Genomic DNA, 208,750 nt, shown 5'->3' on the forward strand with positions numbered 1-208,750 from the left:
GGGAAAAAAAAATCACCCCTAAAGTCCTGATTTTTTGTTTTTTCCACTTGAAAAATCATGAGATGGTCCCTAAGGAAGTGCGCCTTAAATTTAAGTGCACTCAATCCCTAGAGATCTTGTTAAAATTCAGATTCTGATTCAATCCGTCTAAGGTGGACCTGAGAGTCTGCATTTCTACCCAACACCCCTCGCCCCCCCCACCGCCCACCACCCATTATGATCGTGCTGCTGTTTGCAGGACCACACTATGCAGCCTTCCTATTTTGTGGGCAGCTAGTAACTAACACCCGCAAGATATGCCCCAACGCTAAGAAACGAGCAAACGGTATATCTGCAACAGTGCTCGGCAGGTTGAGATATTCACCGATCGCTGTCTGTTTGAAGGGAACTCTGCTGCTTGGTATTGATCTACATTTTATGTGTCTAGATTAGTTAGAGCCTATCAGCTCCTATTGGGGAATGAAACTTTATTCCAATTATCAGCCACCAACAGGTCCTTATCATTTGCTTCTTAGATTAATTGTTTTTTATTGCTGATTGATAGCACACCTGGCATCTAAGATCGAATCACCCCAGATTTCCTACGTGACATCGGATATGAAGCTGATGTTCTATGTCGTTCAATGGAAAACTATAATCTTTACCTAATTACATGCTGAAAAACAGGTAAGGCATCCTGTTTCCCAAATAAATAACCCATAGCATTTGTACCCTCTCTATACTGGAACACACTTTTATTTCCTTGCAGTTTCCTCATGATAGGAAGTTATTCAACTATACCGTATGCTTGAGACCCATTTATCTGAGAGATTTTGCATTTACTCTACACAGTGCTTTATAATTTACAAAAGTATTTTCACCTATGTTGACTCATTTGATTCTACAAAAAAGTGGTGAATTAGACAGGGAAGATAACATTTCCCCCATTGCAGAGGAGGAGACGACATCTCCAAAAATGTTGTGACAGGCAAGAACACAGCCAGGGTCTCCTGACTAAACTGCAGGCGCCTTCACTGCACTGCACGGCTCTCCTACTCTACCTCGGGTTCAACGTGCATTTGAGTCTGTGAGCAAGGAGGGTATGGATGCTGTAGCTAAAGGAAGAAGAAAGCAGGCGGCAGGGGAAGCTTGGCATCACTGTATTAGGAGAAACAAGGAAATAAGAGTAGAACATTGAAGCAGGTTGATGACTAGGAAAAATCTTAAGTTTCTGGTGACATATTTCAAAATTCCAGGTTTGGATTCTACAGGCCTGTAGCTTAAGAGGTGATTGACTCACTTCTTGGATGAATATCTTCAATTGCGCCCTAGTTTTAGGATCAGCAAAAATGCACTCAAGCCTAGTTCATTCATCCTATTCCATTTTCTACTGAATGCTGACGGTGTGTGAGGAAATCGTGCGGAGGCAAAGATGAAGACACATTCTTGAACCATAAAAAGCTTCTTATTTAGTAGAGAGGGATAATTGTTTCAATTACTCATGTACTGATTCATTTCAAATATGATGTGGCACTGTGCTACGTGCCAAACACTGTCCCAGGTGGAGAACAACGTCCGTGAAATGAGACAAAACCTCTGATGTTTTGTTATTCCACGTGAAAAATGATGGGGTGGCTCCTAAGGCAATGCGCCTTAAACTTAAATGCACTCAGTCCCTGGAGCGCTTGTTAAAAATGCAGTTTCTGATTCAATCAGTCTGGGTTGGGCCTGAGAGTCTGCATGTCTCACTAGCTCCCCCCATGATGATCACACTGCTGATGGGAGGACCACGCCATGAAGCCTTCCCCGACCTCAAAGACTTTACCTGGCCAGTATAGGATACAGAAAAAATTAGTACGATACATGCCACAGTGTGTGGGGGCGGGGGGGGGAGGTGATGCCCAAGTTTCCATAGAATCGTAGAGAAGGGTATTGATCCCAATGGTTTCTTTTGTTTTGTTTTGTTTTATTTGGCTGCACCGTGTCTTAGTTGCGGCATGCGAGATCTTCAGTTGACACATGCAGGATCTAGTTCCCTGACCAGGAACGGAACCCAGGCCCCCCGGAGCCTTAACCACTGGACCACCAGGGAAGTCCCTCTATCCCAATCTTGAAGAGTCAGGAGAAGTTTCCAAAAGGAAGGGGCATTTAAGCTGAGCCAAGCTGGAGTGTAGGGGAGAACATATGTGCACAGGCCTAGAAGCAATGGTGTATGGTAGATGTTTAACAATCATCTCTCTAGGGGTAGGCAACAAAACCCTAGTTTGTGGAATTTTCCAATTTCCTTGATATAAATACTCCCACCATAGCTGATTTTAGGCTACCAACAGGACATCACCGAACACATAATTGGGAAAAGATGTACACCAAACTCTCACAAGTGGGTACAAACTACTTCAGAGCATCATGACCAGAGGTGGAATTATGGTGCTTCTGGGGAACTCCAAGCTCCGGGAGTTCCCCAGAAGCAGAAGCATCCTATAGGGTAGAGCTGATCTGGGAGGGGAAGGGGGAGCAGACAGGGGAGAGGAATGCAGGCAGAGAAGAGAGTGATGGAAGGGAAGGCTGGAAATGGCCACGTGCCATTTTAAAGTCTGGACTTCATCCCGAGGTAAATATGGAGTCATCAAATGGTTTTGTTTTGTTTTTTTTTGTTTTTTTTGTGTTTTTTTTTTTTTATTATTTTTTGGGGGGTACACCCATCAAATGGTTTTAAGAAGGAAGTGACCTTGGTGAGAGTATCTGTAGAGTGATGGAGACAGAAGCCTGACCACAGTGCTCTGGAGTGTGAATGAGAAGAAATGAAGCTGACCTGGAGAGCAGAGACAGTGAGTACAAACAGTATCTACACTTACCTGCCAAGCAAAAAATGCAAGGACAAAAGTAGAAATTATTGGGTAACTTGAAGCCCCAAATCCCTGATTCAGGGATTTTTTTTTTTAATATGAAAAAAAATGATTACGTTTAAGTGAATAAGACAAAGAGGCAGTAGAGAGAAGCAGGGACCGCTGATAGAGGAAGGTCTCTGAGAGCAGGTAAGGATGGAAGCCCAAGTTCAGATGACCCAATACAGGGTAGAGTACTATAAGGACCATAAGATTAAGCACATTTTATTAATGCTAAAAAAAAAATCCAAAGTATTGCTTGGAGGGCAAGGCCCTTGTCTGTTCTGCTCAATGCTGCCTCCCCAGCACCTGGAAGAGAACCTGGAACATGGTGGGTGCTCGGCAAGTATTTGAGTGAATTAATGCGTGAACAGATAAGAGGAACCACCGATTAGGCACACACTTTGTGCCAGGGATGTGAAAAAAGTGGTCGTGTATATGCGCTCGCGTGCTCTCTCTCTTCTTTTCTTTCCTTCCTTCCTTTCTTCCTTCCTTTCTTTCTTTCTTTCTTTCTTTCTTTCTTTCTCTCTCTCTCTCTCTCTTTCTTTCTTCTTTTTCTTTTTCTTTCTTTCTCTTTCTTTCTTTCTTTCTTTCCTTCTTTCTTTCTTTTTCTCTTTCTTTTCTTTTTTGCTGCACGGTGCTGGCTTACAAGGATCTTAGTTCCCCCACCAGTGGGTAGAACAGGTGTCCTCAGCAGTGAAAGCACTGAGTCGTAACAACTGGACTACCAGGGAATTCCCACATATGCTCTTTAATTCTTACAACTGTTCCAAGAGGTGAATGATTGCTTCCACTTTACAGATGAGGAAAGAGACGTGTAGAGAGATTTAGAAATGAAGGAGTCCCGGAAATGCCACCCCAAAATATATTGCTTTGGTATGTTAATCATTTTGAGCTGAAGGCATTTGAGAAATAGCAGATGCAGGAAGGGCTCTCTGATCTACTCTTTTCTACCTAAAAACAGGACACAAAATTTACCAGGAGGTAGGTGCCCTCACTGTACCAGGAAGGGGACATCCTTGTCCCCAGAGAAGGGAATAGAAATTGAAAAGTGCAGTTGGTCCGCACAAACAAGCTTACAGAGATAACGTTATCTTCCACCATTTCTCCTCATGTAGTCACTTCCCCATGACTTACTGCCCCAACCCAAACCCCTTTGTCTGGTCCTTTCTTCAAAAGATATCATTTCTTTGTCTAAAATGTATGGAAACTTCCTGCTCTGCTCGTGTCTTCCGGTTGTCATTCTCTTGTGAACATACATGTAAAATTTGAATAAAATGTGTACACTTTTTTTCCCTGTTACTGTCTTATGTCAGTTTAATTCTCAGGCCCAGCTGGAGCCCCTAGGAGCATGGAGGGGAATTTTTTCCTCCCCTCCGCACACTTGCCCATAATCACACAACTCATGAGTGGCGGGCGTGGGATGTAATCCAAGCCAGTCTGATTCAAAGGCGTGCTTTGAATACTGAGGATGATTTTAAATGTCTGTCTTTTCAACATTCTATCACTTTGCCGCTTCACCCTGTTAGCAGAGTACTGACGCCTGAACTCACTCTAGATCAATTGAACCAGAATCGCTGGAGGTGGGACCCAGGCATCCATATAGTTTAAAATTTTTTTCAGGTGATTCTACTGTGCAGAGAAGGCTGGAACCTACTTCATTAGCTCATTTCCTAATTTGAGGTTATAGATATTATCTCCCTGCCATTTAATTTTGAAGGAAAATTTTTTCAAGTAAATCAAACTAAACATTTTATCTTATTTTCCTCAGGTAAGTAACATACCAGGCACACAGTAAGCATCCTGTAATTGGAAAGTGTTGGCTATAGTACTAACCCAGTACCTGTACAGAGAAATATTAAATATTTGAGATAAAAATTGAAAATATTTGAAAAAGGAAAAGGAAAATGTGTGATACGTTGCATCAATAGAAGAAGTGTATATAAGCTAATCACAGAAAGACAGGAGAACATAGCAGTTGGGCATGCAGCGTGTGGCCACAAATCCCAGCTCAAATGTTCACTAACTGTGTGATCTTCAGCAGGTTACTTAACCTCTCTGTGCACTAGTTTCTTCTCCTATAAAATGGAATTAATGAAATGAGGTAATATGTGTAAAGCACATGGAGTACAGAAGCATTCTGTGCTGGCCAGAGTTGTAATTGCCTATCTTTCCCTCCTTGAGTAAGAAAAGTTTGTTTTCTTCCCAGCTATATCTCCTATCCTTAGAACAGAACCTGCCACAATGTGGCCTTCCATAAATGCCTATTATGGTTATTTTAAAAATAAGATAATTATGTAAAATAAATGTCAAGAATGTGTGTTTATGCCACTCAAATTTATTCCTTGAGTCTAAAGCTAAAAATATAAAATTTACTCATAAATCATGTTGACATCATACTTTTAGAGGAACTTGGTAAGCCACTCTGAAATAAAGAAACTGGGGTCCAGGCAGTCCAGGACTCTGTGTTTCCACTGCAGGGGGCACGGGTTCCATCCCCGGTCCAGGAACTAAGATCCTGCATGCCGCTCAGAGAGGCCTAAGATAAAATAAAACAAAATAAAATAAAATAAGATAAAATAAAGAAACTGATAGCACCATTTTAAAAGTATGATTAGACAGTCAAATGTTAAATTTTACATACGTTATCATCCAAATAATATTGATCTTAGGTTAGAATAAAAATATGCAAAAATGAAAATAGCTTAATTTTAAGATTGTAGAACCGCAGTGATTTTATCCTTTTTCTCAGTTTTCTTTGTTATTATATCATCACTTTATACACTGTTTCTCCCTACTATTATTAAACAGACAGCAGCTTCACCTGCTCTTGAGAAGGAGAAAGAAAAGACAGGAAATATTCCAACAGTTGAACTGCACTGAATTAGCTTAATGGGGCCCTTTTAATGGCTGGAAATTTTTCATGGAAGGGCTCCAGCCACTCCACGACTTGTGAAAAAATCATTTAGGAAGCTTCTGCCTTATGAGTGATTCATAACCCTTAGGGAAGTTGGAGCAAAGAAATGTCCAATGTGCCTATGAATCACCCTTCAGATACTGGTATTCTCTTCAATAAGCCACTGTAAGAGGAAAAAATCATCATGCCACACAAGCTTCTGAGACCTGTTATCACTTTGTAGATTGAGTAACCCTTGGAGACAAGGCAATCTCCTGGCTAGACAGCCTGGAAACAGCTTCCAGACCAATCAGCTCCCTGGAAACAGTTTTTGGACCAATCAACCACCTGGAAACAGTGCCTGGACCAATCGCTGTTTTCTAAGAACTGTTTCTCCTAAAATCTGCCATTGCTGCCTTGCAAACCAAAACCAGAGAAATAAAACATACCTGAATTATTTCTATGCTGACCTCACATGTCCCAGTCCATCTGATGGCCTATTTGAGAAGTACCTGGAACTCTGTGCCCCTCAGTGGAATGCATTCTGTACTGAACAATTTTTTTAGCCACGTCAAATCCTTTGTGGAATGAGGTAAGGAATAAATACATTTCAGAATATATCGTTTTGTGCATTGTAATGGTTTTGATCTTATTTTATGAGTGGTTTTCAAATTCAGACTAGGTGGTTGTCAACCTTGGTTACACCCTAGAATCACCTGAGGAGTTTTAAAAATTCTGATGCCCAGGCCTCCCTCTAGACCAATTAAATCAGACTTCCTGCTGTCTGTGTTTGTTAAAGTTCCACAGATGATTCTAGTGTGCATCTTAAGTTGAAAACAACTGCGTAACTGTATCTTAACTAGATTAAAAGCTCACCAAAGGCAAGGCCGCTTCTTGTATTTTGCTTTATCTCACCCCATGCAGCCTAGTACAGTTTTTCTGCCTAAACTAGGCAACTGGTTGATAGTAAGAGCAGGGAGTTACAGACAGATCCCTGGGATTTGGGGTAAGATCAGAATTATGTCATCCTCTGCGTTCAGGAGGGGAATACGGAGCAGTTTGTAAGCGTTTGTTCTTCTGGACTCAGATCTGTGTTTGAGGTCCTGCTCTGTCACCACCCAGCTCTCTGTCCTAAATTAAATTCATTGTAAAATGAAGAAATAAAAGTATCTATTTGGAAGGGTGTCATAGGATTATACCAGATAATGTAAGGAAAGCACTCAGCTTGACCCTTGGTACATGCTCCACAAAGAGCAAACTAAGAATAAACGCAAAATAATTGAGATGACCCACTTGCAAAAGTAATCCTTCCTAAGAGATGATTTGTACCATTGGTGGGGGCGCTTAGAAAGTAACCAAAGTAACAGTGTTCAAAATGTACCCTCAGGCCTGTTATTTGACTAAACAGAAATGTAATGTGATCAACCCTCCTGTAATTTGAACATTTCAATTGACATTATAGTAATGGAAGTGTCATTGCCTGCACAGACCATAAAAAAAGAAAACACTAGAGAGAGAGAAAAAAAGAAAAGAAAAAAAGAGGTAGAGAGAGTTTGTTGCAATGCAAATAGAAGTGATTGTTCGTTTTCCTCTTGAGAGCAAGGAAAACAAGAAACATTGAGCAGCCTAGAGGAGAAAGATAACCTGGCCTGAAAGAGTTAAACAATCTTGGTTATTCTTTAGCTGTTACTGCTAACAAACACTTGTAGCTAGACTTGTCCTTCACAAAGCTGATTACTCTCTGACTCCATACACCTGGCATTTCGTCCCTCACCACACCCCCTTATAGCACTCTTCATTTCAGAAAGAAGGTCATGAGCTGATAACTTCAGGGACACCAGACCCAGTTGCTGCGCTGCCTGATGCCAGCTTTGGCCATGAATTTGCAGAAGAAAACAATGCAAGATCCTCACCACTTGGACTCATCATTTACCTGGGCTTCGAGCCCCACGTATAAAATCTTCCCCAGCTCCCAAGGAGGGGGGCCACAGTTCTTGAGGCGCTAGCCTGCTGTGTCTTCCCTTCTGCCTGGCAGAAAAATAAAGCCATCTCTTCTTCCAAAATCTCTCTGTCTCCGTTTTCTATTCAGCCTCGGTGCACAGAGTAGCTGTTATTACGGTGACAAGTTTATGGTGCATCTCTAGCACCTTATGGGAGAAAGAACCTATCTTCCACGGTGGGAGCATTTTTGACCCAATTTTGGGAGACTTTCCTGGATTATTGGAAGAAGAAATTGTGCAGCTACTGCAGCTGCAACTAGATTCACTAATATCGATAGGCCCTTCTGGAAGCAGGAACTCCCTGGAGAATATCCAGCCTTATCTAATTACAGAACTTCCTCTATCTGCAAGTTAGAACCATAAATCCCTCTCAAAACTCAAAGTAGAGAAGGAAAAAGTTTTCAAAACTTAATCACATTTGCATTTCAAGTTCTTAGGGCAGGAACTTCTCCTTTTGATTAATCTCCGTTAGCCATAATAATGCCAGCTCCCATGTACGTGAAGGATTTGATTCCTCCAGCATCTAAAAGAAGCCTTCCGCTATTGGCTTATGAGATTTCATTTTTGCAAGCATGTAGTACCTGCCCCTCCACCCAGCTAGGAGTTTCACCAATATGAATCACTGGTCATGAGTGAAATTGGAAATTTCTCCTATCATGAATATACAGGGAGGGACTAAACTCATTGTAAAAACAGAAGGCCATTTTTATTATATCATCCAGGAAGTAAAGCATTATTTAATGAATTCAAACTATTTTCTAGACGATGCCCTTGTGTCCTCAATGTTATTGCAGTTCCTTAAGTTTTTCTTAGTAAATAATACTCCTGTGGCTTGAGAGAGCTAGTATAGCAGTACAGATGCATAATTTATTTCCCAGGACACGGATAACATAGGGTCAAAATTGTAATTTGTCACACATATATGCTACAAATGTGATTATACAATGACAGTTTTTTCACACATTGTCTAGTCGTTCCAGTCACATTCGTTGACACGAATGTCATTTTTCCCGTTGGAGTCCCCTGACACCTTTGTTGAAAACAAATTAACTATATAAGTGTGAGCCTACTTCTGGATTTTGTTCTGTTCCATTGATCTATTTACACCAATATACTCTGTCTTGATGACTGTAGTTTTTTAGTAATTCTTGACATCTCAAACTTTGTCCTTTTTCAAGCTCATCTTAGCTATTCTCTGTCTTTTACAATTTCACATAACCTTTACAATCAGCTTGTGAATTTCTTTTTAAATAATCCTGCCGTGATTCTGATTGGGAGGGCTCTGACTGTGTAGATCAATTTATGGGGGGTTGATATCATAGTAAGATGAAGATTTCTCATCATGAGCAATTTCCACTGTTTACTTGGATTTTTAATTTCCCAGCATAATATTTTATATTTTTCAGTATAGATGTTTTGCACATTTTTTGTTAAATTCGTTCATTCCTAAGTATTTTGTTTTGATGTTTTCATAAATGGTATTTTTTTTTTAATTTCATATATGGCCCAGTAGCATAAACTATATCTTGGTGAATGTCTGAGGTGCACTTGTAAAGAATGTATGTATGCTCTGCAATTGTTGTGTCATCTAAATATGTCAATTAGGTCAAGCTGGTAAGAATGTTATTCAAATCTCCTATATCTTTATTGATATTTTTGTCTATTTATTCTATCACATACTGAAGGACAAGTATTCAAATCTCCAAGTATAACTGCAGATCTATTCCTCTCTTGTCAATTTTTGCTTTCGAATACGTTAATGCTCTGTTACTAGGTGATCACACACTTGGAATTATTATGTTTTCTGATTGATTGACCTTTCATTGTTACAATACCATTCTTTATTCCTGGAAATACTCTTTGTCTTTAAATTTACTTCACCTGATATGTAGAAATACTAGCTTTCTGATGCTTAGTGTTTGCATGGTATAAAGAAATAGTTTAAAATTTAAGGAGGATAAAATATATCTATCTATGTCTGTATATTTAAATGCATCTCTTGTAAACAGCATGTAGTTGGGTCTTGCTTTTTATCCAGGCTGACAATCTCTGGCTTTTAATTGGAGAGTTCAGTTCTCTTATATTTGGTGTGTTTATGTTATAGGTAGATTTAAGTTTACCATCTTGCTATTTGTTTTTTATTTGGTTTTCCTTTGGGTTGAGGTTTTTTGGGTTTTGGGTTTGGGTTTTTTCTTTCTTTTTTTATACTCTAGCTTATCTCCTCTTTTGGCTTTTTGGCTAATATTTTTAAAGTGATTACTAGAGATTTCAATATACATCCTTAATTCCTCACAATCTACATTGAATTGATATTGTGTTACTTCATGTATAAAGACCTTATAACAGTATATGATAATAATTTTTAGTAAAAGTTGTATCTTTTTTGAAACTTCAAATTTTTGTGTACATATTTAGCAAAACCCATCAAATGGAATACTTAAGTTGTTTGCATATCACTGTATATGACTTTTACCACACACACAAAAGGAACCATGAACAAATATTAAACTTTATGTTATGGTATGCATACTGACGTGTCCAGGGATGAAGTTGACTGATGTCTCCAACTGCTTTAATATGCAGCAAAAATAAGATGGATTGATGGATGGTGAGGGGAATGGCTAGATGGATAGAAATGCAACAAAGACAGAAAAAAATTACTGGTAGAATATAGGTGATTCTTTCCATTTTACTCTTTGAAAATTTTTATAACAAATGCTGGATACAAAAGCCAATCTTTTAATTTGGCATAAAAATTAAATTTTAATCTATTTTGTAATGTCAATTAATTACATGATGAAACCTTAAGGGCAGAAATAATTATGCACATAAACTGTTCTGGTGATGTCCTTCCATTCTAGCCCAGTGAATCCTTGACCTTGGTTTTTGTTTTATTTTTCTTAATTTTTAAATATTTATTTATTTATTTATTTATTTACCATTGAGCCTGGTCCCACGGCAGTGAAAGCACCAAGTCCTAAACCCTGGACTGCCAGGGAAGTTCCTCCTTAATCTTGTTAATTCCAGATCTGGCCTGAATCCTAAATTCAAGGCTGCACAAGATCTCACTCTTGCTTACCCTTCCAATCTCACCTAGCACCCCTCTTCTCACTCTACACACCAAGCACATGAAACTTTCAGTTCCCTGAATGCCCCAGGATTGATCTCACCTGAGGCCTCAAAGCCTCCACTTAAACTGTTTCCTTGATTGGAATGCTGTCCTCCCCAACCCTCCTGTTCTTTAGGAAAAATCACGCTCACCATTTACGTTTCAACAGAAACATCATTTCCCCAGTAAAACACTCCCTCCTCTCCCAAAGTAGGTCAGGTTCCTGTCCTGGAGGAACTATGGGAAGCACCTCCCAGGGCCTGAGCTGCTCTGAAGCCAGCACAGCACCGTGGAGTTTCCTGCTCAAAGCAAACCTTTGTAAGCTGTCCTTAAGCAAGGCATTCCCCTTTTCAGAATGAAGGAGGAGTGTGTGAAGCACCTAAAAATCCCCAATTAAAAACCTGTTTTGGTTTAGAAGTCATGCTTGCTTGCTTCTCATGTTATATCATCAGGAAGAAATATGCCCCCTCAGTCCCCCAAATAAGGGAAGAAAGTTGTGATTGGATGTTACCCTGGACCCACAACTTCTACCCTCAGGAAGCAATGAAATGGGTCAGAACACCAGCAACCACACACACACACAAGCGCACACACACACACATACACAGAGAAGCAGTCAGGGAGTGTGTGCAGTAGCTCATCAGCAATCTATGAGCTAAATCCCCTTGCTGCCCGCCCTCCCCAACTCCCCACCCTCCCCAGCTCCCCACCCTCCCCAACCCCTCCACCCCCATCCCTCCAGCATGCCCAGTTGCCAGCTCTCCCCTGCAAAGCCATCTGGGCATATGCAAAGCTCCACCTTTAGTCAGAGGTCTAGAAGCAGTGCCTTTATAACAATAGTGATTAACTGGAGTCACAGGAAACAGAGAGTCAGTGAAAACCTTGGCTTAGTTGCTGCTTTTTGGTGCCCTGAGTTGTCTGTCTCGTTAAAAGAAAAGACGTAGAACCAGACCTGATTCTGAAAAGAGAAGGGAAGCAGCTCCAAATCTGACAAAGCCCAGAACAGCCTTCAACTCCACGACTCCCATCCCCCTCTGCTCTTCTCTTTGTAAAACAGACTCCATCCTTTCTTCAGTGATCCTCTTCCCATCGTGAGCTAAGTTCCATGAAGGCAGAAACATGTCTGTCCTGCTCCCTGTGGTATTTCAGCAGCTAGTGCAGAATAAGACCACAATAGGAATTCCCTGGCGGTCCAGTGGTTAGGAATCCACGCTTTCACTGCTAAGGGCACGAGAATCCCTGGTTGGGGAACTAAGATCCCGTAAGCCGTGTGGCGTGATCAAAAAAAGAAAGAAAGAAAAGAAAAAAAAAGACCTCAATAAATACTAGTTGAAGAAAGGGAAAAAAAGAAAGAAAGAAAGGAATCTCTGTCTCTTCTTCATTGTAACACCTTTCTGTATCTTAATCCTAAATGCCCATTTATTGCCTGCATTCTTCACTGCACTCGTTCATTTATTCTTTCATATAGTCATTTATTTAACTGACATTTATACAACACCTGCTAAGCATGGAGGAAGCAAGTATTAGAGATTACAGATTCCCTGCCCTTGAGAAACCCATAATCCAGAAGAAACCCACAAACCAGCAAAGAAAACACCACCACCCAAGGTGGAAGTGCTACAATAGGGCAGGAAGGGGGCGACAGACATGAGAAGTAAAACAGCAATGAGGAACTCTCTCTCCTATCAAATTAGCAAACACAGGGAATTCCCTGGCCGTCTAGTGGTTAGGACAATGCACTCTCACTGCCGAGGACCCGGGTTTGATCCCCGGTCAGGGAACTAAGATCCCACATGCTGTGCGGCGTGGCCAAAAAACCCCCCAAAATTAGCAAAAATAAAAATAAAAGAGTAATAAGTCAATCCCTCCTTGTTCCTTTCTAACAGAATCCCAGTCTTTCTTTGGGTGTTCATGCCTCATCCATGCAGTCAGGTGACTCAAGAGAAGCTGACTTCATCCGGGGATCCAAAGGCCAATTCCAAGTAAACCAAAGATCATAATCCCATTCAGTGGGGGGCCGGTGATTGGTTCAAAACCCAAGCTTAAGGTCAGGTTCCCCCAGGAACTATTCTATGTCCAAGAAAAAGCACATGACCTAAACATGGCCGAGTCAGACTGAAAAGTGGCACTTTATTCCATCATTAGGGTAGCGTTTCTCCCCCTCACAAGCAAGGAAGCAGGCTGCCCCAGCCTGTGACGTGAGGCGGCCCTGAGGACAGGGTCCACCCGTGGGGGGAATGGGGAGCGACTACAGATATAACTGCAAAAAATAGGGTAGAAATTCAAATTAGAGCATGCCTGGAGCCTGCCCTACTTCTGCGGTTCCCGTTATAGCCATGATTATCATACATTCTCTATTGTTTAAGACAATCTGTGTTGGTTGTTAACTTGGATCCAAAAGTATCCTAACTGAAAAAGCAAAGGTATTGTGAAGCTGTGTAATAATATAGGGAAATGTTTATGCTAATACTACTGGCCCCCCAAAAGTAGACTACCAAAGAATACACACATAGTCAGTACAGCAATACTTTAAAACCTATGAGAATAGTTATAAAAATACTAACAGTGCTTGTATTTGGATAGATGTACTACTGAGGAATAATTTTTAGATCTCACAGTTTTCTATAATACGTATATGTTACTGATATTGTGAAAAAATGTTTAAAGATTTGGTGGAAACATAGAGGAATGAATGCCTACCTCTATCTAGGGAAGTCGGAGCAGGCTTTATGAGGAAGTGATGTGACCTTGATGCTATCAGGAATGTCATTCACCAGAGGAAAAAGAGAGGCAATTCTAGGTCATACTCGCTTCCTTTGTTAGATTTGGGCTAATAAATGAACTCCTGCCAGCCTCAGGGTCCTCCTTTTAAACTGGGGATAGTATGACATACCTCTCAGAGTTCTGGTTGGAGATGATGATGATGGGATGATGATTGATGTTATGTCAGAGGCAGAGTCATGAAAGTGCATGGCTGGTTCAGGGAGATTAGAATATCTCAGTATGTTTGGAGCATAGGACACACAGTAGAAATGGACCAGCAACCAGATCGTGAAGGGCCTTGGACGCCCTATGGGAGATAGAGCTTCCAATAAGCTTGACGTCTTATCCCGTTTGGGACAGTGAGACTCAGATGTCATTGGAGATTGTTCTTGGATTCTGACTGGGCCACTGTGGTTGCTTAGAAATGTACTAAGCCTGCTTCACACCATCCCTAATACCAACCCGAGAAAAGGCAGAGGTAAATATCCCCAGAGCAGGGTGCTACCCTGAGAAAGTTTGCTACCTGAGAAAGTTAACTCATAGTTCACACCAACAAGCTGTCAGGAACACAGAAGAGCCATTGGCCTCTGAGAACAACTGGCCATTCTGAGAATGACTGAGATGGTCCCTTCTCGAAGGACATTGGTCCAGTGGTAGCATCAGCATAGGTGCCTTTATGGAAACTTGAGGAAAAGGAAAGCTTGGCTTTCCCTTAGGGGGGATGCTGCCAAGTCTTGTTTTGTTTTTGTTTCATTTTGTTTTTTGTATTTTTAATTTTTTTTAATTGAAGTATAGTTAATTTACAATGTCATGTTAGTTTCAGGTTACAGCACAGTAATTCAATTTTATATATATATAAAATACCGATATATATATTTTTATATTCAATTATATATTTTTATATATATTCTTTCTCATATTTTTTCTTTATGGGTTATTACAAAATATTGAGCATAGTTCCTTATGCTGTACAGTAGGTCTTTGTTGGTTATCTATTTTATATATGGTAGTGTATATATTTGAATCCCAAATTCCTACTTAACTCTTCCCCCACCCAAGTCTTGTTTTGTTAAGCACATTTACCAGATTGGAAATTACACATTTTGGCCTGCGGTGTTTAGAGCATCTTTTCACCATCTCCATCATGCTTTCGACAATCACATTACTTGCCAAGGAGTTTGCTTTTCTCCTGTAAGCTACTGGTTCTTCCCTCCTGTGGAGCCACAGAACTTTTTGAGAATGTAATGAAGGCTACACACCCTTTCCCAGGAAATGGATATATTCAGGTCATTGGTCTGCACGTCTTCAAAGTGTTCCTGGCCCCTTGTCCATATATCTGCCTAATGTCTGTGGACCATGGGTTAAGGACCTCTGCTGCAGAGGATGGCGAGTCTTGGAAGGGTTTTTTAAGAAAGAGAGCAGCCAATCACTCCAGTAGTGCTGCGGAAATGGATTCGGAGGTAGATGGAGTGAAGATGAGACTGAAGGCGGGAACACCACTTGTGAGGCCACCACAAAACTCCACAGGCCTGGATTTTCCTGATGGTACAGTGGTTAAGACTCCGAGCTTCCAATGCAGGGGGTGCAAGTTCGATCCCTAGCTGGGGAAGTTCTGCATGCTGTGCAGCATGGCCAAAAGTCCACAGTCCTGAACTAGAGAGGTGTCAAAAGCAAAAGAGAGAAAGTGGCAGCTTGGAGAGAAAGCCTGTATGGTCTTTGTCACGCTTGAACGAGAGGATGGGTTTGGAGAACCCTCATTTACCTTCGGTCACCAAGGTTGAAGCTTTGAGACGCCAGTAGAGTCAGTTCTAAGCTGCCTAACATTTAGGTCTCCACATGCCCTCTCCCCTCAAATACAGAAACCAAAATTTCCAATTGGGCAGATGTTTATGATCTATAATATTTTTTTAAAAATGAAAGTAACAGGGCTTCCATGGTGGTTCAGTGGTTAAGAATCCGCCTACCAATGCAAGGGACACGGGTTCGATCCCTGGGCCAGGAGGATCCCACCTGCCGCGCAGCAACTAAGCCTGTGTGCCACAACTACTGAGCCTGTGCTCTAGAGCCCATGAGCCACAGCTATTGAGCCCGTGTGCCACAACTACTGAAGCCTGCACACCTAGAGCCTGTGCTCTGCAAGAAGAGAAGCTGCCTCAATGAGAAGCCCGTGCACCAAAATGGAGTAGGCCCCACTCACTGCAACTACAGAAAGTTCGCGCACAGCAACGAAGACCCAATGCAGCCAATAAACAAAATAAAATTTAAAAAAATGAAAGTAACACAGAATAAATTTACTGAAAGTTCTGGTCCTCTGGAAGTACCCTCCATAATAAATCTTCTATATCAACTTTAAAAAATAAAAATAGGAACAATTTCTCAGAAAGCATCATTTTATATTCCAACAGAAATCTATTTTTTTGATAATGTTCGTTGAAGGAGCCACCTAGAAACAATCAATTTTCAAAAGAACATAGAGTACTTCTACAAAGATATGGATTTCCTTTTCTAACTTAATGACTCACCAGCAAAATCCTTTAGAATTGGAAGGCTCTGTACTTGGTGAGAGTGCAAACGTTAGTCACTGACTTATTCCCCTGAGTATCATTTGGAAGAAACTTCTGTGTAAATCTGAATACTGTAAACCTGTAAATCATGAATCTTTTCGAATCTAGTTTCTCTGTTAATGGTGTCTAATGCTTGAGAGCAGAATCACGAATGGGGTGGGGGCGGGGAATCTGAGATCTGTACTGGGCTAAACTCTGCAAAAACTTCCACTGAACCTACACTCAGAGGGCCAGCTGCATATTCAGCACAAATGAAAACAGAGAACCAGGCCTTTGGGCGAGCAGACCTAACTTTTTAACCACAGTTACAAGAACTGATGCCTTTAGGTGGGGTAAATATTCCCAGAGTTCCTGAATTTATCACAGGAAAGGGACACTAAAAAGGAAAGTCATTCATGAGTTAAGTGCATCGTTACAGAACATGCTGTGTCATGAAGGCCATGTGCATGGCGCCGAAATAATGTCTAATGGGGGAATGACTTGATCTAGGAATACTGGAGGGATTCTTTTTTTAATTAATTTATTTATTTTATTGGCTGTGTTGGGACTTTTTTTGCTGTGTGCGGGCTTTCTTTTTTAGTTGCGGTGAGTGGGGGCTACTCTTTGTTGTGGTGCACGGGCTCCTCATTGCCGTGGCTTCTCTTGTTGCAGAGCACAGGCTCTAGGCGCTTGGGCTTCAGTAGTTGCAGCACATGGGCTCACTAGTTGTGACTCACGGGCTTAGTTGGTCCGCGGCACGTGGGATCTTCCTGGAGCAGGGATCGAACCTGTGTCCCCTGCATTGGCAGGCAGATTCTTAACCACTGCGCCACCTAGGAAGCACCATGGAAGAATTTTCTTTCTCTTTTTTCTTTCTTCTTTTTTCCTGGAGGAATTTTCTCAAGATGACTCAGTTATCCACTGGTGCATAACAAACTACTCCAAAATGAAATGACTAAAAACAACAATCTTGAAGAAGAGAAGGCTTTTATGTGCTCACGATTTTTTAATTTGGGCTCAGCTGGTCCATTCCTCTGCAGGTCTTGACAGGGGTCACTCACGCAGCTGCCTGCAGCTGGCACGTAAGCTGGGACACAGCTAGGATTCTCTCGTGTGGTCTCTCCATTGGGTCTCTCCAGCAGGGGAATCAGACCTTTGATATGTTGGCCCAAGTCTTCCAAGAGCACAAAAGCGCAAGCTGCTTTTCCTAATGGTTAGTCTTGGGACTGGCACAGCCCCATTAGGTGCTGAATTCTACTGGTTACAGCAGTCACGGCGCCAATCCAGAGTCTAGGCGAAGGGACTACACAAGGGCATGAATACTGGAAGGTATAATTTATTAGAGGCCACATTGTAACAAACTACCAGAGTGACACTAGTCAGAGATCTGGAAGATGAGTAGGAGATAACTGGGCAAAGAGGGAGGAAGATTGTTCCAGGCAGGGGCAATGGTACCTGCAAAGCAATTATGGCAGAGGGCCACAAGAGCTTCTAAGTGACTGAAGGAAACCAGTGTAGGGACTTCCCTGGTGACGCAGTGGTTAAGAATCCGCCCACCAGTGCAGCGGACACGGGTTTGATCCCTGGGCCAGGAAGATCCCACATGCCTCGGAGCAACTAAGCCTGAGCGTCACAACTACTGAGCCTGTGCTCTAGAGCCCACAAGCCACAACTACGGAGCCGTTGAGCTGCAACTACTGAAGCTTGTGTGCCTAGAGCCCGTGCTCCCCCACAAGAGAAGCCACCGCACCTTGCACTGCAAGGAAGAGTAGCTCCCGCTTGCCACAACTAGAGAAAGCCTGCACACGGCAACAACAACCCAATGCAGCCAAAAATAAATAAATAGATAAATATTTTTAAAAAACAGAAAAAAGAAAACAAACAAACAAACAAAAAAAACAGTGTAGCTGGAGTGCAGAAATCAGGGGAGAGTGCTTACAGGCAGGAAAGGGCCAGACCACACCACGTCATTATACCCCTTAGCTATCTTCTATGCGCAAGTGGTAAAATCCCAAAGGAAACTGGTTTAAGCAAAAATATAGACAAAAACAAAGAAATCAACAAAACAAAAAGAGAAAGAGAAGGAGAGAATTTATTTGTTCATTTCCCTGAAAAGCCCAGGGCACATTTCACTTCAAGTATGGCTGTATCCAGGGCTCAGATGATGCCGCCAGGATTTGTCTACCTCTGTCCCTTAGCTCTGCCTTCCTCTTGGTTGCCTTTGCGCTCAGACAACTTCTGATGCTCCAGGCTTACACACTTCCGGATTTAAGTCCTATAGATAGCCAGTGGGAAGTTGTTGTATAACAAAGGGAGTTCAACTCGAGGATGGAAGATGCCTTAGAGGACTGGGTTGGGGAGGGTGGGGGGGACTCGAGGGAGGGTGGGGGCGGAGTCGAGGGAGGGAGGGAATATGGGGATATGTGTATAAAAACAGATGATTGAACTTGGTGTACCCCCCAAAAAATAATAAATAAATAAAATTAATAAAAAAAAAAAAAAAGAGAGAGCTCCTTTCTTCTCTGACTGAACCGTCAGCCAATGTTCCGGGATATCAGAATCGGTCTGGGACCCAGCAGGAATCAGATGCCACACTCCAGGTAGGATAATTTAAAAAGAACTCATGTACAAGAGGACTAACTCAGTGCTGTGCTGGAGCTGGCCCATAACATCTCACAAATGCCAACTCAGCATCTCCTCCCAACTCTGTGCAGTGACTTCACGCTGGTAGCTTGAAGCAGGCCAGGATGAGAATATTTACACTACAGCAGCTGGCAGGTGCTAGAAATTAAGGCTCTCCCCCGCCCCCGCCCCCATTCCACCCTCCCCCCCCCTCCCCCCCCCCCCCCCCCCGCCCCACACACACACTGCAGCTATTTACCAGGGAATCACTAGATAATTTACAAAGCTGTGGGAGAGGTGTAGCAATCCCGCAAGGACCCAGGACTAACAGCAGTAAAGGTGCAAAGGAACAGGGGGAGAGAGAGGTTACCAGAATCCAGGAGAAAGGAGTAGTGACACCAACAGTCTGAGGGAAAAGGAGCTGGAGGATAAACATCCCGACCCGATTTTCTGCACCAAAGAGGGTAACATTGTTTTATAGGTCCTGGAAAGAAAAAGCTAAAATGACATCATCAGTTGTTAACTCATATTATTAGAATGTAGAGTGTTTAACTGCCAATTTATTTGCCTAACGCCAAAAAGTACAGTGCTAGCTTTAGGAAGTCCCCTTCCTTTCCTTGCTGGAAACTCCCATGGCCTGACAGCTCAGGAACCAGTCCCGTTCTTGTCATGGACTTCCTCCTTCTATTCGTTTCAGATTCACTTCTATATATAAGCTTAAGAATTGCCGTTGATACAGGAATTTGGTATATGACAATATGGTGTTTAAAAATGTTAGAGAGGGACTTTCCTGGTGGTGCAGTGGTTCGGACTCTGGGTTCCCAATGCAGGGAGCCTGGGTTTCAGTCCCTGGTCGAGGAGCTAGATCCCACATGCATGCCACAACTGGTAGTTCGCATGCCGCAACTAAGGAACCTGCCTGACGCAGCTGACACCTGCCGCAGCCAAATAAATACTAAAATAAAAATAAAAAAGTAAAACAGATAAAGTATCTAATAAATAGCATTGGGACAATTGTCTAGTCACTTGGAAAATAAAATAAATAAAATAAAATAAAATCAGATCTCTACCTCATACCAAGATCTTACGTTAAATGTCCTGAAAACAGTCTGTACAATAAGGACCACTTTTCTGTGGTCCTTATTCTCTCTATAGTTCGCTTTTGTGATATTTTTTTTGGACAGGATAACTTTATGTAAGGCATATTAATAAGATTAAAATATACATAAGAAAATAAATCATTCCTTTATAGTAAAGAGTGTTGAGGCCATCCATTGTATTCAACCCAAAAGTTTAGTTGATGGGTCCTCTTATACATGTAATTCAAAAGCATTCCAAAGGAGATGAATCCAGATGGTGAGATTTTTCTTTTTCTTCTCTTCAAATTCCACTCAAGCGCACTGTTTATTTTAACAGGAACAGGCAAATTTTACAGATGTAGAATTGTAAGAAGCTGTATTTGGAAAACCTGAGTTAATAAACGCCACATTCTAATGTATTCAGCAATGATTTGTGCCTCTTACAGGTACTTCAGGCCACAGCTGGCTGGCTTGACCCCCCTAATCCAGCTCTAACTGCAGTATTTACATTTGTGGTAGGCACAGCCTCTTGGAGGAATGAATTCTATATTTCAATGCATGCTATATAAAGAGGTATTTCCTTTTATTTTTATTGGAAGGACGGGCAGGCTTCAAGGAATGTTACCTATTTTTATTTTTTCAGAGTTGAGAAAATAATCCATGATTATTCTTCATGAATTTAAGACTAACTTTTTTTGCAAACTGAATGTTTTTTATTGTTACCACCATACCTAATTCTTTCTGCCCTCGATCATTCTTAATGTCCTCCTCTGGGTCTTTTCTAGCTCTATTGTATCTTTGAGAGACCAGAACCCTATGAAATATTCACCATATAAAGTATTCCAGAGCCAGGTGCTCTTCAATTTCAGTCACCTCTCTTCTTCTACAACCATCCCCAGACCTGTTTTCAATCATTTCCCCTGACACAGCTCCCAGACCTGTGCTTGCCAGAGACAGAACCTTATTTGAGAGTCCAAATGGTCCCTCCATTTTGACAAGAACTGAATCCAACCAAAACAAAAATCACACTTGAGACCATAATCTTTCCTTCATCAAATATTTATAGAAGTTTAAGAATGTGCCAAGCGTGGTGCTAGGTGTGTAGTCGTGGGGATAGGCAGTGTTTTAAAATATTACTAAGAAGCAGCAGACCCCTTGACCACTTTTCCTTGGCAGAGAGGGCCTTATTGAACTGGATTTTCACTCCGTCTACACACTGAAGAGTTTGGTACCCAAGCCTTGGCCCTCCTGAGATAAATACAATTTGAAGTAAGGATTTGTTCACTCATCACCAAAAAAAAAAAAAAAAGCATCAGACCCTAAGAAACACACACTCTAATGGGGAAGACATATGAATTAAAAACGATATGTAGGGAATTTCCTGGTAGTGCAGTGGTTAAGAATCCATGTGCCAACGCAGAGGACGCAGGTTCAATCCCTGGTCCAGGAAGATCCCACGTGTTGCAGAGCAACTAAGCCCATGTGCCACAACTACTGAGCCTGTGCTCTAGAGCCCAAGAGCCACAACTATTGAGCCCATGTGCCACAACTACTGAAGTCCAAGTGCCTAGAGCCTGTGCTCCACAAGAGAAGCCACCACAATGAGAAGCCTGAGCACCACAACGAAGAGTAGCCCCTGCTCACCACAACTAGAGAAAGCCTGCACACAGCAATGAAGACCCAACACACCCAAAATAAATTAATAAAAATAAATTAATTTTAAAAAATGATATGTAAATACTATGGGATTCACCCCATCTCCAAGAAGTTGTGTTTGTTTCCTATTAATGCTGTAGCAAATAACACACACTTATGGCTTAATTCAACACAAATGTATTCTCTTACAGCTCTGGAGGTCAGAGGTCATAAATGAGTCTTAAGGGTTAAAATGAATGTATTTGACAGGACTGTTTGCTTCTGGAGGCTCCAGAGGAGAATCTGTTCCTCATCCCTTCCAGCTTATTGAGGCTGCCAGCAATCTTTGGCTCACGGCTGCATCACTCCAATCTCTGCTTCCACCATCACACTATCTTCTCCTCCTCTCTCTAACCATCCTGTCTTCCTCTTATAAGGCCCCCTGTGATTACTTCAGACCCACCTGGATAATCCAGGATACTCTCCCAGCTCAAGATTCTTAACTTAATCACATCTGCAAAGTCCCTTTACTATGTAAAATAATACCTAGTACCTCTCTCCTGGTGGTCCTATTGCAATTCAGCATCTCTTCTCTTTTCCCTCTGCTTCAAGATCCGTGGAGGCCTATTTTAAAATTTTCTGGCATTTTCATCCATATTTTAATTGGCAAAGTATTGAATTAATTTTATCTTATATCCTGAAACACACCTCTATACCTTTATCTTAAGCAACTTGCCCGGGGCTTCCTAGGTGGCGCAGTGGTTAAGAATCCGCCTGCCAATGCAGAGATCACGGGTTCGATCCCAGCTCCAGGAAGATCCCACATGCCGCGGAGCAACTAAGCCCATGTGCCAATAAAGCAACTTGCCCAACATCCCAGCTGGCAAGCAGAAGAGTCAGTGTTCAAATGGTGGTGTCTGCCCAGAGCCTTTGCTCCAAAGTACTGTGCTATAAAAGAAATGAAGGAGAAGGGCATTCCAGGACAAGAAAACAGATATTAAAAGCCCCAGAGGCCCGAAAGAGCACAAAGCCTGCAAGTTATACCTGGGATGAGAATGTGAAGGGGAGAATGATGGAAAATAAAGATGGGAAGGGAGACAGGATTCGAGGTGATGGACTCCATGGGGAGCGGGAAGGGTGGAATATTTTTTCTGCCAATAACAGTGAATCATTAAAAGATTTTACAAAGGAGGATAACCTGATTTGATGGTTGTTTGAGAAAGATAACTGGTGGTAGCATTTTGGAAGAAAATTACAGAGGTGTGAATTTAGCAACAAGGTTTTTATGAAGATCCAGATAAGAGCTGATGAGAGCCTGCACGGAAGCCTGTGTGGAGAGGAAGGCTGGTCTGAAGAGTCAAAAAGAGGCAGAATCAACTGGGTTTTGCTGACAATATCCATATGGGTGTGAGGGAGGTAAAGAGGGCAGAGTTAAGCATGTCTCAAGTTTCTGGCGTGGTAACTGGGTGTCAGTAAATTGAGATGAGTAGTAGAAGTTTCACATATTAGATGGCATGAAAAGCCCTATGTTTTGATTGATAAAGTAATTGAGGGCTTTCCACCCTCTGAGAAACTGAACTCTTATGATGCCAGGAGACAAGCCTATACAACGGTCAGCCAGTGACTTGGGTCCAACAGCCCAATTACAGGGTCCCTACATCCTAGCCACCTGGTCTGATCCTGTTACCACAACCTAATAGAGCTGAAAACGGTGGTGTGGACGAACCAACCTGCCCACCAACCACAACATAGTCCAAACCTGCGTGATCTTGCTCTGTGACTACGTAGGTATCCTAAGACGACTTCGGGAAAGCGTAAAGCCTTTTCTCTCTCCCCAGGGAGGGTTGAGGCTCACTGAGGGTATGACACATGCTCCATGAAAGAGTGAGCCGAAGTACAAGCGAGCTTGTGATAAAGCGCTGACTTACGAAGTACATTCCATTCAGAGGAAAGTGAGGTAGTTTTTCCTTTCCTGGAACAGCCAGGAAAGATATTAATTTTTGTTGAGCCTCTAGTGCCAAACCGCCACCTTAAGAAGTATTGTCCCATTTTCCAGAGAAGGTAGAAGAACATCCCTGAATCACACAGATGCTTAAGGGGCAAAGTCAGGCGGGCCCATGGGAGAGATGGTCTCAGAGCGGGCGCTCGGGGAAAGCTTGTTGGGGGGGTAGGGGGTGCCTAGGGTGAACAGGCCAAGAGGGCAGCAGAGCCGGGAGAATCACTTGAGGGAAAGCAAGGAGGCTGGACTTGGACCAAGTTGTTCATTATTCCAGAAAGGAGCCCCTCTGACTGGAGATGTTCAGTTCGCCTACCACTGCTGGGTGTTGCGAGCACTTCACGTTGGCAGTAAACATCAACGTTGTGGAGTAACACAGGCATAAGCCTGGAACATTCAGTGACTGCTCACTGCCATGAATAATTATTACAAAACAACAGCTGTGAAGAGATCATGAGGCAGCCGCCCCTCCTCTGTACACTTGGGTCCGAACTACCAACCACAGGCGTTCCAAAGTCCATGGGAACCAGGCCAGCCACTCAACATTCCAGATAGGGAGTTTCACTGGTCACCCTCCAGATATGCCGTTTTGTTGGTGAGAGCGATGAAAAACCAGCAGGCTGATTTACATGCAAATTCCTACTTGGTTTTTCCTGTCAGCAGAATCTACTAGTGTCTTCTAGCTATCTTGCTACTTCAGTATAAAAAAATCATTACCTTCCTGGCAGCAAAGCACATCCAGCCAAGTGGCAAGCAAAGAAAGGTGACGGAAAAGTACAGAGGCAAGGTGGGCTGGACTTTACCAGGAAGAGCAAAGGCACCTACAGCCAAGAAGTGTTGCAAGGAAGGAATTTTCTAGAGCCTTACACCAACTCCAGTTATTATCCTTCTGATTTATATTAACCAGTACTAGAAACACATAATGAGTGGCCTAATTCTTTTCCAGTGGATTTTCGTTTTTGTTTTTGTTTTGTTTTTTCTGGCCACGAGGCATGTGGGATCTTAGTTCCCTGACCAAGGATTGAACCTGTGTCCCCTGCAGTGGAAGCACAGAGTCTTAATCCTTGGACTGCCAGGGAAGTTCCTGGATTTTCCTTTTATTAGAGCTATACTCTGGGAGGCTGCTTAATTTAATAATTTAATAAATCAACACTCAGTACAACTTTGAGCTCAACCGTGAATTAAATTTTCAAATATGTCATTACAATATTTAATAAAGATGAATTCGGGTTTTTTTTTTTAAGTTTTTTGAGATACAGTTTTACATTCCATGAAATTCACCCATTTTAAGTGTACAATTCAATAACTTTTAGTATATTTACAGAGTTGTGCAACCATCACCACAAGAAGAATTCTTTTTTTTTTTTTTGGCTGCACTGCAAGGTTTACAGGTAAGATCCCCAAACAGGGATTGAACCCAGGGCCGTAGCAGTAGAAGCACCAAGTTGTAACCACTGGACCGCTAGCGAAATCCAAGAATTCATTTTTGAGCTTATTTTTTATTTGCATTTTTCAATAGGTGACAATTTTCAAGAATAAATGACAAGCCACAGAAAGCTGTGTCATCTAAGCTATGAACTAAACTTTTATTGAGTTTTCCTTGAGTGGCCAGAGGTCTCCCTCACTGCCCTTTTGGACACCTATGCTTGGAGACCCAGTGTGTCCAGATAATGTGGTTCATTGTTCCAACTCATCCTCTGGTTTGACTCTTACTTGATGCCCCCTGAAGTGACTGACCACTGAGTAGGGAGGGGACTGTGCCCTTGCCTTCCACTGGGCCTTGCCATCACACACGGCAAAACAAGTGATGTCACCAATAAGTGCTCACCAATAAGAACCATAAAATTGGGCATTTTAATGACTCTTGACAGCACCTGTGGGACGTCCCCTCATGTCAGGTATTTCTATTTTTGCTTTAACACTGATTCCAATTCGCTTCACCCACCTACCTCAATCACTATGACCTTGGAGTGTGGGACAAATCTCTTTCCACTTTCTCCCTTTCCAAACATGGGTCTCTGTGACCTTGATTTTGGCTTTCTTTATTTCCTTCTCACTTGAAATGCTTATTCATCCAATTCCTTCTATCAAAGGCATCTTCATCACTTTCTCCTTTTCCCCTCTCTTCACAAACAATTCCTACAGCACATATCAAAAGTTTTACTTATGAACACCTCATACTCTAAAGTTGGAAACTTGGTCTGTGGAGCTTCTGAACTCTAAGGTTCTATAGTCAGCTCTTCCAGGAGTTCCAAATCTCAGTCTTAAGCATCCCACTCTGATCACTGCCTCCTGTCTTTGCAGCTCTGACTTCAATAATTCTTCCTTTGTCTGGGATCTATAATCTATTAATCCTCCAATCATTTCACTGTCCATAACATCATCATGTCTATCCTGAATCAGTTTCCACCCATGATTTATTACTCCCTACACCTCTCCCTTCATCAAACTTGCCTGGAAAAACTACCCATGGCAAAACCAATTGTCCATCAGCTCCACCTTTGCATCATTGCGGTTGAACGTGGCTGGAGGAAAATAACCAATTGTGTGGAATGGCTCACATCAAATTATGACCACTAACCTCAGGTGTTCCCTTAATGCTGGCTGGCAATTCTGTTACACCTCCCTACATCGTTCACTCTTCCGCTCTCCAAGACCACTGTTTCACACCTTCTCTTCTCTCCTCAAACCTCACATGGATGACCTTACTTCCCATTTCCCTAAGAAATAGAAGCAACCAGAAAAAGCCTTCTACGTGCTCCCATTACCACATCTACCATATCCTCTGCTTTATCACATGTTGTCATAGATAAACAATCCAAGCTCCCTGTTCGAGGTCATTGTCTCCACTTGGGTACTAGACCCAATATTCTCTCACCTACTCAAAGACATTGTTTCAGAAATCATTCCTCTCTCACATGCATAGTAAAAGTTTCCTCTCTACTAGATCATTCCCACTGGCCTATCAATATGTTCTAAAATATCCTTGTCTTAGCACATGACAACATTTACCTTTCAATTTCACACCGATCTCCCTTCCGGCTACTGCCCTGTCTCTCTGCTTCCCTTTAAACAAAACTTGGAAATGTACATTGTCAATACATGCTGTCTACAATTCATCTCTTTGGAATCTCCTCCAAACATCTTTCCACTGCTTTTGTCATATCACCCATGAGGTCCATGTTGTTAAACCCAGCAGTCAAACTTGAGTCCATGTCTAACCTGGCCTCTTCACAGCATTTGCACAGCTGATCTTTCTCTGCTCCCCAAAACACTTCCTTCCCTTGGCTTCCAAGATAATACTCCCTTTTGTTTCTGCTCTGTCTCACTGGCTGCTCTTTCTGTTTCCTCTGCTGATTCCTCCTCATCTCCCTGACTTCTATGGATGCTGGACCTCAGAGCTGAGTTCTTGGAACATTTTCTCTTCTCTAGATATAACCTTCTCCCCAACCCCCACTGCAGTGACCTTAGGCAGCCTGTAGCTTTAAATACTATCAATAAGCTGGTGATTCCTAAATGTATATCTCCAGCCAGATTTCTCCCTTGAGCTCCAGATTCAAATATTCAGCTGCCTGCTTGATATCACCAATGTACGTTTCTCAGGCATATTAAATGTGCATATCCAAAAGAGAATACCCAATTCCCCATGTGCTAAATCTGCACCTCCTGCAGTTTCCTCCATCTCAGGGAATGGCATATCAGTTGCTCAGCCAAAACCTTTGATTTCACCTTGATTCCTCTCTTCCTCTCATGCTGAAACTGCACACCTCAGACTCAAACCCACAATCTCTGACTTAGGAGAGGACTCAAACCCACAGTCTCCCAGCTGAAATCACACACTTGGTCTCAGGACTTAATGAAGCTCAGGTTCTTTATGTCTCAGCACAGAAGGAATTCAGCAGGAAGCAAAGTGATAGGCAAGAAGTAGATTTACTGAGAGAGATACACCCTCCGTAGACAGAGCGTGGGCCACCTCGGAAGGCGAGAGGACCCAAAATATGGGGTAGTTAGTTTTTATGGGCTGGATAATTTCATAGACTAAGAAGTGGGAGGAATATTCCAACTATTTGGGGGAAGAGGCGGGGATTTCTAGGAATTGGGCCACCGCCCACTTTTTGGCCTTTTATGGTTGGTCTCAGAACTGTCATGGCGCCTGTGAGTGTCTGATTTAGCTAATGTATCACAGTGAGCATATAATGAAGCCCAAGGTCCACTTGGCAAATCTTCCATCATCTTGAGCCTAATCAGTTCTAACCAGTTTATGTCACAGCCTCATCAGCTCTGTCATTCTTTTGAAGGTTGTACCCTGCATCCTTCCCTCCTGTCTCAATACTGTCTTGTCAATCTATTGACAAATTCTGCTAGCTCTGCCCTCAAAGTACATGCAGCATTCCACCGCTTCGCACCACTGCTGTCATCACCACTGTGGCCTGGAATTCCATCCCCTCTTGCCTGCACTATGGCAGCAGCTTCCTAACTGATCTTGCTTCTGTGCTTGACTCTCTAAAACTCTCATCTTAACACAGCAATCAGAGTGATCCTTTTTAAAACCTAAGTCATATCATGCCCCTCCTCTGATTAAAATACTCCAGCACGGCAATGGTTTCGTATCTCAGAGGAACATTTCTCACTGGTCTTCACATGCATTATAGGCCCTGCACAGTCTTGCCCCCCCTTGTCTCTCTGACCTCATCTTCTGCAATTCTTCACCTTATTCACTCTGTTCCAGCCACTCTGGCTTCCTTGCTGCTCCTCAAAGAAACCATACTCAGTCTTGCCTCAGGGCCTTCGTACTTGCTGTTTGTATCGCTTGGACCATTCTTCCCCCCATATCCTCATGACATGCTCCCACATGCCTACATGCCACAACAACTGAGCCCATGTCCTGCAACAACCGAACCCTGGGCGCCTAGAGCCTGTGCTCTGCAACAAAAGAAGCTCTCCCTTGCCGCAACTAAAGAAAGCCCATGAACAATGAAGACCCAACACAGCCAAAAATATATATTAATTAATTAATTAATTAATTAAGGGAAGCCATTGGAGGGTTTTGAGCAGAGCAGTAATAGGAACTGATTCACATTTTAAAGGATCACTCTGGTGCTATGTGGAGGATAGACTGTAGAGCGGTGAGACAGGGCAAAGGGGGACCAGTTAGGAGGCTACTGAAGTATTAGGTGGGAGTTGAGCTTGGGTGGTAGCAAAAAAGGTGGGGGAAATGGCCTGATAGGATTCACTGATGCATTCAGTGTGAAATGCGAGATAAAAAGATTAAAAAGATAACTCCAAGGTTCAGGCCTGAGCCACTGGAAGGGTGTCATTTACTGAAATGTGGAGTTTTCAGGGAGGAACAGGTTTGGGGATGATGGTATTTAAATCAAGATCACCTAAGGAGTGACATAAAGAGAAATGCAAGGCCTGAACCCTGGGATGCTAGGGAAAATGAGGAGGGGTAGGTAAATAGACTAAGAGAAATGCAAGAGAGGTGGGACAGGGCGGGGCACTGGAAACCAAGGAGGGGTGGGTTTCAAGAAAGAGGAAGTGATCCCTTGTGTCAAATAGTGATAAGGACTGAAAATTGATCATTGGGTTGGGCAAAGGGGAAGCCATTGAAAGTGTAGTTTCAGAAGAGTGGTAGGTGAGCAGAAAGTCTGATTTTTGGGGGTTGAAATGAATGTGACAGACTCAGAATCTACTGGTACTAATTACAAGAATTGGGCAAATAGTTCAAGCTCTCTGCCTGTCAGTTTTCACATCTGCCAGTTTATCTCTCTCATAAAATGTGGTACTGTAGTCTCCCCTCATTCGTGCTTTCGTTTTCTGTGGTTTTGGTCACCCGCGGTCAACCACAGTCCAAAAATATTAAATGGAAAATTCCAGAAGTAAACTATTAGTTTCAAAATTGCACACCATTGTAAGTAGTGTTATGAAATCTCAATCCATCCTGCCCGGGACATGAATCATCCCTTTGTCCACTGTATCCTGCCCATTAGTCACTTAGTATCTGTCTGGATTATAGGATTGCGTGTCACAGTATTGCAGTGCTTGTGCTCATGTGACCATTATTTTATTTAATAATGGCCCTAAAGCCCTAGAGCAGTGGCGCTGGCCATTCCAATATGCCAAAGAGAAGCCACAAGGTGCTTCCTTTAAGTGAAAAGTTGCAAGTTCTCAACTTACTACAGAAAGAAAACAAAGTTTGCTTAAGTTGCTAAGATCTGCAATGGGAACAAATCTTTTATGTACGAAATTGTGAAAGAGAAAGAAAGTTGTGGTAGTTTTACAGTCATACCTCAAACTACAGAAGTTATGACCACAGTGCATAAGTACTTAGCTAAGATGGACAAGGTATTAAGTTTGTGGGTTGGAGACATAAACAGAAAACGTGTTCTGATTGGTAGCAACTATTGTGCCAGAAAGCAACGAGCCTATAGGAAGACTTGAGTGAGGAACCCCCTGAAATGAGTGACAGCAGCTACTTCCTGTAAGTCAGGCATGGTTACACACTCGGGAACAGGTTGGAACTGGGGGAGAGGGAGCTATAAACTACTGGGTGTAAGATAGGCTCCAAGAATGTATCGTATGGCATGGGAAATATAGCCAATATTTTGTAATAACTGTAAATAGAATGTAACCTTTAAAAATTGTATAAAAAAATTAAACTGCAAAAAAAAAAAAAAACCCACAGACGAACAAACAAAACAAAGGGAATAATAAAATAAAATTACTGGAGAAACCGAGTCTGCTGATGAAGAAGCCACTGCCGTATTTCCTGCAGAGTTGAAGAAGTTGATTAAGGAGAGAGATCACATTCACATGACTCTTATCACACAGTCAACTCTCAAACAACATGGGTTTGAAATGCACTTATATGTGGATTTCTTTTTTCAATAAATACATACTACAGTACAGAGTCCACAGATGTGGACACAAGGGACACCATAGGCCCACGGTAAAGTTACAGTGGACTTTGCACTGTACAGGGGTCAGTGCTCCTAACCCCTGAGTTGTTCTAGCTGTATGTATATTGTTATAACTGTTTTGGTTTATCATTAGTTGTCGTTAACCTCTTACTATGCCTAATTCATAAATTAACATTATCATAGGTGTGAATATATAAGAAAATATATAGTATATGTTGGTATGCATAGGGTTGGATTCCATCCACGGTTTCAGGCATCCACTGGGGGTCTTGGAATGACCCAAGGATAAGGAGGGAATCGATTAAATAAGAATTCAGAAATTCCTCAACTATACACAAAATCCACCCTAATATTTTAGTGTTATCATGTTTAATGATATACGTTTTTAAAAATGGAAAAAAAAAAAAAGGGCTTCCTAGGTGGTGCAGTTGTTAAGAATCCGCCTGACAATGCAGAGGTCACGGGTTCGATCCCAGCTCCAGGAAGATCCCACATGCCACGGAGCAACTAAGCCCGTGTGCCAAAAAAAAAAAATAAAAAATAAAAAATAAAAAAATAAAAATAAAAATAAAAATGGAAAAAAAACAAATATACGTTGAAGGCTTACCATGTGACAAGCACTTTGCGTGGTTGATCTTAGTTAATTTTAACTAGTCCAAATATAAACACACTACAGTGTTGTGCCTTTTCCTTAAAAAGACCAAATAGAAGTCACAGAGGAAACGTCTCATTTAATTTCCTGTATGCGGTCCTGAACATTTCACTCTCATTATTATTGAAATAATCAGTGCTGAAAATCTTTCTAAAAGGGTTTATATCTGACCGAAATCTAGACCTTTGATATTCATTTTAGAGAAGGAAAACACCCACTTAATAACATTTACAAACAAGACGGCTTTGTGGGGTTCTTTTCCTCAAAATAAACAAACACCAGAGTTTCTTTCAAAGATATATCACCCAATCTAGCTATGTACCCCCACCACTCAGTATCAATTTGTACATTTGTTTCTGTGGTTCTGTGGGTTTTGCCTTGTTACTTGATAACACTGTGTTTTCTAGTAAAAGTCCTTCCTTAGCCTCAGGACCTCTTCCCTGCCTTTTCTGAGAGGGACGGCCCACCTGGCCCTAGCAGATCTACTTTCCCAAACCACCCTCTTCAGGGTTCAGAGGCTATGCCTTATTTTTTTAAAACAGCCTCTCCCACACAGACCTGGTGGTTTCAGAGGTGGAAAATGGTCCACGCCTGGGCAGACTTTCTGAGGCCAGCCTTGCACAGCTGCACAGTGTGGCAGGAAGGGCACCAGCCTGGACACCAGGTGATCCAGCTTCTAATCCCACCCCACAGGGGACCTCCAGCCCGTCACATGTGCATCCAGGGCGTTAGGGTCCCCGAGGGGAACACATGGGCCAGGAGCCCTGTCAAGTTCTCACTCTTCCTGTTCCTCAGACAAAGACACGAACGCATGGAGACGAGAAAAGTGTGACGATGGATTCGTCTGCGGCTGTCAGAAAAGAACAGAGTGGATACTGAGGATAATTCATCGATTTCTTTTGGCAAAGCAAATTGTACATGGTGAATAAAATCCATCTACTCATGTACGGATTCATACTAGGCAGTCTAGGGAAGAGAAATAGCACCTTGGTACAAATGAGATTTTTCTTTCCATAAAACCAAACAATGGAAATTTCAGGCCTTTCTCAGAAATGCTAACAACTAGATTTCTTGAGGGTCATTTTCAAAGCAGTTTTATCTCTTGGGCCTGCAATTAGTGAGTAATTTCTATTTCCTCTTTTATCTTTTCATGTAATCTCTGAATCTTTTACTAATATGTATTGATTATGTAATCAGAATAGGTTTTTTTTTTAAAGAAAGAAGTAAATGGCTTTAACTGTGCAAATGGATGAGAGAAGAAGGACAGAAACTGAAAATCTAACAATGATGAAACTGACATTTACTGAGTGTCATTTATTATCTACTGGGTAGTAACTGGCTCATTTACTTCCTCTCAACTCTGAATAAGCTATTATTATCCCCATTTTACATACAAAAAAAACAAAGCAGAGAGGGGTCTAATAACTCTTCTAAAGTCACAGAGCTGATAAATGCAGTCACGGGGACTTACTTCACCTGGATGGTTGAACATCAGGGCCTCTGCTATTTTCTCATTGTGCTCTACTACCCCCTAAATGTTCTAAAAATTAGACATAACATTGTTTAACTTTAGAGGATGGATTTTTCATACAACCTGCATTTTATTTAGGTTAATATTTCCTGAACTCACATGAACAGAAATTAAGTGGTTTGAAATGCTAGTAGGTCTGTGATTTAAAGTTTGCCATGGATGGGGGAGGGAGAGTTTGGGGTTAGCAGATGCAAACTATTATATAGAGAATGGATAACAACAGGGTCTTACTGTAGAGCACAGGGAACTATATTCAATATCCTGTGATACACCATACTGGAAAAGAATATGAAAAAATGTATATGTATGGATAACTGAATCACTTTGCTGTACAGCAGAAATTTATGCAACATTTTAAATCAACTATACTTCAATAAAATAAACTTAAAATAAGTAAATGAATAAATTTTGCCATGGGGACTTCCCTGGTGGCGCAGTGGTTAAGAAGCCGTCTGCCAATGTAGGGGACACGGGTTGGGGCCCTGGTCTGGGAAGATCTCACATGCCGCGGAGCAACTAAGCCCAAGTGCCACAACTACTGAGCCTGTGCTCTAGAGCCCTCGAGCCACAGCTACTGAGCCCGCGTGCCTAGAGCCTGTGCTCCACAACAAGAGAAGCCACCACAATGAGAGGTCCACACACCACAACGAAAAGTAGCCCCTGCTCCCCACAACTAGAGAAAACCCATGCACAGCAATAAAGACCCAACGCAGCCCAAAATAAATACATACACACATACATACATAAAAAAAACATTTGCCATGGATAAACCAGAGTGGATAAACAGCTCTGTGTTAGGGTTAGTTGTATAGACAAACACCAGTCTATGTGGAGTTCAATTGAACAAGGAGGCCATTAGACTAAGGGGGTCCTAATGCCTTAGAGACTTAAGGAAACCCAAACTGGAGCCTATAAATACCTCAAGGTTAAGAACGCGGAACCTCAGGACTACAATACCAATCACAAACAGCCAAGCAGGCTTTGCCATATAAGGCAAGCCCTTCCCATATAGCCAATCAAATACTCTCCTTGCTTTGCATCCTCCTTTTCTCTCTCTCTCCCCCAGCTCCTGTTGGTGGAGCGCTCCTAACTGCTTCCAGTTTGGTACTGCCTGATTCCAAACGATTTCTGCTCAAACAAACTTTTAAAGTGTTTAATATGCCTCCGTTTGTCTTTTGACAGCTGACATCCAGGTCATTTTGTGTAGGCACCTCAAAGAGATTTGAAAGAAGGTGATTCAAATGGTTTGGGGGAATGTCTGAGAACATTAGGAGCTGTCAATCAGTTTGTTGGGGTCTTTTTTCTTAGAGTATTGGAGTTTTTTTTCTTTTCATTTATTTATTTATTTATTTATTGGCCGCGTTGGGTCTTCATTACTGCACACGGGCTTTCTCTAGTTGCGGCGAGCGGGGGGCTACTCTTCATTGTAGTTAGTGTGCGGCCTCCTCACTGCAGTGGCTTCTCTTGTTGCGGAGCACAGGCTCTAGGCATGCGGCTTCAGCAGTTGCAGCACATGGGCTCAATAGTCATGGCTCATGGGCTCTAGAGCACAGACTCAGTAGCTGTGGTGCATGGGCTTAGTTGCTCGGAGGCATGTAGGATCTTCCTGGACCAGAGATCAAACCCGTGTTCCCTGCATTGGCAGACAGATTCTTATCCACTGAGCCACCTAGGAAGTCCCAAGAATATTGTTTTTTTATTTTATTTATTTACTTATTGGCTGTGTTGGGTCTTCGTTGCTGCATGCAAACTTTATTTGCGGAGAGCAGGAAGTATTCTTTGCTGAGGTGCACAGGATTTTCATTGCAGTGGCTTCTCTTGTTGTGGAGCACAGGCTCTAGGCACGTGGGCTTCAGTAGTTGTGGCACATAGGCTTAATAGTTGTGGCTTTGGGGCTGTAGAGCGTAGGCTCAATAGCTGTGGCACACAGGCTTATTTGCTCTGAGGCATGTGGGATCTTCCCAGACCAGGGCTCGAACCCATGTCCCCTGCATCAGCAGGTGGATTCTTAACCACTGTGCCACCAGGGAAGTCCCTGTCAATCAGCTTTTAAAAATAATTTTTTTTTTGGGGGCCATGTCAGGAGGAGTTCCCGGACCAGGGATTGAACTCAGGCATCAGCAGTGAAAGCCCAGAATCCTAACCACTAGGCCACCAGGGAACTCCAAAAAAATAAATTTTTTAAAAAGGTCAATTCTATCCATGGGACAAGATTCCATCAGCACAGCACAGCAAACAGTCAAAGAGAAACAGTCAGCACAGCAATCAAAGAGAAACCACACAGCAAAGGGAGGCCTCATCACCACAATCTTATTTCCTGTAAACAACGGGGTCTCTGTTCTGCTCACCACTAGGAATGGCAGCTCCTTCAGGGCTGTTGAATGTTGGTCTTCTTTCTCCTCTCATCCTCCAGCTCCTGCTCTCCTCCTGTGGCTGGATCTACCCCACTGCAATATCACATTTCAGGAAACTGGAGCACAGAAGTGATTTCAGAACTGAGGAAAGGCCTCAAGCTTAGTAAACATTAGCTGGATGAATGGGTGATGACCATAGGTGTGGTTCTTCTGAATGAGTAATTTCACCTAATATCCCAGGGCGGGGAAGGACACAGGACTGCAAGATACAAGAAATTACCCACACTAACCAATCAGGTTCTGATTGCGGAGGGTTGCGGGGGCTGACGGGGGCAGCGGTATGGTTCACTGGAAACTGCAAACAGACAAACCTGGATTCAAACCCTGACTCTGCGCCTTCCTTCGCATAGGACTTCAATTTCTTCTCTTGAGTCTCCGTGAATAGGCCTATTTAAAATGCCTAACTTTCAGGGATGCTGTAGTTTGGGCATGAGAAGGGAGTGTGCACAGCCTCTTCCTTGCTCCTTTCTTTCACTCCCTCCCCAAAGTGGAGATCCTAATCTGGGTTAGGGATTGGGTCACAAGAGAGAGGGGCTCTCTCCCTTTCTTCTTTATCTTGTCTGAAGGCCAGCATGGAAGGATACCTACCCCCCAACCCCACCCCCCACAAACACACGTTGTTTTCCTCTTAGCCCTCTCTGCTCTTTCTTGTGTGCATGCTGTAGGTGGTAAGTGGCCAGCTCTCTCTCTGCTTTTTCCTTCCAGGTGGCCTAAGTGGCAGAGAAGACGGGAACCATTTCCTTCTGGAGAGAAGACCTGTCCATCCTGTTCTCTTTTCCTTCTGGCGTCTCTTTGCTTCAGCCTCCTGTCTCCCATGTGACCAACTGGTCATTTAGGCTTAAGGAGAAGGAAGGGTCTAGTGGAGTCATTATTGCTGGAGTTCTCTGCCCCAGGGTTTCACATGTAAGCCCAGCAACAAGAAAAGGTGAACGCAACCAGATTGAAATTTGATCACACGTAACTCAGATGTGCAAAGAAAATGTTGGAGATGGAGCTTAAAATCACCAATGAAACGATCTCACTCTTCTAATTTAAGACTGTATTATCCCAGGTAATAACTCTCTATCAGAGCTGTTTCTCTCTCTTTTTTCTGTTCCTCTAGAGGGTGGTGCTTCAGTGACCTCATGGTGGCTCTTCTCCTCTGCATTGTCACCAACCTGTGTGGCAAGGATGCTAGTTTGGACTTGTCCTTGAGCTGCCAGTCCTAAGGTCTGCTCTCCTCCTCCCCCACTCCCATGGCTGCAGGAACTTTTCTTGCATCACGTCTGCCTCCTCATCAAGGTGAAATCCGTAAACACCTACTTCCCAGAGCTGTCCTAGCAGAATACTGGACAAACATAATTGATAGCACAGAAGAAAACTCACACCTACACCCGCCACACACAATCTCTGCCACATTGTTTTCCTCTGTCACTGTCTGTTGTCTGAAAATCACCTTTGGGAATCTTGTAGGGAAAGAAATCTGGAATTGAGGATTATTCACCAAACTTCATAAAGTCATGCTCTTACAAATAATTTCTAGTATTGTTTCTACATATGGCTTGATTTCCCATTATACTCTTCTATGTTCTCCCTATATACCCCAGTAGAACATTCAGGCATTTTCTGGTTTGCTTACTACTATAACCGCAGCATCTAAAATAGTATATGGCCCAGAGTAGGTGCTCAATAAATATTTGCTGAATGACTGAATGGTCGATCACATCTTCTGTAGATGGATTTATTCAGTTCAATTCTCAGGGCGATCTTATTTCCCTTCTCTCCAGGTCTTTGCAGAGCGGCACACAGGAACTCACCAGCTGCCTGCTGCAGTCACCAGCTTGCAGGTAGTAATTGAAGCAGTGGGTCTTGTTGAGGTTCCTTGGGAAGAGCAAGAAAGAGCACACATGGGGGCCAAGAGTGGCCCTAGAGCAGCAGTTCTCAAACTTTTAAATCTCAGAACCCTTTTACACTTTTAAAAATTGTTGAGGACTCCAAGGAGTTCTCTTTACATGGGTTATGTCAATATTTCTTGTATTAAAATTAAAACAAAAACTTTAAAATATTTATTAATTTATTTAAAATGAACAAAAATATTCCACGTTAGTATAAATAATATTTTTATTTAAAACAGCTATCTTTAACATAGGGAGATAAACTCGATGATGGGTGATGCCTTAGAGGGCCAGGACAGGGAGGGTGGGAGGCAGTCGCGGGAGGGAGGGGATATGAGGGTATATGTACAAATACAGCTGATTCACTTTGGGGTACCTCAAAAACTGGCACGACAGTGTAAAGCAATTATATTCCAATAAACCACTTTAAAAAAAAAGTTATCTTTTCTTTTTTTCCTCTTTTTGTTGAAGTATAGTTAATTTACAATATTGTGTTACTTTCAGGTGTACGGCACAGCGACTCATTTGTATATATGTGATATATGTGTGTATATATATAAATATATACACACATTTATACATAAATAATATATAATATATAATAGAGTTCCCTGTGCTATACAGTAGGTCCTTGTTGATTATTTTATATACAACAGTGTGTATAAAGCATAGCTATATTTTCCAAAACAAAAGTTACTGAGAAGAGTGGCATTTACTTTTTTTTGTAAGTCTCTTGTGTCTGGCTTAATAGAAGGCAGCTGGATTCTCATATCTGCTTCTCTGTTCAATCTGTTGTGATATGTTTTGGTTGAAATCTGGCCTCACACAGACATGTAGTTGGAAAAGGGAGGATCTTGGGGACCTCATTCAGAAAACTGCCTCCCTAAAGGAACAGTTGCTGTAGCAATAATGACCCTCTCTGTCACAGAGCCCAGCCCTCCAGAAACTCCAGATCCTGCTGTAAGAACAGAACACCATTTCTCACCTTCCCTGCCTCCCATTTCTTGGCTTAGGATTGCACAATTCTTCAATAATGCATAAGGCAGCTGGCAGCCTGGAGCAGGAAAGTTAGATAAGATGTAACTCCTGAGGGAGGGTGCTGATCTTGGAAAAAGGGAGTGGACTAGACCTCCTAGAAAGCGGGGGAGGGAAAGAATCACTCCCTCCATCTTCAGCGAGAAGGTTAGGAAGTTCAGGCACATTTATGAAGGAAGATGACTCAGTGCCTGGGCTGAAAGAAGGAAACAAGCAATGAAGCCCAGCCTGCTGGGCGGGTGCATGTGGAAGGAGCTGGTTCTCAGAGGGGGAGGAGCAGGTGCTGTAATATAATTATAACATAATTGTCTTTCTACCTCTCTAGAATCTTCTTGGGTCTGGCCGGCAGGGCCACAACCTGATTCGCATTTGTTGAGAGAACTAATGGAAAGAAAACTGACTCCCAAGTGGAGCTCTGAGGCCAGTGAATTCTTAGCACATTTCAGTGGCCTTGCTACCACGGGTGGGAAGGCTTCAGGCCACACCTGTTTATAAACGCTTACCCATGGGTTGGCACCACCACCAACACCTTCACTGTGTATCTTGCTTATCTGCTTTATGGAGAGGCACAGGCAGCAGCTGTCAATGGTCCTAACCAGGCCCCAGGTACCACCCGTCACAAGTGGTCCAGCTCTACTCAGAAGGGGGTGTGTGTGTGTGTGTGTGTGTGTGTGTGTGTGTCCGCGCCCGAGTGCATGTGAGTGGCTGTGTGCTGCTGCAACTAGAGGCAAGAGCCACACCCTGGAATATTCTAACCAACAGATAACAAGCCCAAACTTTGTACCTGGAAATAAAGTCACCATCTCTACTACACTTAGTCCTATACTGACTTGCGACATCTTTTTCCTTATTGCCCTGCGTTGCATCCAGGTGGCCTGGGACCATGACTATCCTGTTGAGCACAGTAATGCCTAAGTCTCATTTTTTTTAAATTTTTATTTTATTTTATTTATTAGCTGTGTTGGGTCTTCGTAGCTGCACACAGGCTTTCTCTAGTTGCGTGAGTGGGGGCTACTCTTTGTTGTGGTGTGCGGGCTTCTCATTGCAATGTCTTGTTGTGGAGCACAGGCTCTAGGCTTCAGTAGTTGTGGCACATGGGCTTAATAGTTGTGGCTCGAGGGCTCCAGAGCGCAGGCTCCGTAGTTGTGGCGCACAGGCTTGGTTGCTCTGCGGCATGTGGGATCCCGGGGCAGGGCTCGAACCCGTGTCCCCTGGATTGGCAGGAAGATTCCTAACCACTGCGCCACCAGGGAAGTCCCCCAAGTCTCATTTTGTGTTTGGTACCTAGAAAGCACTCAAAATGTTTTTAGTGAAAATTAAGTGAATGAATGCTGGTGGTCTTATTTAATGTGTACCAAAAGTGTGTGCTTTTCAGATATTATATCATTTAATTAAATTGTTCATGTAAACCTTACCTTCCCAAAAAAGGTATAAGATCTTTGAAGGTAGGAAATATCTATTTGTGGGGTTTGTAGACATTCTACACAGCACCCTATATCCATCTATCTTATGGGAGTGCTCCAGGAATCCTTCTAAAAGACACGTTGACTTTTGTGGTGTTAAAAGCTGTGTTAATTTACCATTTTGCTACAGGGCAGGACCCACCCACTTATTGTTTTAAGTCCCACTAATGGTTTTAGGTGGAGACGATTATTAGTGTATAGTCTAATGATATTCCCTATTATTCACAAGAAGTCCTAGCTAAAAGATTTGTCTTACTATCTATTATGTAACAAAATCAGACTACATATGAAAGCACATATTTAACATACCAGGTCCCCCACATCGTTTCCAACCAGAGAAGCTCTTACTTTTACCTATTTAAAAATGGAAAGGATTAAACAGATTTTAACCTAAATCAGGACAGCAGTGCCTTGGAAGGAAGATGTGTTATTCTGATGAAAAACTTGACAGACGTTAAAATAACACAATGAACAAATTTTTTTTAACTAGAAATAATTTAAGTTGAAGTATAGTTGATTTACAATATTATATTAGTTTCAGATGTAAAACACGGTGATTCAAAATTTCTAAAGATGGATACATTAAGAGAGGCCAGAGAGCAGAATTTCCCACATGAAAACAGAAAGTTTCTATCTCTCTCCAAGAACTCCTTAACCTGTTAGCTCAATGAATAAGTATAAACTAGGGTTGGGTTGTTTGTTTTTTAACATAACAGCTTTATTGAGATAGATTTGCACTTCATAAAATTCACACTTCTAAAGTTTACAATTCAATGAGTTTTAGTATATTTACAGAATTATGCAACTATCAACACCATCTAATTTTAAAACATTTTGATCAAATTAAAACCTTGGCTTCCGCCCCGCCCCCCAAAAGCCCCATAGTTATTAGCAGTGCCTCCCCATTCCCTCATCTCCCAGCCCTGGTCAGCTAATAACCAACTTCCATTTCCATAGATTTGTCTTTTCTGGACATTTCTTATCAATGGAATCGAATCATACATTATGTGGCCTTTTGTGTCTGGTTTCCTTTACTGAGCGTGTCTTCAAGGTTCATCCATGTCGTAACATGTACCAGTATTTCTTTCCTTTTTATGGCCAAATACTATTCCATTGTGTGAATATACCACATCTTAGTGGTCCATTTATTAATTGACAGATAGCCATTAATTGGCAAACATTTGGGTTGTTTCCACTTTGTGGCTATTGTGAATAATGCTGCTATGCATATTTAGGTACAGGTTTTGTATATATATGTTTTTATATATATGTGTATATATATATTTTTTTCAATTCTCTTGGGTATATATTAATACTTGAGTGGAATTGCTGGGTCATAAATAACTGTGTCGAACATTTTGAGAAATTGACAAACTGTTTTCCAATGCAGCTGCACCATTTTACAATCCCACCAGCAATGTGTGAGAGCTCTAGTTTCTCCACATCCTGACCATCATCCTTCATTCTCTTTCATTCTAGCGAGCCCGGTGGATGTGAAGTGGTATCTCATTGTGGCTATTTCTTTCCATTTCACTAATAATTAATGATGTTGAGCATCTTCTCACATGCTTATTGCCCATTGGTATATCTTCTTTAGAGAAATGCCCATTCAAATCCTTTGCCCATCTTAAAATTGGACTTTTTGTCTTTTTATTATTGAGTTGTAAGTGTTCTTCATATATTTCGGATTCAAGTCCCTTTTCAGATATATGATTAGCAAATAATTTATTCCATTCTGTGCACTGGGGTCTATCCTTAACTCTAAACTTTGGGCAAATTATTTCACTTTTCTCAAATGGAAATTAAGTGGATTCAAAAGACTTCAGGATTTACAAGTGAGGGTGCATATACACCAGATGCCAGTGACCAGGGAGTGTAAGATACCAAGGGATACATGTGGTTCATCTTCTAAAATGCCAATATTATCCAAAGATTTAGGATAAGCAGAATCTTGCTTTTCCAAGTATAAAAATCTGGAGAGGAGGAAAACTGTATGTGCTGAGTTAATGGGAATTTTGACACTTTTGAGAACCTGGTGGCAGTGGTGTTGCAGTTGTGTCAAAGTAATCAGGGAGAGCAGCCTTGGGAGAGATCAATTATGCCTGAGCACCCGAACCTGGGCACTGAGCATGTGAATTCTCAGCAAGCCTTCAAAAGCGTTTTTTGAAAAACAAGTTTATTTTATGACTTTTAACTTTTTTTTTTTTTTTTTTTCTCTTTTATGACTTTTAACTTTTGATCACTTAAAAATCATTAGCTCACACAAATCAGGTCATCTTCCTGTTGTCATTGTTTCATTTTTTTAAATTTACTTTTACTTACCTTTATTTTATTTTATTTTATTTTATTTTATTTTATTTTATTTTATTTACTACATTGTATTTAGTTCCACTTGTCACTGTGGACAGTTCCCTGAAAACACAAAAATGTCAAAGATCCTGGTTTTCTTGATTGCTGGTGTCATTTTTTGACTTACCTTTTTATAGTGTAATAATTCTGAAAAACTAAATTTTCTAAACTAAAACATGGATAGGTGGTTAAAAACAGAACGTTTGAAGTATAATCTCAAAACAGTTAAAAGAAGAAAAGGCAAAAAAAAGGGGGAGGAGGGATCAGAATAACTTGAAATCACGAAGGGTTGAAATAGACATGTCATTGCCTGTCCCTGGGGCACCCCGAGATAAATTTGATAGGAGAGAAGATGACGAAGAGCGCTCGTACAGCTGTAAATACTGAATCATTAGGAAGGAACATAGGGTATTCTTAGTTGCTTATTTAAATATGGGTTTTAACCTGCAATGAGTTTGCACAAACCAAGACCTTGTTTTGTTTCTGTTTAGGGATATCCTGACCAAAAAATGGCAAGAGATTTTGCATTTGCAGTCATATTTAAAAACCAATAATGTATATCTGATAAGAGCCTGGTATCTGAATATATAAGAACAGTTTCAACTCAACAACAAAAAAACAGTCTTATTTTAAAATGGGCAAAGGAGTTAAATAGACATTTATCCAAAGAAGACATACAAACAGCTACTAAGCACACGAAAAGATGCTCAACACCCTCAGTCATTAGGAAATGCAAATCAAAACCACTTCAAGCCCATTAGGATGGATACAGTCACAAAAATAAACAAATAAACAAACAAAAAATCCAGAAAACAACACGTGTTGGTGAAAACGGAAATTAGGAAATGGAAAACAGAAATCGGAAGACTCCGTTGCGGATGGAAATGTAAAATGGTGCCTCCACTGTGGCACACAGTTTGGTTCCAATAAATGTGTGATTACCATATAACTCAGCAAACTCACTCCTGGGTGTATACGCAAAAGAACTGAAAACAGGTGCTCAAACAAAAACTTGCGCACAAATGTTCATAGCAGCACTATTCACAATAGCCAAAAATGGACACAACCCAAATGTCCAACAATTAATGGTTGAATAAACAAGATAATGGAATAGTATTTGGCCATAAAAAGGGATAAAATACTTATATATGCCACAACATGGATGAACCTTGAAAATGCTACGTTCCGTGAAAAAAGCTAGACATAAAAGGCTGCATTTATATGATTGCTTTTATATGAAATGTTCAGAAAAGGCAAGTCTATAGAAGCAGAAAGCAGATCAGTGATTACCAGGGGCTATGGGAGGGGGAAGTGAAGAGTGGCTGCTCAATGGGTACGGAGTTTTCCTTCAGGGTGATAAAAGTGTCCTAGGTAGTGGTGATGGTTGTACAACATTGTGAATGTACGAAGTGTCACTGAATTGTACACCTTAAAATGGTCAAGGTGGTAAATTTTATGTTAGGTATATTTTACAACAATTTAAAAAATAATGCAAACTTTCAAGGAAAAGCATATTAGTTTTTTTAATAAATTTATTTATTTATTTATTGGCTGCGTTGGGTCTTTGTTGCTGCACATGGGCTTTCTCTAGTTGCAGTGAGTGGGGGCTACTCTTCGTTGTGGTGCAAGGGATGCTCATTGCGGTGGCTTCTTTTGCTGCAGAGCACAGGCTCTAGGCGTGCAGGCTTCAGTAGTTGTGGCATGTGGGCTCAATAGTTGTGGCTCGCAGACTCTAGAGCACAGGCTCAGTAGTTGTGGCGCATGGGCTTAGTTTGCTCTGCAGTATGTGGGATCTTCCCGGCCCAGGGATCAAACCCGCGTCCCCTGCGTTGGCAGGCAGATTCTTAACCACTGTGCCACCATGGAAGCCCAAAAGCATATTAATTTTTTGAAACTTAAAAGCCATAGCAGAAAGCTATTTAGTAGAAAGGACAAACAAACAAATTACAAATTGCTTGAAGCCCCACAAAAAATTGATTGGGCCAAGAGTGGATATCAAATACAGGCTGGGTTACTCAGAGCCCTTTCTAGGGAATTTGGAACAGGAACTCACATGGATGACTTGGCCATGGGACAAGAAAGCAGCAGCACTCTGAGAGTTAGTAGGTTGTGTCGATGCTCGGTTAGTTTCCCATGGATTCCTTGAGCTTGGCATTCTTACAAGAATCCTATTTTGCTTGAGTTAGCTTGTATGGTTTCTTTTCCTTGAAACCAAACCTCTAATCCCATATCTAAGACATTTAGGTTATTAGATATTTTAGGACATTTAGGTAATGTAATACAGTCAATCATATTAGATTCCTAATTCTGCCCTAAAAAATTACCACAAGTTTAGATGTTTACATTAACATAAATTTATTCTTTCCCAGTTCTGGAGGCCAGAAGTCTGAAAGACAGGGTCATGCTCCCTTTGGAAGCTCTTATAAGGACATTTATCATTGGATTTAGGACCCACCCAGATAAGCCAGGATGATGTCCACATCTCTAAATCTGCAACTTAGTAACATCTATAAAGACCCTTATAAAGTTTACAGGTTCTAGGGAATAGGATACGGACATATCTTGAGGAGGTGGGGCATCATTCAACCCACTACATCCGTCTACAATGTAATATATGATAAAATAATGTCGGGACTTCCCTGGCGGCACAGTGGTTAAGAATTCGCCTGCCAATGCAGGGGACACAGGTTTGATTCCTGGTCTGGGAAGATCCCATATGCCACAGAGCAGCTAAGCCCATGTGCCACAACTACTGAGCCTGAGCTTTAGAGCTGCAAGCCACAACTACTGAAGCCTGCGCACCTAGAGCCAGTGCTCCACAACAAGGGAAGCCATCATAATGAGAAGCTCACTCACCGCAACAAAGAGTAGCCCCTGCTTGCCACAACTAGAGAAAGCCCCCACGCAGCAACGAAAACCCAAAGCAGTCAATAAGTAAAATAAATGTATAAACTATAAAATAAATAAATAAATAAGTAAATAAATAAATAAATAAAATACACAGTGAAAGATATGCCCATTTTGAAGCCTGCTGGTACATATTAGCAATATGTATCAGTGTTTAATATTCCTGACATTACTCAAAATGTTTTTTGCAACTTTTCATTTGGCATTGCCCTTAGCTATTGAGTCACATTCTTTAGAAAATAATAATGGCCGTGATAGAATCACCAATATTTGTATAGTATAACAAACACTCACATTCTTGGGACCTCATGGAGACCCTGAAATAATGTAGGTAGATCCAACCAGGGGAAGCATTTTGTTTTCTTCCGGCCAAACTCAGTGCCTTATTTTCTTAAAGACCAAATATCCTTTGGGGCAAACAGAATGAGGAGGACCATTAAAACTGGACAAACTAAATTTTGGCATCAGAATCCCCCTGGGTGGTTGGAAAAACCCAAGTCATTCTAAACTTCCTTTTCTCCCTGCTCCATAGTGAAACAGGAGGGAAGGGGGCTGGGCACAGCCTTTGAAAGAATGACGTAGCCCGAGGACAGGACACAAACTGACTAGAACCAAGTAGGTCCAAGATGGCGGACAAGTCAATTCCCAGGCTCCATGACAGTTCCACGGCTGACTGTAAAGATCAAAAATGGGGAGTGTGAAGGGGAAACTGAGACAAAGCGAGAGAGTAGCACAGACATATATATACTACCAACTGTAAAATAGTCAGTGGGAAGTTGTTGTATAACAAAGGGAGTCCAACTCGAGGATGGAAGATGCCTTAGAGGACTGGGGCGGGGAGGGTGGGGGGGACTCGATGGGGGGGGAGTCAAGGAAGGGAGGGAATACGGGGATATGTGTATAAAAACAGATGATTGACCCTGGTGTACCCCCAAAAAATAAAAAATAAAAAAAAGAAATGCAAAAAAAAAAAAAAAAAAGGGCAGTGGCCCAATTTCTGGAAATCCCCGTCCTTTCCTGAAATAGCTGGAATACTCCACCCACTCATTAGCCTATGAAATTACCCATCCTTACAAAAACTGACAACCCCCATACCCTGGTGCCTTTCTCACCTCCTGAGATGGCCCCAATTTTGTCTGCGGAGTGTGTTTCTCTCTAAATAAATCTCTAAATAAACTTCTTATTTATCATTTTGTCTCTCACTGAATTCTTTCTGTGATGAGACATCAAGAACTTGAGCTTCATTAAGTCCTAAAACCAGGTATGTGATCTCAGTTGGAAGATCTCGGGTTTTGGCCAGGTTCAAGTCCCAAACTGAGGTGCATGGTTTTAATATCATATCAGTAATGCAAGTCCTGTCAACTCCACCTGGAGTATTTCTCATATATCTAACCCCTTCTACTCCCACACAAGGTGCCTTAGTTCCCTCAGACTAAGGGAAATATTTTTTTAAAGATGTATTATTTTATTTATTTATGTATTTTTGGCTGTGTTGGGTCTTCATTGCTGCAGGGGGGCTTTCTCTAGTTGCGGTGAATGGGGGCCACTCTTTGTTGCGGTGCTTGGGCTTCTCATTGTGGTGGCTTCTCTTGTGGAGCACGGGCTCTAGGTGCATCGGCTTCAGTAGTTGTGGCATGAGGGCTTCAGTAGTTGTGGTGCATGGGCTTAGTTGCTCCGAGCCATGTAGGATCTTCCCGGACCAGGGCTCGAACCCGTGTCCCCTGCATTGGCAGGCAGGTTTTTAACCACTGTGCCACCAGGGAAGTCCCTAAGGGAAATATTTTAATTGGTATTTCAATTGCCAGTTGAGATGCTGCCCACTCATGAGTCATTTAGTAAAGCCAATTAGACCTTCAAATTTATTCAGTTGATTTTTGTTTTTTTAGCACACCAAATATCAATAGAAACCAATTAAAATATTTATCAATTAAAATATTTTCTAAGTGGTCTCCTTGCCTTTCAGTTTGGGGTGTCTTGGCCCTCTCTCTTTTTTAGCCCTCTCTAATCCCTCCAAAATCTACTCCCCTACACGTGGCATCTCCACTCCCCCACCTTCTGGGGGTACCCACAGCACAGACAATGAATTTAAAGTCCCTCAGCAGAGCCCTGAGCGCCCCTCTCAGTATGACCTCCATGTAAATCTCTAATTCTCTGGATTCTTTTGTTTCCTACCCGTGCTTGCCCTGCATACTCATGCCTCTGTGCCTTTGTCTTCATACCGAAATCCTGTAGGTCTACTTAAAAAAAAAATGCTATTTCTTTAAAAAGTAAAATAAATATAATGCCTAAAATGAGATCAGCCTCACTCCACCCACCCTTGTTTCCTGTCCACAGCTCCTCCCCCCAGGCAACCTTCTAACTTTCTTAGAGGTTCTTTTGGTATTAACCTTCAAATTTGAAAGTAAAATGCTAATAATGATATATTTACTTTTTGGCTGGATATAAACTGGTGACTTTCTACTACAAAGATGAGATTTTTCACCATGTTACCACCCACATCCCATCTATACACATATACTTACACATACACATATATACATATATTCTCCTTCCCCATCCTATTAATATAATATTAACAGTTATATCTTAAGTTTGGATTCTACTGATATTTGGTGTGTTAAAAAACAAAAGTCAACTGAATAAATCTGAAGGTCTAATTGGCTTTATTAAATGACTCATGAGTGGGCAGCAGAGAGGTGCTCCAGAGGAGTTGTGCAAAATGGAAGGTTTCTGTCTCAGAAAGAGGGTGGGACAAGGAAATTACAAGAGTGGATTATTTCAGGGAAAGTCACCTTCCCTGAGGGGAAGGCAGGGGGTCTTAGGCAGATTATCTCACCAGTGCCAACTAGGAAATTTCAGACTTACTGGTTTTAAAACCTTCCAGGAGAGGCTAAAACTGCAATTATTGAATAGATTAGGTATGAAGTCTTGGTGTGACTTAGCACACTGACTCCTGTTTGGGGCCTGTTGTTTCAACAGGTGTTGACATGTAACCAGTTTTACTATAAATATATTTTCTTTCTTGGGTGTTTTCCTCTTCTTTGGAATCAGTAATTGTCTTGTTCTTTCCTTGATTTTAATTTCCTTGCTTTTTTTCCATTTACCCATCACTGACTCATCCCCAAGCTCTCTTCTCAATTTCTTCAAACATATTGAGGATTCTATCAACTTCACCTTTTTCTTGGAAATTCTCCCCTCCCCCCAGAGTCATCCATCTTCCCGGTGCAGGCTGAGCTGGTTGCCCTCGAGGCCACAGTACAGCTATTAACCTGAGCTCACCTCCTACCCTTATCCTGAAAATCCTTCTACTCCTCTCCTGTGTGGGCTCTCATGTTTCCTAGTTCCCATGTCTTCCTCTTTCTCTGTTTACTCTGTCTAATGAAGTGCCTCTTCTAGTAGCTTCCTGAGGAAAAAAAAATGCATGAAAGAAATTTCATGAGTGGTTCTGTATTTGAAAGATGTTTATTGTGCCCTTAGGCTTGATTGATAGTTCGAGAGGTATCTTAGTTCAGGTTGCTATAACCAACTACCATAGACTGGGTGGCTTATAAATAACAGAAGTTTATTTCTAGCAGTTCTGGAGGCTGGCAGTCCAGTATCAGGGGGCAAGCCTGGTTGGGTTCTAGGAAAGCCCTCTTTTGAGTTACAGACTGCAGACTTTTCATGTGTCCTCACCTGGGAGAGAGCAGAGAGAAGGAAGCAAGCTGTCTCAGAACTATTACAAAGGCACTAATCTCATGCATGAGGGCTCCACAGTCTGACCAAACCACCCCCTCAAAGGCCCCACCTCTTAATATCATCAGGGAGGTAGGGTGTTAACATATGGATTTTGTTTTTTGGTTTTTTGTTTGTTTGTTTAGTTTTTGATGCACCGCAGCTTGTGGGATTTTAGTTCCCTGACCAGGGATCAAACCCAGGCCCTCGGCCATTGAGAGCACGGAGTCCTTACCACGGGACCGCCAGGGAAGTCCCAACATATGGAACATTCAGTCCATAACAGGAAGAAACAGACATCTGAGTTGGAATTCATTTACCCTTGGAATTGAAGTCATTGTTCCATTGTCTTCTAGCTTCAAGCTATCTCAGATACTATTCTGATCTCATGCTTTGTATGTGAACTGTTTTTCCCTTAGGAAGAATTTAATAATCATGCGTTTGAAAAAAATAACTATCTTTCTTGCTGTAGGCCTATTTTCATCCATTATGCTGAGTAACCTGCGGACTCATGTTCTTCAGTTCTCGGAAATTTGAGTGATTTATTAATTTCCTTCTCTCCACTTGTCTTGTTTTATCTTTCTGAAATTCTTATTCAGAATATTGGGCCACCAGGATAGATCCTCTAGCTCTCTTTTATTTTCTATTTTTCAGACTCTTCAAATTTAGATTTTACTTCCTGGGAGATTGCCTTAAATTTACCTTTTTTTTTTCAACTGCAATTTTTATTTTTGCCATGATATTTTAAGTTTTCAATAGCTCTTTTTAAATTCTGTTTCCTTTTCATAGCATCTTGGTTTTGTTTCATAGATATACTATACTCCTAAAACTCTGAGGCTATTAATTAGAGGGGCTTTTTAAAACTTTCTTCTACTCTCTGTCTCTGTGTCCTGCAAGTTCCTTTTATTCTTATTTATTTGTCTGGTGATCTTTGCCTGACTACTTACGCTTTAGGGTACAGAAGCACAAAGCTGACGGTAAACTCTGTGTGGTTGGCATGTATTATTGGCTAGTGGGCATCACTGTGGGATGATCTGACTAGGCTATATCTTAAAGAACCCCTGATGTCAGCATTTAAGCTAATCACATTATATCCACTTGTTGAACATGTGCGGAATGACTGTAATATGCTAACTTACTAATTAGGCCAAAATATCATTCTCAACACTCTCCTGCAACTCAAAAAGCTAATGACATCATTTTAGATTATAGCAATGAGTCATATTTGGCTGCAAGTCATAATCAATATCTCAGAGAAAACTTGGCAAAATATCAACATCACAGCTTCATTCTGAGATTCTCTGTGCTTTTCTTTGGCTCTGCAATCCAAACACTCTTTTGGTCTTTCTCTGTTTGTTCAGGAATGTGAAAAAAAATGATATAACTCAGGCAATGTCAGTTTTACCTTCTCATACAAATCTTAAATTTCAAGGATAAAATTAGGACACAGTAAAGATAACTCAGGCAGTGATATGGTTGTTTTGGACAAATCCTAAATCTTTACAGATATTATAAGGACATGGAAAATCTTTCTTGGGAAAAAGTAACAGAAAAATCATTGGCCAAATCTCATTTTTCTTTTTGTGTTCTGGGGTTACAAATTACAGAAAAAGAAAAAAACTCTAGATAGTTCCACTTAGACTTGAAAATCATAAGCATTTATCTAAAACAAAGATTCATTTTGGAACCTTTTACCATCACATAGTTGAAAGAGCCCTGGAGTCTGAAATTCTACTTTATCATATCACCCTAAGTTCAAATACCATAAAAATTGGGGCATTGTGCTATTTTGTAGAAATGAAATGTGCTGTTTTCTTCACGCAATTTTAGCTGAGTAGAAGGACAGGATTGAATTGACTGGTCTGGGACCTGAAAAATAAAGGAAAATTGACAGGGTATATTTCAATTCATTTTCCTAATTTATTTTAAATTTCCTGGAAGTAGTTTAACTCCTATTTTCTGGAAATGTCAAATAAAGTAGCCAAAGATAACCAGATTGATTAAACAAATGGATTTCATGTTTTTACTGAACAAGAGTAAGAACACTTTTTCTGTCAGGGGATCACAGGCAAGTAAAAAACAACTTAATTGTTTTGGGGTTCTTTTGTTTTTGAGAAACAAAACAAAAATTTCAATTTTTTGGCTTTAAAATGAAGAACATCGACAATAAAACCTTACTAAACCCCAACGATTGTATTTTCTCCCCAAATTGCCCCCTCTGGATTTTCACATTCCTGTCAAGTACTGTTTCTCTCCAAATCAACCACATCAGAAGGTCTGAGAGTCACCTCTTTCACTCTCCCTTCTCCTTACCTCCCCTCACCCTCATACTCCCCACCCTGTCTGGTCTCCCCCATCATTCACCAGGACTCAGGTTTTTATTCCCATGTCCACCTTTCCATTTCCTCTGAACTATCTTAGTCCAAGGCCTCAGGTGCCTCACAGCTAAGTTTTGCCACTTGCCTCATTGCTTCCAATCTATTTTTAGAGGAGTTTCAAGCTTTTTGGCCTAAAGTGTCAGGAAAGTAAAGGAGTGGAATGATCTGAATGAGCACAGGCAGCCTTTTTAAAGGGCAGCCTCTATTCAGCTCCAGCTAGTTGCTGCTTCAGCAAGGACGATGGGACAATGTTGCTAGAAACCCAACTTTCCAAGGAAAATCAGAGATCTCCAGAGATTCCATAAGTCCTCTCACTTCCCTTGGATTTCTGGGAAATGCATGCCCAAGAAGAGGGATGTTTTGTGCCTGGAAGATAGGTTATGTAATGTACTGGGCTGGCCAAGCCTCTCAATGCTTGTTGTATGCACGGTTCCCAAACTGGTCCTAAGTGGTTCCTTATAGCTAAGTGCCTCGCCATCCTGGCTCATCATCCTCGCCAGCAGCTGTCCAGAGGAGACGTGATCTAGTAAGAAAATTCTGCTGAACCAGGATGATGTGCTGAATCACCCAGTTGTCCAGTGAGGACCAATCTAAACTGGACCAATCAGTTCCCCTCTCTGGAATTTGAACTTTAGATAAACAGTGAGTTAATTGGTAGTGATGGTAGAGGTAGAAATACACAAAAAGCACAAACAGAAATAGCGGCTGAATCATGGGAATAACAGAACATTAGACCAAGCAAACATCTTCTGTTTAGGAGTGACAAAATAAACCTAGTTAACTAGGCTGCACTGGATCCTGAAGAAATTTTGAGTTTCTATATTCCAGGTCTGTTAGGCACTATACCGTACTTCCTGTTCTTCCCATGAGTTCTGAGTATAAAGGTTTCCTAAGACTCCATGAGGCCTGGTGTGTGGTCCATCTTAACTCCCTTATGTCTGTGTGTGCATATCATTAAAACAGATACCTCATTACTTCAGGTAACCTGAGTGAATTCTTGCAATGAAAGAACATAACAATGTATTCAATACTCTTTTTTTTTTTTAAAGAGGTAATTTTCTCAAACCTCGATAAGTTGCAAAATGCTTGTTCTAACTGCTTCTTTTCTGTGATCCTCTGCCTTTCTCCTCTATTTGTTTTGATGTTTAAAACTGTTCTGTAATACTTATTAAGAACACTGGTTACTAAAGTAAAAGTATACCAATAAGTCAATAAAAATGGGCCAATATTCTAAAGTGCATTCTGTCACACACACATACACAAATGGCATTAAGTTTTTGATGACTTGATCTGGAGTAGTTGTAAGCAGGGCTGGGCCTGGATGTCCCAAGGTTTACAAGGAGCTTAAATCATGAGACAGCAATAACTCTCCAGAGTTACAGAACATTCTAGAGCAAGAATCATGCTTTACTTCCATGCTCTAAGTATTTAAGGGAAAGGAGATGAAATAAGGATGATGATGAGAACAGTAGAAAAAAATGAAAAGATAAAAAAGGGAGTAAGTCATAAGACACTAAGCAGACAGACCAAGACCTCAAAGTTAATGACGTGATTACAGAAATGACCACTGATGAGACACATAAGGAATGTACACGAGGGCACAACTGCAGTTTGGGTAAAGGGTTAAAACTTTAAGATCAGAAAACTAATTTTTTTTTTACAATGGAGTAAATGTTTTAAATGATTTTTAGTGTTTGAATTAAACTAGAATTAAAAAAAAAAAGACCCAAAAAAAACAAAACAACCAAAAAACATAGACCCATGATTTTAATTTTTTTTGCCTAGTCACGTGGCTTGTGGGATCTTAGTTCCCAGACCGGGGATTAAATCCAGGCCATGGCAGTGAAAATGCTGAGTCCTAACCACTGGACCACCAGGGAATTCCTAACTTGTGACTTTAAAAAGAAATGTCTTCCAAGTTGTCCGGAAAAAAAGAAAAAGTCTAACAGTGAACTATCTTAACCCCAATCCATACTCGTGGAGAACAATCCGATATTCGTCCCTGATGCCCAGATTTTACCACTAATATTTTTCTTCATTTAAAGGAACTAAAATTCCTTATAAAATAGCTCATTCCATGTTTTGAGTCAGAGAAAGACGATAATCTGAAACATATTGTTGTGTATATAAAGCAAGAGTGTTTTCAAAAATATTTGGGAGAAGTGCTGAAGAGACAATAGAACCATCTTAAAAGCCCTTTTACTGGACAATCTCTAAAGATCTAAGCAAAAAAGGGAAAATAATTATAGATCATTGAAACTATGTTACTCTATGGAAGTTCAAAGTGATTCTCCAAAGGAAAAAGTTTGCAATTTAGTAATAGGTAGTTTGGCTATAAAAGACAGTGAATGTGATAATACAGATATGTTAATTTTTAAAAAGTTGAATAAACACAGGGAATTCTATGCATGGGGTTTTATAAAAATTGAAATTAGCTTATAAAGCACAAACATGCCTTTTCTTTAGTTATGAAAGTAGAGAGGGATGAATGGAGGAATTGGGAATCAGACCAGCAGCCCTGGATAAAATATTAACTGTACCAAGAACAGAAAGAACAGTTTCACATCACTTGCCACACAGAACAACCAGGTAGAAAGGAGATCCAGCATTTTGGTTGCAAAATGACCAAATGGAGAATTCAGTGGTGTGTTTCAAGATGATGATTTGCCAAACATCCAGAGGAAAATAGAAGACAGTTAATAATGTAGGCTCCATCCCTGTTTCATGAAAGATGAAACCTTTCAATGGTCGCATTTATTATAATTAATTAATGAGACAAAATCAGTTTGCAAAAATGAACAGTCTAGGTCAAGCAATATATAATGATAAGAAACTGAGTTCTGTAAGGTGGCCCAAGTGAAACAAAAAGTATTTCAAGAGCAGCATTTGATAGCATTCAGTGAGTAGCAAGGATTTTTAAAGTTTTATCAGTGTATAAAAGGAGAGCTGGCCAGAGGACACAACGAGGCCTGTGACCCAACTAAGACTCAATTGGTTGAAACCTCAGCTGGTGTAATTAACAAGCTTTTTCCTTTGGTTTCCTATCTAGGATGAAATAGTATCAAGTATCGATAACATTATTGTACCCCAGGGTTGCCACCAGTTTTTTCCAAGCCTTTGTGCCAATAAGGAGAAGAGATCCCTTCCTCCAGGTGGCCCCAGCCCCTGGGATGATGGCTTTCGAGAGAGAGTTAGAGCTGTGTTTCAGCTCCCCCTTTTCCCTTCAGCCAGGCACCCTTGTGCAAAGCACAGTCTGCAAAGGCTTGCTGTCCTCCTTAGGAAGATTTAAGAAATAAACACATGGTAAAATGACTTCAACCCCAGAAGGGTATAAGTGTGGGGATAAAGAAGACATTACTTTTGAGCTACAGTAATAATACTTCACAAGCAATTTAAGTGTCAGTATCAACTTTGTCATTGGTGTGAAAATTTGTGCATATTTCGTTTGCTTTTAAATATAAACCTTAAATTTCAAGTAAACTTTTCAGGGTATGTTGATAAAATAAGGTTTGTGATCAACACTTGAATGTCAGGGGAATTTTTATTTATTAAGTATAAACATTTTGATTTCATGGTTATGTTCAATGTTTAGAGGAATAGTATTTCATGGACTTGAAAGAGTAATAATTTGAGAATTAAGCAAAGTATAAATTGGACTGTGTTCCTCTTTTCACACAGGTGTCCTTTAGAGCTTAGATTTTCAAGATCTAAGCAACAATAGGTAGAGGAAATGGAAACAAAGTAACAGTGAAGGGGGAAGAAAGACATTCAGAGCAGGAGAGAAAGATGATATTCAAGGTAGAGGGAGGGAGAGGATGAGGGCGGAAGTAAAATCTGAGAGAGAAAGGTAGACAGGGCGGAGGAATTCAGAGGGCTCTGAAATGTCAATGCAGGTATCATGCTTATTTCACAAATGGGGGGACTTCCTTGGCAGTCCAGTGGTTAAGGCTCTGCACTTCCACTGCAGGGAGGATGGGACGGGTTCCAACCCTCGTCAGGGAACTAAAATCCTGCATGGCTCGACCTGGCCAAAAAAAAAAAAGAAAAGAAAAAAGAAAGAAAGAAACACAAACGGCCTTTAACACCTGGCTTATTTTTCAATTTTTTATTTAAAAAAGAACAACAACAAAACAAAACACCTCCCCTAAATAAACTTTTGACTTAACAAAAAACAAAACCAAGACATGCAATGGAACAAAAATCTTCAAAACCCTGAAGTCCTCTCAAGATTTACTTTACCCTTGAAGTGTCTTGCTACCTCCATGACAAGAGCATCTGATCTTTTCCTTTATATTGCATAGCACAGATGAAACCAGGTTTCAATATTAAAATCAGACTTTACTAAAGACTAAGAGTCTATGGGAACTATACACAAAGGGAATCATGAAATCCAATGATCTGGTTTATAAAACCAGATTACTCTCTTCCAACAGTCTATTTCAGCTCCCGGGCTCTTGGTGGTGGGCACCATCTTAGCACCTACCACTCAGGTGGTCACAGCTACAAAGCTACCTTTCTTAAAGTACAGAATCCAGGTTCTAACGCAAGGCCTACACTTCAGGTCTCAAAAGGATAAACTACATATCATCTAGTAACCACAAGACACACACATAGACAATAATAGGTGTCTTTGATCAAGGGCCCCACTGAACTGACTACAAATTAGCAACCCCCGAAGGGTAAATTATTCTTCAAGACAATTTGATAGTACCCCCAAGGAAAGTCAAATCTTAAGCCTTGGGATCTGGTGAAAAGAGTTCTGCATTAGGAGTTCAAGTGATTTAGTCCCCTAATTCAGACCTAAGGGACTGTGGCCTTTAGGCAAGTTACTTTATCATCTAGAGGCTTTATTTATATCACTTACATGTTTTTATCTACTTTAAAGGATTGGCATAAGAATAAAATGAGATAGATGAAAAGATGCTTTGAAAAATTAGAAATTCTTACAAAAAGAACACATTACCTCATTCCAGAGGTTCCGTAATCTTTACCTGCTCTTCTCCACCAACTCTTGCCAGGCTAGTCTCTTCCGTTGGATCTTAAACCCAACTTCAATTTACAGACCTGACAATTTCAATGAAAGGATCTCTAAGATCTTTTACAGGGCTGGAAGTATACGATTCCCATTCATACAATGATCATGAGCATTGGGTTTCCAACACTTAATACGTGGTAAGTACAATCCAGCAAAAATGATAAGGTCCAGCAATCAATAACGCTGGAATGTAGTACTAAAAGTATACATAAAGTTATTGGGAAGTATTCTGGATATTGCCTCTATCCAACTGTTGTCAGTCACAAAACACTCATCAAGCACCACAAAGCTGCAGAATATTGGTTAAAGGTTGGTAGGATACAGAGAAATTTAATTATTGTGGTGTTCTAAAAACCTACAATCTAGTGTGGCAGGAAGCAGGGATGGTGTTAACATATTAGTCTTGCCAGACCTGAAGTTCCAATTCTACTCCTAGCTTATTGTATGACATTTGACAAGTACTTTTTGCCTCTCTAAGCCTGTTTTCACTCCCGTAAACTGGGGATAAAATATAGTACCTCTTCCTTTAGTGTTGTTTCCAGGTTGAAGCGAGATAATTCATGAAAAGCACAGTTCGTGTCACGTAAGTGATTGATAAATAGCCACAATTCTGTGTGTGAGCGCAGTGCAGAGAGATGAGGGATTTCTATCCACACAGCCCTAGCAAAATACACTGTAAGTTGCAGAGCTGTTTTCACTTTCTCCCTTTGAGACGCAAGCCTCCTCCTTTGCTTCCTTCTCAGTGTCAAGCACTGTTTCGCGATCCCCAAGTCCCACAGTATGAAAGCAGTTACACTTTCAATGCGCAATGACGGATTTATGCATAACTTTTTACATATCAAGAGGCCAATTCCAATAAGTCACTCCCTTAATTTTTACTTCATTGCCATGGCTAATGAGCAGCGTTTCTCTCCCGAGTTAATAAAAACAACGTGAGCCACACTTCATCGAATGTCATTTAATGTGGACTGGTTTTCTTTCTGACTGCGAGAAATGAAACCTCTACAATATACTCTGAAATCTTAAAATTAAAAAAAAGATTATAATAATGGTATTATGTGGGGCTTGAAATAAATACTTCCCCAAGGTCAGCGGCCAGAGGCGGAGGAGTAGGCGTCAGCGGCCTTGACGCTTTCTGATTCTCCCACTCCCAAATTCAGTCTAGATCTAGCTATCTGACCAATGCCTTCAGGGCGAGGTGCGGGGGTGAGGAAGAAGTGGAGTGAGTCTGGGGGTGGGGCAGGTGGGGCTAAACGGAACTTCATTGTTCGCGGGACCGACTCTTCCCGAAAAGAGCCCGTTGGCAGCGCCTGCGCAGTGTGCGCTCTTTGTGCAGGGCTGCAGCAAGCGAGTTGTTTGTGTGTGTGTCCCTTCCAGGCAGTGGAGGCGGAGCCGGGGGCGTGCCCTCCCCTGTAGCATTCTGATTGGACTTTCTCAGGGAGGTGGGCGGGTACAGGGCGGAGCTTCCGATAACAACACTCGAAGCAGAGGCTGAGGCTATTTGTTGCTGCGCCGCCACCGCCCGAGTCATGGTCTGCTGTTCTCTCGGGCTCTCCTAGCAGCAGCCGCCGCCGCCGCCGCCGCCGCCCTGTGATCTCCGGCTTCACCTCCTCCTCCACTCCTACTGAGCCACTTTTCCTCTCAGCGCCATGACCGTCGTTTCTGTCCCACAGCGGGAGCCGCTTGTGCTGGGCAGCCGCCTTGCGCCCATGGGTTTTTCCGCCCGCGGGTACTTCGGGGCCCTCCCGATGGTTACCACTGCTCCGCCGCCTCTACCCCGGATCCCGGACCCCCGGGGGCTGCCCCCCACCCTCTTCCTCCCGCACTTCTTAGGGGGAGACGGTCCCTGCCTGACCCCCCAGCCTCGCGCTCCGGCACCGCTGCCCAGCTGCAGCCTCGGCACGGCGGGGGGCAGCCCTCGAGCAGCACCAAAGAAGCGGCGAAAGAAGAAGGTGCGGGCCAGCCCGTCGGGGCAGCTTCCCAGCCGCTTCCACCAGTACCAGCAGCACCGGCCGAGCCTGGAGGGCGGGCGGAGCCCCGCGACGGGCCACGGCGGAGCACAAGTCCCGGACCAGGCCCAGGCCGTCGCCTGGGCCCCTGTTCCTGCGACCGCAGCCCGAACTGAGGAAGCGAGCCCTTTCCCTGGCGCGCTGCCGCCCGCGGCGCCCGGCCAGCCCTCGCTCAGAAGAGAGGTAAGGGGGACGGTCCTCGCGGGGCGCGGGGGTGCCGTTGGCGTTCCGGCCCCTGGGCGGCCGCAGTCGGGCCCCGAGGTTTGGGGCCCTGCGCCGGGGGCCCGGGGGGGGGGCCCGGGGGGGGGCCCGGGGTGAGGGGCGGCTGTTTACTCGGGAGGGAAGTTTCCGTGACGCCCGCTCCGTTCTGGCTGGGGGGGGCAGGGGGAGGGGAGGCCTGCGCTGGCGCTGCTGATTGGCTCTGGGGAGCCGGCCAATAAGCGGAGCGGCTGCGCCCCAGCAACAGCCTGGATTTAGAAGGCTGGCGGCGTTCCAGGGGGTTTCGGCGTTCGGGGCGCGCGGGGGGCGGGGGAGGGAATCGGCCCGCGGGAGGCTGACGTCAGCGCGCGCTACGTGCGGAGCGCTCCGGCGCCCATGAAGGAGGCGAGTCGGGCCGGCTGGGCGAGGGCGCGGGCCCGCCGGCGGCTTCCCGGCGGTGGGGAGCGCACGATCTCTCGCCGCCTGGTGTGGAGTTTGCAAGTGGGCCGCCGGCCGCCCGCTTCCGGCTGGCTTTTTGCTGAGTTTTGTGGGGCGCCGGTGCAGCTGGGGCGCTGCTCCTCGCCGGGCCGACCTACTTCGCTGTACTCTTCCACTGTGGAAGTTGGCAGGAGCGATGGCAGAGCTGTTGCCTTTTTGATGCGATAAGTTCTCTGGGCTAGTCTGTCCGATGAACGGAGTTTACTGTTTAGCAATTCCCGTTGTATACTGTACCAGGCTTTCTTCATGGAAGGTAGTTTTATTACTTGTGTTCAGAATCATGAAGTTTTCGAAAGCGAAGTTAATTGAATTGACGTTATGCTGCTCAGCTGCTGTTGGACTAGGATAAAATTGTTTAAAACTTAAGACGGTATTAAGCCGCTAAGTTGACTTACGGTATTAAGTCGCTAAATTACTTAAAGTAACTTTTATATCAAAATACGGCATTCTGACTTTAATTTCAAAGACTTTCATAATAATGAGAATAAGTTGCTGACTCTTGTGGAACGAATATTGGTTTGAGAGATTTTCAGCTTTATCTAGCTGTGTCCTTCCAAAAAATTAAATTTGTCCACCGTGATTCCTTAAGTTTTTTATAGGTTCTTTTCAGTTCCATGGCTCTTCTGAAATATTAGTGATAATGTAAAAGTGGAGCGTTTGTACTTGTTTCCTAGTAAGATTCCTTTATTTTCTAGAACGGTATTAAAACCAGGGAGCTCTGTTGGCAGTTACCCTTTTTGACATGGGTTGTTACCTGGTGCACCAATTTTCTCTCTATTCTGCTTTCCTACCATATTACAAGCGTTGAAAGGGCAGTGACCTAATAGATTACCTTGTCTTTCCATCTCCTCATGGCCTCCTAAAGGATCACTTGAGTTCGGAAAGTGATTAGAATTAAAGTTCTTGAGCAGTTGTTAAAACAGAAAGTAGGGGTAAGGCGGAAACCATTTTTTTTTTTGTGACTACTATATGTATGACAAGATAGTAGAAAGCGGTAAGTATTTTAGTGTTTAAATTTCTGAAATTTTGTTTTCAGAAACTGGGAGATAATTTTTAATGTGTATACTTAGTAACCATTATCACACTTCCTCACTTAAAACCTACCTAGTTCCTGCTAATCAATTTTTTATTCTGAAGTAATTTTTATAGTACCTGTCTGAAAAGGTAAATAGTGTATCTATTAACATAGTTTTTCTTTCTAATCAACCAAAGCATTTGAAAATTTCTCTTGGAAACGTCCTACTGTAAAAACACTGACTTTTGTTTGTTAGGAAGAGGTTGGCATACATGTTTGGAAGATAGCTCATTACTTTATAGAAGGATGGACTTATCTTGGGTTCTTTACTTTGACATTTTAGAATCAGCACTGGTAACAGTGATGATTAACTATTTTTAGTGGTGAAATTAGATGTGTACATATTTGGACATCAGTGGTAAGTGCAGCAAGCATATTTAATCAAGACAGTGAACAAAGTCCAGGGAAACTTTTTATGAGAAAATATATTAGATATATGGTGAGGTTCATGACTGAATTTAATCATGAGACTGTATTCACTTTTATGTTCCTTGTCTTTGTAGGTATTAAAATCAAAGATGGGAAAATCGGAGAAAATTGCCATTCCCCACGGCCAGCTTGTTCATGGTATACACTTGTGTGAACAACCAAAGATAAACAGACAGAAAAGCAAATATAACTTACCACTAACCAAGATCACCTCTGCAAAAAGAAATGAAAATAACTTTTGGCAGGATTCTGTTTCATCTGATATAATTCAGAAGCAGGAAAAAAAGCCTTTTAAAAACACTGAGAATATTAAAAATAAGCATTTGAAGAAATCATCATTTCTAACTGAAGTGAGCCAAAAGGAGAATTATGCTGGGGCAAAGTTTAGTGATCCACCTTCTCCTAGTGTTCTTCCAAAGCCTCCTAGTCACTGGATGGGAAGCACCATTGAAAATTCCAACCAGAATAGGGAGTTGATGGCAGTACACTTAAAAACTCTCCTAAAAGTTCAAACTTAGATCTCAGATTTCAATATGTATGTAAAACATAGCTTTTCCAAAACCCCTGAACTGTTGAAAAAGAAGTGGTACGTACAGAAATGGAAAATTGCCTTGTTGCATCATTACAAGGGCAAAAGATGAATTTAAAAAGTTACAGCTTGTATTATATTTTATATTTTGTAAATAACTGTATACCATGTATTATGTGTATATTGTTCATACTTGAGAGGTACATTATAGTTTTGTTATGAAAGTATGTATTTTGCCCTGCCCAAGTGGTAGGTGTTTTGTATATATACAATGGAGAAATTTTAAGTGTGCTAAGGCACGTGAAAGACCAATTTATTTGCACAAGGTACTGAGATTTTTCCCCCCAAGAAACAGCTGTTGAATCTCAAGGTGAAGATCTCAATGTGAACAGTTTACTAATGCACTACTGAAGTTTAAATCTGTGGCACAATCATTGTAAACATGGGGTTTGTCTATGTTTTTCTAAATTGATTTCTGCCTTCTAATCTGTAATGACTGGAAAACTCCTATTCCCATTTTTACCAAACTTAATTTCTGGTTTTTGGTTTATATCCATTCAAATTTAAAACTTTAATACCAACAAAATCGGTTGTAATCAAATTTTAAAATAATAATAATTTGGCCCCCCCTTTTAAACTAGTCTTGACTCTTTGTGTGTGATTGTTTTTTCATGTTTGAATGTGTAACTAGGAGATGGATTTTAACTTTACTTTTACTGGCTAAATGTCTGTACTAATTGTACATCTTTATTCTGAAATCTGGAGAGTCCAGTAATTTAACACTACTACCTCTAAGGGGAGGAATTCCCCATCTTATGAATGGAAATGCTTGTGGGCAAAAGTAAAGCTGATTAGTTTATAGCTTAGAATATGTTTTTATTTTTGAACTGTTTCAAAAAGTACCATTTGACTTACCACATATTTACAGTGAAAGAAAATGGCACTTGTTTGGTTTACAAAATTTATACTGATACTTGAATCAAAGCAAATATAATTGATGTTAAAATAATAGATGCAGATTTTGGAATCTGAAGCTTGCTTGAAATTATGGCAGCATATGTATTTTTACTTTAAAATTCAAACTTCTCAATAGTGTATCTGAGGTCTATTCCAGGAAGAAATTCTAGAACATGATTTTCCCTATGCAGTTTTTTGTTATGTTATACAAAGCCAAAGTTTATTCCACATAATACAAAGCAAAAGGTAATTGGTAATGAGTAATTGGTCAGTATTTAGGCATGTAAAAAGGTAAAGGTGTTAAGAGGTTATATATGACTCTATAAGGTAGTATAGATGAGAAAGGTGCTACCATCCTGGGGAAGAAATAAGTGAGTCTTAAGTCTCAACTTCTTGTGTCATTTGGTTCACACTAGAAAGGAGGACAACACTGATCTAACCTTACTTAGAATCACTATTGACTTGACAAGCAGTGCCAGGATGGCGTGACTTGTTATAGCCACCACAAAATCTGAGAATTTGTAATAGATGTGCTGTCCGGAATACAGCTTGTAAACAACTCATCCAACCACTTTTCTCTGGCACTGACTGTAACTGCTTTGTTCTTAAATGAATTGAGAGAGAGTTATACTTCATTTACATATAGGTATATATAGCTGGATTTTAAAAAAGCATTTAGAGAAAGATATAGGTGTACTTTCAACCTTGTGTAAGTTAAGACTTTTTTTAAGCCAAGAGACGTGTTCACACGCTGGTGAAGAGGATGGTTACACTTTTTAAAGGATGATGTAAAGAAATGGGTTATATTATAAAGCAATTGATTTTATAGTTTGAAGAGTGGTTGAAATAGATGATATATTTAGTGAGAAGGTGTTAAATTTAAAAGAGTAGTTTTGATGTTAAAGTAAAACGCTTATTTAGCAGGCTGTCTTATACCCTTCAGGCTGCTATAACAAAATACTAGACACTGGGTAGCTTGTAAACAAATTTCTCAGTTCTGAAGGCTGGGAAGTGCAAGATCAAGGCATCAGCAGATTTGGTGTCTTGTGAGAGCCCATTTAGAGGTTCATAGATGGTGTCCTTTCGCTGTGTACTCAACGCAGAAGGTGAGGGAGCTTTCTGGGACCACTTTCATAAGGGCACGAATCCCCTTCATGAGGGTTCCTGCTTTGATGTCCTAATCATTTTCCCAAGTCTCTTACCTCCTAGTACTGTCACCTTGGGGGTTGGGTTTCAACATAGGAATTCAGACCATAGTGCAGCCTAATTATTATTCAGCCAATATTCATGTAATTTGTTTTGATTTGTGTTGCAGGGATATAAAGCACACTTTGTGTTGGCAGTTACCAGCTCCAGGCCTAAATTTTAACTAATGGCCTGGTTATAAGATTATAACTGGAAAGGGGTAAGAGGTTTATAAGTGTAGTACATGAGTGGAAAAAATTGTTCCATGCAGTGGCACTTCCATGTAAAACAAATACCAATATGTGGTTTAGTATTTTATACTTAAGTAGCTTTTAGGTAAATTTGTACAATTTGATACTGAGTTTATTCAGCTCCTACCACTGATGTAGTGACACTATAGAAAGCTGCTTTTATTTGCATTAATCTTTTTGCTAAGTAATGTGCCCTCCTTGTAGAAAAATAAGGGAAAAAAAGGTAATAAAAGACCAGATTTTTAAAGGTGGTTTGTAAGTTAAAATACAAATTTTAGGGAACTTTATAAATTTAAAGACTAAAATGTGTTAGGCAAGTAATTTACATTTTATCAGGACCAGCATTCAGGTTTTTAGTCAATACTATGTAATTCCCCCTTCATAAAGCTAGTACAAATGTGTAACTTGAATGGGATCCAGTCATGCTATACTTGGGGAAAACCACTTGTATTTCTTTTGCTCAGTACATGATTTTAAACTATCTAAAAACTCCCACAGTATTTGCTTTTGTCTTTACTTGCCTTCTTTAAAAGCCCCGACTCAACTTTTGGTGTTGAGAAGGAACAAAACCCAGGCCCCATCACAGTGCTTCTGCCTCTCAGCACCAGGGCCCAGAATGGACCTGGGAAGGAGGGCATGGTAGGTACCCACCTAAGACATGGAAATTAAGGATTATGAGGAGCTGTGGGTGTGGTGGATTAGCTAGACTCCTCTGATGCCCTGTCTCTCAACTCCCAGCATGTTCTCAAAAGCATTTAGATGTCTGGGGAGGGTTAGGGCTGTCCTAGCTCAAAGCTACCAACCTCTGCCCTATTCCTGGTTCTTCTAGAAGCAGTGCTGAGGAGAGAACCATGATTATTAAATGGTTTGAGATTAACAATGCAGGGGATGTGTTGGGGGGGGGGGCTGGGAGGCTGGTTTTGGGATTAAGGAAGCCTTCAAGAGGTAGTATAAAGGCAGGTAAATTTTGAGGGGGGATATTAAGCAATCAGCTCTAGAAAGGATGGGAAGGGGTTTGAAGATGCAAAGGAACTTCTGTTTGATACTAGCATGTTCTGTGTGGCTTCATTCCTGCTCACATAAATGCAGATACCTTCCTTACAAATACAGGGGATATCTCATTTTAGGAGCTAAGGCCATAGTTGAAAATTCGCCCAATTGTTAGTCACTAATTTCAGCTTTTTAAAGTAACGTGTTGTAAATATTACTACTAATGGATTGGCCTAGATGAGTTCTGCCATCTCCCAAATCTAACAGTCTATGATTCCAGGAAATGGCTCATTTATGCACAGATTTGATAACACATTTCTGCCTATGATTATAAAAGTCCTAACAATGAATTAATACAGAGTTCCTGAATTGGATAAAATGGCCTCAACCACCTCTCCACTCCTTGTTTGAAATATCTGTTCTTTTGTGTCATATTTAAGCAGCATGTCTACAGTTTAGTGAGGTGGGAATGAAGTGTGAAGTATGTTCAGGAGATAGTTGACTTCTGAACAACACAGGTTCAAACTGAGTAGGTCCACTTTTAGACAAATTTTTTAAAAATAGTAAATACAACAGTACTGCATGGTCTCCAGTTGGTTGAATCTGAGGATGTGGAACCTTGGCTATGGAGAAATCATGGATACAGAGGTCAGACTACAATTTATATACATATTTTGAACTGCAAGGGGTTGGTGCACCCAAGCCCTGAGTTGTTCCGGGGTCAACTATACAAGGATAATTGGCAGAGCTGAAAGTTAACAGGCATAGGTGGATGAGGAAGAAATGACCCTAACTAAAATAACAAGCTGCATTCCCCTTAACCTAAAGCAAACGTCTTCACAGGAGATAAAAACAAGTCATTTCTCTTCCAGCAGGTGGTGACTAATTCTGGTGAGTTAGGGATTGTGTAGTTGGGAATCTGATACCTTATAAGTAGTATTGAGTAGGGCCTTACTTATAGTAGCTGACAGGCAAAGAAGAGTTGAATAATTGTCAGAGGTAAAAGCTTTAGCAGTGTTATGAAAAGATGCAGACTACCCAGTAGCTTAAGAGAACTGCAGGGAAGGACGATTCACTGTCTTGAATGGTGTATTGGGGTAATAACATGAAGGGCTTTGTGTGTCATGCTGAAGAATTTCAACTTTATTCTATGAGCACAGCAGTCATCAAAGGCTTATGAGCAAGGTAGTGAGATTCCTGCCTCAAAAAAGAAAACTGGTGAAAATATAGAGAACAGTTTGGAAAGGGAAAGCTTGAGACATGAAAGCCAATTGAGGATATTTCAATAGTTTAAAAAAGAAACGAGCCTAAAGGACATTATCAGAGGGTTTACAGAGGCATGGACTTATTTGGGAGATGTTTTGGAGGTAGAACTCAGAATTGAGCAAATAAATGAAGGGTAAGAGAAGAATTTTTAAATCAAGCAATTAGGAAGATAAAGGCAGCAATTAGGGAACTCTGGAAGGAGTTGGAATTACTGAGGAAGATAATTTTGATTTGCATGTTGAACTTTGAGATGCGTGTAGGATATCCACGTGGAAATACACAGCAAGTAGAAGATAGGTCAGGCTGCGAGGTAAGTTTTGGTAATAGTGCACAGAAGCACTAATTACAACATGAATACAGAACTAAAATATTTTGTCTTCCTATATTCTTTTTCCCTCATTAGGTTTAACATCTTTACCAGTACTCTTGACCTCATCCTTTCTGTCTCCTATGGACTCTGAACTTCATCTGTGATAGTAAATTCGTTGTTGAATTGAAAGTATTTCCTCTGAAACAGTGTTAAATGGTGGTTAGTTATTACTGACCTGTAGAAGTCTGTTAGTGGACGGTTCTGATATTAAGTTCTGGATTCAGACAGCAGGGGCACAGTTGGTGAAAAGGAGGAATGAAGTTTCCTTCCCTTAGTCCAAGATCTGAAACTGGGTAGAACTGATCTTTTATCATTTTCTCTTTTTGTAAATCTTTCCCGTTCTGATGACCGTCCCACCATATTGCTGAATACATTATCCTTTATTTAGAGGGTGGAAGGCCCCAACTCCTGTACCCTCTATGCAGTTGATACCTGCTTCAGGTTGAGGGAGTGAAACGTACATACCTATACTTGGGCATGAAAAGCTGATAGTCTCATCATCTTCCTCTCTATATTTAAAATTTTGAAGGACATTGCTGAATGAGAACATTTAAAAATCACAAGCCTGCTCTTTTAGCCCTGAGCTAACTCCAAGTTGTTTTTTGTACTTTTGTTCCTTTCTCCCCTGAATCCATAAATCTTTCAAAAACTCCCAAATACAACAGTTTCCAAACAGGGAAAAGAGTGCGCCTGTTATGAGATGGTATAGGAGGCAGAACTGTTGTAAGCACAAATCATGTGTAACTCAGGACCTACTTGTTTTTGTAACTAAAAGAAAATTTGAGAGTACATTTTATAGAATGCTATTTATAAACACTCATAAAAAATTAATCTTTGAGACTTTCTTGAAAATTTTAAATAGGATTCTCTGAAGGTATGGGGTAGATGAAGTTTTAAGTTAGGGATAATCTATTTTATGCTCGAACTAAACCATTTTTCTTTAAATCTCTTGGATTAGACTGTCTTGAATTAATCTGACAGTTTTCAGATTAAGTTACTTTTCATATCGTTTGCAATTCTCTCAGAGTTCTAAATTAAATATGCTAAAATATGACTAATATTCCTAACACTCAAGAATTACATCTGCCAAACTTAAACTTGTGATTTATAATTTAAGATTTATAGATGGTGTTACATTTACTGAGGGTTCATTGTCAAGATCTCAGAATTCATTTTCTAAAGCAGAGTTTAGAGTAATGTTTCCTTAGTACAGAACTGGCGACACAAACTTAAGGCTCCCTCATAGATGACGTGGCATTAATTACAGTCTCTGAATTAACTAATGGTAGAAAAGGGGAAACAGGAGAAATGGCAGAAAGCAAACTACGTGGATAATCATTGGAAATCAGATGCACATTTGTCAGAGGAGGCTACAGATTCTATTCAAGATCCATTTAATTAGAAGAGATAATATATCTTGAGTGTATAATAGCTTAAAGGCAAAATGACATCCTTAAACAATAATGTTGAAAACACTTCATTTCTGCAGTCATTCACACAATGATAACTTTTATGCATATGTAAGAAAGGAGTCAAGAAAGCTAAGTAATTTTCCCCAGTCTACTACATAAAGTGGCAGGAAAATGTGGTATTTTATGATTGTAAAGATAATACATACTAATCCGACTCCTCCAAAACTGGTCACATGTACATTGCTACTGCTAAATTATTACAGCTAGTTCCTTTGTTCTAAGATTAGAGATTAACCCAATTGGTTTTCAAAACCAAATTACCAATGTGTTCTTGGAGTCTGGAATCTTGAGGAGGGGATGGCATGTAGAACATATTTTGACGACTTTTGATGATTTCCAACATGGAAATGTTTGATTTAACTGAACTCAAAATGGCCTTCTAACAGTAAGATCTTTAAACAGGAAGATCTTTATTATTTCACTCTACTTGGCAACATGGAATCAGAGGGCTTTGGTTCTTCCCAACAGAACCTCGGAGAGATCTATAATTTGGGGGATCTTCTTGCTATAAAATAATGGCTCTCAATGGTCCCTTCCAATGTTGAAATTACCCTTACTCTTCAAGTAATCAGACATTAACTGCTTTCAAATTTTAGAACAGAAGGATTAACATCAAAGATTAGATTACCCTTTCCCATCGGCCTTCCAGGGGTCTTAGTCACTGCATTCAGTACAGTCTCCTTAACCATTTGTGTCTGTTTCTTAGGTTACTGTAAATTATCTGATGTTTGAAACCAGGTCTTGAATTTCAAAACTAAGAAAACAAAATTATGTTTATGAAAGATACTCAACCAAGTTTTTATCACTCGTTAGCTAACTGGAATAGCTCACTTAAGAACATTCCAAATTTCAAAAATTTACTATATGTTAAATTCAAAATAACTGAGGAAAAGATGATAAAGCAAGCATAGTTTACTGTTAATTGTAGAATCTACATAGTGGGTATATGGGTGTTCACTGTAAGGTTACTTTCTTATTAAAGATTTTTACAACAAAATGTTAAACAGAATTGGGAAAATTAAGGTTGCTTTACTAGTTCACTCCAACATTACACATCTGTTGAGTATTTGCCAATAATTTCAAAAGCTTACACGTAACATAAAGCACAAATAAGTCAATCTTTTGAGGTTGTAAACTCTGAATCGCCTGAATGTTTTTTCTTTGCACGTTCAACTAGGCTGGTTAGTTGGTTATAACACTTCTAAAATAATAGAACTCTAGTCAATGACTGAAACACCAAAGCCATTGTAAGTAAGAACTGAAAGATTAGAGAAAGGATAATGTATTTAAGCACTGGCTTATTTGGAGAATGTGACAGTTGATATTAATGTTAATGTTGAAATAAATTTTAAAGCTTGAAGAAACTTTAATTAGGAGAGGATAAAGAGGTAGGTGGAGAGTATAAAGATTCTGAAGAGTATTTATAATAACTGCCTATGGTTTGAGAGGAAAGTTAAAGAATGACCTAAAGTGGAATAACCTGAACTTCAAGCAGTGTAAGGAAGTATGTATGTGTATGAGATTCCCACAGGAGAAGAAAGGGGAAGGATGAAGGGCTGGTTAGCACTGAAGTGACCAGGAGGTGGAAGGGCAAAGCAGGGTGCAACTCTTTAACACTTGGTTGGCTCCTACTCCTTAAAGCCTTTAATGCTGAATTAATATCAGTGGAGCTAATGGGAAGTTAAAAGTGTAGTTTCCCTAAGTGTAGTTCCACTTTCCATGATACACATTCATGTAAAACTTCAACCTTTTAGTCAAAGTAGATAAAAGATGGAAAAAAGTGTGGTCACCAAAACCTCCTAAAGAGTATGTTACCTTAGTTGCCTGACTACTGACAGGCAACTAAGAGCACCTTATATAAGTGCTTTTCACATATATTTCGGAATAAAAATTTTTTATCCATCATGTTTTTAAGTGGTATTTTTTAAAAATCCCACATAGTAAACTATATAGCAAGAGTAGGAAATTATAAAGTATAAAACAGTATCAAAAATGGTTACTGTATATACACATTAAAAATTATAATGAATATCCTAAGAACATCAGTATTTCTAATTCAGCTACACTTAATAATTTAAGGCCAAAATTTTAAGGTTTACTGACTGATGAATGTTAATGCTTTTCCTTAAGGTTCTTATGAAATTATATAAATATTTCACAATGTGTTAAAATAAATTTAAGTAACATCCCTTCTCATTTTTAAAATGCAGGATTGCCCTGAAGAATCAGACCAGTTATACAGCTTATGTCGATTTTGAAAAAAGGTCTTCAACAGAGTTCTTTTTCTCAAGGTGTAAAGTAGTATTACTACAAAGCAGATGCTGCCTCACAAATGTAACAGGAATGGTTCTTAATTTCCCCCACAAAAAATATCCGTTAAATTTTTCTTACTATTGAAAAAAACAGCCTATCACTTGAGCCTGGGAGACTATTTTATATTGAAATTTCTGTTGAAATTCGTCAATTTAACAGCATTTTAAGTGTATACTATCGGGACTAAGCTAAGAAAACTAGAACGTAGTTATTTCTTTAGAAAACAGGTGGTCGAGCAAAGATTGGTTTTCCTCAGTCTACGTCTATGGACCCATTTCTAAAAAGCATATAGTTCTTAGGCATTTAGTTCACAGAATTATACTTCTAAATTAGAGAAGCAGTAATTTTGCTTCTTGTTTCAATTACACTTCTTCTGAGAAACTACTCATCCTACACAAGCTGCAACAGCTAAGATCAAACAGTAATGAACATGCAGTCAATCCCATTTTTAGCACAAAGCACTGATTTCTGGCCAGATGTTCCCTCATCTGGGAAGACTGACCCTTTAAATTTTCTATCTGCATTCTGAAAGAACCTGAAACCTGACATACCATAAGATATTCTTGATTTTAACTTGTAACCTATTTACCAGTTTATAAACTAAGAGGTAGGTTGAATATGGTGTTTTGAATTATGTGAACCAAACATATGCTTAAAATCGCGTAATACATTTAAAGAATGACAACCATCAACCCACTGAGCATCCATCTATTTCCACAAATTGATACTCTTTTCATAAATTCAAAATTGTGGTATATTCCTAGAACATAACATTCAAGAAAGACTAATCATATAACCCTTTCCCCAAAATAAAAACGTTATACCATTTTTTGGGGGAAAATACTATTGACAGGGTATAGTGGCCTACGGATATTTTTAGGTTCAATATTTCTTCACATGATTCCTTTAAATATAAAAAATGGTATGTCATTATTGTACTGTTTTAACTTAAAAGAAGTGAATCAACCTGGAATATCTAACACTTCTATAAGGGAATATTACATTTCTAAATAGGTTTTGACTATAATCTCTCTGCTTAATTTGCTTCTTTTTAAAGGATGTACCCAATTTAATTCCATAATCGCAGTCAATCCATCACAGTCCATCCACCTTCTCTGTGGACTGTCCCAGCTCTACTGTGTTCCTGGTATGGGATCAGTGCATTAGGGGCATTCTCTAAGCAATGGCAGCCAGGCCCCACCCCGCCAGGAAGGAGGTGCTTACTCCTCGTTGCTATGTGAAGCAATGGGGCCCAGTCTGGGATGCACAAGGCTGTGGTTAATTTACTTAATTTTAGGAGCATCTTTTCAAAGGTACAAAATGTAAATTTTCCAGAGAGCCTAAACTGACCTGGTAGACCAACGCCAGAGCTAATGCGATGATCCTAAATACCCTATTTTCATCAAGGGAGTGATGTAGGTGCTAAGTTCATAATCTTCATTTAATACTTACATGTTTTCTAATCAAATACATGAGTTTTGAGACTAGTATCCATATGCCTCATTGCACCACTGGTCCTTAAACTACAGGGAGGCACGGACTTGTCTGAAAACCTCCAGGGCCTAGATGTGAAACTTCAGTTTCATGGTGCAGACTAAGATCCTCTGCATGAGCAGCATGTGTTTGTTTGTACAGGTGCCCCAGATATCCCACCACCCTGCTGGGAAAACAAATTTAACTTTTAACTCTAAATAAGAAATTACAATTTTAATGTAGTTTAGAAGAGTTATGAAAGTATTTCTAAATGCGTCTTCAAGCTAATTTTGCCTCATGCAATGGAATTGGAATAAAGGCATACATTCATATTTATTTGTAATACAACAGTATGTCTTAGAATAGTCGTATCTCAAGTAATATATATGTATTTCAGATAACCTATGAAGTCCTGAAATTAGTTAATATTTTACGTTTAAAAATAAATAGCCCAGGGGCACAAGATTAAATCCTAGACTCCAGATAAAAAAATCTGGCATATTCCATTATCTGTTTGCAGCTGCAAAATACCAGCTGCTATACAGAAATTATATGTATATTATCCATGGGGAGAAAGAAAACAAGCAGTCATAGTGGCCATCTTTGTCTTCTTTGACATTAACTTATCCTCTATGAATCCTCAACAAATGGAGGTAGGTAGTGCCCCTACACTAAACTTGGGAAGTACCTGAGTAAATATGTTTAAAGGAAATGATCACAGATGTGCAATACATGTGCTTTATTTAACAATCTTACCCTAAGTATCCTCTCAACAATCCTATAGCAAAAGTGAACCCTAAAACAGATGTACCCAGAAGACAATTTTCAGGGTATCAGCACAATTGCCAATCAATTGCCACTCAGTCACAGAATCCATTTTCAATGGAGCCAATAATCATTTCTTTTCCTAATTCTATTCTCTCGTTTTCCTCTAAATATTTTAGTTTAGCATATATCTGTCAAAGACTTCTCTTCCGAAAACACAAAAGTGATGATCAGGGAGGGCAGTATGGAGCCTAGCCACCACCCAGCTCCAAAGTCTAATGGTTGTGTGACCTTGTGCATGTCATTTAACCTCTCTGCATCTCACTTACCTTATCTGCAGTGGTAGTGACCTCATAAAGGTCTTGTGATGAGTGAGGAATGTAAAACTTACAGAGCAGTGCCAAACACACAGTAAATGATCAAAAAGTTTAGACTATTATCATTCCAGTTTTTCCATCAAACCAAACAGTATCCTCCTAAGTAGCCTAGGGATTACACTGGAAAACCAAATCAGAGGTAAATTGAAGGATTAAGCATGTTCAGAAACATTGCCTTATTAACTTTTTACTAAGATATAGTAAAGACACTATAATCAATTCCTAGTTAGTATTTGGAATAACTACATATATGTGTATGTAAACCTAAACATGTATTTAGAAAATACAAAAAATTACTGTGTTGCTCTTTCTTCAGACTATCCTTTCAATTTTCAATAGTGCAACATAATTTTATAACTAAATTTTATTACATTTGGACACTTCGAAGAGCTATACTTTTGAAATAAATTTCTGCTATGATTAGAGAAAATCTATTCAGAAAGTAGAGTATACACGAATTTACAGTACTTGTCCAAATATTACCAGCACATAAATTATTTTGTAAAGTTGTTTCTTACACACAGGATGTAAAATGCAAAAAAAAAAAAATGGAATTTGTATTCAAAACAAATAGAAGGAACATTGGCTCCTATATGCTAAAAATATAAGACAGATTTTTTTCTTAAGCACTCGATACAAATATTAACTGTATGGGCTGAGAACTTTTAATTTCAATAAAATTCAACAAGGTACACAAGTAGAGCTCTATAAATATATCCCCTATAATAACCATATGCAAAACCATTTTATCACAAATACTACCAAAACCCTCTGAAAAACATAAACTACAAACACATTTTTAAAGAAATTCTCAGTTTTAACAACTACAAAAGCAATGAATATCAATAAAGCTATTTGGCTTAAAAAAATGAAGGGCAGTATAATGTAAATCCCAATACTGCAAAGTTGTTTTTGAGGATGCAGTCTTGAGCTTCTTAATACAAGGTACTAAACATTTTCAAAAATAAATAAGACTTATTCTATACAATTTAAAGTCTTGAGCTAGAGCTCTAAAAAGAAAAATTAAGCAGTAGATGAGAAGTGGGTATGTAGAATTTATAATGTTATAAAATATGATTTTTATACAAAATGTACCACTCTTAAAATGTATAAGGCTTGATATGAATTTTTTGGACTATGAGTGTTGCACATAATTTTTAGAGTAGTCCCAAACCATTCAAGATTCAGTATTTTTAAAACACTTTGATATTTCTGAAGTGAATGAACATGGTAGAGGATACAATTTAATGTCAACTTATCTATACTGTTCCACCCAGTAAAAATAAAACCTTTTTTGAACTCAGGAAAGAATTTATCTTTTGAATGCTTGATTTCTATATAAACTCTGCTTTTAGAAATGTCAGAATTTTGTAATATGAACTAATATCCATCAGGAATTGGCCCAAGTTTAAACAGAAAACACAAAGGAAACGTAAGGTGTCAAATAGTCTTAAGTTTGCTCTATGGAATTATACAGTCATAATTACTTTTTACATGAAAGTAAAGCACTTTAAAGTAAAAAATATCTTTGTAAAAGTTATTATTAATACTTAACATCCAAGTCGAATTTTCTAAAGTTCCATTTTACCCATTTCCTTTGAAAAGTACCCTTCTGCCACAATGTAAACAAAAAATGGTCCAGAAAATGGGACATTACTCACATCATAATTTGTAGTGTGGGCCCTTAAACAGAGACCAAATCTTCATTCATCCAAGCTAGAGAGATTTTATTTCTTGCACATGCCCAAAGGAACTAATATCAACTCACATTTTCTGTAAGCCTTGAAGAATTTTTATTTAACATAATGAGAGGTTTAATAACTTATATTAAATGCTATGTAGCACTCTTCTGTTGCTGTTCACCAACTGTTTTTATGACGATAACTCCGTGATCTGGAATATGATCGAAAATGAGAGTGTTTTGTTGCTTGTGCTTTAGTTTCAGAATTGGTATACCCTTTGGGAGATTTACATGGGGATCTTGCTATGGAGTCAGAATGTCTTCCATGTGATCTTGATTTTGTTCCTGAGCTAGTCTGCTTTTGAGGTGAGCTTGATTGTGATTTTCCTATCGATTTGGACCTTTTTTGCAAGGACTTGGACCTTGACCGTCCTCTAGAACCAGAATTCCTTCTTGGAGTTCTTGACTGCCTTGCTGAGGTAGATCGCCTTGGTAGTGATTTGGAGCGAGATTTAGACTGGCTGTAAGAAAATCGCCTGTGTCGAGACCTGCAAACATCCATAATGTCAAGTATATATTTCACACAAAAATAGTTAACAGGTTAGGAAACAACACTTTCAGGAACTTATATACTTTACGTGACATTAGTTACGTTTTTATTGGATAAGCTAAAAGAAACAATTCTAATTTTATTATACATGCTTTTGGTTCAAACATAAATACAGGTTTGTAATATATGACCAAAAGAGTTTGACTCTGCTAGATATATAAGTCAGTTCTGAAAAATATATTTATTTTGCATATTTAGTCTGGGTTACATGATTCCTAAGAGGGAAGAAAATCTCAAGGGAAAAAAAGATAAAAAGAAAGAAAATAATTATTTAAAGTTTACTGAATAATGTTTATAAAAACAAAAATCTAGATGAAGGACTTTTGAATCTTATGATAGAGCAGCCTGTTCTAGAAGAATCTTCCCATAGAGAAGAGCTATATAAAAAAGCTAGACAACATTTATGAAACAACTGTTAAAAAGGCATTGGAGAATAACCAACACAAGCAAAACTTGAGGGGTTACAAGCCACGATTCTTTTTCTAAGACCATTTTCCATATGCCAGCGTGGGAGAATTGAGCCCAACTAGAAAACAGCTATTGGACTAAGCTGAAGAGACAGAGGTTAGAATTCAGAGCCACCAAAATGGCTAGGACTTGAGAGACCTAAACCCCAGAGATGAGGAATTGCACACAATGCCATCACCCCCACCCCGGCACCCCGGCCCTAAAATCTGCCTACAAATTCTCAAGTCACTGGCCATCTTCTAAGTTGCACATGCACAGGATGAGATTCTAAGAGGTCAGCAAAAGACAGCAGCTGGAAGATTCAAGAACCGAGCTGAAATTGTCTCAGATACAGGGTTGCTGGTGAGAGGGGCTGGAATTCAAGCCCCCAAAAGGAGCCTTGAGTAACAAACAACTCAGGCTTTCTAATAAGAACTTAGAAGGGCCTCCTCCTCCAGGTAAGGGTCACGCCCTAGGAGTAAGTGTGAAGCTGAGATGGATCAGCCTTAACAATGCCTCAAACCAAGCCCTGACAGGATCGAGGTGATCTGCCAATACTTTGCCTGCTAGAAGAAAACAGCTTTCTTTGGAAAATCGTCCAAAACCGCTATAATTTTTCATCAATAATGTCCAACATCCAATAAAAATTATGAGGTATGTGAAAAACAGATTAAAATGACTAAAAGCTAAGGAAAATAAAAGACAAAAGAGACCCAAAATAATTTGGATATTGGCATTATTCAGAAAGGAATTTTTAAAATTACTATGATTAATACGTTCAAGAAAATAAAGGAATTCCCTGGTGGTCCAGGGGTTAGGACTCTGTGCTTCCACTGCAGGGGGCCCAGGTTCAATCCCTGGTCGGGGAACTAAGATCCCACAAGCCGCACAGCATGGGCAAACAAACAAAAAAAAAGACAATAAAAGGAAAAGACAGACAAAAGGATGGGGAATTTAAACAGAATACTGGAATCTATAAAAAAAAAAGCATACAATGGATTTTAGAACCAAAAACATGGTATCTGAACTTAAAAAGTCATTAGATGGATTTAATAGCAGTTTAGATACAGCAGGAGTAAGAAATAGCGAACTGATTATTAGGAAAACATTACAGTGAAACACAATGAGAAAAGAAATTTTTAAAAATCCAAAGCATAAGCACTATCTACAATAGCCAGGACATGGAAGCAACCTAAATGCCCATCAACAGATGAACTGATAAAGAAGATGTGGCACATATATACAATGGAATATTACTCAGCCATAAGAAGGAATGAAACTGAGTTATTTGTAGTGAGGTGGATGGACCTAGAGTCTGTCATACAGAGTGAAGTAAGCCAGAAAAAGAAAAACAAACACCATATGCTAACTCATATATATGGAATCTAAAAAAAAATGGTACTTATGAACCCAGTGACAGGGCAAGAATAAAGATGCAGACGTAGAGAACGGACTTGAGGACACGGGGCACGGCGGGGGTGGGGGTGGGTGGCGTGCGAAGGGGAAGCCAGGATGAAGTGAGAGAGTAGCATTGAGATATATACACTACCCAAATGTAAAACAGATAGCTAGTGGGAAGCTGCTGCATAGCACAGGGAGATCAACTCGATGATGGGTGATGACTTAGAGGGCTGGGATGGGGAAGGTGGGAAGGAGTCTTGGGAGGGAGGGGATACAGAGATATATGTACAAATACAGCTGATTCACTTTGTTGTAGAGCAAAAACTGGCACAACAGTGTAAAGCAATTATGTTCCAATAAAGAGTTTTTTAAAACAATCCAAAGCATGAGTTATTTGGTACTTAGTCACATGGCCTAAAGGAAAAATTGAATACGGTAAAAGCAATATTTGAGTGATGAGGGCCTAGAATTTTCCAAAACTAATGAAAGGCATAATAATTCACAATTTCAAGGAACTCAGTAAACCTCAGGTAGAATAAATACAAAGAAAACTATGCTAGGCATGTCACAGTGAGACTGCTGAAAACAAAAGTCAGAGAAAAATCTGAAAATCTGCTAGAGAACAGAGATACACTGCCTTCAAAGGAGCAACATTAAGACTATGGATATCAGAACAATGGAATGACATTATTAAACAAAGGAAAAAACTTCCTGCCAACTTATAACTCTATCTTCGGCAAAAATATCCTTCAAAAATGAATATAAAATGAAGATGTTTTCAGACAGAAAATTCACTGCCACTGGACTTTGTACTCTAAGAAATGGTAAAAATGTTTTAAGATGAAGGAAAATAATCCCAGGTAGAAGCATGGAACTACAGGAAAGCATAAAGAGCACTGGAAAGTATAAATATATTGATGTAGAATATAGTTTAGAATAAAAACACAGTCTTTTATTCTATTTTTATTTTTTTTAAAGCACAGTTTTTTTAGAAATTATTAAATTTCATTCCTAGTGTAGATAATTGTAGAGAACAAAATGGGAAAACTGTCCTTGGGGAAAAAAATTCTAATGTAGGTTAAAAAAAAAAAGACGCATATACACACTACTGCATAGGACCTACTGTATAGCACAGGGAACTACACTCTATATTTTGTAATAACCTATAAGGGAAAACAATCTGAAAAAGAATGAAAAAATATATATATATAAATGAATCACTTGCTGTACACCTGAAACTAACACAACACTGTAAATCAACTATACTTCAATAAAAATTTTTAAAAAAGGATGCTATATTTGGACTAAAGAAAAGAAGATTGAGGGGTAATTTTAACATCCTTCAGGAATATTTAGGACTATATATACAATCACTGACATATATTTAACAAAGATTTATGGAATATCTAACATGAGTGAGGGACTACTGATAAATGCTGGGGATATTAAGCATAAGACAATAGTCCTTGATCCTCAAAAAGTTCACAGTCTAATGACAGCATCAAACTATTTTTTTTTCCACATCCTTTAAAGGCAAAAGAAGAGATCTCTTTTTAGTTCAAGGTAATACACCACATACATTGAATATATTTATAGTACATGCTAGACATATACATTCTGATACACACACAGTCTGATCCTTATGAAACTTAAGAGCTGGGTAATATTTGCATTCTCTATAATACAACTTTACAAATAAAAAACACTGAGGTCAGAGAGGTTAAGCAATGGTCTTATAACTAGAATAGAGCAGAACAGCATTGTCTTGCAAGAAAATGGGGTTCTTCCTATTCCTGATACTCTGTGATGACTGGGATAATTAACAGACTTTTTTTTTTTTGGCTTTTCTCCAGCCAAGTAGTATACTTTACTGCCACTAGAAGGCAGAAAATGCTGTGAACATTCTCCTTTTTTTAGATCAGTCAGGAGAAAAGCTCGTTAATTAAGGCTCTAAGGCATCTGGAAACAGCTTATATTCTTAATGACTCAGATGGGAATTTTTAACTTTTCTTTTACACACTAAGTCTTTTTCACCAAGGCCAGTGGATATTATTCAGTAAGTTAGGGCAGTGCTGCTGTAGGTACAATACTACCTCTGCTTTGATTTTTGGTATATACACTATTCACAATTTATGAATGTGAACTGCTGAACATCACTCTCATCCTATATTCACGTCCTTTGTGAGGCCAGAAGCAGTACCAGTGGTACTGGTGTGGCTTTCCTATGCACATGGGATGTAAGATTTCTTAATCTGTTCTCACCATATTTTAGGTTCTATAAATGTAACTTTGAGTATATCAGTGTCAAAATATCAAATAATCAGTAGGAAAATGGCTTTCCCTTAGCCATGGAACAAAATGGATTATTCTCCACAGATGCAAGGGAGGTTTATATTCTTACACTATCAAAGTATGATAAAAAGAATCAAATTCCAGAACACAACATGACTGTTCCTAAATTTTTTTTTTGTACACCAATATTGGTGATGACTCAGTCCTGATTTGGGTTCTCCTAGCTTATAAAAGGAGTTTAAGGCTTACTCCCACTTGCATGCCTCCCAAAGAATGAGCCAAAATCAAAGCACTTGGTTCATACCCAAGGAGTGGGACTGATCTGACATGTAAGATTCTAGGGCTCTGAATAGGCCACATTTTCTAGTCATCAGGATTCTTGGATACTTCTCTTCCTATCTTTTCTTTCCACTTGGCTGGAGGGATTGAAGCCAGGCCACTCCACAGTCTTGTTTTTAGAACTAGGGACTTGGGGCAAAGACTCTGTCTAGCTTTGGGACATACACCCTATTTTGGGCTTTTCCTTGTCTAGGCTCTTGGAGTTGAGGAATGAAGGGAATGGAGTGAAAATGAGCAGCTCTGCAGATCAGCTTTGATTTGAGGCTACGTTGTCATTGAACAGCTTAGTGTACTACACATGGCCCAGGAGAGCCAAATCTTTTCCTTTTTTGTTTTTTTGGGGGTTTTTGGGCTCCTTGTCTCAGCATGTGGGATCTTAGTTCCCCCACCAGGGACTGAACCTGCACCCCCTACAGTGGCAGCTCTGGGTCTTAACGACTGGACTGCCAGGGAAGTTCCCAGGAAAGTCAACTCTTATTACTCATAGAAAGAGGATACTAATGTAAACACTGATCATTCTTCAAGAACAGAATTCACCTTAAAATTCTACATGACTATGAAAAAAATTACAGCATTAAAACTCAAGATAAATAGTATGTTTAGGAATTTAGGCATGCTAATACAATTTCAGTTATTACTTAAATAGCTTCACCAAGTAATTAATTTCCATTGTGATTTACTATCATTCTAACAAAAACAAACTCCTGGCAGCAAGATAGATTACTTCCAAATATCTTTTTCTGAAAAACCTACTACTTTTATGTCTTCTTCCTACAATACTACCATACTTGGAATTTATTTATTTATTTTTTTACTATCAGATTTTATTTCTACTTTTTTAAATTCACTTTTATTGGAGTATAGTTGCTTTACAACGTTGTGTACTTGGAATTTATTCTTCAAAATAATTTGCCTTTTATAAATACATTGATTTACATTAATTTTAGTCAACTTCCTTTCACAAGTGATTATACTGTATTTCTTATGAGTTTTTAATCAGACCTCAAGATTCTTAACCTAGGAGTTCATTTAGGAAAATTTTATTTATTTAAAATCCTCATTTTATTTGTCAAGTTTACATTGTTTAATTTTTTGCTTTTTCCTCAGTATATATTATTCTTTCTATTAAAAAGGTTAAGTCTGTCATGAAATAAAAACATTGGAAATGTTTTTGATATGATAAATGGAGAAACACACATGCTTCTACAAAAGTTGATTCCTTATGTATATTAAATAAAATGATTCTGGTGGCCTGTTTTTGAAAACTCTTTAAAATGTTTCCCAGAAAAAGTAGAAAATTAAGTTTTCAATCCCCTTGTATTCTGTACTCACTCTTTAAGGCTATCAGACCGCCGCCTATTTCTTCCCCATGAAGAACTTCTACTTCGAGTCCTTCTTTGGCTGGGGCTTCTTGATCTCCTATGATCACTTGGAGAACAAGGGTGACGTTCTTTTGATTTCATTTGGCCTGGAGCTAGGATATGAAGTTCAAGATTTATAATTCATTACCTGAAAATCTCAATAAATAAGCACTCAATAAATAAACCACTGAAATAGTATTATTTTCTGAAAGAATTTTAAATTAAAAATCTGTCATTGCTGAAACTCATTCTGCTAAATAAACAAGATCTACTATATAGTCACACTTACTTTTGCGATCACCTTGTGCAAACTGTATTTCAATTTGACGGCCACATACCCACTTTCTGTTGAGGTTATACAGAGCATCTTCAGCATCACGAACATCTTCAAATATGACTAGCTGTTAAGGACACTTTGAACATCAGATATCAAATAAAAATATTATTTTTAAAGAATTAGTTACATGTGACACGAAATTATTCGAAAAAACAAGCTCAAGTTATTAAGCTCACATCTCTAATATGAATAATCAAAAAAATGTCACTTTTATGATCAAATGGCCCATTATAATTCAAAAGAGTGAATCTAAAAATAAAAAGAACAGAAACAAATCTCTAACTATATTTTTAATGTGTACATTAGTGTAGCTGTAGTAATGCATGTATAATTAGAAACATATTATGAGAAAAAAGTAAGTCCAACATTGAGGGTATTATCAAATTAACTGTTTAGGACTCACTCCCTTCTCTTAGGTAAAAGATTTATCAGGTTTTTCACTGAAAAAAATCAGCATGCAGAAATCTTTATTCTGAAATTAAAACCACTCTTTCATTAAAAGGCTTTTTAATCAATTTAGGAGAAATGACTTATAAACAGAAGTGCACACATAAAAGTGAGCTAAAACGTATATTCAAAACCAATTTGGTCCTTTAAAATATGACCATATTTAACTTTGAACCTACTGCTTCAAAATACCTTGATGTTTTTATTATTTGGGATATAATTATAAAAGAAATATACAATCTGCAAACATCTGAAATTATATATATTGGTTCATAATATCCCACTAAACTCCCTCATCTATATAAATGATAGTATTAAACCTAACTAAAATGGAAACAAACTACATAAAACGACTAAATAGCTGTATTTCAGGAGGCTGTCACTGTTTTTAACTTTTTTAAAATAGAAAACAGAAGAAGCTCAAGTAATACAATACAAAATGAGACTGGCAATTACCTCAGTGTCACTTGATCTTGAACCTTGACCTTTATTCTTTAGGGCTTGCAAGATGGACTTTATAAGAGACGCAGAACCAACAAAATCAGACTTGGCTTTGATTCTGGAACTCTGAGTAAATGTAGAAAAGCCGAAGTCTCAACCTGGTGTTGGCTTTGTCTTTTGCTTGATAAAGACTTTCCCTCTTCCAGGTCTTTATATCTGTGTCCACCCTCCCTCTTTACTCCTTGATGCTTGAACTTTAGGTGCCTTTTGTCTTGCCTGCTCGGTTTATGCTTGGATTCTAGCTAACAGGTTGGTTCAAACTGAGGGGTGCTTGCCAGCTACTGTGGACTGCTTTAGATTTTCTGAGATAAAGACATAAACACATTAATTAGGCAATATTAATCTCACAACATATTCTCCTGAGTACATATACACGTACATGTATGTAGTCTATTCACATGCACACAGTAAAATAAAGGATATTGAACATAAGCAAATCCTCTTGGGCGGCGGGTGTAGAAGTCAAGTGGAATGTAAACGTCTACTATAGGGCCATATCGACCAAATTCACGGCGCAAGTCCTCAGGCCTGAAGTGTTTTAGAAATAAGGTAAAGAAATATGAGTAGCTATGTTAAAATATTTTGCCTACAGAAATCCAGTTGAAACCTTTAAAATAAAGTATATTATCTGGACTAGCATTATCTGAAATTGTCTCTCATAGGAATCACTCAGTGTTCAGAAAAGAAGGAAAAAATAAAGAAAACAACAAATTCTCAGGTCTCACTTTTGGAGATTCTGGTTGAAGAGGTCTGGAACACTATTTTTACAAGCACTCTAGGTGGCTCTTATGCTTAGTCAGGTTGCGGAAACACATCCACTTTTTTTTTGGCTTTTTTTTTTTTAAACTGAAGTACAGTTGATTTACAATATCGTGTTAGTTTCAGGTGTACAGCACACAGTGATTCAGTTTTTATATATATTTTATATATACATATGTGTGTATATATATATATTCCTTTTCAGATTCTTTTCCCTTATAGGTTATCACAAAATACTGAATATAGTTTTCTGTGCTATACAGTAGGTTCTTGTTGGTTATCTCTTTTATATACAGCATATCCACTTTTGAAAGTTACTCCCATTACAAGACTTTTCAATTGTCAATATATAGAGAGTTCTATTAACCCTTTCATTAAGAACACGTTCATTTGTCTCACTATAATTTCACATTTATTTGTTTTCAGATAGCAAGAATTAGATTCTAAAGAACTCCTAAAATTATCTCTCAGGCTTTAAAGAAAAATGGTTGTTTTACTAGTAAACTTAAAGCAAAAATAACTACCATAGTCTCACATTTGACAAGTATTTTTGAGTCACTGATATGCTTTCCACTGTGACAGGCACTAAAGAGGGGACACCAAAGAAATACATAGCATATTTGCCTTCATGGAGCTACAATCTAACTGAAGAGACAAAATACTTAGCATCAACAGCTGACAGTTATAATGCATTTAAATACCAGCCACTGTTCACCTTAAGACCACTTAATTCCCGTAACAACAGATGTTTACAGATGTTGTTTATAGATGAGGGCACAGACAGATGAACTCACCTAAAGTCACTGAGCCAGCAAGCGACAGAGCTGGAAGCAAACTCCCACAATCTTACACTAGTCTGGGTTCGTAACCACTATACCCTGCTGCCTCATGGAGATCTTAGAGATTCAAAATCAAGCTATGAGCACAAAACATGGCTTAGAAGATATAAGAGTATTTCAAAACATACTGTGTAGAAAAAAGACCCTAAGATGAGTGCAAACCTTCTAACTTGGGCAAACGGAAGAAAGATGGTGTCCCTGATAAAAATCAGATAGCCTGAAAAGAGTGAGACTGAAGAGCGAGGAGAGGCAAAATTTATCGTTTCCAGGTTTAGAAACAATAAATTTAAGGTGATGGTGGAACACCCGTAAGAATTCTGTAAGCAACTGAATATTCTGATTACACAGATTACATTAATTAATTGTATTTTCTTCTCAAGACTAGAAGTCAGTGATTAAAGCTAGAGATGTGGATTTTGGAGTTATTACATAAAGACTGAACTAACACTGACTAAGTAGCCACTATATACCAGGCAGTGCAGTCAATATTATGACAAACTTCATTATATTTTTACTATTTTTATTTCATTTAATACTGACTATAACATATTTAATCGTCCCCCTTCCCTGAGAGACTATTAACTTTATATGTAGAGGACAGTGACAAAGTCTTTTTCTTTCATTTATTCATTCAACAAATACTTATTGAGATGTACTACGGGCCAGGCTTTAGGAATATGATGGAGGACAAGAAAAACACAATTGCTGCTCCCATAAAACACAGACTACAGGGTAAAGATTCTCAACCATTCCCGAATATTGGAATCATCTGTGAAGGAGATGTTACAGAAACAGGCGTTCCAGCTTGATGCATTAATCCTTGACCTAATTCGTGCTTCCTATGGTGAGCCCCAGTTATGTTTAAGGGTTTCATAGGCAATTCTGTTGCTCAGGGGTTGAGAATCACTTGTAAAGCAGGTGTCTTCACTAGTATATCTCAGTACTTAGCATAATTGCTTGGCACACAGTAGGTGCTCAGTATACATTTGCTGTCTTTACGAGTGAAGAACACATTGTTGTTACCATTTAATAGTCAAGGAGACTGAGAGTGAGAGCAATTACCTTGCCCAGAGATACACATAGCCAGTAGCAAAGCTAGAATTTCAAATGTATGTTTTCCCAGGCAACCAATTCCATCAACCAAATGTGAGTGGCTGACAGAATAGGATCCTAGATAATATAAAAGAGGCTGGAGCAATGTGTGTCACAGAGACTTAGAATCCCAGAGGTCTGTCTGAAGGAACAAATCTCAAAAGAGCTGGCTCCCATTTGCTGTCTCTACTTCCTCACCTGTTAGTTACTCTTTTGTTTTCATTTATTTTTGTATTTTTGGTGTGATCCATTTTGACATTCAGAAATGTATAGAGATAATAAAACACCCATGTATCCACCAACAAGATTATATCTCAACACTTGCCATATATGCTTTTTAGTATTTTTTAAGAAATAAGATATTATATCCTACCTTAGAAACAATCATGAGTGTTCATTGTTCCTCGGCATAACTTTGTATTTCTACTGCAAATGCATATAGAAGGTATCAAACTATTTGTAAAATTCTGCACTTTGCCTTTTCCTCCCTTGAAATTTCTCCATGTAGCATTAGGTCATTCGTTTTAACTCAGTATTGTTATGACTAAACCACAATTCATTCATACGTTTTTCTGTGGATGAACATTTAAAATGCTTCCGTTAACTGCAAGCTGTGCTGTAAGTGCACATTATGGTGCATGTGCTTCCTAGAGCTCTTCAGAGTTCTCTGGGACATACCACTAGCCATGCAACTGATGGATTGGAGAGTATACACATCTTCACCTTCGTTACACGTTTTCCAAAGTAGCCAACTTATAGTCCTCAAGACATGCATCAGAATTCCTAACGATCCAACCTAACATCTTTTAATCTTTGCCATTCCGAAGGACATAAAGTGAGTAGGTATCTCATTATTTGAATTTTAATTTATCTTAACACCAGTGAGGTACAACACCTTTATATGCTTATAGGTCCTTTATTCTAGGGGCAGAATTTCTGAGTTAAAGAGGACGTACATATTTTATTTCTATGAAGTGGCCAAACAGTTCTGCAAAGTGGCTGTACCATTTTATACTCCCACCACCAACATCTAAGTTTCAGTTGTGCCAATCTTTGTCAACGCTTGGTATTGTCAGTCTTTTTAATTTTAGCCATTCAAGTAGGTGTTACGTGGAATCTCACTGTGGTTTTAATTTGCATTTCCCCAACAACAAATGGTGCTGAGCACTTTTTTCATGTGCTAATTGGACATTCGTATATTTTTCTCTTGAAAGTATCTGACATTTTTGCCCATTTAAAAAAAATATGTATTTATTTGGCTGTGCCAGGTCTTAATTGCGGCATGCAGGATCTTTGTTGCCACGTGCAGGATCTTTAGTTGTGACATGCTGAATCTTCAGTTGCGGCATGTGGGATCTAGCTCCCTGACCAGGGATCACACCCGGGCAACATCTTTACATGCTTATGGGTCATTTATTCTAGGGGCAGAATTTCTGGGTTAAAGAGGATGTACGTATTTAATTAACATCCTGCATTGGGATGCAGAGTCTTAGCCACTGGACCACCACGGAAGTCCCTGCCTGTTTTTAATAATAACATTTGTCTTTTTATTGAGTTGTAAAAGTTCATTATTATTTTGAGAAAAAGTCCTTTCTGAGATATATGTTTTGTAAATATTTCCTCCCAGTCTCTGGCTTGCCTATTTACTTTCTTAAATAGTATTTTTTAATGAACAGAAATTTTAATTTTGGAGAAATCTAATTTATCAATATTCCTTTTTCTTTTATGGTAATTACTTTCTTTGTCCTATAAGAAATTCCTGCCTATCCTCAAGTCATGAAGATATTCTCCCATGCTTTCTTCTAAAAGCTTTACAATTTTATCTTCTACATTTCAATTGATGATTCAGTTCAAATTATGTGAGGTAGAGGCTGCAATACATTTTTTTCCCTATATATATCCAGTTGTTACAGTACTGTTTGTTGAAAAAGACTTTCCTTTCTCTGATGGCATTAGTGCCTGTGTCAACAAATCAACTGACTCTGTATGTATGGATTATTTATGGGCCCTCTATTTTGTTCTATTGATCTATTTGTCTACCCTTAGGCCAATATCAAACTGTTATGATTATCATAACTTTTCAGTAACTCTTTCAGCCAGGTAGTACAAGTCTTCCAGCATCAGTGACATTTTTCAAAATTATTGTGGCTATTCTAGATCCTTTGCATATTAATATATTTTAGAATTAACTTGTTAGTTTCTATTTTTTAAAAAGCATTTGATCAGGAATGTCTTGAATCTATAATATAATCAATTGGGACAGATCTGATAACTTCATTAATATTTCATCTTCCAATCTAAGAATATAGTATATCTACCAATTTATGTTGGTCTTTGATTTCTCTTGGCAACATGTTATAGTCTTTAATACAAAGGTTTTTACATGTTTTTTTGTGTGAAACTTATTCCTGTGTTTTTGATACTAAGATAAATGGAATTAAAATCTTTTTTCGTTACGTTTGCTGTTAGTATAGAGAAACAGAATTTTCACTAAGTTTACCTCATATCCTGAAAACTCACTGAAACTCATCATTAGTTACTGCAGCTTTATGTAAGCAAACATGTCACCTAAGAACAGGGACAGGTTTTACTTTTACCTTTATAATCTGTATGTCTTTTTTTTTCTTGCCTTGTTGCATTGATTAGGACCTGCAATACAATGCTGAATAGAGGCTGTGAGAGTGGACATCCTTATCTTGTTCTGATCTTAAAGGGAAAGCATTCAGTTTCATCATTAAGTATGTTATCAGCTATAGGTTTTTCATAAATGCCCTTTATTAAACTGAGGAAGTTCCCTTCTATTCCTAGTTTGCTGAGACTTTTTTATTATAAATCTTACTGGATTTTGTTTAATGCTTTTTCTACATCACCACTGATATTAATATTAATGTAGCCTCATTACACAATGCAACCAAAGAATGCTACTAAGTACATCCAAGGGAAGTACCTGATCGGTGCTCCCCAACCTAACATGATGTTAAGCATCAAAATGGGAATGTTTTGTTTGAGATTTGGACATTACTTTGTTCCATTAGAAAATTGTATCTGACATTAAAAAAATTACTGTACACAAAAAGCAAAGATTTAAAATCAATATTCTTCCTAAACCACATCTTGCTTCACCAGTGAAAAGAAACATAACACAAACTATAAAATTATAAAATGTATTTTTAAATCTTTCTTTAGTTATTGTGCTCAATTTCATTCCTAACAAATTTTATGCCTAATGTGTTTTAATGTCTTCTGCTTTATCATATATATATTAAAATGTCCACTTCACAGAAACATTTTAAATAAAATTTGGCTTTGTTATAAAACATTAAATAAAATTTGAAAGCAAGAAAACCACTCAAAGGGATTTCTTTCCAGGCTCATTTTCTATAATATAACTTTTCCCTTTCTTCATTTTTTATATAATTGAAATCACACTGTGTATATAATTTTATACCCTGTTTAACATTTATCCCAATGATTTTCTCTTTAAGCATAACAAATGTGTCTAGGTGTCACACTGCTAGTTAACTTTTACTATATGACACCTTGTACAAAAAAAGCTATTAAGGTTACATGTGATGATTCTACTTTCATAACACTACTAAACAGCTGTGCAGTTTTAGGCAAGATCCTTAATCTCTCTAAATCTCAGATTCTTATCTGTTATATAAGGTTACTGAAAATGTAATAAAATAATATACGTAAAGTTTTTAGTACAGTGCCTGGTATACAGTGAGTACTTAACAAATGTTAGCGATTATTATAATTTCATTAATACAAACCTCCTAGATCTTGACTGTCCCCCAGCGGCAATGCTAAAAATTGGTGGGAAAATGGTAAAGTAAATCAATAAATCTCAATTATCAGTCTTGATTATCTAGCTCTATCTAGCTTGATTATCTGCCACATGTATATATGTTTTATTTGGCCTGCACAACGTTTAAACATTTTTTAAAAAGTGTTGAAACACGAAAATGCCAATGTTTTAGATTTAAAATCTACAAAAATGGGAATTTCATATGATTCAACTCAATAAATGCCAACATTTTGAAACTGAGGAAGTTTACACACAAAATAGAGGCTTCTGACTTCTTTTAAAAATTAAAAAGACGTGGCAACTGGTCCAAATGTCTGTACAGCAGTTAATCAGCTGAAGCTTGGTAGCGGCCACTGTCCCCCTGGGATGGCACATGTTCTTTTCCATTTGCCACAGTCCACACCATCCTACTGTGCCTTCACCTGACACCTTCACTCACTCATATCACCCTGGCTGGCCCCTGTGACCATCAGAATCGGAAACCTTTCATTTTTTTGTAGGCACACTGGAGAGGCTTGGTCTTATTCAGTATTCAAGTGGTCTGTTTAAACCGTGGGAATTTTTTTTAACCTTACCCAAGTAATAAATTTTGCTTGTTTTCTATGTAATATACTGATAAACACGTTGAGAGAAGAAACGTAAACACAGGCATCTTTAGGATGTTAAAGTATATTAACTCAGTCTACAGTTGTGACATATATATATAATAGCAGCGATAAAAATTTTTAAAAACACTGAACATTTACTTCTCAAAGGTAAATTATGATGATTACTCCTGATGGCTCTGGAGTCAAGGCTCCAATATGTTTCCAGCCGTGAAGCCCCAAGTAAGTCATTAAAACTCTGAGTTTCACCTTTCCCTTATGTACAATAAGATAATCTAGCACACCTATAAAGACTGGGATGGGGGGCTGGGGAGTAAATTAAGTAAGCCCAGTGATACTAAAATGTCTATTAATCCCCCTCCCCCCCGCCCCCCGCATTCCCTCTAGCTCCTATGAAGGCAAAAAGACACCGCTGTAAGTAGTCATTGCTTAAAATCTATTACGTTTAGGTACTATGTAAACAGAATTCTCCAAAGGGTGAGCGGGTGGGCTGAGTGCACCAAAATCGGCCAGGGAAGGGAAGTCTATCCAAACCGTTATGATGGGTGTTTATACTGCACTCAGAACTTTAAAGAAAAACATACAAATCTCATTCACCGAAGTTATCCTTTGCATATAGTACAAAATTGTGCAACACATAACATTTAACCAGTACCACCTGTAAGTAGACCAGACTACTGACTGCAGCGAAAGGGAATCGTAAGGCCCAACACACGCATTATTCCGTAACGCGTTCTCCCCATCCCCGATTCCTCCCCATTTAGGAGGTAAGATGCGCGGCTTCATCCCCGCACGGCGACAAAGGCGGGAGACGCGGGCACCCGCCCGGGGAACGCCCAGGGCCGGGGGCGGGGAGGGGCCCGGGCGAGGGGCGGCGCGCGCTCCGCCGGCTCCCGCGGAGGGCACGGGCACCGGCCCGCCGCCCGGCTGCGGGGGGCGGCCGGGCGCGGCGGGGCCTGGACGCGGGGCCGCACCGGGGCGGAACGCCGGCCGGGAGAGCGGGGGCGCGAGTCCCGTCCAGGCCCCGAGAAGTCCGAGGGCTCCCCGCCGGCCCGGGAAGGGCTCCTCCGCGGAGCGTCGCGGCCGGGCCGGGCCGGGCCGGCGGGGAGGGGCGGCGCAGACCCGCGGGCCGCCGCCGGGCTCCGCGCCGCGGCCGTTACCCGGCCCTCCCCCGCGCCCCAACCCGCGGCGCCGCCGCCGCTCACCTGGTGGCGTCCGCGACGTTCCTGACGAACAGGGAGGTGTTGGGGGGCCTCGTGTAGCGAGACATGACCGCTCCCTCCGTCCGCTCGGCGTCTGCCCGCGGCCGCCGGGCTCGCTCCGTCTCCTGCCGCCGCCACAGCAGCTCCGCCGGCCCTCGGCACGACCCCCTCCCCTCGGCCTCGGCCCCACCAGCGCGCAGCCGCAGAGGCGGGCGCGGGGGGAGCGCGGCGCGGCGCGGCGCGGGGCCGTCGGCGCGGACCACGCGGGGGAGGGAGCGGGGGCGGGGGCGGCGCGGGTCCTGGGATTCGAGGGCATCTGAGAAGGGGGCGGCGCTGGAGGCCCCGGGTTGAGGGACTCGGGAGAGCCCGCAGCGCGAGGGTGCCGGGGTCGAATGGGATTCCGGGAGGAGGCGGCTGGGGTCAGACTGTAACCGGAGGGCAGGGACCACAGCGGTCCTAGGGGCTGAAGCGGGCGAGCCGGGGGTCGGGGAGCATCCAGACAGAGGGTGTCGCGAGCGGGGGGTGGGCGGGGTCAAGGCTGCATTCACCTGCGCAACAGCCCGGTGGCCACTGGGGCCTTCGTTCTTGCAGCCTCAGCCCAAGACCTTGGCAATTGTTCCGCCTCCTGGCCCCTTTAGTGTTGAGACTCTAGGCTTTAGAACTGCGAGGATTTTTTTTTTCTGTGTATTTTGGGTTCTTCACCCATTATTCTTTTAGGATACACCGTTCAGCTGTGAGAACATTCATTCGAATGTTTATTGAGCACCTACGATGCACCAGGAACTATTTTAGGTGTGGTTTAGAGCAACCAACAAAAGAGGCTTCGTCCCAGCCCTCGTAGAGCTTACCTTCTTGAGTGAAGACCGGACAATAAAAGAATGAACAAATGAATACGTGGTGTAAAAGACAGCAATGAAAATGCAGAGGCAATTAAGCAAATATAGATTATCCTCTCCCCTTCTCTCCAAAATGTCATAGCCGTCCCTTTCCGGTTATTCTCCTGCCTTCATATTTGCTCCTGTGGTCAGTACAGCTTGTTACCAGGACTGTAACCAGGTGACCTGTCATTATTGGTCGCACCCCTTTCCATTCTCAGAAGTGGCTGATTTTGGAGGGTAAATAAGATGGTCACCCTACTTAACCCCCGGCTGTCTCAAAGTCTGTGAGAGTTTACCAACGACTGCAGGTGCTTCTGGAATAGTGGCCGTTCATTCAAAAAGTGATTGCTATGGCACAGCAAGCTCAGGCCTAGCCCGGGAATATAAGGCGTGGGGGCGTGTTCCCATGCTCATGAAACTTACAACTTGGTAGAATGATCCCACTATTAAAGACACAAACTGTGCTAAGAGCTGAGAAAAGAGCTGTATGCTGCTGAAATGGTACTTTACGGGGGTTGGTAAGCAGGGCTAGAGGGTCACTGAACTTTTCCCTGATGAAGTTTTGGAGAAATAGTTGAAGAATGAAGAGGAGCAACCCTCGCGCTGGAATAGCATGTGCAAAGGCTTTGAGGCAATACAGGAAATGAAAGCAGGCAAACAGGAGCAATCAGGCTGGAGAACAGGAAAATGAGGCTGGAGAGCAGGCTGGGTGTACAGTAGGAGAGTCTGCAATGCTGACTATATTGATTTGCTAGGGCTGTCGAAACAAACTGCCACAAACTCAGTGGTTTAAAATGACAGAAATGTATTCTCTCCCAGTTCAGGAGGCCTGAAGTCTGAAATCAAGGTGTTGGCAGGGCACTAGGGGAGGATCCTTCCTTGCTTCCTCCAGTCCCTGGAGCCTCCAATCTCTGCTTCCTTCTTCGTGCAGCTTTCTCCTCTTTCTCTTATGAGGACACTTGTGGGCTTTTTGTTTGTTTTTTGGGGTTTTTTTGTTTTGTTTTGTTTTGTTGCCACATCCCGAGGCAGAGGCATGCGGGATCTTAGTTCCCTGGCCAGGGGTCAAACCTTCACCCCCCTGCAGTGGTAGCATGGAGTCTTAACCACTGGACTGCCAGGGAAGTCCCAGACACTTATCATTGGATTTAGGGCCCACCCAGGTAATCCAGGATGATCTCATCTCCAGATCCTTAACTTAATTGTATCTGCAAAGACCCTTTTTCTAATTAAGATCAGGACTTGGGCATGTCTTTTCTGGGGCCACCATTCAACCGACTACACCGACCTTGCAGAGAAAAGACTTGATAGGAGATGGGAGTTATTAATAAACCTCTTCCCTGACATATTAAGTGGGGTAAAAATTCACTAGACTCTATGTAAACCACAAACCTATTTAGTTAAAAATATATGTATTGGAATGTTCATTTATAAATAGAGTTGTTTCCAGGTGGAGGCATTACACTGATTTTCACTTTCTTCTTCTTACTTTTGGTACTGTCAGATTATTCTTAAAAAGCTTTTTATAATTGGAAAAACCCTACAAAGCTCTTCACAGTTTGAAAAAAGCTTTTACTGGCATATCTGAAAAGACTTAGTGGATAGGTAGTGGTTTTTTTCCTGTTCCTATTGATAGAAGTATTTGAGGAAAGGGATTTAAACTGTGGAAGGAGGTGCAATTAGAAACTTGAACTTTAAAGGTAGCTGGAATTGATTTAAAATAAGTTATGGACGTGGTAACTTATGAGGAGATGGATATATTAATTAGCTTGACCTGTAATCATTTCACTGTGTGTGTATATCAAATTATCATGTTGTACACCTTAGATGTATACAATTTTAATTTAAAAATAATAAATTATGGAACCTTAATTCTTTATATTGCATGAACATGTATGCGCTTCCTATTTCCAAATCTGATTCAAGGCAATGGAGTGTAAAGAAGTATAAGTAAACTGCTTTCTAGTTGAAAGGCTGGAGGAGGGCCATTGTCAGGCATGGACAATTGAAGAGCGCTACACAGGGCTAAGTTGCGCCAGCATCTTGAGCATGTCCTTAAACCAGCTGAGATGAGTAACTGATGCAGCTGTGCTTTACCCTTCCCTTGGCATTTTGGGAGTACTCTTAAAGATGCCGGGAGAAGGCTTAGGTCAAGACTAAATACGCTGCCTGTCACCAGGTTCACAAACATATTCACATTTACCCTAAGTCCTAGAATTTAGCTAGGTGCATTTAGTAAAAGTATCACTTTAATGAATCGTTGCTTTAAGGCATTAAATGGTACCCTACAGGCTTGAGAGAGTTAATGTTCTCTCTAAATTGCCAGAGAATTCCCAAGGAGTATACCACTGGCAAAACCTGACAATTGTTTAATAACTAAAGCCCCTGTTATACAGCAGAGTTGAAAGTATTGTTCTTTGCAGCAACCACTACTTCCTTTCCACTTAATACAATTTTAATGGGAATTCCCTGGTGGTCCAGTGGTTAGGAATCTGCGCTTTCACTGCTGAGGGCATGGGTTCGATGCCTGGTCAGGGAACTAATATCATGTATCCTGTAAGCCGTGCAGTGTGGCCAAAAACAAAAAATTAAATCATAATAATACAGTTTTTAAATTACACTTTATCCTCACCACAAAAAAAGAAATAATAATGTGATGTGATAGAAGTGTTAGCAAATGGTAATCATGTTGCAATATATAAATGTATCAGATCAATATGTTGTACACCTTAAATGTACACATTATGTCAGTTATAGCTCCATTAAAAATAAATAAATAAGTAATTAAATATTACAATCTAATGCTTCTGGTTTTTCCCTATGAGAGAGACTCTGATTGGAAAATATTTTAGGAAAATAGATAAGGTTATTCTCATTTAGATAATATCATGACTTTAGCTCACTTTTCAAAAGTAAACAGATTTTAAACTTCTTCAATGAAAATCACAGTTCCATAAAGGATATAGCAAGATAAATTCAGAATCTTTTTTCAACTTGTTAAAACTTGCCTTAGTGGACAAATCTTTAAAATCAGTCATCTGTAAGTTATGCTTAAAATAGAGGCACGTATGAACTAATTTCTAATGTTTGCAACTTTACTCCTAAGCCCTGTCTCTGGGGAAATTGCTGGTAACTCACTTGTCATTTAGAATCTAAGTGCTTAGGATTTCCCCCTCATTTTCCACCTACTTACACTTAGCTGGCTGTCTCTTCTCTTTTTGTCACTCTGGAGCATCTATTCCAAATGGTAAACAAGAGAAACACAGCCCCCTCAATTTTCATCTATAGATTCTGGGGAAAGGAGTGTGAAAGGAGAAAATTACTGTTTCTGGTTTATTAGTAAAGTTTAAAATTTAAGGCTACCTCTATTTCTAATGACCACAGATAATCAACAGATACCAAGGCTGGTTTATAAGAACAAACAATATATTTTTGTTTTTTACTTTGACTATATGTATATTTTAATTGAAATATAGTTGATGTACAATATTGTTGGTTTCATATGTTAGTTTCATAGTGATTTGACATTTACATACATAATGAAATGATCACCACAATAAGTCTAGTAATCATCCATCCCCATACAAAGTTATTAAAGTATTATTGACCATATCCTTATCCTGTATATTACATCCCCGTGGCTTATTTATTTTATAACTGGAGGTTTGTACCTCTTAACCTCCTCCATCTATTTTGCCTATCCCTCCACCACCCTTCCCTCTGGCAACCACCCACTTGTTCTCTGTATCTATGAGCCTGTTTTGTGCAGTACGTATTTGTTATTCTACAGCAAACCTATAATGCACATGGCTGTATAATATTACTAACCTTTTTTCCAGTTCTTAAATGGGTCAGAATAGTCTAGTTATCAGATTTGTAATTAGAGTCAAATCATGAAAAACGAGTCTATTTTAATCAGATTAATCAACTAGTTTTGTTTTTGACAGTCATGGTGGAGAAATAGGCCTGATTGAAAATTAAATTGTACTTGGGTATGTATAAGTGTCTTGAAATTTGTATGTTGAAAAGTACTTTGGAGAAATAAATTCCGTAGTAATGAAGTCAGCTTGATATCATCTTATGCTGTGAACTCACTCCCCAACAGATGGTGCTAGCTCTCCTCTAGTGAGAGCTACTCTGGTCCACCCTCTCTCAAAATATACCATGACCTTGATGGTGAAAAGTGATGTGATGATTTCAATAGAATGTATTGTAAACCTTCCTCTATTGCCCCTGAACTTTGGTTTATAAGACATGATTCCAGTGGAGAATCTGTGGTCATATCCTCTTATGAACTTGATTTTTTCCATGGTGGCTATAGGAAATAATTTTAAAGGTCATTTCTATGATAACAATGGATACTGTTTAACTTTTCCAGAAAAGTCAGATTAGAGAGGGCCTGTCACTTTAACTATATATCCCCCAAAATGACACTGAATCTTGAAAATGTTGGAGGTGCGTGTTTCTTCCTAATTTATTTTGACAAATGTTTAGTGATGATCTACTGTATATCAAATATAGTACTAGGAACTGGGGATGAAAATAGAAGTTATGCCTCCTGGTTCTGAAGGACCTAGCCCAGCATTCCCCAGAGTTAAGACATTTTCACATATCCTATGAGAGTTTTGTCACAATGATGCACTTTGTTACCATTACATACTTACTATTTTTCTTTAAATTATCTCACTTTTATTTTTAAAAAAATCTATCATCAATATTATTTTTTATAGAAATACAATTGATTTTATGTTGACATTATCTTTTTTTTTAATTAATTTATTTATTTTGGCTGTGCCAGGTCTTTGTTGTGGCACTTGGGATCTTTTAGAAGCATGCGGGCTTCTTAGTTGTGGTGTGCAGACTTTTAGTTGCAGCATGTTGGATCTAGTTCCCCAACCAGGGATCGAACCTGGGCCCCCTGCGTTGGCAATGCAGAGTCTTAGCCACTGGACCACCAGAGAAGTCCCTCGTCAATATTAATTTTTAAAGTTTCATAGACAGAAAGTAATCATTAGAGAATATCATATAGAAATATATAAATTCTAGCCAATTATTTTTATCTACAAAGTTCCAAGCCTGAGGCCTGCTCTCTCTTTAAAAAGGGAAATTAATCACACAATAATGGCGAGAGGTTAAAGCCATACTAGTATAAAACTAAAGCTTTGTCCCTAAAGTATTAAAAGGGGAATAACTCTCACACTATGCAATTCAATATATAATGTCATATCAGTGTAACACATGCAACCATCCACAGTACCACCAATGGTAAGTGTCCAACATTTTGGGGGACATTCTAGCTAGAGAGAGCTACATGTAAACAAATCATTGTTATACAGTTTCACTAGTGCTACATAACGATGTTTCAGAGTACTATGTAGGACATGATGGAAACAGATTAGTCCTCTGTGGGGAAAGGAGACTGCAATTTATTTTACAGAAAATTGATGTTTGAGATATTTATTGAAGGATGAGTACAAATTTACCGAGAAATAGAAAAATCAGGGCATTTCAGGGAAAGTGAACCAGGTGAGAAAAGACACAGTGTGGCAGGAGCAGTGTGGTGTGCTGAACTATGGAAGAAGGAAGAATGAATGGTAAAAAGGTTAGAGTGCAGACTCGGAGCCAGATTTTTTTTGTTGTTTTTTTGTTTTTTTGTTTTTTATCGGAGCCAGATTTTGAGAGGATCTGTATGTATACCATGCCAAGGAGCTTTGGCTTAATCCTTTTGGCAATGCGACTCCATCACAAGTTTTTAAGCAGGGGATTAAGAAAATCAGATCTGTGTTTTATAAGAATGATTCTGACAGAAATGCAGAGGATGAGTTGGAAGGAGTAGTGAAGTAGAAACTGGTACAAGCAGATCAGTTAAAAGGCATGTGATATGTTTTCTCTTCAAAAATATTTCTTAACTCAGACAGAGAAAGACAATTAGTATATGATCTCACTTACATAAGGGATTTTAAAAATGGAGCTCATGGATTCAGAGAACAGATTGGTGGCTACTAGAGGGAGAGGATGAACAAAATGAGGTACAAATCTCCAGTTATAAAATAAGTCCTGGGGGTGTGACATGAAGCATGGTGACTACAGTTCACAACATTGTATTACATATTTGCAAGTTGCTAGAAGAGTAGATCTTAAAATTTCTCATCATAAGAAACAAAAATGTGTATCTATGTGTGGTAATGCATGTTAACTATACTTTTTGTGGTAATCATTTCACAATAAATATATATACATCAAATCATTGTCACACACCTAAAACGAATACAATGTTATATGTCAATTATATCTCAATTTAAATAATATTTCTTAGCTTTGTCCACTGAAAAGACTTAGAAACAATGACCAGCCCAGTAGCAACAGGCACCCTGAGAGCACAGACTCTAATCTCTAAATATCATCTTCTCCTCAAAGGAACCATGACTTTGAAAGAGTGGCTAATTTCAGGTCTGGGGCAGGAAATGTACACGATAAACCTGGAATATCTTTTCCTATCAGAAGGAGAGAAGCCATCAAAGGCTTCTAGGGTCCTGTTAAAAGGATTCCAAGACAACACTAGCTAAAGAGGGGACAATTTGAGTATCAATAAGAATAGTAACTGCAATGAGTTAAAACACAGCAAATATTTGTAAGTGTGCAAGGTCATACTTACACTGAAAAACAAGTCGAACTGATCACCTTTTAAGCCTAACTCTTCTGTGCAAATTTATACCTCAGGGAAACCCAAATGGTTGATAAGGGAAGCTTTCTTTCTAAAAGTATTTCAGTCAGTAAAACAGCGAAGGAATGATAGAATTAAAATATTACAATTTGGCAACCCCTACAGAAATAGTAGATCTAGGCAAAGACCATAAAGCCTGCTCAGTTAATACAAAGAAACAACCAGACGTTATATGCCCTCCTGAAGGACGTTCACATAAGCATACTCTCGCAAAAACCCTGAGTGATCCAGCCTCTAGCTCAGCACTGTCTAATGAAACTTGCTTTGATAATGGAAGTATTCTGTATCTCTACTGTCCAATACCATAGCTACTACCCGCCTATGACTATTTACCTTTAAAGTAAAATTTAAAATTTCGTTACTCAGTCACACTAGCCACATTTCAAGTGCTCAGAAGACAACACTAGCTAAAGAGGGGACAATTTGAGTAGCAATAAGAATAGTAACTGCAATGAATTAAAACATGTCAAATATTTGTAAGTGTGCAAGGTCATAAATTTACTAAAATAACAAGCTTAATGAATCACCTTTTGAGTTTAACTTTTCCATACAGATTCATACCTCAAGGTAAGTGGAGACAGCCGTGGCTGGTGACAGCTCTAGCTCTCAGTTTTCAGGAAATACAGGACTGAAGAACACATTAATGACATCACAGGAAAGCAGTCAACAAGTTTCACTCTGTGGGAATCTGTAGGACAAACTACCCAGTTTTTTTAACAAATAAATTGCAAAAAAAAATTTTTTAAAGGAGAGAAGCTAATGTGATCTAAGCTAGAGGATGTGGTGGCTTCTTTTGTGGTCAAGGACCCCTCAACACTCAATGAGGGGCTCTTGCTGCAGGACCAGGGGTCTGCCTCCTTGATGTGAGGAGGGGTGAGAAGAAAAAGGGGAGGGGGTGGGAGGAGGTGGAGTGAATGGGGAGCAAGAGGGGTGGGTTGATGTCCAATCTTGTGTGCTCGTGCAATGGCATTCGACTCAGAATGAAAGAAGGGGTGGACCAACATGGTAGAACCCCGAACACATGGAGCAAAAGAAGCCAGAGACAAAAGGATACATTCTGCATGATGCCATTTATGTGACGTTCCAAAAGAGTCCAAATTAATATATGTCAATAAAAATCAAAGAGATGATTGCCTTCAGGGAGTAAGGATTCCTGGAAGCTGGAATGAGGGAACTTTCTGAAAGTGATGAAACTGTTCTATATCTCAATTGGCATATTGGATATACAGATGTATATATTTGTCAAAAGTTATCAAATTATATACATTCAATATATGGGTGTTTCACAGAATGTATATTTTACCTTAATAAAAATGTTTCAGGACTTCCCTGGCAGTCCAGTGGTTAAGACTCTGAGCTTCCACTGGAGGGGACATGGATTCCATCTCTTGGGGAATTAAGATCCCGCATGCTGCGTAGCACAGCTGGAAAAAAATATTTTGTAATTTTTTTTTTTTAATTGAGAAGAGGGCCAGCAGACAGTAATTTTAAGAAACTTTTTAAAGTTGATCTATCCATTCTCTGGACCAGCTTCACTGGTGGCCTGCTTAGGTTGCCTGTGTGGGATGTTGCAGGCGTAACTGGAGGGATCTCAGAAGTTTCTGTGAGCTGGTAGAGGTATGGTTACTCTGCAGAACTCTGTGGTGGGCTTCCGTGCCATGGAAGGAATTTAAGCCACTGTGGAGCTTGGCTTCAGGCATCCTTGGAAAGGCAGAAGCAGTGGTGATGGGGCCACAGCTGGATGATGGGGATCCAGGCCCTGCCCTCTGCAGCCTCCAGCCGGAGTCCAAGGTGTGTGCACCTGTCATCAGCATTTTCGTGTGTCTCATATTTATTCAGACTTGTCTAGTTGTCTAGAAACTGACTTTATGTGAAACGGGAAATGCTGCTTTTACAAATGCTGGCTGAAAATTTCACCAACATTGGCAGCACTAATTTAAGAGAAGTGTCAGCTCCTTTGCAAGGATCGCACTGTTCAAAGGGGAAATGTAGCAACTGAGTCATCTTTGGAGGACACTTTGGAGGATACATCTAGGATAGCCTAGAGAGAGAGTCATCAAAAATTCAGAGCCTGGAGGACGTCTATGGAAAGCTGATGAGTACCAACTCTATCCTGAAGGAGGAAATAATAAAATAATACTTCCTAATAAAAGAAGTAGATGAAGAGAAATCCAGACACTCAAGAAAAAAGGAGACGATGGCTGAAGTTACAAGAATGATCCGGTCACTGAACTAGGAGTCACAATAAACATCTCAATAAACTTTTCCAAATAATAACTTCCTCGTCCCTCCAAATGGTGGGCCTTGGTCTGAAAGCAGAGGCCTCCCGTGCTGCCAGGCCACACTCACCCTCCTCACCTCCAGTAAGTATCACTGCCCCAGATGCAAGGAAACAGTTCCTGCGGAGACTTCCTTTTCCTTCTCATCCTCCCCTGGGGAAGCACTTACGGAGCTCCCTTCTTGGGCTGGAGTTTCTCCTCTACCCTCAAATCCTAAAAACAGAAGTGAGTTCCTTTGAAGTGAATCCAAACTTCAAATGAACCAACTATTGGAACCAACATCAAGAAACTAGAGACTTTTAAAATCATGTCTCTTCAAAATGAATTTTAATTTCATTCGTTAGCATTTTAAAAGCTGATGCTACTTAAAGGACCATACCTGTGCTCAAAGTAACAATCACTAGACATTTAGTTCTCAGAAGAGTGTTTTGTAAAACTATTCTTATGTAAATTCTATAATTAAATTTTTACTTAATTTTTCTCTATACATAATATAAATATTATGTTTTATTTAACTATGTGTACAGTTTATCAATAGTGTACAATTCCAAGAGGATTCTATAATTCTTTAGAGAGTCCCAAGGATTGAGCAGGATTGAGCCCAAGCTGTATAGGGTGATACCCATTCAATAACACATATTTATTGGCTTTTTCGCCTTGCCTGTATCTCTCTCTTTTTTCTGGGATTATCTTCCAAATAAGTTACAGGCACCTAAGATATTGGAATGTACAGCCAGCCACACAATACATAACTAGGTCCTTCGGGCTCACTTTCCCTTGCCTTTTACTGCAAGGGTTGTGCACATGGCCATCAATAAACGAAGCTTAGTCACATTCTTCCGTACTGCAGTCCCCATTGTCAGAAAGACAGCGTGTAATGGGGACAACATCATCCCCAGATAGTGGATGCCTCTGGTCCATGAATTCTCTTAACCCCTCTCATGCTGCCCCTTTTCACACGTGCTGAGTGTCTAGGTCACATTAAATCAATGAGATTGACAGCTGCTCCTTCCTTAATCCATTGTATCTCTGACATCACCCAGGAACTTACTGGAACTTTTGGTCTCAGGTGTCCCTTAATTGGGGTGCCATCTCAGCCAGTGTGTAGCAGAAGGCTAGTAATTCATTTTCAGTAGAGAAGTAGCAAGCAGCTAGATTGGATAATTTTAGGGCCTGAGAGCCTGTAGTTCTGCACTTAAGCCAATCCTGATATATGTCAGACATCATCTCACTAGAGCCAGGAGAACGCCACCAATCTTGGGGTGTACAATAAACAAGACAGAGCACAGTACAGCATAGAATACTGAGCATGAACACTGTCTTTTTTTTTTTTTTTTTTAATCACCTGCAGCCTTTCAGGCCAACATATGCTTCCTTGAGCTGAGAGCTTCAGAAGTAGCATAAATGGCAGTTGCAAGCATCTTTGGGACTTATGCTCACAGGCCTTTATATTGCCAGTAAAGGCTATCTTGCAGAGATATTCTTAAAAGTCTAGTGGATTTTGGCTCTCTGTTCTCATTTAAGAGAGAAACACCCAAAATGGTTTGGAAGCTTGGCCCAAGTGTCTTAACTGGTGGCTTCACTGTATAGTTTACTGTAGACTTGTACTCAGGCCTTACTTTGGAGACACTCAAATGTTAGCATCTATAGGTTTTTCTTCTCTTGGGCTAGTTTTTTGTTTGTTTTGTATTGTTGTTGGTGTATATTTCAGGAGAGAGTGTAAGCCTGGCTGCTATTATTCTAGGAGTTGAATAAGGGCAGGGGACTAAAGTTCTCACAACTCAATATGTAAAATTTAACTTTACCTCCCTATTTTACCTTTTGTCTTACTTCCCTGAAATACTCCTGAGGCTAGAGCTCTGTTTCGCTTTTTCCAGTGAGAATACCTGTCTTCTTCTGTTGGGGTGTGAAAGGTTTGGGTGCCTGGCTGTGCAATGTTAGGACTGGCATCTAGAGATCTAGCTGCTTTTTATTTGACTTTCAACTAATCTTGTTTTTAATCCATGCCCCATTTAAAGCGACAGGTGCCTCCAATTCTGCAGCTGTTCTTGTCTTGCTTTTTGGCTTTTCTGACTGCAGATGCTTAAATTTCAGCTTTTTCTGCTTTCTTAAGTTTCTACTTGTGCACCTGCTTCCCATTTTCCAAGCTGTATTCTAGCAGTAAATCACCTATCTGAAAAGACTACAGATCTCAGCCTCCTTTGCATCTAGTTATGGCCACATGACCAAGTTCTGGCCAAAGCGTAAATGCTACGAGAAACAACTGGAATGACCCCTTAACGGAATTTGGTTTGGCTGTGGGGCACATCTTTTATCCTTCTCTTCTTCCTACTTCCTACTGCCTAGAATGTGGACATGATAGCTGGAACACCAGCAGTTATCCTGAACTCATCAGGAAACCTTGAGGAAGGAAGCCATATACCGAGGATGACAGAGCAGATACATAGAAGCCTTGGTCCCTGGTAGTTGTGGAGTCACTGCAGATGAATACCAGACTTCTTTTATACTAACAGTAATTCTGATAAATTCTATCATGTACAATTTCCTTCAAAAGAGGGGGAAAGACTACGATACACTGATAATGGCATACATTGCATTATTGAGTACGTTGCCGACAGGACAGAACATCCTTTTTGACCAGGAGGATAAAAATAGACTTCTCTCTCCTTAACAATTTTACATATCTAGTGACTGGAAGAATTTCCAATAGACTGACTTTTACCTCCCTTCATTTTAATCTCTGTTTCTTCTCCACTAACCCACATACTTACGGTGGTATCCACTGTAGCATAAAGTCACACTGCAATGTAACCTCTGGCCCTACACCTTTACATGACAGGATCCCAGATGAGTTGGCACAGAGGGCAGTAGGAGTATTCCTGGAAGCCACTTCTATACCTGGATGGCTAGCAGCATTTACCCCTACACAGAAGTACTGCATCACAGAGAATCACATTCCACCAAACCCAAACCAATGGATGCTCAGTTCAACTTCCCATTAACTGGATCCCAAAATGCTTGTGGCCATTCCAATGTGACCTGACTAAGGGGAAGTGTATCAGAGGGACCGTCATGATGGAAAGAAATAGTGGTCTTAACCGATCATGACTGGAACATCGTTGGCAAATTTTACTCAAATATATGACCCTGTGAGATCATTTCTAGGCCCTTAATGGGCTTGGAAGGAGTCTGTGTAAGTGAGGGACCCTGAAGCTTAAGCTCTACTAGCTTCACAGTATATTTGCCTTCGGGTAGGACAGGTGGGAAAACATTTATCAAGCAGGAACACTTCGTTTATTTATGCTGTTCCAACCACAGTACCAGGAAAAACAACAGTCACTATGCCCAAAATTTCTTGAGTTGAATGAGACTCGGAAACATCCTTTTATTCACAAACCCAACACTTCTCTGTGATCTTTGTCACTGGCTTCTGCATGAGTTCCTCCCAAATTTCACTTCTGTTTCTCCCTCTTTTTTGTGTTGGCAGGAACTTCAAACTGTGAGGTCTCATCCTCTTTGTTGGACCCATTGCCAAGTATCTTGCTGACCAAGATACATTCTTACCAAATGTATCATGTGCACCTAAATCTGCTAATTCGGTACAGTTTATTTCTAATTTATTAATATACAAAGTAGTTTTCAAATACATATATCCACATGATGCTTTAATCTTTCAAATAACTCTAACCAGATATATCATGCATACCATACTCAGAAAAGTTCCATGTTTTATACTTGTTAATTTTATAAATTTTCTCAGAACATAATTTTCTTTTGAGCAATCGTACACTTCATTATAAGTTAAAGAAAATGGCAGTGTAGCAAAAGCATGGTGGGTAATTTTTCTGGTATGAGTGGCAGAGGCTAAACGTAGAATCCATTGCTACAGAACTTTTACCATGATATTTTTCATAAGATGTTTCCTCCGGATCGTTCCGTCAGCTTTTAAGGTTTCTCAACTTCCACAGACCTGCTGTCTTATCAGAATCATAGGTTGGTTAAACTGATTCTCTGTAGAGTGGTGTCATTTCCTTGCACACACAGGTCTCAATTCTCCTGAAGCTTTACTAATAATTGCTTTTCAGATACCGCGTCAACCAAAGTTAACAAACACTTGCTGAGATTCTATATTGATGTAAAAACAGACAATAAAGGTAATGGAAACATTAGTACTCAAATGTCAAAAAGGGACATAAGAAGCGCTTTACAGAATCTGGGCATTTGAAACGATTCTTGGTTAAGGTCTGAGGAGTTTGTTTATTTCACAGAGTTAGTATTTCAAGAGCAAATTATCTTGGATTAGCAGCTGTGATGGATTTCGCTATTGTGCAATATAGAAACTCGGGTTTAATATGATCTCGCCTAAAGCTCATTTGGCCATTATTTGAAAATAGATAAATAGCTGGTCATGGATTGGCAATTTTGGCCTTTCACCTTCTTAATCTAGCCTACTTTGTTTTCTTCAACTTCACCTTCATTGTGTATTCCCTAGGCTAAAAAAAAAAAGCATATTTGTGTGTATTTAATTGTATTTATTGCAGACTTAATTTTTAAAATAAAACTATTTAGACAAGACTACAGCAGTGTAAACATTTCACGGCTGCAAAATGTTTCCTTATTTCCCCTCTTTTCCTCTCTCTTTCATACACATTACATCGTTAGTTTCTCTAGTATTCTAAAATTATGTGGTATAGGATCTGTCTCTTTTAATGATAAGTATAAACCCTGGACATTTCAGTGTAATAACTGATTTTAGGCCTTTTATTCCCACTTCAAATATAACTTTGGTTCACGTTCCTTCAGTAGGATCCGCTGTTCCACAATTAACTTTGTTCTGCGCGAAACTCCAGTATTGAATGTTATGGTCAAATCTGGGCTTTGAAGCTTTCAAAGCAACATGATAGATCCATATTACGTGTCCTCATGCTTGCAGATCTCTACATGGTCAAGTGTTCCTGGAGAAAGAAACTGACCTCTTGGCAACAACAACACTTGGGTAAAATTATAAACTAATTTTAGACAAGGAAAAAAACGAGAGCATCAATTGCTGCCATTTGACATGAATTAGGCAATGAGTAAAATATTTGCTTTTCTGAAATGATAATAGACGTGACATTCTAGATTTTTTTAAATTGGCCAGCTATCACAGTTGCCTGAAAAAATTAAAATATTGAATGAAATATCTCTTCTCTCATAATTCAGCTTGAATGAACTTCTCTCCTAAGCCACATTAATTTGTAACAAAGGAAGCTGGTTTTTCTAAAGTCGATAGCTTATCATAATAACAATAATTAAATTTTCGTTAGTTGAAATAAAATACATTTGCGCAAACAGGACTGTGAAATGCAGCTTTTGAGGAACCCTTTAACTTGACTCATATTTTCACTATGAAAAAATTTGAAATTTCAAGGGATGATCTTTTAGAAGGAAATGAACGATTTCAATTCTAATGTTATAAGTTGAGAATTTTCTTAAGAATTTTCAATTTCTCAAGGAAAATACTTGGGAAGACTTTATGAAAAATTTATCTAATTCTTTATGTGTTTACCATACATGTTTCTTTTTAGAAATACTTATTATTAGAGCCTATAATGAGATATATACTGAAGTCATTTGCTTTACTGATATGTAGTTATCTTGGACTGCTGGTGTTTGGTAGGTGTTGTGGACTGAACTGTATTCCCCCAAATTCATAGGTTGAAGCCCTGACCCTCAGTGTGACTGTCGTTGGAGACAGGGCCTTTAGGGCAGTAATTAAGATTAAATGAGGTCACAAGGATGGACTCCTTATCTAATAGGATTGGTGTCCCTATAAGAAGAGGAAAAGACACCAGATACCCTCTCTCTCTCTCTGCTCCACTCCCCCTCTTCCTCCCCAGCATAGAGGGAAGGTCATTTGAGGACAAAGTGAGAAAATGGCTGTCTGCAAGCCAGGAAGAGAGGTCTCACCAAATACCAATCCTGACAGCAACTGGATCTTGAACTTCTAGCCTCCAGAATGGTGAGTAAATAAATTTCTGTTGTTCAAGCTACCTAGGCTCTGGTATTTTGTTACAGCAGCCTCGGCAGACTAATATAGTAGATAAAGGCACAATACAGACTTAAAAGGATTGTACGTTTTATAAGATTCTGAGCCTGCAGATTGGCAAGGTTTGATGTGGTGCACAGTGTGGAGATGGCAGTACCAGATTTACCTTGGGAAGCATCAAAATACCACTTCTGAATAGAGGAGATATTTCCAGTTAGAACATTACAACATAAGTGATTTGATGGTGGTGATGCATCTAATTCATTCAGCTGGTCACCACATTACAGATGCTAACAGTATTTCAAGAACTGCAGAACTATTTACAATAGCCAGGACATGGAAGCAAGCTAAATGCCCACCAACAGAAGAATGGATAAAGAAGATGTGGCACATATATACAATGGAATATTATGCAGCCATAAAAAGGAATGAAATGGAGTTATTTGTAGTGAGGTGGATGGACCTAGAGTCTGTTATACAGAGCAAAGTATGCCAGAAAGAGAAAAACAACACATATATATGGAATCTAAAAAAAATGGTACTTATGAACCCAGTGACAGGGCAAGAATAAAGATGCAGATGTAGAGAACGGACTTGAGGATACAGGTGGAGAACAAAGGGGAAGCTGGGACGAAGCGAGAGAATAGCATTGACATGTATACACTACCAAATGTAAAACAGCTAGATAGAGCTGCATAAAACAGGAAGATCAACTCGATGATGGGTGATGACTTAGAGGGCTGGGATAGGGAGGGTAGGAGGGAGGGGATATGGGGATATATGTATAAATACAGATGATTCACTTTGTTGTACAGCAGAAACTGGCACAACAGTGTAAAGCAATTATATTCCAATAAAGAGCTTTAAAAAAAAAAAAGAATTGCAGAAGAGACTGGGGACTTGCAATTTCTTTCATTGTTGGTTTTTCTATTATTGTAGAAATTCTAGTATTTTCTTTCAAAGCACTTCAGATGCCTGGACTTTTGTAAATGGAGAGATGCAAGGCAAGGGTGTGACACCTTTAATAACTAACGTTGTTGAGCGTTTACATGATTACATGCCAGGCACTGTTCCAAGTGATTTCATTTCATTCAGATAACAACCTATTCTGAGAGATTGCTATATAGAGACCATTACTTCCATTTTACAGATGAGGAAACGTTTATGATGCATTACCGTTTTTTTTTTCTTTTCTTTCTTTCTTTCTTTTTTTTTTTTGGCTGCGCCACACAGCTTGTGGGATCTTAGTTCCCTGATCAGGGATAAAACCCCAGCCCTTGGCACTGAAAGTGCGGAGTTCTAACCACTGGACAGCCAGGGAATTCCCATGATGTATTAAATTTAAAAATTAGAAATAAGGAAAATGACATTTAAAAAGAAGCAAAAGAGAGAGTGAGGATGGGAGGAAAGAATCAATCTAGGTTGTGCTAGGTCCTTTTTTCTCCCCACCTATGATCAACTAAATCACAGTGAAAAGAATGTCTTACTAGTAAATCGTGCTTCAAAAAAAATATTTTATTGAAGCAGATAAACAGGATAATTAAAGAATGGGATCCTAGGGAAGTATCTTTACACTAGAATGGGTCTTACCTATAACTGAGTCCAATCTCGTTTTACAGGTGAGTACCTGAATGACCCAGGGAGACATGGGTAAAGTGTCAAGGACCGGGATGAGCTCCCCATCTCTTGTTGTTACATAAACACAGGCTACACAATTTAGAGGCATGTTTTAAAACATGAGAACTCAACTGTAATTTGTTACCATACCCACTAATACTTATATGTTCTCAGCCATTTCTTAAGCTAAGCTAGGGACTATGCATAGAGTTGAGCAGAGTCCCCTAAAACCTTTTAACTTGGAAATCACCATGCTATGGGGAAAATATCTACAACATCTGGAAAGACTGTGAGGTTTTCACAGGCACTTCTTTTTCAATAAACCACTTTACTGAGGTATGAATGACGTATAAAGAGCTACATATATTTAATGTATATGACTTGATGATTTTGGATATAAGTATATACCAGTGAAACCATCACCACCATCTATGCCATAAACATATCCATCACCTCCAAAAGTTTCATCCTGCCTTCTGGGTTTTTTAAATTTATTTATTTATTTATCTATTTGTTTGTTTGTTTGTTTGTTTGTTTGTTTATTGGCTGCATTGGGTCTTCACTGCTGCACACGGGCTTTCTCTAGTTGCGGCGAGCAGGGGCTTCTCTTGTTTGCGGAGTGTGGGCTTCTCATTGTGGTGGCTTCTCTTGTTGTGGAGCATGGGCTCTAGGCACGTGAGCTTCAGTGGTTGCGGCACGTGGGCTGAGTAGTTGTAGTGCATGGGCTTAGTTGCTCCAAAGCATGTGGGATCTTCCTGGACCAGGGCTCGAACCCATGTCCCCTGCATTGGCAGGCGGATTCTTAACCACTGCGCCACCAGGGAAATCCCCTGACTTCTTTACTGTTATTCTTTTTTTGTGAAAAGGACACTTAACGTAAGATCTACTCTCTTAGACAATTCTTAATATTGTCAACACAGGCACTATGCTGCCCAGTAGATGTCTTGGACTTTATCATCTTACATAACTGAAATTCTTTATACCCTTTGACCACTTCTCTCCAGCCACTGAACCTTTTAGCTTTTCTCTGATTTCAATTTAACCAAGTGTCAGAAGCTTATTTTGTGTTATAGTAACAAACAGTAAATATTTTAAATGTTAACTAGTAAAAAGGCTTAACTTGGCTTTTGTATCTTTTTCAGTCAGCCATAAGTTTCTACCAGTGTCTCTCCTTTCCTTATTTTGGCCTCACACTTTGTAGCAAAACAGAAGAGGAAGCACTTTATGCAGAAGACCTTTAGGAACATTGTAGTTGCATTTTTCCTAATTAGTTTTATTGGATATTTCTAGATTGCTTCCTGTTGCATGTTCCATCATATCTCTAATTGCTAGATGTTTATTTATTAATTTTAATTTTTTAATTTTTTAAAATTTATTTCTTTATTTGGCTGTGTCAGATCTCAGTTGCAGCATGTGGGCTTCTAATTGTGGTACGTGGGCTCAGTAGTTGCAGTGCACGGGCTTAGTTGCCCGATGGCGTGTGGGATCTTAGTTCCCCCACCAGGGACTGAACCTGCGTCCCCTGCATTGGAAGGCAGATTCTATTTATGAATTTTTAGACCACACCTAAAATTAACTAATGGTTCTTCATTACCACATCTTTTGTAAAGTATCTCGAGTATTTTAAGCAAGTGACCATCCACATATTCCATTGTTACTAGCAACTTAAAATAAGTAGCCCCAAAATGACCAAGAAGTTTGGGAGGTGAATCCTTAGCAAAGGTAATTATTAATGCGATAGGCACATGGTCAAGGTGTACACACTGCGTGAGAGAGGAATCTCTTGAAGGACCCTCATGCCTTGCATTGGGTCCAAGTTCCAAATGTTGTATCAACAAGGGTAGGGGAGCCATAAAAGTTCTCTCCATTTCCCCAAACCATAACCTTAGGAGAGAAATGTTCTCATCCAGCACAAGCCGGGCTGTGTCTTCACAGTGTTGTAGTCTACCAGCCCTAGGGAATCAGGCAGAGGAGAAGCCTTTCCTCTGAGAGAACCTCACTGTCCTCATTTTCAGGAATGGTCATGGTCAGCAGAGCAGCTAACCTCACTGCCAAGAGAGGGAGAAGTCAAAGGGAGCCTCAAGTAACTTAGTATCAGGACATTCCAGGCTTTAAAATAGCTGCCTTTACCTCATGGGCCATTTGAAGAAATCTATACAGGACTTGAAAACAAGTTGTAATAGAACCTTACCCAACAGAAGCAAGGTCCTGCCAGACATTTCTGCTCATTCCCTTTGTTTTTGTTTTGCAGAGTGTCTTCCTCAGCTTACATTTTTTCCTGTCTACTCACTCACTCCCTGGATGGTTTAACTCTCCTCTGGGTATAACCATTATACGTCATAGATATGTGGACATGCACTTTCCTTAGCTCTTCCACTTGCCTTAGCACCACCGCTAGTCTCTTGGATGGCGGCATCCACCTCCACTAATGCACATCCACCCACTGGCCCCCCACGCTCCCACTGCCCCTATGTTGTTGAATGACTTTACCGTCCACCCAAGTTGTTAACCCTAGAAATCTCAGTCATCTTGCCTCCTTTTCTCCATCACGTCCCCTTCCTCCAAACACACGCAATCAGGCATCAAGCCTGGCCACTTCTGTCTGTGAAATGTTTCTGGATTCCAGGGACTTTGCAGGAAGCTTTCAGCATGTCTCAGCCCAAAGTCTCTCTGTTTCCATGTATCGTCCACATTGTCATCAACTATTTTTCCAGAACAAAAATCTGGTTTTCCTTCTCTCCTGCTTAATAATATTTGTTAGTTACCCACCGTCTGGATAGAGATTTACCTCCTTAACAACGTGTGCACAATTCCTCTATGGCCCTCCACCCCCCCAAACAAAATTCACCTTTCTGCCGACCTGTTCTCTTTTCTTTTTTTTTTAAATATTTATTTATTTGGCTGCACTGGGGTCTTCATTGCTGTGTGCGGGGATTTCTCCAGTTGCGGCAAGCAGGGGCTACTCTTCATTGCAGTGCATGGGCTTCTCATTGCGGTGGCTTCTCTTGTTGTGGAGCATGGGCTCTAGGTGTGCAGGCTTCAGTAGTTGTGGCACATGGGCTCAGTAGCTGTGGCTCACAGGCTCTAAAGCACAGGCTCAGTAGTTGTGGCGCACCGGCTTAGTTGCTTTGAGGCATTTGGGATCTTCCTGGACCAGGGATTGAACCCATGACCCCTGCATTGGCAGGTGGATTCTTAACCACTGCACCACCGGGAAGTGCCCGACCTGTTCTCTTGGTTCACTGCTTTCTGCCAAATGACAGCCAGCTTTCCCAACACCTTAGCCCGGAAATGGTTTCTTAATGTGCTATCTAGTTTTTCATTCCATTTCTTTTTTCTGGGTTCTTGATGTATTTTTTTCCTTCTCATTTAAGACATGCTTTACAAGTTTATGGTGAGGATTTTATTTTATTATCTTATTTTATTCTAATTAAAAGAATATCAACCATATCCAAGTCTGTTGTCTTGCCAAAAAGAGTTCTGAATCTGAAGTGCAGAATAATATCCAGTCTAGTTTTGTACAATTTCAGCTAGTATTTCAGCCAGGGACAACATTGCTTTCCCGAGATAAAGGAAATATTTGATCTACTCTTCCCCACCAAAGCACTCATTTGTCATGAATTTCCTGTTCTGAAAGTTATCGAGTCAGATGCCATGGTGGCTCGTTTTCTGAACAGTGAGAGAAGATGTATCTTTGTACTTTAAAAACCAATCCTTCAATGAGAACTCTTTCTACCCACCTCCCCTCCAAAGCAAAGGTCTGGTAAAAAGGATTATAGGCTCCTTAGTAGCAGCACATAGAGGTAGACAGTTGTATGAACATCATGGATATAAATGAACGTGATAATAACAATTACTGAGTTGACCGGATTCAAGAAGGCCATATATCCAACTCCATCAACTTCCAGAAGCCTTTTCCTGCCTCTCAGCTCCTACAGGTAAAGGACTGAGAAGGCTAGGGAGAAGCATCACACTGATACACACAGTATCTGCAGGTAGTCAGCACAGTTGAGTGGTTAACTGTTACTATTACACAAGTAGCTTATTAGATTCAAGAAGAATAATTAACCAACAAATATTTATTGACGAGGAAGGGCTGTATTACCACTACACCATGTTAGGTGCTGAGGAACACAGCAGGAAAGCAAAAGAGTTTAAAGACTGCAGGGGAAGATACATATTGAACAAATTATCACAATTTATTAAATAAATTAAGGATAGAATAAGTAAGGACTTCCCTGGTGGTGCAGTGGTTAAGACTCCGCCTGCCAATGCAGGGGACACGGGTTCAAGCCCTGGTCCAGGAAGGTCCCACATGCTGCGGAGCAACTAATCCCGTGCACCACAGCCACTGAGCCTGTGCTCTAGAGCCCATGAGCCATAAAAACTGAGCCCACACGCTGCAACTACTGAAGCCCACGCACCTAGAGCCCATGCTCCGCAACAAGAGAAGCCATTGCAATAAGAAGCCTGCGCACTGAAATGAAGAGTAGCCCTGGCTCTGTGCAACTACAGAAAGCCCCTGCGCAGCAGTGAAGACCCAATGTAGCCAATAAATAAAAATTAATTAATTAACCAATTAATTTTTTTAAAGGATACAATAAGAAATATAGGCTGCCAACAATGGAAACGCAACACATACATGCATGCATACACACAGAACAGAGCTTGAAATGAATCTGTCTCTTCTTTACCTCAAGTGACAGCTTTGCTAATTCATAACAAGCAATATAAACAGCAGCTTCTATGTAGAATTTATATGTAGCCCTTTTCTGTTGTTGTTTATAGCTGCCTGACAAAAGCAAGCAAACATGAGTACTTCTGATGTCAACAGGCAGGGTTGCTGCAGTAAATTTATTCAAAAGGAGTGATTATTATGGGTTCTGATGTAAATAGAAAAGGTGTAAATGCCTTTAAGAATTTGGATGTCTACTCACAGAAGCAGTAGAGCATGGTGGCTGAATCCACTACTTACTAGCTGTGTAATCTCAGACAGTACATCTGTAAAGTGAAGATAAACAATCCCATTAACAACCTCATAGGTTATTATGAGAATTAAATGAGTTAATACTTGTAGAGCACTTAGCACATGTTAAGCTCCTACCACAGAGTAAGTGCTCTATAAATGTCACCTATTGTGTTTGCTGAAACAAGGCCATTTTTTAGCCAACTAACTGAGCACAATAATCCTGAATGTCATAGACACAGAGGGGATTTTTGCAGAAGTGTATCCTGGTAAGGTTTATTAAGCATAGACGAGGGGGTCCAGGAATTTAATACTGCAGTCATTGTCTTTAGGGCTGAGCTTCAGTGAGGGTGTTGCCTGAGAATGACAGTATTTTCTGATTTAGAATGTGACATTTACTCTGGTATTGTTAATATGTGTAGTAGTTAAAAATCGTAGTAGTCTTCATGTATGTTAGCTTCCTTTAGACTTATTTTGAAAGAATACATTTGTCTTATTATATGAATATATTGTGTCCCATTCAACCGAACTGTGACAAATTGAGGAAAGAGGTGACAGTAGGAAAGGCTGATGGAAGCTTTTACTATGTAGAACACCTTAGAATATAAATCTCTACAGTGCTATTAATAGTTGTATCATCAACAACCGTTTTTCAGACTTTGTGCTTCACTGGAGTGAAGCAGAGTACAGCATCTTGAATTTCTTCATTGGGTAATTTAAAACCGAGTTATAATGTGGACACCAACGGCACACATCATGTTACTTTCAATCAAAGTTTTAAACGAAAATAGTTTGAAAATATGCTCTCTCTCAAAGCTGTTACTATTTAAAAACACACACTCAAATCAACAAAACACTATGAATATATATGACCATAAATATTTTTATCAAACTCTTTGGGCTTTTTTAAAAATCTCATTTTAAATTCCTAATTCTATTCAATAATTCCACTCTACTCAAATAGACTATAATAGCGAATATATATCCAGTGCTTACTACTCACATTCCAGGTGCTGTTCTAGTTAGTAGTAAGTTCTGATTCTAACGAGAAAGCCATACACAGCAGTTTCAGCTTTTACATAACACAGTAACTTCAAGAAGAAAGTGGGGACTTAGAGAAAACTTAAGTACGTAGTCTATTGACCAGTGTTCTTTGTAAAGCGTATATATCGACACCCAGTTTTAGGAACTAAAAACCTTGTAAAAATTTGTACCACTGGTTTAGATAGGAGAGTGGCTTATTACTAGTCCAGAATGGAGAGTGCCGTTTCTCAGGAGGCTAGGGTCCACTTGGTCTGTCTCTGATGCCTATTTACCATTAAAACCGTTCTATTCTTCTGCCCAGGGACATAAGCAACAACGGGAAAGCAACAATGACCTCAGATCATAAATACGTTGCCAGGACGGTCAAGGGAACAGACCAGAGACGTGCAGGGCCGACACCTGGCTCTTTCCGGCGCCCCCGGCCCCGCCCGGGGGCGGAGCACCTGGCGGCGGCAGGAGGGGCGGGGCACGTTTCCGGCGCGGCGCTGGAGGTGGGGCCCCCGGGGCCCGGGGGCGGGTCTCCCGGGAGCTGCGGAGCCGCCCCGCGCGGAGGGCGGGCGTGTGCGCAGGCTCGGTGGGCCGCCGGGAGCGAGCTGTCTCGCGGGCCACGGAGAAGGGCGCTGAGCGGTGCCACGCTGCGGGCGCGATGAGACCCGGAGAGGAGCGGCCGGTGGAGGGGGGCGCCTGCGCTGGCGTGTCCGAGCTGGAGCTGCTGAAGGTGCGCGCGGCGGAGTGCATCGACGAGGCCGCCGAGCGCCTGGGGGCCCTGAGCCGCGAGATCTGGAGCGAGCCCGAGCTGGCCTACGAGGAGCACCGCGCCCACGGCGTGCTGACGCGCTTCTTCCGGAGCGAGCCCCCGGCCGCGTCGTGGGCGGTGCAGCCGCACTACCAGCTGGCCACGGCCTTCCGCGCCGAGTGGGGGGCGCCGGGGGTCCGGGCGGCGCCGTGCCCGCTGCACCTGGGCTTCCTCTGCGAGTACGACGCGCTGCCCGGCATCGGGCACGCCTGCGGCCACAACCTGATCGCCGAGGTCGGGGCGGCGGCCGCGCTGGGCGTGAAGGGGGCCCTGCAGAGCCTCCCCGGGCCGCCTCTGCCGGTGAAGGTGAGGTGGGGCCCGGGCGTGGGGCTCCCGTCGCCTGCCCAGGCCGGCGCCGACCCGAGAGCGGCGGCAGCCGGTGCTTCCCTAGCGCATCCGTCCCTTCCCACCCCCGGGGCAGGTGGAGGGGGCAGCCCTCGACGTCCTGGCCTTTGCTGTAGTGGGCACAACCCCTGGATCCGAGTTAGTAGTGCAGGACTGGCCGACCTAGCGACGTTTTGCAGGGTTTTGCCTTTTCTCTCCTAAACCATTGAGTTCTAAACCATTGAGTGGACTCTCTCCCTTAGGAAAGAACTGAGAAGCAAGCCTGGTTTTCGTGATGGCTTATTTTTGGTAATAGGGGCAATCGCATTTTGCTGAAGGCTGTGCAGTCTCTAGGAGGAGGCAGTTATTGTAGGGAAATCTACAGACCCTCTTCGTTAGCCTCCGAAAAATCTTTTGTCTGTGGCAGTCCTAGGAGCTCTTGTGATTCGAGTCATTGGAATTTGGATAGCAAATGTGCAGTCGTTAGAACTACAAAACCTCTAGAGGTATACAAAAAATGGGAAGAGGATGAACATTAACTACGTAGATAAGTTGATCCTTAAGTCTTCATATTTATTTCGCGATTTTAAGAAATAGCTCGATCCTTTAAACGGGGCAGTGTCGTTCATGTTAGTCGTAGGGCAAGTTTAACCTTGTGTTACTCTGTTTTTCCAGATGGTATGTTCTTCATTCTGTGAGCTAAGATTCAGTCAACACCGTTCAGGTTAAGGGAAAGACTAATGTTATATTTTAATATTCTTTAGCTCATTTTTTCCAGTGTCAATAACCTTTCTCTTTGATCGTAACAGTTCCATCTTTCATTGCTTTTTCTCTTTAGCTGCTTTCTCTTTTCTGCCTCTGGGCCTTGTTTTTCATCTGGCTAGGTTTTTGTTTTGTTTGCGGGAGGAGGTGTCCCTTGCCATTGCATGAAACACTGGAGAGATTTAGCTTTAATCAGGTTTATGAAAGGTTCAGAGAAGTCAGCAAGATTTAATCTGAAAAGTCACCAGATTTAATGAGTCAAGGGTTAAAAGTAAGAAGCAACTTAATTTAAGAGCTTGGGTGCTTTGTAGCTTCTGAATAAAGCAAGACTTTAGGAAATATACACACTTCTGATTTTGAATGGTAATACTCAGTTTTAGCAAGGTTATCTGTCTTATCTGAAAATGGAATTTATGTTGATTCCCTTTGCAAGCCAAGACTTTTTCCAACTTGTTTTATTGTGTTCTTATATGTGACCTTGATAGTATATTAGTTGTTTATAGATAATTTTTCTTTGCTTTTAAAAATTGTTTGAAGAAGTTGTTTAAATATCAAAGTAAAATGTTTATTCTGTAAAGTTCTCTTTTGTTTAATTAGGTGTTTGGTGACCAATAAATCTGCCTGGTTGAGCTGGTGGAATCGAATTAGTAAGTTTGTGTAATAGTTGGCCGTTTCTAACTGTGGTGTTAAGATTTATTTAATGCTTTTCATAAAGGATTAATGTGTTAAGACCTTTTAAAAAGGTAGTTTGGTAAAGAAACAGAGTTCAGGCCTGAAGGTCAGGGTATCTCATCCCAGCTCTGCTTTAAGACTTGCTCTGTGATCTGGGGCAAGACCCTTCACTCCATGCCTCAAAACCATCCTTCCTGAAATGATGATACAGATCGCTCACCTACCTCACAGGGTTGTTGTGAGGATAACTAAAGTAACTAGTAAGTTCCTTACCAGCAAAGTGCTTATGAATAATTATATACCTATACTAAAAGACAGTCAAAAAGAAGCTTTAAGAAGTCCTAAATAATTTTGAGGAACTTAGTATATAGTACTTATCTTTTTTCATCTTTGACGTTAGTTATATAAAATTGTGTTATAAGATTGGGAAAAGTTTCCTGTAGAGGCTTTAGTACCTACTTTGCACCAAATTGGTATAATGACGTCAATTGCAAGTTTGTGTTAATTTAGCCGGTAGATTTATGCCCACTGCATTATTTAAGAGTCAGAGACCAAAACCTCTCTTCATAGTGTGATGTAGATTGTGAATACATATGCAAGGGAACCTGGCTGATATTTCCTACTAGGATTCTTTGTTGCTCTCACATGGGTATTTCTTTCTAGGTAATTGTCCTGGGAACCCCTGCAGAAGAAGATGGTGGTGGCAAAATTGATTTAATTGAAGCCGGGGCTTTTAAAAATCTTGATGTGGTTTTTATGGCGCATCCATCTCAAGAGAATGCTGCTTATCTACCTGATATGGCCGAACATGAGTGAGTAATCAAGCTGAAATAAACTTTAGCGGAAAACAGACTCTTAGAATACTTTAATGCCTTAACTGGAGACTGAAACTCCGTATTTCTGCCTTTAAAAAGTAAATTGGGAAAAAAAAGGTAAATTGAAAGATAATGATGTGATATCTTAATTGATTTCCATTGACTGACATTTGGTAAGCCCCTCCTAATTGAGATTGAATACGGTGTTCATGATTGAACTGTTAAAATAGTGCTTAAAAAGCATGAGAATAGCAAACAGAATATGTTGACGCTTATGTTCTATCTTGAACTGAGAGTAATCTGGTTTCTGGACAATATCTGTCCTTTGATATGGAGTTGCCTTTGCAACTGAATATATCTGCAAGAGACAGCTTTATTAGACTTGGGAAGAAAACACAACTTCTCATTTACTTATTTTGAGTTCTTTGCAAAAAGGATAAGTTATGTTCCTGAGACAAAATACAGAAACTGTGGATTTGATTGGAATTTGCCAATGTATCCTTTTCTGATTTCTCTGGTGCTGATGCTTTTTTAAAATTTATCTTTCTCTATATTGAAAAGCTCACTTTTTTTAGGACAGTGCATCATCAAAGTGGTTTAAATTTTTTACATCAGAAATTTCAACCATAATAGTTAATGGTCCAGTTAGTGATCTGGTCCCAGGGAGCCACGGCTCAGCTGCTTCAGGAAAACCGCACATTCTCCTCTGCAGTAGCTAGGGAGTAATAGCAGAACCACCCCAGCAGTGCTTCTAGATTGTGTTCAGTTACCCTACATTTCTCTGCATCCCTTGTTTTCACAGGGTGACTACTTTAACTGTTCTGATATCTTTGGTCTTATCTCCAGGAATTGGTGTTGTGACAGTAGGAAGAATCTTTCAACCTTGGCTTCAGGGATGGTGTACAGTAGTACACCTCTGGAAAACCTTAGAGATTAGAAATCTCTGCCAGTACCTCTGGCTAGAAGGGACTAGTGGCTGTTGGCAGGCTTCCCAGTCCATTAGCCTTCTAGGATTTAGGGTTAGGTAGATATCTTGGCCTTGATCCTGAAGTCAGCCCTTTTGGCCTCAGGCCTTTTCTTAGTATCTGGCTTCTTAGATTTTTCATTGGCCATCTCTTAAGATGGAAAAGAGAACAAGAACAAAAATTAAATTAAAAAAAAATTACGAATCTATTCATGCTAAAAATCTATAACAATAAATAAGATAAAGCACTATGTCCCTATTTATCACCTTTCCCACATCCAGACCCTTTTCTGGAGCTATATATTCTTCCAGGACTTTGGAGGTATATTTATAGACATAAAATAAGTATATGTATAAATTAAATTTTAAAGGAGGATTTCCCCCCCTGAAATATTGTGCTAAATATATATTGTTGATCTGGCTCTTGCTTTTTAAAATTAAACAGTGTGTCTTGAGTATCATTCTATATCAGTTTTTTTTAATGTGCTTTTTAAGCCTAAAATACTAATGCTAATCCAAACCAAGCATTAGCATTTCTTTTCCTATAGTTTATTGTGCTTTAATTGTACATAGATTTGAACCCTAGCAGAAATGGTGCTTGAACCATTTTCATAAACAACATCCTTTTCCATTTTATACTATTTATCACTAGTTTTGTTAAAATTCCAGTTTCTGGGTGATGGTGATAAGATATATATTGAGGAAATAGCAATTACCATAAAATTTAAAAAATGTATTTGGATGCTTTTACTCGTTTTTGTTTCGTTAATAGGATGTTTAGAATCAGTAAGGAAATGTCATGAGCCTCCTGAATCTAATTCATTTAAAAAAAAAAGTCTAGAGTGACTTTTTAATAATTTAAATGTAGGTTCTATTATCCAGGCTTAAAAAGTGTTATCTAAGAAGGTCATCTTTATAAATAACTATTTAATTTGCAGTCCTTTCTCTAAACCTGTTGTTTTCTATTGTATCTGAAAAGTTAGACTAGTATGAGAACTACTTGGAAGTGGAAAAACAACTTATAAAATTTTAAGGTATTAGTAATACAGGTATTCTGGAACATTAATAAAATATTGGTCAGGAACAACTGACTTAATGCTAGAGTATTTTATAATACTGTGAGTATAATCTGATTTTTAGAGATTGTCTTAACCCATTTCAGATGTCACCTCCTGGGAATTCCCTGGTGGTCCAGTGGCAAGGACTCTGCGCTCTCACTGCTGAGGGCCCAGGTTCAATTCCTGGTCAGGGAGTTAAAACTCCCATAAGCTGCATGGCTCAGCCAAAAAAAAAAAAAAAACCATAAAAAAAAAAAAGTCACCTCCTTTCTGTCTTTCTTTGACCTTTCCCCACCCTTAAGACGGAATTATCTGAGTTTTTGCAGACTTTTGATATAGAAATATCACAATGCTGTGTAGGAGGAGAGAGGAGCCATCCATCCTTTTTGTAATTCCAGCACTTAATACAGTATTGCATTGTTTGCTTAAAGTGAATTGTGTACAAATTTAATTTGTGCAGGAGGTCGATTGAGCAAAGTTCTTTTTCTCTGTTTTATTTTGGAGTGCCTTCTTTGTGTTAGTCACTGTATTACATAATAAACTAGAACCAAGGTATGTAAATTGCTACATTATTGCTACAAATAATTTGCAAATAAAAATTCCAAATTAATTTTGAATAATAGTTGGGTAGCTCTAATTACTTGGATTTTCTTACTTTAGCGATATTGAAAAAAGTAATCCTGAATGGTGTTTTACTTCCTAGTGTGACTGTGAAGTACTATGGGAGAGCATCCCATGCTGCTGCTTATCCCTGGGAAGGGCTAAATGCATTAGATGCTGCTGTCCTCGCCTACAACAACCTGTCTGTGTTAAGACAGCAAATGAAACCAACCTGGAGAGTTCATGGTACGAATGCCAAATACTTTGGGTAATAGATGATGCTTAATATATTTCAGTGCAATATAATTCCTTAATGTTTGATTTTAAAAATTTGGAAACATTTAATATACTTCATAAATATTCTGAAAATTTTTAACCTTTTCAGAAATTTCTGGGACAGAATACTAGATGTTTGTTTATATGTGGGTAAGAAGATAGTTAAGATTATGTATACATAAGTAGAATGGTCATTTTGAGTATTACAAATAATGTTTTTATGTAAGGATCTATGTTCTTTCTGTGGGTATTTGAAAATTAGAACTTAATTTTTCAGTTATTCTTGTCTCTTAATAAAATTTCATCTTTTTTTACATTAAAAAAAGTGATGGTTATTGGTTTTATGGACTCAAGTGCTGTTAATCCTAAGTAACATCTTTTAAAATTATGTGTATCACCTTAATATATATGCACAGTAATAAGGTGTATATGTATATATATATACACACATACAAAAAGTATATATGTGTGTGTATATATATATGCTGTCTTGAAGGTATAGATTTATTTTTGTTTATTTCCTTATGATTTGAGCAATTATTATACTTTAAGATCTATTCTTTACCTGATTTTGCTGTAGTCTGAAATTAGTTTGTAACTGCACTTTTACCAATTTTGTACCTTAGTTTCTTTTAAAGGAATAAATAGGAGTATGTAAAAAATTATTTTTTTAAAAAGCAGGTCATATAAAATTAGGTTTTGCATATTTATTTTCATTATTATTTTGATACATCTTCCTTCTCAGTGTAGTTCCAAATATATGTATTTGTTTTGACAGTTGATAGTATACTTTGTCATCTTTGACTTGCGTTGGTTTCTTTTTGGCATGAAAATTATTTTCCCAGAGCCAAATGCCATTTAAAATGGGATTCCTGAGGTTTGAGAGTAGTTATAGAACCTCATACCATTAATTTTTTTTCCTTATGTCAAAGTTTATCAAAATTTACAACTGTAATAAAACCCACTGAAATAAAAGTCTCTTCCAGAAGGCTTAAGATAGTTGTAAAAATTTCTAACAGTTCCTTTATAGTCAGGAATTATAGTTTCTTAACATAAAAATTCCTCAGACTAAAGTACATATAGACTATTATTTTTTTTTCCCTGTTAGCCAGAAAGTATCACACTGTGCATAAAAACTTGTTGTAGAACACCAAATATTTGATTAACATCTATGTGAAGCTAAGTTTAAATTATTTTTCTTTATGTATGTATTGGCTAAAAAACTTTACGGGTATATTTAAGCTTAAAGAAATGGTCTCCAAGCTCCAAGCTCAATTCCAGTAATTTGGTTCTTTTTATAGGTATAATAAAAAATGGTGGTGTAAAACCCAATATCATTCCCTCTTATTCTGAACTAATCTATTACTTCCGTGCACCCTCAATGAAAGAACTTCCTGTTTTGACCAAAAAGGCAGAAGATTGCTTCAGAGCTGCAGCTTTGGCTACTGGGTGCACAGTAAGAACTTTTAAGAGTTAATCTAAGTTATAATCAGAAGTATATATGTGGGCTGGGGTTATTTATATTAAGTTACATTAGAACCTGATTTGCCTCTCTTTCATTTGGCAATGTCTTCAATATGCAACACCAGTTGACTAAATAGTTGGTGTGAAAGTCTTTCATTCTTATTTATTTTGCTCAGTGTCTGCATAGGGAAGACTACAGTCATCTTATTACACAGGAGTTAGGATAACTGATACTGCCTTTCTGCAAGTCATATTTTTCTTTATTGGCAGATATGCTTTTAGAATTGCTCTGTATATTTCCTATAAAGAGAACTTTATGGCAAAATCAGCCAAACCTATTTTTGGTAAAGTTTCAGGTATGTGTGGTAGTGATATAAATACTTATGGCTTGCTAGAATAAAAGTTAAAATAGACACAGTAGTCAACAGGTTTTGTTTATTTGAATCATAAAGTCGGCAACACTTTTGCACCAGTCATGTAGGGCATACAGTGGGATGAGAAGGTGCAGAATCACATAAATCTTGCCCTGGGGCAAGCCTGTAGTCTGGTTGGAGAGGGGTAAGATCTGGATTTGTGCCTCTCAGCCTCACTGATTCTGTAACTTTTGGAAATGTTATTTAATCTCTGTAGGCTTCCATTTTCTCTTGAAAAAATGGAAATAATGATATAATCTATCTTAGGGTTTTGGTGAGAATTAAATGGCGTGATGTTTGTGAAGAATTAGGGCCAACACCTCATATCTTATTTTTTTCCTGCCCTCAGTAGACTGGAGATGTATGATTTATTCAGATAGTAGTGGTGTCTCACAGTAGCAGTGATTCTAAGACAGTATATGTTAAGTGTCCAAAGAGTAAACAATTAAGCATTCATCCTTTATTTATTTATAATTATATAGATATTTAAAAGATTTATTTATAAGTACATGAACTATTATCACTAGTTAATATCTCAAGGTATAATATTCCCTTATAGTAAGGTTCATTGTTCTTATTTATTTATTTTATTTATTTTTTTATAAATTTATTTTGTTTGTTTATTGGCTGTGTTGGGTCTTCGTTGCTGCACACGGGCTTTCTCTAGTTGCGGTGAGTGAGGGCCACTCTTCATTGTGGTGTGCGGCTTCCTCATTGCAGTGGCTTCTCTTGTTGTGGAGCACAGGCTCTAGGAGGGTGGGCCTCAGTAGTTGCAGCACAAGGCTCAATAGTTGTGGCTCATGGGCTCTAGAGTGCAGACTCAACAGTTGTGGTGCACGGGCTTAGTTACTTCATGGCATGTGGGATCCTCCCAGAGCAGGGCTGGAACCCATGTCTCCTGCATTGGCAGGCAGATTCTCAACCACTGTGCCATCTAGGAAGTCCCAAGTTCATTGTTTTTAGATTTAAGTCTGTATTTGTCTTTTTTTCCCCAGTTTTATTGAGATATAATTGCCATACAGCACTGTAAAGGTTTAAGGTGTACAACATAATGATCTGACTTACATACATCATAAAGTGATTATCACAATAAGTTTGGTGGACATTCATCACGTCACAAAGGTTACAACATCAAAGAAATAGAAAAAAAATTTTTTTTTCCTTCGTGATGAGAACTCAGGATTTACTCTAACAGCATTTATGGCTAGTGTACAGAGGTGTTAATTATCTTTATCACGTTGTACATTACATCCCTAGTACTTATTACCTTATAACTGGAAGCTTGTACCTTTTGACCACCTTTGTCTAATTCCCCCTCCCTCCCAGCACCCGACTCTGGTAGCCATAAATCTGATCTCTTTTTCTTTAAGTTTGCTTGTTTGTTTTTGAAGTATAATTGACCTACAACACTATGTTAGTTCCTGGTGTACAGCGTAGTGATTTGATATTTCTAGTCATTTCAAAATGACCACCATGATACGTCTAGTTGTCATCTATCACCAAAGATATTACAGAATTATTTACTCTATTTCCCACGCTATGCATGTCATACCTGTGACTCATTTATTTTGTAACTGAATGTTTATAACCTCCCTCACCTACTGTTCTTCTCTCTCAAACCCCCTTCCCTCTGGCAACAACCTGTTTGTTCTCTTTGTGACTCTGTTTCTCTTTAGTCATATTTGTTCATTTGTTTTGTTTTTTATGTTCCACACATAGGTGAAATCATAAGAGTATTTGTCTTTCTTTGTCTGACTTATTTCACTTAACATAATACCCTCTAGGTCCATGTACATTGTCGCAAATGGCAATGTTTCATCCTTTTTATACGGCTGCTTAATATTCCATTGTATATATGTATATCTTTATTCTTTATTCCATCTGTTGGTGGACACTGAGATTGCTTCCATATCTTGGCTATTGTAAATAATGCTGCCGTGAACATAGGGGTGCATATATCTTTTCAAATTAATGTTTTTATTTTCTTCAAATACCCAGAAGTGGAATTGCTGGAGAGCATGCTAGTTCTGTTTTTAATTTTTTGAGGAATCCCCAGACTGTTTTCCATAGTGGTTGTACCAATTCAGATTTCCAGCAGTAGTATGCAAGCCCTTCTCGCCACATCCTCAATGACACATATTTGTTGTCTTTTTGATAATAGCTATTCTGACAGATGTGGGGTGCTATCTCTTTTAGGGTTTTCTATGTATAGCATCATGTCATCTGCAAACAGTTGACAGTTTTACTTCTTTGTTTCCAATTTGGATGCCTTTTATTTCTGTTTTTGTCTGATTGCTGTGGCCGGGACTTCCAATACTAAGTTGAATAGAAATGGGCAGAGTGGGCATCCCTGTCTTGTTCCTGAACTTAGAGGAAATGCTTTCAGCTTTTTACTATTGATTATGATGTTGGCTATGGGCTTGTTGCATATGATTTTTTTTTAATTATTAATTTTTATTGGAGTGTAGTTGCTTTACATTTTTGTATTAGTTTCTGCTGTACAGCAAAGTGAATCAGTTATACATATGCATATATCCCCTCCTTTTTGGATTTCCTTCCCATTTAGGTCACTACAAAGCATTGAGTTGGGTTCCTTGTGCTGTACAGTAGATTCTCATTAGTTATCTGTTTTATACATAGTAGTGTATATAAGTCAATCCCAATATCCCAGTTCATCCCACCCCTCTTCCCCTCTTTGGTATCCATAAGTTTGTTCTCTATATCTGTGTTTCTATTTCTGCTTTGCAAATTAGTTCATCTGTACCATTTTTCTAGATTCCACATATAAGCGGTACTATATGATATTTGTTTTTCTCTTTCTGACTTATTTCACTCTTTATGACAGTCTCTGGGTCTGTCCATATCTCTGCAAATGGCACTGTTTCATTCCTTTTTTGGGTGGTTTTTTTTGTTTTTGGCTGCATAGGGTCTTCATTGCTGTGCACGGGCTTTTTCTAGTTGCGGCAAGCGGGGGCTACTCTTCATTGTGGTGCGTGGGCTTGTCTTGTTGCAGAGCATGGGCTCTAGGTGCGTGGGCTTCAGTAGTTGCAGCACATGGGGTCAGTAGTTGTGGCTTTTGGGCTCTAGAGTACAGGCTCAGTAATTGTGGCACATGGGCTTAGTTTCTCCACAGCATGTGGATCTTCCCAGACCAGGGATCTAACCCGTGTCCCCTACATTGGCAGGCGGATTCTTAATCACTGCACCACCAAGGAAGTCCTGTTTCATTCCTTTTTTAATGGTTGAATAATATTCCATTGTATGTATGTACCACATCTTCTTTATCCATTCCTCTGCTGATGGACATTTAGGTTGCTTCCATGTCCTGGCTCTTGTAAATAGTGCTGCAGTGAACATTGGGGTGCATGTATATTTTTGAATTATAGTTTTCTCTGGGTATATGCCCAGGAGTGGGGTTGCTGGGTCATATGGTAGTTCTATTTTTAGTTTTTTAAGGAACCTCCATACTGTTCTCTATAGTGACTGTACCAGTTTACATTCCCACCAACAGTAGAAGGGTTCCTTTTTCTTCACACCCGCTCCAGCATTTATTGTTTGTAGATTTTTTAATGATGGCCATTCTGATCTGGATGAAGTGATACCTCGTTGTAGGTTTGTGTGTGTTTTTTTAAGCTCTTTATTGGAATATAATTGCTTTACACTGTTGTGTTATCGTAGTTTTGATTTGCATTTCTCTCATAATTCGTGATGTTGAGCATGTTTTCATGTGTTTGTTGGCCATCTGTATGTCTTTGGAGAAATGTCTATTTAGGTCTTCCACCCATTTTTTGATTGGGTTGTTTGTTTTTTTGATATTTAGCTGTGTGAACTGTTTCTATATTTTGGAGATTAATACCTTGTTGGTTGCTTCATTTGCAGATATTTTCTTCCATTCTGAGGGTTGTCTTTTTGGGTTTTTTTATGGTTTCCTTTGCTGTGCAAAAGCTTTTAAGTTTAATTAGGTCCCATTTGTTTATTTTTGGTTTTATTTTCATCACTCTAGGAGGTAGGTCAAAAAAGATCTTGTTGCGATTTATGTCAAAGAGTATTCTGCCTATGTTTTCCTCTAAGAGTTTTATAGTGTCTGGCCTTACATTTAGGTCTTTTATCCATTTTGAGTGTGTTTTTTGTGTATGGTGTTAGGAAGTGTTCTAATTTCATTCTTTTACATGTAGCTGTGCAGTTTTCTCAGCACCACTTATTGAAGAGACTATTTTCTCCATTGTATGTTCTTACCTCCTTTTTCATAGATTAGGTGACCACAGGTGCATGGGTTTATTGCTGGTCTTTCTATCCTGTTCCATTAATCTGTATTTCTGTTTGACTTTTATTTTTGAGATATGCTGCCTCTACAACTACTTTGTGGAGAGTTTTTATCATAAATGGATGTTGAATTTTGTCAGAAGCTTTTTCTGCATCTATTGAAATGAGCATATGATTTTTATTCTTCAGTTTATTAATGTGGTGTATCACATTGATTGATTTGTGGATATTGAACCATTCTTGTTACATCCCTAGGATAAATCACACTTGATCATAGTATATGATCCTTTCAATGTATTGTTGAAATGTTTGCTAATATTTTGTTGAGGATTTTTGCATCTATATTATCAGTGATATATTGTCATGTAATATTTTTTGTGATAACTTTGTTTTGTTTTGGTATCAAAGTGATGCTGGCCTTATAGAATGAGTTTAGAAGTGTTTCTTCCTCTGCAACTTTTTGGAATAGTTTGAGAATAGGTATTAACTCTTTTCTAAATTGTGTGGCAGAATTTATTTGTGAAGTCATGTGGTCCTGGACTTTTGTTTCTTTGGAGTTTTTTGTTATTTTTTTTTACTGATTCATTTCATGAATTCCATTACTGGTAGTTAGACTGTTCATATTTTCTATTTCTTCCTGTTTCAGTCTTGGGAAATGGTACATTTCTAGGAATCTGTTATTTCTTCTAGATTGTAATAGTAATTTCTTAGGATCCTTTTGTATTTCTGTGGTGTCATTTGTAACCTCTTTTTCATTTCTGATTTAGTGATTTGTGCCCTCTCATTTTTTCTTGAAAAGTCTGACTAAAGGTTTGCCAAATTTGTTGATCTTTTCAAAGAACCAGCTCTTAGTTTCTTTGATATTTTCTGTCGTTTTCTTAGTCTCTATTTCATTTATTTCTGCTCAGACCTTTATGATCTCTTTCCTTTTACTAACTTCAGGTTTTGTTTGTTGTTCTTTTCTAGCTCCTTTAGGTGTAAGGTTAGATTATTTGAGATTTTCTTGTTTCCCGAGGTAAGCTTGTATTGCTATAAACTTTTCTTTTAGAAGAGCTTTTGCTGCATCTCATGGATTTTGCATTGTTTTGTTTCCATTTGCGTTTGTCTCCAGGCATTTTTATTTCCTCTTTGATTTATTTAGTGACCCGTTGGTTGTTTAGGAGCATATTGTTTTGCTTTCACATGTTTATGGTTTTTGCAGTTTTTTTCTTGTAGTTGATTTCTAGTCTTATATGTTGTGGTCAGAAAAGATGCTTGGTCAGAAAAGATGCTTGATATGATCTCAGTCTTCTTAAATCTTGACTGAGACTTGTTTTTGGTCTATCCTGGAGAATGTTGTATGTACACGTGAAAAGAATGTGTATTCTGCTGCTTTTGGATGGAATGTTCCATACATATGTATTAAATCCACCTGGCCTTAATGTGTCATTTAAAGCCAGTGTTTCCTTATTGGTTTTCTCTCTGGATGATCTGTTCATTGATGTGAGTAGGGTATTGTTGTGTTACAGTCAGTTTCTCCCTGTATATTAGCTGATATTTGCTTTATGTATCTTGGTGTTCCTACATTGGGTGCATATATGTTTATAATTGTTATATCTTCTTGTTGGATTGACCTCTTGAGCATTATGTAATGTCTGTCTTTGTCTCTCATTACAGTCTTATTTTAAAGGCTGTTTTGTCTGATATAAGTATTACTATCCTGGCTATCTTTTCATTTCCATTTGCATGGAAATGCTTTTTTCCATCCCTTCACTTTCAGGCTGTGTCTTTAGATCTGAAATGAGCCTCTTGTAGGTAGCATATATATGGGTGTTGTTTTTGTATCCATTCAACCACTCTGTGTCTTTTTTTTTTTTTTTTTTGGCCACACTGTGTGGCTTGCAGAATCTTAGTTCCCTAACCAGGGATAGAACCCAGGCCCTGGCAGTGAAAGCGCAGAGTCCTAACCACTAGACAACCAGGGAATTCTCTATATTTGAATTCTTCTCTCTTTTTTTGTGTATGTATCTATTATATAGATTTTTGGTTTGTGGTTATTATGAGGTTTATGAATCTATATGTGTGTGTGATTATTTTAAGTTACTGATCTCTTAAGTGCAGATGCATTTTAACAACCCTGTGTTTTTATTCCTCCCCCTCATGCTTACTGTTTTTGATATCCTATTTTACACCCTTTTCTTTTGTGTATCCTTTAACTCCTTATCACAGATATAGATGATTTTACTACATTTGTCTTTAGATCTTCCAACTAGGTTTATAAGTGGTTGACCTGTTGATACTGCCTTTACTGTGTATTTACCTTTAGCAATGAGGTTTTTCCTTTTGTAATTTTCATATTTCTAGTTGTGGCCTTTTCTTTTTTGCTTAAAGAAGTCCTCTTAACATTTCTCATAAAGCTGGTTTTGTGATGCTGACCTCTTAGCTTTTGGTTGTCTGTAAAACTTTTGATCTCTCCTTCAAATCTGAATGAAAGCCTTGTCAGATAGAGTATTCTTGGTTGTAGCTTTTTCTCTTCCATCACTTTGAGTATTGATATATTGTCCTACTTCCTTCTGGCCTGCAGAAGTCTCCTCTGGAGACTTTCTCTTCCTCATGTCCTTTGTCATGTCACCCATGCTCACTCCTTTCCATTAGTCCTCTCTCTTCATCTTTAATTTTTGCCATTTAATGACAGTGTGGTTGATCCTATTTGGGCTTCTCTGTGTTTCCTAGACTAAATGTCTGTTTCCTTTCTCTGTGTTTCCTGGACTAAATGTCTGTTAAGGAAGGTTTTAGCTATTATGTCTTCAAATATGTTCTCTGCTCCTTTCTCTCTCTCTTATCCTTCTGGGACCCCTATAATACAAACTTTGGTGCTTTTTTTAATGTTTATTTTAAAATTAATTTTATTTATTTATTTATTTATTTATTTATTTATTTATTTGCCGTATTAGGTCTTCATTGCTGTGTGGGCTTTCTCTAGTTGCGGTGAGTGGGGGGCTATTCTTCTTTGTAGTGTGTGGGCTTCTCATTGCGGTGGCTCCTCTTGTTGCAGAGCACAGGCTCTAGGAGCGCAGGCTTCAGTAGTTGTGGCATATGGGCTCGATAGTTGTGGCTTGTGGGCTCTAGAGCACAGGCTCAGTAGTTGTGGCTCACAGGCTTAGTTTGCTCCGCGGCATGTAGGATCTTCCCAGCCCAGGGATCGAACCTGTGTCCCCTGCATTGGCAGGTGGATTCTTAACCACTGCACCACCTGGGAAGCCCCAAACATTAGTACTCTTGATGTTGTCCCAGAGGACTCTTAAACTGCCTTCATTTTTAAAAATTCATTTTTCTTTTTGTGTCCAGCTTGAGTGATTTTCACTACTCTGTCTTCCAGTTTGCTGAGCCATTCGTCTATATCATCTAATCTACTCCTGATTCCTTCTAGTATATTTCTTATTTCAGTTAGTGTATTCTTTAGCTCTGTTTTGTTCTTTTTTATGTTTTCTAACCCTTTGTTAAAAACTTCTAACTTCTCATTCTATTCATCTATGCTTCTCCTGAGTTCTTTGAGTATCTTTATGATTATTACCTTAAATGTCTTATTATCAGATAGATTGCTTGTCTCTTCACCTGTATTTTAAATAGTCTTTTAATAATTTTTTATGTTTTCGCTGACTTGTAGTATCTGCTTAGGTTGTCATTATTTCTAACTTAGATGTTGCTAAGAGTAGAATAATAATCTCTGCCATCTTATAATTGGTTTTTGCTAATGTTATTGGGATTATCTTTAGTTTGCTGGAGTACTGCCCATTTTTTATTTAATCAAGTCTAAATCTGTAAATCCTCTTAACTGGGCACATATAAACTGTTTCTGTATCTTCATGCACTGAAATTAATAAATGAGGACCATAATCAACCCTTCCCCATAGTGAAGCTTCTGTCTTTCTCAGGAGATGTTATACCTTTCAGACCAGGCAGTATCTGTGTCAGTTTGTATATTGAAAATTAGTAAATCTTCGTTTCTTTCTTTTAGAGGCTATAGCCTAGAGCAGTGTTTCTTAAGTATGTGGTTTTGGGACCACCTGCATCAGACTAACTTGGAGGTGCTTTAAAATGGAGATCCCTGGCCTCCCACACACCCTGTTTAGGTGACTGAAGTTGAGATTCACTGGCTAGTGGAGCTAGGTGACCTCATGTGCTTTGGTGCATATATAACATAAAGGAGATAGGGTCCTAGGAACTCTCATTATAGAAAACCATTTTTTTTTTTTTAAGGTAAAAGATTTGTGAGTTTATATCCTAAAGGGGAGGTGTCTCCTCTTAAACCTCTTTCTATTAGAGAACCATTGCTGGTTTGAAAATCAGATAGTGGATTTGAGTGTCTTAATTCAAAATTTGTTTTATAATTTTTTATTAGGTAGAAATTACAGGTGGAGCACATGATTATTACAATGTTCTTCCCAATGAGAGCCTGTGGAAAGCTTATATTGAAAATGGAAAAAAGCTGGGGATAGACTTCATTTCAGAAGATGCAGTGTTGAATGGCCCTTCAGGTGATTAGGTTCTTTCAAACATATCATGCTATTTGAGGAAAGGAAGTACTATCCATGGTTAAATGGTTTTGTTTAATGGCTTTGGGGGTTGGGGGAGATGTTGCTTATGCTTTTTAATGATGTTTTTCACAAAGTTAATGGTTAGGGGAAAGACACTAATGAACTCCTCAGTGAATGCAGAATGCCAAGTGAACAGATTTGTTTTTAGAAATAGCCAACATACTCTTTGCTTTTTGTTCTAGTGTTTAAATTTGCTTAGTTCTAATTTTTAAGTAAGCACATAAAGTGGAAATAGAATTTTAATCGATTTCCAGTTATCAGTAAGCAGGTTACTAAGGACTTAGTTGTATGTGGGGGCATTTTCAGTTTCTGAAGAGTAACAAACAAACATTAGAATTTAAATAATCATAAGCATATCGGGTTACTTTAGTTGTTTTCCTGTTAAGAGATTATTACTAATACATTTTCATGTTAGAAATTTCTTTTAATATGTAATAATAAATGTTGATGAAATAGACTCAGAGGAACTTGCAGATAAAAATGGGGTGTTGATGTCATTCAGCAAGATAAGAGTTTGAGAGAAAGAGCAGGCTGGAGTAGTATAAGTTACTACCCAGGTGGGTTGGTATGAATTATTAGTTTGTTAGATTTGAGGTGTTCACAGGACTGCTAAGGAAAGCTGTGCAGTAGCCTGTTCCAGAAGTTGTTTAGGTGGAGACTTAGGGGTTGTCAATACATGAGAGGTGATTGAAAACGTAGGTTTCAATGTTGATGAGGTTGCCTAAGTACACAGAGGGAGGAGGAGCCCAGAGATGAAACACCAGGATCACCAGTGCTCAGGAGGCAGGCGATGGCAGTGGCTAGAGAGGGAGACAGAGAGTGGGCAGAGAAAGCCAGACAATCAAAAGAGTAGAGAGCTTCTAGAAGAGGAAGAGTAGTAGATCATGTCAGATGCTATAGGGATTAAGATAAGTGTGCTCTAGTGTCCATTGGACTAGCAATTAGAAATTCATGGTTTGTCTTACCTTTCCAAGGATCTACTGATTTTGGAAATGTTACTTTTGTGGTTCCTGGGATTCATCCATATTTTTACATTGGATCTCAGGCCTTGAATCATACAGAACAATATACTGAAGCTGCAGGTAAGTGTTACTGCAAGTGAATGTTTTGGCATATGGTCTTTTTTTTTTTTTAATTATTTTATTTATTTATTTTTGGCTGCATTGGGTCCTTGTTGCTGCACGTGGGCTGTTTCTAGTTGTGGAGAGCAGGAGCTGCTCCTTGTTGCAGTGCTCAGGCTTCTCATTGCGATGGCTTCTCTTGTGGAGCACGGGCTCTAGGCATGCAGGCTTCAGTAGTTGTGGCTCACGGGCTCTAGAGCACAGGCTCAGTAATTGTGGCACATGGGCTTAGCTGCTTCTCAGCATATGGGATCTTCCCGGACCAGGGCTCGAACCCGTGTGCCCTGCACTGGCAGGTGGATTCTTAACCACTGCGGGGAAGTCCCGGCATATGCTCTTTTTGTAGTACTAGTAGTAGTTGCCTTTCTAACTGTTTAATTTAGCCTATTATTACTACTTTACCTAACACCACCTCAGGAAATACTTTATTGTGGTGGGCCGTTGGAGAGGCAATTTAGATATTGAAGGCTAATCTGAAAACAAATAAATCAATTGTAAGGCATATGAGGTTATCTTTATTCATTTTATCTACCTTTTAGGATCACAAGAAGCTCAGTTCTACACTTTGCGAACGGCCAAAGCTCTGGCAATGACTGCGTTGGATGTTATTTTTAAACCAGAGCTGCTAAAAAGAATCAGAGAGGACTTTAAACTGAAACTTCAAGAAGAAGAGTTTTTAAATACAGTAGAATAAAAGGAAGATTTAGGAGCCGCCTACAGATCATCAGAAGTGATGATTTTTTTCTTTAATCTTTTTTAATGAGGGAGGAGGGCATGGCTTGTTTTTCAGTCTTAAAGGAGTCAAATTCCTCTTACCTGGAAAATGAGGACACAGTGTGGAGAAAACACATTACCTCATATCTAGAGTGAAAATTTCACAAATCTGTATCTGATGGAATTGTGACATTTCAGGGCTGGTATGTGATGACATTTCTTAAACAACCTGGATGACACATGGTTTATCCGTGATTATATTTTGTAAATGCATATATTGTGTTAGTGTATTTTAAAAGATCCAAGAGATTTCAAGCCTTATATTCAGAATTGACACATGAAAGATTTTTTTGATATAGGGTGGTAACATTGTTCTATAAAGGTGTTTTAAAATTCAAGTTCTAAATTTAGGGAAGGTTCATTCAGAATATCTGACTATATCTGTTTTGCTGTAGAGAATCTCTTCATTGATAATAAAAGTAGGCTTTTAATCGGAAATGCTGTGGGGAAGCAACTAGAAACTCAGGTACAAAGAATAAGCTTTAGTTTTACCATTTGAAAGAAAATGAAAATGTTCTTTTTTGTATGTAATATACTCTGAGAAGTGGCATTAAAGTGCTATTCCTCATTCCATATTACTATAATAGGAAAAATGATAGATGGATAGGATTGGACTCTTCCTGTAAGGTGTTTGCTTGATAGCCCCATGTATTCTAGAGGAATTTAATAAGTGGTGTGATGTCCGCTTATCTTGAATGTTAATGTCATATAACTGGTCCCCTCTACCTAGCAGCCCTATTCAGGCTTCTCCTCAGAAGCTAGCCTCTCTGGCCTGGGTACACTCAGTAGTTTACTGAATTCAGGGGACAGAATTCGAAGCTTGCTTAAGCCCCATGCTAGCCCAATATAAACTAAAACATATATTTTTCCCGGTGTGACTTTCTTGAACATGATAAAAGAGTGAAAAAAGTATCCAGTAAACAAATATTTTAAGCTGTAAATATAGTAAAGGTCCAGTAGACTTTATTTTAAAGGGAGTCCTCAAATTTGAGTGTAAGCATTCCAAAAGTGGAAGGGGAAGGAGAGAAAAGTGAGCATTTGGCCCCTCTGCTGTAAGCAAGTCACTGGGTACTCTGAGCCTTTGGTGCCTCATTTGGAAAGTTAGATTAGCCTCCTTATCTTTACAGTCCTTTAAATCTCTAATTCCTATTCTATCTGAAATTTTATTTAAAGTTGGAAGAAAGAGAAGGGAATTTGGGTGAAGAGTTAGTAGTTGAAAATTGCTTTTCTTCTGTATCAGGGGTCTGCAGACCGCGGCCTGATTTGCCAAGCGGCCTGATTCTGTATGGCTAGCATGCTGAAAATGGTCTGCACCTTTTTAAAGTGTTGTAGGAAAAAAACAAAGCGTCAGAGACCAGATCGTGTGGGACCTGTAAAACCTAAAATATTTACTATCTGGCCCTTTGTAAGATAAAGTTTGCCAGCCCATCCTACATAACAGTAAAATAAAAACTGTTTCTCTTTGACTTACATCATGTAATCAGATCTTCTCCTAGAAGAAAACTTCAAGCCTCTGAATTGAAAACATTGCGAAGGGGATTTAGGCAGCAGTGTCCTGTGTTGACCATTATAGTGCATCAGGGGTTTGTCCTCACTGGGGGTTCTGGCTCTTTCAAAGTTTGCTTTCTTTTAGCATTTACTTTGTTCTGGGATACAGCTACCCTGCTGCCTTAAGGCTGTCGCCTCTGCAAGCCCCTCTTCTAACTCTTCACATCAGGTTTTAGAGCTTGATCCTCCACGACACTCTTTGATTATTTTAATCTCAGTCATGGTTGGTATGCATTTTACAAACAGGAGAGGGATCAGCAAAGGCTTCACACTGAGAATTGGATATGTCCAAGACCTCTGGTTTATAAAAACAGAATTAGTTTCCTAATTATCAATTTAATACATTTCTCAACTGCAATTTTCAAATGCCTTATATAAATCCTGCACTCTAAGGAATGTGGTTTTATTTTCTAAAGCCTCGCTGAAATTCTAGAACAGTGATTGTTGACTGGTGTCCCGACACACTGATATTCTCCGGTCTTTTGTGAATGGTCACAAGTTAATATTACTCATGCGAAGTATTTGTGATTAATTTACTTTTTAAAAACAAATTAGAGAAAATGTCAGGTTAGCATTCTGTTGTTACTGATTCACTTGCGTTCTGGTAGGCATCCTGCATGAGGGAGCAAGGTGTGGAGTTGCTTCTGGTGTGCAGGGAAGAGGTACAGTCCGTACCAGTGCTGTGCTCCACAGCCCAGTCTGAGGAGGTAATGTTGACGTGTACCGCTAAGGTTTGTGTCCCTTCTGAGTTTCCGTAATATTTTGTTTTCCTTTCAACATTTAAAAAACTTGGTCAAAATATGGGATTCTTCATTGGAATATGTCCTGGATTTATCATGTCAGAAAAGAGGTTGAGGTGCTCCAGAGTCTATCTAGAAGTATATATATATATATTTTCCCCAGATCTCACCTTGGCATTTTACGTTATTTTAAGTTATTTAATACAATTCAGACTTTTTAAAAATCCCTTTTTAGTTTTTATATACCAGTGAGTTAACTGAGCCGTATTACACTAAAAAGAGTAAATAGATACATAAATAAATGCTGAGTCAAAATCTCCTGTCCAGAGGAACAATTGTAGCTAATCTTCAATATGCTGTTTGAATTTGGGAGAGTCCTTCCTTTGTAAAATGGTAGTTTTTCCTTTTGGAACTAAGTTCTTTCCTTATCCTCATACTTCGGTGGCATGTTTGTAATGTGCTAAATTTTCATAAACATTTATACTTAGCTTAAATCATCATTGTTGATTAGTCCTCATATTTTGGATTAAGTGTGCAAAGATTTTGGAAGATAAATGGAGAAGCACTTGATTACAGGAGAACAGTGTCACTTTTAGACAAAAAGGGTTATATATAGCTCTTTATATTTAAAAGATGAACGTTTATTTTTAGGAGGTTGAAACATGAATGGGACTTTTTCAAATTTTTAATTTTGTGTCTTGTTTTTGAGGAAGAGGGCAACTTCCCAGAATTAGTCTGAATGATGACACTTTACTGTCACTTAGACTCAATGATTGTATGTTATTCCTCCACTAGATTACATGTTCTTTGAAGTCATCGTCTTTTCATTATGCTTAATTTCCTTCAAGTACACTAAAACCTGACTCATTTGGAAATAAAACAAACAGGCCAAGCTGAGTTAAAGTTTAAAATAACATGATTTTTAAAATATCAAGTTAGCTTCTGACCTAAACTAGAGATATAGATGGACCTGCTTGAGGTATCTTTGTTTTTGTGGAAAATGCTTTTATTACACGCTTTTTTTTTTTAACTTTCACTGTTCACAGCCTGAACTGAAGGCCTTTTCCTCAAATAGCAACTTTTGGTGATCTTTGTTAAATTAATAGACTTTAAGGGTATAATCCAAATTAATGGCTTAAATTTAATTACAGATTAAAAATGTTTTCTCTTTTGTGACTTAATTTTAAAAGCAGGCATGACTGAATATGGGACCTGTATAAAACAATTCTGTGGTACTACTAATTACTAAGTTGCTATATACTATATAATAAGATTGAGTATAGCTAATATTTAGCTTGCCTCTTAAAATTCTCAAACTGCTATTCAGTTTTAAAAACTACCCATAGTTTTTAAATATTCAGGAAAATTTTCCCTTTTAATTGCTCCTTCCTGTAGTACTCATAAGGGCTGGGGCATTTAGGATAAACTAGAACATTTTCACGTGTTTATGAATACTTGTATAAACTGAAAGTGTTTCGATTTCCCACAATCCTCCAAAGGACTGTTTATTTATTGGTAAATTGTACTGATTGTTACAATTTCAGCAGTCAAGCTGAGTGAACGTGTGTCAAGGAGAGCCTACTTCTAAGCATTGGTGGTAAGACAAAGTGTAAATATAGTCCCTGCCTCAAAAAGCTTGTGGTTGGTGGTAAGTTCTCATAAGATTTGCTTCATTTGAGCGACACTGGGATTGAGGGAACATCTGAAGGCTGCCGTCTTAGAAATTTTTGAGGAAGTATCTCTAAAATATTTTAGAATACCTGAGTCATGTCAGTCTGTTTGAATAGAAGAAATTGATATGAAAGTCTTTTCTTAAAAGAAGATTGTCTAATTTCATAATACATTCTTTTCAAAAAAAAATAGTTGTGATTTATACATTTCTTTTTATCTGGAAAATGTCCTACATCGTGCTAGCCTTCAAACTGTCCAAGTAAATTTTCATTGTAAAATAAATTGTCTTTGTGCCAGCTAGCAACTCTTTATAAGTCTCTAAGATATGAAAAACTTCTTTATTTTTTTACATACTTCAGCAAGCATTTTACAAACCAATTAAATAGTTGACGATAGTGTATTTTGATATGTATGAAGTTAATATTTTCAAGTAAGCAATCAGTCTCTACTACTATCAGATCATAGTCATTTTTAAAATATTTTAATACATATTAAAGTATGTATGAAAAAATCTAAAGTGTTAATAAATATGTTTATCAAATAGCAACTGTCTTGTGGTTTTTTCCAGCATATGTAGGGAGTTCTGAAAATATGTGAAGATAAAGCACAGTTACCCCAATACACTGTGATATATTTCAGTATTACAGATGTTGATTTGCTTTTAAACTATAAACATCATATTATTTATATGAGAATTTTAAAAGAACAATTAAGTCCTTTTGTTTAAAAATAAATGTTTTACTAGTCTCAGATTCAAAAAAATGCCAGTGCAGTCAGTACATAATTACAGTATTGAATTTTCTTTAAAAAAATTTTTTTAACTTCAGTACAAAGTAATCCCACGTAATAACTCAAATGCAATAGAGCAGGTTTTTAGGTTCTTGACAATGGCTAAAGAATAAGTGCCTTATGTGAGAAAAATTACAGGTGTCCATGTTTTTTGGTTTAAACTGACTTTCAAAATAGAGTCCAGGTCTGTTCTCTTTTTTCCAGTGATTAAAATGTAAGATTAGCTTTGGTTGGTTCAGTGGATCAAAGCATCCAATAGCCTTAAAAAATAAACCTCAGAAATACAAAATACAAAAGAATATCAGGTCAAGGTCTTAAATAGATAAGAATCTCATTTAGATCAAAGACTAAGTAGACATTGCCCCACTGGGCATACAATAAATTGCATTTGAGACAGTTTGAACTTTTATCTGTTTTGTCACTAATGCCTGGCTGTTTTGTTTGGCTCAAGAGAATGGAAAGCAGTTCAGAAATTTCATGTTTTCCCACTTGAGCTTAATTTGTTCAGGGAATACCAAACCTTCCAGTCCAGGCATTGTTACTACCTGTGAATGATGTGGATTCGGGATTAACAGTCACTTCATGCCCTGTCATCTGACCTGACTCGTTCCTCGCAGGAGGATCATGTGCTGTGTATGAGAACTGTAAAGAGTTTGATGTGAACCTAAGTACCCCTTGACTGTGAGTAAAGAGTTCAAGTTTGCTTATAGCTTGATAGAGGGGTAGGATGCCACCTTTGAAGAAGTACACTTAGATGCAGTTGAAACCTAAAGTTTTGAACTGTTGTCCAAGCCCTATTAATCTCTGAAAGTGGTGAGGGGGACTAAGTTATTGTTCAGCCTAATATTTCTTCAGAGGTGGAGCAGTTATCCATAGTAATTGTTTGGCATACCTTCCATTGTCTTTAGAAAGCTTTTAGCTTCTGCCCATCCACCCTAAGTCACAAAACCCACTTAGGTGGTTGTGTGTTTTTAAGAGAGGGCCCCTTGTAGAAAATACATATATAAAAAGAGCTTGTAATAGGAAATCCCAGCCAGGGGACTTCCTAGGTGGCACAGTGGTTAAGAATGCACCTGCCAATGAAGGAGACATGGGTTCGATCCCTGCTTCAGGAAGATCCCACGTGCCGAGGAGCAACTAAACCCACGCACCACGACTACTGAGCTTGTGCTCTAGAACCCGTGGGCCACAACTATCGAGCTCATGTGCCGCAACTACTGAAGCCCGTGCACCTAGAGCTGGTGCTCTGCAACAAGAGAAGCCACCACAATGAGGAGCCCACACAGCACAATGAAGAGTAGCCCCCTGCTGAGACCAGCTCGGCGACTCGAGGTGAGTGACGGGTGCCGCAAGCTTGAAGAAGACACAGACACAGACTGAAGAGAAAAGTGGGACGGAGGGGGGGGGGGGGGGGGGGGGGGGGCTCAAGACCTCTCGGATCAAGAGCCCCGCTGACTCATCCCAGGCTGCTTTTATTGAGTTCGTGGGCTAACATTCTCAGGTTACACTCATAAACAATCAAAGGCCTCACATGACTGAGGCAATTATCTTTGTTTACTTCCTGGGTCCGAGTTGAGCAGGTGTGGATCTGAGCTGGGGGTGGAGAGCAAAACAGCCCTGGGGGCAGGAGACCTCTCTCAGATATTGGGGGTCTGTGCCCCACCCATGTTGGCCCCTCTGCGACTGTGCCTGTCTTAGGTCGTTCCTCCCTTGAGGAATCTTACCCGTCTCTGGCTAACCAGTCATCCTCCAGGGCCAAACACGGTGATATAAGGAAGGCTCTATGCACCACCCCTGTTGGCCCCTCTGCGGCTGTGCCTGTCTTAGGTTGTTCCTCCTCTGAGGAATCTTACCCGTCTTTGGCTAACCAGCCATCCCTCAGGACCAAACAGGGTGATATTAGTCTCCACGCCCCGCACCCTCAGTTCCTCCACTGCTCAAGCAGGACATTCTGAATCCCATCGCTCGGCCCACATACTTCGACATTTTCAATGTTTCAAAAAGGTTCCAGAATGTCTTCCCACAGCCCCCTGCTCGCTGCAACGAGAGAAAGCCTGTGTGCAGCAATGAAGACCCAACTCAGCCAATAAAAATAAATAAGTAAATAAACAAATTTATTAAAAAAGAAAGAAGAAAAAAAGAAAGAAAAAGAAAAAAAGAGGAAGAAAGAGAAAATCCCAGCCAGAAAGAGATTTCAGTGACAGTTATTCTGGATTTTTATCTCTAGGTGTCTCTCTCCAATCAGATTTTAGCTCATGTTCCCCAGCTTCTGATGTTGCTATTACTCCACCTACCCTCTGCCACTTTTTAAATTCTGGCCTAAATATGATTTGTTTCATTGATCCAAAGTTGGAAAAAAAGAATTTAGAAAAATCAAGGGGAAAAAACTACAAAAGCTTGGAAATTAACTCAGCACAGATTTTTTATGCTAAGGTGATAATAACAGATAATTTGACTAATAAAACATTTTCTGTCCTCACCTCAATATATCATAACCATATGTATTACCTATTAATATATGGCCTTGATCTATCCATTCCCACTGCCAAAGACATATATTTTCTGCATATTCAGAAGCATGTTCTTCATGTTGAACCAGTTGCTGATGTTTTGGTTATCTGAGAGGTTTGTTTGTTTTTAACAGTGTGAAGGATCCCTCTCATCCTCGCCTCATTTGCAGACAGCTCAGGGTAGTCTGAGTAGGGAGGGCCAGCTCACTCTCAGCTCGCTGGAAGGCCTGTGCAGACTGAAATGGAATTCTGATAAGGGTGGAGAGACGCTTAAATTAGCTCTCCTGGGAATTTAGAATTGAGATGAGGTCATTTAGATGATAATAAGCCCTGGAATTTTAAGGTCAATAAATCTGGAGCTGAATGTCATGTGTGAGCAGAGAAGGACAATCTTTATAGCAAATAAAGCAAATCACCCAGAAAAAAGTGAAGATAACAGAAGAGCTGTCCGAAATGGTTGCTGTTCTCATCAGGCACCGCTGGACCTCTCTCTATTTACTTTGTATCTGTGTGTCTCCTGTGTTCTTAAGCTAGTTTGAGTGAGTTACTGTCCCATGGAATCAGATACCACTAAGGTGTAGTTTAATTCCATTTGTGATTTTTAAAGTCTTAAAATGCTAAGAGCCTGAAATTACACCGCACACTATTCAACGTAACAAGAATATTGATCTCAAATCAGCATGCATTCTATACATTCATTGTTAATATGAGGAAATAGTCTAGAGTGTGACAAGAATATATACCTAAGAGTATTCATCACACTATTATTTTTTATCCAATATTAAGGGAAAAATTGCTTGGTACATCCATAGTATGGAGTGATTTTAATGGCTGCAAAATATAGGGAGTTTTTAGTAGGGAAACGGTCATACCATGTCATGGAAGAGAACCTATATCAATTTGTATGTAAAATATGATGGCAACTATATAAAACTATATAGAAAACAAGACGAGAAGTAATACTAGTTGTCCATGGCTAATCGGATTATGGATGGTTTTTTTAAGATGGAAAAGAAAGGAAATACACCTCCCAAATCTGTACTTAAATTCCTGGCAACTCAGATTCATACTCCCTTAGAATTAAAAAAAAATTTAAATTCAATTGAGTTTTGTGGTGGAGGAATATTTTAAAAATATCCCTGGACAAACATTTCTTCCTACTTTGTAGAGGCATTTGTGTTCTTCAATCTGGCTTTGGTGTTTGCGTGCTGTAGACTTTAGGGGAGTTCTTTACCAACCTGTATGAGATTAACAAATCAGCTACAGCTCTGAACACGGTGGGTATCACATAGAGGAAGCACGCAACACTGAGTTGCTTAATGTATAAATGCAGCACATGTCGCTTTTTGTGAATGATACTCAAAGGTACGTGGTTACGTGAACCGAGTTCAGTGCTTTGCTCACTTGAAAGTACGTAAGAATCACCCAGGGAACTTGTTAAAATACAGATTCTAATTGGGTGTGGAATGGGACTTGAGGTTCTGCTTTCCTAACATGTTTCTAGGTAATGCCAGCCCTGTTCTGGGAATTGCATTTGTCCAAATTAAAAATAGGTACAGTGATTACCCCAAAATGAAAATCCAATTTGAGGAGTGCCATGGTAACTAAATCTTGTTATGGAACAGTATTACAAAATGGAGAAATAGTTGTGATACTATACCTTAGATCCTTAGTTTTTAGCTTCCAGATATAGTGAAGTACAATTATGCCATATTTCATAACTAGAGACCATTTTGCAATGATTGTTAACCATGTGGCAAAGCCGGTAACTATGTACCTAAGTTCATATTAAGTTGTAGTCATGGTATATTTGGGGAAAAGCCAGAACATTAAAATTGATTTTTACATAGAATAGCGGGACTTCCGTGGCAGTCCAGTGGTTAAGACTCCGAGCTTCCACTGCAGGGGGCACGGGTCTGATCCCTGGTTGGGGAACTAAGATTCCACATGCTTTGAGGCGTGGCAAATAAATGAATAAATAAACAAAGATAGTTATATTCAGATGCACAACATGAGAAAACGGGGCTAATATGGGGTGAAGATTGAGAACTTTTCAAATTATCATTTTCAGATGATTTTAAAAATTATTTTTTCATACTTGAACTATTTTTCTGGGCATATCATTAAGTTGGGCAATACTAAAGTTGGTTGCTTTCCAATAGAAGCTCTAAGAGAAAGAAACTTACTGGAAAATTACAAGTGGCATCCTGTTAAAACATGCCTGAGTGAGATTTAAAACTTGGCCTTTGCTCAAAGGAAATCTTGCTGTTGTAGCCAGGAAAATTTCCTACAGCAACTTTTGTGCCTCTTTATTTAATCCTTACCAAACAATTCCGTTGACCTCTGCAAAAATTTCTTTTTCCTTAGAATCCATCATTTTTAGGGACAATGTTTTGGAATTGCATTTATCTAGATTCTACATTGCAATAGCAACAAAAAATTCAGATTTGTTCCTGGCATCTGTTTTCTTGCTCCAAAGGCTTTTCCCCAGCCACTGGGAAATCATAAAGTTTAGATAAGTAAGGAGGCTCCAGTCTACAAAATGCCAAAGCTACTGTTCAATTAATCAGACCAGTTAAACTGTTGGACATTGTGTAGACCCAAAAGAGGTAGAATTTTCTCTCAGTCATTAGGGTTGTGTTTTTTTGTTTCATTTTGTTTATTTTTTTATTTTATATTTTTTTGGTGTATAGTTGCTTTAAGGGTTGTGTTTAACCCTCACTTGACCTGAAAACGGAACTGTTGGTTAGAGTTTTTTCCCTGCTAACTGGATATTAAATTTTCATCAAGAGTTTACTTATTCTTTCCTTCACTGACTTCTTCATCTCCGTCTCTTAGTATGAGTTCTTTAGTGAGTTATCATGAAATGAAAGGTTCCTGTACTTGAAACTTGGAGTCTTTATTACAAATTATGCTATTTTGAACAGAGTATTGAAACTTGCAAATCATGAAAAATGAAAAAGCTAAAAGCATCCTCCTTTCCCACCTCCCATTGTCGATATAAGGTACAGTTGGGTGGCTGAGCACTCACATAAGGTAACCCCAGCTGGGAAGGTGTGGATTGAATTCCCAAGGAGTCCCAGTCACCTTCACACCATCCCCATGGTCAAGGCATCCATGCCAGCCAGGTGCACCAGCGAGGTGCACGTGTTTTGTCATAATGGGACTGAGTGCGTACAGAGCTATAAAAGCTACTTGAAACCCACTAAACTCAGCAATGTGTAATTGTTTTTCAAGTAAACAGAGAATTTATAAAATACTTTGGTCTCAAGAAAATCAAAGATGTCTCCTTCCACACAAAGGAACTAATACTAAAAATGATGGAAAGAAAATAGATAAAAATTCAATTCAGAACATGAAATTGAAAAGTTAAAGCATCCACTTATTTTGGGAGTTGTGATAACACTGAAGTGAACTAAATAGTGTACCCTAACATTATTGATGTTATTCTAATATTACTGATGTGTGTGCTGGATAATGTGCCTTCTTATTACTGCAGATGCTGGAATTTTCCATGCATAGAAACTCTGTTGTAACACGAATGTTCTTAATAACATCAAAATGAAAGGGTTCGTTCTCTTCCCACTTTATTGTGATCATGGTAACTTACATCCACACACGGTTTTGGGCTCCAAGGTCAAACCCACGAGTCCATTGTTCCCAGAGGGTGGAATGCAGGGTCAGACCTGGGTTTGTGAGGAATTCTCCACTGGATTGGAAATTTTAAATAGTTAAACTGGTCCTTCACCACAGTTCGTTTGAGGAGCACTGGTCTTGAACATTGCATGCTACGTCATAGATGCCTGGTATTACTTGCTGAGTGAATGAATAAGCAAAAAAGGTGCCACTGACTGGTAAAAAAAAAAAAATATTTCCTCATACTGATGTTTATGTATTGTGCGTGATAGCTTGTTTACTTGTTCAGTATTCATCCATTATCTGTAATGAGAATGAGAACTGGGTTGGGGTCTTTCACCTATTAACCATGTTATCTATGTGCCAGTCAGCTTTTCTCTGCCTTTCAAGCTTCCTCATTCAGCCTCAAATGAAACAGTGAATGTGAACGTGCTTTATATATATATATATATATATATATATATATATACAAAACTATATTTATATATATATAAAAAACTAGATTTTACAAATGTGAGGTTTCATTGTTATTAAACAAGCCTTTTTTTCCCCTTTTCTTTAAATATAAGTTTCAGGTATACAGTATTATAATTCAATATCAGTATACAGTTGACCCCCTTCACCCCTTTCTCCCACCCCACCCCTTAACCCTTTCCCTTCTGGTAGCCACTAATCTGATCTCTGTGTCTATCAGTTTGTTTTTGTTTAATTTTGCTTGCTTGTTCATTTGTTTTGGTTTGGGGTTTTTTTTTTTTTTTAGATTCCACATGTAAGTGAGATCATATGGTATTTGTCTTTCCCTGTCTGACTTATTTTGCTTAGCATAATACCCTCTAGGTCCATCCACATTGTTGCAAATGGCAAGACTTTGTTATTTTTTATGGCTGAGTAGTATTCGATTGTGTAATATATATACCACATCTTTATCCAGTCATCCATCAACGGACACTTAGATTGTTTCCATGTTTTATTCTTTCTAAAATCTAGCATCACTACTCTTCTCTATAAAATATGAATTATGAAAAAACTAAAGAATATTGGTTAGGAACATATAACACAGGAAAGAGAGTACTGTCATTAAATTAAAGCTGGTCTGACTAGCCCCAATTCTCTCCTGGCTAACACTGCACAGCTTTGTGATGTCTATACTGTATCACAACAATGATAAGAAACCCTCAGAATCCTGGAGTGCCTTCTGAACTATCAAGCAGAGAATAAGTTATGTTTGATATAGATTTAGTCAAGTGTATTTTACAGTATTTTAACTCTTTGAAAATTATTCAATATGGCCATATGGTTCCTGCCTCTTAATCAGACACTGTTATTAACCAAATTTTCCTCTCCAGTCATGCCAGCAAAAGTTTAGAAAGTACTATAGATGCCCACATATATGGGGAAGTTTTCTCCAAAATTATCTGTCAGAAAAGAGTGTTGCTTTGTATTTGGGTCTTTATGAAGTCAAAATACAAAGTTCTCTCTCAGTTATATAGCTTTGACAGCAAAGTGCTGTCTTGGGAAAACATCACCATGGAAATTACTTCAATCAATGCTACTATTAAATACTTGTAGAGGTCACCTGAGAGAATTGCTAGAAAAGATAGCAAAGAAATTTAACACGAATTTAATAAATTATTTTTAATAATCACTAATATAGACATCAATGTATACAAGCCTTTTAAAGATCACATTGGGGACTTCCCTGGTGGTGTGGCTGTTAAGAATCTGCCTGCCAATGCAGGGGACACGGGTTTGATTCCTGGTCTGAGAAGATCCCACATGCTTTGGAGCAACTAAGCCTGTGCACCATAACTATTGAGCCTGCGCCCTAGAGCCCACAAGCCATAACTACTGAGCCCATGTGCAGCAACTACTGAAGCCTGCATGCCTAGAGCCCGTGCTCTGCAACAAGAGAAGCCACAGCAATGAGAAGACCACGCACCAGAATGAAGAGTAGCCCCCGCTCTCCACAACTAGAGAAAGCCTGAGCACAGCGAGGAAGACCCAACACAGCCAAAAAAGTAAATAATAATAAAGATCACTTTAAGAAACAATACTGTATGTGATTATGTTGCAAAGATCAAAAGTAAATACCTGTAAGATGCACTGGATACACTATTATGCAGCTGAATAATTCCCATGGGCATCTGTTATGGGCTGAATTGTGTCCTCCCAAAATTCGTATGTTGAAGCCCTCACCGCCCCCACCCCCATGTGACTTATTGGAAGATAGGGCCTTTAAAGAGGTAATTTAGGATAAATGAGCTCATAAGGGCAGGCTCTAATCCAACATGACTAGTGTCCCTAAAAGAAAAGGGAGAGACATCAGGATGCATGTACTCAGAGAAAAAAGCCATGTGAAGACACAGCAAGAGGGCGGCCATCTGCCAGCCAAGGTAAGAGGCCTCAGGAGAAACCAAACCTGCCAACACCTTAATCTCAGACTTCCAGCCTCCAGAACTGAAAGAAGATAAATTTCTGTTGTTTAAGCCGCCCAGTCTATGATACTTTGCTCTGGTGGCCTGAGCAGACTAATATAGCATCCTATATGCTGGTTCAAATAGTGAAGTTTCCCAGACGGGGTAGATGGAAGTTCAGATTATGTGCCCCGGAAACCCGCCAGGTGATTCAGGGTGGCCCTGCTCATGAGGACAAGCGAAGCAAGTGGCAAAGATGTTTGCGAAGTTTGATTGAAATTGTCCCATAAAATAAGCATGAAAAAGGTAATGTTCTAAAAATATTTTTTAATATTAAAAGTTGACATTCAACTATGTCATCTGTATTCCTTTACTTTTTTCTACTATAGTTTGCTAAAAAAACTTTTTTTTGGATGCGCTTTTATTGGAGGAAATGGGAGATTGCCTTGTAATTAGGCTTTCTGCAAATTTGGTTTTGTTTTTTTTTTTAAAGATTAGAACAAAGTATAGTGCTCATTAAGAAATAACATGATATAATTTAGCATAGGGATCAGTCAGATTAACTTTGGAATAAAAATGACATTATTGTGTATAGAATTCAGTTGAGTTTCAAACAAGTGCTGTTTGGATAAGTTTGGTAGGGGTTGATCCTGTAGATATATAGTATGAATAGCTATTTGTTTTTAAATGACACGTCAAATTAGAACCCTCTCCTTTATCTCATGCTCTGACATCAGTGGCTATTATTTTCTGGTTCACAGAAAATGTTGGTATTCACTGAGTATAAATGGAGATGTCCAGTGATGTGCTCCCATTTCTTTTTCTTTTTGGTGCTCTTTTTTAAATTCAGAAACCATGTGAGTATTTCTCATCCTAAAGAGTTACAGGTAGTCCCAAATTACACATTTCCTTGAAACGTTTATGCAGAAAAAAATTGGTCTATTCCCAGGTTTCTCAGTGAAGATATCACATTACTGACTTCACTTTGTACTTGGACATGCTCCAAGATGGAGATCCAGGAAGCAGTGATTATTAAACAGGGAACACTTACAAGTTTTCTGGTCTAGTTACCTCTATGACAAAACTGACAAAACACATGCATATACCCTCCTCTTCAAAGTTTCCCTACCAGGGAAATTCCTACCCAAATCAGAAGCCGTTGCACCAATCTAAAGAGCTTTTCTCGTGAAGAGATGAAATTTCAGGAACCACAAATTGTAAATAAAAGTAGGAATATTATTATTGTCTTGTGTTGAAATACACACGAGGAGATGCATATAAAATAGGTAACAGGCTATAAACTGAAGTATGAATTTTAGTCAAAGTGGGGATTTAGGTGCATGTATGTTCCATGTAAATGAACTTTAGGTGCTTCCCAGTTCCACTTGGTCCAGAGAATAGAATGATGCTCACATAAAGGACATAGTTCAAATGAATAAGCATCTAGGGTCTTAAAGAGGTTGAATTACAGTGGGCCCACCCCACTGACAGACTGCTTTCCTAGGGGATCCAGTACCAATATCATCGTTGCTATGGGTGTCTCTATACCTGCAGCACCAAGTATCATGCTGTGTATACAACAGGTGGTCAATACGTGCAAATTAAACCAGTAAGTGCCTTATCAGTGTGGTTTCTAAAGTTGGAGAAGGGTGGGTACTGGGAACTTTCTTTTCATCATAACAAATTATTTTTCATCATTCAGGTATTTCTGTAGCACATACAGAAGAATGTGAAATTTACAGAATTACAGGCATTCATGAGAAAATCGACCAGTATATTAAATTGAATAAGATGTATGCGGCTGGAAAAATGATCCTGGAGTATTTGTCAATGGCGTGGGTGTCAATTCTCATGCTCACGTAGCTGCTTCTCTGGCTTTTCCTCCGTGCGGAGCTCCTCTCCGAGGCCAGCGTCAGCTGCACCATCATCCTGTCCGGCTTGTCTCCGTTCTCAGGGGTGTAGCTGCCCAGGTCGTTCACCTCCCCGTCACTGTAGCTGCCGTCCAGCAGGACCGCGCGGGGCTGAGGCAACCTGCAGGTGCAGGGAAGCTGCGGACACAGCAGACGCACACTGGGATGCGAGCTCAGTGTCCTCTCTCAGAAGCCCCTCCAAGGAAGCTGCCTGGTGGAGGGCATTGCCTTTTTCTAGTTCCTATTATGGGTTTGGGGCAATAACGGTGGTGGCATGGTAAACATTCTAAAAGAGCCGGTAACCCATCAACTGCTAGGAAACATCATGTCACGTCAGACCCACAAAAAGGTTCATGATGAGCTCATCGCCATGTTCTCTGTGAGATCATAAACTGATATGAGCCCTGATAAAAATGTTTAGAGTTCGTGTGTGTGTGTGTGTGAGAGAGAGAGAGAGAGAGAGAGAGAGAGAGAGAGAGAGAGGAGAGAGACAGAGGGATGAGGTGGGAATTTGAAAGGTGTGGCATTTCAGGGATAGTTTCCTCCTACGTAGCTAGAGTTTTCTGGAGGAGATAACCATTGAACTGCAGACAGGATTATGGGAGATGTATGAGCTCACATGTGAAGGAAAATTTCCTAGACTGGAGGAGGTGCTTCCCTGGAAGCTTTTATATATATGTGTATGTATAATGTTTACTGCAGCATTTATTATAGTGGCAAAAATGGAAACAATTTGCTGTCCATCAATAGGGGAATAAATCATATTACAAGCAAGCCATTCATTATTATGCAACTATTAGAAAGAATGTCTTGGAAAGAGAAATTCCTGGAAGCTTCCTTTATGATACCCCTAGGTTCATAAATCATTTGTTCCACCGTGCTGCACTGCCATTTACTTTTTTTATCACTACACTACCCACACCACCAGAATTAAAGGGACCACGTCTTCGTTAACTTGGCTTAGCTGCTCCTGGTCTATGGTAGGTGCTAAATAAATGTTTGAGTGAAAGAGGTAGCTCAGAGTAAAGTTCTCACCATTTTAACATATTATTTTGTTTGCTCTTCACGCCAACCCGTGAAGTAGGTAGAGGAGGGGGTGTCATTACCCCATTTTACAGAGGAGGTCGGACCTGCCCAAGGTCCAGAGCTAGACCAGGTCCCACCCCAGAGCAGACACTCCAGCTCGTGGTAAAGTCACCTTCTCCTGCAGCTTCCGCTCCCTGCGCTCCTGCACGGTGGTCAGGTAGTTGACGGCCGCGTACTCCAGCACCGACAGGAACACGAACACGAAGCTGACCCAGAGGTAGATGTCCACGGCCTTGATGTAGGACACGCGGGGCATGGAGGCGTTCACGCCCGTGATGATGGTGGACATGGTCAGCACCGTGGTGATCCCTGCAGACAGAGTGAGAAACAAGCACGGGTTTCTCTTCCACCAAATCCACTGGATGGCTTCGGGCCTCTGTTCTTTCTCCCCACTGCTCCTCCAGCCTAGAATGTCCCCATCCTTGCCCCACCACCTGCTCACCTTTCCAGTTTTAGATTTGATGAAGCTTCTCCTGTTCCTCCATCCCCCAGGCTCACCCTCTCCCCACTCTGTAACCCTGCATCTTCATCACAGCCCTTGCATCACTTTGTTCTTCAGCAGAGAGCCCCTGACAGGTTGGCAGTGCAATATTTCTTTCCATCCGATTGTTTAAAACAAAGATTGCAGGGGAGTTCCCTGGTGGCCTAATGGTTAGGATTCTGGGCTTTCAGTGCCATGACCCGGGTTCAATTCCCTGGTCAGGGAACTAAGATCCTGCACGTCGTGGGGCATGGCCAAAAAATAAATATATAAAACAAAAGTAAATGAATAAAAAGAACAAGCATTGAATATACAAGCAGGTATGTACGTTTCTTGTAACTCCTTCTCCAAAAGAGGAAAAAAAAAAATACACGTGCTTTATTTAATCTTTGTGTCCTTGTTGCTGGTGTAGAATCTTGTAGTCCTGGACCTGTCAGGGCACCTCTGGCAGCGCCCCCTCCCGCCACGCTGGACCTGGCTGCTCACTCTGCACTGTTAACTTGAGGACTCAGAGGTCAATTTTACCAAGAATGATGTTAACCTCATTTATGGGAGACAGATTTTTTAAACAAGAATGTTTATTTATCAAGCCCAGTAACTGCTCAAGCTACAGAACAACCGTTAAAGGCCAGGGCATCTGTCAGTGGAAATTTCCCTGAGATTTCAAATGAAGCTCAGAACATTCGCTTGGCAAACACAGAATCACAGCGGACTGGGGTCATCTTAAGGGCCAGCTCCAATCCAGTTTCACTAAAACCTGGTGGGTCACCCTCTCCCTTGAAGGCCCTGGATGTCTGAGCAATGGTGGTGTGTGTGGCGGGGGCGCAATATTGAAAGCGGGGAACGTGGCAAACAGCTATTGATGGAAGGCTTGTAAAGTAGGGATTCTCAGACCTGAGTATGTATTAGAATTACTGGGGAGCTTGTGCAAAATGCAAATTCTTGGTTCTCTCTCAGAGATCCTGATCCTATACATGTAGATGGGAGCCCAGATTCTTCATTTTAAACAATTTCCCCCAGAGATTCTGTCACAAAGATCCCTTGGGCCACCTTTTGAGAAACCCTATTACAGAATGTGACTTTCTGGGGCTTCCGTGGTGGCACAGCGGATAAGAATCCGCTTGCCAATGCAGGGGACACGGGTTTGAGCCCTGGGCCAGGAAGATCCCACATGCCATGGAGCAACTAAGCCCACGAGCCACAGCTACTGAGCCTGTGCTCTAGAGCCCACGAGCCACAGCTACTGAAGTCCACTCGCCTAGAGCCCACGCTCTGCAACAAGAGAGGCCACCACAATGAGAAGCCCACACACCACAATGAAGCATAGCCCCTGCTCGTCACAGCTAGAGAAAGCCCGCGCGCAACAACAAAGACCCAATGCAGCCAATAAATTAAAAAAGAAGAAGAAGAAGAAGAAGAATGTGACTATCTTACACAGGTGGGCAGAGAAAGCACCGCAGACCAGGACTATCTACCCCAGAACTCAGCTCTACAAGATTAAAGATGAATTGTTTGCCTGGGCACCTATGGGAACCTAGAAGCTGCCTTGCTACATAGATTTTTTTTTTTTTCCCACACAGCTTGTGGGATCTTAGTTCCCCGACCAGGGATCAAATCCAGGCCCTCGGCAGTGAACACGCAGAGTGCTAACCACTGGACCATCAGGGAATTCCTGTTACATAGATTCTTCATAGTGGCATTTTACCTGCGAATGAACAACTTGAAGTTTTTCCAGGTTATAATGCCAACAGGGGTTCAGGACCAATTTGGAAAGAATGATTTAATCTGGAAGGAATTACTTGTATTTTCAGATGTCTGGAATGCGCACTTGAGAAGTTTCGAGAAGTTTCTTACCTAAAGGGACTCTGGCGGGCACGGCTCTGCGGTCGATCCAGAAGGACACCCAGGACAGCATGACCATCAGGGTGGCGGGAAAGTAGGTTTGGAGCAAGAAGAAGAAGATGTGGCGACGCAACGTGAAGTTAATGTACAGACGGTTGTACCAGCCTGGGGGACACAGGAAGAAAAGAGAACACGCAGCAGAGCCACTCGGCTCCTTCATAGGACAAATTTTGTTCATGAAATCATGAATGCCTTGGACGCTTCCCTGGAACCTTACCCTACCTTTATAAAGCGGAAGTGAGAAAAAAACGTGGAACAGAGTGATTACATAATAATCCACACTACATGGGCCAGTCCACCTCAAGGAATCTTTGGCCCCCATCCTATAAAGGGAACCCCTTGGGAAGGCCATATAAGACTCCCGTTACTCAAACTATGACACAGGGCCCGGTAGCATCACCATCATTTGGTTGCTTGTTAGAAATGCAGACTCTCAGGCCCCACCCCAGATCTACTGAATCAGAATCTCCTTTTAAGGCTCCTCCCCACTGATTCCTACACATGTTAAGGCTTGAGATGCATGGATTTAACAACACCCATTGGATTTCTTTAGGGGGGAAGATATGTTGGAAGTTAAAATACCAAGCTAACTACGACACTGCATGTAGGCTATGCTTTAGCTCCACCCTGGTGTTCTTTACAAGGAAAATTTGTATGGCGGAGTTGAATGAAACGGGAGGATGGTGGAAGGAGAGGAAAAGGCAGGATAAGCTTGACATGACGAGAACTGAAAATAAAGTGGGGACTTGGCAACATTAACAGGAAAACTTGGCATCCAGGACAATTTTAGTGCAACAGTTATAATTATAACAGCTCCAGAAAGTGATTGTGGAGGTGCTTACAGACTGAATGCCTGTGTCCTTCTCAGATTCATGTGTTGAAACCTAATCCTCTCTATGATGGTATTTGGAGGTGGGGCCTTTGGGAGGTGATTACGTCATGAATGGGATTGGTGCCCTTATAACATGGGTCTCAGAGAGCTCTCTCACCCCTTCCCCCATGTGAGGCCACAGTGAGTCTGTGAACTAGGGAATGGGCTCTCATCAGACACTGAATCTGCCATGACCTTGATCTTGGATTTCCCAGCCTCCAGACCTGTGCAAAATAAATTTCTGTTGCTTGGAACCACCCAGACTATGGTATTTTGTCATAGCAGCCCAAACGGACTCATGCAAGAAGGAAGGTCAAAATGCTAAGAGTCAAAGGAATGGGGGTCCCCCAAAGGACAAAGACTGGTGGGTGATGTATGCAAAAGATAAGCGATGCAGGATCACCATTTGTTGGAAGTGAGCAGTGCCCTCTGTTACAGATCAGAGAGACGTAAATGGTGGCACTTCTCTGTGTAGTCAACCACGCGATGCTTTAGCAACAGAAACTGCATGAAGAGTAGAGCAAAATCATCCTGAGACGTGATTAGTCAAGAAAGAGGCAAAGGTTGGAGGGAGTGAAGCTCAGCTGTAACCTCAGCTGCCAGGTGGAAGACCACAGCACATGCCCTCAGGCGATGGCAGTGGGGGGAGGGATGGCAAGCCTGCCCAGACCCTCGGTTCAAAAAGCGACAACACGGCCCACAGGGAACGACCAATGACCAGTAGCTCCTGCACCGTGGCTCACAAGAGGACGGTCACAAGCGGGCCTGTGCAAGTATGGTCGGAGGGGGTTGGTTAAGAGAGCAGCGCTCAAAGGGGCTGAAGCCAATAGAACGTGAGTGGGAGACAATAAACCTGCAATTGGATTCTTTCTTGCCCATAGGAGAGTGGGCTCCAGGAGCCATATCAGGGTGAGATTCCCGCTGCTAAACGGGCAACATGATTGTCTCAAATAGACCTCCCCGCGGGGCTTGTGTCGGAGCCCTTACCAACATTTTCTAGGTTATCACTTCTGATGCTCCGGAGGTATCAAAAAATCACCCCCACCCAACGCTCACCACCCTCTGGACCTGACCTAGGTGTCCCAATCTCTGGTTTCAAATCCAAGTGGCACAGGCTCTGCTCACTTGACGACCAATTCACATGCTTCCCAGAGACAGGGGATGCCCCACTCCTTCTCTCTGCCCCGCCCCCCACCTGTGCTGCTGTAGAAGGCCAGTTTCGTGGTGGTGTGGAACTCCTGGATGAGGAACTGGGAGAGTGAGATCCGCTCATCTGTCTTTAAGGAGTCATTGCCTTTCTTCCAGTACAACATGAGGTCATCTTCCGTGTAGGCATCTGAAAAGACAGAGGCAGCGTCAGATGCCAGGAAAGACGAGCCTGTCTGTGCGGCTCTGTGGGGACTGTAATAAGATCATTTGAATAAACAAACCACAGTCTGAACGAAGCAAAACAAAATCCAAAAAGACAAATGTCATTCTCCTCAGTCTTCCAAAAGTCATCAGGGCAGAGCTCTCAGGCCTCAATGCTTATCATTGCTGTAAAAGTGCTCGCCCCTCAATTCAGCCTTAAACCAGATGAAGTTGCTATTTTCGTAGACCCGAAACTACAATTCGCTCTTTTAAAAAAATTTTTTTTGCAGATTAAATAGCGGAGACATTTCATATGGTTCAACTTTCTAACCCGAGGGTAATTTAGCCCTTTCCTCTTTCAAAGGGTGATGATGCATTACTGATGGCAGAGACCTTTCAACACTCTCAGGTAAGAAGGGCTGCATTCTAGCAAGAAAGGACCCATAAAGAGACTCAGTAGAACGAGTCCCTTCTCTGCAGGCCTCCAGCTGCTCCTGCCCAAGAGAGACTCAAAGCAATTCCCCTGAGAATCACTCTCTCGCGGCCCTTTCCCACCCCGCTTATTTTAGGTGAGCACACCGCCTACCCCAGCTGAGCAGACCTACCTGAGGCCTGGGCAGAACTGGGGTAAAACCCGAAGGGGTTGCCGGTCCAGTCTCCTCGTGTGGAAACCGTTCTTTCTGGGGCTCCCTGCGGCTCTATTTTATTCTGCCTCTCTCCCTTGACCTGTGTGGTGGCTGCTTGCACGTGTCCACTCGGCCAGGCTATAATAAGCCCCCAGTGATTCCGTCTGGCACTAACCCAGGTGCTGCTGGGAAGATGTGTTGTAGCTACAACCAGTTCACTTGAAGTAAAGGAGGGGACCTGGGATGATCTGGGCGGGCCCGGCCCAATCCGTTGAAAGGCCTTAAGAGCGGACCTGAGGCTTCCCCGAGGAAGAAGAAATTCCAGGGTGGGCTCCTGCCCGAGAGTCCCCAGCCTGCCCTTCCCCGGGGCCTGCCCTGCAGGTGCTCGCCAAGCCCTATGCCCCAGGCCCCTGCACCAGCTCTCTCCCCGTGCATCTCCTATGGTTCTGGCCGATAGCGCTGCCTGGGCATCACAGGGAAAGCAAGGTTCTGGAGCCAGTGATCAGTCCTTAGCTCTGTTAGGCTCCTCCTCTGTGTAATGGTGATGAGAGTAACCTTCTCACCGGGAGCTTGGGAGGATTAAAGGACAGAGCAGGCAGGAGGCCACGGTGCAGGAGGCAGTCACGCCCTTGGTCCTGGGGTTTATTCTCCCTGATCCCACTTTGAGGGCCCCACAGAGTTGTCCCTGCGGCCCCTGCTATGTGCAGTGTCCACATCCCTGAGCTCCTTGGCCCTGGATGCCCTGGGTGATGGGAGCCAGAGGACCCCTGATCCATCACCATAGCCCGGGCAGGCTCACCAAGGTGCCCTGTGCCAACGAGAGTCCTCACCAGGACTTTGACACAGGCTGGGACGTGCCAGTGGGTGTGTGCTGGCCTGGGAGGAGTACAGCAATAGGAGTCACGGGGGCCCAGACTGTGCTCATCATAGGAAACGTTTTGGCAGAGGTTGGGGCAGGTGCACAGAGAGCTGGGGATGCCAGCGGCTAGTCCTGGACGCGGCCACAGACTGGCTCTTCCTGGGGCTTGGTGTTTAACTTTCCAGGGCGTGAGTGTGTGTGTGTGTGTGTGTGTGTGTGTGTGTGTGTGTGTGTCCCCAGGTCCCTTAGTTGTACCCGAGCATCTCAACCACCACCTGCACTCCCAGTGGCTGTCCCCTGGGGCAATTGCTGCCAAACTTGTTTTTGCCAGGAAATTCTTTCTTCCGTGGAAATCTTATTCAGAAGAGCAGTAAAACAGATCCAAAAGGAGCTCTCTGGTGGGCTGTGTGTGTGAGTGCCGGGCCGGGGGGCTTGGAAGGAGACCCACATTTATTGAGCCCTCTGCTCCCCCTCCCCAAGCTCTTGCCAACTGGGAAACTCCCAGGTTCCACAGCATCCATTTGAAACCATTGTCATGGGCATTAAAAGGGTCAATTATGGGAACAGAAGGTTTTAGTCCCAAATTTCTTCCTGATTTTCAAACTTACCCGAGACTTAGCTTCTATCTAAACAGTCATTTTAAAAGCATAGTCACGAATTAGGAACACATCCTCCTCCCACTCCTGAGAGTCAGCGGTGTTTAGAATAACTTAAGATCTGTGTGGGGATGTCTGGGCACAGCCTACTCACAGCTCTCAATTTCAAGCGAGCACGTTTGTGTGTCCAGGGGAAACCGGCTGAAGTCCATGTTGCACATGGCAGTCACTGTAACCCTAGAAACAAAAAGACAAAATCCAAGTGTGCAGAGGCTGCAAAATACAAGTGCAAAGTGATAAACAGAAAGCCCTCTACTTCCTCCCAATACAACTGCCTCCTTCTTACAATTCATAAGCAGCGTGTCAGGATTTAGAGAACCAAATAGCTTACATGTGATACCCACATTGGAGTACTCTTCGGCAAACAATGTCTCCAATAACTCCCATCACATTCAAGCATTTTAGAGAAGCAGTGGTCTCAATGGACACAAAATGTGAAATCACAACTCATCTGATACAGTTTCTTAAAAGATACCACAGGAACATATATCGCTCTCCTGTTTCAGATTCTAGTTCTTCTGTTCTTTAATTGATTTTATTGATGTTTGTATCAATAAAATACACTATACAGTGTAGTTGTGTACAGTGTCTTAGAAATAATATCAATGAAGCACTTATGCCAGGTGCCAAATTTGGCCCTTTTTTTCTTAACACTGTTGATATTTCCATATTGATAACAACATCTACTAGTGGATGCAGGTGTCTTTAGTGGATAATTCCATAGAGATCAGAGTAATGGAAAAACACTGGAAGATCTTACTGTATCAACATGCAAGCACTTGCTGGCATCTAATGGTTTTGTTTCAGAGTTTACACAGGAAAGTAGCCTTCTGCATCAAAGAATAAGCAAATACAGGTCATTAGTCATAGAAGGTTCTCCCTCCCAAGTGTGGAATCCCATGGCAGGATATGATTAACTGTCGTTGGCTAGTGAACATACTATTTTTCCTTCAACCACAGAACACTGGCTATGTATAAGTTGTGAAAATTTTTTTTTAACTTTGTATTTTTTTTAAATTTTATTTATTGGCTGCGTTGGGTCTTCGTTGCTGCACACGGGCTTTCTCTAGTTGCCGTGTTTGGGCTTCTTGTTGCAGTGGCTTCTCTTGTTGCGGAGCACGGGCTCTAGGCGCTCGGGCTTTGGTAGTTGCGGCACGTGGGCTCAATAGTTGTGGCTCGAGGGCTCTAGCACGCAGGCTCAGTAGTTGTGGTGCACGGGCTTAGTTGCTCCGAGGCATGTGGGATCTTCCTGGAGCAGAGATTAAACCTGTGTCCCTTTCACTGTCAGGCGGATTCTTAGCAACAGCGCCACCTAGGAAGTCCCTAAGTTGTGAAAATTATCTGCACAATTCATGACCAAAAAGAAAAAAAAATACTTTTAAATGGAAATTTCAAGGGAAAGAGCTTTCTTGAAACCAAATTACCCAAATATTCGCCTTATTTTCCTCATTCCATTTGAGTGTTGGAATGGTTGTGTTCTACGAGGGATTCTGTATTGTTAGCAGCTGGGTGGTCTTATCTCGCATGGAATTACTGATACACAAGAAGTTTTTTTCAGGGAGTGGTCAGACTGGCCCCTTACTTGGACACCTAATGGGTGGCCTCCCATTTCTGTGGGCACATCACCAGCATAACCACACCTGATAGCATCACCAGCAGGAAAGAAACTGGGAACTAAGCTTGGAGACACTTGTGGCAAACTTTGGGGACATGAAATGTCAAATGCAGGCAGTTTTGGCTGTGAACAAAATAGCTCTTCTCTCTGTATCAGTTGGTACAGGAACAGATGCTTCTAGAACCACAGACATCATCAGACTGGTTCTTGGCACCCTGGTTTGATGCTTTTCCACATGCTGCCCACACATTGAACAAGCAGAGTGTGTGGTGTAATCTCATCCATGTTTACTGTTGTTTCCCCCAAGTTCCTTTAAATCGTTTCAGTGGGAGGCTCTTCCCTGGTCTTAGATGAAAACTTGCCGGGTCCTGTGATCTTTCCTGCTTATTCTCATGTAAGAGACAGTCAAAACCCTTAGAAGTAACGAAACACATCTCAATTCAGAAATTAAAAGAATTTTGGTCCGAGATACTAATTAACACTTCAAATTTCATTTGCACTGAGACTTCCGCTCCCCCTCCCCAGCTAAGGCAGAGCTGGCATTTGAGCGGTCAGTGTCTGCCCATCTCTGATCACCTCCTACATGGGTGGAAGTGTTGGGGGGAAAGGGCAGGCCAGTTCTCTGGTGAGGTGGCTTCAAGCTCTCTGGGGCTGCTATGCAGTTGAAGGTAAGACTTTCCTTCCTGGTCCTTCATTCCCACCACTGGGCACCTGCATCCTTCAGCAGCATCTCTCATCCCAGCTCTGGACTCACCCACCGTCCATCCCACACGCACTGAAATATTCCCAACAACTCTGGGAGTGCAGACCAACCCCACCTGGCTCTGCCCCTCGGTGGTTAGACAGCTCTTCTCTCATCCTCTAACTGCAGTGTCCCCCAGCTGTAGGCACACATGCTCCAAGGTCTCCAAGTGTCCCATGCAGGCCTGCTCGTGGCACGCCCACCGCTCTCTCCCAAGAAAAATGTCTTCCTCCCACAATCACTGACTCTCATATCTTGAAGTTGACTGGGAATTAGTTTTTCAATCTACCTAGTGTGATGGAGCATCTCATTTGTGAATTTCACTTGTTATGGTCTCTTGATGCCTAGGAAACTTCGATTTCACCATCCTATGACCTGTTGCTCCCTGCCTCTCCCCCCCCCCCATCCCGCCCCACCCCCACTATTTGGTGTCCCTACCTCTATCTGCATCTAATCATTTGGTTCCTTTAGGTCTCCTCCACCAAACTGCATTTGCGCTAAGGGTAGTGACTTTATCTTTTTTTTTTTTTAAAGATATTGAGACTATAATGAACAGTTATATTCCAACAAATTAGATAATCTAGAAAAATTATTAAACTACTAGAAATATACAATCTACCAAGACTGAACAACAAAGAAATAGAAAAATCTGAACAAAACAATAAATTGTAAGGAGATTGAGCAATAATCAAAACCTTACAACCAATTAAAGCCCAGGACTAGATGGCTGCATGAGTGAATTCCACCAAATAGAGAAGAATTATGCCAATCCTTCTCAAACAAATCCAAAACATTGAAGAGGACTGAACACTTCCAAACTCATTTAGGAGGCAAGTGTTATGGTCATACCAAAGCCAGAGAAGAGTGTTACGGGAAAAGAAAATACAAACCAATATCCCTGATGAACATACATGCAAAAATCATCAATAAAGTTCTAACAAAACAAATTCAATGGCACATTGAAATGATTATACACTATTATCAAATTGAATTTATCCTTGTGATAAAATAATTGTTTGCTATATGAAAATTAATAAATGTGATACACCACATTAACAGAGTTAATTATAAAAGCCACATGATTATCTAAGTAGATGTAGAAAAATCATGGACAAAATTTAACATCATTTCATGATAAAAATCTCTAAACAAATTAGGTAAAGATACAATGCACCCCAACATAACAAAAACTATATAGACAAGCAAACAGCTAACATCATACACAATAGTAAAAAGCTGAAACTTTTCCTTTATATCAGGAACAGGATAAGGGTGCCTACTCTCACCAACTCTACAAAACTTAATATTTACTAGAAGTCCTAGCCACAGTAATTAGACAAGAAAAAGAAAGGAAATTCAAACCAGAAAGGAAGAATTGAAATTCGTGCTATAGATTATATCATCTTATATATATATAACTCTACAGACTCCACAAAAAACTATTAGAGGTAATAAATTCAGAAAAGTTGCAGGATACAAAATCAGTATACAAAAATAAGTTGCATTTCTATACCCTAACAATGAATTATCCAAAAAAGAAATGAATACAATATCATTAAAATAGCATCAAAAAGAATAAAATGATTAGGAATAAATTTAACCAATGAGGTAAAATCTTGTACACTAAAAAGAGTAAGATACCAATAAAAGAAATTGAAGCAGGTACAAATAAATTGAAAGGTTGCCTGTGTTCATGGATTGGAAGAATTGATGTCATTAGTGTTCATACTATCCAAAGTGATCTACAGATACAATGTAATCCCTATCAAGAGTCCAATGGCATTTTTTCACAGAAATAGGAACAAAAATTCTAAATTTTTTTTTATTCTTAAATGATGACATTGATTCTTATTAAGTATACAAGTATTATTTGCTCTTGAAAATTGTCAAGTGTTTATTCCCGTACAGAAATTAAGTTACTTAGAAATAAAAGATCTTTGTAAACAAACCCTCCACACATTAGCTTACTTGGGGTATGCCATCTGTTTCTTTTTTTCTTTTTTCTTTCTTTTTTATTACTTATCTTCTGCCATCTGTTTCTTGGAATCCTAACTGATATATCTTCTTTGTTCATGAAACAAAAGATTGCTGATTATTTTTAACATTCTGCATTGTTTTTTTCTGGTATAACTTTTTAGGAGCCCTTCTAGCCACATCCAGGTAGGAAAAACTACTCTTTCCTTTGTTGTTTTCTTGTTTCTTATATGTACCCATCACAGCACTTATGATACTTTATTGCATCTTGGTGCTAAAGTATCAATAATCTTTATTAGACTATGTCCTTGAGGAGATGGCTTATGTCTTATTTCTCTCGGTATCTGAAACACCCACCAAGTACAATGCTGACCTCTTAGTGGCCACTTAATCATCAAATTTTAAAAGTTATTTATTTATTTATTTGGCTGTGTTGGGTTTTAGTTGCAGCATGCGGTATCTTCATTGTGGTGCATGGGCTTCTCTCTAGTTGTGGTGTGCAGGCTAAGTAGTTGCAGAGCACAGGCTCTGTAGTTGTGGCACATGGGCTCCAGAGTGCATGGGCTCAGTAGTTGTGGCGTAAAGGCTTAGTTGCCCCATGGCATGTGGGATCTTAGTTCCCCAACCAGGGATCAAACCCATGACCCTGCATTGGAAGGCAGATTCTTTTTTTTTTTTTTTCAAATAACTCATTTGGTTTCTTTCTTTCTTTCTTTCTTTCTTTCTTTCTTTCTTTCTTTCTTTCTTTCTTTCTTTCTTTTAGTATTGGTATTTCTTAAGTGCTTTTGAAAGCATTTTTTTTTTTTAAGAACTTTTATTGAGATACAGTTAACAGACAATAAACGGCATATATTCAGAGTGTACAATTTGGTATCCCAATCTCCGAATTCATTCCCCTCCACCCTCCCCGCTTTCCCCACTTGGTATCCATGTGTTTGTTCTCTACACCTGTGTCTCTATTTCTGCCTTGCATTTCCTCTTTCATAGTTGTTAGCATTTGCCTTATGTATTGAGGTGCTCCTGTATTGGGTGCATATATATTTATAATTGTTATCTCCTCTTCTTGGATGGATCCCTTGATCTTTATGTAATATCCTTTCTTGTCTCTTGTAACATTTTTATTTTAAAGTCTATTTTATCTGATATGAGTATTGCTACTCCAGCTTTCTTTTGATTTTCATTTGCATAGAATATCTTTTTCCATCCCCTCACTTTCCATCTGTATGTGTGCCTAGGTCTGAAGTGGGTCTCTTCAAGACAGCATATATATGGGTCTTGTTTTTGTATCTATTCAGCCAGTCTGTGTCTTCTGGTTGGTGCATTTAGTCCATTTACATTCAAGGTAATTATCAATATGTACGTTCCTATTACCATTTTCTTAATGGTTTTGTTTTTGTTCTTGTAGTTCCTTCTCTTCTCTTATGCTTCCCACTTAGAGAAGTTCCTTTAGCATTTGTTGTAGGGCTGGTTTGGTGGTGTTGAATTCTCTTAGCTGTTGCTTGTCTGTAAAGCTTTTGATTTCTCCGTCGAATCTGAATGAGATCCTTTTTGGGTAGAGTATTCTTGGTTGTAGGTTCTTCCCTTTCATCACTTGAAATATATCATGCTACTCCTTTCTGGCTTGCAGAGTTTCTGCTGAGAAATCAGCTGTTACCCTTATGGGAGTTCCCTTGTATGTTATTTGTCGTTTTTCCCTTGTTGCTTTTAATAACATTTCTCTGTCTTTAATTTTTGTCAGCTTGACTACTATATATCTTGGCGTATTTCTCCTTGGATTTATCCTGCCTGGGACTGTCTGTGCTTCCTGGACTTGGGTAGCTATTTCCTTTCCCATGTTAGGGAAGTTTTCAACTATAATCTCTTCCAGTATTTTCTCAGGTCCTTTCTCTCTCTCTTCTCCTTCTGGGACCCCTATAATGCGAATGTTGGTGCGTTTAACATTGTCCCAGAGGTATCTTAGGCTGTCTTCAGTTCTTTTCATTCTTTTTTCTTTATTCTTTTCTGCATCAGTGATGATCACCATTCTGTCTTCCAGGTCACTTATTCGCCCTTCTGCCTCGGTTAATCTGCTGTTGGTTCCTTCTAGTGTATTTTTCATTTCCGTTATTGTGTTGCATATCTCTGTTTGTTTGCTCTTTAATTCTTCTAGGTCTTTGGTAAACTTTTCGATCTTTGCATCCAGTCTGTTTTCAAAGTCCTGGATCATCTTCACTATCATTATTCTGAATTCTTTTTCTGGAAGGGTGCCTATCTCCTCTTCATTTAGTTGTTTTTCTGGGGCTTTATCCTGTCCCTTCATCTGGTACAAAGTCCTCTGCTTTTTCATTTTCTCTATCTTTCTGTGGCTGTGGTTTTCAGTTCCACAAGATGAAATACTGCTGATACTGCTTGATCCTGCTGTCTGCCCTCTTGTGGAGGAAGCTATCTGGGAGCCTCCTGTGTGCTTCCTGATGGTGGGTAGGGCTGGGTGGGCAGAATTCAGTAAAGCTTTAATCCGATTTGGTGGGCAGAGCTTTAATCTGCTTGTCTGCCAACGTAGGGCTGTGTTCACACCTTGTTGGTTGTTTGGCCTGAGGCCACCTAGTGCTGGAGCCCACAGGCTCTTTGGTGGGGCTAATGGTGGACTCTGGGAGGGCTCACACCAATAAGCACTTCCCAAAACCCTTGCTTCCAGTGCCCCTGTCCCCTCGGTGAGCCACAGCTGCCCCCCACCTCTGCAGGCAACCCTCCAACAGCAGCAGGTAGGTCTGGTTCAGTCTCCTATGGGGTCACTGCTCCTTCCCCCTGGGTCCTGGTGAGCACATATTTTTGTGTGCCCTCCAAGAGTGGAGTCTCTGCCTCCACCAGTCTCGTGGAGGTCCTGCAATCAAATCCTGATGGCTTTCAGGGTCCGACTCTCTGGGGATTCCTCCTCCTGCCGCTGGACTCCCAGGTTGGGAAGCCTGAAGTGTGGCTCAGAACCTCACCCTAGTGGGTGGACTTCTGCAGCATAACTGTTCCCCAGTCTGTGAGTCACCCACCCAGCATTTATGGAGTTTGATTTTAATGCGATTGCGCCCCTCCTACCGTCTCATTGCGGCTTCTCCTTTGCCTCTGGATGCGGGGTGTCTTTTTTTTTTTGGTGAGTTCCAGTGTCTTTCTGTAGATGATTGTTCAGCAGTTAGTTGTAATTCTGGTGCTCTTGCAAGAGGGAGTGAGCATACGTCCTCAGTAGTGACTTTATCTTATTCATCTTTATGTCCCCAGAGCTTAAGACAGGACCCAGCAGGTTTTCATCTGCATAGCTCTGGAAACCACCCTTCACACAAACGCATTCTGTTGACTGCATCAGTGAGTGTGGATGAGGTGGAGGACTGCATATTAGTACATGATTTAGTGTCAACCTGCTGTTGACAGAGGTGATGGTACCGAGCTACTCCACGTTTTTCCCAAAATAAGTCTCAAAGTAGTAGTTCTCAGTAACTTCTGCCTTTTTTCTCTCTCTCTCAAACAAACCCATGATTTTATTTGCAATGAAAAATCAAAGCATATATTTTTAGGCACTAGGAGGCTCACTGACAATTTTGATTCTGAACAGACAGAGGTTTTCTCCCTTCTGCCTCTGGGGTCATGTCCATTAGTGCTGGACCAGACCTCCACCAGCTCATGAGAGCTGACTGCTAGACCTTCAGAATTTCTCATGCTGCGAACATAGCCATTATTAAAAATTAAATTTTATCAACTTAAAATTAAAATTACATTAAAAACAAAAGTAAAAAATACGCAGAATTCATCACTTCCTAATTATTTACTATACTTTCCTATTATCTATACTCCTGAAGTTACCTTCATCTATAATACATTTACATGGTGGAAATCCTAGGTAATGGTGTGCACATCTTTCCCAACTCTGCTTGAAATCATCCATGATGGGAGTATTTACACTACAGAAATCAGCAAATGCCACAAAGGGCTTGATTTATTGCTCTGTTGATTGGACTTAAGAAAGAAGATTAAACCTAAAAGTGTGTTGTGTCTTTTGCCACTACACGTAAATAATTCAAAAAATTGAGGAAATATTCTTCCAATATTTGAAAGCTATTATCCAATTCAGCAAAGAAGTTGCTATGTCTTTGATGAATAAGTGAAGTTCCTTCATGGTTCTTTGTTGTTTCATTTCTGTCTTATTAACATAAATGAAAATATCAACCAGCACCTTACTAGATCTACACTCATTTGTCAATCATGTAAGCAAGTAAATGCTTGCAAACATTTACTCAGTCTAATGTGGTAGAACTATTCTTGGTGGTAAAATAAAAAAATAATAGTGGGTTATATGTCATTTATATCTCAAGAAGTCTGGAAAAAAGATAACAGTGGGATTTTACAAGAAATAGCAAATCATGTGGAAGTGTATGGAATTTATAATAAAAAGCGTTATATATATATTTTTTTGTAAATCATGTACTGTACATCCTTCGTATCAGTAATATTTATAATACTCTGATGTATGCATACTTTTCCTCCAGACAACCAGTTGTTAAACTAGCACACCCACGGTCACATGCCTTATGGTCTAGTCCTCTGCATCCCTGGTGGTGATGTCAGATTGTATTATTTCATTGGTGGTTTTTGAGCTTAAGATACCTGGGCTGCTGCCTCAAATGTGAGGACTCCTGGGAGAACCAGCCCAACATGGCTTGCGGAAGGGGCTGCACACACTTGAGCCACCTGGGTACTCCTGTAGGAGGAGGCATTTCAGGCCATGCAGAAGAAAACCCCAGAGCCCTGCTCTGAGTCTGATATCTAACTGCTTAGATTCCAAGCCAGGATAAATAATGGAGGATTATTATAAATATTCCTTTGGGGGATGGGGACAGAAATTTAGCTTCGCCATTGCCATCTCTGACTCAAAGACACACTACATCCGTGCAGACACCCCCTACTTAGACACTGGTGTGTGGATTCAGCTTTACCAAAACAAAGTCTGTAAAGCTGAAATGCACTATCAGCACAGCACAGAGGAGTCAGTCTCAGCCAGGAGCGGAGCTGCTTCTCTGTGAAGGCCTGCAGCTCATCTTCACACCCGCCCCAGGGGAGGCGGGCACCACAGGTTTCTAAGGTGGGCATATAGGGAAAGCCCCACTGTGCTGTCTGTGCTTGAGGAAAGCTTCTCCAGGTCAGGGCTTGATGATCAGTGAAACATTTCTAAGGCTACTGCACAGCACAGGGAATATAGCCAATATTTTATAATTACTGTAAATGGAGTACAGTCTATAAAAATATTGAATCACTATCTTGTACACCTGAAACTAATATAATATTGTAAATCAACTACAAAATAAATAAGTAAATAAATAAAAGAAACATTTCTAAGGTATCTAAGCTCATGAGAAGACTTTGTTCTGTATGTTTTCAAAGTGATGCTCAAAGTATCATTTAAAATCATCAAGTGGCCCAGGGATCCCATAGTTTCTCAAGGAGGACACAGGTGAGGAGGGACAAAAGACATGCCTGAGCTGGCCAGGTAAGGTAAACAAATTTTTTTCTAAACCAAAATTCCAAATTGGAAATTGGGAATCGGAGAGGTGGAGGGGAGGGAGGCAGGTCTTTGAGAAGAATACATTATCTACTTCTCTGACTCCTACTAGAGAAATAAAACTTTCATTAAACGTTTGAAATTGAACTTGAGCAGAGCATAAATCATAAGCATCAGCGTGAGAAATTTCCCCAAGGGTATTTTCAAGGCAAAATAATTCTTGAAAATGTTGACTCATGTGTAGAGTCTGGTTCTCTCGATGTTGAAAAGTCGGCAGCTCCTGAAAAATTAGAAGCTAAGCTGTTCAAAGCCAAAAAGCAGAACTCCCCCGGTGGTCCACGGTTAGGACTCCCCGCTTCACTGCAGGGGACAAGGGTTCGATTCCTGATCAGGGAACTAAGATCCTGCAAGCCACACAGTGGTGCGGCCAAGGGAAAAAGAAAAAGAGAGAAAAAAAAAAAAACTGCTGTGGTGGGACCAGTGATGCTCTTGGTTGACAAAAGTTTGCCCTTCCTCCCAGGTTTCAAGGGTAAGATGACTCTGCAGGTAGGAGGCCCAGAAGGAGGCCAGGGAGGGCTCACCTGAGGCTGTAGAGCACTTTGCCGTCCGGCTGGACCCGCAGCATCACATTGTCTGTGGTGGTGTCGTGGATGAAGGAGCGCTTGGAGTGCACGAAGAACATGTCGGGGACCCAGATCTTCTTCACCAGCCGGCCGTCAAACGTCATGCTGAGGTTGTTGGTGCTCGGGAAGGACAGCCTCTCGTCCTTCCAGTAGTGCCTCAGGTAGAGGGTCATCGTGAAGTCCTGGGGGGCCGAGGGCAGAGAGGGGGACCCCACACACTGAATAGCTGGGTGATAGCAGGGCATCCTGCACCGCATCACCTGGCTGGGGTGTGAAGGGAGCCCTGGGAGGCCTTGCTTCTTAGTCCGCGGGGGTTGCGGCTGCAGGAGGGAAAGAGCCCTGCAGGGGGCGCTCTGCAAGAGGCTCTACCGAGGGGGAGCCTGAGCCGCGTCCCAGCCCCTGGCACGCGCCTCCACTCGGAGAAGGCTGCTACCAGCAGCCCTGGGACCCGCAGCCTGAGGGCTCCCAGCCCCCACACAGGGCCAGTCACAAGAACCAGACAGTTCATGCCTCTGGAAGCAGCCTTCAGCCAGGGAGCCGGGTGGGAGAGGGGTGGGGCGGATTAGTAACCCAGCTCCCTGGCCCCTCAGCTGCGACAACCCTAAGGTGAGCTCTGTGCTGACTTCCCGGGGTACCCCCATGGGACCTAGTCGCCCATGGATCCGGTTTGATGGCTCAGCCCTTCCCCCGTCTTACCTCCGCCCTCCCCCTTCTTGTGTTTCCTGGGGTTATCTCCCAATAAACTATTTGTGCCGGAATGCTAGTCTGAGATCTGCTTCTTCTGAACTAAGACAAGGCCCTAAAAAGTCCTGTAAGTCAAGGAGTTGTAGAATGTTCTATTTTTTATCCATGTTCTATTTTTTATCTATACCCACTTTAAAAAAAAAAAGGAAACTTGGTGTTTCTGCACTTTCACAGCCAGACACAAGAATCCACAGTAGTAGCATGTGTGTGGCTCCTTGGACCCTGCTGCTTATGTTGGAGAACCTTTGCCCAGAGAACACATCCCTGTGGCAAGAGCCTAGACGCTGGAACAGGGAAGACCATGTCTGTCATCTGGCTGTGTTTCATCCCACTTGCGTTGCTTTGAGCAAGTGTCTCAACCTCCCTGAGCCATCCGTAAAACGAGTGTGGGAATTCCCACCACCAGTGAAGTTGTGAGCCCAGGTGAATTCAGGTGTGAGGAGCTCCTGGCCCAGCACAGGCCCCATGGGAATCCCCCTGTCTGCAGCTGTGGTTAGAGAAGCACTTACCATGTCGACCTCTGAGATGCTATCCAAGCTCTCCACCTGCACGTCCACACCAACAGGAATGGCAGGACCTGGGGACAGGGCATGGCAAGAGCATTTACTCTTTTTTTTTAATTAATTAATTAATTTTTATTTATTGGCTGCATTGGGTCTTTGTTGCTGCACACGGGCTCTAGGCATGCGGGCTTCAGTAGTTGTGGCACGTGGGCTCAATAGTTGTGACTCGCGGGCTCTGGCGCGCAGGCTCAGTAGTTGTGGTGCACAGGCTCAGTTGCTCTGCAGCATGTGGGATCTTCCCTGACCAGGGCTCGAACCCATGTCCCATGCGTTGGCAGGTGGATTCTTAACCACTGTGCTATCAGGGAAGCCTGGAGCATTTACTCTTTTCACTTGAGCTTTGGCTGTGAATGAGACAGGCATAAGGAGCATTTCTCTTAGAACCTCCATGTCTTGTCAGGTTTAGAGGTTTGGTGTCCCACATGCCAGGCTGAAGTCAAACCAGAGATAAAAGGGTAGAGTCATGGGCTGGCTCCCTGAAATACTCCAACTAAGGTGAAAAAAAAAATTTGTTTTTGGTTTGACTCATCCAGGTCATTCTGAAACAATGAGATTAATACAAAGCATCTGTTTTTGGTTACACATGCTCATCTAAAGGGACGATGAAGACCTAGGTCAAAGTCGGGTCCCATCTAAGGAGTTACTCCTTAACATGAGGTCACGTATTTTACTTTTTTATATTTACCTCCTGATTTTGCACCTTCTTTCATCTTGGAAGCCAACGTCTCTGGCCATGAGAAAGGCATTTCTTGGTAAATCAGCACCCAAAGTTGTATTCAAAACATTAACCAAGGCCACAGATCTGCATCTTTTGCTACGTGATGGAGTAGCTTCCATGGGGGATATGATACACTGGGATGGATATGAAAGCATTAGATTGAGGGGGTGGACATTTCTAGGCCACAAACACTTAATGTTCATAAAGAGAAAGAAAGTATCATAAGGGAAGTGGATTGCGGCCTCTTTTCCTCCCTGCTTTCAGGCACATAGGGCAGGCATGGAGCACACCTGGATCATCACAGAGCAAAAAGGTGGGTTTGGATCCAACAGCAGCCAATGATGGACTAGATAGAGATTCCCTTCTAGAACCTGTTTCTTCTTCAGGCAAAGGTGACGGGAAGAACTAAAAGGCATGAGAATGATTTCCGAAATAATTTTTTTTTTCCTAGGGGGAAAAAAATACCCCATAAGGATGAAAACCTGATTTGACACTAAGCAAGCTGAAATCTGGCAGCTGCAGGCTAAGCTTCAGAAGGCCTTGACATCCCTTGGCACTAAATCATTATTTTCTCAAACTATTTTCATTTAATTAAACCCAGAAGACCACACTCTGCCCCTGGATACGGACCCAGAGTTCTGTCTGCCAGCTCCCAGGTGAGAACAAGGTTAGTCCAAGATCGTTCTTTCTGAGCATTTTCAGGAGGCAGCTCTGGGCTGCAGCTGCCCCATCTTCCCCTGGTTGTCCCCGCAACCAGCCACTGGCCTCCCCAGTGCTGAGCCATCCTTGTCAGCAGCAGCGGCCTGAGGACAGCGCGGCTGGCCTGGCCTGGCCACCAACCAGCAGGCGCCTCCCAAGAATTCGTTCAGCAGAGCCCAGGACGGGCCGGCCGGGGCAGGTGCTCACATGACGCTGTGGGCTCAGGGGCCTTGACCACCAAGCACAACCGAGGCGGACCTGATTCGGCGGGGGAACGCTGGGTGGTCCCTTGGCTTGATTTCTGCCCACGGACAGACAGAAGGCCTGTAGAAAGAAGACAAGTGCCAAGAGCGCGTGTTTCATACCTCCAAAGCCAGGCCGCATGCTGAAGTCGTGGTCCTCTACCCTCAGGAGCTGTTCTGATCGTGTCGGTGGCGATTTGGTGATGTCAGGGCTGCGTTTATGAATTGGGCTGCAGAGGGGGAGAAAACAGGTTGATCGCATATCCTAATTAAGCCAGATAAAACCCATTTGCATTCAGACTTGATCTTGACAAGTTTGATGGGTTGTGTTATTTCTTGTTTAAAGCTGCTGAAAATCCTCTCTTTCTTTCTCCAGCTTCCTGGATAAATGAACTGACCCAAAAGGTCTAAGACAGGGTTTAGAAGTGTGACCGAGGAGCTTTAAAAATACCAGTATCCAGGCCCCATCTCAGAGGTGCTGATTAGGGTGGTCTGGGAATAGGGTCTGGACATTGGTGTTTTCAAAAGCTTCCCAGATGATTTTAATGTCTAACCAAGGCTGAAAACTGCCAGTCCCGGGCTTACTAATAAGTCTAAATTCCCCCAAAGCTCCTCAGCCACTTTGGGCAGGTTGGAGCTGGAGGGGAGAGGCGGTGGGTGTGGGCTGAGCCCAGCTCCCTTGGACTCTGCTGGCCTGTCTTGTGGAGGGAAGACAGACTTGCCCTTGGGTCAAATGCCAATCACTGGCTCCCCAAGAAGCAGTTTCTTGTGCTTCTACTTTTGAATCGCATCTAGGCCTGTTTTAATTTATTTTCACTTTTTTCTAAATAAGCAATATATTTTCAGGGTTTGACAATTTTTAAAAAAAGAAATAGAGTGAAAAGTTGGCCTCTTATCTCTGCCTCCACCCATCCCATTCTCCCACCCACTGGTACTTCTCTTATTGGTCTCTGGTCTATCTTGTAGGTACAAGTAAATAGAAATATATATTCTTAGATCTCCTATTTTTTCCAGTTTTATTAATATATAATTAACATGTAACATCTTAGTCTTAGATGTACATGTATGATGATCTGATACACACATATTTTGTGGTAAAATTATTACCACAATAAATCTAGTTAACATCATCCTCTCACATAGTCACAAATTTTTTTTTTCCTTGTGATGAGAAACTTTAAGAGCTACTCTCTTAGTAGCTTTCAAATATACAATACAGTATTGCTATGTCACCATGCTGTACATTACATCCTCAGAACTTATTTATCTTATAACTGGAAGCTTGTACCTTTTGACCGTCTTCACCCATTTCACCCACCCCACACCCCCCCACCTCTGGCAACCACCTGTCTGTTCTCTGTGTCTACGAGTTCATTTTTTCAGTTTCCACGTAGAAGTGAGATCGCACAGTATTTGTCATCCATGTTGTCGCAAAGGATCTCCTATTTTTATACACAGTTAACATATTATAAAAACTCCTATTTTTTCTTTCTTTCTTTACTTATTTATAACTTGGATTTTTTTGCATATCAAAGTATCCCAAGCCTCGTATTCTTTTTCACACTGCATAGTGTTCCATTGCACAGATGCACCATCTCTCACGTGCTCAGTCCTCTATTGATGGACATGTGAGGTGCTTCCAGTCTTTTGCTGTTACTATCAGTGCTTCAGGGGCCTTGCACAGCTTTCATTTACCCATCAGCATCATCTCTAGAACCCACAGAAACAATAAACTACCCTCCTAGCTCCTCCTTGTCTCACCTCCAGCGTGTGTGCTCTCCTGGGTAACACACACACACACTTCTATGCTTACTGTGAAAATTAAAAATATGTCAATTATATCTCAATAAAAGTTCTTAAAATTTTCTTTTTAAAATGAAATAAAATAAATAGAGAAAATTAAAAATAAAGGCACCCTAAAGAGTCTAGGTACTCCGATCATCAACAGAACACCCCTCACTCTCCAGATTTGCTTCAAATCTAACCAGAATAAAGTGTGAAAGAAAAAAAAAACTATGAAGTTATTAATTTAGCTTTTTGATGAGCATTTTCACAGGACCCACAGGAGAAGGGATTGGAGGATTAATTACTCAGAAGGCCTGATTTGAAAAGGTCTGACCTAAACTACCTCCCCAACTGAAACTGATGGCATTCTTACCCTGGATCTAGCATGAGGCTGTCAGTACGGAGACACATTGCCAGGTGGACTGTATCGCTTGGGCATCCTTGCCCTCGGGCTTAAGGATTCAGCCAAATGGGCACTGGCAGGAGATGAGAGATGAAGTGTTTGCTGCTCCTCTCTCTGCTTTGATGCCAGGGACTAGCAATGTCTGCATTGCTCTGTGATTACAGATAATCACAATGTCTTCAATAAGCTCCAATAACACAGTTTCTCCTTCAGGCCTGTGGGTAGTCCCGGCTTCCTGCTGTTCCTAGTGTTTGGGGGGCATCCGCCTGCCTGGTCACTTCCCTGAACTCTGCCACGGCTCTGCGAGCAGTCCCTTTATTCGATTATTGGTTGAGCCCTTTGGAGTGCAGTGCTGTTTTCTGCCGGAACCCGACGAGCTCAGGGCTAATGCATAGGGATTATATCATCCGTGGCAAAGTGGAGCAGGGCCAGGTGTGCGCTCTGCAGGAGCGGGTCCCAGGGGTGGGGAAGGGCTAGGACTGGGGGGAGGGCTCCCCTTCTGGCTATAGGTCATCATGACGGATGGCCAGCAGGGGCAGCACGAGGCCACAGGCCACCAAGGGCAGAGTCTCTTCATCTTCAGCACTTTGCTCAGTGCTGGGCCCCCGTGGACTCCCAGCACATGTTAGTAAATGAAGGAAGGCATTAGTCCGCTTGGATGAGCGCCAAAAAAGAGAGGCAGGAGGGGTGGAGGCGGGGGTAGGAATGAAAATCAAAGGTCCCAGCCTTACTGTGGCTTTGGGCCAGCCTGAAACAGAGCTAGAGAACTGGACACCAGCTGAAGGGAGGTTTGTCAAATTCTGAGATGTCATTGCTTTGCCATCATGAAGCTTAGATTCTAGCTTAAGGAAAAAAAAGGATAAATAGGATGCTTAAAGTCTTTTTTTTTTTTTTTTTTTTTTTTTGGCCACACTGCATGGCTTGCGGGATCTTAGTTCCCTGGCCAGGGATCAAACCTGGGCCCCAGCAGTGAAAGCATCAAGTCTTAACCCCCTTAAAGCCTTTTTTTTTATTGTTGTTTAATATTTTAAAATAACTTTTTTTCTGTTTACATGTCCATGTTAAAACTTTTTGGAAAATAGATTTAAGCATAAAGGAGAGGTTGAAAACCACTAAGAAATAAACTGTTCCGTCCTGAGCACATCCTTACAGTCCTGAGAGAGAAACACTAACTTGCTTAACTCAAGTTACAATATATCTTGAAATATTTTTCATGTCATCAGCATCTTTTTATCAGCTGAGGTATGATTATGTACCTTGACGTGTGAGACACGTCAAGCGAAAAATAAGAATAACTAACACTGCCTGAGTGCTACCTGTCTGCCAGTTACCGTGCTAACTATATCAGGTGCGTTAACCAGGGTTGGCGCTCCTGACAACTCTGTGAGCTGGGCCCTGCCATTGTCCCCATTTTATACATGAGGAAACTAAGACATAGATCGTTTGAATAACTTGTAAAAGTGAAGGAACCAGGAGTCAACCCCAGAGGCTCTGGCTCTGAGGGTGGGAGGCCAGGTTGGCCACAGTGTCTTGGAAAATCTTGCTCCCATTGCCCGGAATTTGGGTGAGGTGTGGAAAGTCCAAGCTTACCTCTCCCCTCACAGAGAAGCCAGCACGGACCTTGCACAAAACTGGTGCCCACTCACTGATTAAATGAGTGCATTTATTGAATGAGTCCCTGGAAAGTTATGAAGAAGGAATTGACATGTCCCAAGTTATGATGATATAGGATGACATTTTAGACAACTTTTTGGACTGAACAGGGGGTGCATGTTTTTTGAACATCTCTTGATATTTTTATTCTTTCTTCTTGGAGAGAATGAAAAGTTCTGACCTATGGTTCTTCTTGATGTTTCCTTTTTTTTTTTTTTTTAAGTGTACAATTTGGGACTTCCCCAGTGGCGCAATAGTTAAGAATCCACCTACCAATACAGGGGACGCTGGTTTGATCTCTGGGCCGGGAAGATCCCACATGCCGCAGAGCAACTAAGCCTGTGCGCCTAGAGCCCGTGCTCCGCAACAAGAGAAGCCACCACAATGAGAAGACCATATATCACACTCGCCCCCCACTCTCCACAACTAGAGAAAGCCGGCACACAGCAACGAAGACCCAATGCAGCCACAAAATAACTCAGTAAATAAATAAAGTGTACAATTTGATTTTTTTTTCTTATTAGTCGTCTATTTTTATACATGTTAATGTATATATGGCAATCCCAATCTCCCAATTCATCCCACCCCAACACCCACCCCTGGCTTTCCACCTTTGGTCTTGATGTTTCCTTGCTATAGTGCCTCATCAGTTTGTATGTGGATGATGTTTTCTCATCACAGAAGTTAAAGAGAGCAGGGATGGGGTCTGTGAGGAGCAAGGTATCTGCCAGAAGGCTCCTTCAGCCAATAGCAGAGCACTTAATAAGTTATATTTCACTTTGCTGATTATTTCACCTCTGAGAAGACAGAGAACTTAATTTTGACAAGGAAGCAGGAACTAGCTAACGAACCATATGACCCAGCAATCCCACCCCTGGGCATATATTCAAAAACACAAAAACACTAATTCAAAAAGATACATGCACCCTAATGTTCATAGCAGCACTGTTCACAATAGCCAAGACATGGAAGCAACCTTAGTGCCCGTCAACAGAGGAAAGGATAGAATGGATAAAGAAGATGTGGTCTATGTATACAACAGAATAGCACTCAGCCATAAAAAAGAATGAACTAATGCCATCTTGCCGTGACATGGATGGCATCGGAGGGTATTACACTTAGCAATATATCAGATGAAGGAAGAAAAATACTTATGATATCACTTATATGTGGAATCTAAAAAATAAAACAAACTGGTGAATATAACAAAAAAGAAACAGACTCACAGATATAGAGAGCAAACTAGTGGTTCCCAGTGGGGAGAGGAAAGGGAGGAGAGGCAAGATTGGGGTGGGGGGGGGGACATGGCCTGCGGGGCCCAGGGATGGCGGGAGGGGTTCGGCAGGACCGGAGACCCCCTCAGCCTCTGCCTGGTGGGGGCGGCCTCTGGTCCTCGCGACCAAACAGGGTCTGGGGACCCCCTGATGGCAGACTGAAAGGAAGTCAATGAAAAGCTGAAGGAAGAGAAGCTTAGTACCACCATTTCTGGAGACGATAACAGCAAACACTGCCAGGCACTTTTCTAAGTGATCTGTATCTTTCACTTTGGGGAAGAAAAACCAAGGACGTTGAATGGAGTTCTCCATCCACCGCCCACCCCCATCTTTAAGGCAGAGATTGGTCACGTTGCATTGAATCTGTGTGCAGAAGAATCTGGTTTGTTTAATCATTCCATAGCCACTTTTGGAAACCGGCATTATATATAACTTTGTGTCATATGCACTTATCAACTGCATCTTGAGGTTTATAGTGGGAGAAGAATGGGTCATTGACCTCAGAAGTTGAGGTAATACACTTCACAGAGGCGAAAAATTGAAACAAGTACAACAGGACTCGGCGTTATTATGAAGTTAAAGTTAGTCGTTACCAAGAAGGAATCTCGATGTTCTGTCTAGAGCTGTTTGGGAAGGAACCAATGGCTACCAGTGGCAGGTACTTCTTGCAGGAGAAAATAGGATGTAAGGAAACGTGGGAAGAGAAGAGGGAAGAATTGAGCATTGTGAATAGTTATGGACTAGAGACCTTTTGGAGCCAAAAGGAGACAGTCTTGAGTCTTTGTTATGGGTTGGAAATACCAAGTAAAGAATTAGTGTATGATGCTGGAAACTTGTAGAGAGAAATTGCTCATGACTGAAAGGACTAAAACAGATGTATCTTTCAAGTTCTCATCTAGAAAATGACTGTGAAGAAAACGATGGGTCCAGAAGACCAGTGGAAAACTCCCTAGGAGAGAGCCGTAGAAAATGTATACCTCAGAAGAGAGGTACGATCAGAGAACTCAGAAAAGGAAAACATACCATATATGCCCTCAGAAGGGTAAAAACATTTTTATTCATTTCCATGAGATTACTCAAATAGATGATCACATATACCAGTGCCTTGAACGTGAGCAAAACTTCTGTAAGAATTTAGCTCTTATTATGTGTGAGAGAACCCACACCGGGGAGAAACTTTATAGATGTGATATGTGTGAGAAAACCTTCATCCAAAGCTCAGGTCTTATTTCACACCAGAGGATACACAACTATGAGAAACCTTATAAATGTAGCATATGTGAGAAGAGCTTTTGGCAACACTTAGCCCTTTCAGGACACCAGAGAACACATGCAGGTAAAAAATTCTATACATGTGATATTTGTGGCAAGAATTTTGATCAGAGCTCTGATCTACTTGTCCACCAGCGAAGCCATACAGGTGAGAAACCATATCTATGCAGTGAGTGTGACAAATGCTTCAGCCGAGGTACAAACCTCATAAGGCACTGAAGAACTCACACAGGTGAGAAACCATTTAAGTGTCTGGAGTGTGAAAAAGCTTTTAGTGGGAAATCAGATCTTATCAGCCACCAGAGAACTCATACTGGTGAAAGGCCCTACAACTGTAATAAAAGTGTGAGAAAAGTTACTGACACCATTCAGCCTTCATTGTCCATAAAAGATTTCATACTGGGGAGAAGCTGTATAAGTGTAGGGCCTGTGAGAAATGCTTTGGCCAGAAATCTGACCTTATTGTACACCAGAGGGTCCACACGAGTGAGAAGCCATATAAATGCTTGGAATATATAAGAAATTTTACTCGGGGTGCCAACCTAATCAGGCACCAGGCAACTCACACTTTGAATATGAGAAAAGTTTCCACTGTAGCTCAGACCTTATTGTGCATCAAAGAATTCACATGGACGAGAAACCACATCAGTGGTCTGCATGTGAGAGTGGCTTCCTCCTGGGCATGGACTTTGTCGCCCAACAGAAAATGAGAACTCAGACAGAGGAGCGGCATTATAAATACAGTGTCTGTGATAAAAGCTTTCACCAGAGCTCAGCCCTTCTGCAACATCAGACAGTCCTCATCGGCGAAAAGCCATATATCTGTAATGTGGGTGAAAATGGTCGTGAGCTCAGCCCTCCCCATGCATCAGAAGCCTCACAAATGTCTTGGCCAGACAAGAAGTTATAATACCATAAAAAATGTATTTACAATGTAAGAGAACTCATTAAGATGAAGAACTCTAGGCAAATCTCAGACTTTCCTCACAGCTCAGACTTCATTGGGGACCAGAGCATCTGCAGCTGTAGGAAGTTGAGAAATGGTTTGCCCAGGAGCCGTCCTTACAGAACCTAATCAACCACTCCAATGAGAAACCTTACAAATGCCCTGAGTTTTGGAAAACCTTTAGTCCAAGCTCATATCTGATCACCCACAAGAGGATTCATACAGGTGGGAAAACTTTCAAATTCGGTGAATGTGAGAAAGCTTTCTAGCAATGCTCACCTCTCCTCATTCCAAGAGAGTTCACATTGGAGGACAACATTTTTAATGCCCTGTGTCAGCAGTGCTTCAGACAGCATGCACATGTCATTGGACGTCGGTAGCCCCACTGGGGAGAAACCCCAACAAGTGTGAAAAAAGCTTCTAACAGAACTATGACTTTCTTACCTATCAGAGAAGCCATACAGGTGAAAATGTGTATATTTGCCTTGCATGTGGTGAACGCATTAGGTGGAGAGCCTTCTTGGGTTGCACCTCCCCCCAAGAAAAACAATCTAAGGAAAGACCTTACGAACTCTCTGAATGAGAAAAGCTTCCATCAGTGATCAATTCTTTTGGTACACCAGGGAACTCACATAAGTGAAAAACCCTATAAATAACCTTGAGTCTGAGAAAAAGCCTTGCAGGAAATCCCTACCTTATTGGGCCCCAAAGAACCTACTCTGCAGATAATGTTGTTCTAGTAAGAGATCTATCTATGGACTGTGTACATTTAATAGGTATGAGAAGAACTGGTCTCATAGTTAGTTGACCCATGTAGTAGAGATGACTTTTAATGGAGTCGATATGTAAACAGTTTTTTAGATACCCAGAAACTTGTTCTGGGAGGAGTTAGGGCAGGTCAGAGTAGGCCTGATGGGTAGCTCAGGTAAAGATGCTTTTTTTTATCTGAACCACTTAATGATTACTTTACTTTCAGTTTTTAAAATTTGGAACTCCAATAAAGGAAAGGACTGTAACCTTAAAAAAAAAAAAAAGATTGGGGTAGGGGATTAAAAGGTACAACTACTGTGTATAAAATAAATAAACTACAAGTATATATTGTACAACACAGGGACTATAGCCAATATTTTATAATAACTATAAATTGGGTGTAACCTTTAAAAATTGTGAATCACTACAGTACACGTGTAACTTATTTAATATTGTGCATCAACTATACTTCAATTTTTTAAAATCCGAAAGAAAGAAAGAGAAAGAAAGAAAGAAAGAAAGAAAGAAAGAAAGAAAGAAAGAAAGAAAGAAAGAAAGAAAGAAAGAAAGAAAGGAAGGAAGGAAGGAAAAAAGAAAGAACTTGCTAATGAAACATTCTTCCTTTCTTGACATGTGAATAGCCAAGGAGAGAAATCCTGCATGTGGTCTAAATCACCTGGATGTCATCCTCATCTCCTCCCTCCTTCACACCCTCATCCCAGGCCATGAAGAACAGTTAACACATGTGCAGCCCTAGCTCTACTGCTTGGAGGTGACTCTGCTCACAGGGCCGCCCTGTGGGAACAGGCCAGCTGGGGTCCCGCCCACCCCAGGCACTGCACTCAGCCAGTCCTGGCTGAACCTCCTCCGCACAGTCTCTCTGCACGTCTAGGCCTCTCCGTTCCCACTCCCTCTGCACCATCATCTCTCCCATGGGAGGCAGCATGCTTCTTCGCCCTACTGGTCTCATCCTACTCTAATCCAACCATCACACCCAACACCATGGCATGGAAATCACAACCAGGCCACTTCTGCTCTTAAAACCCTTCCCCCTCAGAGTGAAATCTATAGAACTTGGGCATACAAGGCCCATAATAAGCCTCCTGCCCACTACCCCAGCCTCAGCTCCCACCCTGCCCCCCTCTTCTTGCAGCTACCAATTAGCCCCATGCCTTTGCTCCTTCTGTCCCATCTGTCTGGAAGGTCCTTTCCACCATTCTTTGTACGATGTACCCATTCTTACCTAGACGAGGCCTTGCACTCCCAGATCAACATCACCTCCTCTGGGAAGGATTCCTGGGCTTCCCTCCTTCCCACTGAAGTCAATACTTTCATTAGAAAGTGCTCCATCCTGTGTGGCTTTCTGATCATCCCACCCACTTCCCTGTGCACTCTGTGTTTGAAGGACTCTGTCTCATACATCTCTGTGGCCCCAGCTCCTAACAGTGTGCAGAGCTCAGGCTCTTCCAAGATATGTACAAAATATGGAAGGAGAAGCACAAACCCACAGGCATATTCCAAAAAGTTGAACAGGACCACAAGCAATGTGCCAAGAAGACCAAAGTGTAAATGAGACTCAAGAAAGGTGCGAAAGACATGCAGAATTCTTTACAGTTGTATTCTGAGCTAGGAGAGTCAGTAGAAGGAAATATACTGCTTGGACAAGATGGGAGAGTGCTAATAGACCATTACAATGAGGCAATGATTCGGCTAACAGAATCCAATTTTACTTTGATATTCTCCATCAAAGAGAATGGTCTTCAAATTGGGAAGGGAAGAGTGAAAAGAACTAGTTGCTGTCCTGCATGGCAAAAATGATAACCTAAGATAACCTCGCTCAGTGTTTCTCAGCCTTGATGATACACTGGGTTCACCTGAAGGGCTTAAAAACTCCCAGACCACACCCCATATCAGGGTGGAACCCAGCCATCAGCAGCTTTCAGACCTCCTCAGCCAACACAGAGAACCACTGCTCTAGCTTTTTTAATGGAACTCAAACCTACAGACCCAGGTGAATTACAGCTCAAGAAACTTAAAGATCCTGTAGCAGAGAAAAGCTGGAAAATAGGAGAGAAGCCAGAAAACTGGAGATGGAAGGATGCTTTCTTGAGACTCATGAAGAAGAAAAAAGAGTATCATGGAAACTGCTGAGGTTAAGTTCCAAGTTGATCCCTGGCCGTGTTCTAGAACTTTGATGACAAAGATGACTTGGGAACATTATTGGGTCCCATCATGTCAATAGGATATGAGTTTAGTGTGTTCAGACAGAGCAAGACACCCTAAAGTGGTCTCCTTTCCCTGGGCACGGCCTCCATGCTGGCAGATCAGGGAGCATCACTGGGTGATGTGTAGAGTATACTGTCCTCAAAGCAGAGCCACGCCCTCTGGGGTTCCTGGTGGATTAGGGTCTGCACTGGCATTTCCGGTCTGTGTCCATCATAGGATGGCATAAATGAGGCCCAGCAGCTTTATGGGTTTATGAGCTTTACAGTCAAAATTCTTTGACCTGCATTGGCCCACACGACCCTTACAATAACCCTGAGGTGACAGATAATTGACTCCACTCTACAGAAGGAGCAGATTTGAAGAGGTCCAGTGACTTGTCCAAAGTCATGGCCTGAGAATGTGGCAGTGCCAAGTCCTGGAGCCGGGCCCTCTTACTGTTTGAGCCTGACTTCCCACCACGGTCCCTCTGGCTTGGGAATTTGGTGATGGATTCTTGGGGTTGCCTGTAACTGTTCCTGCCCAAGCCAAAATGTCAAAGGAAATGCTCAAGGACATACATCCAGGCCTGCATCTTACCTTACAGGAACACACATTCGGGGCTCTGATGGTAAGCAGGGTTAGGGGTTAGGGAATGGGGTTGTTTTATATCAGTGACCAGGGAACGCCTCCTTGAGAGGGTGGCAACCAAGCAGAGGCCTGAGGGAGATGAGAGAACGACCTGCTGATGCTGGAAAAGAGTGGTCCAGGCAGAGGCACAGCCAAAGAAAGCCCGCCCGCAGCAACAAAGACCCAACACAGCCAAAGATAAACAAACAAATAAACAAAGCTCTGAATTTTCCCCACCTATTCTCTTTGTCAGAATTCTCAGGTTGTATTTTTTCCATATACTATAGAACATTCTACTTTCTAACTTGTAAAGCAATATCTGTCCCTAATACCACCCCCTTTATGAGCAACCTTAGTTTAGCGAACATATCCTATTCATGATGTACCTATATGGCTTTGTACCTTTTAGACTCGCAATAAATGTCTTATGAGTGGAATTCCCCTCGCTAGTTAAATATATCAGCTGTTAAACAAGACAAAACAAAGCGTATGTGCACCAAGGACTCAGCCTGCGATGCATTTGGGAATGAGAAGTTGCTGGGTGACTTCTGCGCCCAGTCCCCACCTCCCGCCATCTCATCTGAGGAAAGGGGAGGAGACAAGGTCTAGAACAGGAAGTAAGTAAAGGCTCACAAGGAGATCCCAATGTCACAGAAATCACAAGTTACAATCACTTGTTTGAAGTTAGTTGTCTTTAACGAGGCTGCTCATGGTATTGGAAGGGCCACTGACTTGGCACCATTCAGACTTCAACTTGAATCCCAGGGTGGCCACTAACTAGCTGTTAACCTTGGGCGGGTTACTCCGTCTTCCTGTTTCTCAGTTTCCCATAAAATGGGGGAATAATACTAACCTTATGGGACTAGCATAAGGATTAAACAAGAAAATTTTAGCTAGAACCACAAGGAATGGCTGATAGTCCACTGTTTCTGACGTGTCAAAACATTTTCGTATGGTTCAACCCCAATTTCCCATCCACGAATGCAACTTCCTGTTCTCATTTTATGGTGGTCAGAGGAGGGCCCAGGAAGTAGAGAAACGGGACTCGAAACTCTGAGGGTGTGCTGTGTGACCTGGCACGAGTTTCGTACCCGTCTGGGCCTTTCTCTCCTCATCTTTAAAAGGAGGGCCTTTCTCTGAGATTCTGACATTCTGTAAAAATTATTGGATTAAGGTGTGTCACCCCCACTGAACTGTCAGCACCTCACGGGGAGGAGTGAGGTGCGCTTTGCTCCCCGCTGCCTCCAGCGCCTGGAGCAGACTATCATCAACACACATTTGCTGCGTGTGTGAATGAATGAGTGACGTATGGGAACAGCAAGGGTTCACAGTCACTCATTTATTCATGCCCAACATTTCTTGAGCATCTAGCATTTATCAGACGTTGCACTCAAACCTGGGGAAACAAGGATAAAGGTGCTGGTTTTGCCCTCGTTATGAACTGAACTGTGTCGCACACATTCCCCCCACCCCCCCACCGCCAGTAATTCATATAGTCCCCGAACCCCCTGTGTGACCATATTTGGAGACGGGGCTGACAGGGGGGTAACTTAAGTTTACACAAGATCATGAGGGTGGGGCCCTGATCCAATAGGACTGGCGTCCTTATAAGAAGAGGAAGAGACACCTGGATTCTCCCCCCCAACCCCACTCCCAATCGAAGAGCACAGAGGATAGGCCATGTGAGGACACAGGGAGAAGGCAGCATCTGCAAGCCAGGAAGAGAGTCTTTACCAGAAACCAAATTTACCGGCATCCTGATCATGGCCTTCCAGCCTCCAGGACTATGAAAACATGAATGTCTGTTGTTTAAGTCACCTAGCCTGTGGTGTTTCGTTTGGCTACCCGAGCAGACAGCACAAAAGGGGCTCATAGTCTAGAAGCTGAGACAGACAAGGAAAAAGTGATACTGCTGGACTTCCCTGGTGGCTCAGTGGCTGGGAATCCACCTGCCAATGCAGGGGACATGGGTTCAAGCTCTGGTCCCAGGGGATCCCACATGCCTCGGAGCAGCTAAGCCTGTGCGCCAAAATTACTGAGCCTGCGCTCTAGAGCCCATGAGCCACAACTACTGAGCCCATGTGACACAACTACTGAAGCCCATATGCCTGGAGCCCGTGCTTTGCAACAAGAGATGCTACCGCAATGAGAAGCCCATGCACTGCAATGAAGAATAGCCCCCACTCACCACAACTGGAGAAAGCCTGCACGTAGCAACAAAGACCCAATGCAGCCAATAAATAAATAAACAAAAAATTAAATGAATTTTTTTTTTAAAAGCTGATAATCCTGAATGATTAGTCTTCTGAAATAGGACCGATCAGGAGCCGCGGATGCTCGGAAGAAAGTCACCTGAGACTTGAGAGGCAGGGGTGTGGGAGGGCCAAGGAAAGCTCCTCAAAGAAGGTGACATCCATCCTAAATACTGGAGGAGGAAAAGACGTGACCCAGAGGAAGAGGGCAGAGACGGCATCACGAGCACAGAAGCAGCACAGCAGGGGGTTGGGAAACCATCAGGAGGAGGGGTGGGTCACGGGGGAGAGAGAGAGAGAGAAGCACATAGTAGAGACTCAAAGTTCCAGCCAAATCTCTGGAGAATGAAGGGATGCGATGAAGAGAAAACATTACTAACTTACGAGAAAAACCACATTCCACGGTGTTTAGGGCAGTCAGAGAGACCCCGTCCATAAGCCAGACAGAGGCTTGCGCGTTGTCAGGACAGGATGTGACCGCAGTGCCTCGCGCATGATCCCTGCCTCCGTCCTCACCTCTGCCCTTCACCACCGGAACCGCTGGAATCTCCCCTCGCCTGCAAGCTCTTGCCTGTCTCTCCATCTCACCTTCTCTGGTCTCTGCCTTCCAGTTCACAGCCAGGTTTCTTGTAAAAGTAAACCACACTCACCCCATTTTCTCCTCTCCTCAACCCACCGCCACCCTTCTCTTCTCGCTGAGGTTGCTAGTGGCTCTTTGCACCGTACCTGGGGCTCACGTCGGAGCCCTCTATGTAACTGAGTTTTACCCAAGTGGGATCTGACCCTATTGATCACTCTCTCCTTCTGGAAACCCTTGACACCTCACTGGAACGCTTCTTTGGTCTGTAAGCCTCTTGCGGGTAGAGCCTGTATCTGATTCGGGCACTGATGAGGTACCCATGGCCCAGGGCAGTGCCTGCCCGGTAACAATCATCTGATAACCGTCCCATAGATGCTCCCTTTGCCTCCTTGACACCTCTCTTTTCCAGTGTTACACCTACTTCTCCGGTCTCTCATTTCCGACTTCTTTACTGAGTCCTCTTCCTCCACTGAGTCCTCTTCCTCCATCCTCTCCTTAAATGTGGCTCATCCCCAAGGCTCTGTTCTTTGTCTTGCTCTTATTTTATGCTACACACTGTCTTTGGGTCACCGCATCCACCACCACCTAGGAGGACTCTCTCTCTCTTTTTTAAGCTCTTTATTGGAATATAATTGCTTTACACTGTTGTGCTAGTTTTTGCAGTACAACAGAGTGAATCAGCTGTATTTATACATACATCCCTATATCCCCTCCCTCCTGAGACTCCCTCCCACCCTGCCTATTCCAGCCCTCTAAGTCATCACTCATCATCGAGTTGATCTCCCTGTGTTATGCAACAGCTTCCCACTAGCCATCTATTTTACATTTGGTAGTGTGTATATGTCAGTGCTGCTCTCTCACTTCATCCTGGCTTCCCCTTCACCCCACCCCCACCCCCCCACCCCTAGGAGGACTCTCTTTACAGCTGCATCTCCAGGCCCTAATTCTCTCCTGACCTGCAGACCTGGAGGCCTTCCTGTCGACTGGATGACCATCTCTTGGTATGTTGCAGGCACATCTAGGCCCACATGATCATACTGAACTCATCCTCTTTCTCCCCAAACTTGCTTCTCCTCCTGTTCTCCTTTCCCAGGCACCACCCTCTACCCAATTATACCTTCGAAACACCTGCTAGACTTTCACCCAATCTAAAGCTCTCATCCATCTTCCCCATCCCTGTTCATTTCATCCCACAAATATTATCCTAGTTCTGGCTCTCACCATCTCTCATCCAGCCTAAGGCAGAGACCCTTGGATGACTTTCTCTGTCCCCCTGGCAGCTGTCTTCCTGCCATCCTGCCACCAGTATCATTTCTCCAAAATGGAAATCAGCTGAAACTATTAGAGCCTCTCTACCTTCAGAGTCAATTTTGAATTCTTTAGAGTGACAGAGCAATATAACAATGGTACTTTACTTCTGATGGGATCAGTTTGCCCTCCTAGAGCTTGAGCCAGTATTTGTCCAGGGGTCAGTGGTGTAGACAGGCTAGATCTTCATTCTTCCAGAGAGGAGGGAGACCATAAGTATTGGTTAATTCTAGAAACATTGCCCAAGGCCCTGGCACTCTGATCTTTACCCAGCATGTTCTGTGAAGGTGGGTACCACCTGGATGTGCCTCCCAAGATCTTGGGACAAACACAGAAATTATTTGGCAGGGCAGAGACTAGAGTGAGGCAACCAAGGTGCAAAATATAAGGAGGCATTTACTCTTGGGTCGTGCAAGGCCCTATTCATTCATTCATTCATCCATCCATCCATTCATTCACTTTATTTATCTTTTGGGTGCACGTCACGTGTTGTGGAATCTTAGTTCCCTGACCAGGGATTGAACCCTCGGCAGTGAAAGCGTGGAGTCCTAACCATTGGACCGCCAGGAAATTCCCAAGGGCCTCTTTAAATTTTGCATCGTAGGCCACTCACTTCCCTCACCCCCATCCTGTGCTTGTGTTCACCTTGCTTTCAATGTCATTAGTATGAACCATGAAAAGAAGCCTAGACACAGATTAACAGCAGTTTATGAGATTAGAGTCTGGCTGAAATTAAGTGAGCCCTTTAAAAGTTTAGGCCACATAAAAATAAAACCCTGGCTGGGTTCACCATTCTGGAAAGCAATTCTGCCAGTTACATTGGAGATTTACATGTTCTTGTGTCATCTGACCCGGTACACTTCCAGGAGTCTATCCTAATTAAATAATCATGTATGTAGACAACTACCCTGATGTACAAAGATATTCATACAGAATATTTATAAAAACAAAGAGGAAGCAATGAAATGTCCGTGAATAGAGGAAGGTGCTTAAATGTTGGTCATTGTACGTATATTTGTAGGCATTACAGTGTGCCCATTCAAAGGATAATTCTATAGGCTTCCAATAAGTAAGTATTTGAAGATAAAATCATTTACATGCAATAAGATTACACAACTATACACATAGAATAATCCCAGACTAGTTAACATTCAATATATGCTCAGAAAAAAAAAAAAGATGGGAAGAAAATACACAAAAATGTTAACAAGGTCATTTCTAGGTTTGGGGATTATGGGTGATTTTTATATGTTGAGAAAAATTTTGTTCCTATGGTTTCTATTTATTTATTTATTTTAATTTATGTATTTATTTATTTATTGGCTGTGTTGGGTCTTCGTTGCTGCACACAGGCTTTTTCTAGTTGCCGTGAGCGGGGGCTGCTCTTCATTGTGATGCGTGGTCTCCTCATTGTGGTGGCTTCTCTTGTTCCGGAGCACAGGCTCTAGGTGTGTGGGCTTCAGTAGCTGCGGCACATGGGCTCAGTAGTTGTGGCACACGGGCTTAGTTGCTCTGAGGCACGTGGGATCTTCCTGGGGCAGGGATCGAACCCGTGTCCCCTGCATTGGCAGGTGGATTCTTAACCACTGCGCCATCTAAGAAGTCCCCTATGGTTTTTTTTAATGTAAATTTTTATTGAGATACAGATAACATACAATAAACTGCATCCCCTATGGTTTTTTCAATTATGGTCATATATGTCTTTCATAATAAAAAAATAAAGTTCTTTTAAGTAATTTTTTAAAGAAAATCTATTTTGCTCTCCGATTGCTCTTCTTCAATGGTATTTACTAACAGGGCGCCTCTCCAGCTCTGGCGTGGGAGAGAGGCTGAGAAGTTTTTGCTGACAACCAATAGGATTTACTGCTGTCATTGTTCTTAATCCTTGAGAGCACATTTGGTTCAGATCATCTCCATGGCTGCACTGCTCCACAAATCCCACCATTTGCCCAGCAGCTTCTGACTCGGACAGTAAGAGGACATATGGCTTGCACATGGCAGTCTCTGTCTGTGTCCAGCGCTCACCATGACCGCCGGATGTTTCAGCTCCTAGCTTTGCTGTGTTGCTACAACTGCTTGACACAAGTGCTGTGAGCCATAGCAGGCTGTTCCAGAGCCCACGTGTGGAGGGCTTTCTCAGACCCAGAGGGGGTCACTGATGAGCTAGACACCCAGCCCTCCCACTAGCCCCAAGCTAATCAAGAATGGCCTTGCTGCCTCCATCTCCTCATCAGTAAAGAGAGAGCAGGATGAGGGGAGTCTCCAAATATCCTACTTTATTGATGCATGTCGGGCAGACCTGCAGGTGTGTATTTCCATTACCAGTGCTGTCCCAGAGCCGCCCAGGTGAGGCTGATGCCAAAGGGACGGTCTGGCTCTGTCTAAGCGCCCTCCGCAGGCTGGTACAGCCAGGGCAGCACGTACCTCTTTGGCAACCAGCAGCAGCTGGTCCCCAGGCCAGTTCATCCCTGCACCCTCCCCATTTACTAGTGCGGACAACCTAATCATCCTCCTAGCCACACAGCTTGAAGAAAGCTGTTTTGTTCTCTTTTAAAAGATTTTAAAAGGGGCCTCCACATCTAGCAGAAATAATTAGAACCCACAGAATCATTCTCACTGATCAGAGGTCCCATGGGTTATTTGAAAATTCTCAGACTTGCTCCAACCTAGGATGTAAACTTCAAATAATCTCCCATATTTTTTTTATGTGCGTATGTTCTTTTTTTTCAGAATCTGTCTTTCACCCAGAACAATTCCTGAGACTGAAGAACATGCAATGATAGCACTATATTGAATCTAGCATCATTTAAAAAGAAAGCATAATTCTAACTTCCTAAAAGGGAGGGTGTGGGTGAGCAGGAAAACAAAGGGAAATAGAGGGAAAAGGTATTCACCATATACTGGAAATTATTCTAGAACAAAACCAGAAGCTCACTTTACACACTTTCTTCCCCTAAATCCTCCTTCCCGAAAAGTCCACTCACCTGCCTTTTTTCGACATCTCCCGTACGTCTCTTTTTCGCCAGTGCACTCTGCTTTCAGTAGCCAAAACCCATCCCCACCACAAAAGGAAGACGCTGACTTTCATATTCTGGACAGCCAACATGGGTTTCCAAATCCAAACAGTTTGCTCAAGAAACAGCAAAAAAGGAAAAGGATGTTCTTTTTCTCTCTTAAGACATTATTGGTCTGTTCATTATTAGAAAGATGTTTACTCATGCAAAAAAAAAAAAAATCAAACCACGGTCTGTAATCTGGAGAGCAGGAGAAAGCAATTTCCACTAAACCTATAAATCCTCCTACGTCAGATGTCAGGGATTTTCTAAACTGAGGTTGAAGTCCTGTGTCCCTGTTGGACAATTATTTTGGCTGGTAAACGAATTCATTGCCTGACATGGTGAATACATTTGTAAAGGTCTGTATTTTCTGTTCCAACGAATAGAAGGAAGTGAAAACGAACCAAAGCAATTTCCAAGACGAGAAATGCCTGAGATGCTGAACTGCTTCTTATGCCCTGAAAATGAGTTCTTCCCTGCATCCATTTTAAGCTTTTAGCCATTATTATTTGCTTTAGCTGAGGGCTGGATTTAGACAGTTCCCTGCCCCCACTCCTTTCTCTGGCTGAATCTGTGGAAACTCAGGGCTCTGTACCTGGGCTGGTTGTCTATTTGGCTGAAGTTGGGAAGGCGTGGGGAATGGAGGCTTTTGGGGGGGCGGGGGGGGAGTCTTTGTTTTTTGCACAGCAAACTGAAATTTTCTTGTCAGTTGTACTGTTCATATCATGGACCTCATCAGACGTCCCACGTTTGGAAAATACCAGTGATACATGAACAATAGCGATTAAGTCTGTGTTATCTATTGTTAAAAACCACACAACAGGCCCAAAATGGAGTTGCTTATGCTAAGTTGCTTAAGCAACTCATCACCAAAATGTGAGAGCTTCGTTAGTTTCAGCTCTCCCAGAAGTGGAATCTTAAACCAGTTAATGAGGTGTCGCTTGACAAGCACTAGTTAGGTAATCTGCCTGGTAGACCACTGCCATCCCCTAAAGGGAAGTAACTTTGCAATAACCAACCTGCTTTTTATCTAGTGTTCCCGCTCCCATCTGCCTATAACAGTCTTTTATTTTGTGCAGCTCCTCGGAGCTCCTTTCTATCTGCTTGATTCGTGAATAGTTCAGTAAAATCAGTAAGATCTTCAAATTTTACTGTTTTGAATTTTGTTTTTTGACACTGTAGATAGTTTTTCTTTTCCTTTGATGCTTGATTAAACATGCTGCTATAATCTACAGGCCAGAGTTTGTATCTTCAACAAAGAAGGACAGTCTTACTGCCTTGTGGAAGAGGACAGGATGGGGTACTCCAAACTAATACTGTCAAAGCTTGGCTGACATGACTTGGATAACTTTCAGAGCACATTGGTGGATGGAGTCAGGATTTCTAGGATGCTTTATAGTTGAAAAGCAAACAGTTTCATCAAACTGCTAACCCAAAATACAACAGGACAAGAATTAATTACATTGGACGGAACAAATTGATGTGGGAAATTTTATTGAAGTTATTTGGAATATTGTTGATTTGCTTTAATGCTCTGTTTCCTGGATATGTAAGAAGCCCTTTCTCTTTCTCCTCATGCTATCTGTAATTCACAATAATTTTGTAAATTCTGCTGTTGTAAACCAAAGTGACCATTTAAAAATGATATGTGACTCACTGACACAATTCCCCTCCTCCTAATTCAGAAATTCTTACCCAATATCCTTACTTCCCATGGCAATATAGTGGCATGGGTTCATTAAGAATGCGTCTTCCTGGGGAGCTCCCTGGTTGCCTAGTGCTTAGAATTCTGGGTTTTTACCTGGCCTTTGATCAGGTTCAATCCCTGCTCCGGGAACTGACATCCCACAAGCCATGTGGCACAGCCAAAAAAAAAAAAAAAGTTTTCCCTTCACAGATATAGAGAACAAATAAGAGGTTATCAGTGGGGGGGGGGGGGGGGAGGGGCAAAATAGGGGTGGGAGTGAGAATGGGAGGTACAAACTATTGGGTATAAGATCGGTTCAAGGATGTATTATACAAAGTGGGGAACAGAGCCAATATTTTGTAATAACTATAAATGGAAAGTAACCTTTAAAATTATATTAAAAAATTTTTAATTAAAAATCAAAAAATAAAAAAAAATCAGGAAAAAAAAAGAATATGTCTTCCTTTTGCCAGGATGTAATTGGAAGAATCAATTATGCAATCAAGGCCTTGTCTAGAATGTCATAGTTGAGAATGTTGCTCAGTTAGCTAGGTGAGACAAACCGTTTTAAAGAACAAATTTTGGCTGTACTTATGAAGCCAATGGCTGCAACACCTCCTAGGAAAAGTGGCCTGTCTGTAGGGACCAGTTTATAGCATCACAGGTAGCAAGGAAGGTCACTTCCAAGCAGGCCTTTGGGGTAGTTTTTGAAACTTCAGGAAAAGAGAAATTCACCTGAATGTATAGGTACTGCAGGTACCTATCTTAAACCTAGAACAGTTCTTCTGGCTGGTTTAAGAATTAAATTGACATGAGACAGATTAACAGGAAAAAATCAAACAAAAGTTTAATAACATGTATACATGGGGGAGACCCAGGAAAACGGAGTGAGTCACCAAAATGGCTAAAGCCCTCATCTTAAATACCATCAACTAAAGATGAAAGAGGATGTTGCAGGGAGTAGTTTGGGACCTCATAGGGGAGGAAAGCAATTCACATGGAAATGAAAGAGCAAATGTTTGGTAAACAAATGTTTGCTGGGTCATAGAGAGATGATGGGACACAGAGAAGAATTTTAACAAACAGATTTTGCTAGGACCCTCTCTGTCTACACTCCTAGTTCATGCCAAGAGTGTATGGTGACAGCTCCCTTCCTGGAACAGGTCCTCTGTCTACATTCTTTTAGGCAGTTAAGGGGAAGGTCAAGAGTTCTTCCTGAGTCCTTTGGGCCTTGATGATTTTCAGCTCAAGATGATTCACACATCAAAGAGAGACATTTTGGGGTAGCAAATTTTTCTCCCCTATAATAGCAAATAAAAGTTGCTTTAAAAAGTCCAATCTAAGGTTCCTTATAACTTCCAGACCGAAGTTAATTTGGAATCATTCAATACTCTTATGATCCTAGATTTTACCAAGGGACCTGAAGGAGGCCTCTCTGGGGAATTAACAGCCTTGGTTCTCCTGGCTCGGTAATCAGCCAAACATAATGAGATCAGCCTTTATGATGGTCAAGAATAATCTTTCTTTGAAATTATGTATGATCACAGGGAAGGGAAAAGTGTCAGGAAAAACTGTCAAACTTTGAAATGGTCAAAAGAGATTACGGGGAAGGGTCGTTTCAATAGAAGGCTACGCCTTGTCCAGCAGACACATCAGGGATTTTCGGATCCTCTAGGGATGCGGTTTTGATTCCCTTTGACTAGGCTATTTTACAACTCTGCAAAAGGTAGATATGAACACGTAGAAAGCTGATAGGACTGCATATCTTTCCTGACCATAGTTTTGCAAATTATTCCTTTTCTCCACTAGAAAATACAAAGCTCTGTAAATCAAATCCTCATTTGAACTGGTTCCCTTCGCTATTTAATGAGTTAAACAAATCTTTGTCGTGTGTTCATTTTATAGTTGTATGAGACTTATGATTAGATCCTCATATAAATCAGCCTAAAGCACTTTAGATAAATAGATGTTGGAAACAATTCAACATACAGAAATAAAGGCAGAATATGTGATGTCTCCAGAAGTCAACAAAAGGCAAGCATGATTAGATACTTAATTGGTAGTGACTTGCTGATCTTAAGAATGAAAGTAGCAAAGAGGGAAGATTCTGGGGTTGAATACAGTAAAAACATCTCCAGGCCAAGAGGACACTGAGGAGACCATTAAATAGCTTTTTTATGCTCAGATTAGAAAATGTCTTTCTTTCTTATTTGGAGGACCCCGGACTAGCTCCAGGGGCCAGGAGTCCGGACATGACCAAAGAGCAAATCTGGGTGGGCTCACACGTGCATTTCCCACCTTTTCTCAGTAACTTAGCAGAGAGCTGTCTCAGCAGGTGTGACAGCTCAGTAGGCACACAGACTGATACCAGGTGCTGAGCTTTCCCAACAAGGCCACTTCTCCCTCCACCAGGAAGCTCCCATGGCAGAGCCAGAGGGCAGGGGCCCTGTCCTACAGCCATTTGGCCCTGGCCAACCTGCTCAATCCAACTTAGGGGGATCATGAGGGCTTGGAAAGCTGTGTGCACTTTGCTACTTCCCTGCTTGTAAGTTGTCTTTTTTTTTTTTTTTAACTCCTATGTATCCTAACTCCTCCCTTACCTCCTTTGTATTTGTTTATTTATTTATTTATTTTTGGCTACTTCGGGTCTTAGTTGCAGCACATAGGCTCTTCCTTGCAGCGCACAGGCTTCACTCTAGTTGTGGCACACCGGCTTAGTTGCCCCGCAGCATGTGGGATCTTAGTTCCCCAAACAAGGATCAAACCCACGTCCCCTCATTAGGAGGCAGATTCTTAACCACTGGAGCACCAGGGAAGTCCCTGTAAGTGATAAATGTTTGGTTGGTTGGTTGGTTAGTTTTTTCCCGTTAACACCATATAACTCTGCTGCAAAGTAACTGTGCCCCCTCTGCAGCACACGGACATGGGAAGCAGTTGTCAAGAGGACACATGCCTGAGAGAAGCAACTGGCGCCAACCCCCAGATTCAGGAAGGCAGAGGAGTTAGGAAGCAAGATCAAGGCTTATTGGGGAGCTGTACTGACTGACTCAAGTATTGGATTTCCAGACCAATTTTAAAAACCACTGGGTTTTTTTTTGTTTCTTTTGTTTTGTTCTGTTTTGTTTTACCAAACCCTCCTTTCCCTTTACTCAGGACACCAGTCTCCCCTCTTTCCCACTTCCCTTTTATTCCTCAGTCACCAAGCCCTTCCCTACATCAGTGTAAGGCCGTCAGAGCTGTAAGTCCTTCCATGGCAGCAGCTGGGGCTCACTTACTTTCTTGTTGCCTCTTCTAGGCTCTGCAAGTGTCCCCTTGCCTCCCGCCCTCAGAACTAGTCAACACCCCACTCTCAAGGCACTCACTGACAGAGGGTCGACTTCAGACACCACGCTCCCGACTGCTCCCAGACCAATGACCCCAGGCCCACATCAATTGTTTTCAAGTTGCTTCCTCTAGCATATTGTCTAGCTACATGCCCACCAGTTATACTCTGGCCCTGAGTCCAGTGCCTAAATGTGGTTTCCGAGTATTGATTGGACTGGACCTTGCCAAGTAGGAAATGAGGCATAAGTGAAAGAACAAAGGAAAGGAATCTGTTGAAACAATGAACAGAAGAGTTCCTGATGCAGCTGTGTATTACTCACTACACTGCCTAGCCTACAAACTAAGCTGCTGCTGTAATCAAGACACTCAAAGATCAACAAATAAGGCAGAATATTGTTTATTTCTCATATAACAGTTCAGAGGCAAACAGTCCAGGCTGATGGGGATGTCTGCTCCATATGATGGTCATTCTACCTTATTGCTTCCTCTTAGTGTGTGGTCCTTCGATGCATGGTTAAAGTTGGGTTGCCACTAAGACTGTGGCCCAGGAGAGGCAAAGAGGAGAAATGAAAGGCAGGCAATTTCGCAAGTGACACAAGAGCCGTGCTCATCTCTTTTATTCACATTCACTGGCAAGAACTTGGCCGCGTAGCCACTGCTAGCTGTGAAGAGTCTGAGAAATGCAATCTCTAGCTGAGTCACCTTATGTCTAGCTGAAACTCCATCACTATGGGAAAAAAAGGAGAATAAATTTGGGGGAACACTCAGCGTCTGCCAAACGCTCCAGTTTTTCCTTCCACCTCAGGGATCAGGTAGCCGTGACTTGAATGGCAACTTCTATTCCTATAAACCCCTTTTACTGCGGTTTACGGGGCCCCTTTCCTCCTTGTCCCACTTTATCTGTAGAGCTAAACATTCCAGACCAGTCAGCGCATCCAGACTAAAGGGAGAGGGGACAGACGTCAGCCAGACCATTAATCTGAGGCATGTGGAGAAGGCTGTGGTATTTGTGGCATTAGCAGTAACCACCCCCGTGCTGCCCGCTATTTTAATTCAGGTCAGAGTCCTTGAGCTCTAGGTCTTTTAAAGCCCATCTGTGATGTGTGTGCTCTTTGTTATTTCCCTGTTACCCCTTCCCTGTTGAACCACCAATCCCACTAAAAGCAGTTAGATTACTTAATTCAAGTTCTTTAATACGGCAGTAACAATAGGCTCGCTGGAGACGGCCCACCATCTATACAGAAATTTTCATGACGGATGAGAAGTCTACATTAACAAGAAGCTTCTAGTTACCTGGAGCTAACTCGTTTACAGTGTAAGTCTTGTGACCTGAAGGTATCTTGTGGATATCCCTAAGATTTTAATCACCAGTGAGGCAGATCTGTTTTGCTTATCACCTAGGACCTTAGCTGGCTCATGGTAGATGCTCAATAAGTATTTAGTAAATGAATAAATGAGCCTATGAAATGCCCGATGCTTTTATTTCCTAAGGAAGATATGTGTAAAGATGCTTACATTTTTTTCTAAGTTTAATTTTGAAGTATTCTAAAATGTTGTAAACAATTTCAGATGCTCATGTATTAATACATTTTGGGAAAATGTTTAACAACAATGTTTGAAACAAAAATTGTTTCTGGCTATTATTGATTCAATGTTTTAAACACAATACCATAATCGCCCCACTTTTCTCACCGTGAAAGCTCATCAAAGTCCAAACCATCCTATTTAGCTCATGTCTTCCATAAAAAACCTCTCTTGATCACAACAGCTCCCTCGAAGCCCTTTTCCCTGTGTACTGATAACGCTTGTTCTGTACCTCTTAATTTAAGCGTTTAATTATCTGCTGCGTAAATAGTTGGCTACTTGTTTCCCATATACCCTATGTCTTCTTTCTCTAAGGACAACATACATGGCATTACTGCATTTTATTCACCTTTTAATCACATTAGCACCCAGCACAAGACTTTGTATGCTGTTGGCTGAAAAATCGCTTTCCTTTTTGAATCTTTATTTCTCATAATTATGACCAAATAATAAACATTTCACGAATGCTTAGACCATGTATCTCTGAACAATCCCTCGAACACTTGGCCAAAATTCTTGGGATATTGGGCACCTTGGTCTCCTTCCTGTGAGGCAAACACTGTTGCCTGCTTTGGCAAGCTCTTTCCACCAAGAGCCACGAGAGGCTTTTATAATGTCGTTTTTAATTTAAATTCATTAGAAATTATGAATATAAACCAGCAATGAAGAAATCACTAAGAAAAAACACGTGTAATCCCCACCCTTGAAAAGGAGAGCAAAGGAAGACAGTATTAAAGATTCCCTTCTTTAAAATAAACTTTATTTATTTATTTATTCATTTATTTATTGCTGTGTTGGGTCTTCGTTGCTGCCCATGGCTTTAGACAAAGTAGTGAGTGGGGGCTGCTGTTTGTTGTGGTGCGCTGGCTCCTCATTGCTGTGGCTTCTCTTGTTGCGGAGCATGGGCTCTAGGCGTGTGGGCTTCAGTAGTTGCAGCACACGGGCTCGACAGTTGTGGCTCACAGGCTCTAAAGCACAGGCTCAGTAGTTGTGGCACATGGGCTTAGTTGCTCCATGGCATGTAGGATCTTCCTGGACCAGGGATCGAATCCATGTCCCCTGCATTGGCAGGCGGATTCTTAACCACTGCACCACCTAGGAAGTCCAAGATTCCTATTTTTTAAAACTACGATAGTTTGCTATGTTAGATAACTTGAATTTTTCCCTCCATCAGGCTAGAACTAGAAATGAGAGGCACGCTCATGACGTACACGGTATTTTCAGCACAGTCATGGACATCCTGGGTGACTTTGGACATGTTTTGACATCCCTCACTTAGAGATAACCCCTCTAAATTATAGACCCATCTAGGACTAGGAATAAATAACAACTATCTCTGAAGTATTGGGTCAATGAAAAGAATAATATCCCAGAAATAATATGCAACAACATCCTCAACAAGTGACCCATGGAAAACCAACAGATAGTTTAAAATAAAAAATAGCCCAAAGTTGTTGCTCTCAACCATTATTTCAGCCCACCCAGTGGGTGGCCTTGGGGAAACTGAAGGGAGTTCATTAATCCTCATAAGTACGGTATCTGCAAAAAATAAAGACTTGGCCCAAGAAGGTGTAAACAAAAATATATTATCTCACAAAGCAAGAATTCTAGGCAACAGGTGTGGGAAGACATTCTGGAACCTTTTTGAAGCATTGAAAGTGTTGCACTATGTGGGCCGAGCGATGGGATTCAGAATGTCCTGCTTGAGCAGTGGAGGAGCTGAGGGTGCGGGGCGTGGAGACTAATATCACCCTGTTTGGTCCTGAAGGATGGCTGGTTAGCCAAAGACGGGTAAGATTCCTCAGAGGAGGAACAACCTAAGACAGGCACAGCCGCAGAGGGGCCAACAGGGGTGGTGCATAGAACCTTCCTTATATCACCGTGTTTGGCCCTGGAGGATGACTGGTTAGCCAGAGACGGGTAAGATTCCTCAAGGGAGGAACAACCTAAGACAGGCACAGTCGCAGAGGGGCCAACATGGGTGGGGCACAGACCCCCAATATCTGAGAGAGGTCCCCTGCCCCCGGGGCTGTTTTGCTCTCCACCCCCAGCTCAAATCCACACCTGCTCAACTCGGACCCAGGAAGTAAACAAAGATAATTGCCCCAGTCATGTGAGGCCTTTGATTGTTTATGAGTGTAACCTGAGAATGTTAGCCCACGAACTCAATAAAAGCAACCTGGGATGAGTCAGCAGGGCTCTTGATCCGAGAGGTCTTGAGCCCCCCGGTCCCACTTTTCTCTTCAGTCTGTGTCTGTGTCTTCTTCAAGCTTGCGGCACCCGTCACTCACCTCGAGTCGCCGAGCTGGTCTCGGCAAACAGGGTTGTCAGATTTAGTGGTATCACCAAAAACCCAGGTTCCTTCCCTCCCTCCCTTCCTTTTCCTCTGGCCATCTTACTCACAGCTGCCAATAGCAACAAGTTTCCACATTCATACCCAGTGGGAGAGAGAAAGGGAAAACTTTTCTCCAGATCATAAAAGATAAGCCCTACACCTCAGTCTGACTGAGCCAAGTGAGTAAGATCCTAAGTCCATCCCTGGACCAGTTACTTTACCAGGTTAAAACATGCTCTAATTGGCTTAGACTAATCAGGATCCTCTTCTGCCCTGGAAACGGGGCAGATGCTTGAACAAAACCAAGGTTCTGATTCAGGATGAAGGAAAACAGGGGGACCGCTGGCTCAGCCACCAGGGATACCCACAGGTGTGAGGCATCCGGAGCCTGAACGCATTACATGCCTTTGCTGATTTTTCCAAATGCTCTAGTGGCTCCTGTGATCAAAAAAATGCAAACCCATTCTGGAAGTGTTTGGGAAGTGCAGCTGAATGCATAATGGCCTTTAGCCACGTCTTTTCTCCACAAAGAAATATGAAAATTATGACTATAATCATCTGATTAGAAAGGAAAGAAGAAAGGCAGGCTCTTTGTGTTGTTAACCTTTGAATTACATTGCAGTTCCTGTGGGAGAGTCAGTGCAGCCCTGTCGCCCTCTACTGGAATCATAGCAAAATTGTTGAACATTCTGTTTCCAAGTCTGCTCTTAACCAAAACACACAGGCTTCTAGGTGCAAGTATAACTTCCCAAAAAGTCACCTAGTTTCTTGTTGATGGACTTTGATATGCTTGTCACGGCTCCAGGGGAGTCACTGCAGAGAAAAGAGGAAATACTGTGAGATCAATCTAGGCCTAAAGCACAGTAACCCTGTGGAGCCCCTCAGGGGGTCTGCTGGGATGGAAGAGGGGGTGTGGATGTGCGGACCCCCCAGCAGCATTACATGGTCTGAGGGCGGAATGTAAAACATAAGGACTGTTTTGTTGCCCTCAAAGCAACCCAATTACTGAATAATTGTAGTTTGCAACTGAATGGTCCTTTGGCATTTACACATTTTCACCTCCATGATTCGCTCGGCCCCAAGAGTGAGTTCTAGAAGCAGGCATAGCAGGTTACTACCTCCACTTCACCAATGAGGAGCCCGAGGCCCTGAGACGTTAAGTTATTTTCCCCAGGACATATGGTTAATAAATAGGAAAATTTGTACTTTTAATCCCAGGGCTTGTTCTTTTCCATTGACTCTATATCCTCCTCTCCCTTCCTGGCTGGTCTGTAAAATAATTTTATTATCTTACTTAACATGTTTCCCAAGGCATTTTGATGACAACTCAGATCTTTTAGTTAATTAGTTCCAGATTATTTCCTGTTAATTAGAGGAACTGATTCATTTGAATGAAATAGAGGGTTTTTTTGGCGATGGTAAGAATGAGTTCTTTGAATGAAAAGTCGCATTTGGAACTATTCAACTCTTGAAGAAAAGAATGTAATTTAATTGCATGACAAAATACACAGCAGGCGTATACTGAACTCATGGGTAAATGTACAGCAGAAAAGGACAGTTGTACAATTTAATATATGACTATTCTAGGGGTAGACAAATTTTCCCTTCTTCCATTTTGGGTTCTTTGGCTGGTCTAATAATTAAATTGACATAAGACAGATTAACAAGAGAAAACCAAATTTAGTTTTGTATATACAGGAGTCCCATAAAAACTTGAGACCCAAAGGTAAGTTGAGCAACTGAGGTGTATATGGCATCCTGAGTCAAGGATTGGGATAGGGGCCTGGGTCTTCAAAGGAGAGGAGGGTAATTCACAGGAAAATAAGAGCAGGTGTTTGATGATTAGATATTCACCCTGCCGTGCAGATAGGTCGTGCACATAAAACATTATCTCCACTAATAACTCTCTTTCTGGGCCAGGCCCCTATCTAAATTCTTTTAGGCAGTTAAGGGAGAGGAAAAGTTTTCCAAGTTTGCTGGGTGTTGACTGCCTTCAGGTCAAAATAATCCACGTGGCAAAGTGGCCTGTTGAGGGGTGATCTAAGCTGCTCCCCTACACTATTTAACTCTTCTCAGCATGTCACTATCTTTTCTTTTTTGGTTGCACCGCATGTGGGATCCTAGTTCCCTGACCAGGAGTCTTAACCACTGGACCACAGGGGAAGTCCCAGCATGTGACTATCTTGGCTCACAGATTACCTTTGGTTCATATAATTTCTTAAAATAAGTTAACATAAATTCCATTTTTTCTTTGAATCTGTTGAAATTTTTTAAAAAATAGCACGCTTCAGACTCTATTCGTCTCCATGTTTTCAAATGATTTGGTTCTTTGCTTCAAAGAGAGAGAAACCACTGGAGATCTTTAAGAGTTTGTGACACAAAGGAGTTTTGTAGATGTGTCCGCCTTCTGCCCTCTGAGGGCTAGGGTTAGGATTTCTCTGGGGGCTTCTGCAATCACCCTGACTCTTGCTCCACTCCCTGCCACCCCACCGGCAGAACACCCAGGACAGCTCAGATGTGAACATCACAGGTGTGTGGGGGGCTGCAGCCCTTGACCACCGGTGGCCCGAGTCTACAGACTCGTGACTGTTCCAACTGGGAGAGGCGTTGGGGCTCCTGGGTTAACCTACCTCATTTGCCACCCGAAAACAGGTCCAGAAGGGTTATTTGGCTTTAGCTGCTTTTTCCAAGTGGCTATAAAGTCATAGGAGGTTCTTGTTTTATTGGTTCCATTTAGGTACAACTGGTAATTTCCTGTTTTAGTCAATGCTGGAGATAGAGCCGGCCAGTCCCTGGTGATGTGGTCCTTGGAGCTGTGATTCCTGCTTCTAATCGTTCTGTAAAAAAATGCTAAAGAGAGCAGTGCAGGTGGTTTTCTCGGTTGGTTCTTCTTGAGTTGTATATTCAGTTGTTTCAGGAGCTGCTGAGTGAAGTTTCATCTAACTTTAGAATTTCCACAGTTCATGCTCTGAAACCTCAGTGTGAGGGACATATAATTTTTAAACACAATTCTTTTGCTTAAAAACCATGTTTTACTTTCAGGTCAATTTACAGGCATTAATTGGTGGTCCCGAGTAATTTTTTCATTTGAAGTATAATTGATTTACAATCTTTCAGGTGTACAGCAAAGTGATTCAGTTACATATATATTTTTTTCTTTTTCAGATTCTTTTCCATTATAGGTTATTACAAGGTATTGAATTTAGTTCCCTGTGCTATGCAGTAGATCCGTGTTATTTATTTTATTATAGTAGTGTGTCTTTATTAACCCCAAATTCCTAATTTATCCCTCGTCCCCCATCCAGTAATTTTTAAATGGAAAAGAAAAAGGAAAGCTGGGCTGTGCGTCCCCACCAGTCCCCACCCAGTCCCCACCTCTTCAACGTGGTTACTCACAACCTCTCAGAGAGAAGGTGGACCTTGAGATGCTGAAGGAGTACGTAAGAAGCAAGGCCAAACCATCCAGGCACTGACAATAGAGACACTGAGTAAATGACCAAATGGCCTCGGGTGTGGGGATGCCCTTTTCTTAGCAGTCAATGCCATGGGGCATTTCCCACCTCAGTGGGACACCACGCTGTACGTCCTGGGAAAGGAAGTTGTATGTAGGAGCTCATGGGATCTGTTCCAGCAGCTTGGTGGTTTTTTGTTTGTTTTTTCATTGGCTGCATTGGGTCTTCGTTGCTGCTCGCAGACTTTAGTTGTGGTGAGTGGGGGCTATTCTTCATTGCGGTGGCTTCTCTTATTGCGGAGCACAGGCTCTAGGCGCATGGGCTTCAATAGTTGTGGCTCTCGGGCTCTAGAGCACAGACTCAGTAGTTGTGGCGCATGGGCTTGGTTGCTCTGTGACATGTGGGATCGTCCCAGACCAGGGCTCAAACCTATGTGCCCTGCATTAACAGGCGGATTCTTAACCACTGTGCCACCAGGGAAGTCCCAACTTGGTAGCTTTGAATGTTTTGCAAATACAAAGTTTACACCAAGAATATGGCTGACTCAGCCTTCTCACGGCAAACCTCCAGGAAGACCAAAAGGGGAAATCATTAAGATCTTAGGCAAACTTTCAGCCTCCTTCTGTTCCATCTAGTAGATAACATGCCAAAGAATTTGCATATAGCAAGCCTCCCACAAGGAAATAAAGGCTGTGGAAGAGGACAGTTACTGTAAAGTGGGTGGTTAGGAGGGGGTATGATGACGACTTCTCAGAAAGGCAGGTGGCACGAGAGTAACAGCTCAGATGTGAGTCAGTCTGACCTGGATTCAAATCCCATTGATGCCGTTTATATCTGTGCAGCTTCTGGGTGATAAAAGTACCCAGGCTTCAAGTTCTTCATCTCTAAAATGGACAAGACAGCAACAGTACTTACTTCTTAGGGAGGTAAATGAGTGAATAAACAGAAAGTACGTGACATGTAAAATGTTCCACGGTCATCGATCAAAGGAAAACTGTGAATCTGTCAAAGACACCACTGTCACCTTGCACTTAGAGCTTTAAGCTAACCTTCTCTCATTTGCTTCTCACAACAACCCTAGGAGGTTGACCAGGTAGAAATCAGTGCCTCCGTTTTACACCTAAGGAAGCTAAGAGCCCAAGAATGTTTTCCACTGTAAAATGGAGTGATTAAGAGCCCATCAGGATTGACTCATCTCTACATCATAGACGTGCATTTTCAAACCAGGCCTATTTTCTTCATTTGATTGTGACTGACAGATAACAACTTTTTTATAAACTGCATGAATTTGGCTTCTCCCTACCCACTTCTACAAATCCCTCACTCACCCCTGTGTCCACCCAAAGCAAAGTTCAAGTGCGTGTTTGCCACTTTTGAGCTTTAGTCCAGGAACTTCTTGATGACTGTGCTAAATCAGGCCCACACTCGCACACACCTGCCGGTTTCTTCATTTATGAGTTACAAAGTCATTTGTTTATTATCATTATTATGAGAAGCTTTATTTCTCCAGACTGGAAACAATCCAAATGTCTATCACAGGAGAATGGATGAAGAAATCATGATTTATTCAAACAATGGGATACTTCTCAGCAGCAAATAGAAAGGAACTACAGATACATGAAACGACATGAATTCATCTCAAAAATGTTATATTGAGTGAGGAAAAACTGGACACAAAATGGTACCTACCTTATGATCCCATTTATGTGAAGTTTTAGAAATGACAGAATAAATCTAATGGTGATAGAGCTCAGAACATTAGTTGTCAGGTCACAGGGAGGCGAACATGAGGACTGACTAGAAATGGGGAATGAAGGGGTTTTATGAGAAGTCAGAAATGTTCTATCTCTTGATAGGAAAGTGGGTTAAGGGGTATATACTCATTGGGGTATAAGGAGTATTAAAACTCCTTGAACTGTACACTTAAATTCTGTGCATTTTACTGCATGTAAATCATATCTCAATAAAAGCTGTCAGCTGTAGGTGGTTGTACAGTTATGTAATAATTGTTTATCAAAAGGTAGCTTTTACAGAAATACAGATATGACTAGACATGCCAACTACTTAGATGCCTACATTCATGTGGCCTATTGACTGACATTCACTAGACAAGAGCAGGATAATATGGTAGAAAACAAAAGAAGATGCCTTTGTTCTTGGACACTACTATCTTAAGGTAAGCAGTAACTTGAATCAAATGGTCCAGATTGCTAACTCATTTAGTGACACATTGTTATTCACAATGTTGTTTTTATTTTTATTTTTTATTTATTTATTTATTTTTGGCTGCATTCGATCCTCATTGCTGCACATGAGCTTTCTCTAGTTGCAGAGAGTGGGGGGCTACACCTTGTTGTCGTGCACTGGCTTCTCAGTGCGGTGGCTTCTCTTGTTGTGGAGCACAGGCTCTAGGCGTGTGGGCTTCAGTAGTTGTGGCACGTGATCTCAGTAGTTGTGGCTCAAGGGTTCTAGAGCACAGGCTCAGTAGTTGTGGCGCACGGGCTTAGTTGCTCCGTGGCGTGTGGGATCTTCCCAGCCCAGGGATCGAACCTGTGTCCCCTGCACTGGCAGATGGATTCTTAAACACTGTGCCACCAGGGAAGCCCCGCAATGTTGTTTTTAAATGTAGTCTTTTTTCTTTTATTAAGAAAGAACCTCCAGAACAACAAACTCCGGCTATTTCTCTCACTCTGGTATTCTTCCTATTTTCAATACGTTTCTATCATATTTGCCTCCAGACTCAATTTCTTAAAAATATTCAAACTCAGAACTTCTCTCTTCGGTGGTCACATTTACATCCCTTCAGCCAGCGGGACATCTCAAAACGATGCACTATTGTTGATGACAAGGATGCGATGACTTGGGGCAAACCCTCCACCACGCCTGGGAAAACAACTAAGAGGGTGACTCACCATGGAGGCTGCGTCTTGCTCTCTTGAATCTGGTAATTAAGCTCCCCTTAGAGCTTGGGAAAGACAGGCCAGCTCGGCCTCGGGAAAGAGCAGCTCGGGGAGCGGTCACCAAACACTTGGGGCAGCCCCTGGGAGCAGGGCCTTCGGGACTCCACGATCTACCCCAAGGAGAATCGCCTTAGATTTGCTGACCCCATCGCTTGGCCCCCACATTGGCAGAGTTGGAGGGAAAGCAAGAAACCCTACCTTCTCCCAAAATAAACCTGGGCGACTCAGTGCCCAGGTCCTTTTTTCCAGGCACAGAAACATTCCAAGTCTCCCTGAGCTCAGCTGTAACAGAAGCTCCTGGTGTTACCACAGTGCTTTAGAAAGACCCATTTCTCTCTGACCTGTCTGCCTCACACTTGAGATGGAACAAGAAGGTGTGTGCGCGAGAGGCAGGGAGGGAAAAGGCACCGGCTGCACATTTTGTCCTTAGAGATGAGCTTCCCTACAATTTGCAGCTGGTGCTTCGTGGAAACATGTGGGAGTGCTCTTGGGTGGTATGGCAGGAATTGCTTTCCTACAACTATGTTATCCCTTTCTTCCAGAATCCCTCGTCTTTGGCTAGGTATATGCCTATTTGAATAAATACATTTCCCAGCATTCTTTGCAGATGGATGTGGCCGAGGGACAAAGTTCTGGCCAACGGGAAGTGTGTGGCAGCCTCCTGGAACTTCTCCTTGAAAGATAGCAAGCACGCCCTCTTTCCCCTTCATCCCCTTAAGCATCCTTCTTCTCCAATGGCAGACATGATGGCTCAAGCTCCTGCCACCAACTTGAACCATGAGGTCAAGGGCCTCACTCTAGGGCTGCACGCCATGAGCTGGGAAGAGCCTGAGTTTTCAGTCCCTGAGGACTGCGTGGGGCAGCGCTGCTGTACCAGGCTGGACCTCCACTTCCAGACTCCTTTCTTCTTAAGCCCGTGTTCTGTCACTCATAGCTGAGCCTGATGGAAATGGAGGTAGGCGACATTCAGCAGTCACTGAAAGCATGTGCATCAACCTGCATGGTATTCAGTGACATCAAGCAAATTTTTTTGGAGGAGTTTTCCTGAGGCCAGAAATATACTCTCTAAAGCTCAGTGAAAAGCATGAGCTTTTCCATGAAGAATCCTGAGAGGTGGGCCATCTTACTCCAACTTGAGAGAGAACACATGCAGTACTGAAGTCTGGGTATTCACAGGTGTCCCAGTGGGTCAGAGGGCTGCGAGGATGAAATCTGTAGCCAAAGCAACAAGCCTTAACCCAGGTCGCATGCTGTCACCAACTTCATGTAATTTGATGGATATTAACCAATTTGAATTCTATAACTGGCAGAAAAAGGTATCTGGGCAGGCACTTTTCCTTTAAAAACTAGCCGTCTGACATGATGCCTGTTACTCAACCTCTATGGGTCTGTCTTTTTATCTGCAAAATGACGGGTGAGACGTGCCCCCTAGAAAGGTGGTCCCCAAAATCTCTGCCTGGTCCATGACCAAGTTTTCATCTGTGCTTTTGATGAAAATGTCAGGGTAAAGAGCAAACTGGAAGGATTTTATATTCTGAGATCAGGTCTTCCGACATTTTCAGTGTGAAAATATTGTTGTTTTAGAAATGATTGCAGTTATAGAAGGAAGTGTAATTTGGATTGTGGGGTGGTCTTAAATATTTTCATCATGCAAAGTTAAAAGTTGACAATGCTTTTCCTCCCCCTTCTTCCTTCTCTTTCCTTCTCTTCCTTCTTCCTCCTTCTCATCCCCTTCCTTCTCCTCTCCTTTGTCTACTTTTTATTTTTCTGGGCCCAGCACTGGGCTGAGTACTTCAGGCACTTTAAGTCACTCCTCATATCCACCCCACCCTAAGAGGCCAGAATTATCATCTTTTTTTTTTTTTCCAGATGGATAAACGAAAACTCAGAGAGATTAAGTAAATTACTCAAGGTCACACAGCTGGAAAAATGCATTCACTTAATCTCCAGTTTCCTGCCTGCATATTGAACAGGAATAAGATATCTCAATAGCTAACAGGAAATGACTTGATGTAAATACGGCATCTTTTTTTTCTCCTAATTACAAAGCTATAATGCAATATCTTTGAAACGATTTCTCTACAAACAGGAGAGTTAAAAAAATATTTCAGTAAAAAACATGCGTGTGTTCATATGTGTAAACAGTATAACTGTGAGGAAAATATCTTAGTTCGGAGAAATTTATTGTTACTTTATTGTTTATTTTTGCAAGAGAAGAGGCACAACTGTCTCCTCTTCTCCAACATCTTAATTAAAGAAAGAAAATGGTGAAATTAAAATTTAAAACATGCAAAAGCCTAAGGTTTTTGGAAAGAAAAATGACCATAGTCTATGTGTAGCACAGCATCCAGCACCTAGTGGATATTTATAAACAGTAGCTTTCGTGTTGGCTTCAACAGCACATATACTAAAATCAGAACGATGCAGAGAAGAGTAGCATGGCCCCTACTCCAGGATGACAAGCAAATTTGTAAAGTGTTCCATGTTTCTTATGTATAACTGAATCACTTTGCTGTACACCAGAAACTAACACAACATTGTACATCAACTATACATCAATTAAAAAAAAAATCAGTAGCTTTTATTCATTCCTTCCGTCAATACTTACTGAGCATCTAACATGTGCTGAACACTGTTATGTACCCTGAGATACAGCAGCTAAGAAAACCGACAAAAACCCTGCCCATTGGCACTGACCTTCTAGGGTTTGTTACATCTGTGATTCATCCTCTGCTACAGCTCTCACCCACATGTACTCTCTCTGCTCACAGGAGGAAGGAGAGAGGTTCGTGGCCACGCTTCATTCTGCTGCTCTTCCAACGCCGCAGCAGCTCAGACCTGGGGGAGTCAGAGATACGTGGCCGCCCCTGCCAGCTTCCTATCGGCAGGGGAAAAGAGGTACTCTCTAGGGGGAAAGGAAGGTGACAGGGGGAGGAACTGGGTAACACTTGGAGGCCAGAAGAGGCTGGCAACCGGAGGACCAGGACCTGGGGCTGCAATCTTCCTCCAAGCAGTATAGGCAAGTCTGATGTCAGAGCAGAAAACCAAAGCTCTGCGGGTGGTGGTGCCTGCCTGTCCCTCCCACCTCCGGCCTCCATTCCATCCATGCCAGGAGGCCAGGTATCTTCCTGATTGATGGGAGGAATGTTTGTTAGAAGACAGACGGAAACTTTCCTTGGGCCCTTTGTGTCTCGGACCCCAGAGCTTTCTAGAAGGAGACCACAAAAAGTGAAAAGGTTTTGGGGCCAAAAGTCCCAGTTCCATTTCTGGCCTGTAACTTGCCAGCTTTACCTCTCACCTCCTCTAAACCCTCTTCACCAGGTTCTTGGAAGGATTAAAGCACTGGGTTCCTGTAAAAGCACCTGTTCATCGTAGGTTTAGTATCCCTTGTGGGGCTGGTTGGTTTGCGCAAGATCCAGATGAACAAATTGCTAGGAAGAGGAAGGGTGGGCTTCTTTTCCTCGGTGCCCCCCCACCGCTTTCTGGCTGGGTCCACTGCCTCGTCCCCACGCACTCTGCTCATTCCTGCTTTCCCATCTCCCACCCCCAGAGGAGACCCTGAAGCACGCCCCCAGAATACTCCTTGGGTCCCAGGGAACACAGTTTGCAAACCATGCAAAACTCTCCCAGAGAAATTAATTTCAGACTGTAGTACTCACGTTTTAAAAACAATTGGTGTTATCAACAACAATAACAACCAAAAAAAACAAAGTTGGGACGACAAGAAAATCAGGAACTCTGGGAGTGGGGCTCAGACACTGAGATTTTTTTTCAACAGGTCCCCAGGGGACTAAGCCGGGGCTGGGAAGCACGGATTAAGGAGAATAGTCACAACATAAAGAAAGTGGGTCACATAAAGCATAATGTGCATTGGAAACATAGATATAGATGACTTAAAGATAAATTATGCTTTAGGAAGGCAGAGGATGTCAGGAAAAGTCACAAAAGGGAGGCGACATCTGAGCTCACCTTTAAGTGTGGAGGGGGTGGTCTCTAAGGGCCTCACTACTTGAGGCGTGGTCTGCAAACCAGCAGCACCGAGATCTCCTGGATGCTTGTGAGAAAAACATAATCCTAGGCCCCGCTCCCAAACCTACTGAATGAGAATCTGCATTTTCACAAGATCTCCAGTTGATTCACAGGCACCTTAAAGTGTGAGATGCATTGGGCTAAATGGACAAGGTGGAGAGCATTCGTGTTCATGAACCTGGTCGGTTTAGATTCAGCAATGGTTTCCTACACCTGAGGTTTGTTTTTCAATTTATCTTTTAAAATAAACCCCAAACCCAGTGTTTTCAAAGAATGACCCAAATGCCATGTCATGATGACATGTGCAGGTCTGAAGGCGAGGACTGAGTGTTTCAGTCAACCCGCTAATGGGGAATGCGTGCATGCTGCAGGTGTGGGCGCGCTCCGATGGCCCTGGAGGCTGGACGGGCTGGGACGTAGGGCTCTCCCGGCACCAGATTTAGCTCTCAGTGCAAATAGGCCAGTGCATGCGACCAGGGATTGAACCCCGGCTACAGCAGTGAAAGCGCCAAGTCCCAACCACTGGGCCTCCAGGCAATTCCCCAGTGGAAGATTCTTAATGATTAAAAGGTGTTTCCCATTCATTTCTTCATCCGCCACCACCCATCCCCCACCCAGGCACAAGGCCTTGAAGACAAGGGCACAATAAATGTTGGCTTCTTGCTGTCAAAGAAGTATGTCCAATCATCAGGGTTTGTATGATACCTGTTTCTTTTATTCTAACACGCACATTTTTTTATAATTTAATATCGGTGAAGTCGGGATTCATCATATAATCATTGGCTGCTATAATTTAATTAGCAGCATTTTTTCTTTCTTAGTGGTACATAAACTGTGGGCACGTCTTACACCTGATGGTGTCAGATTCAGTGAAAGAAAGTATCATTCAAGCATCCCTGATAACGATCACGTTTACTCCTCTGTCTTCCTGCCTCCAAGGTGAATCGTTCCATTCTCAACATCACCTTAGTTCCTGGTCTCTACTCCTGCTGTTGCCTCCTCTTTGCCTCATTTAATTGTCTGCGTTTCTCAAGTAGAGTCAGATTATTACACTGCAATAAGGCCGTCCTAAATCTGATGGTGTCATTGGCTCATGGTCCCACGTGATAAAATGCTGTTTACAATTTTACATGTTTGCTATAGAATGAACTCCAGTACACTATATAAGCTAGTTAAAATACATCTTTATTTTTTTTAAAGTGTGAACAGACCACCATGTTATATAAGCCTCAATTTATGAAGACAAGGTAGTCAGAAGCAGAGAAGTGTTGGAATTCAATAAGACAACCAAAGCAATAGGATATATTAAATGACAATGTATCAATAGTTATGATTCTTTGAGCAGCATTGTGGCCTAGAAGAGTCTCTAGAGAGTGAAGGTTTCTAAACGTGTCCAGATGCCCTGTACCATCCAATTTCCTTGTTTAGGTACCTTCATTCCTCATTTATCTAAGAAGCTGGGAGAGCCGCTGGTCGTGGGCTGGGCAGCTTCGTGGAGGGGAAGCTGTCTTCATCAGCGTTGGCATGGAGGCAGGGGCAGGGGGAACCTGCCGAGACCCCTAGTGTTGCAGAAAAAGTTCACCCCTCACCTCTTTCTACAACCCGGGATCCAGCCAAAACAGGTGACTCGCCCCACAAACTGTACTCTGCGATTCCTAAACTTTCCTGCCTCTCTCACGCCTTTGCTCAGTCCGATCCTTCCATCTGCAGCAGCACTGCCTAACAGGACTTTGTGGAAATGTTCTATAGATCTGAACTATCAAATACAGTAGCCACTGGCCACGTGTGGCTGCTGAGTAGAGCACCTGAAATGCGGCTAACGCAACATGGCAAGAACTGAGTTTTAAATTTTATTTAACTTTAATCAACTTAAATTTAAATAAATCCGTGGCCAGTGGCTACCATACCTAACAGCACACATTAGCACACACTTTCTGTGTATGTGCACCTAGCATGAATATTTCTTCTTCAAATCCTCCACCTTCAAATAGCAGCGCAGAAGCTGTTTTCTCCACGAGATCCAGTCTTCCACTGGAAATCATTCTTTCCTTCTTCAGAATTCCCATTACACGCTGAACCACGTTTGTTGCACTTAATACTTTTTAATTTATATGTAACTCTATAGCACATCTTAGACCAGTTCTTTCTCTGAGAGCTATGTAAGAATCAGATGATCTCTTATTCTTTTTTTTAAATTATTTTTTATTTTTACTTTTTTATTTTATTTTTTTTAAGGTGGCTGATTGTGGTGGGGGGTTGTTGTTTTTCTTTCTTTCTCTCTTTGGCTGCCTTGGGTCTTCGTTGCTGCTAGGGCTGTCTCTAGCTGTGGCAAGCAGGGGCTACCCTTCGTTGCGGTGCGCGGGCTTCTCATTGTGGCGGCTTCTCTCGTTGTGCAGCACGGGCTCTAGGCACGTGGGCTTCAGTAGTTGGCAGCACGTGGGCTCATTAGTTGGGGCTCACAGGCTCTAGAGTGCAGGGTTAGTAGTTGTGACGCATGGGCTTATTAGCTCCGCGGCATGCGGGATCTTCCGGGACGAGGGATCGAACCTGTGTCCCCTGCATTGGCAGGTGGATTCTCAACCCCTGCACCACCGGGGAAGGCCCTATCTCTTATTCTTAATTTGGACCCCACTATATCTAGTGCAGGGATGTAAATGTCTGTTGTGTGAATCTATACTAGCAGCAAAGTAATTCACATTAACAATGAGG

General features: G+C 41.1%; 4 protein-coding genes, 1 long non-coding RNA gene and 3 other non-coding genes across 9 annotated transcripts; 4 read left to right on the top strand and 4 right to left on the bottom strand.

Moving 5' to 3' along the window:
• Positions 1–5,188: 5,188 nt before the first annotated feature.
• On the bottom strand, positions 5,189–195,573 carry LOC130855224 (uncharacterized). The gene is made up of 3 exons (XR_009054256.1): positions 195,557–195,573; positions 10,295–10,381; positions 5,189–5,403 (listed from the first exon to the last, which is right to left on the bottom strand). It is a non-coding gene; the product is annotated as an uncharacterized LOC130855224 (long non-coding RNA).
• Positions 57,257–61,147, top strand: PNRC1 (proline rich nuclear receptor coactivator 1). Its single transcript, XM_057738440.1, has 2 exons — positions 57,257–57,971; positions 60,063–61,147. Exons 1-2 carry the CDS (start codon positions 57,429–57,431, stop codon positions 60,504–60,506), a joined length of 987 nt encoding a protein of 328 aa, XP_057594423.1. The 5' UTR covers positions 57,257–57,428; the 3' UTR covers positions 60,507–61,147.
• SRSF12 (serine and arginine rich splicing factor 12) lies at positions 73,629–89,903 on the bottom strand. Of its 2 annotated transcripts, XM_057738442.1 has the most exons (5): positions 89,664–89,903; positions 81,759–81,880; positions 80,357–80,464; positions 80,039–80,180; positions 73,629–74,165 (listed from the first exon to the last, which is right to left on the bottom strand). In XM_057738442.1, the coding sequence occupies exons 1-5, from the start codon at positions 89,726–89,728 to the stop codon at positions 73,796–73,798; spliced, it is 807 nt and encodes a 268-aa protein (XP_057594425.1). In that variant the 5' UTR covers positions 89,729–89,903; the 3' UTR covers positions 73,629–73,795. The 2 variants fall into 2 exon arrangements, with proteins under 2 accessions (XP_057594425.1, XP_057594424.1); XM_057738441.1 differs by lacking the exons at positions 81,759–81,880; positions 89,664–89,903 and adding an exon at positions 81,308–81,422 and having other exon boundaries at positions 80,357–80,468.
• Positions 75,471–75,543, top strand: TRNAG-UCC (transfer RNA glycine (anticodon UCC)). Its single transcript has one exon. It is a non-coding gene; the product is annotated as a tRNA-Gly (tRNA).
• On the bottom strand, positions 95,424–95,496 carry TRNAG-GCC (transfer RNA glycine (anticodon GCC)). The gene has a single exon. It is a non-coding gene; the product is annotated as a tRNA-Gly (tRNA).
• PM20D2 (peptidase M20 domain containing 2) lies at positions 113,769–136,571 on the top strand. The gene is made up of 7 exons (XM_057738438.1): positions 113,769–114,295; positions 116,411–116,559; positions 119,288–119,430; positions 120,762–120,916; positions 129,982–130,117; positions 131,152–131,259; positions 131,838–136,571. The coding sequence occupies exons 1-7, from the start codon at positions 113,840–113,842 to the stop codon at positions 131,990–131,992; spliced, it is 1,302 nt and encodes a 433-aa protein (XP_057594421.1). The 5' UTR covers positions 113,769–113,839; the 3' UTR covers positions 131,993–136,571.
• Positions 145,571–186,720, bottom strand: GABRR1 (gamma-aminobutyric acid type A receptor subunit rho1). Its single transcript, XM_057738439.1, has 9 exons — positions 186,599–186,720; positions 168,683–168,789; positions 166,847–166,914; positions 165,552–165,775; positions 155,216–155,298; positions 152,826–152,966; positions 150,712–150,864; positions 148,489–148,685; positions 145,571–147,428 (listed from the first exon to the last, which is right to left on the bottom strand). The coding sequence occupies exons 1-9, from the start codon at positions 186,718–186,720 to the stop codon at positions 147,135–147,137; spliced, it is 1,389 nt and encodes a 462-aa protein (XP_057594422.1). The 3' UTR covers positions 145,571–147,134.
• An 8,822-nt stretch (positions 195,574–204,395) lies between the features above and the next one.
• LOC130856181 (U6 spliceosomal RNA) lies at positions 204,396–204,502 on the top strand. Its single transcript, XR_009054478.1, has one exon. It is a non-coding gene; the product is annotated as a U6 spliceosomal RNA (small nuclear RNA).
• The last annotated feature ends 4,248 nt before the right edge of the window (positions 204,503–208,750 follow it).

This window comes from Hippopotamus amphibius, chromosome 6 (assembly GCF_030028045.1).
Source record: "Hippopotamus amphibius kiboko isolate mHipAmp2 chromosome 6, mHipAmp2.hap2, whole genome shotgun sequence".
Classification (NCBI taxonomy): Eukaryota; Metazoa; Chordata; class Mammalia; order Artiodactyla; family Hippopotamidae; genus Hippopotamus; species Hippopotamus amphibius.

Bases quoted from the DNA above. Each gene is read 5' to 3' on its own strand.
- GABRR1 (XM_057738439.1), bottom strand. From the start codon at position 186,720: ATGTTGGCTGTCCAGAATATGAAAGTCAGCGTCTTCCTTTTGTGGTGG. The intron at 155,299-165,551 runs GTGAGCCCTCCC...TTTTGTTTCTAG, and splicing joins AAAGTGCTCTACAGCCTCAG to GGTTACAGTGACTGCCATGT. The intron at 150,865-152,825 runs GTGGGGGGCGGG...TGTGTCCCCCAG, and splicing joins GGCCTTCTACAGCAGCACAG to GCTGGTACAACCGTCTGTAC.
- SRSF12 (XM_057738442.1), bottom strand. From the start codon at position 89,728: ATGTCTCGCTACACGAGGCCCCCCAACACCTCCCTGTTCGTCAGGAAC. The intron at 80,465-81,758 runs GTGTGCATGTGA...CTTAACAGCTAG, and splicing joins TCAATATCCTTTATTTTACT to TCATATTTGAAGATGTTCGT. The intron at 80,181-80,356 runs GTAAGTGTGACT...TTCATATCCTAG, and splicing joins TGCACAAGGTGATCGCAAAA to CTCCAGGCCAAATGAAATCA.
- PM20D2 (XM_057738438.1), top strand. From the start codon at position 113,840: ATGAGACCCGGAGAGGAGCGGCCGGTGGAGGGGGGCGCCTGCGCTGGC. The intron at 116,560-119,287 runs GTGAGTAATCAA...TTTACTTCCTAG, and splicing joins CCTGATATGGCCGAACATGA to TGTGACTGTGAAGTACTATG. The intron at 120,917-129,981 runs GTAAGAACTTTT...ATTTTTTATTAG, and splicing joins CTTTGGCTACTGGGTGCACA to GTAGAAATTACAGGTGGAGC.
- PNRC1 (XM_057738440.1), top strand. From the start codon at position 57,429: ATGACCGTCGTTTCTGTCCCACAGCGGGAGCCGCTTGTGCTGGGCAGC. The intron at 57,972-60,062 runs GTAAGGGGGACG...TTGTCTTTGTAG, and splicing joins AGCCCTCGCTCAGAAGAGAG to GTATTAAAATCAAAGATGGG.